The 288,358-nt window shown below is 41.6% G+C and overlaps 2 protein-coding genes, 1 non-coding gene and 1 pseudogene across 10 annotated transcripts; 2 read left to right on the top strand and 2 right to left on the bottom strand.

The window, feature by feature from the left end:
* Nucleotides 1-13,887: 13,887 nt before the first annotated feature.
* Nucleotides 13,888-14,121, top strand: LOC101608363 (heat shock factor-binding protein 1-like). Its single transcript, XM_045159496.1, has one exon. The coding sequence runs from the start codon at nt 13,888-13,890 to the stop codon at nt 14,119-14,121; it is 234 nt and encodes a 77-aa protein (XP_045015431.1).
* Nucleotides 14,122-22,930: 8,809 nt separating this feature from the next.
* Nucleotides 22,931-24,297, top strand: LOC101608648 (annotated as a pseudogene).
* Nucleotides 24,298-93,396: 69,099 nt separating this feature from the next.
* On the bottom strand, nt 93,397-234,557 carry Akap7 (A-kinase anchoring protein 7). Of its 8 annotated transcripts, none has more exons than XM_045159662.1 (9): nt 234,508-234,557; nt 221,434-221,565; nt 211,860-211,996; nt 198,499-198,635; nt 193,823-193,983; nt 171,715-171,827; nt 148,506-148,653; nt 120,472-120,546; nt 93,397-94,527 (listed from the first exon to the last, which is right to left on the bottom strand). In XM_045159662.1, the coding sequence occupies exons 1-9, from the start codon at nt 234,524-234,526 to the stop codon at nt 94,322-94,324; spliced, it is 1,128 nt and encodes a 375-aa protein (XP_045015597.1). In that variant the 5' UTR covers nt 234,527-234,557; the 3' UTR covers nt 93,397-94,321. The 8 variants fall into 8 exon arrangements, with proteins under 8 accessions (XP_045015597.1, XP_045015599.1, XP_045015602.1 ...); XM_045159664.1 differs by lacking the exon at nt 234,508-234,557 and adding an exon at nt 234,134-234,349; XM_045159663.1 differs by having other exon boundaries at nt 94,385-95,363.
* LOC123463899 lies at nt 124,419-124,552 on the bottom strand. The gene has a single exon (XR_006639267.1). It is a non-coding gene; the product is annotated as a small nucleolar RNA U109 (small nucleolar RNA).
* Nucleotides 234,558-288,358: the final 53,801 nt, after the last annotated feature.

The raw sequence follows: 288,358 nt of genomic DNA on the forward strand, positions 1-288,358 counted from the left end.
TGTTTTCCCATTGGGAAAAGCCTTTATTTGATGGGGGGAAAATCTTACTCTAATAGAAAAGAAAATCTAATTGTATGATCTTTAATCCTTTGAACAGTGGGAAAATAAACAATTGACACAGATAAATTGTTAGACTAACCAAAACTTTTAGCTATTTCAGCCTTAAACACTTTCACTAATTCTCTTCAATCTAAAACCTCTTGTGATCTCTTTTTTTGTACCAAGTAAGTAAAAATTAATGAGCCATCTACATTAGACTATTACAAAGAACCTTTAAACCTGATAACTAAAAACTTAAAAAATTGTTAATTTCTTAAATTCATGTTTAAGTCATTATAAATTGTCCACAATATTTCATATTTTCTTAATATATAAATTGGGACAATGACTGGAAAGATTTCTCAGTAGATAAGGTGCTTGCCTGCAAAGCCTAATGACCCCAGTTTGATTCCCTAGTACCCACATAAAGCCAGATGTGAGTGTACCTGGAGTTCCTTTGCAGTGACTGGAGACTCTGGGATGCCCATTCTCTCTCTGTACTGGGCTTGTTCATGCATGCCTTTTAATCAGACCTCTCAAGAGACAGAGGTAGGAGGATCACTGCGAGTTCAAGGCCCGTCTGAGACTACATAGTGAATTCCAAGACAGGTTGGACTATAATATGGCTCTACCTCAAAAAAAAAGAAAGAAATAAAGAATGAGGTTAATCTCAAGTTTTATTAAGCTGCCAATAAAAATAAGCTTCTTAAACTTTCTACCTTCCCCAAGCCAAGTCTTCGTATTTACAAGAAGTTTCAATGAATGCTTCTTGCCAGGTTAAGATTGCCCTCTTCCCTGTTACAGACAATTATTTTTTCCTCACATACAGCCTGTGTTGGTTACTGTTTTCTAAATATAAAATATTTTCTAAATATTTCTAACTATTTTCTAAGTAATATCTAAATATTAAATCTCCTATGATGGTCACCTGTAGATGTCATGTAAAACATGTATATAGCCGGGTGTGGTGGCACACGCCTTTAATCCCAGCACTTGGGAGGCAGAAGTAGGAGGATGGCCGTGAGTTTGAGGCCATCCCTGAGACTACATAGTGAATTCTGGGTCAGCATGGGTTAGAGCAAAATCCTACCTTGAAAAATCAAGAAAGAAGAAAAACATGTATGTATACACATAATTTCTCCAGGTTGTAATTCCTAGTAGATTAATGTAGTTCAGGCATTGTTCTCTTGACTATCTGCCTTTTTATCTATCCATCCCTGTGGTGGTTTGAATAGATGGTCTCCAATATATTCAGTTTTTTTTTTTTGTTTGTAGTTTGCATCTGCAGCCACCTGGCTGGAGACAGTGTCACTGGGTGGATCTTAAGGTGTGGTGTCAGGTTTCAGATTTCAATCTAAAGTGTGCCTAGCTGGAGTTCCTAAAGTATGCTGTGCTATGTGGCTTTTTGGCTTGTGTTTCTCTCTCTCTGCTTGGTCCTGTGAAGGCAGGCCAGTTTCTTCTGCCATTATGGCACTTCCCCTGGATCTGTAAACTAATCCAATAAATTCCCTTTTTAAAATAATTCATTCTAGCAGCTCTGTTCCTCTAGAGAACCCTGACTAATATAGATTTTGGTACCAAGGAGTGAGCTGAGATGATCCTGACCATGTGGATATTGATCTTTTGGAACCTTTGTTTTGGAGGAATAAGCATGGACTTGGTGCTTGCAACCGAAGATGACTTGTGGAGTGGTAAGCCAAGTTTTATGGACTATTCTGATGAGAGTTTGAGAATGCTAAGTGCAGACAGTATTGAACTTCAAGGCTTGGCTTATGAACTTTCTAAGGGGAAGGAAAGACTGCAGAGGACTTTGTTGGAACTAGGATACTGGCATAAGGGCTGGCTGTGTCCTGCTGCCCAGACCCAGAGAGTTTGATCAAGGTTAAATAAGTAAATGACTAATGTGCTTGGCTAAAGCTATTGGACTAAGAGATTTAAGATTTTAAATTGGAAAACCTCAAGCAAGTTAAAATTACAGGCACTCAGACTGGCTTAAGGTTACTGAACCTGCTATTGTCAAACATATTAGCAATCTTAAGGGAGATGATTCAAGTGTTTACCCTCAAACAATGGAAAGGATGCCTGAGGAGGGACTCTCATAGAAATGCAAACTTTATTTTGGAAAGAATTTACTGGAGAAGGAACCTCCTTTTCAAGGTTATGATTTATTTTATCTGAGAATTCAGAATATGGCTGTGTCCTGCACACCTGGCATTAGTTTCATAAAAATGCATGGAGTGGTCGTGAATTGCACATGGTTCCAAAGCTGCTGCTGAGATGTGGCATGAGGCAGGGCATGATGCCCTGATAGGCTAAAAGAGCCTTTGGAAGATGGACCATGGTTTACATGAAGACCTGAAGATGTTTTGGATATACCAGGACTATGCAAGGGCTACCAGAGAGTGCTCTGTTGGCCTAGAATGGAAATGTTCCCTGGCTACTCTGCCCAGGTAGAGGGGTAGAATTGGAAAATCTGGAGACTGGCAGTCTCTGGTTACATTGAACTTGAACTGGAGAAGTTTGATGTTTGATGGTGGTTGAGTTTGCATTATTTTAGTCTCTCCTTACTATGCCTTATACCAGTTGAAAATGTTTACTCTATGCCTTTATATGTTAGAAATGTTTAACTTGTGTGATTTTACAGGTCTTAATATCTTAAATTGGTCAAGACTGTGGGGACCTTTGAAATTGAACTGAGTACAATTTACAATGTTGTAATGGTTATAAGGCTATTGGGGGGCAGGGGTGGAATGTGGTGGTTTGAATAGATGGCCCCCAATATATTCTGTTTTTTATTTGTTTGTAGTTTGCATCTGCAGCCACCTGGCTGGAGACAGTATCACTGGGTGGATCTTAAGGTGTGATGTTGGGTTTCAGATTTCAATCTAAAGATATGAAAAGTGTGCTAGATGGAGTTCCTGAAGTGTGCTGTGCTGTGTAGCTTTTTGGCTTGTGCTTCTCTCTCTCTGCTTGGTCCTGTGAAGGCAGGCCAGTTTCTTTTGCCATTATGGAACTACCCCTGGGATCTGTAAGCTTCAATAAATATCCTTCCTCCATAACTGTGTCTGGTCTGGAAGTTCATCTCAGTGAACCTGAAGCTGCCTGCTGCAATCCCCATGGCAGACACTCGGGGTAAGCCTCCTTGCTGCATGCACAACACCAGTTGTATGTGCACAGTGTGATGTGATACTTGATCAAAAGGGAACCAAAAGCTGAGGTTCTCCGAAGCCAAACCTGTGTTACTAGAACTTAAACAAATGTTACAAAATTATTTTGAGTTATATGATCATTTTAAAAAATAGCTCTATTGGGCTGGAGAGATTTCTCAGTGGTTAAGGGCACTTGCTTACAAAACCTTATGGTCCAGGTTCAATTATCTAGTACCCACATAAAGCCAGATGCACAGAGTGGTGCGTGCATGTGGAGTTTGTTTGCAAAGGCAAGTGGCCTTGGTGCACCCATTCTCTCTCTCCTCTATTTGAAAATAAATTTTAAAAATAGCCATTTTATTTGGAAGTCTTGAAACTTACCAAAATGCTGATAAGAAGTGACAGTTGAGTATTCAGCACGAAATGCAACATATCTCACACCTTCCCAGGTTCAGGGACCATTGTGGAAGAGGTGGAGGAAAGAAGATAGAAGAAAAAGGATGGAAAGGAGTACTTCGGAATTCTGTCTTCCTGACACAAAATGTATTCTTCAATGTATTCTTGACCTCACAGCAGCAGTTGTTACCTGCATAATATTGGGCCAATCAGCATGTTGTCATGGATGGCATGACAGAGGAAGGCAAAAGAAATGACATCAGAAGAGAAGTGGGACTAGGGCTGGGGAGATGGCTTAGCAATTAAAGTGCTTGCCTGCAAAGCCTAAGGACCCAAGTTTGATTCCCCAGTACCCAAGTTAGCCAGATGCATATAGTGGCACATATGTCTGGAGTTCATTTGCAGTGGCTAGAAGTCCTGGTCCAACCACTATCTCTTTATCCTCACCCTTTCTTATTCTATCTAACTAATTAACTAATTAATTGAAGTGGGAATAGTTGGAATGAAGAGGGATTTCAGTGGAGAGAGCATTTGGGAGGGGCACAAAAGAGAGTGGAGGGAGGGGATTGTAATCAGTGTACATTCTGTATATGTGTGGACATTCTCAACAAAAACGTTTTCAAAAGAGCCTATTACCTTTGTCTGTGTATAACTTGACATTTCTTTTTTTCCAATTTTTATTTATTTGTAAATAGAGAGAGAGAGAGAAAGAAAGAGAGACTAGGCACACCAGGGCATCTTGCCACTGCAAACCAACACCTGATGCATTTGGCTTTATGTAGGTACTGGCCAGTGAGCTCCAGGGATTTTCCTCTTTCTACCCAGAACTAGGTCACAAGTGCACACCAGCTTGTTCAGCTTTTTACATAGGTTATGGCGACTGAGCTCAGATGTTCATGCTTGTGAGGCCCTCAGTTTTGCTGACTGAGCTGTCACCTCGTCGCCCATTCATGCTATCTTTCGGTTGCTTCATGGAAGCATTCTCTGTAGGGTCGCCTCTCTGAGGACATGCACAAGCAGAGTGGTATGTGGATGCCCACTGGTCTGGGAAAGCAGCAGGCTGCCAGCACTGCCAGCGCTGGGCCGTTCAGGCAGCGTGCTGTTCCCCTAAGGAACTGTGGAGCTTGCCTCGGCTGCTTGGAATCAGTGCTCTCTGCTCACAGAGAATTGCCGTCTTCTTTTCTTGCCCCTGGCTACGGCCCGCCTGGTTTCTTTCTTCCTTTTTATTCTCTCTTTCTTTCTTTTTTTTTTGAGGTGGGGTCTTACTCTAGCTCAGGCTGACCTGGAACTCACTATATAGTCTCAGGGTGGCCTCGAACTCTCAGCGATCCTCCTTCCTCTGCCTCCCGTGCTGGGATTAAAGGCATGTGCCACCATGCCTAGCTCCCACCACATTTCTTAAAGAGAGCTAAGTTAAATCCCCAGAAGAGAAGGAATGAGAATAGCTCTTAGCAAGTGACAGCAAGGGAAAATTCTTTCCTAAGTGTGGTTTGATACAGGTGTCCCCCATAAACTTAGGTGTTCTGAACACTAACTAGGTCCCCAGCTGATGGGAATTAACACCTCCTGGAGGCAGTGTATTGTTGGGAGCAGGCTTAAGGGTATTATAACCAACTTCCCCTTGCCAGTGTTTGGCACACTCTCCTGTTCCTGTTGTCTACCTGATGTTGGCCAGGGGGTGATGTCCACCCTCCTCTCATGCCATCGTTTTCCCCTGCCGTCATGGAGATTCCCCTCGAGTCTGTAAGCCAAAATAAACCCTTTTTTCCACAAGCTGCTCTTGGTCAGTTGTTTTCTGGCAGCAATGCAAACTTGATTGCAACAATAAGGAATTTAACTTAGCAAATATAGTGACTTTATAAAGAATTTGGTCCCCTTTTGGAAACTTAGTGAAATGCCTTTAAATATTTTCAATTCACTTGGAAATCATGTATATACATATATATTTTTTAAATTTATAACCTTTATTTAACTAAGTAAACCCAGTACTTTGAAAATATAGAAACTTATACTTAAGATATTGGGGAAACTCTTTTAAATGTCCTCAAACTATAAACTTAGCAAGGTTTGATTTTGAAATCACAAGTCTAAATTACTCAATTATACATTTTAAAAATATATTTATTTATTTGAGAGAGAAGAGGGAAGGAGAGGGAGAGAGAGAATGGGCACTCCAGGGCCTCCAGTCACTGCAAACAAATTCCAGACACATGTGCCACCCTGTACATCTGGCTTATATGGGTCCTGGGAATTGAACCTGAGTCCTTTGACTTTGCAGGCAAACGTCTTAACTGCTAAGCCATTTCTCTAGCACTCAATTATTCAGTTTTTAAATTAGAATTAAAAGGCTTTTCCAGTCCAGCTAAAATACTTAGAAATTTAATGTGTAGATACATTTTACAATTCACAATAATAACAAATATTAATGCTAAGATTAATATTTTGATTTATATGTATATTTAACTCTTCAGAGTTGAAAGATGCTTAAGCATCAAGGAAACAACAATAATGACTCCATCAAATGGTCATTAAGCAAACCAAATCTGAAGACTGAGGCGATGGCTCAGTTGATGAGGAGCTTGCTACACAAGTGTGACACCCTGGGTTCAGTCCCCAGCACGCAGGTGATAGAACAACGCCTATCTCCGGGCCTTGCTGGCTGGCTAGCCTAGCTGAGGGGTGAACTCTGGGTTCAGGGAGAGAACCTGTCTCAAAATCTAAAGCGGAGGGGCTGGAGAGACCCTTGGTGAGTGGTTAAGGCACTTGCCTGCAAAGCTAATGACCCCAGCATCAATTCCCCAGGACCCACACATAGCTATATGTACAAAGTGGCTCATGTACCTGGAGATTTTTTACAGTGGCTGGAGGTCCTGGTGGGCCCATTCTCTCTGTCGACCTCTCTTCTCTTTATCTCTCACACCTTGCAAATAAATAAATAAATATTTTTTTAAAAGTGGAGAGCAGTAGATGAAGATATCTAATATTGAGCTCTGACCTTCACATGCATCTACACACATATGAACATGCATAATCACATGCATGCACTCCACACATACATACAAATGCAAAGAAAAAACACTGGTAATGGTAAATGCTGGTGGGATGTAGGCAAAAGAAAGTTGCTTGTAAGAATGTAAAATAGTCTGACTGCTATAGAAATTAGTATGGAGGTTCTCCAGAAAACTACAAACAGGCCTACGACATGACCTACTTATACCAACCCTGGGTATCCACTTGAAGGGCTCCAAGTTAACATATCACAGAAACACTTGCACCTTCATGATTGTTACATGTATTCACAATGACTAAATTATGGAACTAACCTGTTGTCCAACAGATAGATGGATAAGGAAAATGTGGTTTACTCACAGTGGATTTTAGCCATAAAAAGAAGAAAACCGTGTCATTTCCAGGAAGATAGTTTCAGCCAGAGATAATTAAATGAATTGAACCAGTCTCAGAAAGACAAAAGAATGTTTTCTCGAATTTGTGGTTCCTAGATTTTGCAGACACATGCAATCATGCATGTCCGTGTGGTGTGAAAGTAGGAGTGAAACTGCCTGAGGAGCAAGGGGACTCGTCCGACTTGGGCAGGGGGGGAGGGTGGCGATTATGCTCAAGATGCATTACAGACTTGTCGAGGGAAACTTTTCCCCTGGGGAGATGCAAACACATGTCTTCACCCCAAATAGGGCTCAGATGGCAGACCAACGCACAACTGCACCAGTGCCGCTGCGGTAAGCGAATGAGTTTACTAGGATTACGTACAGAGCATGGAGAGGGATTTTTTACAGGAATGGAACATGGAACCCCCAAGACAGCTGGTTTAATGGGGGACTCTGTGTCGAGACTACTCCTCAGATACTCCTTCCCCAGCCACAGGATGAAGGCTTACTTACAGAGCATCAGCGATCCCCGGTGCAGCCTCAACATGGAGAAGTGTCATTCCACCCTGAATGATAACTTCCCCCTGACCGCTTCCAGAAGCTCCTTGTTCCTGTCCAGGAGTATGGGACCCAAAGCCACAGTTCAGTGGAGCTCACCCTGTGAGGATCACCCCTGCAAGTGTTCCCTGCTCAGTCTCGGGATGAGGGTTACAGAGCATGGAGACCACAGAGATACCACCTCGATGGAGATCAGTGTTCCTTGGTCTTTTACTCCCTATATACTCTATCTCCCACTGAGGTCACAAGACCTACTGTGACATTTCACACAGCTGGCACAGAGGGTTGCTTTGGATCTCAGGTGGGGTCTGATGACCTCCCCACACATGCGCTAGTGAGTTGTCCCCGCTGAATTTGATAAAACTGGAAAAGATGTTCACTGCTGTCAATGTGGAGCAATTATGCCATACAATAATACTTGTATGGAAATGTCCTTATGTTCCAAAGCACCATAAACAATGCATACACACGATGAATATACACAAGGAAAACTAAACAGTTAAAAATATCATCACAGTTGATTTTCAAGGCTATGATCCCAACCAACAGAAATTCCATAACAACTGGGGATTTCAGTTGGGACAGATTGGGTTTTAACTGATGGCTCAGTGTAACATGTTTTGTCCTATATTTTTGTCTTTCAAAATAGGGCTCTATGATTGTCTTTGTGGTCTAGATTCTTGTGTTCCTGTTACGTATTACCTCATCTCTTATCTACTCGAGGCACAGGACTCAACTCCCCAACCACACAATTGGTACCACCATCAGTTAGTCTGTGTTCTTACTGCTCTTTCAAGAGGCACTGGCAGAGGGAGCTTAATTCAGCGAGGTAACAACCTGTTCCACTAGTGACCTAAGAAAATCCTTTGATTGTATCTTATAATTCTGTGGGTCAGAACTCATCCGGTTCATTGTTTTGTTCCTCCAATGATGCCAACACCATAGGAAATAGGCAGATGAGCCCTTGGTGTTCCTAACCCAAATTGCTAGAAATATGACTGAAAGGATGGAAGGGCCCAAGGCATGTTTCTGCTAAGACTTGTGCTTTTGGAGCCTAGCTGGAAGGCTGAGAAAGACTAGGAATGTCATATGGAGTGACCACATGTGTCCTCTCTGCCAACCTCATGGTCATCATACGTCTTACCTGGCTGCTCAGGACACAGAGGAAATTCTTCTGTAAACACACTTACTGAGGGGTCTTTTATGATCTAACCTCACCATCCCCCAGAAATGTGATTGGTCAAAGAGTGACGAGTGCCATCCGAATTCAAGCGAGAAGATGCAGAGCACTCTTTTCCATGGCAGAAGGGCCGATGACTGTGTGATCATGCTTTAAGCCTACAGTGTAACTCTTCAGATATGAAAAAAACTTCTCCATTTAATGTGTTTGGTTGATATACATTCTTTTCAAATGCTTCCTATATTTCAGAAACACCTAACTTTCACAGATATGAAAACAGTGTCTTATTACATTCTAGGTATATTACATGGCATATTATGATGATCTTACTATGGCTTTTAAAAGGTATTCTAGGGCTGGAGGGATTGCTTAGCAGTTAAGGCGCTTGCCTATGAAGACTAAGGACCCAGGTTTGACTCCCTAGTACCAAAGTAAGGCAGATGCACAAGGTGGTGCATGTGTCTGGAGTTCATTTGCAATGGCTGAAGGCCCTGACATGCCCATCCTGTCTCTCTATTTACCTCTTCCTCTCTCTCAGATAAATAAAATATATTTTTAAATTTAAAAAAAAGAAAAGTCATTCTACTTGACAAAATGACCTTGAAAAGTCATTGAGGAACTCATTTGTAAGAAACTCTGTCCCACCGGTTTGGTGGCGCACACCTTTAATCCCAGCACTCAGGAGGCAGAGGTGGGAGGATTGCCGTGAGTTTGAGGCCATCCTGAGACTCCATAGTGAATTCCAGGTCATCCTGGGCTACAGTGAGACCCTACTTAGAAAAACCAAAAATAAAAAAGAAATAAAAAAGAAACTCTGTCCCACTGACCCTATCACTTTAAATAGAATGTGGGAAGTACTAGTCTTGCATTAATGATTTCTTGGATTTTCTGGGTTGATAATCTATGGCAAGCATGTTGCCTTACACATGCGCTTTGACATGTGTACAGCAAGTATCCTCTGTGAGTGAAGGGAACATCAAAGGATGGCCTGGATGCTATCTGGTGTTGGTGGCTAGGATGTCACTCAAGATAGAAGGAGCAATCAAAGACAGACCCTTCCTCAGCATGTGAATGACCACAGAGAAGAGCAGATCTGCTCCCTGCTTCAGCCCAGGCCAGGGTCTGGGTTCCTCTCTTGCCTGGTTAGCTCCTACAGGATTCTTAATCTTGTTTCTACATTCTGGGTAGTTTTGCCTAACCCTACCTCCATTGGAGCAAGCATTGGTAAAATATTTGAATAAACTTTCCTTTTTTTTTTTGAGGTAGGATCTCACTCTAGCCCAGACTGACCTGGAATTCTCTATGTAGTATCAGACTGGCCTCGAACTCACAGTGATTCTCCTACCTCTGCCACCACACCAGCTTTAATCAACCTTTTTTGGTTGACTAAGTGAATGACCCATTTTCAAAGATTTTGAATCTAATCAGGTATCTATTAACATTAAAGTTACACTTCAAGCTGGGCTTGGTGCCTCATGTCTGTACTCAGGAGGCTGATGTTGGAGAGTCACCATATGTTTTAGGGTAGCCTGTGCTACAAAATGAGATCCAGGTCAACCTTGGATAAAGTGAGACCTTGCCTCAAAGAGAGAGAGAGAGAGAGAGAGGGAGGGAGGGAGAGAGAGAGAAATACCACTGCTTGTAATTTCTTCAGGAATCAGAGGACATTTCAAGTCCTGAAGAAATGCCTCATTAGAGTAACTAGTAATTACTTTCACACCATCTCATTTTGTCCCTAGTAATATTTGGATTCCAGATAAAGACACACACACTACTGAGTTTTCTGCACGAAGAAGGTGGACAAGCAGGGCCATACAAACAGAGCTCGCTCACTGATGCTGGCTACTGGAGTGAAATGAGACCACGTGTCCTGGAGGATGGCGGTGTTGGTCTCGGTGAACTGCGCTGAGGCGAGCGCAGGTAATAACACAAACGTGCAGCCTGCGGGGTTCGCTGCTTCCAGGCTTGCTGGGCTCTGTCCTGTGGTATGTCTCCAGAAAGATCTGTGAGATTGGCCACCAGCGCCTATAAAGTTCAAGAGTGCCTTGCCTTTACACTTCATTGGTGGGCTCCTTCTCCCCATGACTTCCTGTCTTCTTCGATACTGTGTTCTCTTTGCTTTGCCTTAAAGGCCTCAGCAGCTCTCAAAAATAGCCTACTGGAGTTAAGGGGACCCCAGAGGAGCTGCTATACACCTGACTTAGAGATGATGTCTATTCTCAAATGCCCTCTAAATATAGCACCGGCTTGCCTGCAAGGAAAACTGGCATCTTTCTAGCTTTCCAGGACCTGAAGGGAGTGCTGAACAGAGGAGAGGAATGAAACATGAGGCCAAACGAGCTGTGTCTCATGGGGAAAATTCAGAGGCACTGCGGTGGGTCAGCGTCACCTTTCACTGCTACAGCTGAGAGACTGGATTGCCCTGCCACTAATGTTGCTGTGGGAGAGTGTCCAGTTATGGTCGCTTGATTCTCTAATTTTCAGACACTAGAAACTAGCAACGGGAAGAAATGAGAAGGGGCAAAGAATAGCAAAGTCGCTACTATGATGATCCATTCAAATGACTAACTAACATCATTGTCAGCACAAAGGCAATCTAAGTGTGGCTAGTTAAGAAACATGGAGGTCTTTGTAGTTCTCCATTTCCTGCGATTTCATTCTTGTTCTTTTCAAATACCTAGACCTGATCATTAGCTGCAAAAGATAGCTAGATTTGCTATAATGTAATTTTACTTAAAAAAAAAAGAAACCCTCTTGTGATGAACACACACACACACACACACACACACACACACACACACACACACAGGCTGTTCTTCCTCCCTGACATTTTATATGCCTAACCTTGATTCTGCATGGGGCTCTCTCCAGGAGCGAGGAGTAGACAGGAAGTTGTTGCCTTGGAATTTGCATGAGTGACAGCTGCTCAGGGGCTTTGGAATCCAAAAGGATGCTTTTCTTCTCACCGCTTTACAAACCACTCCATGGGAATTTAGTAAGTACTCTTTAAGAGAACAACCCTAATTGAGAAGCTGCATTCGGAAATGGAGGTTCACTGATAACTGAAATTGTTTAAAATATAATAAAACTTTGGGTTCCAATATTATAATGTTGGCTTGGCCTCCTTTCCCACTAAATATGACTGATTCAGCTAGTTTTGCCACCTGGTTTTTCTCAGTAGTATGGAAATTGAGTTTAATATGCAGCACTTGCTAATAGTGATAGCATATTTTTCTGCATTATCTCTTGTTGCTGACAGAAGGTATGTTTGGCTTCACTTCTAATTTTGTTAGAAATAGGGTTAGCATCTTTTAATTTGGATCATTTCAGGGAGCTGGGGTGATGGCTCAGTGGCCAAAGGTACTTGCTTGAAAAGCCTGCTGGCTTGGGGTTCAATTCCCAGTACCCACATAAAGCCAGTTGCACAAAGTGACACATACATCGGAAGTTTGTTTGTAGTGTGGCAAGGGACCCGAGTGTGCCAGTTCTCTCTCTTCTTGAAAATATTTAAAGAATAACTTGAATTATTTTCTTTGTTTTTGGAGAGTGGATTAGAAAATTATTCCCTTCTTCCTTCCTTCACCTCCCATCGCTGTTATGAAATTATACCTGCCTATGTTGTCATGGTGGGTGGAGTGTACTTTCCTAGCTTGTTGACATTGGGATTGGTTATGAAATGTTATTTGATCACATGACTATCAATACATATGAATCAAAGAATTTTGCTACCCTTTGAAAAATAATTTATTTGCAAGGAGAGAGAGAAAAAGAGAGAGGGATAGAGAGTGGAGTCTGGTCACTGCAAACCAATGTCAGATGCATGCACTATTTTGTGCATCTAGCTTTATGTGGATCCTGGGAAATCAAACCCAGGCCATTAGGCTTTATAAGAAAGTGCCTTTAACCACTGAGCCATCTCTCTGGCTCTTTCAGTACATTTTAACTGCTATGTTAGTTGTTTTCTCACTGCATTACTGTGAACAAATACCTGACCAGAAACAACTTAAGGAAGGAAAGGATTTATTCTGGCTTACAGTTTCAAAAGGAAGTTTCATAGTGGGAAAGGCATGGTGGCAGGAACATGATCACAGCTTGTCACATCAAAGTCAGGCAGCAGGGCTGAAACAGGACATAGGGTCAGGCTATAAAACCTCAAAGCCCGCCTTCAGTGACCCACTTCCTCCAGCAAGGCTCTACCTCCTAAAGGCTCCACATTCTTACTCAACAGTGCCACCAAGTTTAAATACATGAGTCTATATGGAACATTTCACATTCAAACCACAACTACCACAAAAAGAGCCCATCACAGGTAGCTGGTCCACAAAAGGACTGAGAAAGACAGCATGTATAACAGAAATGGATTTCAGGGGCTGGAGGGATAGCTTAGTGGTTAGGGTACTTGCCTACAAGGCCAAAGGACCCAGGTTCAATTCCCCAGTACCCATGTAAGCCAGATGCACAAGGTGGTACATACATCTGGAGTTCATTTGCAACAGCTGGAGGCCCTGGTATACCCATTCTTTCTCTCTCTCTCTCTCTCCCTATTTCTCTCTGTCCAATGAAAGAAAGGAAGGAAGAAAGAGAGTGAAGGAGGGAAGGAGGGAGGGAGGGAGAGAGGGCAGGGGATTTCAGCTTGGCATAGTAATGCCCAAATAGATAACCCAAATCTCCATTACAACCAGACCTGTGAAGATAAGGACAAATGTGAATTGCAAGCCACTGACATCTGAAATGGACCAATTCAGACACTTGAGCTAGATATTGGATATTGCCAGCATGAAACCCTAAACAATGCAGAGAAAGGTGGCGTGAAGCCCAGAACAAGAAGTGAGAAAACATATCATCTCTGTGTTGAAGGTTGATTATCATGTGCTGTATCCTGGAAGACAGAAAATGCAACAATGAAGTTGTGGGATCAGGAGGATATCAAGATAGTTCCTTCTGGTGGCAGCAGTGAGTGTGAAATTGCAAGAAATTGGTGAGCTCAGCAAAGGACAGGACAACTGACCACCAAAGTTGAAAAGAAATAAAGAGTACCCTGGCCCAGATGCAGGATGGGATAGTGAAACTGCGTCTCACTGAATCACAGATGTGACCAACCAGATAGCTATCCTATAGACACCCTACAGGGTAATGCCCAAATCAAAGGTTAGAACTATGGAAGCTAGGAACCAGGGAGATGGTCAAGATGGGTCCCAAGACTATGCTAGACATTACCTTGGTGGAGATGCTCTCGCAGCTGATGCAAGACAAATTCCAGTCCATGTCTGACCAGATCATTGGGAGAATTGATGATCTGAGCAGTCACATTGATGATCTGGAGCAAAACACTGCTGATCTCATGACACAGGCAGGAGTGGAAGAGCTGGAAGGTGAAAACAAAATGCCTGCCACACAGAGAGTTGACAGTTGAACATGATTTACACTGAAATCTGAAGCACCTTTTTTTTTTTTCAAGCTTGGAGAAAACCTAGTGGCTTCTGCAGTTAACATCTCTGTGTAGACAGGCTTTATAGCGTGTGTGTTCTTGCCACATGCTGGGCAGCTAGTTTAGACTCTGACCTCCTCCCCTCCCCAGCTTCTCAGACACAGTGTCTTCACATCTTAGAACCTGGTCAGCTATTTCTTAATTATTAAACACTAAAACTTTGGTGATTCCTTAAAAAAAAAGACAAATAAGTGTAGGGGCAGAAAAAATGGCTTAGTGGTTAAGCACTTGCCTGTAAAGCCTAAGGACCCCAGTTTGAGGCTCAATTCCCCAGGACCCATGTAAGCCAGATGCACAAGGTGGCACATGCATCTGGAGTTCGTTTGCAGTGGCTGGAGGCCCTGGCACGCCCATTCTCTCTGTCTGTCTCTCTCACTTCCTCTTTCTCTCTCTGTCTATCACTCTCAAATAAATAAATAAAAATAAACCAAAAATTTTTAAGTGTAGAACTATGGCACAGTTTTTAAAATGTGAAAAGTAGTGTTAGGAGATCACCACAAAATGGTAAATCTTGGGCTGAAGAGACGGCTTATAGTTTAAGGTGCTTGCCTGCAAAGCCAAAGGACCCAGGATAAATTTCTCAGTGCCCATGTAAAGCCAGATGCATATATAGGTGGTGCCTATATATGGAGTTCATTTGCAATGACCCTGCTGTGCCCAGTCTCTCTCTCTCTCTCTCTTTCTTTCTCTGTCTCTCTTGCTTGCTCTTGCTCTTACTCTTTCCCTCTCTCTCAGATAAATAAATTCAAAATATTTTTTAAATATTTGGCTGGGGAGATTGCTCAGTGGTTAGAGATGCTTGCTTGTAAACCCCGAAGATCTGGGTTCTGTTGCCCAGTAACCACATAAAGCCAGATGCATAGTGGTACATGTATCTGGACTTTATGTACATTGGCAAAACTCCCTGGAACACCCACCCTCTTACTGCATGATACATGTATTGGGAGGAATCATTGCTGAGATAAGTTCTGCACACAACACACTGACAACAAGTGCACACACTCTCACACACAGCTGTTGCTGGAGTTTGCAGGGGTTTCTTTGTGTTCAGAAATTATGCTTCCCAATTCAAATTTCCATTGACTATGTATTATTAGTATCTAGTCATTATCTAAAGATGTGCCACTGTTTGCAACTTTCTCTTGTAGACCTCACTCTAACTGTTGGTTCAAAAAGGACTACATTTCATTCCTAATAACTGCAAGTTGGACTGGTCTAATCACTGCAATTACCACTAAAAGCAAATGCCATTAATAATAGTATCTGTCAATAGTGGATGCATTTTCTTAAAAGATTTACTTTATAATTAGGCTGTATTTAGTCTATTATCAGAGCTTCATATTAGCCGCATGTGCGCCATCACCCTGCTTCTCGGGAAAGTTGTGATGGTCATTCCAATATTATGCCTTTGTCTCCTGTTTTTATGATCCCTATTGCATGGTTACTACTTAGCTCATTGTCACTATTTCCCACAGGAGACACTAGCTAAGGCCCCTTTCTCTTCCTCAGCTCTTCATCTGTTCATAGGGCATCCCTTTAAGAAGAAGAGCCTGAGCTAGAGAGATGGCTTAGCGGTTGAGGCACTTGCCTACAAAGCCAAGGGACTCAGGTTCAATTTCCCAGTACCCATGTAAACCGGGTCACCAGGTGACACATGTGTCTGGAGTTCCTTTTGCAGTGGCTAGAGGCTCTAGTGTGCCCATTCTCTCTCTCTCTACCTGCCTCTTTCTCTCGCTTTCTCAAATAAATAAGCAAAAAATAAGCGAAAAGAAGAACCCTTTCTGGGGATTGTCAGGATTCAAGTGAGTTGGCTTGTTCAAGGACAGATTTGTGACTCACCTAAACCAGAGTGTCCCTCATAACTTTTCTGCTGGAGCTTTCCAGGGAAACATCTGCTAGGTCCTTTAGCAGAAGATGGCCTCTGATGTCTGCAGCCACGTTGCCAAGCACTGGGAATGCTTGCATAACAATGAAACTACAGAGACAAGCTGAGACAGGGAAACAGAGCTGGAGTTCTCAGGCCAGCATCCCAGCTCCTCATACCTACCATTCTTAAAACTAGCTGGGGCTGGAGAGACGGCCTGCAAAGCCAAAGGACCCAGGTTCGATTCCCCAGTATCCACATAAGCCAGATACATGAAGTGGCGCATGCATCTGGAGTTCATTTGTAGTGGCTCCTGGCACACCCATCCTCTCTCTCTGTCAAATAAATAAATAAATAAAGCATTTTTAAAAACTAGCTGGCCTATGCTTCCCCAGTTGTGAATCCATACATTCCTCCCATGCCTTTTATTTACTTTGATGTGGTTTGAGCTGAGTTTCTGGCAGTAATTTATAGCCTGATTGAAACTATGAAGTTTGGCTCTGTAATAAGTGGGATGTGAAAGTCTTACCCCTGTTGCCTTTTACAGTCAGCCTGGGCTAGAGTGAGACCCTACCTCTATAACTAATAAAAAATAAAGTAAAAACACAAAAATCTTGTTTAATAATTTTATACAGAAATATTCAACTAGCAATTTTGTCTATCCTTTACAGAATGGAATTGCTAGTTTTTGGCCTCCAGTTTGGGAGCAAATGGTATTCCTCCACAATTTTTTATAATTTTTATTTGTCAGCAGAATTGTTTGATAGTTTTTATTTATGTTTGTGTGTTCATGCATGTGTGCATGTGTCTGTGCGTGAATGCAGGTGTGCATGGCCACGGCACGTGGGGAGGACAGAGGACAGCTTTCAGTTTGCTCCTTGCCTGTCTGTGTCATTTCAGGTAGGGTTTCTCACTCTTGAGCTTCCGGGAAATTCTCCTGTCTCTGCCTCTCATCCTCTATCCGCGTCAGATGGTAAGACTACAGAAACCTGCTCAGGCTTTTGGCTTTTTTACGAGGGACCTGGAGATTGAACTCAGTTACTCCAACTTGAACAGCCAGCACTTTTTCCACTGAGCCACTTCTCCAGCCTCCAGAAATCATAATTACTATCAGCTACAATTTTTTATACAGACACATAAAATTTACTCAATAAAACTACCATTGAGAGGCACTTAGGTCATGTTTGATTTATCATACCTATACCTATAACATTACAGTGAATATACTGGTGCGTGAACCTCGGTGTCCTTTCCTCTGTTGGCATTAATTGTAAGGGGAAGATTGGAACACTGGGCAAGATCTCAAAAAGTGGCTCATAGTGAATGCAAATGTTATTTCAGTGTAGTTTCTTGTGAGGAGCTTAATCGAAAGTAATGTGTAGAACACTAATGTACCACTCAGCATCAATGATGCATTCTGTGACATGTTCCTAGGAAATCTGGTAGGAATAACTCCAGGATTAAATCTCCAACTGCTATAGATGTGCAGAAGTATGCTGTCTGCCCAGTATTCATGCTCACAAAAGCCTTTCCATCTGACTTTATGTCAAGCAACATTAGTAAATATTTTACATCTTGCTATTTAATTTATGGGGCATTTCCTGCTGCAAATGTCATAGCAAACTCATCTCATTCTGTCCTCAGTGAAATGAGCGAGGGTCGGCTTGAGCTTTTAGAAGCTAAATCCATCTGATCTGTTCTTTTCAAAATGTTCTGTGATGAAACATTGTATTATACTTACTTTCACCTTGATGGTAAAAATCCTCCAAGAGGAATGCATTTTTTAGCATATCGACTAAGACCTTCCCAAGCCAGCCCCAAGTTCCATATTCAAATCTTTTCTCACTCACTGACTTCCCCTGTCCTCTGACCCCCAAATTCTACATCCATATTTTTTCTCACTCACTTCCTCTGTCTCCTGATCCCACCGTGCTCTGATCACTGCCTCTTGTTCCGAGTATTGAGCGATGAGACCTTGAAGATATGATGAGATCCTGAGGTCTCTGCACTCATAAATGGAGTTAAAAAGGTGTCCCAGGAGTGGGTTAGTCACCATGGGAGCAGACCCCAAATACAAGGATGAGTTTGGTTCTTCTCCAGTCTTGTATGTGAACACACTCACCATGTGATGTCTCCTGCCATGTGATGGCACTCAAATGAGGCAGCACCTTGCTATTGACGTTTCCAGAGCTATAAGGCAAATTTCTTTTTTTAAACCATCTTATTGACAACTTCCATAAAGACAGAAAATATACCATGATCATAATACACTCCCCCACCTTCCCTCTTACCCCACTCCAAAATTCTCCTTCCACTGAATCTATTCTTTCCAACTAGTTTCTCTTCTGGTTTGATGTCATCATTTTTTTCTACCTGTTATACAAGTCTTATGCAGGTAACAACCACTGTGAGGTCATGAATACCAAGGCCACTTTGTGTCTGGAAAACAAAATTATAAGCATTCCTGTCCTTCCCTTGGCTTTTAATTCATTCTGCAACCTCTTCCACAATGGTTCCTGAGCCTTGGAGGCTGTGGTAGGAATGCTTCATTTAATGTTGGAAAGATTGCTCAGCACTTAAGGTGCTTGTCTGTAAAGCCTACATATTCTCAATTATCTGTGGTTCCTAACCTTGAACTGCTTGAGTAGCTGGTATACCTGACAGGAAACTCCGGGGGGGGGGGGGACAATAGGGATTGAAGGGTCGGGGGAGAGCGGTAGAGGGGAAATAAACACAAAACTAAACCCAAAGTGAACTGGTACAATGGAAACCTTTTTCCTTGATAGAAGACTAATAGATACAGAGTCCTCAACAGGAAGAAGGGCCCTGGAGAGGGTGGGATGAAGTCTAACCTTAAAATATTTGGCTCTGGCCTGTAACCCTCAGTACCAGAAATCAGTTGCTACCCACACTGAGCTGTTAATCAGAGAGATTTACAAGGTCCCCAAAACAAAACAGGCTTCTGTAAAAGGTAAAAGGTGAGATCCTGTTGCTGAAGACAACACATGCCCACTCAGAACCTCAGAGCACGAGTGCCCTGCCTGGCACCCGTAAGGGAGTCAGTCTTCAGATGGTTAACCCATTTAGTGCTAGAAAGCACTACATGAGCTACTGGGGAAAACAGTGTTCTGAGAAAGTGTGGGTCACAGCTACTCAAAAGTAATCAGCCTGACAAGATGTACACACCTCTGCAATGGTGGCACACAGCCTTGGTGGGTAGCCAGTGGCTTTCTGATTGGCTAAGAAATGAGCTCTGTGGAAAGGAACCCATGGCTGGAAGTGGGAACCAGGTCAGAATCCCATGGAGACAAAGATTATGGTCTCCAACAACAATCTCCCACTAGTCTTTGGCCAAAGGAGGGGCTGTGTCCATCAAAACCTTTCTAAATTAACAATGCTCATTCCATTTAACTATGCTGGCTTCATTTTCCATTTTTCTTTTTCCAAGGTAGTGAGACCCGAGGAGATAAGCCACCCCTCTCATTTCAGCCAAGGCCCAGGTGAAACCACAGAGGATTTGGTGAGATGAACAAGGGCTGCTTCCATGGTGAGCCTGACAATCTGTACCAGCATGAAGGAAACAGATGTTGAAGAGACTCAACACCTCCTAAAGCAGAAACCCAGAGGCTCCTGAGAGCTTCACACTGAAGTAAATTTAAAGCACACCCACCACCACTCAGGGAATTTTGCAGAAGAGGGCATGGAAAGATTCTTAGAGCCGCAGGTGGGGAGGGCACACCCAGAGGCATTCCCTTCCCACAATGACTGACTTCTGCTCTCACAACACATGACCCACAATCCCATGGGAAATACCAGCAACCCCACTGGGGTGGGCCTCGGCAGATTAGAGGCAGAGACTAGGGAAATGATGGCACTGACACATGATGTATCCATACAACTAAAAAAAAAGAAAGAGAAAAAATGCTTCCTTTAGTACTGAACACTCATTGGCACTTCTCAACACTGAGTTTTGAGTCTCCCAAGGGGTCACCTCCATCCAAAAGGAGAAATTTCTCTAACCAAAAGTGATAGTAACAATACTATATGGGCATAAACATAAGTATTTAGAGGGCAGCTTGGTTGAGTTGAGTGGGGTTTTGATTTTATTTTTCTGCAGGGAGCTTGGTTTGGTTCTGAGCCAAGGTCTCACTGTGTAGCCCAGGCTGGCCTGGAACCTGCAATCTTTTTGCTTCAACCTCCTGAGTTCTGTGATAACAGGCATGGAACACCACATGTGACTTATACATAGCTTTGCTTGTTTGTTTTTGAGGTAGGGTCTCACTCTAGCCCAGGCTGACCTGGAAATCACTATGTAGTCTCAAGGTGGCCTTGAACTCATGGCGATCCTCCTATCTCTGCTTCCTGAGTGCTGAGATTAAAGGTGTGCCACCATGCCTGGCTACAAATAGCTTTTTATGCAGATGAGTAATTACCATAAGTTCCTTTTATCTTTTGGTGGTTTTGGGGATTGAATCCAGAACCTTACACATGCTAGGTAAGCACTACCACTGAGCTGTATCCCCAACCCCAACACAAACCTTAATTTTTTACCATCATATTGTTGAGTATTGTCACAGGATCTATTCCTAACCTACCACAATCTTTGGGTATCTCTTTCCATTTCTCTTTTCTTTTTCTTGGTCTTTCTCCTCGCTGATAAGAAAAAATTACTCCCCTCACATGTTTTTTAGTGAAGTTTATGAGCTATCATCCTGTGTCTATCTCCATAGCATGCATCCACCTTGAACTTTCCTCCCCCATGTGCACAGAGACAGTTGAGGAAACAATTCTGTCCTGTTTGCTTAAGTGCCCTTACTCATTTCTAATTTGTGATTTACAAACAGATAATGGCCACTTCAGATTAATTTTACATTATTTTCTAAAACATTTCAGTTTAGAACAAGCTACTGTGTGCTCTGACATTCTCCATTCCAAGCCTGCTTTAGAAAAGAAGCACCTAAAAGAGGTGACTAGCTTCAGATATGTTCTCAGCACTTCTCCTAAGTGATGTGATTAACTAATGGATAGAGCTTGAGAGCTCCAACAGTGCATCTTGCTACTGAAAATAATCACCATTAGTACTTCTAAATTCCTTTGAAATACATAGCAGTACTCTTTCTTTGAAATAAATAGAGAATTTACTCATCAAGATGGAGGAACAAGAAATCTTAGTTCTCATTTCTATACAAGAACACCAAGTTAACAAAGGTGTAGACAAAAATACTGTTGTGAGAACTGCAGAGTCTGTTTGAGAAGTTATAGTATCCCAGACAAGCACAAAGCTGAGAAAGCTACTAAAATTAGATGTAGGAAAAAACTTCACGTTATTTATGTTAGCCCTTTCAAATAGCCAAATCAAGCTTGAAAAGGAAGAGCAAATCTAAGGCTGGAGAGATGGTTCAGTGGTTGAGGTACTTGCCTGCAAAGCCTAACTACCAGGTTCAGTTCCCCAGTACCAATATAAAGGCAGATGCACAAAGTGGAGGATGTATCTGGAGTTCTTTTGCAGGGGCAAGAGTCCCTGGTATGCCCATTCTCATTCTCTCTCTCTCTCTCTCTCTCTCTCTCTCTCTCTCTCTCTCTGTGTGTGTGTGTGTGTGTGTGTGTGTGGTGAAACAAATAATTAAAATATTTTTAAAAATAAAAAAGAAGAGCAAAGATGAAAGTATTATAGTTCTTTTTTTTTTTTAGGGAGAGAGAGAGACAGAGGATAGAGAAGGCCTGAGCCACTGAACTTGAATTCCAGACACTTGCGCCACCTTGTGGGCATGTGCACCTTGCACTCGCCTCATCTTTGTGCCTCTGGCTAATGTGAGATCTGGAGAGTAGAACCTGGGTCCTTAGGCTTTGCAGGCAAGTGCCTTAAACACTAAGTAATCTCTCCAGATCTATACTTCTTATTTGGAAATATATTACAAAGTGACAGCAAACAAACTGAATAGGACCAGCATAAAACAAGCATTTATACCGGAAAGAAGTATCCTGGAAGTGAACTCATGCAGACAGGATCCATTGGTCTTCACCTAGGAGGGGAATAAAGTCTTCAAAAACCATGCAGAAAAAAAAAAAAACTAGATAAACACACAAGTGTTGTCAAGGATGTGGAAAAATTACAACCTTTGTACCCTGTTGGTAGTCACTATAGAAAACAGTGTAGAGATTCCTCAAAAAAGGACAAACAGAACTAACATAATCCAGCAATTCCACTACCAGCAAAAAAAGCCAAAAGAATTGAAATAAAAGTGGTCAATGTTCTTGTTCATTGCAGCATTGTTCACAATAACCATAACCGGAACATCCATCAATCAATAGGTGAATAGATAAAGAAAATGTGAACAATGATTGATGATCGGTAGGTGGATGATAAATAGATAGATAGATAGATAGATAGATAGATAGATAGATAGATAGATAGATAATAGATAAATGGATGATAGATAGATACATAGATGGTGATGGTAGATGATAGATAGACAGATAGATAGATAGATAGATAGATAGATAGATAGATAGATAGATGATAGATTAGATAGGCAGATGGATGGATGAAATCTTTCAAAACGAAGGACAGCATAAGGGCCAGTGTGTCCATCCTGATGGCTGGAGGCATCTGACGGGTGAACAAAGATGGAGATGGTTGGCATGGGCAATGAGAGCAGCTGGGCCAGAAGAGTAGCCACCTTGGGACCCAACCAACCCCCTCCTGCTGCCCCCAGGCTATGAGCCTGCTGACCATCAGATCAGACAGCAGCATGGGCACATCAGGCTGGGAAAGAACGAGATAAACTTACACGTGTAAGACCAGACCAGTAACACTCCTGAGTTAAGATCGTGGGTTCTGAGGGGTGTTGAGAGCACAGAGATCTGAAGATGAGTGAGTTTGACCACCTGCAGCAGGAGGCAGAGCAACTGAAGACCCAAATAAGAGATGCTGGCAAAGCGAGTGCAGACGCAGCTCTCTCAGATCACAAACAACATCTGCCCAGTGCAAAGAATCCAGATGAATACCTGGAAGACTCTGGGGGACACCTGACACAATCTATGCGCGCACTGGGTACAGACTCCAGGATCCTTGTCAGTGCTTCTCAGGATGGAAAACTCATCACCTAGGACAGCTGTACCTCAAATGAGGTCCATGCCATTCCTCTGTGCTCATCCTGGGTCATGACTTGGCATATGCTCCTCCTCAGAATGATGTGGCCTGCGGTAGCCTGGATCACATTTGCCCCATGTACAATCTGAAAACTCATGAAAGGAATGTATGTGTGAATCATGAGCTGGAGGGACTTACAGGTTACTTGTCCTGCTGCAGGTTGCTGGATGACAATCAGATTGTGACCAGCCCTGGAGATACCACATATGCCTGCGGGACATAGAGACTAGCTAACCATATTTACTAGACACAATGGAAATGTCATGGACCTTCCTCTTGCTCCTGATACCATACTGTTAGTCTCTGGTTTTGATGCTTTAGCCAAGCTCTAGGACATCCAAGAAGGCATGTGCCAGCAGACTTTCATCAATCTTCACCAATGCCATCTGCATCTTTCCCAAAGGCAATGCCTTTGCCACTAGTTCAGATGATGCTACATGCAGTCTGTTCATTGTAGCATTGTTCACAATAACCATAACCGGAATGTCCACCAATCAATAGGTGAATAGATAATGTGACTAATGGTCGATGATGGGTAGGTGGATGATAAATAGTTAGTCAGATAGATAGATAGAGAGGTAGGTAGATAGATAGATAGATAGATAGATAGATAGATAGATAGATAGATAGATAGATAGATAGATCGATCGATCGATCGATCCATCCATCCATCCATCCATCCATCCATACATACATAGATACATAGATGATAGATAGATAAATGGATGATAGATACATAGATGGTGATGATATATGATAGATAGATAGATAGATAGATAGATAGATAGATAGATAGATAGATTATATAGACAGATGGATGGATGAAATCTTTCAAAAAGAAGGACAGCCCATGACCTGCTCCCATGACATCATCTGTGGGATCACCTCTGTCTCCTCTAAGAGCAGGCATCTCCTCCTTGTTGGATGTGACGACTTCAACTGCAGTGTCTGGGAGGCACTCAAAGCTGACAGGGTAGGTGTCTTGGCTGGACAAAACAACCACATCAGCTGCTTGGGGTTGACTGATGATGACATGGCAGTGGCAACAGAGTCCTGGAACAGCGTCCTCAAGATCTGGAACTAAGGCCAGTAGCAAGTGGATGCCACTTTGACTAGAAGACCACTCCAACCTTGAGGAGGTACAGTGGTAGCATGTACCATCCAACCATTCTAATGTGGACACCCACAGCACCCCTCAGAACTTCAAAAGGGCAAGATATTTTTTCCTTCACTTATTGCTGAAACCAAGAGCATAATTCCCATTAAGAGAAGGATCTGGGTGCTGTAACTAAAACAAATAGTGCATTCCTTCCGAGGCCATTGACTTTGTTTCCTCTTTTGTCTTGAATAAATTTTAAAACAAAATACCACAAGAAAAATGTTAACCAGAAGGTTAAAAGAATTAAAAGGAAGGACATTCCATTATGTGTGACTACACAGAGGAACCTGAAAGACATTACATGGTGAAACCAGGCTGCCACAGGACAAATATTGCCTGATTCTGCTTTAGATCAGGAATCTAAAACTTCAAGTTCATTGTCGCTTAGAGTAAAATGGGGGAGAGAAATGGTGAAAAGTTTTGGCTCGATGGGATGAAAAAGCTCTGGAAATGTGCTGCACAGCACTGTGCCCACAGTCAACAATACTGCATTATCTGCTTAAAGTGTGTGAAAAAAGCAGATCTCTGGCCTAGGCAGAGCCAAGCTGGGTGTGGCCACATGTTACCAAAAAGAAGGTATATTTAGGCTGGAGGGGTGGCTTAGTAGTTAAGGTGCTAGCCTGCACAGCTAAAGCACCCAGATTCAATTGCCCAGGGCCAACGTAAGCCAGATGCACAATGTGGCGCATGCTCCTGCAGTTTGTTTGTAATGGCTGAAGGCCCTGGTATGCCCATTCTCTCTCTCTCTCTCCTTCTCTTCTTCCCTCCCTCTTTTTCTCTCAAATATAAATAATAAAATAAGAAGGTATATCTCATGCTGTTTCTTGCCACAAAAGTAGTAAATGTATCATAGTAAAAATTAAATCTACAATTCTCCAAATGTTATGTTTCAGTCACATAATAATGTCATAATACTTAGTCATTTTCTATGTATCATAAAAGTGACCTAATATTGAGAGTAACAAATTTAGAAACATATGTTTGGTGAAGTTTTTTTTTTTAAAGTCTGTACTCAAGTCCTCACATTTGGGCATTTAAATAGCAAAACCACTTCAGAATTAGTATACCAAAGAAACAAAAGGCAGATGATGAAATGCACTTAAGATTAGTAACAAAATAAAAATATAAAGCACTCCATAAAGCTAGGTCAAATTTTAACTTTTTTTTTTTTAAATTTTTATTTATTTGAGAGTGACAGACACAGAGAGAAAGACAGATAGAGGGAGAGAGAGAATGGGCGCGCCAGGGCTTCCAGCCTCTGCAAATGAACTCCAGACGCGTGCGCCCCCTTGTGCATCTGGCTAACGTGGGATCTGGGGAACCGAGCCTCGAACCGGGGTCCTTAGGCTTCACAGGCAAGCGCTTAATCGCTAAGCCATCTCTCCAGCCCTAGGTCAAATTTTAAAGTGAAGGAAAAGGAGGGATGGAAAAACAAAAATACTGGATATTAAATTATATGCTTAAAATTTTCCTTCCAGCAAATGCAAACAAATATCCATGAGACACCCACTCAATACCAGAGTAGTGTCACATGCCAGGAAATTGCTGATGACAAGGAATGCTTTGAATTGTAGGGGAAAAACAGAAGACATGTATGTATACAAAATGACAATTTTATAGGGTGCTAAATGCCACAGAAATGAATAAAATGAATAATGTAAGAATTAGAACAGAGGAAAAGCTCCTTGAGAGAAGGTTCCAAGGAAGGCCTCTCTAAGGAGGTGGCTTCAGAGCTGAGACCTGGAGCCTACGACAACCGTCCCAGGCAGTGGGAGGAGCAAGTCTGATGCCACCGAGAGATGCCAATGTACCTAGAGTCCACGGAGAGGGTGGGAGTGGCAAGAGAAGGTTTTAAAGAGGAGAGGAAGTGAAGAGACCACTGTGACTTGTCTCCAGTGAGGTCTTTGGACAGGGTACAGCAGGAATCTACTGAAAGAGCATTGAGAGAGTCAGGCTGAACCAACGTCAGTGGCTGCAGGGCTCCCATGACATCGGAACTGTTTGTAAGCATCTTGGTGCAGAGTCCATCAGCAAGCTGGCTGCGTGAATCTGGGTGAGGATAGGATAGGAACATCCATGTAGAGCTCTTATTCATCTTCATTTGTGCCCACTCAGAAGCAGATCCCAAGACAAGGATTTGGATGAAATAGGTTATTTGGGAAGCACGGGAACATTAGTATGTTCAAAAAAGCCATTGACTTAAAGGAATGCGATGATGCCACTAATCCAAGTTGGTGATAACCATGAATCTTAAAAAAAGGTACAAAATGCAAGGCCCAGAATGATTCCACCTGAAGGACATCCAATGCTGACTTTGTCCAGTTATTAGTCAAGGAGATCTTGCTGGTCCACTGCATATCCAAGCAGAGGTGGTGTGACTGGTCTGAGGCTCAGAATTGCAGGTACAGGTACATGGAGTCAGCCAAAGTTCACTGAAAGGTGAAAGGACCAATGGAGGATCACTGGTGATGCCTGCAGCATTTTTAGGACCATGAACACTGGGCCATCTGATCTTGAATACAGCTTGACCACTTACTGTGTGACGGAGACAAGGAGCTGAACCTCTCTGAGCTATTGAGTCAAGGAAGCAATAAAGATGATACTAACCTACTTTATTAAGCTGTGGCAGATTAAATCATTTCATATTTATAGAGCACTTAAAACAGAATCCTGAACATAATGCTAGGAAAGTATTTGCTGACAGTATTGCTATTATCATTGTATTAGTTCTTTATTTGATCTTTGGTGATTAAGATTGTCTTGATCACTCCTTTCAGAATGTTGTTATAAAAAGAAGATGAGAGCTCAGGGCAGAGAGCACATCACATTTAGAGGACTCTGGACAAGGACAATGAGAAGGAGGCAGAGAAGTTAGGGAAGACCTGAAGAACATGAGGCACCGCCATGGGGGAAAGTATTTCGAGAAGAGAGAAGTCCCCAGTGTGGAAAGACAGAGCCAGGTGAGGATGAAGACTTTAACACGCGTGCACACACACACACACACACACTTGAAGAAGGAAGGTTTCACCCTTTACAGCTGTTAGTAATCAAGGGCTCTGGGTACACCCCCTGGTTTTGAACAACTGGTGACCCTTGTTTCTTTCAGTAATGGCATCCTGCTCTTCTCTTAAAATTCACAGGTGAAATAATATCTGAATCTTGTAAATATGGCCATTACAGCATCCTCCCTGGACTGGTAAGAGTCTGCAGGAATACTGTCTCTTTTCCCTTCATTGTAAAATGATCAGGTATTAATCTAGAGGTATAGTCAGACAACCATTTTCCTGGCCAATGGAGAGACTCAAGAAGGGAGGTCACTACACAGTTCTCTCTCTTGCCTCATTATCTTTTTCCTGTCATCATAAAGCTTACTGTTGAGACTGTAAGCAAAAATAAACATTTTCCTCCCATCAGCTGCTTTGGATTGGGTGTTTGGCTCCAGCAATGAGGAGGCATCGATAGCGCAAGCTGGACAAATTGGATGACCACATGCAGAAAAATGAAACTCGACCCACTCATTTAACCATACAAAAAAGTCATCTCCAAATGGATTAAAGACCTCATTATAAGTTCCGAATCTCTTAAACTACTAGAAGAAAAGATAGAAGGAACTCTCCATGGTATAGGAGTGAAGAAATACTTCCTTAACTACATCCCAGGAAATTAAACAATCTCTCAAGCAATGGGATCTACAAAGCTTTTACACAGATAAACATACCATAAGCAGAGCCAATAGTTTACCCACAGAATAGTAGAAAAATTTTGCCAGCAATACCATTGACAAAAGCCTAATATCTAGAATCTACAAAGAACTCAAAAAACTAAACAATAACAAGATCAAACAACCTATTTAAAAAAATGGCATAGAGAACTGAATAGGGAGTTCTCAGAGGAAGAAATACAAATGGCTAACATACATCTAGAAAAAGTCCAACATCCCTAACTATCAGGAAAATGCAAATTAAGACAACTGAGATTCCACTTTACTCCAGTAAAGATGGCAGTCATTAAAAAATCAAATGACAACAAATGGCAAGGATGTGGGGAAAGAGCAGCCCTCACCACTGCTGGGGGAATGCAAACTTGTACAACCCCTCTGGAAGTCAATATGGAGATTCATGAAAAAGATGAATATAGAACTACCAAGTGACCCAGTTATTCCCTTACTGGCCATTTACCCTGAATGCTCCACACTTCACTACAGAGATATTTGGCTACCGTGTTTATGGTTCATGCTCACTTCATAATAGTGAAGAACTAGAATCAACCCAGGTGCCCATTGTTCGATGAATGGCTAACAAAGTTGTAGCACAGTTACATCATGGAATTCTACTCAGCAGTAAGAAAAAAAAAGATGTAATATAATTTGTAGGAAAATGGATGGACTTAGAACAGATCTTACTCAGCAAACACACACAATCACAGAAAGACAAATGCTGCATGTTCTTACTCATCTGTGGTTCCTAACCTGGATCAGCCTGAGTTGCTGGCACACTGAATAGCAACTTTTGGCCCAGACAATAGGGATGGAAGGTTTGGGGGAGAGGGGAAAAGGAAGGTAAGGGAAAATAAACACAAAACTAACCCATACTATAGAAACCCTTCTCCTTGAAGGTGTACTAAAGAATATATAACCTTCAGCAGGGGAATAGGGAAGGCACCTGAAAAGAAGGGCCTTGGTGAGGGTGGGTTGAAGCCTAACCTTAAAAAACTTTAGCTCTGACCTGTAGCTCACAGTACCAGAAATGAGTACTGGGAGCCAGTGTTTGTTTTGATTTGTTTTGTTTGAGGTAGAGTTTCATTCTAGCTCAAGCTGACCTGGAATTCACCATGTAGTCTCAGGGTGGCCTTGAACTCATGGCAATCTTCCTACCTCTGCCTCCAAGTGATGGGATTAAAGGTGTGTGCCGCCACACCTGGTCAGGAGCTAGTTTTGATTGAGACTCCCCCTCTCTCTACAATGTTCTATGAAGAGGTTAAGTGGTACCCTGAGAGTGTCCAGTCATCCCCTCTCCCCAAATGCTAAAGAAGAATCTTGTGTGAGTTCCTGATTTGAGTTTGTGCTCTTGTCCTCCGATGAAGGCTCTGCTGTTGTCAGAGCTATGCCCAGGGCTCAGGAGATCTGGTGAGTCCTAACTGTGTCTGGCCTTTGAATGTCTGAGGTAGAGTACAGGCACTCAGGAATCTTGAAGCCTTAGTTATCCACATTGTACCTACCAGTCTAGGAACTAATCTTAGAAACTGTTTGTGGAAGAAATGAATTTGGCAATGCTCCTGCACTGATCATCACAATCACCACATGGTAGTATGGATTATTAAGAAAAAATCAACAGTAACAATACTTTACATACCAGATACCTCCTTAACTATATTAACTCATTTAATGTATTCAACAGCCCTCCCAACATTAAATATTCATTGCTAATGTAAATAAGATTAGCATTTTATTTATATGCTTACATCAACTTCTTGCAAGGATGAATATAACGGGGTGTACTGTGTGTTTTGCAAGGTCACATAGAAATAATGGTGTCAGAGTTAAGCCTGAAAACTGAGTCCAGCTCTTGCCTCAAAGCTATGCCCATTACTCAAACTAGTTACTACAAAAAAAAAAAAAGAAAGAAAGAAAATAACACTTCCAACATATGAAAAAATGGAGGCCAGCGATGTAGTGATACAGGAATTTCAGAGTTCCTCTGTCAGTGTACCAACATACACCAGTGCACCTTGAATTTACAGGTGTTACCAGATCCATGTCTTATAAATGCAAAGAATTAAATTAACAGAGCAGATGATAAGGTTCTGAAAGATTTTTATTATAGCTTAGAGCCATAAGAGGAGAGAGCCTGAAGAGAAGAGAAGAGAAGAGAAGAGAAGAGAAGAGAAGAGAAGAGAAGTAAGGAAGACGTAGATCTTATCCAAGGAGGCAAGATGGGAAGTGAGAAGTCCACCTTGAGACTCCAGTTGGGGATTGTTTACGGGCTTCCTGGATGGGCTGGGGGTAGCCAGTCTAGTCCTGCAGTCAGGTGTCTTCAGACATGATCTCTGAAAAATGGCAACCTCCCAGGAATCTCAGTTCTCTAGGCAGTGGAAGGCCTCCTAAGGGAAGAGATAAGGAGAGGAGTTACCTTGTCTCAAAGAAATAAAATGAAGAGAGATTGAGGAAGATACCCCACATTGATCTCTGCCATTCAGATGCATGTGCACACATGGGCATGCACACCAGCACATAGGAACATGCACATCACACATACACAGCATGCGAAAATAACCAATATGCAAACATGGTCTGCTATTAGGAAATCATTCCTTCCTGAGTTTCAATGGCCCTGTAATATGTGCCTTTGTCACCCTCTCCTCATAAATCATTACCAAGTGGGTATGATGGCCATTCTAATTATGAACTCACACAAAGATCCTGCTTTCAGTTCTTCTCCCATTCACAGTTTTCAGCGTTTGTCGCTGGGGTCAGCTGAGCCTGGCTCCCCACTGTTTTTATTTACAGCCTCATCAGTTCCCACATGGCTGCAGATGGGTCCTCAGGCCTTAGTCTATCACAATTTCCTTTCTGGAATGTGCAAGGAGTGACCTAGATTTTCTAAATGCCTACAGTCTCCTTTGAAATAGCAGTGACTTCAAAGGAAAATCTATCCTGGAGAATACAAACACAGTATTTCAGCTGGGAACTGATTTTCTAACTTGCCATTTAATAGGATTTTTTTTTTTCCTGTTTGCATCAGCAAAGAGAAGGCATTCTGCCACAATGAACCATGTCATTGGATCAGAGACCAGTACCACATGGTTAAGAAGGCAAAAATAATCTTACCATCCATCTCGCTGAGTAGAGGAGCCGTGAGGCTTTATAAATATAGTTCTCGAGAGCCAAGCAGCCTATGATTGAAGATAAGACTTCCACAACTGACTGCAAATGCTGCTGATTTTTTTTGAGCCCTTGTTCAAATCCTCTCCCCCCACCCCCAGGTACTGACCTTATAGCAAATGTCCTATTTCTAAATTTTTCTACAAGTGTGACACAAGATAAAATAGCCATCACACTGGAAATTTGCTGTCATTGCCAGGCTATTTCCAGAACAACACTTTCTGATGTGTGTGTGTGTGTGTGTGTGTGTGTGTGTGTGTAAGTAATGGGAAGAAAGAGAGAGAGAGAGAATAGGTGTACCAGGGCCTCCAGCCATAGCAAATGATATCCAGACGCATGTGTCACCTTGTGCATCTGGCTTACGTGGGTCCTGGGGCATCCAGCCTGAGTACTTAAGCTTCACAGGCAAGTGCTTTAACCACTAAGCCATTACTCCAGCCTACTTTCTGTTTTCTTATAGCATTTTATACCTTTTAAGGCAAATAAGATTTATAGACTATGACTTTTTAATCTTTATCTACTCAACTGTGCTGGAAATAGAACCTAGAATTCATTATGTTTTTCAAATTAAATTTAAGTCAATGACTTTCTCATGCATGCTATACAAAACAATCAGCTCCATAATAGTTGGTTATTAAGAAGTCACACAGCTTGCTGGAAATCATACCAGCAAAGTTGTCTATAACTATTCTTTTTTTAAGACAAGATCTCCAGCTGTCCTCAAGGACGACCTTGAACTTCTGGTGCTCTTTTCTCCACCACCCCAGTACTGAGATTACAAACATGTGCCACTACAGACAGTTGTTTGTTGACAATTTCAAATATGTATACAATGCATTTGATCCCACTCTCCCCATTCCCCTCTGTCTTCCCACTAAAACCTTTCTTCTTTAAAAAATTTTTTAATTTTATTTTATTTATTTGAGAGAGAGAGAGAGGGATCAAGTGTTTGGATATGTCAGGGCCTCCTGCCACTGTAAATAGACTTCAGATGAATGTACCATTTTGCAGCCTGGCTTTACATGTGTACTGGGGAACTGAACCTGAGCCATCAGGCTTTGCAAACAAGTGCCTTAATTGTTGAGCCATCCCTTTAGCTCTAAAACATTTCTTTGTTCCAATAAGTGTCCATCCTATTTTATGTCTTGATTTTTTTATCAGCAGATTTATATTAAGGTGGCTTGCAGGATCATGGGCACCACACACAGTTTTACGTAGTGCTGGGGTTTGAACCAGGGCTTAATGCACACCACCAAATGTGCTACATCTACCCAGTCTCACAACTTAACATTTGCCAAATGGATAAAAGACTATTCCCCATTTGGGATTCAAGCCCATTGTTTGTATCCAAGCTACCTTCAAATAAAAATTGAGCCATCTTCCGTATAGTCATTTTCAGGCTGTATCTGGTACTTTGCCTGAATTTTTATACTCCTAACAATTTCATTACAGGACAAAACATTCTGTATTACACCTGATGACTGGGGCTGCTGCAAGCTGGTCCTCCTATCAAGCTCCCTCTTTCCCTTGGCATCTCCCCTCCACTGTCCTGGTGGAGTTGGGGCCCAGTCTGGTGAGCACTCTAGTCCTCTCCAGGTGGGTATATGTAGGCCTCCATGACACCCCAACTTAATGCCCATCCCTCTCTTAAGACCCTGACTTCCAGTCCCTTCTCTTTGTGACCTCCAGCCTCACACAGTGGACCCATCACTGAGAAGGAGATAAACTAATAAACAAAGAGCAAACAATTTCTATCAGTCAAAACAGAGAACCAGAAATGGCTAATGTACTGTTTTCTCTTTGATGTCAGGTGTGGATTGTCGAATGAGTCACACTCCTCAGTTCATGTCACAGTATTTTTATTGGTGATCTATACAAGCTTCCTCATTTATGTTGTTAAAAATGAAAATGTTCATTTATTTATTATCTCCTTATTCCCACTGCCAATTCCTTTTCCTGCATCTTCTACATAAATGATTATGTTGTTAAATGTCTTATTACAAAATATTCCTTTGGTATGTATGTGTGCACATGGGAGTGTGCATGTGCTGGTGTGTGTGTGTTAATAGGTCTTACTAGTCTCATCATATTTCTTTTTCATTCAGGATAATTTTTAAGATTCATGATATAGCTACAAATAACATAATTTGATGCTTTCTGTTTATTTTCAAGGTAGGATCTCACTGTATCCCAGGCTGACCTGGCACTCACTCTGTAGTCCCAGTCTGGCCTTGAATTTACAGTGATCCTCCTACCTCTGCCTCCAAAGTGCTAGGATTAAAGGCATGTGCCACCATGCCCAGCTAAATTGATATTTGTGTGTGTGTGTGTGTGTGTGTGTGTGTGTGTGTATACAGTATGTGTGGTATGCTGTGTGATGTGTATGCACTTGCGTATGTAGACACATGCTGCCTGCGAACACACACACACAGAGAAGTCAGAGGAGACCCTTGGGTGTTGTCTTTTCACTCAACTGCTGTTTCTCTGATACAGTCTCTCAATCCAGATCTGCTGTTTTTGCCAATAATTCATACCTTTAACTATGCACAATACTCTCTGCACATATTCCCCAGAGTCTCTTCACCCTCAGCCTGCCATTAAAATGATGCAGCAGAGAACATCACCCACATGTCCCATGTGGAGCTCTGTGGCCATTTCCTTATGTTTGTACCAAAAAGTGGGATTCCTGGAACATTGTGGCAGCTCCATCTTGCCAGAGATCACGGCCAAGCCTCCTCACAGGCAGTCTCCAGCATCTGCATGTCTTTGCCTGCTAGGTGCTTGGTTGCTTCAATGAACAAACATATTGGGCATCGTATATAGATACCCAGTACTTTCTCCACGTGAGTGAGAAAACTGTGAGGCTCTGCTTTGCTCCGGCTCCTGGAAGTCCTCATTAAGCGTATAATTTAGACTGGACGCTTGCTTGAAAACACACCTGTGATCTTCTTACCAGTGACTTCCAGCACCATGTCCCAAACAAACCACTTCCACTCCCCTCCATCTCCAGGTCTGTTTCCAGGAGATCACACACTAAGACATGGGCAGTGTGTTCATTTGCCTCTACTGAATAATACTGGACTGCCAGGTCAGTGGGTGTCTATGTAAATCACATAGCAGTGGTGAGACTGGGACTTAAAACTTCATCCTCTGCCACACTCACATTACTATCCAGATTTCTATATGTGCCTGTGAAATTGGTTTAAAGTGATGTTTCACTATGACTTCAATTTCCACTTCCCTGGTGACAATCCTTTAGCACTTTTATTTGATGTTCTGTCTTCACCTCTCAGGGAAGCCCTTCTGCAACAGAGACCTATCACAGTGGCTAACACTTAAATCAGCCTATAGTGCTCAGGCCATGGTCCAGGAGCTCTCCACATACTGAATCATGACTGTGATCCTGGGCACTGTTCTCATCACCAACCATATTTCGAAGATAACAAAGCACAGAGATGTCACATATGTCACACAAAGCCATGTAGTCAATCATTCATAGGGTCCAGCTGTCAGCCCTGACTCAGAAGTCTGGGCTTCTAGCCTCCGCAGCTGCCTTTTTCAGCCAACATTTCAAGAGTCTGTTCCTCTTCCCCTCTCTAGTTGCCCCCACACCCTGCTCCCCTCCCAGATAAGTCAATTCTGCAGGGACTGGATCTCAGAGTTAAGCAGGGTTCAATATTTGGGAACATCAGCAACAGTATGGTACAAGGCACATTTATCCACACAACCACCATGGAAATATCCTGCTTAACTAAGGATTGTGTGACTACCATGTTGAAAGGGAAAATGATATAATCCAGTTTCATATTGATACTGTCAAAATCACTACAAATGTAGCAGCTCAAAGCAATATAAAGCATTGGCTTACCATTCCTTAGGCCAAAATTCCACATGATCTTAGCCCTTGCTTACTCTAGATCTTCAAAGGTCAGGTGGAGGTGCCAGCTGGCCAGGCATGGAGGAAATAACTGCCTCCATCTGACTAGAATGTTGGCAGTTTCGTGGGCTGCATTCCCATCTCCTCCCTGGCTGCCAGCCCAGAGCTCTCAGCAACGTAAGGACACCTGTACAACCCTGTGATGCACCTGTGTCCTCAAACCAATGACACCACATTGAGTGCCCTGATACCTCCCTCCTGGACTTCCCCTCTTCCTGCTTCTTTTCTGCTCCAGACAAAAAGTCTCAAGGCTGATAAGTAAGAGTGGACCACTTCCAACAGAACCATCTCCATATCTTAATGTTCTGTATGCTTAGTTTCATTTACAAAGTCCATTTTCTCTGCACTATAACATAGCCATAGATTCAAAGATAAATAAAGTCATGAACATCTCTGGAGGACCGTGTGGCCACAACAAGGTTCTAGTGGAATCATAGTATCACCATTCCAAATTTCTATGAGGGTAATAGTAATGCCTATCTTTTAACAGTGATTTGAGGATTTAATTAGTATTTGTTAGGTGCTAAGAATAATGTCTGTAAAGGGCAATGTAGGTGCTTGTTAATGGATGAATGAAGGACTAATAAATGAATGACAGTCTGATTGCACTTGAAGTAGGACCTGTGGCAAATCTCTGATAATACTTCCGTTTAGTTGTCGTTTGTAATAAACAATGTACCCATTACTTAGCATACCAAGTTCTTTGAAATATTACTGAGAAGGTATGTATGCTTACTTTAAGACCATTAATGCCCCCTCTAGTCAATTAATTCAGTCTCCCCTCTAGCTGCCATACAGTCCCAATTGCCCTTGCCCTGGGAACTCTAAAAACAGAATTTGAGGAATCTATTTCCTGCAGGAAAGTGAGCATGGGCTGTTTTCCACTCGGTGTGAATTCTGCATCTCCATATGTCCATCACAGTCCCTTTGCAGTACTCAGGAGAGAGGTAGTGAATGGAGGAGCAGAAGCACTTGGGAACTGTTCAGGTTCAAAATGCTTTTCTGTCCTGAAGGGGCAGCATGAAATAGTGGATTCGAGTCTCAGAAAACCTCTACCTCCTAGTTGTAAAATGAGTGTAGTAATACATGTCTGTAGCTGCTGTTAGCATTATGACCAAAGTAACTGAAGGACCTGGTAGTGCCCAGTACTGAAAACAAACACACTGAGAAAAAAAGGCTGCTGTTATTACACATTATTTCTAGGCATGCCAAATAAAATACAGGCCATCAGTTACATTTTAATTTCAGATAAATAACAGACGTTTAGTATTACTGTCTCCCCAATACTACATGAAGCATAACCTATGTTGTAGCAAACTGCAAGTATTTCACTTAAACCTTATGAAATCATCAAAGTAGATATTGTTCCCATTTTACAGGTGAAAACACTAAGGCTCAGAAAAAGTGATATGAACAGTTCTCAAGTATATTGTTATAGAACCTGTTTTGTTTTGTTTGCTCTGTTTTGCTTTTAAATGGAGTCTTCAAAGTACCTGAAGAGACTGTTCTATAGTCTCTGTTACTTTCCTGCCTTGATCCTCATTCATTCCTGCCTCTAAGTGTTTACCACAGACCTCCAGACATGGGTTCTTCACAGAGAGATTGTTGGCATGAAGAGGAAGGGCTGGCAAGGATTTACTGAGGCTACAACAGACCCTCCTCACATCAAATGGGACATGCGGATGGAGTCATCAATTCCAGACAAGATGGATAGTCACTCTATTACTACATGATGTATTGCATCTGCTAATGGAGTGTGGATTATCTTTTAGGCAATATTTATGAAATATTGGCTGTGTACAGCTGCAATAAGCTTGTCCCATGTCAGTGTGAAGGAGGAGAGGAAGACCTTAGGCAAAGCATGGAAATCCTCAAGGTCAGGAACTAGAGCTCTCTGAACTCTCTTGTGTTTCCTATCATGTCTCCCCCTCCCCCCCCACCCCTGCCTCCTGCTCCCACCTGTGCTAGCTCTATTGATCCTCAGGGATTACTAGCACCTTCGTCAAAGAGAGAGGAGATAGGTGAACCTGAGCTTGCTTGATAACAGGTCACTACAGGTGATGGTAAGTGGGCTGAGAGATTCCCCTAAGCCAGGCCAGAGTTACCATAACTATCAAAACTGTGGCCTTCTCAGTCACGATATTAAGAAAGTGGTGAGAGATGATCTTTAGAATCAACTTCAAGTTACCATCTTGCAGCAACAAGCCATAAGAAAGAACCAGCCACACACTGGGAATTCAAGGAGGGTAAACCCCTGGCACTCCCATGGTGGGCAAACCCCAGCCAAACTGCAGTTTGACAAGGACTCCCGTCTTTTATGGTCTCTTCTGAAGAAATGGAATTTCATAATTTTGTGTCAACACTGAAGCCTGCTTCTCTCTATTGCAAGTATATACTCAGGTTAAAGGAAAACAGACACAATAGTGCTTAGGGTCCCATGAATGGCTAACACAGGATCCCTGCCCTAGAGAGATAGGTGCCTGAGGGCTTGCCTATTCCCACCGCCCCTTCTTTCTCTGCAGTGCATTTTGCTGACTTTCCCACGGCCATTTCTATAACTTTTTTTTGAAGCAAGACCAACAAACTAACATTTTTAATGAGAAAGAGTAAGAGCGACTGAGCGAGAGAGAGACAGAGAGAGAGAGAGAGAGAGAGAGAGAGAGAGAGAGAGAGAGAGAGAGAGAGAGAATTGGCATGTCAGGGCCTCTAGTCACTGTAATTGAACTCCAGACATGTACCCTATCTTGTGCATGTGTGACATTGCACACTTGCATCACCTTGTGCATCTGGCTTATGGGGGATCTGGAGTCCAACATGAGTCTTAGGCTTTGCAGGCGAGGGGCTTAACCACTAAACCATCTCTCCAGCCCAATTCCTATAACTTCTTATTCCCCCAGCAGAACTGTGTGCCCTTCTTTCTGATTTAGCTTTTCTTCTTATTGATTTACTTGGTTTGTTGGAGAAGAAATAATGCTATTGTTTTCAATCCTCATGAAAAAACATTCACAGTTCCCCCTTTCTATTTATTACAATATGATGTGGCATCTCTCGCATTTACTTTGAAGACAAAGCATCTGACCCGAAGCAGCTGATGAGAGGAAAGTGTCCATTTAGGCTTCCAGTCTCAAGAGAAAGTTTCACCATGGCCCAGAAAGCAAGGCTGAGCAGGGGCTCTACATATTAGCTGGAAGGCAGCAGCAGGAGTGACTTAGCTAGTAGTGGCAAGGGGCAGCTGGGCTATAACATCCCAAAGCTCACCCTCAGCAACACACCTTCTCCAACAAGGCTCCACCATCTAGGAATTGAGTACAAGGCTTGATCAAATACATACGAGGCCATGAGGAACATTTGCCCTTCAAACCACCACAACATCTCTGTAAGAGAAAACCTGCACAGGGCAGAGTGCTCACAGAGTGCTTAGGGGGCCAGGCCAGCTAGGCCACACACCTGCTGCTTATGCACAAGACCAGCATTGGCACACATGTGGACTAGAAAGATCCTGCATGGAATTTCCAATTTTGACTCAAAAAAGTATGTTAAACTAGGAACCATGCTTTTCTTAAAGCAAAACTTCTCTAAGTATGGACAGTGAACCACCTGTACCATATTCACCTGGGTTCCACCTACAGCCAGTCAGAACTTTTAATGGAAAACAATGAGTTTTTAGGGGCTGGCTCAGTCAGTAAAGTGCTGGCCTTGCAATCATGAGGATTTGAGTTTGATCCCTAGTACCTACATATAAATACCAGGTATGGCGAGCAAGCACTGGAACCCCAGTTCTAGGCAGGTGAAGACAGAAGGGGCTTGCTGACCAGCCAGGTTAGACTAACTTGGGAGCTCCAGGCCTATCAGAAATCCTTTCTCAAAGGGGCTGGATGGTATTTTGGAGGATGACAACCAAGGTTGTCCTCTGGCCTCCACACATCCAAGCATACACACATATGCCTAAACAGTGAGGATCGTAGAGCCTTGCCTTGAAGAATGTTCATGTAATATAAAGAAATTCCATGGGCCCATAAGCACCTTCCCCGCATAGTAACATCTTGCAAGCCTATGGAATACTGTCACAACCTGAATATTCACACTGGCTCCACCACGACATAGCACTGTTCCATCCCTGCAGGATCTTCCATGGTGATCTCTTTTAGCTCCAGCCCCTCCTCCCCTGCCTGCTCCTTCTCTAAACCCTAATAACTGCCTTGCAATGTGCTCCAGATCTCTGTTATTATTTTGTTATTTCAACAGTGTCATATAATAGAATCTTATTCTAGTCACATTTTGGAATTGGCCATTTTACTCAGTAAAATTCTCTGAAGGGTCACCCAGGTTGTAGGTATAGTTCCATCCCTTCTCATTTTAGCTGTGTTGGAACAATGCGTTTTAAGTGGAATTCTGATTGAACTTGTTGACCTACTTCTTTAACAGATGAGCTAGCATAGTAACCACCTCTTGGCACTACTTTCTCACATAAACACCAACGTGGAGACTGGGCTAGGGAACCACATCATCACCAGTTCCCAAAGGAGCACTGGGGATGCTGAGGAAAAGGATTGAACGAGGGAGTAGCTTATTGTAGCACCAAGATGCAAGCCTCGGTGATTGGTTTATGGTAGGTTCAGCACCCATGGGCATTGAAGACTGAGACAGTGTATGTATGAGCTACGCCTGACTGTGACAAGAATGTGTAATCCCCACACAAAGAGTGCAGAGTAGTATAAGGCCATTGTTGCAGTCAGGTTCACATTGCTGGTAGAAATCACCCAACCAAGAGCAGCTTCTGGGAAAAAGAGGTTTATTTTGGCTTACAGGCTCGAGGGGAAGCTCCACAATGGCAGGGGAAAACGATGGCATGTGCAGAGGGTGAACATCATCCCCCGGCCAACATAAGGTGGACAGCAGGAACAGGAGAGTGTGCCAAACACTGGCAAGGGGAAACTGGCTATAACACCCATAAGCCCGCCCCCAACAATACACTCCCTCCAGTAGGCGTTAATTCCCAAATCTCCATCAGCTGGGAACCTAGCATTCAGAACAGCTAAGTTTATGGAGGACACCTAAATCAAACCACCACAGCCATTTAAATCATTTAAGCATGAATATGTTTACAAAGTAAGTTAACTATGAAATGCATACATATACATGGAAATATCCTGTGGGGTTTTCCTATTACCTTTCAATGCCTCCTCGTGGGGAATTAGTAAAATCATTACGGATGTGGAGACATGGTTAGAGGAATGCTGTTTCCAGGCCTGGTTCTGATTTTCCTTCTTCTTCCAGGATCTGCACTGTGCCCTGCTCCTGGGTTTCAGAATGGTCTCCGTAGGAACCATCATGTCCTCGCTCAATGAAAATAGCAGCGCGCCACGTTTCCAGGCTCCTTGAATGGCTCCCAGTCGAGTGGCGATCTTACGCGCTGAGATGGCACCACTTGAGCTTCTGTGCTCCATCTCACTTTCTAATTACGCGCAATTAGCACAGCGCCCACGGAGTCCCAGCCTCTCTGAAAAATGTCTGTCCCCAGAGAGAAACATGCAGGTCTTGTATTCCCTTGGCTCCCAGCCTCCGACAGATTGCCTGCCCCTGTCACAGGAGGCTGTGTGCTCATTTTAGTAGGTGAGAAGAGCTAGATTGAGCCCCTCCTATCAAAAAGTCCCTTGCTTATTCCAAAGCCCTTGCATTTTATCATATTTTCTGTTCTCAAACATTTTCCAAGCCACCCTAGGTTTTCCTGACTCTGCCATGTAGGCTCTCTGACCTGCATTACCGTCCCCACCGGCTTCAGGCAAGAGAGAACAATCCTGAAAGAGTGGCTTTCTTCAGGACACCCATGTGATGACCCTTGCAAAGGAACGGGGGTGGGGTGGGGGGCGACACAGAGGCCCTGGGAAGCAGCTCAGTTCAGCAGATGCTCCACCTCCACAGAGCAGCCCAGGAAGCAAGGCCGGGGCCCAGACAGATACATGTCGTGTTCTCTGCAGAGATGCTGCGGCTCCTTTTTGCTGCTGGAGGGAGAATGAATTCACATCTGTTTGGGGATACGCGTGATAGCAGCCTTGGCAACATGAGGAAGAGACAGAGATTCAAGCATCCCCTTCTGTCCTCCGCCCCTGGGAATGAGTTTACCTAGTGCCCACCCAGGTTCAAATAGAGATAATGATGCAGGTGGGAAGAGGTAAAATTTTAATAAAAAAATTAAACCATTGTTAGAATCACATAATGAAAATAACATAATGAGTTGAAATACTGAATCATACTTTGTGTTTTGTAAGTATTGATGGATTTATAATGAAGTTCTCTAAACTAGAACTAGACATTTAAACTGTTCTTGGATTTTGTTCAAATTCAATTTTCGAAAGAATGAACTGCAACAATTTTTTAAATCATCCTAGAAAATTACTTTTTCCTGAAAAAAAATATGTTCCTTAAGGAAAACTTTCTATAATGAAGGTCAATAAAGATCTATAATTGCATAAAATGAGAATTTTCACATCAATTTAGGCAAGGAACTGAATCAAGTCTGAAAACCTGTGCCACGATTCTTTGCTCTTCCAGTTTATTAAAACAGCCAGTAGAGCTGTTTCTACTGGTTTTTAACCAGATCATTTTTACAGTAGATGCCACATAAGGTTGATTTATCAGAATAGAAACATGACTTACTAAAATCTTCCTCAAATGTATCCCTTTGATCTTTGTATTTGTTTTTTTGAGACAGAGCATCACTATATATGTAGACAAAGTATTACTATGTATGCAGACAGAGCATTGTGATGTACATGGACAGAGTATCATGGTATGTAGACAAAGCATCATTGTTCATGTAGACAGACTATCACACTGTAGGTAGCCCAGGCTGGCCTCCAACTTATCATCCTGTCTCTGCTGTTTGGTGATGGGATCATAGGAGTGCACCTCCACAATTATACTTGAGATTTGCTTTTTTGTTGTTGTTGTTTTATGTTTTTTTTTGTCCTGAGGTAGAGTTTCACTGTAGCCCAGGCTGACCTGGAATTCACTATGTAGTCTCAGGGTGGCATTGAACTTATGGTGATCCTCCTACCTCTACCTCCCAAGTTCTAGGATCAAAGTCATGCACCACCATGCCCAGCATACCAGTGCTTTTTAAAGAGCTTTTCTGGGCTGGAGGAATGGCTTAGTGATTAAGGCATTTGCCTGTGGAGCCAAAGGACCCAGGTTCAATACCTCAGGATGCACATAAACCAGATGCACAGGGTGGCACATATATTTGGAGTTCATTTGCAGTGGCTGAAGGCCCTAGCATGCCCATTCTCTCTGTCTGCCTCTCCCTTTTTCTCTCTCTCTGTCTCTCTACCTCTCACATAAATAAAATAAAAGTTAAAAAAAAATTAAGTTTTTCTGTAGCAATTTCAGGAATCTCTATACAAGGACATAAGTATGACAGTAAAGCCAAGAAGCTCATTTATTCATTTAACAGACATTTATTTATACACAAAATTGGGCAAGCCAACCACATGTAATGGCTTTAACTTTTCTTTAGCATTTTAGATAAAATATTGATAATACATACTGCAAAAACATTTCCAGTGATAAAACATTTGTAAAGTAAGTTTCTCTTCCAATCCCACAGTGGAATGTGAGCACTGTGGTAGTTTGACTCGATGGCCCCCAATGTATTCAGTGTTCTATTAGTTTGTAGTTTGGATCTTTGGTCACCTGACTGGTAGGACAAGGTGTCACTGGGTAATTCTTTTTTTTTTTTTTAATTTTTTATTTATTTATTTGAGAGCGACAGACACAGAGAGAAAGACAGATAGAGGGAGAGAGAGAGAATGGGCGCGCCAGGGCTTCCAGCCTCTGCAAACGAACTCCAGACTCGTGCGCCCCCTTGTGCATCTGGCTAACGTGGGACCTGGGGAACCGAGCCTCGAACTGGGGTCCGTAGGCTTCACAGGCAAGCGCTTAACCGCTAAGCCATCTCTCCAGCCCTCACTGGGTAATTCTTAAGGTGTGATGGTGAGTTTGAAATTCCAATCTAAAGATATACAAAGTGTGCCTAGCTTGAGTTTCTGAAGTGTGCTGTGTGGTTGTGGTTGTGGCTTGTGGCTTTTGTTTTTTGGGGGGTCTGTGGCTTCTCTCGCCCTGCTTGGACCTGTGAAAGCAGGCCAGCTTCTTCTGCCATTATGAAACTAGCCCTGGATCTATAAGCTTCACTTTATTATACGTCCATATAATGTTTGGCAACATATGAGATCTATCTAAGCTTCATTATTAAAAGAATCAGGGACTGGGGAGATGGTTCAGTGCCTAAAGTGCTTGCTGCATAAGCAGAAGGACCTGAGTAGGAGTCTCAGAAACCATGTAACAACTGGACATAGGGGCTGGAGAGATGGCTTAGCAGTTAAGGCATATGAGGCATATGCCTGTGGAGCCTAAAGACCCAGGGTCTATTTGCCAGGTCCCATGTAAGCCAGATGCACATGGTGGCTCATGCATCTGAAGTTTGTTTGCAGTGGCTAGAGACCTGGCATACCCATTCTCTCCCTCCCTCTCTCTCTCTCCCTGCCATCTCTAATAAATAAATAAAAATGAAAATAAAATCTTAAAAAAAACTGGATGTCGAGGCACATGCCTATAATTCCAGTGCTGGGGATGCAGAAGTAGAAGGATCCCTAAAGCTTGCTGACTAGCTAGACTAGCCAAATTGGTGAGCTCTAGATTCAGTTAGAGACCCTGTCTCAAAAGTAAGGTAGAGGGCAACTGAGAAAGACAGCCAATGACCACCTCTGGTTTCCACACACACTTGCACATACATAAACATGCACAAGCATATGTACACAATACACACACAGAATAAATCATTGGTTTATTGAGGAAACTTCCTTTTTTCTAGTTTATTTAAATAAGAAAATGTCACAATGAACATTCTTCAGTATATATACTTATATGCAAATATTTTGTTGGATATATGCTTAAAATTATAATTGCTTTGTTAAAATATATCTATTTTTAATTTCAATAAAAATGATTGATATAGTAATTTTTAAACTTTATTTATTTGAGAGAAGAGGCAGAGAAAGAGAGGGGGAAGGGGCATGCTAGGGCCTCTAGCCACTGCAAACAAACTCCAGATGCATGCACCCCCTTGTGCATCTGGCTTGCGTGGGTTCTGGAGAGCTGAACATTGATCAAATGCTGTAACTGCTAAGCCATCTCTCTAGCCCTTGATATAGTAATTATTAAATGCCTGCAGTGCATATGAGCTCCTCACATCCACACCAATATTTGAAATTGTAAGGAAGAAATATCTCAGGTTGTCCAGCTAAGGCTGTGAAACTTCACTAGGAAGAGACGGACTACTAAGTGTAAGGCATGGTGCATTGGCACATACACACAGGAATAATCAGCCAGGGGTAACTCAGAGGGTGGTGTGGTAGTTTGAATCTATGTCCCCCATAGACTCAGGTGTTTTATTAAAGCTTGCAACTTGGGTCTCCAGACACCGGACTGGAAGAGTTGTCACTAGGGGCAGACCCTGGAGTCCAGCCCTAAGGTTTAACAAGGGACAAACCTGAATTCCAGCCCAAAAGTATGCAGAACAATCAATGTTAGCCCTGGGATCCTACTTTCTGTATTTTGGTATGTGTGCCAGAGCTGGTGTTTTGCTTGCTGCAGTTTTTCTCTCTGCTTGGATCTGTGAAATGGAACCAACTTTTCCCACCAGCTATGGAACTTCCTCTGCATCTCTAAGCTTTAAATAAATCCATTCTTCCTCTAAACTGTGGCTGGCTTGGTTGTTCATCCAAGCAATATGGATTGATCTATAACAGGTGGTGAGAATTCAGGACAGTAGAGCATTGCAGCAAAATACAATTTTTGAGGCAAGCAAGCTAACGGCAGATGAAGGCTGTCTAGTAAATTTCATGGCATAGATTCCTCTGGTAGCCTAAAAAGGGTCAAGAGCTGTCTTTTGCAATTAGCGTCTGTTCTTCATGGTAGAAGCTGAGAGGGGGATCACTTTCACAAGTTTATGCCTACCTTTTAGGCAAATAAAGAGAAAACAGATGGTTTTCCTTGTAATTGCTTTCGCTCAACATCCTTCAGATCAAAATAATCCCTATGCCAAAGTGGCATATTTGAGGCCACTAAATTTTTTTTTTAAGTGGCATAGTTTGCCACTTTTTGGTATTATTAGTTTAGTTTTTGAATCTAGTAATGTATGCTGGTTTGTATCTGCCTTCCATAGATTCATGTTTTAGGAAATTTAACATCTAGTTGGTGGTGCTATTTGGGAAGGTCATGGAACCTTCAGGAGGCAGAGCCTTTCTCAAGGTATGACAGCCCGGCTATCCTTGCTGTTCTCTCTCATGTTCTACTTCCTCCCTGTTCATGAGAAAATGTGAGGCTGATTTCTGCTCCTGCCATGCTTTCTCTACCATGAAGGGCTCTACTCTCTAAATTAAACTGTTTTACTCCCATAAGTTGATTCTGGTTAGGTATTTTGTCCCAGCAATGAGAAAGTAACTTACACATAATACCTGAAAATGGTAAAGTATTTTCATTTTAATTTGCATTTTCCAAATGACTACTAAAGATCAAACATTTATTGGCCCTCTTGGGGCTCAGAACATGCAACCTCTAAGTTTGATGCCTGTTTGACTATTCTGAGCTGAAGGAGACCGAGAAGGTCTCTCTGACCTCCCTTTCCTTTCTGCGCCACCCTTGTGTACTCACCTGAAGTGGATCCTAGAAATTAGGATTCCCCGACCTCAAAGCAGGTCATAGAAACCACAAGTTCCCTGCCTTGAATGAAGTCATACTAACTAAGACTTACTCCTTTCTAACCTGAAGAACCTCATGTGACAGTGTCCTGCCCCACACCTGTAAGGTCAAGGGATGTGCTATAGAGACTCAGGAAAGAACTTGAGCCAACATGCCTGCTGCACACCCTTGTTAATTACCACTCAGTTGCATCCTTTTTTTTTTTTTTTTTTTTACCATGATGCTTTCAACAACTCCCCACTTCTTTCATCAGGCTTCAAAGAGGACTACATTTTCCCCCAGGTCTTTGGGTTTTCTATCTTTACTTAGATAAATTTGCTATACTTGTCTACTTAATGTTTAATCCCTCTGATGTTATAGAGAGCTATGAAAACCTGTGTTGAATGAGGAAGACTTTACCTTTTCTCCCCTACAGACATTTTCACTTTTATGCTTATTAATGTCCTCAGCTCATTTTCTATATTATAATTTGCTTGCATATTAGCCAGAAGCTCTTTGAAATATAATCCTTTGTTATGTTTATTATAGACATTTTCTCGCTACCTATTCACAATTTGTTTTGTAAGTTACTGAAGCTTTTAATTTCTGGGTAGAAAATTCTGCCAAGTATTATACTTGACATTATTAATTTTGTCATATTAATAAATTTACCTCCCTATAATCTCCATCCAGAGATACCTGTATCTTGTAGCCTTTGAAAGTGTAGATCACAATGATCTTTTAGGACCAGTCTCCACCTGTTTTTTTCCAGAATCTTTTCCTGTGCACTTCTAGATATTCTTTTTCTATGTTCCATCCCTTAAACCACCCTGGATTATTTGGGAGGGTGAGAGTGTTTGGCATTGTTGGTGGTTTGTGTTGAGTAAAATGCCCCCCTCATAGACTTAAATGTTTTGAATGCTTGGTCCCTAGCTGGTAGCAAACTGGGAAAGTCGTGGGACTTTGGGAGGTGGAGCCTTTCTGGAGGAGGTGTGTCTCTGGAGGAAGGCTTTGGGACAATATATCTCAGCCCCAAGCCCAGTACTCAAGACTACTTCCTCCCTGCTGCTGTGGAGATGTGGTGCCCACCAGGCTGTCTGCTCATTCCATGCTTTCCCAGACATGATGCAGCTTCCCTGCAAGACTATAAGCAGAAATAAACCCTCCCTCCTCCAATAAACCAAAACAGGTGCTTTGTCCCAGAAAGTAGACAGTAACTACTGCAGTTTGAGCTTTGAATTTGTTTTGTTTTTGTAGACTTTACATGTTCTGTCATTGGCGAAACTACTGGGAATTATTAGCATGGCCATCTTCACTTCTCAAAAGGTCTAGACAGAAGAAAGTTCAGAAATCAGAGTCAAGAGACAAAAGATATAAGAGCCACTCATTAAAACCTTACAACACTCCCACACATCATTCCCATTGCCTTTAAAAACTCAATGAAGCACCTGCCATACATTGTATTCCTCTGAATCTCCCTTAGCATGTGTTTTATAGAACTTTGTTGCTCCCTCACCATAGAGTGGAGTCTAATTATTTTCCTCTTGAGTCTGGACACATCTGTGGCTGATACATAGACAGCTGGATGCAGCAGCAATTACAGTGGCCTCTAAACCACAGACTTTAAAAGATCATGCAGCTTTTGCCTCATTAGCTGAAATGCTGCAGTACATTGTTGCCAGTCCAGCAATTCAATTATCCTAAGACCATTAAACTGTAAGGAAGGCTAAGGCAACCTTGGAAATACACACACATACTTATATACAATATGCATACACATATATGTACATATGTATGCACATATCCATGTATGTATAATTTTTTGTATGCTACATACGTATGTGTGTGGAGAGAGACAGAGAAGGCACTTAATCCCCAACTGCCCCAGACTCTACTTCCCCAAACCACTCTCTGATGATGAAAATCCTGAGATAGAACTCTTCCTGAAGTCCTCACCTATAGAAGCAAAGAGTGACAATAAAATGCATCCTGTTGTATTGAGTCACTGAATTTGTGGATAGGTTGTTAGACAGCAATAACTAACTAACTAGGCTGGTGTATTAGTAACAATCAATGGGACAATGTTGCCCCTGGCTATATATGGCATCATCAAGCCTTGCTTAGGAAGTTTATCCCCCACTTGCCCTTGCCCCCACACAGCCATGACCAATTACAGGTGAAATTGTAATATTCTATAAGAATTCATGGGATGGAAAAATTGCTTAGCAGTTAAGGCACTTGCCTATGAAGCCTAAGGACCCAGGTTTGATTCCCCAGGACCCACATAAGACAGATTCACAAGGTGGTGCATGCAACTGGAGTTAATTTGCAGAGGCTAGATGCCCTGGAACACATATTCTCTCTATCTTCATCTGTTTTTCTCTCTCTCTCTTAAATACATAAATTAATTTTTAAATCTCTCTTTAAAATTATTTTTAAAAATTCTCATTCAACCAGAGAATTTTTCTTCAATCACTCACTGATCTTTTCCCCTTGGGTATTACACTACGTTTTCTGCCTTTCCAGGAAAAATCATTTTTTGCATCACCACCATTTGTATGTCCATGGCCTTCTCCCCTAGAAAAGCATGAGAACACTTAGAGAAAAGATCTAGAACGGGTTGCTGTCAAAACAAGTCTCTCAGAGAGGGACAGAGCCTTGTCTCAGCTCTTAGGTGGAAACTTGGGCACTGCTCAAATTGTTTGTCCTGGTGACTAGGCCAAGAGACTCATGTATAATAAAGACAAAAACTCGATCCTCTTAAATTAAACATGCAGGCTGTGTTAACTGCACATGACTAACAGCAAGCCCCACCCCAGTGCACAATCATCTTCCTCACCATTTGTTTTTTATGCAGTTCTCATCTTACCTTCCTTCTCACAGTGGTTACATCAATCAGATCATTTGAAACCCTAACATCGTTAATTATCTTTTTTAATATATATATTTTATTGAAAACTTCTATACTTATAGACAACAAATCATAGTATTTCCCTGCCCTCCATTACTTTCCCCATCACAACTCTGCTCTCCTTCATATCCCGTCCCTCTCTCCATTAGTCTCTCTGTTAGTTTCATGCCATCATCTATTTCTCCTGTTATGAGGGTCTTGTGAAGGTATTGTGAGATATTGCAAGGTCTTGGATATCGAGGCCAATTTCTGTCCAGGCAGTTGTATGTAAGGAGTGGTACCCTTCCTTTGGCTTTGACATTCTTTCTGCCACCTCTTCCACAATGGACCCAGAGCCTCAGAAGGTGTGAGATGTTTCAGTGCTGGACACTCCTCTGTCCCTTCTCAGCACTATGTTGTCTTTTGGGTTATCTTAGTGGTCATCGCCATCTGAAAAGAGAAGATTCTCTAGCCAGAAGTGAGATTTGCATTAATATATGAATATGAACATTAAGTGTAGTGCTTTCAGGGCAATTTAGTGACAGTAATATATGCATTTATTCAGACAAGAGCAGGCTTTATACCCCTAAGGTTCATGAACTCCTCTACTATAGGCTTTTTTTTAGGCTTTCAGTACTAGGCATGTATTTCCTCCCATAGAGTGATGCTTCAGTCCAATTAAAGAGCAGTTGATTCCCCCAGAGCAGACATGCTACTCTGACATCCATTCAGTCATTTGGCCTGTCTTCCAGTGTCCACTTTTTTCACCACTGATGACTTCTGTCTCTCATAAGGCTGCATACAGTGCAGCTTTTACCAGCTTTCAGTTGGCTGGTCTACAGGGAGGAGATTTTCTCCTCAGCACCAGCTTGATTTCTCAGAGACTTTGCCAATCAGGCATGTGAAGTCTTCAGCAATAGGGTCTTACCATCTGTTCCTCAAGGGAAACTGAGGGCCTTAGCAATAGCCTGTGATGTTTTGGAGGCAACAGGAACCTCCCTGGCCAACAACTCAATGGAAGGTATCCCATCCCTGAAACTTAAAATTTTCTAGTAACCATCTATGGCTTCTGGATGTGCCATTATTCACGAAAGTAGATTTTTATATGTCTTATTCAGAATATCTTGAATTTTGATTAGCCCTCCCCCCTTTCTTTGACTCTACATCTTTCTTGCCTTCCTTCCTTCAGGCTCTTCCCAGCAATGTTTATTATCATTCTTTCCACTCCTCAGGGAGTTGAGGCATGACACCAATCTAAGACAATTGGACAATTGGGTGTTGCTCCAAAGAAAGCTGGCTTGCAAAGACCCTTGTCTTCTCTCCTTTGGGGGGTAGATAACACCTCCCCAGGTGGATTCACTGACCTCTCTCTCTCTACTCATCCCTCTGCCATGCCGGCCTCACATTACAGAAGACAGGTCAGAACAGGCACGATGGCCTTTTCAGCTACTATTGTCCCACTGTGACCAGAGCGACAGATGGTACAGGACAACAGCTGCTTCATTGTGAAAGAAGTGTGGGCTGAAAACTGCCCTTAAGGAAACTGCAAAGATCATAAGCCTCAATTCTTACAGACTCCCCTGGGGGTTCTATTTTCTGTACTAGCTTTTTTCTTTCCAATATACTTTATTTCAAGGCAGCAATTTGAGATAAAATAAAAAGCCAAAGAATCATCTTTTGGATGTGTTCAGCAGTTACTTGACCCAGTCATAGAGAAAAGGTCTTGGTGGGAGAATTGTAAACAAAATCATCCCAAATTCACAGAGCATCAAAGTAGTGAGATAAACTATAGAGTGGTAGTTTGGATGTAAAGCATATCCCATAGCCTCATGTGTTTGTGGTTAAGCCCTGTACTAAATGCCTACCTGGTAGAACCTTTAGGAGATAGAGCCTTGCTGGAGGAGGTGTGTCACTGGGATCAAACCTTGGGATTTGTTAGTGCAGCCCTACTGGGCATTAGCCAGCTTGCTCAAAAGAATGCAGAATGCAGCTGGGATTCTACTTCCTTTCCATTGATGTGGAGATGTGACCCAGGCACCCTGCTCAGACCCATGGTGCTTTCCCCAGCCATGATGAAACTTTCCCTACACACATAAACTGAAATAAATCCGCCCCTCCCATAAGCTGCTTTTGGCCAGGTGTTTTGCCCCAACAAGAAGACATAACTGCTACATCTGAACATAATATTAACTTATGATTCTGGACCAAAATTTGGAACAAAAACTGCACATCTAGAATCTGATCCCTTCTCATTAACTAGAGTCTTGAGTCATTGTAAATGAAATCATTCACAATCCAATGGCTGCTGATAAATCCAATTGAGTAACAGCACAGCTACTTTTTTACTGCTCAAAACGATGTGTACATATTGGGAAGCAGTGAGATGGTGAGGTGGAGGAGTTGAGAATCCATGTTATCACCTCCAGTTTCTGCTGACAGTGAAGGCAGAGACATGTGACCAGAGTGCATGTTTCTGCACATGGTTTGGGAACACTGGCCCATGAATAAGCTTCCAACACCACAGAGCTTTGAGCTAGATTTGATTTCAAAGACATAAAAAATTACCTCAGGAAACACCAAGTGCAAGGCAAACTAGTATCCTACTAAGATACAACAAGCAGATGTTGTAGAGACAAGACAATTATCTCTTCATAAATACTAATTGGAATTTAGATATAGTACAAAGATAAGGTTAGAAACTTCTGTAGAAAGTTGTGGGCTTGGATATCTGTCAGGTATGGGAGTACATGCCTGTAATCTCAGCACTAGGGAGGTGGTGACAGAAAGATAGGGAGTTCAAGGCTGGCCTCAGCAACTTAGTGAGTTAAAGGTCTTTCTGGGCTACATGAGAGTGTGCCTTAAAAAAAAAGCTACAATATAATGTGGGGATTCATGTAAATAGATTTTGAATTAGGAAACCACAATATTGAAGACAAACTACTGAGATTTAATATATCTCAAGAGAAGGTATATCTATAGTTATGTTTATAATCATAGATCTAGCTAAGGGATTTTCCAGGATCATAAAGCATTGATATCAGAAACCTAGTTCATGGGATAGAGAGATTGCTTAGTGGTTAAGGCATTTGCCTGCAAAGCCTAAGAACCCAGGTTCAGGACCCAAGTAAGTCAGATGAACAAATGGTACATGTATCTGGAGTTTGTTTGCAGCAGCTGGAGGCCCTAGTGTGCCCATTCTCTCTCTCTCTCTCTCTCTCTCTCTCTCTCTCTCTCTCTCTCTCTCTCTCTCAAATAGTTTTAAAAAAACCTAGTTCAAGCCAGACATGATGGTGTCTGCTTTAATTTGAGCACTCAGGAGACAGAGGAAAGAGGATTGCTTTATGTTTTAGGCTAGCTTTGTGTACACAGTGAATTCCAGCCAGCCAGGGATACACAAAAAGTCACTTGCTCAAAATAACCCAAACAAGCTGGGCATGGTGGCACACGCCTTTAATCTAAGCACTCAGGAGGCAGAGGTAGGAGGATTGCCCTGAGTTGAAGACCACCCTGAGGCTACATAATAAATTCCAGGTCAGCCTGGACTAGAGTAAAATTCTACCTCAAGAAACAACAATAGCAACAACAACAAAACTAGCTTCAAACCAAACGAAATGATTTAGATAATTTATTTAGATATATTTTCAACCTGTAAACCTCAGTTTCCTTTTCTATAACATCTACCTTACAATAGGCTGGATCTGGTGAGAGAACATGCCTACTTGTTTCAACCCAAGATTTAGAACTATTATTATTGTTATTCTTATTTATCCATGCAATCTACAAAACAATTTTAATATCTACTTTCATGCCTTAGAAAGTGTAAGGTGATAATATACACTTTAAAAGTTAACTTTATTACTGCATTATTGAACCAATATTAAATATGCACACATATGTTAATTGGTTTTCACATTCACATTCATGCCAAACAAGATCTGAAGTCTGTATTTTTTACCATCTGATAAATCTGAATAGGATTAGAAATGATCATAAAAAAATACTTAAATTTGCAGTTTCCCTAGAAACTGCACTAACCGGAGAGCTGTAAGGATAAAATAGCTGAAACAGTAATGAGAAGAACTGAAATTGGAAATCAGCCTATGTGCTTCTATGTGCTTAAAATACTTATTCCCTTGATAGGTATTTGCCTTATACTCGCAGTATCACATGAAATAATTACAATATCAATCTATTTGGGATCCGAGTCGCCTAGGATTTAGATCAACAAATTAATGCCATGAGTAAAAATGCTCCCTCAGCAACATGAACAGAAGCAGAAGAGTCATCAAGAATTCCAGAATATTGTGCAATTAGATTTCATTGACTACATCTAGTGGATTTGACAGATAACTGTTAACCTCTGAAATTGGTTTCTGAGAAATGAAAAGAACACAGGCAACTTGTAGAAAAATCAAATCAGGTTTCTTAAGGAGCTTTTCAAAAGGCAATGAACTCCTATTCAGGAAGCCATGCCTGGCCGGTGCCTTGTTATTTCAGAAACACAACTTGAGATAGCTGACTGAAGTAACATGGAAACAGTGGGGTTCACACCCAAGGTATAGTTTTCTAAATGGATCCCACATATCTTCTGGTTCAAATCCTCCACCGAGGAACCCAGCCCTGACATTTCCTCCTGGTTGTTTCCTAAGATCTTAAAGGGGAAGAGAGGAGTCATTAAGGGAAGGGCCTGGAGATGATGGCTTGTTTCCTGTTCATGGTACCCAGGATCGTTGCTGCCTCCACAGGACATTGTCCAGGGCTTTTCAGTAAATCCCAGGGACCCTTTCAGCTAGTGCTCAGATCCACCACTGTAACTGGAGAGGCAGCCTTCGTTCCCACATTGCATACTCCACGCTTGTTCCCTATTTAGTCAGAAAGGCCAATCATGAGGTCAAACAATTGTCCAGCTATCTAGAACCAAAGTTAATCTGATGTCTGACATAGAAGAAAACATGATTAGAGAAACATGGGAGACATCATCTCAACTTTTAAAAATGTTGATTTAATTTTTATTTATTTATTAGAGCGAGAGAGAATGAATGAATGAATGAATGAGTGCACCATGGCCTCTAGCCACTGCAAACAAACACCAGATGCATTTACCACTATATGCATCTGTCTTGCTTGGCTAGTGGGGAATCTAATCTGGGTCCTGAGGTTTCACAGGCAAGTGCCTTAACCCCTAAGCCATCTCTTCAGCCCAATTGCAACTTTTTAAAATAAATGTGTGAGTGTGTGTGTGTGACACACACATGGTACAGCAGACATGTGGTGGTCAGAGAACAATATCAGTGTGTCTCTCCTCCACCTTCTTTGTGACAGGGTCTCTTCCTGTTGCAAGTGAACTGCCCAACTGCGAAGGAAAGTTCAGCTAGCTGCCCAGGAGCTTAGTATTCTCCTGGCCCACCTGCCCTTGTCCAAGCTCCTTAGAATCACAGATCCATGTGCCACTTTGTATCCAGTTTTATGTAGTTGTAGGAAAATTGAACCAGGTGATAGGCTTTGCCAACAAACACATTTAACCACTGAACTATCTCTTCAGCCTCATCTCAACATGTAAAGCCTCTCTCAGAGGCAAATCCCATACAGACCTTATTCCTGGACTACTGACCCTTGTATTTCAAACTCTCCAATGAACCAGCTCAGCCACCAGTTCCACTCTGAGAAAGGCTTCAGGAATCTGGGTTGGCTCATTCTCCTTCTGTCTCTTTCCCTTGCTTCAGGCTGGTGCTCCAATTGCAATGTCCACTGAAATAATATGAAGACACCCACTGTCACTTCCAGAATGTTTCTGGGTTCAGAGGGACTGTCTTACTCAAGACTGTCCTCAGGTGCTGGGCTGGACTACTCCTGACCCTTAGAATGGATAAGTAAAGCACATGGGGCAGACACCTGTGAATACTGAACTTCATGGAAGAGAGGTTTCCTGGAAAAATCAGATGGAGAAACCTGGAGAAGTCATGGTTTTCATTGGAATTTAGATAGCAGAGGAGTTACTAGAGTTGTTGGGCAAAGTATGAATGTAAGGCTAAGAGACGTTTGTTCAGTGACCTTACCCTCATCACACTAAGCTACAGGGGTATGTTCCTAACTCTTTCTCCCATTCTCTTTGCTATTTAGACCTTGCTCTGGATTCAATGTCTAATTTCTGACATGTCTTATCATTATGCTTTAGTATATTTCAATTAAAAAGAAATTTTAGTGTCTTACTTTTTTGAAATATTTTATCAGGTATTTATTTATGTACTTAATTATTGGAGAGAAAGAGGCAGATATATATATGTATATGTATGTGTATGTGTGTGTATGTGTATATATATATATATAAATTTCGTTTATATATAGATAGATAGAGAGAGAGAGAGAGACTAGGGTGTGCCAGGGCCTCAAGCCACTGCAAACAAACTCCAGATGCATGCATCACCTTGTGCATCTGGCTTACCTGGGTCCTAGGGAATTGAACCTGTGTCTTTTGGCTTTGCAGACAAGTACCTTAATTGCTAAGACATCTCTCTAGCCCAATGTCTCACTTTGGCTTAGAGTCTCATCACTTTTGCCAAAGAGGATATTCTTGAAGTGATTTCCAAGAAGATTTTTCCAAGGACACGCATGTCCTGTGTCCAAATAATCTGACTCATTAGGATACATTTCTGGTAAACATCCCCAGCATATGGATGTTTGAGCACAGGAGTTAATGACTTTGTCAATGAATTTGTTATTGTTCACATTCATGGTTATGAAAGCCTGGGGCATGTTTTAGGACTGGAAAGTACTCAGGGCCTTTAGCAGAAATTATATAAGTACACAAAGAAAAATAGCATGTGGCATTTGGGTGAGCATTCCAAAGATGTTTGTGGGCAAACCCAGGTCTGATGTGAGCTTACAGGTAGGGAGATGAGGCTGTGCTCCCTGGACCTTTCGGAGCCTGGCCGCTCGCTTCTCCTTTGCTTGTTGCCTGCTGGCTCCCCACTTCCCTCAGGCATCCTGGGCATGGGCCGATGCTATAATCCACACATCTCTGAAAGGATTTATTTATACTCAAGTGCATGGATGCTCATGAGTTTCTATGAGCTAATACATATATTCCCTCCTAATTAGAGGTCACTCAGGAGCTAAATGGGAAGCTGTGAAGAGCTAAAGACACTTTGGAGGCTTTCAGTGAGTTAGAAATTCTTCCATTGTTTCTGGAGAAAGCAGGTCCTGCTTCCTGTACCTGTCCCTTCCTTTCCCTGACCCTGACCACCCATTTCTTTCTTTCAGATCTAAATAGATTTCTAGCTACCCACCCTTTGGATTTGCTAACATCTCTCACTAACTATTGAAATGAGTATTCGTAAAGTACCAAATATTTCTAAAACAAATTGAAGGAGTAGTAACAGGACTGTTATAGGTACATTTTCAAAATCACAAGTTGAAAATTTTATTTTTGATGCTTTAAGTAAGTCTAAAGATAAAGATATGATAAAGGAAACTGACATGTTACATTTTTTTCAAACATGTTTACTTACTAAAAATCTTTCAAAACTCTCTTTTTCACCTTTTCATTTAGTATCAGGAAATGTTAGTTTGTTATTAAAATAAAATATGATCATATAAAGAAAATAGTATTGTTAAAAAATTGTATGTTTTCTGATTATTCAAGCTCAACATTAGGTATTCATTATAAATATTAGGAATATTTTCCACCCTCAAATCAGTGTTGTCATACTTCAGGACATAAAAATTTGTGGTTTTACCTACCCATTTATGTTTTTGGAAACCTTCAGTTTTGCTTTCAAGGGTGGGGGATGAAAAGGAATGAGAAAATAAGACCAAGAATTCTGTTTTGTCTGCAAATGACCTTGACCTATCTCGCAGGAAGCAGAGGGTAGCAGCCTCGAAGTTCTCTGGTTAGATTTCCTAACTGTTCAGCATTACTGCCAACCTTCTTGAGTTAATTCTCTAACCATTCAATCAACTCTTAAACCTCCGTGCAGAAAATTGTCTCTTGTGTGAGCTCTCATTACTTGAAACTTTGGGTGTGAGGCTTGAAAGATGGCTTACTAGTTAAGGCAGTAGCTTGCAAAGCCAAAGGATCCAGGTTCAGTTCCCCAGAACCCATGTAATTGTAATCCAGATACACAAGGTGGCACGTGCATCTGGAGTTTGTTTGCAGTGACTAGAGGCTCTAGTGCACCCATTCTCTCTCTTTCTCATAATAAAAATAAAATATTTTTAAAAAACAGGGTGTGCCTTTACCAAGCACAAATCAATTTTAATAGGAATAATCAGGAGGAAAAGAAAAAGAAAAGTGGGTTTTCCGTATTCTGTTGAAATATAAACTGGCCCAACTTTCTGGAGCAATGTTCACATAAAGTTTCTACAATACAGTTATAACTACGAAATTCCATTGCTGCTGTTATAGTTAAACACATTGTGGTGGTTTAAATATAAGATGTTCCCCAGAGCCTCAAGTGCTTGTGAGTAAGCCTCCTACTCAGTGCCCAGTCAGTGGAGTCTTTTGGGAAGAAGAGCATCCTGGAGGAGGTATGTCACTTGGAACAGACCTTGAGGTCTATTAGTCCAGCTTGTTGGGTATGCAGACATCTGGCTCACTCTTTCTGCTTCCAGCCAGCTGCTGATGTAGGAAGACTGAGCCAGTTTCTTGTTTTATCATGTCCTGTCAACCATGACAAAATTTCCCCTCAGAACTATAACCCTGAAATAAAACTTGTGTTCCCATGAGCTGTTCTGGTTGGGTGTTTGTTCCAGCAATGAGAAGGTAACTGCTACAAATAATACATTTAACATATCACCTTTTTTATAAAAGGAAAAATATTGAAAACAACTCCAACATTCTACCATGTGAGACTGAATTGAGTAAATTCTTTCTTGATCTTAAGAGAGAAATAAACAATCATTCAAAAAGTTCTATGTAATTTATCTAGTGCTAGATTTGATTTCCAAAAGGTTAAAAAATGAACAGTATGAAAATGTAATGAACCCTATTATTTTATACAATAACTAGAAATTAATTTTATAAAGGTAAAAAAAGAATGGACATGTGTCAAATATTTTATTTAGCTTTCTAATTAATGAAACAATAATAAGATGGTTAAATTTGTCCAAAGAGCATTTGAGAAGCCAGGCATTTATAGGCAATTTAATAAATGAATCTTAGGGGCTGGAGAGATGGCTTAATGGTTAAGGTACTTGCCTGCAAAGCCTCAAGACCCAAGTTTAATTCCCTAGGACCCACTTGAGCCAGACGCACAGGTGGCATCTGTATCTGGAGTTTGTTTGGAGTGGTTAGAGACCCTGGCACACCTATTCTCTCTGTCTCTCCCACTCTCCCTATGTGCTTCACTCTCCCCCAAATAAATAATTTTTTAAAAAATAAAAAGAGGGTTGGAGAGATGGCTTAGCGGTTAAGCGCTTGCCTGTGAAGCCTAAGGACCCCGGTTCGAGGCTTGATTCTCCAGGACCCACGTTAGCCAGATGCACAAGGGGGCACACATGTCTGGAGTTCATTTGCAATGGCTGGAGGCCCTGGCTTGCCCATTCTCTCTCTCTCTCTCTCTGTCTGTCACTGTCAAATAAATAAATAAAAATAAACAAAAAATTTAAAAAAATAAAAAGAAATTAATATTAGGATAGGGGTGCTGGGTTGGAAATAAAATTGGCTAACGTTCACAAAAGCAATGAACCACAAGTTTGGGCATTATCAACACACACACACACACACACACACACACACACACACCCATCTAGACTTTTGCCTAATAGATACTATCAGCTTCTTTACCCAAATCTTTCAGTTATCTTCTGCATCAATATTGTGATTCAATTGTTCAGGCAATAGAAAAAACTAATGTTGCAGCCCCAGCAATACCTTGGAAAGTCATGTATATGTCTCTTTTACCCATTTCCAAGTTTCAGGTAATTTTTGTGAGTGGTATATGAATCACATGAGTTAATATGGGCAGAGCACATGGAGAAGTGCTTACAGCAGAACATACCTGTACTTGTAGATGCTGTTAAATTATTTTTTTTTAATTTTTCATTTATTTATTTGAGAGCGACAGACACAGAGAGAAAGACATAGAGGGAGAGAGAGAGAATGGGTGCGCCAGGGCCTCCAGCCTCTGCAAACGAACTCCAGATGCGTGCGCCCCCTTGTGCATCTGGCTAATGTGGGACCTGGGGAACTGAGCCTCGAACAAGGGTCCTTAGGCTTCCCAGGCAAGCGCTTAACCGCTAAGCCATCTCTCTAGCCCAAGATGCTGTTAAATTATTTTAAAGCCATTTGCTTATTGAAGGAAGACAAACAAATGTCAGAGGAGAAGCTATAGTTTTCTAACATAGCCATATGTAGCATTATCAGAAGTTGAGATAAAAAATTAGACCTGAGTCTTTTCTAGCAGAGGTTATTGAAACATTCTAAAGAAGGGCTTTTTATTCTATTTGCCTCCAGATTCTAGAGTCTAGAACACTTTGGGCCAGAGAAGTGGGAATCATCAACCTCTGATGTCAAAATGTAAAAGGTCTTGAACAGTTGAGCCAAGACTGAGACAAACTAGTCAGCAGGCGGCAGAGAGGTGGAGAGCTTTCTCCATTACTCATTGCCAGCAGCAAAGCAAAATGATTTTGAAAGGAGCTCAATGGGGGATGACGAATAATTTTTTTCAGAGGAGCAATGGTAACTAGAAATTAGTTGTATAAAGCTCATAATTACTCTTTTAAAATGTCATTTTCACTTGCTTTATTTAATGTTTTGTCCTGATACTATCTTAGTGAATATACAGCATTTGTAACAGCTCTCTCAGACTTGGATTTCAACCTCAATCCACTCAATTCTGTTTTCTCAACTGGTCTTAGATTCTCTGTCTCTAGTCCTTTTGCTGCAGGGATTTCGAGAACCCTCTGGGTTGGTTAGCCTTTTTGGTACTTCAGGGTCTTTGCAAGGGATTATAGACTTACAAATCTCTATTTTCCAATTGCCATTATAAATACCAGTTGCAAGAAATAATCCTGAAAGAAGGCTGGCTAAAGGGTAAGCAGATTATTTGCCCCAGTTTTTCTTAACATTTCAGCAAATATACTGCTAGGAATCAAAAAGTTTTGGGTCTCCTCCCTAGGACAAAATGCACATTTGGTCATACACACAACATTTTGTGAACCAGGAGGGTTACTGGGCCACTAAAATCCATCTATAGGTTGGTGAAACCTATGTTAACAACTGATTGAGTTTTTCTAAATTAATTAATTTATTTACTTGAGAGAGAGGGAGAAAGAAAGAATGGGCACACCAATGCCTCCAGCAACTGCAAACAAATTCCAGACGCATGTGCCATCTTGTGCATCTGGCTTTATATGAGTACTAGGGAATCAAACTCAGGACCTTAGGCTTTTCAGGCAAGTGCCTTAAGTGCTGAGCCATCTCTCTAGACCACAATTGCTATGTTTATCTTGCCTTTTTATCCTTTTATTATAGAGAATTGCAAATAATAAAAGAAGAAACAAAATAGTATAAAGAACCTCCTGAACATAGAGTCCAAGTTCAGGCTTGAGACTAGAGATCATAAGGACAAACTATATATTTTTATTTATTTATTTTTATCATTAGATATGGACATATTCTGTATGTAAACATCACATGTTGGTACCCTCCTTTCTCTTCTCCCTGAACCTTTTCTGAAGAGGCCTTCTTCCTTGGGGAAGCAGGTTAACCCCATGGGGATTGTGGGTCATACACTATGGGGGCAGCAGTCAGTTATGGGGGAGAGGCAATGTCTCAGCAAAATGTCCCAACTTGTGGCTCTAACAATCTTTCCACACCCTATTCCACAAAATTCCCTGAGCTATGCTGGGAATTTTTTAAGTCTACTTCAGTGATGGGCACTTAGAAGCTTCTGGATCTCTGGTTTGGTAGGTGTTGAGTGTCCTCAGTATCTTTCTCCATCATCCTTGTGCTGATATCAGCTTAACTAAGAAAGCAGCACTCTTGCTATTTCCCCAATTCCTTTGTGATTGCATCTGGGGCTCAAGTGGAGTATGCTGGGTTATTTATCTCCTCAGGTCCACTTCTCATCTGAAAAAGAGAAGCATATTCTCCAGTGGAGAGTGAAGTTAGCACCAGTTCAATGGGATAACCATTCTTAAGTTGGAGAAAATTAAAAGGGTTTAGATACTCTTACAGTCTAAGGTTAGTGGGAGCTTGACAATAGAAAGCAGAATCATTATCTGGATATGATTCTGACTTGTTTCCCAGTTCCAGATATGGTTTCCTTTCCACTGAGTGGATCTGTTAGCAAATCCAAGAGCAGCTGGTTACCCACCGTGGCTGTGTGCCACTATTGCACTTGTGTGAGCATCACATTAGGTTGTTTGCTTCTGAGTTGCTTAGACTTTGAGTTGCTTGGACAAATGTTGGCCACTTTCCCCTGGTTGCTCATATAGCAACTTACAACATTAGATGGGCTAATTGTCTGGGTACTGGCTCTCCTCTACATTCCAACCAGGTATCTCTATGGTCCCTGACAAGAGTGTTTGGTGTCTTCAGGAGTAAGTTCTTACCATTAACCTCTGGTGGGTAATCAAGTGCTCTGATAAAAGTCTGTCTTGTTTGTTTTTGGAGATCTACTAGGTCTCTCTGATCAACAACTCATTGTGGATATAAACCACATCCTGGTACAGGGTATTACAGGCCAGCTCCAAGGGAAAAGAAAAAAGAAAACCCCTAAGAAGAAAGAGAAACAGAAGAAATTTGAGGTTAGGTTTTGTCTCACTCTCTCCAGGACCCTTCGATTCAGGTGCTCCCTCAAAGGTCCTCTTGAGGGTTCCACCTTTTAGTCTGACTTCCAGGATATAGAATTCCATGGTACCAGTTCAATCTGGGTTCAGTTTTGTGTTCCCCCCTACCCTTCCTGTTTCCCCAAGCCCTACCCTCCCTATTATCCAAGCCTCAAGATGCTATTCAGTTATGTCAGCAACTTGGGCTGATCCAGGTTAGGATTTGCAGATGAGTGAGATCATGCAATGGTTATCTTTCTGTGATAGTGTGAGTTCACTTAGAATGATCTGTTCCAAGTTTGATTATTTTTCTACAAATTTCAATGTGTCATCTTTTCTTACTGCTGAGTAGAATTCTATTGTGTAGATATTCTCCATCTTGGTTATCCATTCATCCAATGATGGGCACTTGGCTTGATTCCAATTTCTAGCTATTATGAATTGAGCAACTATAAACATGGTTGAGCAAATATTCCTGGACTGAGACATGGAGCTTTTAAGGTAAATGCCCAGTAAGGGAATAACAGGGTCTGTTGGTAACTCTATATTCGTCTTTTTCAGGAGTCTCCAAATTGATTTCCACACTGGTTGTACCAGCTTACATTCCCATCAACAGTGAATGTGTGTTCCTGTTTCTCCACAGCCTCGCCAACATTTTTTTTTCATTTGATTTTTTTTAATGTTTGCTATACTTACTGGGGTAAGGTGATATCTTATAGTTGTTTTAATTTACACTTACCTAATGGTTAGGGATGCTGAATATTTTCTAAAGTGTGTGTTTGCCATTTGTCATTCTTCCTCTGAGAACTCCCTGTTTAAATCTCTGCCCCACTTTTGGAGTGGTTTTTTTTTTATTATTATTGTTTAGGTTTCTTTTTAGTTCTTTGTAGATTCTAGATATTAGATTCCTGTCAGTGGTATAGCTGGCAAAGATTTTTTCCCATTCATTGGGTAATCTATTGGCTCTGTTTATGGTATGTTTGTCTGTACAAAAGCTTTTTAACTTCATGAGATCCCATTGGTTGAGTGCTTATTTAATTTTCTTGACTACTGGGGTTTTGTTCAGAAAGTCTTTTCCCAGTCCTATATCATGAAGAGTGCTTCCTATTTTTTTATTCCAACAGTTGAAAAGTTTCAGGTCTTAAATTGAGGTCTTTAATCCATTTGGACTTGATTTTTGTGTACGGTGAAATGAGTGGGTCTAATTTCATTTTTCTACATATGGTCATCCAATTTGTCCAACACTATTTGTTGAAGATGCTGTCCTTTCTCCAGTCTACATTATTGGCACCTTTGTCAAAGATTAAGCAGCTGTAGTTGCTTGCCCTAAGGTGTGGGTCTTTATTCCTGTTCCATTGATCTATGTTTCTGTTTTCATTCCAATACTATCCTGTTTTTGTCACTATGGCTTTGTAATATACCTTTAGATCAGGAATGGTGATACCACCAGAGGTGGTTTTTTTTTTTTTTTTTTTTTTTTTGCTGAGGATATATGTGGATATATGTGCTTTCTGCCATTCCATATGAATTTTGAGATCTTTTTATCATTCTCTGTGAAGAATGATGCTGGTATTTTTATTGGTATTGTGTTAAATCTGTAAATTGCTTTTGGTAGAATTGTCATTTCCATCTTCTCGGGTCCTACTCAATTTCTTTCTTGAGTGTTTCTATGTTTTCATTATATAGTTCTTTCACCTTCTTTGTTAATGTTATTGAGACAAACTATATTTTGAGGACCCAAACCACCCAATCCCCACAGCCACTCATTTTGTACCAATTTTGTTTGTCTTTCTACCCTGTTGAATCTATCTTTAAACCAAGCTCAACAAATAAGTCTACATCTGATATATATTATTAGATATATAGATAGTTTTTATCAAGTTATATTTAAATATGAATATGTTTGAAAGGCCTTTATAAATGTTCAGAATGACCTGCAGAAAAAGTAATTGCCTCTGTACCTCTTAACCAAGCATGCTAGAGACATTGCACACTTTCAGCTATCCCATCCACGGTTTATGACTGGGACCACCTATACTTCTAATAACCTTGTTGGAGAAGCTCTGAATCTTCTATTTGATCATTTTTCATGAAGCTTTGTTAAAAATATTTTTATTTATTATTTATTTGGAAGTAGAAAGAGAGAGGGGAGGGACTGGGCATCCTAGGGTCTCATGCCACTGCAAATGAACTCCATATACATACACCACTTTGTGCATCTGGCTTTAAGTGGGTACTAGGGAGTTGAACCTGGGTATTCATGCTTTGTAAGCAAGTACCCTTAACCACCTTTAAGCCATTTCTTTAGCCCTCATGAAGCTTTTTATAGGAAGTCTAAACAAGTGTTGCAATTTTACCATCTCTTTGTCATTGTATTTAAATTCGATTCTGGCACATAAGTTGATTTTTTGGTGTGACTATCATATATCCCTTCATTTCATTGAACTATGAATTTAATTCCAATATCTTTTCTGTTGAGTCTTTTGCATTGTCTACATAAAATAATGTATATAAGTGTTATGATGAGGTCATCCAAGCATAATTTCTCACATCTTTTTGTTAACTCAACTTTATATCTTATAAAGTTGACCAGAAAGTTGAGAGTCCCATTAAATGATAATACTGATGAAGGATCACCTACTATTTTTCAGGATTTTAAGAGAAGGTTTTCTAATTTCATCACTGAATAGATCCTATTTCATTGATTTCAAATGGATGCATTTCTTTCATATGAAGGGATGTTTCTTCTATTTTCACATGACAAAATATTGTTTTATTTAAGATTAAAAAAATACCCTCCAATGACTCGTGAACTATTTTGAAATGATCATATTCCATTATTAATTTATTCACTAATGTTATATGTGAACATGTTCTCTAATATACACTACCATTTCAATGCTAGAATAAATCCCAATTCAGTTACTAAGTTGTTATTTTTACATATCACTAAATTCTACTTGATCCTTCAGTTATAATTTGTAACATATACAAATAGGTGAGGTTGGTCTATAGCATCTTGGCTATATTCATTTGATATGTGGGTAACATTTATTTTAGAAAATGAAGTGAGAAATTCATAATATTTTCTCTGTTTCAGAGTCCTTCTGCAGCATGGAATTAACTGATCCTTGGCCACAGAAAGTGATGCAACTATAAATTGACGTGAATTTAGAGTTTAGCATCTTCTAAGAAATATTAACAGTTTTCTCAGTTTCTTTCATATTCATGTTTGCACAGTCTTTTAAAACTCCCTACGTGTTTTTACTTTCAAATATCTTCAATTCAACTATAATGATTTTTTTTATTTTTAAAATTTTTTATTATTTGAGAGTGAAAAAGGCAGATAGAGAGAAAGAGATTGGATGCACCAGGGCCTTAAGCTGCTACAAATAAACTCTATGTATGCACCACCCTGTGCATCTGGCTCACATGGGTCCTGGGGAATCAAACCTATGTCCTTTGTCTTTGCAGGCAAGCACCTTAACCACTAAGCCATCTCTCCAGCCCTACTGTAATTTTTTTGGTTTGTTTTGTTTTTCAAGGTAGGGTCTCACTTGAGCTCAGGATGACCTGGGATTCACTATGTAGTCCCAGGGTAGCCTCGAACTCATGGTAATCCTCTTAACTCTGCCTCTTGAATGCCTTCTGTAATGTTTTAAAGGGAAGACAAGGTACTGGGTGAATCTGATAGCATACACATTTTACTTTCATATGAGAAGTGAATCTGGGAAGGAAAGGGAGAAAGATAAATCAGAATTCTTTATGGAGTTTTTTATATTTGAAAATTCTATCGGCCTCTTCATTGGAAGTAGTATGTTGGAATTTATAGATGTTCATTTTCATCTATGGTTATAAAAAAACTGGGAAGATGCTTGTTCAAATTAACTATAATAATTTTTTTTTCTGGAAAAAGCCAGGCAAGGAGGGAGGTTTCCGTAACCCCAGCACTTAGGAGGTGGAGGCAGGAAGATCCGGCGTTCAAGGTCAGCCTCAGCTACAAAGCAAGAACTCTGTCAAAAATAAAGGAGTGCCGAGACAATGCTTAGTGGATAAACATTTGCTCCAGCAGGTGTGAGAAGAAGAGTTCAGATCCCTAACACCCATATAATGCCAGTCAGGTGTGGTGACACACCTGGAATCTCAGCACTCAGGAGGCAGAGACAGAGGACACCCTGGGCAAGCTAGCTAGCTAGACTTCCTACATTAGGGTGCAGACCCTGCTTCAGAAAATGAAAAGGAGAATGATGCAGGAAGACACCCAGCACCAACCACTGGCCTCTGAATGCACACATATGTACAAATACACACACACACCATATACACTAAATAAATTTTAAAAATTAAAAAAAAAAACAATGTAGTCTTACACTGGGATAATAAAACCATTATGGTAATTGGGGTGGAGAGGGCCTACACTCTCTCTGTTACTTGTTAACTACTGTAGCATGGAAGAAATTCAAAATTTGGAGTCAGGTCTTAATGCTATTCCTTTTGAGTTGTTCTAAGATGTGTTAAAATATATGTTTCATGGCATTTGTTTAGCGATTATTAACCCTCTCAATCTATTCAGATAATTTGGTTACCCATGATTATTCTATTGTCAAAATATTCAGCAGATTGTCAAAGGATAAGCCACAAATTAGATGTTTTCATTGGTGCAGATGCTGTGACTCAGTCAAAGAGAAGGACATCTGAACTTGTTCATTCCATTGTCAATCCAAATTGATAACCAGATTGGACAGAGAACAGAATTCTAAGCAAAAGAAATTATATAATTTGTGTGCCTGGTAGAGGATTCTTATTTCTATTCAATCTAATAGCCTCTAGGCCCCAGCCATGATTTAAGAAGCCAGAAAGGAGTATTAAGATAACCTTCAATTGACCTCTGAGGACTGGCCAGAGACAGTCTCCAGCTGATTCAGTCTTGGTAACTAATCATAGAAAGCATGCAGCCCCTCACAGACGTGGGTACCTCCAGAGCTATAGGACATCTTTTAGAAGGTTTTCTGTTCACTGAAAACAAATGCACAGTATGTGGGGAGGTGATCAGTAAAAAGTTAATAACTAATAAAAGAATACCTCCTTCACACTTCATCACCAATGCTAATAGCAAACTAATTCACTGAAGGGCCTTTTATACATTAGTACAAGATTTGCTGGACGCAAGAATAAGATAAACAAACTAAGCCGGGCGTGGTGGCGCATGCCTTTAATCCCAGCACTCAGGAGGCAGAGGTAGGAGGATCGCTGAGAGTTCGAGGCCACCCTGAGACTACATAGTGAATTCCAGGTCAGCCTGAGCCAGAGTGAGACCCTAACTCGAAAAACCAAAAAAAAAAAAAAAGAATAAGATAAACTGAGATCAAATTTAGTGGCCCACATAGGTGAGCATTCCCACCCACCTACATTGCAATGAGGCAAGAAAGAGCATCTTTGAAAAGGAAAATCAGGAGGTTGGTTAAAAAGAAAAAAAAAAAAATAGAAGTAGGGGCTGAAAGAGATGGCTTAGTGGCTAAGGTATTTGCCTGTGAAGCTTAAGGACCCAGGTTTAATTCCTCAGTGTCCATGTAAGTCAGGTGCACAAGAGGGGGCACATGCATCTGTAGTTCATTCATAGTCACTATAGGCTCTGGCACACCTATTTTTTTTCTCTCTCTCAAAAATAATTAATTAATTAATTAATTTTTTTTCAGCAGAAAGTGGATTTATTCACTGTGGCCACATTATGAAGAGGAACAAGTAAAGAGGTCTGGTGACCTACAAGATCATCTTTGGGGCATATTTTCAAGCCCCAAGGTTCCCACTCTATATTCCCAGTCCCCCACCCCTGCTACCCTCTCATGATCTGATCTTAGCTCACAGCCCTGCCTTGGTGAAGTACTAGGCTGTACTGAGGTTTTGTCACTCTTGAGTTTGCTGGCTCCTTCACATTCATCCTAGCTGCTTATCCACTGAAGGCTTAAAAGCCTTCCCTGAAAACTAAAGGGAACTAAAGAGTTAATAACTATCCCTAAAGCTAGCAGGCAATAAAGAAGCAACACAAGTATTCAGCCTCATTAAGTTTGACATCTCCCCCTTAGCCTAGATGGCCTTGAAAGACCAGGGACCATCTGGGTATCCTCCCTTAGACATTCCTAGCTGAAGAAGCCTATTCTGAACAAGGACACAACAGCTACAAATTCCTTATCAATTGCACCTGGTCCAGTCTGTTTCTTAGGATCCTCTGTATGAGTTTGAACCCCAGCCTGGCCCAGTGCTTCAGCCTTCATACCATGGGAAGGCTGCTGCCCCTCACTGTTTCTCCCAATGAATGTTGTGTCTGTAGAGATCAAGTCTGGTGTTTGCTTTTTTAAAAAAGAAAATAAAAATAGAGAAGGTTACAGAGGGCTGACCTTGTAAGCTCTGAATATCTTCAACTCACTGCAAGATGGAGACCTGTAATCTCTCACTTGGATTTTTTTGTTTGTTTGTTTTTTGAGGTAGCACCACTCTAGCTCAGACTGACCTGGAATTCACTATGTAGTCCCAGGGTGGCCTCGAATTCACGGTGATCCTCCTACCTCTGCCTCCCGAGTGCTGGGATTAAAGGCGTGCACCACCACCACACCCAGCTTAGACTGGCCTTTTTTTTTTTTTTTTATGAGAGAGAGAGAGGACTGGTGGCTAGGGCCTCCAGCTGCTACAATCGAACTCCAGATACACGCTCCACCTTCTGTATACATGTGATATTGTATGTTTGCGTCATTTTGTGCATCTGGCTTACATGAGAACTGGAGAGCCAAACATGAGTCCTTAGGCTTCGCAGGCAAGCCCCTTAACCACTAAGCCATCTCTCCAGTCTTTCACTTGGATTCTGTCAACCCTATTGGTTTAAATCTAGATAATCAGTCATTGCATCATAATATAGAGTCAACTGCAATCTCACTGTCCACAGTGTATAATTCTCAAAACTAACAGAGACTAATTAGCAACAAAACAAAATTGATATATTCTGCAGAAGATAAACTGTAGTCACAAACTTTCCAGCTTCGCCTCACACACAATATATGGGTATTTCCTAATAGTCCTTGAAGTGCCATAGATTCAAAGGCCCTCTGGTATCTCCTCAAAGTTCTAGGCTACTTTGTGGGTCATGAAAATCATTCATATTTGTTCAGGAATACACCAGGAAAACCTATTACCTATAATCTCTTCCAGGTTTATGAAAGAAGAGTCCCATCCTTCACCTAAGGCTAATTTTCTGACTGTGCTCATATCCCATAACTCGACTATTAAGAATTCCTTCCTGGGCTGGCGAGATGACTTAGCATTGAGGTGCTTGCCTGAGAGGCCTAAGGACCCAGGTTCAATTCCCCAATACGCATATAAGCCATATGCACAAGGTGGCACATGTGTCTGGAATTTGTTTGCAATGGCTAGAGGCCTTGGTGTGCCCATTCTCTCTCTCTATCTGCCTCTCTATCTATCTTATTCAAATAAATAGATAGTGTGTGTGTGTGTGTATTTTTTATTTATTTTATTTTTATTTTTTGGTTTTTCAAGGTAGGGTCTCACTGTAGCCCAGGCTGACCTGGAATTCACTATGTAGTCTCACAGTGATCCTCCTGCCTCTACCTCCCCAGTGCTGAGATTAAAGGTGTGTGCCACCACACCTGGCTAAGTAAAATATTTTTTAAAAGAATCCCTTCCTTTCTCTCCTACCTATGTCTTTAACTTTGCTATATTGCCTTTTCCTATTTGAGAGAGAGAGAGAAAGAGAGAGGAGAGAGAAAACCAACCGGTTTCCTTTCTGTCTTAGCTTTGGCCATATACCAAATACCATAAACTAGGAGGCGCAAATAAGAAACAATTATTTCTCACATCTGGAAATCAAAATTTCAAGGTCAAGTTTCCAATGAGTGTGAGGCCTTGGTGAGGACGCTTATTATTCTGATTTACAGACAATGTCCACTTATGGTGTCCTCCCATGTTTACAAGAGAATGAGAGAGGCTGAGTCTGATGGCACATGTCTGTAATCCTGGCACTCAGGGGGGTGAGGCACAAGGATTGCTATGAGTTCAAGGCCAGCCTAGCTCTGTAATGGGTTCCAAGGTAGATTGGGGTACAATGTGAGACCTCGAAAGAGAGAGAAGGAGGTAACTAAAGAAGGAGGGAGGGAGGGCAAGAGAAAGACAGAGAGAGAGAGAGAGAGAGAGAGAGAGAGAGAGAGAGAGAGGGAAAATAAGCACAAATGAAAATGATAATGAGAGTGTATTCTGGGATCCCTAACATGAAGGCTCATCCTATCCGATTCTTGTGACTTAATTACCCCCTCAAATATGCCATCTCCCCCTGCCATCACATTGGGCATTAGGATTTCAGCATATGAATTTTGGAGGGATCCAAACATTCAGTCCACAATACTTCCCACCTATCCCCTGCTGTCTTTTCTTCTTCTTATAACCTAATCCCTAGAGATGATGACTGTCCTCACAATATCTAGTGCCTCATCTCATAGGTGGTCCTCCATCCACTCCTCCAAAGGGACCTCAACAATGCTACGAAACCCTGACAGTGTTTACACTGCACCTTAGTTATTCTTTTGGCTGTCACATTCTACATGACTGGCTCTGTCCCCCTCTGCCCTATAATCACACTAGCTTTTTTTAGCTACCCCAGCTCTAAATCTGAAACTTACTATTATTCTCTGACCTACATCCCCTGTGAAGAAGTGCTTATCACTGGTTATGATAACTTTGATGCACCACTATTTTGTTCACCTCTTCCCTGGCGTTTAGCCCACTCGGGGTATTCATCATTTATTTGTTGAATGAGTAGTTTATGTTATAGCACTTGAAGTAGCAGTTACTCTACTGCAGTCATAGCTTTCACTATCCTCATTTGCAGCTCTTCTGTGTGTGCAAACCCACTAAAATTGCACACGAACTCTAAAAAAAAAAAGTGGTCTTTGAGCAACATAAAAGTGGTAAGCATAGTAGAATAAACCCCAAGGTTTTTTTGTTGTTGTTGTTTGGTTTTGGTTTTTCAAGATAAGGTCTCACTCTAGCTCAGGCTGACCTGAAATTCACTATGTAGTCTCAGGGTGGCCTGGAACTCATGGTGAGTGATCCTCCTATCTCTGCCTTCAGAATGCTGGAAGTAAAGGTAGGTACCACCACACCTGACTCCCAAAATATTTTTTAATATTTTATTTATTTTAGATAGACAGACAGAGAGAAAGAGGTAGATAGAGAGAAAGAGTATGGGTGTGTCCAAACCTCTGTAAATGAACTCTAGATGTGTGCACCACTTTGTGCATATGGCTTTATGTGGGTACTAAGGAATCAAGCCCAGGCTATCAGGCTTTGCAACCAAGCACCACTGAGCAATTTTCCAGCCCCTCCCCAAATTTTAAGAAATCGCTACATGTCATCTACTGCAACTCACATTCATTTTTGGTCAGCTGTGGAGAATGCTGGCTGAAAGTGTTGGCTGGATTATGCCTAGAATTGCATCTGGAACTCAGTTCCCCAGAAGGGTTGACTCCTATATGAACTGATCTAATGATTTGTCAAAGGGCAACTGGGTCTGGATATTGGTAAACATAACATTTTTAGTCACTGTCTGTTCTCCCCTGGCTGCTTTAATAATTTCAATTTGGTATGGAAATGGCACTCCAAATATGGAATCATCCAGGTGTCACCTAAAAGCAAGAGCCAGACAAGAGGTCTAAATTTGGTTCATGAATACCATTTGCTGAAAATTTTTATCCCAAGATTTTTCTCCTAAGATGAACAGCACTGTTTGGCCACCAGGTCTGCAGGAGGTATAATTCTGTTTTTACTTCTCTCTGGTCTCTCTGCATGATGTTAGGCACATCACCACATTTTTCATTCACCAGTTTAAGCTTTTGCTCATTATCTCACTTAACATCCCTCTTTTGAGCAGACACTTCTTGCAGGATATTGTTCTGAGTACTATGGGGGATGCAATGAAATATGGGTTGTTGTCTAGTCCTCCACAAACTTATTACAGGAATAAAAGCCATTTGAATACATTAGGATACTAATCAGTTTGCATCCCAAAGATCTGCAGAAGAATAAGATGCAAAAGAGAGGAAACCCTGGGGGGTAGGGGAGGGAGGAAAACTATTTATTGAATTGATAGATACTGGGCAAGTGGCTGTTCATGGGGATTGGACCATGTTGGTAATGTGTCCTGAGATTAATGATGTAGCAGTGGGTTAACAGCATGAGAATACTAATGCTGAGCCTCGGGATACTTGCACACTAAGTCTGCATCCTTCATGCCAGCCACTTAACCTCACATCCCCAGTTTATTCTGTAAAATGTAACTGGCACTAAACTGCTATATTTTACAAGATCATTGTAATGTATACAGCACATGCTTTATATTCTAACAAGAACATAGATGTATTATTTCAGATCATACTCTGATTTCCCAAAAGATATCATTAGGGTCAGCTTCCAAAGAGTCTATGTAGTGGTTTGAATTTTTGGCCTCATAGACTCAGGGTTATTTTTTTATGAAGATTGAGTCTCCAGTGGGCAGAACCCTGATTGGGAAGAGCTACGTCACTGGGGCAGACCTTAAGTCCTACGGATAGCAGTTTGAGCTCTGGCTATTCCTGTTTTCTAGAGTTAGTTTCTCTTTCTCTCTCTTTGGATCCATGGAAGTGAGCCAGCTTCTTCTGCCACTGGTGGTATTTTCCCTGGATTTCTGTAAGCCTGAAATAAACCCATTCCTCTCATAAGCAGCTTCTAGTCAGATGTTCGTCCTAAAGCTGTGTGTGGTAGTGCATGCCAGGATGATCACCCCGTGAGTTCAAGTCCACCCTGAGACTACATAGTGAATTCCAGGTCAGCCTGAGCTAGAGTGAGACCCTACCTTGAAAAAAAATGTTCAACCCAGCAATGAGGAGCTGACTGCAGAAGAACTGGTCCCAAGAAATGGCTGTGTTAAGTCATTTGCCTGCAAAGCCTAAGGTCCACAGTTCAATTCCCCAGGACCCACATAAGCCACAAGGGGCTGCATGCATCTGGAGTTTGTTTGCAGTGGCTAGAGGCCCTGGCATACCCATTGTCTCTTCCTCTCTATCTGCCACTTCCCCCTCTCAAATAAATAACAAAATATTTTTAAAAAGAACTGGCTGTGATAAATCTGACCATGTGGATTTTGGTCTTCAGGAAATGATATGCTGGAGGAAAGGACTTGGTACTTTGGATTGGAGAAGACTGACAATGGTGCAGTATGCAGGGCTTGATGGGTTATTCTGGTGTTTGAAAATGCTACATGTAGACAGAATTTTAAAGGGGAAATCTAGAAACTTTTTGGAACTGGGATATTGGCATAAAGACTTTTGTTTTTCCACCCATACCCAAGGAGTTTGATCAAGATTGACTTTAAAAGTAATGGAGTGCCTGTAAGTCTGGTAGCCCACTTCTCAGCAGTTTGGACTGTTGTCTTGGCTTCGGCCCTGATGCTCCAAACATGACCCTGTTACTCCTACGCTAGAGCCTAAGGTTCCTTACTGTGCATTCAGCCATACTCTTCCCCCAGAGAACACCTCTTCCACATCCTTTCAGCAACACCTAACGTAGAGACTTGAAGAACTCTGTTCTGATGAAATTACAAAAGAATAAATGCACTTATCTACTTACAAAAAAAAAAAAAAAAGGAATGGAGTGCTATGCTTGTCAGAAGATATAGAGCAGATACAAAAAATGTATAGTTTATCACAGGAAAAGTTAAAGCAAGTTTGAGGTTTAAAGTTCCAGGCCCTAACACTGGTTTTAGGTTACTGAAGTTGCACTTGTTAAACAGATTCCCACCAAGGGTGGGCGAACTGCCTTGCATTGAAGCAAAGGAAATGAGGCACGGAGGGTAAGCCTTTGAAAGGAGATTTCATAAAGGAAGAATTCTAGGGCTGGAAGGATTGCTTAGCAGTTAAGGCTTTTGCCTGCAATGCAAAAGGTTCCAGGTTCGATTCACCGGGACCCACATTAGCCAGATGCACAAGGGGTCGCACATGTCTGTATTTTGTTTGCAGTGGCTGAAGGCCCTGGCATGCCCATTCCCTCTCTCTCTCTCTCTCTCTCTCTCTCTCTCTCTCTCTCTCTGTCTCTCTTCCTCCCCCTCCCTCTTTCTCTGTCAAATAAATAAATAAAAATATTTTAGCCGGGCGTGGTGGCGCACGCCTTTAATCCCAGCACTCGGGAGGCAGAGGTAGGAGGATCGCTGTGAGTTCAAGGCTACCCTGAGACTACATAGTGGATTCCAGGTCAGTCTGGGCCAGAGTGAGACCCTACCTTGAAAAAAAAAAATATTTTAAAGGAATAATTCTGAAGTAGTAACCTGTTCTTCAAGGTCAAGGCTATTCTGCACATCTGGTTTATTGGCTTTGGAAGCATGAATAATGCAGGGAAGTGGGCCATAATGTACACATGGTTCCAGGAATATGAAACAGGTATAGGCCCCTCTAAGGAGGCCCAACAAGGCCACTGTATAATGATCAACCACTTCTAGATGTGACAATGGGAAACAGGGTTGAAATCCCTGTATGGGAGACCAAATACGGCCAACATATGGAGCTGTAAACATGGATCATGGTTTGCAGTATGGACCTGAAGATGTTTTGGATATACCAGGGCTATGGAATGGCTGACAGCCGGAGGGACAGAATTGGAATCCAAAGACTTTTATCACTGGCCATAAATGTACTTGAACTGCAGATGTTTGCCTGATGTTTATTAATTTGGTATTGGTCCATTCTCTCCTTGTTATGCCTTCTTTGCAGTGGAAATGTTTACTCTGTGTCATTATGTTGTCATTATATTGGAAGTAATGTAACTTGTTTTGATACTACAGGTCTCCCAGTTAAGAGACTTTTGAATGATGCTAAATTGGTAAAAATTATAGGGACCCTTAAAGTAGGTGTGAATGCAGTGTGCATTGTTAGATAATCATAAGTCTATGGAGGCCAAAGGAAAAATGTGATGATTTGAATGTGTGGCCCCATAGACTCAGGATTTTTTTAAAATTAAGGTTGAGCTTGCAACTTGTGTCTCCAGTGGGCAGATCCCTTATTGGGAAGAGTTTTGTCACTGGAGTGAATTTTAAGTCCAGTCCTAAGATGTGTGCAGAGCAGTTTGAGCTCTGGCTCTTCATGCTTGCTGGTATTGGCTCCCCTCCTTCCCTCCCTCCCCCTCCCTCCTTCTCTATCTCTGCCTCTCCTTGGATCAATGGAAGTGAGCCAGATTCTTCTGCCATTGATGGTAACTCTGCTGGATTTCTGTAAACCTGAAATAATCCCATATGCTCCTTCTTGTTGGATGTTTGTCCCAGCTACAAGGAGCTGACTGCAAGAGACTGTTAACTGCAATCAGTGGCTACTTTTACAATATTCTACAAACCGTATTTCAGAAAGAGAATGCCTTAATTTTTCTGTACTATTCAAGAGACCTTGTACAAAGCAATAGTTTATGATCCCTCATCTGTAAAATAAAAAATAGCTAATAATACTTACACTTCCAGCATCATAGGATTAACATGAGAAATAGAAAAAAGCCATGGGTTTGGGATGCTTTATTTTCAAGGTTTACAAGTGTAGCTTATTAAGGAATGAGAAGAGATTTGTAGGTTTGTTGGCTCTAATTTTATTTTCCTTCCAGATCTTCTTGAAATCCCAACCACCATCAACATTTAATGGCCATTCTATCATGAATCTTTTCATGTCTATAAAGTCCCCATTGTGTGACTTTTCCTGGGGAGACATGAGCAATTGTCTATTCAGCCCCAACAGAGCACCAAGGACAAACCAAATAAACAACCCAACCAAGTCTTGCCTCATATTCAGTGACTCTACTGAGGTGACTTAGAGGTAGGATGCAGGAGCAGGATGAATCAAAGGCAGAGTTACACCTCTGAGTTGACTGCACGCCTTGCTAGCACCTCAGCTGGCTGGAGTCACTTCTCCCAATCAGTTCTGACTTTGGATATAACCTTGGGGAAGGGCCTTGTGATTCTTCCTGAGATTGGTGAGTTGTTTGCTTCCTGAGCCATATCTACTCTCTCAATACTTAGAATTCCTTGAGTCTTAAGGGAGTGTTTCACTTTGTAACTTCCTAATGAGTGTCCTTCTAGGATGGGATGTTTAAGTACAGAAGAAATCGCTACATAAGACTCTCACACCCTCCACATACACATACTATTTCACATCTATGAGTTGTAGCAATATATGCTTTTTTTTTTTAAGAAAACTTGTTTGCCAATTCTTCATCCTTTACCTCTCTCCAGTGAATCTTTCAATTTTTGTTTTGTTTTGTCATGTTTGGTTTGGTTTGTTTTCAAAGTAGGGTCTCACTCTAACCCAGACTGGCCTGGAACTAACTCTGTAGTCCCAGGTTGTCCTTGAATTCACAGTGGTCCTCCTACCTCTGCCTCCCAAGGGCTGCTATTAAAGGTGTGCATCACCATTTCCAGCTTCTCCAGTGCATCTTTCTTTTAACCTGCATCTCCTTTTTTGAGCCCCTGACGAATGTGACCTCAACAGGGTAAGACTTCTCAACTCTGGGCCATGAAGCTGCCTGTATCAGGCACCCATGGTTTCAGGGCATTTCTTCCTTCCAGATTGTGACCTTTCCAAAAGCAAAGATCGCCAGTGTGGTAGTGAATATCTTTAACCCCAGCACTAGTTTAAGCTGAGGAAGGAAGATAGCCATGACTTCAAGGCCAGCCTGCCCTTCAGAGTGAGTTCCAGGCTAGGCTGGGCTAGAGTGGGACCCTGTCTCAAGGGGAAAAAAAAAAAAAAGAAGAAAAGACCATGTTTATCTCACCACATGTTTCTGACATTTGATATAGTAACTGGTAGATTGTAAGTATTTAATAAAATAATATAAAATAATGCATAAGGAAAAAGATGAATGAATGAGGTAGGAGAATGACTGAATCTAAGGTGCAAACAAAAATATTTTAGGTGGGCTGGAGAGATGACTTAGCAGTTAAGGCAACTGCCTGCGAAACCAAAGGATCCCAGTTCAATTCTCCAGGACCCACGTGAGCCAGATGCACAAGAGGACACATGCATCTGGGGTTCGTTTGCAGTGGCTGGAGGGCCTGTCGTGGTGATATGACTTATACTTCAAATCATCAAATCTGTATTTTTTATTTATTTATCACTTATTTGCAATGAGAGAGAGAGAGAATGAGAATAGGTGTGCCAGGGCCTCTTGCTCTTGCAAATGAACTCCACATATATGCACTAATTTGTGCATCTGGCTTTCCTTGGGTACTGGGGAACTGAACCCAAGCCACCAGGCTTTCAAGCAAGTGCCTTTAACACCTGAGCCATCTCTCCAGCCCAAACATATACAATTTAAATGGATCATTTATTGTATTATTTCCAATTTCAAAGTAGGGTTAACTAGCCAGCCAAGGACAATTAATTTTATTTGCTTTCTGAGACTCAGACCATACTAGTCTTTAGCCCAGTACTTCACTGTTCTTCTGCATGAAAGCCCAGGCAGCAAGGGGTTTCCCACTATGTTCAGCACAGCAGTGGTGACCTATCCATACATCCCCATGTTCTATTTGCTTAATGCACCCCTCTGTTTCCTGAGTAAGGATTTTTCATGCTTTGAGTCATGACAGTTTCATGAGAACAGAGAACATGGTCAACCTCAAAGGAAATGCAACAGGAAACTAAAGTTGACAGCAAATCCATTTTTAATCCTAGCACATCCTACAGAAAACCCCAGCAGGTCAGAATTGAGTCCACTGGAAAATCTGGTCATTTCAAATAGCCATATAAGCCAAGCAAGTTCTCACATGGCCATTATCAAAGTGGAGCGGCCCGTCTTCTGCATATAGCACACCCGCTTCTTCATGGAAACCTGCCATTAAAACACAGCAGTGAACCAATATAGGGCCTATTCCCTGACCATCCCATCCAAATTTCAAATCATCTCTCCCTAGTTCCTATACAACCTCCCCCCCCCCCGCCCTCTGTGTGTGTGTGTGTGTGTGTGTGTGTGTGTGTGTGTGTGTGTGTGGAGAGAAGCTGGAAATGGAGAGTGCTGTTTCTATTTATTCAGCAGGTGTTCATTGAGTTGCTCAATATACTTACCTCTGTACGCATTCCAAGTCACAATATTAATTCCCTCCCTAAATAACGGTTTGTAGCATATGAAAGAGCTGGACTCAGCAGTCAGGCAAATGGATTACCTATAATGGAAGCTAGCAATTTCCCTGGAGCGGGAAGTTGCAGTCATGCTTCTCGCTTCATATAGATTTCCAGCTTGATTTTGTGGCGTGCATGACTGTGCCATGCTGCCCAGTCAGTGCTGGATCAACCCGTGACAGCCCGGAAGGTCAGCGGTTTTCCAGGGAACACACGAAGGTGCTGCTGGGGATGAGCTGACTAGTGTGGAGTCAGCTCGGTGCCCAGCCAACAACCAGATTTAATTATAAACCAAAGAATTATGTCTCCATGTGCACCAACTAAGGAAAGCCTATGGGGAAAGGAGTTTCCTTCTATCAAGCCTCTGGAGGACATATATTCAAGCATACTCAAAATAGAAAAAGCAACTTGGAATGCATATGCCTTAAACAGACAAACCTCTTGCCACAGATGAGGGGAAACACAGCATTTCAGCATGACTTCTTTCTTTTCCATTTCTTGGGGGACATCAAGATGCTCTCTGTGGAAGGTCTGTGGTCTCTTCTGAGTCTTTCCTACCCACTTTCTGTAATCTCATATTCAGCAGAGTAAGAATATCACTTATGTGACAGAACCCAGCTTCAAATAATTACAAACTATTTCTATTTATATGATATTTTTGGAAGAGGCAAAAAAAAAAAAAAAGGAAAAATAGAAACAGGGGATACTTGAGTGGTTGCCTAGCATATGGGCTGGGAAAATGGCTCAGTGCTAAGAGCGCTTGCTGTGCAAGCATGAAGACCTGAGAGGGCCCGACTCGCCTTAGGTGAATCCCAGTGCTGGGGACACAGGAGGATCCTAGGAGATTGCTGGCCAAATAGTCTCCCTGTTTGGTGAGCTCCATGCTAATGAAAGCCCCTGCCTCCAAAATAAAGGTCTGTGACATTCCTGAGTATGACATCTAAGGATATCCTCTGGCCTACACATAAATGTGCACACACATAACACAAACATGCATGCATATTCACATGCATTAAAGAAAAAAAAAAGAAGAGTGCTTACCTAGCATGCACAAGGCCCTGGGTTCAATCCTCAGAAACATGCTAATGAAACACACATGCTAATGAAAACCAGACGCTTTAAGAACATTTCATTCTTTCCTCTCCCCCCGCCACTCTCTGTTTTTTGTCTTTTATTTTTTGAGGTAGGGTCTCACTGTAGCTGGAATTCACTATGTAGTCTCAGGCTGGCCACGAACTCATGGCGATCCTCCCACTTCTGCCTCCCAAGTGCTGAGGGTAAAGGCATGCACCACCATGCCCGGTCTTTTCTTGTTTTTGAGGAGGGGCTTGTCTCTTAAGCTGACATCAATGATGCCATGCTGTGATGCTGTGGTGTGAGTGTCCCCGGCTCCTGCAGAGTCCTCCTTCCCTTTCTCTCTTTGGCTTCTTTTCCTGATTGCATTGCGACATTGTTCATGGAACCTCAGGTGGTATTCTAGTTCGGATCATGTGCAAGCACCACATATGTTGTCACTGAATTCAGAGTCAGCCTCAGAGAGGACAGACAGCCCACATTATTTACTACTGTAGGTCAAACCACTTGCTCTTCCCAAGGCTTCTACTCAAACCCTTCCCAGAACAAGCATTTCTATTTTTCAGTGTTTCTGGGAACAGTGATGTCCATACTATTTATTTCTTCCTTAAATCCTGTGCTAATTAGCAAATCCCTTGGTAAACTGTAGGCAGAGAAACTGACCTCTCATAGTTTCTTCATTAAGCATCTCTAGACATTTATATCCCTGGCTCTTGGTGCTGAGTTCTCCGTGTCTCCTCTTGGGAACAGTTCATTGCTGCTGCTTCTTGCCCTCTAGCACGCTGACTCAGCCCCTGGATCAAACACTGAACTTCTCCTGAAGGCTGTGACCTCCATTTTCCACTTTCTGAATAACCCCGACTTTGACTGAGACCCTGCATTCTGAGCCTCCCTCGCTGGTGATTTGGCTTAATTCTCAGCATGCAGTGCTGCAAAGTGAACTGAATTTATCTTGCAGACCTCCAGCCAGACTTGTCAAAGGAAGAATTTCCAATTTGAGGGGTATCTGTCCAGAGTTTTCTCTGAATATGAATGCACTAAACACAAAAATCCTCACTTATGAATAGAATCATAGTCACATTATCCATACCTTGCATCTTGCTTAAAAAACTTACTGATGTTTATAATTAAAAATGATTTGCCTTATTCTTTTTGTTTTGGGGTGTGTGTGTGTGTGTGTGTGGAGGCCAGTGGAAAATCTTCTATAGCATGCTAAGATATTCTGTCCTCTGCCTCCTTTGAAACTGAGTCTCTGATTGGCTTGAAGCTCACCAATTAGACTAAACTGGGTGGCCACTGAGCCCCAGAGATCCTCTGCCTTCCCATACTAGAGTTACTAGCACATAGCCTCAAGCCCAGCATTTTCATATGGATTCTTAGGGCTGAACTCAGATCCTCATGCTTGTGAGGTCAATGCTGTACCAACCGAGCTATCAGGCTCTCATGTAACTCAGGCTGGCCTCCCACTCACACTGTAGTTAAGTATGACCATGAATTTGTAATCCTCCTGCCTCCACTTGCTGAGTAATCAGATTCTAGGAATGATCCACCCTGTATGACCACCGTATTCTTTTGAAACATAGTATACTTGATATGTAACAACTAGCCAAGCATTCATTACTTGCAATTTTGTAAACTCATAAAAATGTAACTGAAGAAAAATCTGAAATGGAATTGCTAGGTTAATATTTTCCATTTATTCTTCATCATAGATGTCACCAAATTGTGCTCCCAAAATGTGACGTCAATTTGTCTTCCTGCTAAGAGGGTGTGAGATTTCCTGATTCACATACTTGCATCAAGTTCCCGTCTTATCAAACTCTCAGACCTTTACTTCTCTGATGAGATTTTGTTATCATTATTTTTTCATTTATAAAGGTGACTGTGATAGTTAATCGCCAGTTGCCAACTTGACAGGATTTAGAATCCCTATGAGGGTGCTGGCGAGATTGCTCAGTGGTTGTGGGCTCTTGTTTGTGGAACCTGGTGGCCCAGATTCCATCCCCCATGCCAGTGTGAAGCCAGATGCACAGGGTGGGGTGTGTGTCTGGAGTTCCTTTGCAGAGGCAGGAAGTTCAGGCCATATTCTATCTCTCTCATAAGTAAATAGATGAATAAAATATTAGAAGCATCGTGGCATCACGGAAACAAATATCTGATCATATTTGTAAGGGATTTTCTAGATTAAATTAGTTGAGGTGGGAAAATCCACCCTGACTAGGGGCAGCACCATCCCACACATTGGGTACCTGAACTGTCCAAAAACGGGAAGGCTAGCTGAGCATCTGTCCGTCGTCACTCTGTGTTCTTTCTGATGATACCACAAGGTGAGCCAGCTTCCTGCCCCTGCCATGCCTTCACTACCATGATGGGCTCTTCCCTCTGGAACTGGTCCTGATTGGACCTGAGACTCCCCATCAGGTGATTGTCTACAGAAGAGGAGCTTGTTTCCTGGTCAACCCTGGCTTCATTTACTCATGGTGAACCTACTTTCAAGGCTCATTACTCACAGAAAACCACCAATTTGAGAATATTAAGTGGAAAATAATGGAAATGAACCATTCATAAATGTTAAGTAGCTTATTACAGCATGATATAATAGTTCTGTTTTATTAGTTACTGTTGCTAGTCTTCTGCTGTGCCTAATTTAAAAAGCAAACTTTATCTATATATGAAAAAAAAAAAAACAGGGCACATACAGATTTCTAGATTTAGACTTGCCAGGGGGGTCTTAGGAACATATGCCCCTAGATAAAGGTGGGGCAAATATATTAGTGATGTCCATATCTTTATGAATAATTATGGCCAATTTATATCTGTTTTTTTTCTGGAAACCATTCTCCTATTCATGAGACTGGATTGAGATCTTGGCACTTGCTCCTCAGAAAATACATCAAGTGGTGGGAGCATGAGCTTTCCCCTGGCTCTTCACGTCCCACCAGGTCCCCACCCCTTCTACCGTCACAGCTAACCTGCACCTTAGCAGCACAGGTCCCTCTGTCCTATGCTGGCCACCTCTGGCACTTCTTCTGGAATTAGAGCAAAGAGCTTTCCACTATCAGTTTCCCTAAACTTTAAGAAGGGGAGGGTCCCAGCATCACCCTCAAACAACTGCCCAGGGCAAGCGTGCAGAGGCCTGGGGAACACAGTTCCGCCCCTGCTGTCTCCCCGGTCTTCAACGTCCTGCTCTTCTCCATATTCCTCTCCCCACCCTCTGTCTGTAGAGGATTTTCTCTGGCCTGGAAAGAGACAATGAGAGTCATGTTTAGCCATGCCATCTTGCTTTGACCAGTTTGTTGAACAAACAGGTCCTCTGCTATTACCCAAATACAGCTTTGTTTTACTTCTCAGTCCCTTTAAATTTTATTCTGTTTTGGAAATCTGGACCGGGATTAAAAGTTCTTGCAGTCTCTTGGATTTAGGGTTTCTCTTTTGAATGATCCATATTCCTACAATCACCTTCTTTTTTTCCTTCCTTCCTTCCCTCCTCCTCCCTCCCTCCTTCCTTCCTCTCCCCTTCCTTTCCCTTCTATTTCTCTTGGATTTAAAAAAAATATTTTATTTATTAGTTATTTATTTGAGAGAAAAAGAGAAATATGGGTGTGCTAGGGCCTCTAGCCACTGCAAACAAACTGCAGACGCATGCACCACCTTGTGCATTTGGCTTTATGTGGGTACTGGTGAACTGAACCTGGGTCTTTAGGCTTTGCAGGCAAGCACCTTAACCACTGAGCAATCTCTCCAGTCTTCTCTTGGATTTATGAAGCAAGGTCTCACTCTGTAGCCCAAGCTGGCCTCAAACTCAGAGTGATCAATCTACCTGTGCCTCCTTGAGTACTGAGATTAGAGGTGCATGCCAGACTGAGCTCCCTATAGTCACTTTCTGTCATATATAAATACCCTCATATTTTGAGTCTCAAGATGCCACATGTTGTGTTGTGCTAGTTAAAACCCACCCCATTCTGTCTGCAGAGCCTGAGGGGTACAGTCGAGGGAGGAGGTCTAGTTCCTCAGTGCTTCTCTTCTCACTTCCTCCACTCCTTAACCCGCCTCCGCCACCCCCAAGTATATGCTCAGGCAGAAGAGACACAAGAGAGACATCAGGTGGGTAGCTTCCTGCTCTTAGGTGCTGTTCCTCTTAGGTATTCCACAATGAGAAAACAGGTGGTTGAAAGGACCCTTCTTCTAGGTTTAGATCCTCTGCAGTTGCCTTTACTCTGGGGGATGCAGACCTGCTCCAAATGTGATCTTGTCACTGTGACCAAATAGCTGACAAAAAGCAATTTAGGAAAGATGTGTTTATTTTGGCTTAACGTTTGTGGGGTATGCGGCTTTCCAGCTGGCCAAGAATGGTAGTATAGGTGGGTCATCCCAGCTACTAGAGATGGTGAAGTAAGAAGATCACATCTTTAAGGACTTCCTGAGCTACTGAGTGAGTTCAAGGCTGGCCTGGGCAACTTAGTGAGGGACACGATCTCAAAATTAAAAATAAGAGAGCTGTGGATATAACTATGTATAGAGCAATCACCTAGAATGTTCAGCCCGTAGTACCACACGCAACAGGGAGGATTTTCTAAGAGAAACAGGGGCTAGGCTATCTTTGTCCCACTAACTAGTCTATGGAAATCATCATAGCTACTCTTCCAAAGGGAATGGGAGACAAGCGCCTTTTGACAATCATATTTCAAGGAATGCCTTGAGAAAGACACCCCTGAGTTGTAAGGGTGCACACAATTCTTCAAGAAGCAATTGTAGGCTTTTGTCAGTGGATACTCCGAGGAGATTGGCTGCCCATGGTTGGAGCAAATGGAAATTCTTTTCTTTTTAAATTTAATAGCTTTATTTATTTAAGAAGGGGAGGCAGATAGAAAGAATGGGCGTACCAGGACCTCAAGCCAGTGCAAATGATCTCCAGATGCATGCACCATCTTGTGCATCTGACTTACGTGGATCCTGAGGAACTGAACCTGTGTCCTTAGGTTTCACAGAAAAGCACCTTAATCACAAAGCCATCTCTCCAGCCCAAGCAAATGGAAATTCTTTTGGCAAGAAAGGAAACAAAGAGGGGCTGAGTAATCAGAGATGTAACTGTAGGCTTCTAGAAGCCAGGTAGAGTTTGGTCAAGTCTCATGATGTAAAGTTTCAATGGATTCCTCCCAGAGTTTGTACAGTCTGACCTCCTCACAATGGACAAGGTAAGGTATAAAATACAGCCTGCAGCAAATTCTTTCTTTTCACCAAGAACTCTGCTGTCCTCCTTGTGTTCTTGGGGGTCACTCCCTTTGTTCATGCAACTCTGGGGAAGGGTCTGTCTCACACACACAGTTCTGTACCTACTCGCTGTCAAGATGTCTGTGGACCTAACAGCAGACACAACATAATCTATCCTAACTTACTATTATTGCATTGCCAGTGGGTGGCTGAGACCAATAACTGGGCCACGAAGAACTCCAACACCAGAGATGTGAAAATCAGCTCTTTCATTTCAATTTTCATTTTGGTGGTGCCCTGCCACTGAAGAGAAGATCTTATTTGTTTAATTAATTGTTTTGGTTAGGTGTGTGTTCACGTTTGTGTGTGTGAGTGAAGTGGGTCAAAGCACACATGCAGAGGTCAGAGGATAACTATCAGGTTGGTCCTTACCTGCTACTGTGTTTGAGACAGGATCTCTTGTTCACTGCTCCATTCCTAAGATCGCAGGATAGTCTCCCATCTCTGCCTTCCTTCTTGAGATAGGCACGCTGGCACTACAAAAACCCTCCACAGCTTCTGGCTTTTTTACATGGTGTCTGCGAATCTGAAGTAAGGTACTCAGAGTTGCACAGTAAGTGCTTTACCTATTGAGCCACTTTCCCAACCCAATGTTTTATCTAAAATGAGTGAGGGCTAAGGATATGGCTTAGCAATTAAGGTGCTTGTCTGCAAAGCCAAAGGACCCAGGTCCAATTCCCCAGAATCCACATAAGCCAGATGCACAAGGGGACACATGCATCTGGAGTTCACTTGCAGGGGCTGGAGGACCTGGCACACCCATTCTCTCTCTCCCTCCCTGTTTCAAATAACTAAATTAAAAAAATAAAACATTTTTTAAAATGGCATGTTCATTCATAATTTTTTAATGTGTGTGCAGGCATGTGCATACGCCTGGGAACACTTGCCACTGTGCATATGCAGAGGTCAAAGGGTGTTTGTCCTTTCCTTCCACCTTCTTTTTTGTTTTTAACTCCAAAATCAATTTGGTAAGCCAGTGAGCTTATTGGGATTACTTACAGAGCAGGGTGAGGGGTTGCTTATATCAACAGATGCCTAAAACGCAGATGTACCATGAGAAATCTCATCCCATCCTACATGGTAACTTCCCCATAGCTTCTTTAACTCACAGGCGGCTGCATCATCGGCACAGGTCATGACTCATGGAAGCGGATCTCTGGAGCCAACTGCATCTCTCACTTGCAGGCAGTTCCCCCACACAGTCTCTCCCCACCTTCTTTTTTGAGACAGTTTGTTTGCTGTATGTATGCCAACCTGGCTGGCCTGCAAGCTTCCAGGTTCTCCTGACTTCACCTCCCATTGCATGGGCATGTGAGGATCACAGATGCTTGTGCCACATTGCATCCAACTTTACATGGGTGCTGGGGAATCCAACTCGGGCTGGCAGGCAAGCAACTTCAGCCACTGAGCCATCTCCCCACCCCTATGGGCTTTTTTTAACACATAAAATTGCTGTTGTGCTTTAGTTTGGCTGACAGGTCCAGCACTAGCTAGTTAGTACCAGAATAATGCCGTCTAACAGCCCAAGCCACTTGTTTGTTTCTCACTCCTGTCTCCATCCCAGGTCTGCAACCAGCACCTCACATGACAAGGCTGGGCCCCAGGCTGCAGGTCTGGTTCAGTCTGCTCCATGTGTCTCCATGTTTTTAGCATTGGCTTCACATTTACTGATATCCCACTGGGCAAAACAAGTCATGTGGTCAACCTCAACATCAGTAAGGCAGGAAGATATTCTGCCTTTGAGGGGATTACCTATAAAGTCACATAGAAAAGACAGGGATATGGAAATCATGTTGATTTACACATATAGATAAATCAAATATGCATATGGTAATATATTCATTTTCTCTTACCTATCCCAGTCATGCGATGTGAACACTCCACTGAACTGTTCTCTGCATTGCTAAGCATGTCACTTTAATTCAGGAGCCACTTTCCTTTAAGCTTTCTTCTTTCTTTTCTCTCTAACGTATTTCTTTAAGTTTTAATAAAACAAACATGAAAAGTTCTTTGTAATTTCTTTATCTAAAATCTTTCCACTCTGCCTCTCAAGGAAAATTAATATTTTTTTCTTATATTAAAATACTTTGATATTTCTAACATCACTCCAACATTCCTTCTATTAAAAGATTCTATCTACTTATTAGACTTTTGTCTTAAGCATATAGTGTAAAATATTCTGATTTTATGAAATCAAACAGGAAACAGACTTGTTATTATATTACCTAAAAATAATAATATATTAGACATGTCATACTGTTTGATAATTAGAATGCTGTCTTCTTGTTTCAGTCTCTAAGTACGTCCCCCAATCATGTAAACCAAGAAAATCTATGGAACAATAACTCCATAGCAGCCATCGCAATTAATCCTTTCACCCTTCTTCAGAGTTTAGTAACTGTGTTTTGATCCTTATCACCTATAATATGCAAGTGGTTTCACTCTCCTGCTACAATCAGGCTTCCTGACAGCCTGTGTATTGCACCCAGTAAGCAGAGTCTTTGAGACTAAATTACTTTTTGATAACATAGGGATGAAAAGGAGAATTAACTCTTGGGCTGCCCAGAGAACAATAGAAAACAGTGTGTCCTCAGCTGGGACTTGGGTGACCTTCAATTAGAAGGGATTGGAGAAATATGTGGAGCATATTTAGTTGGCCCGATACCTGGAGTCCATTGCTGGCATGTAGTGGGCATAAGTTGGGAATGGGGAATATACACACATGGAAGCTCCAGAAGCACACAGCACCGTTCTTCTGTGCAGCTCCCATAGCACACACTGGCTCTCCTGGCTACTCACTTCCATGTGGGTCTTCCGTGGACATTGGAACCCAGTCTGCACTCAGCCTTGTGGACTGGTCAGCAATGGGGTTCTATCATTTGTAAACAATTTTTGTCCAACTGCCCAGCCCATATCTTGTAGCTAACCCACTCAATCCCCTTTGTAATACGTATTTGCTCTCAGTTCTGTTCCTCTAGAGAACCCTGATATACCTCCACAGCACGAACCTGGAAAAAACAGCTTCTATACTTACCTTCAAAAGTGTCTGGAGAGATGACTTAGTGGTTAAAGGCTTGCCTGTGAAGCCTAAGGACCCTGGTTCAAGGCTCGATTCCCCAGGTCCCACGTTAGCCAGATGCACAAGGCGGGGGGTAGAGGAGACGCATGCATCTAGAGCTCCTTTGCAGTGGCTGGAGGCCCTGGCGTGCCCATTCTCTCTGTCTCTTTGCCTCTTTTTTTCTCTGTCTGTTGCTCTCAAATAAATAAAGTAACCAAAAAAAACACTTTTTTAAATTTAAAAGCTTAACAAGGATTCTTAGTCTCTCCCCACTGTTGCAATATTCACGCTGTTTTTCCTACTTCAATTACCATATCAGAAATTCTTTGGATTGGTACATAGGTATCATTCTTGTCTTTTTCCTTAGCACTTATAATTTATGTCCAGCTATAAAGACCATTATTTCTCTGACCCCTGACTTCCTACAACTTTACATAATCTTACATAAGTGACATAAAGACCGGAGTTTCTGAAGTTGTGGGTAAAATAAAATAGAAGTGGTTGGGAAAACATCAGTGAAGAAATTACAGCATCCTTTAGTGCAAAGGAATCATGGAGACACTGTGCCCAGTTTCTGACAGGGACTATGGCAAGCACTTGGGAGTGCTGTACCAATCTGTAATGCACTCACTAAAGAACAAGTGCTCCAGAAACCACCAACTACTTAAGTTGGCAGAAATGCAAACAGGACTGCGTCATATGATAGTAAACTTTCAGAAATAATTTGAATCATTGGAGAGAAAGAAATATAGTTTACCTGAAATAACAAATACTGCCTCAGTTCTATTGATGTCTCTCAGTTTATTTGTTCCTTTTTTTTTTTTTTTTTTGAGGAAGATGTCTCGCTCTAGCCTAGGCTGACCTGGAATTCACTATGAAGTCTCAGGCTGGCCTCAAACTCACGGCAATCCTCCTACCTCTGCCTCCAGTGTGCTGGGATTAAAGACGTGTGCCACCACGCCCGGCTTATTTGCTCCTATCTTTGATGACATAAGAGAATTTCATGATCTTACTACCAATAATGAGATTCATAGAGGAATAAATACTGCAATTTTCATTTTAAAATCATCACCTGAGTTGATCATTACATTTAAATGGATACAAACAAGTGGCTCTAAGCATATTATACTATAGATGGTAATAGTGCCTGCCTTCAGAAAATCTCCAATTAGCTTAGAAATGAGCCTTATTATCCCCAATACTGTGATCCAGGAAAGAAGGGCTGTAGCTTGTTTCGTAATTTTAAATTCACTGACTGAATAAATTGCTGTAATATTCATTTTAGCTATGAATGAAATGATTTAAGGGTTTATATTGTTAGCATGCTGCTGCTATGAGATGCATGTAGGGACATGGAAACCATTGTTTAACATACACTGGACTCATTTTGTTAGATGAATTCTGCCTGGGAAAGTTGAAATTCAAGAATTCATCTACAAATTGTTTAAAGATAAAATTGTTATAGATGATGTTTGAAAATTGTTGAAAAACAGATGGTGATAGGTTATCTACACATCAGTTCACACTTGGAGATATTCTAATGACATGATGCCATTCATATTTTGTCACCTGATATAGCAGCTGGTGTCTGCATCTGTGTTATCTGTGAATGAGTCTACAAAGGACCAAGTGCATCTTACTGGCTGTGTGCCTGAAATGACATAGAGAACATAGAGTCAACATTTTCCTTACCTCCTGTGGGAACACAGGATGACTGAGAAGTGACACATTTGGGGCTCTGAGGTGAACAATTTGCATATTACAGCTACTAAATATACGGGGAGGGGAGATGGCTCAGCCTGGAAGAGCTCTTGCCACTTAAGCACGAGGGCCTGAAAGCACCCAAATTAGATTCCCTAGCACCCATGTAAAAAGCTGGGTGTGACCACACACATCTGTAACTCCAGTCCATGCAGGGCAGAGACTGGAGAATCTCCGGGGCTTGCAGAGCATAAACACCAGCTCCAGGTAGAGTGAGGAATTCCATCTCAAGGAATACATGGATGAACAATAAACGAAGGCACCTGAAGCTCTCCTCTGGCCTCTGCTTGTGACACACTTACCACATGTATTCTGCATGCACGCACACACACACACACACACAAATCTATTAGATATAAATTTAGTGCAGGTTGAGCATTTATAATCCAAAAATATGAAATATGAAATACTTCAAAGTCCACACTTGTTTTTGTATGTGTGTGGTGTGTATATGTATATGTATGGTTTATACACATGTGTGTGCAGATGCCACAGATATGTCCAGTATCTTCCTCTATCATTCTTCAGTATTGTTTCCTTGAGATAGGTTTTCTCACTGAACCTGAAGCTGCCATATTTCCAGTCAGACTGGCTGACTAGAGAGTTCTAGCAATACTTCAGGGTTGGCTCCCCACCCCACCCCCAATAGGGCTGGAGTTACTGTACTATGAGGCCACACCTAGCTTGTTAGGTGGGTGTTGGGGATCAAACTCAGGCCCTCTTGGGCGCTGTTTACAGGAAAAGTGCTCTTACTACCCATCTCCCTAACCTCTCAAAATCCTAACTCTGAAGGATATTTTATTTATTTGCATGTGCCCGCATGCCACAGCACACATGTGGGAATCACAGAACAACAGAACAACTGCAGTGTGTCTGGGCTCTACCTTCTTTAGACAGCGTCTCTTGCTGCTATAAATGCAACATCACACTGCAAAGAAAAGTCAGACTAGCTGGCCCCCCGAGTTGAGGATCCTCTTCATTCCACTTCTCATTGCTGTAGGTGTTGGGATCACATATGCATATTCTACCCTGCGTCTGGCTTTACATGGGTGCTGGGAAATGGAACCTTGGCTGACAGACTTTGCATAAAGGTAACTTTAACTATTGAATCATCTTCTCAGTCCCCTAAACCCAAACTTTTCAATGGTGATGTGACATCACACGTGAAAAATGCTAAACCTTACCTCATGGGATGAATTGCAGTAAAAATGCAGGCACACTGAAAATTACATAAAATTATCTTTACTCTCTGTTGTAATATGTATACAATAGATAAATTTAATGAGACTTATACCTCAGATATATAAGATACTCCAAAATCTGGAAAAAAAAAAAAGTCCAAAATTGGAAATACTTCTAATGCCAATCATGTCAGCTAATGGACACCATATCGAGAGGGCCTGTGGTTAGTGTATACTGACAGGAGGATTAGGATGATTTGAGATTTTGAGAATGGGGCCAAATTAAAAGCTGACAGAAGTTGGTCCTCTGCTGAATATATTACTTTTTAACTTTGTATTGACAACGTCCATAAATATAAACAATATACAATATGATCATGACCCCATCCCATCACCTAAACATTACTGCTTTTTGATATCCCTTATTCTCACTGAATCTCTTTTCTGGTGATTGCTCTTCAGTGGTGGAAATATGAATGTACATGTGCCAGCACCATAGAAATGCCTATATGAGGCTGATAGGCAACATAAGGGGAATAGAAGTCTCCCAGAAGCCCGTCCATTGCCCACAGGCGGGATGGTGTGGCCCAAACAAGGAGACTTCACACTGTGGGCAGCCATGGTGGCAGCAGCGTGGGTAATGTCACAGCTAAGTTACAAGGAATACTGTTCTAGTGTAAGGTGAACAATATGTTGTATTTCTCTACATTTCTTTATAACTTAGAGAAAAATAAGTCACTTCCTTGTAGGAGCTCATAAAAGAATGGAATGAAACACTTGTTTAAGCAGATGGAGATGGCAGCTAAACAGGAGGCTCTGCTGGTCTGAAGGGCATTACCTGGGGCCTGCACTGTTGAGCAATCTCCTTAAGATAAGCAGGACTCCTGGTCACAGGGTACCTCACACCCCCCAGGCACTTCCTATAACTAACCAACAGATCTGCTCACAAGTTCCTTTTTGTACTTTTATGCCTGTAACTGATACATGTGAATTGTGATGAATGGCTTAACTCCCACCCTGTTTTGTGGGTTTTTTTTTCATATAAAAGCTGACATTCTGAACAGTTCAGGCCTACACTCTGAGATTCTGGGGTGCAGACCTCACATACAAGACTTCCTTTATTTTTCTTTTTTTCTTTCAACCCAGTAAAACTTTGCCTCATATTCTGTGAGTCAATGGTCTTGCTTGTGCAACACCGGACCCTATAACACTAGGAACAGTGAAATCACGAGGCCCAGCTCATCCACAATACAGATGAGGAAGTGAGGCTCAGAAAGTGGAATGGTTTAATCAAACTCACATGTCAGGGGTTGAACCAAATCTAGAAGTGACAGCTGCCTCCTGACCCAAGTTAATGCACTATCACCACCCAGGAAAACGCCATCAGAATTCAAGGTTACGGGCTGGAGAGATGACTTAGCAGTTAAGCACTTGCCTGTGAAGCCTAAGGACCCCGGTTTGAGGCTTAATTCCCCAGGACCCAGATGCACAAGGGGGCACATGCATCTGGAGTTCGTTTGTAGTGGCTCGAAGCCCTAGCATGCCCATTCTCTCTCTCTCTCTCTCTGCCTCTTTCTCTTTCTGTCTGTTGCTTTCAAATAAATAAATAAAATAAACAAAAAAAATTTTAAAAAAGAATTCAAGGTTACTTCACATCCAGTACCAATGAAGGACGACACACTGGCTATGAGGGCCAATCAGGTTATTATTCTATAATGCTGAATAATGGAAATAAAGTCATTTTGAACATCTCAGCTCTAAAGTTTTGAGTTTTATAGTTAGTTTTATACATGCCATTGTTGTTGTAAACCTGTGTACATGAAGATTTAATTAGTAGGGATTAGAATCCTTAATCTTTAACTATCTGGACTTTATTTTCAGGTTCTATAATGTCAGTTGATGGTTCTCATAAAGGTTCATAGATATCCAGATCTTCAAGGGAGCTGGTTTCACACATTCTTTTCCTGTGGCATCCTCTTTGTCACACATCCTGAGTCTGTGAAGTGTATTTGGTGGGATGTCAGCTTTGAAGTAGGCCAGGTTGGAATTTAAACACAGCCCTACCATTTGTGAGCTTTATGGCTGTGGGCCATTCACCATTTGGTACCCCAGTTTGTAATCTAGAAAAGTGCTAATTATGTCCTATCAGGGTCACTTAAGGGAAGAAATCTAAACCATGTGTCTAATTACTTGGTCGACAGCCTGGGCCTTTGTAGCTAGTTAACAAGTAGAAACTATGATTTTTTTTTTAACTAAAGAAACAGAAAGATGTGTGGGGTGGTTTGATTCAAGTGTCCCCCATAAACTTAGGTGTTCTGAATGCTAGATTCCCAGCTGACAGACATTTGGGAATTAATGCTTCCTGGAGAGAGTGTATTGTTGGGAGCAGGCTTATGGGTGTTATAACCAGTTTCCCTTTGCCAGTGTTTGGCACATTCTCCTATTGCTATGCTCCACCTGATGTTGGTCGGGGGTGATGTCCATCCTCTGCTCATGCCATCATTTTCCCCTGCCGTTGTGGAGTTTCCCCTCGAGCTTGTAAGCCAAAATAAACATCTTTTTCCCATAAGCTGCTCTTGGTCAGGTCATTTCTATCAGCAATGCGAACCTGACTGCAACAATGTGCAATCCCAGCTGAATAAAGAATTCTAGTGTTTCAAGGGCTTCCGGTGGATTTGGGAAGATGAGGACTGGTGCTAAGAAGCACTCGTGTGAACGTGTTCATGCACACTGTAGGATGGGGAAAACAGCACTGGAACACTGTGAGCACGTGCCTGGAGCTTGTGTACATATCCCAGTACCAGTATGACCCTGGTTAAGGAACCCAACCTCCGGAGTCTGTTTCCCCACAACAAGAACAAGGAAAGGCCTGAACTGGCATCTCTGCTTCCTACCACTGGAGTTACTCAAGGCATCCTGCAATGTGCTCTACCTCGGGCTTCATGGCGGGCTGCTCAGAGGACATTCACCACCAGCCAGTAACAGGTCTCTGTCCCTGGATCTCCTTTCTTTTTGGCTACTGATGTCACTTTGGGGACCTGTCACTAGCTGTTATGAGACACCACCTGGACTTTCTTGGAATCTGATGTTCTGTTGCTCTGCAGATGACTGACTGAAAGTGACTGATAAGTCAACAGTCGGCAGAGTTTACACAGCTGTGCTCTCCTGCATGATGACAAGGAACAAAGAGCTGAAGAAACACTGAAACCACCCAAGAGCTTGTTCATGACTCACAATACCAGCATGGGTCCAACAACTTCTAAGAGGAAAACAGCACAGGAGAAACAACAGGGAAAACAAGATGTTTATTAAGAGACATGAAAATGCATAAACTCATTTATAAATTAATGTAATATAATTTATCCAGTGAAAAAATAGCCAAAAATCCATGATTAAACTGGATTTCATATTTGAAATGATTACATATTTGATCTCTAGTCATTTCCTTCTCCATGATCTATTCATAGCAGCTGTTTTATAACAATTCTAGAAAAGGCTATTACAAATAAACATCATATGGCAAGAAACTTCTTTAAGAATGTTCTTTAAAAAACTAATTCAGTGCAAACAAGTTCAGATGACAAGAGATATGGTAAGACCTGGGACTTTACTTCAAAGAATTAGAAAACAAAAATCTTGAACATTTATTCAGTAAGAAATGAAAGGCCAACTATAATTTGATCAGTGAAAAATAATACATGAAACATTCTTAACCAGTGATTGCAATTATTACATTTATAAATGTTCACTCAAGTACTAAGCTCAATAAACATTTGAATTCTCATCAAAAGTAACACCACACTGGCCACATATGGACGATGCTTCTCTTGATATAATAGCAATCATGTCAACAGGAGGCAGGAGACTCCTAAAATACTGCTCTTGAGTTTGTTTGATTTTTTTCAGTCTGTCTTTTTTAATCTGTAAGGACCCAAGGTCCATCTCACAACAGCTAACTAAAAAGTTATTTCTATAAAATGACTCAGTATTACTAAAACAAACATTCTAAAGCACAAGATTACTAAAAGAAAATAATAATAGTAGGGCAAAAATCTGTTGCCTTTGGCAAGAAATCATTAGTTCCTTGCCAAACGTTGGTGTGCTACTTTGTAGAAACTTAGACCACTTTGGTGTTTACCAAAGAGCTTACTTAATAAGAGGAAAAGACTTCACAGTCTATGTGACCATACCTAATAGCGATGTAGAGCTCATGTCAAAGTTGTATCGAAACCACCATCATTTGCTTGGTTACCGTTTTTAACAAGTCTTCCTTCAAAAAGCTCCCTCCTAATTTTGGCCTGAATCTCAGGCTGTAATAAAAGTGCCCTTATCTGTTTAACTTTGGACTTCAGCTCCATCCTTTCTCGATGTAAAGCTTCATGAATTAAGTCTTGGTTTCCAATTGGTTTCTTGCCTAAGGAAAAAAAATTAAATAATTCGTTTACAATACAAATGTCAATGAACAACATTAACTATGGCACACTGACTTATCAAAATAAGGCATGAAAAAAACCTTTAAAATGTCGTCCACATTGTATAGAAAAGGTTGCATTTTGCCAAAAATATACCATTTACATGAAATCTAATTTACTGTAAATAAAAACCACTGTATGGGGACAGCACAGTGGGGACAAACATGAAACGTTATGGACTGACTGCACAGATGCTCGTGGACAGTGATGAACTGAAACTTGGCACGTGATAGCTGTGTGCAAGTTCTGGCCTCAGATACACAGCCACATGCCGAGGCAATGCAAATGGCAGTATTCCATTGGTGGCAAGGAACATCCTACAGCCTGAGTCAAGGAGGACCAACCCTTGCGCATGGCCAAGGGCAAGTGGAACTTTTGTCTTCATTCATACATTACTTTCCTCTGCTAGTCCCAGCACCACTCTCTCCTGGTGTGTTGCAGCAGTGCAAACACATTGATCACGAACGCGTTAGGCCGTCTCCACTGGTGGACAACAGTCACTTGAATAGCACACTCCAGTCAGTCCCAAGGCTCAGCAGAGGGGCAGGGGTGCTTCCCGCCGCAGCAGCAGGGACTGGGCTCTGGTATCACTTCCTGTTGTTATCGCTGCCATTGCCATCAGCCTCTTCGGTTTTCACCGCATTCCCCTCCCCTGGCTGCTTTTTGTTCTGTGTTTCTTCCAGATACTGCTGAACAGCCTTGAGCACTGCGTTCTCCACCAGCCTCTTGCTGAGCCTTACCAGTTCAGCGTCCTCAGGCTCCCCTCCATCCTTCTCACCTACATTCCACAACAGAGAAGAGAAGTCACTGAGCTCATATCACCATAGCAACCTGGCCAGGCAGGGCCCAGCTAGATCAGCTAGTTAAAAGAGCAAGTGTCCTTCAATATGGTGAGTGAGATTTATAAATCCAGGAATAGAGGGTTGACTTTTCTATGGTATTTGCGAAGCAGGAGCCTGCCTGTTCCTGAACACTTCAAGTTGGAGAGCAGTCTGTGAGTCCCACCCCACAAATGTTCTTGCTAGCAATGCCGGGGGTTCCCATTTCCACCTGGCACTTCTGACCTGTCTCACCCATGGCTAATTACTCCTAGTGAGGTGCATGTGCCCATCCCCCAGGGCCTCAGTATGTGGATACAACAGACAGATGGCTCCCGCTCCAATGCCAACGATCAGAGAGTCAAGATCACCCCTTCAGCTGGTGATTTAGGGTCATTCACTTCAGAATGCTTGGTTACAGCACTCCCGCCAAGACAAACACTTACTGTGTTTAAGCCAGAAACTAGCTTAAAGTAAGATAGCAAGGCCAATATTCTTGTTTTAACATCACTGCTATTTAAGAAACAAGAAATTTTTCAAAGAAGCATTAGGATTGTGATGGTGATTCCCTACAGGTTACTATCTTATGGCCATTTTGTTTCCTTGCCAGGGACGATCAAGGTTTCAGCATTCCATCTTTCACTTTGCTGTCAAAAGCTTGTTTCCATTTATTTTCATGCTGTACATTGTTCTGTTATCTCCTATCTCCCTTTGCTGGGGCAAGGCGTCATGGGGCTCTTCCCCCTGTCCTCTGCACCTTGTCTTCTGCCTTCCATGGAGCCTGTGGGCCTGGAAGGCAGATGGGTGGAGGGAAGAAGTGGTCAGAACGCCCACATTAAGATGAACACCCTTGGGCTCTAAAAGACAAACTGGGTTTCACTTGCATGGTCAGGTTGAAAAAAAGAAAAAAACTGTGTGAGCTGAAGACATAATTTGTATCCTCACATGTTAACAGAGGTTGAAGAACAAAGAAAATTCTGCTAATGGCAAGACCTGCCCCAACCTTCTTTGAAACTCCCCCCCATATGTCTGTAGCATACATTCAGGACCAATTCTGCTGAAAATTATCCCAGCCTGCCTAGAGACAGATATCACATGTGAAAGAGGATGGGTTAAGACCAATCTAGAGAGCTGCTACCTGTGGGAAGCCCTAGTAACTCTTCCCCCTCAAGTGTGGCAATATGGCACCAGACCACAATCAAAATCCAAGCATATCTGTGGTGTAAACATTCAGAATTGAGTAAGTTTCAATTCAGTGATAAATACAAAGAACCTTTAAACATAACTTATGTCTGGGTGTTATGAGAAGAAATAAAATTCATTATCAATATTTTAGAGGTCACATTCAGATTCTTACTAGTAAGAATTGCTTAATAATTAAGAGATCTTTATCTCAATCTTACAACAGTGTTTATACCACCTAGAAAGTATCTCCACATGCATTTCATGCAACTATGCATACTGGCTCTTGAAATTTAAGACAAAATCAGATGCAAATGAAGGAACACTCCTTATGTACTCTTGTATTACCTGTAAATTATATCTGCTACCCTACCCTGGCTCTATACCAAAGCCAGAGATTATTGTTTTGGGGGATATTCTAGGACCCTAGGCAGTTTTCTCACTTATATGTAAGTATTTGTTAAAGGCACATTGAAAGATAGGAACTCTATGCTTGGCTTCTGTTATCTTTCCTCTGCCTAACATATGGCACAGCTATTCTTGACAATAAGAGCTTGATAAATATTTCTTAGTCAAGTGTATTGTTGATTGAAACCCTTGAAAGCAGTAGCAATGTTTTTGAATGTTACTGCTTTCCTATGAAAATACTACATCATAACCAGAAACTTACAGTTAATATATGTTTTCTTTTTTTTGAGGGAGGGTCTGTCTCACTGACTAAAGCTGACCTAGAACTCAATTCCATTGAGAAAGTATCTGTGTCTCTGCTCTTTAATAAGAGGCATTTTCACAGTATAGTTATGCTGCATTTTTCCTCTGTCTACTGCTTGAATACAGGCACCTGTATGGGTCTCTCACAGTGACCTCTGAGATGAATAGCATTCCCTGAAGTCTGTTAATAAAGGCAGCTCAACATGCTGCTGCAATATAACACAGCTACCTTCTGGTTCCAACAAGATGCATGCAAACGATATTTACAACAAAAGCAACAAACTTCTCATTGACTCCTGGTCTACCAGGTTTACTCTTCTACCCACTGAAAATAATAAATGAATGTTTGCCCTGGCATGGCAATTTTAGAAAGTGCCCCCTCTTTATGGTGTGGTGGTGGAGGAACATGGTCTTACTCTATAGATCAGATTAGCCTGGAACTTACTATATATCCCAGCCTGGCAATCCTCCTGCCTCAGCCTCCTGAGTGCTAGAAATGTAAGCTTGAACCTCCTCCATACCTAGCTCCCCAGAATATCTTTGTTCTATTTCTAATGCTAAAATATAAAAGTAATGAAAACACATTTTAGTGTGTAAGTGTGAGGAATACATGTGTATGTGAAGGTACGTGTGCACATGAGCATGCATGTGTGTGCATGAGGAGGTCAGAGGACAGCCTCAGGTGTCACTCCTCTTCTTCTTATTTGTTGAGCCAGGCTTTCTCATTGGCCAGGAGCTCACCAGCTAGACTAGATTAGCTGGCCAGAGATCCTCCTGTGTCCAGCTCCTCAGAACTTGGGCTACAAGCATGTGCTTCCATAGCTGGCATGCATGCATGAGTACTGGGAACTGAACTCATGGACATAAATCTCTCCCCTCTCCAAGCACAGAATTCAAAGACTGTAAAAGGTATACAAGTCCAGCACAATCTGAGTTCAGGGCCTCAGTCTTTCTCTGCTGTGAGCTAGCTGAGGTCCACTCGTGAATAAAGGCTCTCTCCCACTCTCTGAAGTGAATCTTTGCCTGATTTTGCTCACTGATTCAATTATTTCCTATAACAAGAAAACGCCACATCAAAATGAGAACATTCAAACCTGAAGACATTCAAGCTGTCACCTGCACACATCCCCACAATTGGAAACTTCACATGGGAAAACTGAGAACTTCTTTGTACCCTGAAGACTGCATTCCATGGCTTCTTGTGGCTGTCACTATGCCACAAAATGAGTATACTGAATTCTACCATAACCACTGCGGATAGATACTATTTGGATTATCAAGAGACAATGCAAAAGGAAAGTGAGGGGCTTACAGGCATAAACAAAACAGACTGGTAAGAAACCTAAACACAAACACAGTGTCATGGGGAGAAACACAAAAGAAAAAGATGATCAAGGCCGGAAAGAGAGAAAAAAAGAGAAGATGACAAGACAATCCAGGTGGAAGCACCCACCTCTCTGCAGGATGGAGAAAGGGGTCCTGACCTAAAGCGCTCTTCAGCAAGATTAAACAAAACAAACAGAAAAGATGAAAAATGGGGAGTTCTTCTGCCCAAAGGTCATCATGCCCAGAGAGAAACAAAAGTATTATGTTACTGGAAAAGCCCAGGGTGGTTGAGGTAGCAGATTGCAGATCTGTAATCCCTGGCCCTGAGGTGGGAGGGAGGGAAGCAGAAAGGTTAGGAGTTCAAGGTCATTCTTAGCCACTTGAGGTGCTGTTTCAACACACACACACACACACACACACACACACACACACACACACACACACACACACCATTACACAAGTCACTGGAACAGCAAAGATAAAAAGGAGGGCTTGGAAGAAGCTGTTACTGACGCAGGCTGTGTTGGGTGGAGAGGTCTGGGGAGAACCTACACATGAAAAGCTCAACAAACCATCTCACACTTCTGCTGAAGAACAGGGGCAAGATAGCTTTTCATAGGCAGTCAGCCAGAAAGAGAGGCCCAGGGAGATGCCACCTTGCCTGTCCCAGCTAGACTAGGACCCACTTCTGACCCAGCCTCATTCATGATGGCTGCAAGCCATGCTCCCCAGTAGCAGTAGCAGCTTCCTGCTTCTTCAAGCTTCCCAGGCTTAGCACACCTGTGGGCAGATCCCTCTTGAGTCACCTCTTGAGTCCACTAACCAATCAGGTCTTTCCCTTACACACCGGAGTCTGAGGAAGAGGCTCATCCTAATCAGATGTCTGACCATATAAAGGAGTCTAACCAAGTGTGTAACTCTCTATCCTGCAGGCCTCTGACTATCCTGGTCCTTGCTTTGGTTAGATCTCCCATTCCAAGCCTGGCTGTGAAGGCAGGGGGCAGGGACATTTCCTTCACCCTGGGTGCTTTCCTGCTTGCTTTCACCGTGTGCTTCCATGTTTGCTACATGTGTGATCTCTCTAAGCTGAGTCATGAGGCCTGTGTAGTCTTCTCAGGCTGGGCATGGGGAGAATTTTCTTTGGCTTGGGCATCCCTGCTAGCCTTCCATCTGGATCCTAATAAAATAGACCTAATAATTCATTAATTTGCCCCTCTCTGAATCCACGTTTTCAATTCTTTGCTAACTTGGACAAAGGACCCAAAAGTTGGAGCCCATGGGCCTTGAGATTTCCTGTATCTTTATGGAATTTAATCCCTTCTTGGACCCCAAAATCCAGTATCACTTCTATAAGCCCAGGTAACATGTCTTGCACTGCAACCACCCTTGATGAGCCTCTTGTATGCTTTTACCGAAGGTGGAACCATTGAGGTGAACATGAGCAAGTTGGGTCTTGTAACACAAGGGGACAAGGTCACTTGGGGGAATAACCCTGAAAGTGATAGGCATCTAAGTGCAGTCTGGTGGGACTGACAGCAATTTCACATAATAACTCCTCACAATCTTTGAGGACTATAAACCAATCAGAAAAAGGCACCATTATAGGGATACTCCTGGGTATGAATCAACAGTCTTACAAATCCGTAACCAGGTGTACAGTGTGACATGCCTGTAATCCAAGCAGTAAGGAGACTGAGGCAGGAGGATTTCAAGTTAGGGGACAGCATGAGCTACACAGTAAGGGTAAAAGAACAAGGGAGGGAGGGAGGTGGAGAAAAGGTAAAAATGGAGGGAGAGAAGTAAGAACAAACAATCTCATTTGTTGTCTGAATAGAGGCTCCCTAGAATCCTCCTACTTGCTGTTCTAGAAATGCCATGTCCTCCTCAGAAGAGGGCTTTCTGAAAAACCTGATGTCACCTTCTTTTCATCTACCTAGTTTAAAAAGTACTATATATAGGGGTGGAGAGATGGCTTAGTGGTTAAGGTGCATGCCTGAGAAGCCTAAGGACCCACGTTCGATTCTCCAGGTCCCATGTAAGCCAGATGCACATAGTGGTGCATGCATCTGGAGTTCATTTGCAGTGGCTAGAGGCCTGGTGTGCCCATTCTCTGTGTGTGTGTCATAAATAAATAAATAAATAACATGAATCTTTTTAAAAAAGTACAAAATACAGACCTGTAGGTTATTCACAAAGTTAGGGTGGCATACATAGCCCCCTTGCACTCTTCCACTGATGAGGAACTGCCTGCAAATGTAAAATAATCTGATATTGTCTCTGGACCCTGCCTGCTGAAAGAATTATACAGCCCAGGAAGCAGTTCTTGTAAATAAGCTCCCCTTACTAAATACCAAAACTCTCCCCAGCACACCAGAAATTTTTAGAATGAAAGCACTTCAAAAGGAAAAAACTATGCCTTTGCAAGTTTCATTCTGGGTTTGGTGGGCAAGAGTAAGGAGAAAGAGAAGGACCCTGGAGGTCCAGGAGAACCACCCCAAGGGTGGGGGCTGCCTCCAGGGAAGCCAAGAGAAGATAGAGCCCTGACAAGCAGGTGACCTGCACTCTGGATGGGCTATGATCATCCAGGAAGCCTCAGTCAAAGCTGCCATAATGACAAGTCCTAAGCCCACTGGGCCACTTACTAGCAACTGGTGCTGGCTCATCCAAGAGCTTCACTCCCACCTGCTGCTCCCAATCAGCTGCACAGAGCCAGCCCCCTACATTATCATAGGAACTCCCAAACCATATGACTCAGGATGATTCCCAGGACTTCAGGTCTTCTATCAAAGGGGGAGATGACACAGTGTAAGCCATGGACTCTGGCTTCTACTTCCCTGTTACCATGTAATGGGAGAAAGATGTTTCTTTTTCAGCTTAACATCAATTCCAAGTCCATGTTGCTTTCCTTTCTATATTCTTTCTACCATAATGCTACTGTTTCTAACTGGGAAGCTGGACAGTATTAATAGTGATTTAAGAATATTTATTTATTTGAGAAAGCAAGAGGGAAGGAGGGAGGGGAGAGAGAATATTCTTTCTACTATACTGCTGCTGTTTCTAACTGGGAAGCTGGACAATATTAATAGTGATTTAAGAATATTTATTTATTTAAGAAAGCAAGAGGGAGGGAGGGGGAGAGAGAGAGAGAGGGAAAGAAAGAGAATGGGTGTACCAGAGCCTTTAGTCACTGCAGACTTGCAGATTAACTCTAGGTGCATGCACCACCTTGTATATCTGGCTTACATGGGTACTGGGGAATCGACCTTAGGCTTTGTAGGCAAGCGCCTTAACTGTTAAGCCATATCTCCAGCCCCTAATGGTGATTTATCAAATTTACAAATATGCGGGCTATGAGAAAAAAGCATGAGCTGAGTTTGAAGTCCAAGTCTGGCACTGCATAGCAGAGCTGTGCACAGCCTTGTCAACGACCTTTCCACGGATACAGTGCCCTGTTGTGGGGTGTCATGATGGCTAAAGATAATGCACAAAAGTGCCCCTAAATCACCCTTGGAACATACACAGCATGCTCTCACAATGTGCTAGCACATTTACAAGCGAGATATAATTGAATCTGACTTAATTAAAAATAATGCACCAATCATTCATTTACCCAGTAAGTACTTTCTTAAATACCTCCTATGTGCCACTATTATTTTCAAATGAATTGAACATATTCTCAGGCTGTTTAAAAGTCAGTGTAGCAGATAACCAAAATGAGAGTAATGATTGCACAATGACAGATTAAGTACTATAATATGTTCAAGGTCCAATGGAGTTGGGAAGGATGGCCAGGTGAGTTTTATAGAGGAGATATGTCAGCTCAGTGAACAGGAGTTTCCAGGACTGTGGGCAGGAGGGGAAGTGGGGAGATTTTCCAGATATCAGAAAGGCAAGAACATGTGCACAGACCATGAAAAAGCATGAGGCATTTGGGGAACTGAAAGGACTTCCTTAATGTTGGTATAAAAGGTACAGAGGGCCATGGGTGGGTGAGGGTGGCATAGAGGAAAGAAGGCTAGAAGTCAGGCAGTATTATGGCTCACATATTTAATGCCTGCTCCCCAAAAGCCACATGCTCAAGGCTTGGCCTCCACTCAAGAGGTACATAACAATGTGAAGAAAACCACACCAAGGAACAGCCAAAGAAAATAGATGCATGGGCTGGAGAGATGGCTTAGTGGTGAAGGCATTTGTCTGCAAAGCCAAAGGACCTTGGTTCAATTCCCCAGGACCCATGTAAGCCAGACACACAAGGGGGCACATGTGTCTGGAGTTCACTTGCAGTGGCTAGAGGCTCTGGCATGCCCATTCTCTCTCTCCCTCTATCTCTCTCTGCCTATCTCTCTCTCTCTCTCATCAATAAATAAAAGGAAAATAGATGCATCCTACACAGAGGAGCAGAGATAAGAGTGTCTACAAAACGTCTGCCAGGAACAAGGCCAAGCCAAGGCAAGGATACGTACCTCCTGAGAAGCCCACATCTATGTCTTGGGTGAGTATTATCTTTGTCCTAAACATCTGCCCATGCTGAAATTTCCATTAGACCTTTGTCTTCATAGACTTCAATTCAGCTTCCTACTTCCTCATCCTGAAGTTCCTTTCTGTACCAAAAAATCCCAGCTGGGCCTGACTAGAAGTCTCTGCAAAGCACTCTTCAGGCTGCTATGGGTAGCAGTGTAGGGATGCAACTCCTCCTGCTGCTGACATCTTTGGAGGTCCTTCCAGGGGGGGACATCTCTGAGAATTGTGGGAGAGTGACCCTTCTCCTAGGAGGTCAGTTATTCACAAAGGCAAGGCTACATCATGGAGCAGAAGCAGTCATCTCCAGAGAGCCTCCCTGTCCCCCAAAAGTGATTTGGACCACTCTGCAGGACTAAAGCTGAGGCAGGGACCAACATGACTATGCCTAGCCCAGGGCTGCTTGGTTATGCAGACCTGCCCCGTCCCCCCCCCCCCCCCCCGCTGCAGTGCTTCCACTAGTAAGCCAAAAGCTCCTGTCACTTTCTTAGAGTCATGGACCCTTCTCTCTAGTCCTCTTCCGAATTCAGCCACATTCAATAAATTTCCTCTCTGCTTTACACACACACACACACAGAGAGAGAGAGAGAGAATTTTACACTCTAATGTGCTAAACAAAAACAGAATTCTTGATCCACAAAAGATGTTTCTGTGTGACACATAAAGGCTAAGTTAGCTCACTGGCAGCAGGAACTCCAGACAGAAAAACACACGCACACACACATATCAAATGAAAATTAGATGTACTCAAAGACTGAATGATTACTAAGAACTGTACATTCAGAGGTGAGAATAACAGCTTTTCTTTAAAAGGGAAGTAACTTTTAAGTAAGGATCATAAAATATGTAGAAATAGGGCTGGAGAGATGACTCAATGGCTAAGGTGGTTGCCTGCAAACCCTAAGGACCCAGGTTCAACTTCCCAGTACCCACATAAACCAGACACACAAGGTGGCTCATACATCTGGAGTTCATTTTCAGTGACTAGAGGCCCTGGTGGCCCCATTCTCTTCTCCTCACTCTCCCTCTTTCTGTCAAATAAATAAATAATATATTAAAAATATGTAGAAATAGCCGGGCATGGTGGCACATGCCTTTAATCCCAGCACTTGGGAGGTAGAGACAGGAGGATCGCCATGAGTTCAAGTCCACCCTGAGACTATGTAGTGAATTCCAGACTCTATCTCAAAAAAAGAAAAAAATATATATGTAGAAATAACACAAGGACTGGGAAGGGGAAATAGAAACAACTGTAAAATTCTTACATTAAGATGAATTAGTATAATATTTATTGAAGGCAAGATTTTTTTTAATTATATAGCAAACTAAAGTAAAATTAAAAAACATTTTTTAAAAAGTTAAAAGGTACCAAAAGAAGCCAACAATGATAACAAAATTGGATTATAAAACTTCATAATACAAAATAAAGCAGCAAGGCTGGGGTACAACTTGTGCAGTGAAAAAGGCTATGGTAGACCTGTGCAATGTAAAAACAGCACAAAGGAATGAAGTTATGACACGCAACAGCACAGATGAATCTAGAGCATGTTATGTTGTGTGAAGGAAGCCATATTCAAAAGGCTGTATATTGTGTGAGTTCATGTGTAATGTCCCAGAAAAGGAAACACCAGACTGTGAATAGACCCGTGACTCCAGGCACTAATGAGTTAATAAGGAACATGGAAGAAGTTGGGGGAGTGACATTTGTTCAAAGTCTTGGTAGTGGCTATTGTGACCCAAGGTACTGATTAAAACTCAAAAGTTTTGGGCTGGAGGGATGGCTTAGTGGTTGAAGTGTTTGCCCGTGAAGCTTAAAGAACCCAGGGTCGATTCTCCAGTACCTAAATAAGACAGATACGCATGGTGGCACATGTGTCTTGAGTTTGTTTGCAGTGGCTAGAGGCCTTGCTGAGCTCATTCTCACTATCTCTCAAATAAAGAAAGAAAATATTTAAAATTTGAAAAAAAAACTCAAGAATTAAACAGAAGAAAGTGAATTCACTCTATATAAAATGCACCTCAAGTTTAAAAATACCAAGGAGAATAACTTTGTCCCCATTTCACCTCTACTGGGGTCACTTAGGAATTCACCGAAGGGACTCATGCCTTGTCACACTCGCAATCAGCGCGTGGCTGCCGTAGGATGACTGCTCAGCTCCTCTATTTTAAGACTTGTTTCAACGGCAACATGTGTAATCTCTCACAGCTGCCTGCCTGCTTCTCTGCTGCTTTCCCTCTCCATCATGTTGTTTTGTTAATTGTTGTGCTCAGTCTCCAAATATTTCCCACAAAATTGACTAGGGTGGCTTTTGAGCCTGAATGAGAGCCAAAAAAAATCACTTTACTTCTCCTTCCAGCATATCAGGCCCATCGTGTACTCCCTGCTGGAAGAGTGCAGACTAACTAGTACCCAGCGCTGTGAGTGGTCACTGTCGCTGGTGCTGACTGCTCACTGGGGCTGGGCCAGTGGAGGCCTGTCTCTCTCGAGGCTGGCTGTGGTGTCTGAAGGGTCCTGCCTGCTCTTCCATATGATAAATTGTTTTCTACTATACAGAAACCACAGTGGGTTCCTCCCTGAATTTTAGTTCGTATATTTGTTCAAGTTGGAATGTAGGAACGTTTTTAAGGTCTCCGATTGGTGGCTAATGGCCACTCCATGTCATTTGTATGAAACTGACGGAGATACACAATTCTAAACATGACTACAAGAAGCAACTATGACTAGTAAAATCCTAGTCCAGAGTACCAAGAGAAGTACAATTACCACTGAAAAATTACTTTTAGACAGAGAAGATACACTTTCAGACATGTCCAAGCATACATGTTGCAGAACCATCTCCTAACTAGCAGAAAATGAGGCTGAGGATGAAGCTATGTTCAGAATCTGAAGATGACTGAGTGCATGCCATCAGCCATCCACATTAAGAGAGCCCAGCATAAAATATGAAACAAACTCAATTGTTCACTGATTTGGCTGACATACCTGCTCATGATAATATACACTTTTCTGTCTGAATTAACACTCTAAACTCAGGGTTGGTTCAAAAAGAAATGAAGAATCCTTTCTGTTCTGAAAGCAATGTCCCCCAAGTCAGGCCAGCAAGTAAAGGTTGCCACCAATCTAATCAAGTGAAATAAGTCATCAATTGTGGAGTCACCTTACCTCTGTAAGAAATAAGGACGCGCTACTGTCAGGAGGGAGCACAGGCTGAGAACCCCCACACCAGGCCCCTCATGCATTAGTAGGAACCACGTCTCCCACCCGCTTAGATCCACACTTCCAAAGCATGGTCAGCAACATCATCTAGCTTGGTTTTTCATAGAGAGCTCATAATGGAAAGAGTTATTCTTCCCTGGTTACAAGACAAAACAAGGAGACTCCAGAGGTCACATAAATTACCAAGGATCACATAGCTACAGCAATGGGAACCAGTCTCTGACTAGAAAACAGGAAGCTCATTTCTTCCAGAAAACCCACTCCAGGCAGACACTCCTGTACTCTCACCCTGGGACAAAGCAGGTTTTAAGTCACGCCCGTAATTGAATGACTGACTGGAAAACAGAAAAATTCAAATTTCACATTCAAATTAAAGTTCTCAATAGAAAATAAGTGAGATTGATCAGTACAATACAATTCTTTCCCCTCTCCTCTCTTCCCCTTTTTCCTTCCTTCCTCCTTTCATTCTTTCTTTTCTTCCTTCCATTCCCTTCTTACATCCTTCTCTCCATTCCTTCTATACTTCAATATTTCCTTGCACAAACCTCTACTGGGTACCCTCTATTCATGGTAAGCATCTGTGTTATGAACAGCAATGAACCCAACATAGTCTGCCTTCAGAAACCTGCAATTCAAGAGAAATAGTTGGTAACAAGTTAAGGGTCATGAATGCTCTGAGGGAAAGATGTATGACATAGAGTGGACACATAAATAACACTTGTCAAGTCTGTCTAGGATGAAATATCCAAGACTGCACCATGTAAGAGGTGACTCTGGGGCCAGAGCTTGTGAAATGAGTCAGGGTTTCTTAGGTGAAGCAGGTAGAAAAGGCATGGCCATGAATGCTAGCTCAGGCCATGTGGGGAATGCAGACCTTGCTTCCTATAAAGTGACTGATGAGGTGGGAGGGAGAAGGATGATGCTGGACACATGCACTCTCCAGAGACTGGGGAGGCAGCTGAGGACATGCAGGGAGGGTATGCATCACATATCTTCTTGTGTGAACAAAGGGCGCTTCTGTATTGTGAGATATGCACCATTGTTTAAGGCTATCTTCAAGGAAGAGCTTGTTCTGGCTCATAAAGTACATATAATGTCAGAGAAAATTCAATTTCAGTGTGAGTCACACATATACCTATTATTTAGTAAGAAAACTGCATCTGTCCGGGACCATGAGTACTCTTCACTTTGTTTTAAGGTTGATGCAAATAAGGAGTCACCTGGCTCAGGGAAAGGGATGAGACATAGGCATAACTACAAGGTGGCTGCTGCAGTAAGTCCCTTATTGCCGAGACAAACATCCAATCAGTCACAGCTTACGGCTCACAGAGTCCAGGGGAATAGCATCAGTGGTGGCAGAAGCTGATTCCCTTTCATAGATCCACGCAGAGAAATAAATGCCTCCAACAAGCACAAACCGCCAGAGCACCAACTGCTTTAAACACACCTAGTAAGGCTGGAAAACAGGTCTGCTCCCAGACACACCTTCGGGCTGGACTCCAGGATCTTCCCCCACTGGCACACGCCCTATAGCAGGGGCTATCTATCATCTGTCTATCTCTCTATGTATATATAAATCATATCATATATATATATATAAATCACAAGACAAAAACATATATTGAGGCCCAATTAGCTTTCCATAACTCAGCCAACAAGTCCTAAGCAAGAATTTGTTTTACAGTGCAAAATTTCTACCTAGTTATTCAGGAAGAAACAAATAAAAGAGGTGGGTTGGCTTTTTTGTTGTTTGTTTGTTTGTTTTTTGTTCATATTTATTTATTTATTTATTTGAGAGTGACAGAGAGAGAAAGAGGCAGATAGAGAGAGAGAGAATGAGCGCGCCAGGGCCTCCAGCCACTGCAAACGAACTCCAGACGCATGAGCCCCCTTGTGCATTTGGCTAACGTGGGTCCTGGAGAATCGAGCCTCGAACCGGGGTCCTCAGGCTTCATAGGCAAGCGTTTAACCGCTAAGCCATCTCTCCAGCCCTTGTTTGTTTTTTTATAACTAGTAAAACCCATTTAAAGTCTGAACATAAATATCAAGGTAAACAAAAATATTTGGTCAGTACACTTGCTTTTGAACACTGATTAGCTGTGGTCAAAGTCAAACAGGCATTTAAAAAGCAATACTTGGGCTGGAGAGATGGCTTAACGGTTAAGATGCTTGCCTGTGATGCCTAAGGACTCCTGTTCGAATCTTCCAGATCCCATGTAGCCAGACACACCAGTGACACAAGCACGTGATGTTGTACACGCCCACAGGGGGCGGATGCATCTGGAGTTCATTCAAAGCAGCTAAAAGGTCCGGGTGTGCGCTCTCTCTCATTCTCTTTCCCTCTCTCTCTCTCTTCCCTCCTCTCTCCCTTTCTGCCTCTTTCACTCTTTCAAAAAAATAAAAATAATAAAATATTTTTTTAAAAAGCAAAGAGGAGTAAAACAGAAGTGTGACAATAATGAGAACTGAGGAAAAGATTGATGGACAAAGAAAAATCAAGACAAAATATCACCCATGGCAAACCTTTTCTGGGCATGTATAATAAGAGCAATAAAGAAAGAGTACACCTTTAAATAGCTAAAGCCTGGTGACCTCTTACATTTATTTGTTTTGCTTATTCTGTAATTTAGGATATATTTTTCTTTACTCAGTGAGCTCTTGACTACCAATTTACTAGACTTCCAAAAAGCATTCAGTTTTAAAATTCTTTTTGGTGCTGTCTATAGTTCATTAGGAATCTCAGAATAAATGAATAATTCCTGCAGAAAAATTAAGCTTGCCTTCATGGTTGCTGTGGTACATCAGTTGGCATTTGCTTCTGGAACTCTTAGTCCCAAACTGGAAGAACTGTTCCCTGTCTAAAGAATTTAAGTGTCATTAAGAAACATATGATATGGGGTAGACAAAGGCCAGTCACTACCACACTTGGCTTCTACCACATGCCACCTCCAAAGCCAGGCCTGACTCCTATGGAGAAAGCATATGTTGGAATGACAGACGTTAGACGAGAGAAACCAGGCATGGCCCTGGGCAGTCATTGCTTCTCCCTGCGAGATAACCAGAGGGCTGCCCACAGCAGACTCTCCCAGGGTCTTTGAGGGCTGAGGAACAGGCTCCTTCATCAGCAGCTGTTCTGAAACCTGTTTTCCTGCTGGCTAAGCCCCCAGCTCTGCAGGTTCAGGCTTCCTAACACACAACATTGTTCTACTCACTCGGGGTAACTACATGTATGAACCCCGTTAGCAACAATAATCCCACCCCATAGTAAGTACTTGCTTTGTGCTTGCCTTTTGCTCCCACACATTTCAGTGAAAGCTCATTGTCACCTACACACAATGAATCAAGGATTAGGAAAGCTAGACTTGCTCAACTTCTTTACAACTAAATCCTACCAAAGTTGTGACTCAAATGTAGACCGATAACCTTATTTACTGAGGGAAAAGGTGGAAGATAGGAAGAGAAGTGATTGGGCCTGGATGTGGCCGGGAGCTCTGTGCAGGAATGGAGCCATCCTAACCTGGAAGGATCCAGGATGTGCTCTGTGGACTCTCCATGGGAACACCACCATGCTTCCTCTTTCACTGGGTATTGGGAGGTGTGGAACCTGGTGCCTGGCTTGGCTCTGCCCCCGTAACCTGTACTTCCTCTGTCATTTACTTGCTGTTGTAATTTTGTTATAGGTCCTCCTATGCTGTACTTTTATACTATTAACTATATCATATCTTTGGACAAAAATACATGAGTGGTGGAAAGAAGCCCAGCTATTGAAGGTATGTAATGACAACCAGGAAGGTGACAGCAAAGTGACCCCAAAACATCACATGCTTGATATCACACCACTATGTTGCTATCTACCACTTTATATAACTTATGCCTTCTGTGGTAGTTTGAATAGATGACCTCCAATATAGTCAATGTTTTATTAGTTTATAGTTTGGATCCTGGCTGGAGGAAGTGTCCCTGGGCAGATCTTAGGGTCCAGCCCTAAGGTATGATGGTGGGTTTACAAGTCCAAACTAAAGATATGCAAAGTGCCTCGTTCCACCTGGAGTTCCTGAAGTGTGCTGTGTGGCTTTTGGCTTGTGGTTTCTCTCTCTCTAGTTGGACCTGTGAAAGCAGGTCAGCTTCTTCTGCCATTATGGAACTTCCCCTGGATCTGTAAGCTTCAGTAAATCCCTTCTTCCATGACTGTGCCTGGTCTTCAGTGACCTGAAGCTGTCCGCTACACCTTCCAAATAGTTTTCATACTAAAAGGAGACCAACAACTAGAAATCCTTTTAATGCTTCCTCTTGAGTTATAGGGTCAGAATGTACAGATTAGAATCCCTCCTCCCCCATTCACTGCCTCTGTGTCCGTGTGGCCGTGTCTTCTTTTGTGAAGCAGGGTTAACAGCAGTCTTATAGTGCCAGGCTGCTGTGAAATTAACAAAGGTATGCAAAGCACCTAGCCCACTGCTTGCCTTAACAGTAAGCACTGTCTCCTGAAACAATGTTGGTTATACATTGTTCTAAATGCCTTATGTTATATTCTTTTGCAATCCAATGGTATTCTTTCACTAGCTTAAAGAAGAGTCACTGCTAATTAATCTTGCAAAAGGCTTCCAGCAGACATAGGAACAGACTGTACCTGAAATAGTCAGATACAGATGGTTTGGGGTTTCTCAATGCACCAAACTAAAATGTTCAGCATCAAAAAATAATTACAATGAGTACAGTCTGTATGCAACTTTCCAAGAACACACCTACTAGAGAGCTTGTGTTATACACTTGAGGCAAATGTCACAGTCACACAGGTGATTGCTACTCACTTTTGATCTGGGAGTCAGACACTAGGTTTCAATCCTCCCAATGCTCAGTGAAAGGAAAGCACAATGGTTGCACTAGTTTGAATACATGGCCCCAAAGACATGTGTTTTATTAAAATCACATGAGCCCCTAGCAGACAGATCCCTGCTACAGGAGGCATGTTCCTGGGGGCAGATCTTAGAACCCAGCCATAAGGTGTGTTGGGGGGGGGGCAGATCTGGAGTATAGCCCTAAGGTGTGTGGAGAGCTGTTTGAGCTCTGGTGGGTTTGTGTTCCTGGCTATTGGTGGTCTCTCTCTTCTTGGATCTGTGAAAGGGAGCCAGCTTCTCCCACCATTCATGATGTTCCCCTGGATTTATAAGCCTGAAATGATCCCCTTTCCTCCCATAAGTTGCTTCTGGCTGGATGTTTGCCTCAGCAATGAGTAGCTGACTGCAACAATGGTGCTCTTATGCCCAGTCAAGGAGCACATCTTGGATGTCCCAGGTTCCATTCCTGCACTGGGACCTGGCCCCTATCCATGCCAGATCACTTCTCTGCCTTTTTTCCTCAGTAGGTAAGGTCATCAGAGCATCCATTGTACTTCTCCCCTTTAGGTCACTGCCCTGGGTGAGTTTTCAAAAATTCACTTTCTTAGGATACTTCATTTCCATCTTTCAGAAATTTTTCAGATCACTTCTTTTGTTAGTTCACGGTTTTGAAGACTGTTGTAATCATGTTTGCATTGCTTTCAGAAATCACGCAATCAAGAGCAGCTTTTCGGAAAGGGGGGCTTACTTTGGCTTACAGACTCAAGGAGAAGCTCCATGATGGCAGGGGAAAATGAAGGCATGAGCAGAGGGTTACCCCCAGCCAATATAAGGTGGACAACAGCAACAGGAGAGTGTGCCAAACACTGGCAAGGGGACACTGGTACAATACCCATATGCCCACCCCTAACAATGCAGTGCCTCCAGGAGGCATTAGTTCCCAAATCTCCATCAGCTGGGAACCTAGCATTCAGGACACCTAACTTTATGGGAGACACCTGAATCAAACCACCACAAATGCCTTCCATATAGATGATATGGAGCCCTCACCAGTTGTATAATCTATACCCTTTGCCTTTCCTGATTTTACAGGTGAGAAGTGGAAGATAGATGCTCTCCTATTGGTTTGGGGAATAGTAAGAATGTCCTCAGAGCTGTGGGAAAGCCTACCCCTCTAATGAATGAGGTGTGAGGGTGAGAACACAGAAGCTGTTTAAGTCACTGGTCATCACCACCAAGTAAAGACTGGGAAAGGGAGAATATAAAGACTGAGAGAAGGACTAGAGAGATAGAGGTCTAATGTCCAAGTTAGGGTCAAAGTCAATGCCTAGCCTGTCTCATGGTTTGCTCTCATGGTTTGCATACATGAGCCAGTACATTGTCCTTTTTGATTACAAAATAAACGACTTTCTGTCCTGTTACTGCCTTAGCTCCAAGACACTTCTAAGAATTCCTCAGACTTCTCAGAGTACCCCAGGCCCCTCTCTGAGCCTTCAGTTTTTAACTCTGAGAACCTGAGAGAACAGTTCTGCATTCTCATACTAATACACACTGGCCACAGATTCAACTTCCCATCAACCCACTAACCTACCCCTGTATCAGGAACTGACACTGAAGAAAGATGACCAGAGAGGGGAAGAGTGGGCACAAGAGAGAGTAACAGGGGATGAATATAACCAATGTACAAAGATATACATGTATGTAGACATAACTAAGCCTGTTATCTTATATGCTAACTAAAATAATTAATTTTTTTCAGTTTGTTTGTTAAATTTATCTGAATGAGAGTTTTCCTTGGAGATATTGACTAATTTGAAATACCAAAACATGCCATTTTAAAAGCTACATTCCTTTTGTAATCATCACATTTTATATACTTATTTAAAGATTTGCAGGACTTTATAGTTTCTTAAAAGACAACATTATTTAATATGGTTGTTATTTTGTCTTCAGAGAAATGAGAACCTCAAATTGGCATACACTAAATGCTTATCTTGGAACAATGGAAAAACACAGATCTTAAAAAACAGTCAATAATTATGGGCCTGTAACTCAGCCATTGTCTCTCAGCCCCAACCACACCCTTGCTTACTAAGATTTCTGATACTGGGGAACTAAGGAGCTTCCTTACCCTCTGGATGTGTCAGGTTCCGCCAAGAGGGGGTGCTATGGGGAAAGTGGACTGCTGCCCTCTGCCATTTGCTCACTGTTCTCCTCTGGCAGTAGCAACTGGTTCTAACAGCAGTTGATTCCAGCTTTTCCCTCTCACTGCTGGAATCAGCTTCATTACTTTCTCCTGGTAACAGTAAAGATGGCCAGTGCTCCACCCTCAGTGGCCAGAACATCAGCTTCAAGGGTCCTTTGGTCACCGCCTTGGAGACAGCAACCACTCTGCCAAGACCTGAGTCTATTACATAGGACCGTCCTTCCGGAAGTTGCCCCACATGAGTTACTGTCTCTGCTGCCCTTTATTTCCTCCAAAATCTAATTCCCTGAATTAATTTCTCTCTGTGGACTGGTATGGTTCTTGTTTTCTTGGCTGCACTCTCACTGACATAAACTATTTCTGTATTTCTCTCCCACAGTTGTATAGTTACAGAGGTTTCAGACGTAAACAGAAACAAAGCAGCTGAGGGGACTTTTTTTTTAAAAGAAAAATTGCAAATTTCATGAACTGACTTCACCAAATAATTTGTTTATTATGCCTTTTAATCTAATCTTCAAATTGTATATAGTTTTACATATATAACTTTAGGTTCTATAAAAATAAACATTTATAAGTTTAAATTTACAATAATTTAGAATAAATGTAAATTTAGTCAAGATGAACTCATAAAAATTTTTCTCAGCAACCTTTAATGCCAGCACTTAGGAGGCAGAGGTAGAAGGATTGCTTTGAGTTAGTTCAAGGCCAACCTGGAACTATAGTGTGAGTTTCAGGTCAGTCTGGGCTAGGGTGAGACCCTACTTCAAACATACAAAAAAAAAAAATCATAAATATACTTACACATTGTTATCTCTAGGACTTAGTGATAATGAGTTCAATAATCTATATGTTATGAAGTATATACATTATATACAACAATGTACCTAGACAATGGCCCTAACTTATACATTATGTTTTATCTTTAAGCAAGTATGCTGCTCCTAAAGGCACTAATTTAAAAGTCAATTAAGAACTAATTGAAAACCATGCTTTGCCATAAAAATTTTGGTCTTCTACTTAAAGTTTTGTAGCTTAGAATAGCTTGGAAATCCTGTCCTTAAAATCCTCTATCACGGAGCATGCTATGAACTGTTACTGTACAATTTCATTGGATAACTTCTGTTTTAAGATTCCAGTTCAGGGATGGAGAGGTTGCCCAGTGGTTAAAGTGTTTGCCTTCAAAGCCAACAACCTGGGTTCAATTCCTCAGTACTCTCATAAGTCAGATGCATGAAGTGGTACATACATTTGGAGCTTGTTTGCAATGGCTAGAGGCCCTGGAACATCATACTTTCCATTCTCTCTCCCTCTCTCTCTGTCCCTGTCTCTAAGTATCTCTCTGTTTGGAAATGGAGTATTTAATTAAAAAAAAAAAAAAAAGATTCCAGTTCAATATTTTCATGGTTTAACCTAAAACTTACTGCAAACATAATTGGAATATTACTGGACTTAAAGACCCTCAAAAGAAAATTACTAAAATATCACCCAAGAAACCATTAAGAGCAACTCTTTCCCTTTCCATAGCTTAAGACAACTGGTCTACCTTATCTCAAGCAGCCCAGAGTCTGGATGTGGGAAACCATCACCCTTCCTCCTGTCACAAGGTTTTCAGCCTCTTCACCATCCAGGCCTCCCTTAGGACACATTCTAGCTTATCAGAACTCTGAGGAAGGTTTGACTACAGTAAAGCTAGACACTCTTAGATTAGAAAATCATCTACATATCAGTTTACAGCTATCATAAACATCATTCAAAACCCTGAAAAGGCTGACTTTACGGCTAACTTTAGCTGTACATTTAAAATACTTGGAAAGTGTGAATGTTATTTTTGCTCTGTCTTATGTGAGAGATCCAATTGAAACTTGATGTAATTCATGTGGCAAATGCCAACAACTTCCTAACCACAAAGTCCCATGGGCATGAAGGCTATGAGACAGGTAATTAAATGCAAGTCACTCTTGGGCACTGGGGTCATTCCCTCCCCCATCAGCTTTACCAGTGAGCATATGTCTCAGGGATGTGGAATGAAATATTAGTTTAACATGAAGCTTCCTTCCCTTCTATTCAAAGCATCTTGTATATTATTTTTTCCTCTGTACTATGCATGTATCTTATGCACTTAACTAAATAAATTGGGGGTGGTTATAGAAACAAGAAATTATTACCCTCAACTATCTTTAATTTGGCTTTTAATGGAATTAACAGTTACATCCCAGTTACCACAGCAGTTTAGTTCAAGCTGCTCTTCTATTTCATGTTCTGTCTATTAATGTTTGCTAAGGGCAAAGAAATTTGCTATTCAACTAAAAGATTTGTGTTAATAGCTCCAAAGTCAAGTTTTAACCTTGACATTATGAATGTCATAGGACACTTAATTTTCTAAAATGTGTATCGTAGAAATTGTGTTTGCTCATGTCAAGTTGTAAATGCCACCTGTGAGAGCAGCTTAAGGTAGCTTCCAATCTTGGTGGCAACTGACTTGTTCTCACTGGACTTGACTGCCTGAGTTCTGTGACCTCCCATGCATGGAGAGGGCATGGTAGCACCCATCAAACAGAAAGCAACAAGATCCTTTGTCTTGGCTCTTTCTGTTGGGCACAGTAAATCTTGGAATCCAACTACTTTTTTAAGTATGTAAATTAACAATAAAAAACATTCAACAATAGGGACCATGTGTTACTTATCAGTGCATCTTCCAGAACACCTGGCTCAGAGCTTTCCAAATGTGATGAGCTCAACAATATTAATTGAAGTAAACTGAAATGTTCATCGGAGCTGTTCTCATAAAATTTCACAACAACATGCAATGTGAAGGCTTATAAGGAATATAGGGGGAGTTTTCACTTGGTATACAATAAGCTCAGGAAGTAGAATTTCTCTATAACACTTAAGATTGTATTAATTTTTTCATCTCAAAAGTCAGCTTCTCTAAGTAGTACTTCATTTCTACTTATGTACACAGTGTGGTGCTTTGAGTGCCAAATGTCCCCCATAGCCTCAAGTGTTTGTGACTAAGCTTCCTAACAGTCCCTCACAATGGAGCCTGGCTGGAGGTGGTGTTGTCACTGTGGGGGCAGGACTTGGGATTCGATGGTCCAGCCCACTGGGTGTTCAGAGCTAGCTCATTCTGGTGCCTTGACAAGACATGATGCCCCATATCTACTCTGCCATACTTTTCCCACCATGATGAAACTTACTCTCAACCTTGTAAGCTAAAAATCAATCCTTTCCTCCCGCCAGCCGCTTCTAGTTGGCTGTTCTGTCCTAGCAATGATAAGGTAACTGCTATACATGGGAAGTCCCCTAGACAAATGTCCAAAGCCTATGGTTATAGGTAACAAAGGTTTAGCCCAACAAAGTGTGAGTAGAGAAAATGGGGATATGTATTGCTTTATGTTGTGGGGAAGGTCTTGGGCATAGCCAATCTCAAAAGGTCAAAAACACCAGAGTAGTTTCTTACTTTTTTTCTTCTGTGCTAATTTCATTCTTAGAATGACCATTTATGACATTCTAAGGAGACTATGGTTAACTATGTGTGGGCCCCACATTTCTCCCAGGGCAGAAAGCAAGATATTAGGATAGATGAACTCCTAGAAGACAGAGAGGGAGCCCCCAAATAAATGATACTGTGTTGGTAGATGCCATAAGTCTACTCAACAATTCAAGGTCTGACCTTCTAAGTCCCCAATTTTCCACCAGGGTAAGGAGGAAATGTTTTCTACCACATGGCAAGAGGAGCAGTTTTGAGGCACTTTTGAGTCTTTCCACTGCGGGCAAAGCATAGTCCTAATCAAACTGACTTAGGGAGAGTGATTTATCATATGTCCTTAAAGAGTTTGTTGTTGTTTTGGTTTTTTGAGGTAGGACCTTGCTCTAGCCCAGGCTAACCTGGAATTCAGTATATAGTCTAAAGCTGGCCTTGAACTCATGGCCATCCTCCTACCTCCACCTCCTGAGTGCTAGGATCAAAGTTGTGTGCCACCACGCCTGGCCTCTTAAAGAGTTTTACTAGACTTAAACTAATGCATGAAATTCCCCCATGAGACACTGTTTTGGGCTGTTATTACCACTGTTTAATTTATGGTACTATTTTGCTCTAAATTCTTCCCAAGAGCACTTACGATAACTTAATCTTGTCCAAAAAGCAGAACAGATACAAAGTTTTCTTTGACAGCTAAAATCATCATGTGCCCCTCCCCCTCCTACTCCTTTCTGACATGGCCCTGGGAATGAAGACACAGGGATAGGTCATAGCAGCTAATGGTTGTGCCAGGGACTGGGTACAATCCTATAATCTAGGGAATCCCAAGGAAAATTGCTCAGCATCTGCTTGAAGAATGTAGACAAATGCTCAAAAAGTCTAATAACAACAAGAGGAAATATGGTTCCCTCATTGCCTCTGAGTCAATAGACAGAACCAAGGAGGTGAAAGTTAAAAGTAACTGCAAGATTTACTCTAATATTCTAACCTTAATCTTAGAAATAAACCTGCTGGGTATACCTTATTTAATAATGGGAAAATTGAATCATTATTGACTATGGCTAGATGTTTCACATTGTACATTACTGCTGCCACCACAATATTACCCACAGAGAACTGATGCAAAATGTCGTTTTGGGTTACACAGCACTGCTGGCCTCTCTGCCTAAGAAAGGGGTAGCCTGGGATCTGGGCCTCCTGCCAGCTCTTGTCCCCATAACACCCCAGAGGACTATAACTGAGAAATTTCCTGCCAGCAACTTCCTCTCTGAAATGGGATAGTTGGGAAGCATATATTTTGAATAACTGCATTTAATAAACAGTTTTGAAAAATAAAACTGATCCATGGTAAGCATTTGTAAGTTAAGCAGAAGAGGAAATGGAAGAAAGGGAGATAAGGGGAAAGATGAGGAAATGAGAGGAAGAAAAAGAAAAAGAATCATGCCTACATACTCATTTTTGTAATCCCTAGACTTTTAGCTCTAAGGGATAAATGGAGGAAAATGAATAAGCTTTCAAAATCAAAGTAGTCAGAGTCATTTCAGACTGTAACATTTCTCACAGTCTAGCTGAACAAGAAGTGTGTGCTATCCTCCAGTGACAGACATCAGAGCATACCTCCTTTGGGTCAGACCCTGCATCAGGGTGTGGTGCATCTACACAATATACAAACCCATGTCCTGAGTGTGGGTGCCAGAAGCCAGTGTGATCAACAGAGTAGACAATGAGCACTAACCATGAAATCAGTATATTGTGAGTAGAAATGAGAAGAACAAGATATATGGTTGTAAGATTTCCAGGAGGCCTCCTAGAGTACTGGAACATTTAAATAGACTTCCCCAAGTGTACATGAGTAATCACCATTGTGATAATTACTTTTCAATGACATGGATATTCAGAACAGATGAAATCCACACTGTATACCTCAATTAATGTGCTAATGTAACACCACCAATACAAAACCATTAAAAATGATCTTGAAATCTGATTCATATTTATGAACTGAATACTACATGGGCCTGGTAAGAAACCTGACACAAAAAAGATGGCATGGAAACATTTCATGGGCAAACTTAAAATGTGTGTCTTATTAAAGTACACACATTAACATTTGTTTTCAGCCTCAGAGAGTACTGAAACTAGGAAGCAGCGGAGTTGTCAGCGTGGCCTGTACTCGACTGGCCCATGCTCCCTTGCTGCATCCCGTCGTATGCTTGAACCCTTCCAGTCACAGGAGACTACCCAATGTAGCAGATAAGTTTACCTTTGGACATTCACTTAGTTCCTTCCTTCTACATAAAAGCAAAATATGGGCTGGAGAGATGCCTTAGCAGTTAAGTGCTTGCCCGTGAAGCCTAAGGATCCCGGTTCGAGGCTCGATTCCCCAGGACACACATTAGCCAGATGCACAAGGGGGCACATGGGTCTGGAGCTTGTTTGCAGTGGCTAGAGGCCCTGGTGCACCCACTCTCTCTCTCTCTGTGTGTCTCTATCTGCCTCTTTCTTTCTCTGTCTGTTGCTTTCAAATAAATAAATAAAAATAAACCAAAAAAAAATTTTTAAAGCAAAATACTCCAAAATGGGAGAATGTGAAAGAGGAAAAGAGCAGTGAAGGTGTTCTGTAGTTAGTTACAGAGACATCTCATTGCCAAGTTTCCTGTGAGGTTGCTGGAAGAGGTGGCAAATGGCAGCCAGCATACCTGGGCCATGGCATGCCTTTCAGGCTGCTCACTATTAGAAACAAGGGAATTCAAAGAAAACAGTTCTAGAAAAAAAAATCAGAAAAAATATGACATTGGAAAACACAATATCATTCATCCTACAATATCTGAAGTAATTTTTAATGTCAAGAATATTTGGGGCTGGAAGAGTTGTTCAGTGGTTAAGGTGCTTGCCTGCAAAGCCTAAGGACCTGGATTCGATTTCCCAGTACCCAGGTAAAGCCAGATGCACAAAGTAGCACATGTATCTGGAGTTAAGTTTGCAGTGGCTAGAGGTCCTGGTATGCCCATTCTCTCTCTCTCACTCTCAAGTAAAAAAAAAAAAGAATATATATATATATATATATATATATATATATATATATATATATATACATTCTTTTTTATATATGTATATATATGTGTGTATATACATACATATATATATATATATATATATAAATTGAAAAAAATATTTTCATATAGAGACACAAGAGTCCATTTTTCTAAGAAACATACATTATTTTACAATAGACTCTATTTACTATGGTCCCTAAAAAGTATAAAACTTAGAAAAAGGTTCAACTTCTGGGATTTAAACCAAAAGTTCTGCTTTGTGCCTTGTTAACTGATACATCTGCCATGACAAGCTCTGCTGTATTTTATTTTTACCCTATTATCAAGATCCCAGGTAAGTAGAGTTAACGTTCAACATGAACTTAGGCCCTGGCACAGCTAGTTGATTAGAGAATCATTTCAGTTGCTATTAACTGGTAATAGTCATAGCACTAATAAATCAATTAAATCAGAGTTCTGACTATTCCCTAGCACCACCACCAAAGGGCCAATGCAGGACAACACAGCAGGAGAAGGAGGGGTCACTGGACGCTTACCGCTTGGCCCACTGCGTCTATCCTTGCTGTATCTCTGTAGAACTGCAGAGGATGAGGAAGGGCTTTCCAACTCACCTGTGGTTTGAGAATTTAAGTTTAACCTTTCACCAAACATACTGAGTTCTCTGTCATTTGAGCTGCCCTCCAGAGGAACATTCCCAGCCCCTTACCCCTTACAACACTACTGGAAGCGCAGCTATGGGATTTTGCTTGCGCAAAGCACTTAGAGAAGGCTAACAAAGCTACTATGTAGTTGAGAACCTAAAGATAAATATGACACAGGTCACTGCACAATCCAGTGACAAGATGGACATGGCATCAGGCCCTCCCAGTTATCTTTGGCGGATTCTTTCACACATTACCAATACAACTTGTACACTTGATAGAGCAAATTTATGCTTTCCTTGGGATATGCTAGGCAGTGAAATCTCTGCCACTTTTTAACTTCCCCTATCAGGTGTGCATGATAAGCATATGGCCTTGGAACCTAGACCACCCTGTAGTAGAGAAACTGAACTCATGGAGGGATGGTCCTAAGGCATGTGTGTGGTGTGTGCAAAGGGAGCATGGGAAGAACAGTGAAGCAAGAACAAAATCAAAACCAGGAGAAAGAATGATGGGGAAAGTGGGGCTATGGGAGACCAGGCAAGAAGCATTTGTGCTTCTGGACTGCTTCTCTTTAGAAAGAGCACTCCGCCCTCATTTCCTTCTGCAAATTGGGAATTTGACAGACATCCCAAAAAGCACTGTACAAAATTCTGTCAACTAATGTTGGGAAGGAGTGGTCGAAAACACAAGATTTTGCAACCATCTCAGATAATAAAGACAGAAAGGAACACATGCCTGATTGCACTGAGACCTGACTTCAGCCTGTAGCAAGAAGCTTGCTTTCAGAGATGCCGAGCACTGTAAAGACCCAAGGAAGGACAGAGGGCCCATGCCAAGGATGGGCAGATAGGGATGCCCTTCACAGTGAGACCACCCAGGTCTCCTGGAACTACACATAAATCGTTCTGGCACACAGCTGAGAAGTTTCAAGCTGCAAATGAATGCCCTTGCTCACTCCCAGGAAGTGAATGAGGTTCTTGGGGACTGTCACTCTGCACAGTATCATTTCACAAGTCAAATTCACAGCAGTTTACTGCCTCTTGTTAACAACCAAGCATGCCAAAGTCTCCCAAGATTTATTCCAGGGCATTTCCAAAAGATTTCTTATAAAAACTGCCTCATTTCTCAAGCGAAAAGGCATAGAATATATATTAAGTTTTTTAAACGGGTCTCTGCCCAGTTTCCTGAAGCACAAGCAGCAGGAAATATGAACTAGACGTGGCTCTTGGAGTATCTGAACTAGATATAAAATTCTGAGGACCTAGTTAGACAGGAATGGCACACCAATGTGACAGCTACATGGCTGTGAATTTAGCAGTGACTGGAGACATTTTATTGAAGATGAAGCAGATATTCTGTGTTTCAAGACAAGTATCATGAGGCAAACTCTGTTCCCGTCATTCAAATGCATAGTCATACAACAGAGCTAAAACCCAAGTGAACACCCAGAAACCAAAGAGGAAATCTTCTCAATGTAAATATCGCCACTGTCCGTGAGTTCTAGCCCAGAAGCAGGTGTGGGATCTGCCTGACATTTGGATTTTGCTAGGCAAGCAGCATGTATAGTCAGTGGTGGTTTTATAGTTATACCTGATCCCTCTCCTGAAGAACAAAGCACAGGACCCGTGAAAGTGTCTGCAAATGTCCAAGAAACGTCATTTTGGAATCAGCTTCACCTTCTACCCCTTCCCACAGAGCAGTGCTCTGCAAACGCGCCCCTTGCACACGGGAGAGGTCTGCCTTGTGCAATGCATCGGATGCAATGCAGGGATTTAAAGAAACTCACAACTAAACTCTGGCTCCATAGCGAGATGGAGAAGGGCTGACAGTACCAGCAAAGGAAAACGAGAAAGGAGTTTCCAGTGGTATGGAGCCCATCAGTGCACTTAATGTACTTTCACACCTGCCCTTAGAAATGCATCTGAAAAGCACATGCTGTTAGGTTTCACCTGAGAAACCCCAAACTCACCCTAAGACACCCCACAGCCAGCACCAGGGACCCTGGCCGTACTCACAGATCTTCCCGTCGTCGCGGGAGAAGGGGAAGCAGCAGAGCTGGCCCATGGCCCTGGCGTGCCTGGCCCGTTCCTGTGGCCGGGAACCTCACGGGAGACTGCGGCCACCGCGGGCGACTGCGAGCTGGGAGCGGAGGAGCCGCCCACCCCGCCCGCACGCCCGCACGCCAGGAAGAGGGAACCGCAGCTGCCTGCCGAGCGAGCGCAGGCTCCTCCTCCCGCTCCAGCCCAGCCGCAGCTCTGGGACCCGCCAGGCCCGGGGAAGGGGCCTTCTGCTCACCTAAATCTCCCCAGCAGGTACCCCGGCCTTAGAATAGTGTCTCGCGTGGAAGCTGTGCGGCTTTAAGAAGGTAACAGAAAAGGGTGGGGGGAAGCACGACTCCTTTGTCCTACACACAAACGCACAGTTGCACACGTAAATTCAAACCGGGAAAGCCATTACTTTCTGTCTGCTGTTTAAAGAGGAAGAGATTTCTTTTCTGCCCAGGAGACTTTGGTTTGTTTGCTTTATCAGGAAACGCAAGGAGCAGGATACTGGGAATGCTACCCGGCTGGAGTGCCTTTAACTACCCTGCAAACTGCTGGAACAATGGAGGTGGTGCAGGGGAGGGCAGCCCACCTTTCTGTACACTTTGCAGCACGTCTTTTAAAGTTCGCTGCCTACTCCTGAGACCCTGCCTTTTCTCCTGGCTAAAGCATCGACCAATATTGTGAATTTTGAAATGGCAGCATCAAATACCTCAGTAGCCTACAAAATACCCCAACTCTAGATGTGGCATGGAGAAACAGATGAGGTGGGTAAGGGCATCACTCTGCAAGAAACCACAAGGTGACAGGGCAAATTCAAGGGCAGCAAAACTATTAATTTCCAAAGTCATGACATCCACATGATATGCGATGGTTTAAAATCGGTTATCTCATGTGGATAGTGCCCTCAGTTATGACACTTGGAATGAAGGGCTGCTCGGTACCAGCATCTCACTCTGTTTCCTAGCCTGGCACACACGTCCATCTGCCAGGAGTGGGGGAGAGGGAAACCTCAAGGGGTTCTGGCCACTGCACACCTATCTCCCCAGCCATCCAAAGAAGTATAAACTAACCAACCTTACCAATTCTACATGTGGCATTTTTAAAATCATTTTTTTTATTTATATATTAGATACAGAGGTACAGAGTGGGGGGGGGAGAATAAGCACACTAGGGTCTCTAGCCAATGCAAACAAACTCCATATGTGTGTGCCACGATGTGCATCTAGCTAACATGGGACCTAGAGAACTGAACCTGAGTCCTTAGGCTTCATAGGCAAGTGCCTTAACCGCTAAGCCATCTCTCCAGCCCCAATTTTTTTTTTTTTTTTTTTTTGAGGTAGGGTCTCACTCTAGCCCAGGCTGACCTGGAATTCACTATGCAATCTCAGGTTGGCCTCGAACTCATAGGAATCCTCCTACCTCTGCCTGCCGAGTGCTGGTATTAAAGGCGTGTGCCACCATGCCCAGCTCATGTTGCATTTTTTAACCCAATTAAGTTGACAAGCACTAGGATACATTTTCAGTGACATTTTTTTTTTCAGAAAAATAGAATTTGGGTGGTAAAGGGAATTGAACCCTGGACCTTACCATACTAGGCAAGCATTCTACCTCTGAGCTCTATTCCTGGCCTTTGCCTGTTGTGCTTAGAGGGAAGAAATAGTGTCTCCTTAAAGTTAGCCAGTCTGTGAACTCACTCTATATCCAGGCAATCCTCGAAGTTGTGATTCTCCTGCCTCAGCCCCCAAATAGGTGGAACACCATGTATGAACTACTATTCCAGGTTAGAAGTCTTGTTTATGTAGGAGAAATATACTACTACTAAACCTCTACCGTAAAGTTGGCAACCCAGAGAACTCCTTTTAATATAGCATGCTATGGATGTATTCCTTCTTCCAAAAGGAATGAGGAGAAAGCATTTCCACATGCAATAGGCTAGACTTTTGATATTTAAGTTTATAAGCATGTTAAGGGTGCTTTTTAGACTATATCAAGTGATATGAGCTATTTGTTTCTGTGGCTCACAGAAAGATTAATATACACGTTTATTTCTCAAGATTAGTACTATTGTGAGGATCTATGTAATAGAAGCAAATACTTGGAGATGGGAAGATGGCTCAATGGGTAGGAGTGCTTGGTGTGCAGGATTAAGACCTGAGCTCAATCCCTGGCAGCAGCCTAAGAAGCTGGGCGTGGCTGCGTACTCCTGAAACCCCAGCTCTGAGTAGGTTTGCTGGTGCTCCCTGGTCTAATCAAACAACAGTAAGCAGGCTGGAGAGATTGCCTAACAGTTAAGGCGCTTGCCTGCAAAGCCTAAGGACCCATGTTAGACTCTCCAGATCTCACGTAATCCAGACGCACAAGGTGATGCAAGCGCACAAGGTCGCACATGCCCACAAGATGGCGCAAGCGTCTGCGGTTCAACTGCAGTGGCTGGAGGCTCTAGTACACCTATTCTGTCTCTCCTTCATAAAAAAGAAAATGCAGAAAAAAAAAAAAGAACAGCTCATTTGGCTTCTCTACGACTCCTAATTCCCATCTACGGGGTTCAAGACACTGTGTAACATTAGTAGTAGTATAGTCGTGAGGCAGCCCCTGCTTTGAGGAGCCTTCCTTTGGTTAGATAAAATGATGAGGGTGGCTAAGCAGTGCACCAAGTGAAGGTGGAGAGGAGTAACAAAGATTCAGGGACAAGAATGGGGGTTCCTAACACAGGCTGGTAGAAGATGCAGAAGGTTCCAGAAGTAGTGGCCATCCCTCAAGGTTTAGATCAGAATTATCCAGGAGAGTCTGCGGCAGGAGAGGAAATACCCACATAGCCACCCAGCAGCTGAGAGGCAAGTTCCCCCCTTTTGTCTTTGTGACCCCCCCCCCCTCCGCTGAGGACAGAAGCACTCATTATCTGCTGAGCTAAATCCCCACACCCAACTAAGAGGCAAAAGAGAAGGAAATACTCTGGAACCCAAAGTGGCTCAGTCTGGCTGAAGCTCATGGAAGACAGAAGAAAAAGGAAGACTCCAGTCCTTCTCAGCCATGTAAAGAGAACTACAGCTATACAGACCAGCAAGAATCTCCGCCCCTCAATGGAGGACAGCTATCCAGAAGCCACGGGGAGATTTTGAACTAATTCTTAATGTGGAAAACAGGTCAGATTTCTGAAGCTTGATCTGGTTGTTGGGTGAAGACCCGTGGGCCAGCTGAGGGTTGGAGAAGAGATCATTTAGAAAATTATGTTCTGGGTGCTGAGTCTGAACCCTGGGGAGTGATAATGAGGGGAAAGTGCATGGGTTCAGATGACCTCATGATGTAAAAAGTCATAGAATTTTATGTCTGGATGTGGGGGCGAGGGGCAAAGTAAGGCAAATGAGTGGACTGATAGTCTCATTACTCACTCTCAGGGTTTATGTAAAGCCTGAGCTACTCTCTTAGAACTAAAGAGAGTTGCTCTGTACTCTCTCTTCCCCTCTTTCTCCATAGACTGACTGACCCACCCTGTTCTTATTCTCACAGACTCTTCCAATCCTCTTTACATTGCTGTTCTAAATATCCTATTGGGGAAGTCTAAGGCCATTGGTTCGGTAGTTCCATGTGGGTTGGAGAGATGGCTTATCAGTTAATGCATTTGCCTGCAAAGCCAAAGGACCCAGATTTGATTCCCCAGGACCCACGTAAGCCAGAGGCACAAGGGGTGCATGCGTGGAATATGTTGGCAGTGGCTGGAGGCCCTGATGCGCCCATTCTCTTTCTCTCTCTCTCTCTCAAATAAATGAATAATTAAATAAAAAATTCAAAATTATATAAAAACAAAACAGAAAGTTCCAGATTCAGTGAAAAATTCTATTTCAAAGAAATAAGGTAGGAGAGCAATAGAGGGAGACATACATCCTCCTTTGGCCTCCTCATATGTGTGTGTCTGCACACACATATCTCTGTCTTTCTCTCTCTCTCTCTCTCAGACACACACACACACACACACACACACACACACACACACTAGTCACATACTATACCAAATACACCAAAAAACAAAAAGCAAATAAAATATTTAACTAAAGTGAAACTAGCAGGTCTCTGCACATAATTAAAACTAATATTTGAAGTAGTATGTATCCTTAAATGGATTTTACTTTTATAGGTTATTTAAAATGTAAACATAATGCTTATTTTGCCTTGACTTAAAGGGGCATGCCATTCATTAAATAATGAACCTGAAATTTTTAAGTCAAATTACATTGTCACAACCAGCTTTGTTTCTTCACAGCTTATTGGCCTGTGAATTAATAGCAAATTTAAACTATCCTGATAGTCCCTCTCAAATTCACCAATACATGTAACAAACATCCTAAAGTATAAAATAAGAATTGGGGCTGGAGTAATGGCTTAGCAGTTAAGGTACTTGCCTGAGAAGCATAATGACCCAGGTTCAATTCCCCAGCTAGATGGTGCTAGATGCACAAGATGGTACATGTATCCAGAGTTCATTTCCAGTGGCTAAGGGCCCTGACACACTCATTCGTGCGCTCGCTCTCTCTCTCTCTCTCTCTCTCTCTCTCTCTCTCTCTCTCAAATAAGCAGGATATTTAAAAATAAAGTAAGAATTGTAGGGCTGGAAAGATAACTTAGCGGTTAAGGCACTTGCCTACAAAGCCTAAGGACCCATATTCGACTCCCGAGACCCCACATGTCAGACACACAAGGTGACACGTGCACACGGTTGCGTATGTGCACAAGGTGATGCACGCATCTGGAGTTTGATTGCAGTGGCTGGAGGCCCCGGTGCACCAATTCTCTCTCATATAAAAGAGAATTGTATATAAATGTAAAAAGTAGTAATATGAAGCTTCTTAAGGCTAGAAAGCAAATAAATGGCCTACATCCCTTAGGAAGATAAAATCGGAACCTAGAGTATGCTTTGAATCTGGGAGAAGTGATAAAAAGATGTAGATCCTTCCTGGTTGTGACCCTGCCACTCCCCAGCTGGGAAAACACTGGACGAGCCTTGGGTCTCCCTACGCTTCAGTGTCTGCATCCAGGCATCCAGAATGCTAAGATCCTCTTCAGTGCTAGCATTAGATGATTTGTGACTAAAACAGCAAAGGAAGCGCAGTGGCAGTGCAACTACCTACCACCATTGCTTTTAGCGTTGAATGGAGTAGTACTTGCAGACAGCATTCTTTACTGAGGAAAACGAGTTACTCCCAGCATTCTCTAATCATGAATACTGGTATAGTGGCAAGACCTTTAGAATCCTAGCTCTGTCTGCTATTGACAGCTATGAATGTGTGACCAGTCAGAATTTTACCAAGTAAATTCATTCTCAGATTCTAAACTGTTGTTACAAAGCAAGCAGTATTTAGGAAAGGGGAAGAAGAGAATTAAATGTCTGAATAAAATAGCACCTGCACTGGTTTTGCACCAGCTAGCTCTCCGGCTTCTTCCTCTACCCATTCTCTGCCCTGCTTGGGCATCAGCTTAAGTTACTACTTCTACCTCTGGCCTTCAAACAAACAGCCCCTGGCTGAAATGCGGTGCCAGGGAGACCACCCTGATGTTGAACACTGCCAAATGCAGCGTCAGAGAGACCACCCTGCTGTTGAACACTGCTGAATGCAGCGCCAGAGAGACCACCCTGCTGTTGAACTCTGCTGAATGCAGCGCCAGAGAGACCACCCTGCTGTTGAATACTGCTGAATGCAGCGCCAGAGAGACCACCCTGCTGTTGAACTCTGCTGAATGCAGCGCCAGAGAGACCACCCTGCTGTTGAACTCTGCTGAATGCAGCGCCAGAGAGACCACCCTGCTGTTGAACTCTGCTGAATGCAGCGCCAGAGAGACCACCCTGCTGTTGAACTCTGCTGAATGCAGCGCCAGAGAGACCACCCTGCTGTTGAATACTGCTGAATGCAGCGCCAGAGAGACCACCCTGCTGTTGAACTCTGCTGAATGCAGCGCCAGAGAGACCACCCTGCTGTTGAACTCTGCTGAATGCAGCGCCAGAGAGACCACCCTGCTGTTGAATACTGCTGAATGCAGCGCCAGAGAGACCACCCTGCTGTTGAACTCTGCTGAATGCAGCGCCAGAGAGACCACCCTGCTGTTGAATACTGCTGAATGCAGCGCCAGAGAGACCACCCTGCTGTTGAACTCTGCTGAATGCAGCGCCAGAGAGACCACCCTGCTGTTGAACACTGCTGAATGCAGCGCCAGAGAGACCACCCTGCTGTTGAACTCTGCTGAATGCAGCGCCAGAGAGACCACCCTGCTGTTGAATACTGCTGAATGCAGTTCCAGGGATAATACCCTTGTAATTTGGGCAAAATCTTGGAGAGTAAGTGGCAATTTTTAAATCAAATTGCACTGTCACAGTGAGTTTTGTTTCTTCATAGTTTATCAGTCTGTGTATTAATAGTAACTGTTTCATTTGTACTATTGTCTGCATATGCAGATGCTCACATCTGATCCAGAGTTCTGCATGACTAGGTTAAATGTTATTAGTGTCAAACATATACCTAATGAAACAGATCATCATAATTTCAAAATAATATGCAGAAAACAATATTTAACCAAGCTCTATGGCCGTATGTTTAAAATTTAACCAACATCTGATAGTGTGTTTAAATTTTAACTGAGCTCTATGGTAGTATGGTAGTATATTTAAAATGGTCTGTCACCACATTCCTTTATTGGTGCTGTTGGAGTAATATAACCCTATTTTAAGATAAAAGTCCAAGAGACAGCTTCCTTTGGAGATGGAGCCCAGCACTGCTGCCTGCCACCCATGAAAAGCTGACTTAGTAGGGAGTATGGAGATATCCAAGGTTCCTGAAAGCATCCAACTTCCAGAAAAGCAGCAACCTGTGACCCCCAAGAACACTCATGGAGTTTTATGAGATTAATATTACTCTTTTCTTTGTAATATATGAATTACCATGTAACTAAAATATTTTTAAAAAGATTAACCTTGCACTGTGGAGGTTGAGGCAGATGGATCATGAATTTAAACCAGCCTGTTCTATGAAACAAGACCATGTCTTTAAAATGTAGAAAATACGGGCTGGGGAGATGACTCTACCTGAGCTTAGTCTCCAGTAAAATCCCCAAATGGCCCCTGTTAGCTGGCCCTGGGGATTCTTTGCAAGTAGTCCTCCATGATCACTTGGCATTTACATAGCTTCTGGGGATCCAAATCCAGTGCTCACACTTGCATGGTAAGTGCTTTACCATGTGAGCTGTAAACCATAAGGAAAAGGAGTGTCAAGAGGCATCTCTTGCTAAAATCCCAATTTAAGTACCTGAGAAAAGAATCTCAGGCTGACTGTGAGATTTAGGAGTATATATATATATCCATTACACTCTTACTCTGGTCATATTTCTAACAGACGTTTTACTTCCCTTTGCAGTGCTTGTGTTCTCCTCTGAAATTGAAAGTCACAGACATTTGTAGTTGGAATTGCCACTCAGTATATAATTTTAGCAAGTAATTGGAAAGAGAATATGCTTTTCTCTTTAAAGCACAAGGAAGAAAAAATAAAACATACCATATTCAGCATATGTGCATTACAGAAAAGGGAAGAATTATAAGCAGATAACTAGATCTACAAAATTAAACTTAATTCCTTTTTGAAACAATCTCACATTGTAATTCAGACTGGCCTCAAACTCAAAACAATCCTCTTGCCTCTGCCTCCCAAGTGCTTGAATTATAGTTGTTAGCCACCACACCCAGTTTATTTATTTATATTTTTACCAATCAGTTCATAGTAGTCATTCTGAAATCTCCACAGATACACTTCTGCTTGTGCCGATTTCAAACACCTCTGCGGTTACTATCCAGTCAGTTCTTTTCTGCAAGTATGGCCCAACTTAAAACAACATTTGCAACCAGAATCATTTCTTTTTTTTTTCAGTCAGAAAAAAAGTTAGGCAGGATAATTTACTTCCCTTGCTCAGAGTGCCAGGGTAAGGAAGCTGCAAGGCTGACACATTCCACTGTGCACTGGGACACCCTGCATTTTGAATGCCCTTTTACCAGTTCAAGGCAGCCAGTATCACTGAGCACACACTGTGCACTAATATGATAAGCATGTAAGCTCTTGAGGTGAAGTTCATCCTGAATTGAGAAGCACAGCCAGAGCTGGTAAGAGAGCCCTAGCCAAAAGAGGCCCAGCCCCACACGTGCAGCCCTGACCTGAGGGATCAAGGGCAGACGGTGCTCCCAAAGGGTGAACAAAACCAGGAATATTCACTTATTCTAAATACTGTTCAGCCATGTTTTCTATCATCTGTCCTTTGTAAGCATTAACAATGGAATTACAAAAATGAACATGAATTACGTGAGGATATACTAAATGTTTAGATATTAAAGCCTTATTCAAAAATGGAAAAGCATAAAGTATACTTAATCCATAGGCTAGTATTTACATTCTCAGACTGGCTCCTTTCTTCTTCAAGTGACTGTAATCCCTTAATGCCCCCAAACTTTATGAGGAGAAAGCAACATCCTTTGTAGCAAGAGAGGAATGCATTTCAGAAATTCAGATAGCACCAAATGAGCAGACTTTCTTTGCAATTCAACAATACAAATAATACAAAACCTCACTGTACAATTTCTAACTTGTGAGGAGAGGGACACAGGCCCTAATCATTTTTCATGAGCAGTACTCTCAATCTATATTTAGCTCTGGAAGCAGTCTGCTGTTTGACCTTGGGCAAAGACAACTGTCAGTCACATACATATGTCAAGTTTCAAATAAAAGGTACTTTAATAACTCAGCATATTATTAATAGTTATTTTTATTCCAACAATGCAGAGTATCGTAAGTATTCATAGTAGCTGAAATGCTATGAAGTAAGGCCTGTCTGAGGCAGGCCTCAGCATGTTCCATGGTCACCACTGCCCACTACAGCCCAAGCTCCCCTTCTTTTGACCTGAATGGCTGCTTGCATGCCCCCAAACAAAATTGCTTCTTTTTTCTGCTTAACAAATCATTTCTTAATTCATATCTGAAATGTGTATCTGGGAAGATGCATTTAGCTGCACATAAACAGAAAGTTGATTTCCAAAGGAACATGAAATTCTCCTACGACCTGAGGGAGTGCAACTCTAGGGTTGCTTAGTTGAGTGGCTCAGTAAGATCAAGACTAACCTTTGAATAAAAGAATTTAGGGCTGAATAGATGGCTTAGCAGTTCAAGTGCTTGCCTGTATAGTCTAAGGACTCATGTTCAACTCTCGAGATCTCCCGTAAGCCAGACACACCAGGTCTCACATGTGCACAGGTGGTGGTAAGTGTCTGGTGGTCAATTGCAGTGGCTGGAGGCCCTGGCATGCCAATTCTCTCCCATTCCCCCCCATAAAAAAGTTACAAAAGAAAGAAGAAAATAATTAAAATGTCATAAAAGGAAATAAATAATGAATAAATAAATGATGTAATAAATAAATAACGTAAAAATAAATAAATATTTTTTTCAGTTCTGGGGACAAAATCCAGAGCCTTGCACCTGATGCTGTACTGCTGAGCTAAATCTTCAAGCATAAAGTCTGTTTTTCTTAATACACATAGTTTTACTGGAACACAGACCTCCTCATTTGTTTACTTAATATCCAAGGCTGCTTCCTCAGTACAAAGACTCAGAGCCTAAAACATTTACTATCTAGCTCTTGATAGATAAAGCTTAGATATATCAAAATATGTACAAGATCTATATGTAAGGAAAACTATAAAACTCTAATGACAGAAATTAAAGAAGAACTAGAGATACACCATGTTCATAAAAAAAGCAAAGAAAAAGTTTATGGATTCCTTTCCAGCATGATAAATGCTACATACATTGACCTGATAAATGTCTGTTTCTAATTGTTCAATTGCAGTTTTTGTAAACTTAAAAAAATTATTTATTTGCAAGGAGAGAAAGAGAGAGAGAAAATGACAATGGGCGCACCAGGGCCTGTAGCCACTGCAAACCAACTCCAGATGCATGCACCACGTTGTGCATCAGGCTTTACGTGGGTACTAGGGAAATGAACCCGGGTTGTTAGGTATCGCAGGCCAGTACCATAAGCACTGATCATCTCTCCAGCCCCAAATTATACCTTTTAATCATTAGAAAAAGTACTTTGTGACATGCCCTAGTAATAAATTTCTAGAAATTGACCCTGTAGCCAGTTACTCATTCTCATATGTTGTACTGTTGTATTTCTTTAACCTCATTATCCCCCAGCACAAGTCTCTATATTTTTGTTTTATTTTTTAAGTTTTTATTAACAACTTCCATAATTACAGACAATAGACCATGGTATTTCCCTGCTCCCCATAAGTCTCCTTGTAAAAGATACACACTTGAATAACAGAGAAACTTTTTTATTATTATTTCTATCCCACAGACAAAACAGTAGACACATCTGTCATATTTGCTTTAAAAATCTTCATAGCTTTTATCTCTGTTCAGACTTCTACAATTTTTTTTTTCCTCAGGTAAACATCTGCTTAAGCAAGTTTGAGATCCTACAGTTCCTCTCAGGTATTCACCCATACCCAACTTGAAATACTAGTTCACTACCATTGAATCCCACATCTGTCTCTCAGAGATGCCATACATGTCCCAGACCTCTCTCAACATGCCACTTGAATGGGCCTGGGTAATTTTGTATGCCCCAAACCAAACTCATTATCTTCCACAAAGCTAAGCCTGTTTTCTCTGTTGCCCCTACACTGGTACAGGCACTACTGGCTACCTAAACTCCAAATCTGGGGACAGCACTGAGCATCACCTCTGCCTTTCACAGCTCACCTCAAACCTGAAATACCAACTCTCCTGCCTCTAACCTAGGTGCACCCTGTTTTCTCCTCCCGGCTGAACATGCAAGGGTGGCAACTGTAATGGGCCAAACAGAACAACGTCATAGCCACCTTCCTGTTCCCCTCAATCACTGGGTTTTGCACAACTTTATAAAATTGTGGTTTTCTAGAACACAAACCTGATCATGTCATTTCATGCTGCAAAAACTTTGACAGTGTCCATTCTCCACAAAATAGGACGTGAACACCTTAGAGGTCACATGCAGTGATTCTCTTAATGCCAAGCAGAAAGAATTACTTGCATAGTCTCCCGGGCAGGCTTCTGCTGCTGCTTCCTGAGCCTGGAACCCCCTCACCCTGGCTTCCTTCCCAACATTCGCATGTTCAACCCAAACCTTTCCTGTCTGGGCAACCTTCCCAGCCATCCTTGCCCAATGATAAGTAACCTCCCTTGTGCCCCATTAACTGCATTACAGTCATTATCACTTAAATTGTAATTGTCTGTTTGCACCACTCTTCACTAGAAAGGCATTGTGAGGGTGTAAGATTTGCATTGACCCATCTTTGGTCTTTAATGCACAGCTTAATGCTTGGTATTTGATAATATTCATCCAGCATCTGTTTAATAGAGAGCATGGATAAATTCTAACAACCAACACAGACTGAAGGCGTTTAAAGTGAAAGAGTCTCTTGGTTCACAATAGTTAGTATCACTTCGGTGGCCTGGAGGGCACTATGGACTGGCAAGGCAGGCAGGATTGTGGATTCTAGATGCTTCTGCCAGTGTGACAACCAGAAGCCATTTGCTATCTGCCAGCATGCATCATCCCCATTCCTGTTTTAAGGATAAAGATACAGAAAAACTCCACAGAAACTGGATTTTCATACTGAGCTGGAAAATGAGAATTGTATTACCTCCCTAACACTTAATCAGAGATGCAGTAATGATCCAAGTCTTCCTTTGTCAAAAACTACAACAACCTAACACTAATTGGAAAAATATATGGATTCCAATCTTTGAAGACGCCTCAGATCAGACACCTTATAAACAGTCCTCTCTCCCATCTGAAAAGTGGTTGGTAAAGACCCTCAGAAGGCTGTTCCAGTGCCCCAACCTTGCTTAGAATCCAGTCTTTCCTACTACCTATTTTGAGCAAAGATTAAGAAAAAACCAACAGTTTCTTTTCCATATCCTAACTCTTTCTTGTGTCCTCTTCAGCCTCCTCTACCTCAGGTTGAAGAAATGCACATGTGCTTGTAGTGAAAATAGCAACTTATGAGCACCAGCTAGTGAGCACTGGCTGAGTCAGGCCTGCTTCTTTTGCATGACCTCATTAAGTCCCCACAGCACCCTCATGAGGTGGCAACTATTGTTGTCCCCATATTAGCGATGGGGTTGGAGTCATCACGTGCTGTGCACAAAGCTGCACCGCTAGGATATGGCAATGACAGAACAAGGTCTGTCTAATTCTAGGAACCCAGGCCACTGCTTCTTTCTCTGTACTTTGCCAGCTTACTCACTCACTCACTCTTGACTGGTCTGCACTCTCTCCATTGCCACCAACTCCACTGAAATGGAGAAGAGGAATGAGCTTATTTTCCAACTTTTTCTCATAGCCAAAACTATCAAAGTTTGTTTTTTCATCATCATCTCATCTCTTTCCATACATACACACACACAAATATTTTATATATTTTTTCACTTATATCACTATGGTTAATCTTCATCATCAACTTGAGTGGATACAGAATGAGCGAGACCTCTAGCAATAACTAAGGAAGGAAGATCGACCCAGAATGAGCATAGCACCAGCCCATAGGCTGGGAGACCAGATAAAATGAAAGGCAGGAAGGAGAAAGGCAGCCAGACTGCTTCCTGTTTGCCAAGATGTAAGCAAGCAACCTCATAATCCGCTGCTGCAGCTGTGAGCCAATCCTGCTGCCATGCCTTCCTATCATGATGAGCCACACCCTCAAACCACAAACCTAAATAAACCCTCTGTTCCCTAAGTAGCTTCATGTCAGGTATTTGATCACAATAGGAAAAGTAACTCATACATATGTGCAATGTAAAATATAACACAAACCAGATGAGGTGGTGCATACTTTTAATCCCAGCACTTCGGAGGCAGAGGTAGGAGGATCACTGTGAGTTCAAGGCCACCTTGAGACTATTCCAGGTCAGCCTGGGTAGAAGGAAACCCTACTTCAAAAAGCCAAAAAAAAAAAAAGAGAGAGAGAGAGAGAGAGAGAGAGAGAGAGAGAGAAAGAAGGAAGGAAGAAAGGAAGGAAAGAAAGAAAGAGAGAGAGAGAGAGAGAGAAAGAAATCAGTTGCTTTCATTTCTATTAGGGGCATATAATAATGAAATTTCAAATGCTTTCTTTTTAGAAGACTATTTATTTATTTGAAAGAGAGAAAGCGACAGAGAGGGAGGGAGGGAAAGAGTTGTCATATCAGGGTTTCTAACCACTGCAAATGAATTCCAGATGCATGTGCCACCTCATGCATCTGGCTTACATGGGTTCTGGGGAATCAAACCTGGGCCCTTTGGCTTTGCAAGCAAGCACCTTAACTGCTAAGCCATCTCTCCAGCCCATAAGACATGTCTTATCAAAAAACATATGAGGAAAGTAGATTACAAAGAGGAATAAGACTAGCATTAAAATATAATCAGAGGTGTATTATGTCACAGGCACTGTTTTGTCAAGGCCAGCATTCTTGCTAAGTAAGGTGACGGAAGGTCCAGTTAAGCCAGACTGGCCTTGGCTTCTTCTTTCATCACAGCACAGTCATGAATAGATCCCCTTTCACACTCACATATACGTGATGCAGATGATAACTATGTGGCTAACCACTTTCTATGCCATGAAGGAAATCAATACTTTTGACTTCACGCTTATTAAACTACTTGATAAGTATCCAACTGTTAAGGTTGTCAAACCAAAAAGAAAGGGCATGTAGTTTCCTCAGATGATAAACTGTTCTTTTTTTAAAAAATTCTCCTCCTTCGAACATGCCTAAAATAAAGTCATCTTAATCAATCTAAGTGGTGATGAAATTTTCATCTCCCTGTTGTCCTGCACAAAAGAAAATGAAACAAAATTTTTGTTCTCACCTATCGTAAGAGACATTCTTACACTGCAGTTGTTACATTTTTATAATGGAATTTTCAAATAGAAATTAAGTGGAAAGGTGAAAAAAATTATGACAGAACTCAAACCAAATTATATTTTGATGTAGATATAGCTAAGGACCCATTAAAATTAGTTTATTGGAATCATTTGGAAATATTGATTAAAATTAAGAGAGCTGTCTGAAGATTACATTTTTCCTGGTTCTCTTAGACACATGAATTAATGCGGAAGTTGTAAATGGTTTGCCCTGAGGACTTCTTTATCTTCTTTAAAATGATTGGTAGTTCCATCCCCCCCCCCAGCACAAGAACATTTTTGTAGTTACTGAATTTAGACAATTGTGAAGATTCTCAAATAAAAGTTGTAGTTTCTTCAAATTGTATTGAAATGAATGCTCAATGTTTCTGACATCCAGAAATTCTTTCTGCCTTGATCTCCTCATTTCCTGTGTGAACTTGTAACATGTACAGGCCATTTCATAACAACATGGGTCCACTGAGTTATGAGTGCCTTCAAATTCTGACCCAATTTCATTATACAACATCAAATTATTGTTCCCCCTACCTCACTGGAAAAGTCTTTAGATGTGGATTGGAAAGTGATAGTGCAAACTGTGAGGTGATGAAAATGTTCTGTAGATTGATGGTTGAGTGTGTACGAAAGCGGAAACTCTTCAGGTTATACTTGTGGACGTGTGAGGGTTTTGTATTTGAGGTCTATATCACTGAAAAAGATTTTACTTTTTATTATTCTTTTCTTCTTTGCTCTTTTATTTTTTAATTAGAAATTTAGTTTGGCAGCTGGAGAGGTAGCATAGTGGTTAAGGGACTTGTCTACAAAGCCTAAGGATCCAGGGTCAATTCCCCAATACCCACATACGCCAGATGCACAAGGTGACACATATGTCTGGAGTTCGTTTTCAGTGACTAAAGTCCTGGTGTGCCCATTTTTTCTCTCTCTCTCTCCCTATTTCTCTTAAATGAATAAATAAATAAACTATACAAAAAAGTTTTTTAAAAAAGAATATACTTTAGGGCTGGAGAGATTGCTTAGTGGTTAAGACACTTACCTACAAAGCCTAAAGACCCACGTTGACTCTCCAGATCCCACATGAGACAGACACACAAGGCAAAGCAAGTGCAAGGTTGCACTAGATGGCACAAATGTCTGGAGTTTGCTTGCAGTGGCTGGAGGGCCTGGCGTGCCAATTCTCTCTCTCTCTCTCTTGCTCACTCACTCACAAAAAATAAAAAGAATATGCTTTGTATGGGCACATCATGTGTTGGTATCATCACTTCCCTCCTCCCTGCGCCCACTCTGCTGTGGGCCCATCTCAGTGAGGTTGTGGGTATTCCCCATGGCCTGCACCAGGGTGGTGGAGACAGGTGCTAAGGATACTCAACACATACCAAAGCAGAAAACCAGAAGCTCCTGATAGCTTAACACAGACAAAGATTTTCTAAATTTTAGCACAAGTGTGACAAAAACCAGCTGGGAAAATGGAGTTCATTAATATGCTCTACTCTTTGAGTTTTAGGATGCTGTCAACATCATGGTAACAGATTTGAGATTTCCAATATTTCTGCTTGAAAGCCTGAGTTTTATCATCAGCAGTAAATAATGTCAGCTGTTTTACATGATCATGACAAGTCCACTTGTTCATTTTCAAGAAAATATCTGTCATTATGAATGCTGAAAACTATAGTTTGCCAATTGTTTTTCAAGAAAAAGTGATACTGCAAAAAGGAAAATGATGACTTCAGGTTGCCTCTTAAGGTCACTTGAGTCTCTCCTGAAGCTTTGATCCAGAAATACTTTACACCTATTTCCCATTTATGTTACACAAAATATTAAAAAGGCATGCTCACAGGCTGAAATGAAATGTAATTAGTAGATTTTATTAGTCAGCAAGAACTTACTTAAAATATTTAAAAAATTGAAAATTGGTTTTTGGGGTTGGGAGATAGCTTCACAGTTAAAAGCACTGGCCTTTACCTTGTCAGCCCAAGTTCAATTCCCCAGTACCCAGATAAAGCCAGATGGGCAAAGTGGCACATGCACCTGGAGTTTGTATGCAGTGGTAAGAGGCCCTGGAGCACCCATACTCCCTCTGTTTCTGTTCCTCTCTCACATACAAATAAATAAATAAAATATTTTAATGGGTTTTTCATTGCACCTGCCTTGACTCATACTGGCCACTGCATTCATACCCACCTGCACTAGTGTCATTGTTGAATCAGGAGAAAGAACACAATGCCAGATATTATTATAAAAATAATTTTGTCTTCACAGACCCCAAAAAGTATCTAAGCAATTAGCCTTTAAGAAGTAGTGCACCAACTGAGAAATTAAGTTGGAGCAGAGCTGAAAACCTCCTCCCTGTAGACCAGCTGACAGAAAGCTGGAGAAAACTGCACTGCATGAAGCCCTATGGGAATCAGAAGTCATCCGTGGTGAAAGCAGTGGACACTGGAAGCCTTAAGTTTGGCCAGCTAGGCCAAATGATGGAAAGGGTACAATAGTGGCATATCTCTCTAATTGGACTGGAGGCTCACTCCATGGGAGGGAATACATGTCTGGTACTAAAAACCTAATCAAAATCCTATGGCAGGAGAAGTCATGAGCGCTAGGAGTATAATCCCTGCTCCTGTTTGGCTAAATGTATATATTATGCTCACCAAACTGCTTGTGAGCACTTTATTTAATGTTCTTACCCATATATTAATGCTATTCTCACTTTTTGTTAAGAGAAGCTTCTCTTTTCAGATGGCAGTGACCACTGGGATGACCCAAAAGGCAACACAGTTCTGAGAAGAAGTGACAGAAGAGTGTTAAGCACTGAAACATCTCTATCATATCTTCCAAGGCTCAGGGTCCATTGCAGAAGAGGTGGTGAAAGAATGTATGAGCCCAAGGAAGGGCGGGACTGCCTACAATACAATTGTACAGACCGAGGACATCAAAATACAAGAGACTAATGAAGAGAGGGAGGGAGTATGACGGCAGGTGATTTGTGAAGATGAAGGTGGGGGAGGGGAGGGAATTATCATGGTTTATTGTCTGTAATTATGGAAATTGTCAATAAAAAATTAAAACAAAAACAGAAGTAGTGAACCTAACATATATTTTAAAAGAATTTAAAATCTCACAAAAGTGTACCTGATCAATTATTCCAATAGTAAGTTATCTATAAAGTAAATAAAAGGAGGCTCACTTTCTACTGCAAAAAGTAAACACAAAAAGCAAGGAGGCACATATCTGTGACTGTACCTTTCTTCACTAAGTGCCCTTCAAGTGGGCACATGGCATTTAATCAACACAAATATTATGAAGCTAAGCATCTTAAATGTATTATTTATCATTTCTCAAGCAAAGGTTCGGGCTCAAAAATTCTCAAAAGCTCTAAGATTGCTGTCCTACTGGTGCCCTTCTCCAGATGAAGCACATGCTGACTTCCTTCCCTGCAGCCCTTGCAGCACACGGAAGGTGGACTCCACTGTCAGCATTCGGAAAGACACCCAGGCCCGTGTGCTGAAACTGGGCAAGAGCCAGAAGTGGACACCTGAGCGCCTTCCCAAGGACCCTATCGTGTCCCCTAAAGCAAATACTGAAGAAGAAAGATCAAGACAGTCGTCCCAAGAGGGACCTAGGCAGAAAGAATGCCAACCTGGGACATAAAACAAAAAGTCCTTTCCTACAGCCATCCCCAGGTACAAGTACTAGAAATTCCCAGACGAGCACAACAAGCCTTTTAAGACTAACAAGACTGGTCAAACCATCCCGGTCTCTTACAGACCCCTTCAACAGGCAGGGATATATGGATGGAACTGATTCATTGACTTTGTTCACTCAGAACTCTCCTTAGGGTTTCAACCCATACAATCGAGTCCTGGTCTAACAACACAAAATACAGACTACATAAGCTACGTACAATGATTCAACTTCCAGTTTTTCAGTTTAGCAATCAAGCAAAAGCAATAACATTCAATAGAAACTGTACTTTAATTCTGAATTTTGCTTTTGTCCTGGGCTAGCACTATACAGCATGCACTGTCTCAGGAGTCTGGGCCGAGCTGCAGCTCTCAGAAAGCCACATGACTACAGGGGAAACCAATGACACTTGACAGAATGCCACAAAAACAGTGCCGTTTGGATACATGCATTTAATATGCCACATGAAATAGTCAAAATCTTACAAACAGACTTGTGGTAGATGATTTTGCCTAGGTGTAGGCTAATCTGAATGCTAAAGTAATCCAAATTAAACTATGATGTCCAGTAGGTTAGGTATATAAATGCATTTTCTATTTAAGACATTTTCAACTTTCAGTGGGCTTATCAATTACGACATAATCCTGTCACAAGACTAGCATTAATGTTGCTAGCAATGTTGACTCTGTTGAACTCATTTTATACCACATCTACTCAGTTCTCCTTTTCCTGCCTCAGCACGTGTATCCCCATCTATCCACTCACCAACTAGCTCATGCATGCAGTCCAGCAACCTCCCACCCTGCAGATTCATCAGTTGCCAACCCTGTGGGTTTAACTGAGGTGGCTCCTGCCATCATCACTGCCTCCCAATCCATTGTTACCCTCTCTTGTAGACTGTAAGTATTACTCTAAATCCTATCCCTTCCTCCACTAGCCATTTCTCTGCTATAGATCCCACTCCATTCAGCTAAATGCTCCACACATTTGCAGAAGGTAAGATGATAAACTTCTTCCACTGTGTTCCACCAATGCCCATATCACAGTGAACATGTTTGATCCCTCTATTTTCTCAGATCCCTGTCTGTTTCTTGGATTTAGTCTTAGCTGTTCAATGACTTCATTAAGGACTGTCTTATACTTCACCATATGCCCAAGAGAGGAGTGAAAGATAATAGCATTTGTTAATTATTTTGATTAATTATTATTCATTCAAAAATAGGTGAAGTCCCTCAAAATTATTCTGTCTGTATTTCTGCTTATAGAAGTTATAAATAAATACAGTGACCTGGAAAAAATACTACCTAGTCCTTTCCAAATTCATCACTGCCTCCAAAAAGGTATGTCCAAGAGCTGGCAGTAATCTCTGAAAGCACTAAGTTGTTCATTAGTTCAGGCAAACATAGATGCCTGAGAAAAACTACTATGCCTGACTCCAAGAAATAGCTCACAGAACCTGGAGATTTAGGGAAATATCTCATGCCAGTTTCACCAGGAAGAACTAGGTCTGACTTCTACATCTCAAACACAGCTGATTAGTGTAGGATGAGTGAGTTTGCAAGGAGCTGAAGCTCAATGACAAGCAGACGTAATATTACCCAAAGCTTTCATTATAAGACAACAAAATGCTGCTTCATTTCTTATATTTGAAAAAATAAGTGTTGCCTCCACACCTTACCAAATTCCACTAATACACAAGTGAAGATTCCCAATGGCACAAGATGAAGATGCAAAGTTCGTGACAAGTATGTGAGGCAGGCAGAGAGAACAGGACAGCTGGCAGGATGGACACTCAATACCCTTGAGATCCAAGCAAAGAAAGCGCATGAGTTAAGTAAAAAGCAGAGAAAACAAGCAGAGACGTCCAATGTCAGTGTAGCACCACGCAAGAATGCTAGAATAGCACTGCCACGTTTTATGATAGTTCAAAAGAAGGCAGAGGTCAACATTTCTAATGGAAATTACCCGGGAACTGTCAAGTATATTGGTGAGTTTTCCTGTTGCTCTCATTTTAAAAAGGAACTTAAGGAAGAAGAGTTAACTTAGTTCTTAGTTCTGGGATATAACCAATCAAAGAAGAGAAGTGTTTCATGGCTAAGGCAGAGGGAGTTGCACACATTGGTGCAGATCAGGAAACAGACATACTCACCTTCCTTAAGATCCCACTTCTTCCTCCTGGCCCCACCTAACAACTCTAACATCCCACCCTAACAACCCACTTCCTCCAGCTACACCACTTAATAACCCTCACATCCCGCACTAATGCCCACTTCCTCCAGCTAGCTCCACCTAACAACCCTCACATCCATTCCTAACAACCCACTTTCTCCAGCAAGGCCCACCAAACAACCCTGACATCCCACCCTACCAACCACATCCTCCATCTAGCCCCACCTAACGATCCTCACACCCCATCCTAACAACCCACTTCCTCCAGCTACCCTCACATAATAACCCTCCCATCCGACCCTAACACCCCACTTCCTCCAGCTACCCTCACATAATAACCCTCCCATCCGACCCTAACAACCCACTTCCTCCAGCTACCCTCACATAATAACCCTCCCATCCGACCCTAACACCCCACTTCCTCCAGCTACCCTCACATAATAACCCTCCCATCCGACCCTAACACCCCACTTCCTCCAGCTACCCTCACATAATAACCCTCCCATCCGACCCTAACACCCCACTTCCTCCAGCTACCCTCACATAATAACCCTCCCATCCGACCCTAACACCCCACTTCCTCCAGCTACCCTCACATAATAACCCTCCCATCCGACCCTAACACCCCACTTCCTCCAGCTACCCTCACATAATAACCCTCCCATCTGACCCTAACAACCCACTTCCTCCAGCTACCCTCACATAATAACCCTCCCATCCGACCCTAACAACCCACTTCCTCCAGCTACCCTCACATAATAACCCTCCCATCCGACCCTAACACCCCACTTCCTCCAGCTACCCTCACATAATAACCCTCCCATCCGACCCTAACACCCCACTTCCTCCAGCTACCCTCACATAATAACCCTCCCATCCGACCCTAACACCCCACTTCCTCCAGCTACCCTCACATAATAACCCTCCCATCAGACCCTAACACCCCACTTCCTCCAGCTACCCACCTAACTACCCTCACAGCCCACTGTAACACCCCACTTCCTCCAGCAAGCTCCACCTTGCGTCCTAAAGGTCCACTGTATAACCCCAAGCAACTGGAACCAAATGTTCAGTCAGCTTACGAATAACATTTCACATTCAAACCATAAGAGGGAGCAATTCAAATTATGAATAATACGATATGTAGCATGGCTATTGTGTGATTTCTACTATACACAGTAAGGTTAGTGGGCTATTAAATATATCCAAAAGATGCTAAACGAAACAATGTACTTTCTCCAGTTAGCCCTAAAACTACAACCCTATTTCACACCAATTTTAACTAAGTTTCTGTGTTAATACACTTTGTTTGAATACCTATATTAGTGATCATGTCATATAAATTAAAAGCTCAAATGCAAAAGCAACAATAAAACTAGAAGGAAATATAAGTAAACATCTTTGATAAGAGATGACTCTAATCATAATGGCAATTTTAAACAAATCACAGAAATTTAATCTATAACAATAAAACTTCAATTCTTCAATATGAAATTTTTACCTAAAATTGAATGAAAATCTGGAAAACATCTGAAGTCAATGTGGCAAACAAAGGCTAACAGCTTTGCTCTAAATCCACAATGAATCAAGGAATACTTCCACTTCCTATGGATGAGGTCAAGTGCATTGCCTGTTCTTATCCAGTCCAAAGACACACACTAAGACAATGGCCAAGCCACTTGAGGTTCTAAGGGAGAAGCATTCATGGTAATATGAGCTCTAAAAGAAAGTTAATAAACACATGAGGAAATTGATTGCCATAAGCAACCAAGAAAAGTCAGTATTCATACACAAGGAAAAAGTTTGGATTTTTTTAAAATATGAAAAAAATTTAATTGACAATATTTTAATACTCAAACACAAAATAAAGAAGTAATGCTTATGAAATAAAGAACAGAAAAGGGCCGGGCATGGTGGCACATGCCCTTAATCCCAGCACTCGGGAGGCAGAGGTAGGAAGATCACCATGAGTTCGAGGCCACCCTGAGACTACAGAATGAATTCCAGGTCAGCCTGAACCAGAGTGAGACCCTACCTTGAAAAACAAACAAACAAAAAGAACAGAAAAGGAAAACATTAAAATGAACCAATTGGAAATCTTAAAAAGGAAACACAGAGTCATTGATTTTAAAAAGAGAGAACCAAAATGGTATAATAAAGATGGCTGAGAGCTGCAGAGATGGCTTAGCAATTAAGACACTTACCTGGGAAGCCTGACGACCCAGGTTCAAGTCCCCAGGACCCATATAAACCAGATGCACAAGGTGGTGCGTGCGTCTGAGGTTCATTTGCAGTGGCTAGAGCCCTGTTGCACCCATTCTCTCTCTCTCTCTCTCTCTCTCTCTCTCTCTCTCTCCTTCCCTCCCTCTCTCTTTTTATCTCAAACAAATAAATATTTTTAAAATATGGCTGAGAAAACCAGTAACTTAGAATCCAAGCTCTCCAGGAACGCACAGTTAACAAGTTAAGAGACTGAAATTTGGTGAATCTGATGGAAGCTAAACCCATTTCTCCCAGAAGTTCACTTAAGTGCATATAATGTTTTATAAACAATTTTAGGAAATTCCCAGAATCTCTGAAGTCCTTTGTACCACATGATTCAGGTGTTTTGTTTTGGTTTTTAGTTTTTTGAGGTAGGGTCTCACTCTAGGCTGACCTGGAATTCACCATGTAGTCTCAGAGTGGCCTCAAACACATGGTGATCCTCCTACCTCTGCCTCCTGAGTGCTGGGATTAAAGGCATGCACCACCATAGCTGGCTCATAATTCGGAATGATACGTAATGTCGTAAGATCTGAAATCTGTTCTACTCTATAATGCATACAATAAAATGCTAGTGGAAACTCCTTGTGTTTTGTAACAAAGTGAGGAGACTATGATTAACATAATTCATTGTAGATTTCAAAATGATTCGAAAAAACAATTTTGAATTTTGCCAATATGAGATGATAGATGCTAATTACCCTGATTTGATCACTGTTCATTGTATACCTTTATTGAAATTATACACAGTATTCTATAGAAACATTTTTAATTTTTTTAAAAACTACTGGTTGTGGCTGGAGAGATTGCTCAGTAGTTAAGGTGCTTGCTTGAAAAGCCTGATGGCCTGGGTTCTATTCCCTAGTACCTATGTAAAGCCAGATGCACAAAGTGGCACATGCATCTGGAGTCAGTTTGCAATGGCCACAGGCTCTGGCATGCCCATTCTCTCTCTCTCTCTCCTTGCAAATAAATAAAATAAATAAAAAATATTTTAAAAACCCTAGTGGTTCATGACTCCAAAAACAGATAGTAAATTTGAGCTAGGATTAAATCAAAGAAAAGCCGAACCAGAATAAGCAATCTAACCCTGTCTGGTGGTGCTCCCCTTTAATCCCAGCACTCAGGAAGCAGAGGTAAGAAGATCACTGTGAGCTTAAGGCCAGCCTGGGCTAGAATGAGACCCTACCTCAAAAATAAAAAGAAAAAGATCTGTCTCATAAATAACCAATCTAATCTGATCAAGAAATGAAACTGACGGCTGGAGAGGTGGCTTAGCAGTTAAGCGCTTGCCTGTGAAGCCTAAGGACCCCAGTTTGAGGCTTGATTCCCCAGGACCCACGTTAGCCAGATGCACAAGGGGACGCACGCATCTGGAGTTCATTTGCAGTGGCTGGTGGCCCTGGTGCGCCCATTCTCTCTCTCTCTCCCTTTCTCTCTCTCTCTCTGCCTGTCACTCTCAAATAAATAAATAAAAATAATTAAAAAAAAAAAAGAAATGAAACTGACAAAGAGGGTCCTGCACCCTGCTGAATATTCCACTATAAAACTGAGGTAAAGTGCTGGAGAGATGGCTCAGCAGCTAAGGTGCTTGCCTGCAAACCCCACAATGTGAGTTCAATTCCCCAGTACCCACATGCAGAGGTAGAGTTGCACATGAATCTTGAGTCCATTTGCAGTGGCTGGAGGCTCTGAAGTGTCCATTCTATCTGTCTCTCTTCTATCTCTCTGCTTGCAAATAAGTAAATAAATATCTTTAAAAAGAAAGAAAAAACTGAGGTAAGGGACTGGGAAGATGGCTAAGTGAGTTACACATTTGGCACTGCCAATCCCCAGCACCTGTGTAAGGAATCTGGGTGTAGCCATGCATGTCTGTAGCCCCAGTTTACAAGGGAATAGGGGAGACCAGAGAATCACTAGAGGACTTGTTGACCCAAAAACTGGCAGGTGTGAGTTGAGTGAGACTCTTTCTCAAGCAAACACGAGGAAGAGCTCAAGTGGACGCCCAGCTTTCTCCTCAGGCCCCTGCAGGCTCCCACATGTGGCATGTGCATATTCACCTACTTCACACAGCTCCCACCTCTCCCTCTCTCATATACACACACACGAAAAAGTGAGGTCATCATCCATGAGCAAGAAAAGGTATGGTCTATATTAAACTTGTTTAATTATAATAAATTACATTATATGAAAGTATAATTTTAAAACTCATGTTGGCTTCACTTGTGCTAGACAAAGTATTTATAATAATACACATCTAACATAAAGTTAAATGGTATACGAATAGTTGAGTAGAGGAGTTTGAGTGAACAAAATTACTCTGAATTAGAAAAAGGTGAAAGAGATGAAGAAGATTGTAGGAAAGATCTAGTAAGATTCCCTACAACTGGGGAAATTTAGAAACAGCTCCAAGCAGAGCAATGAAGGTGGAAACAGCATGTGGATGGGGGTTAGTGAAGCAGCGCCCCCTGCTGGTCAATGATGCAAGATGTGCGAATCCTGCGCTGCCATTCCTCCAATATCTTCCCTAAAATCCGCATACTCATATTTGCCTTAATGGGAGTGAGGAAAGCAATGAAGTGCTGCATCCCCTTTCAAGCCTGGCCTAAAGTACAAGAAGTACAGGGAAAGCTCGCCAAAATCTACACTACACAGAACTCTTAAAGTCTCCCCTTCACAACGAGTGGTCCTCATCAAACCTTGGATGGAAGATAACTCTTGCACTGATTCTGAAAACACGAAAATCCTCCTGACAACATATCTGAAATGGTTCAGGATATAAAACTCAAATGACAGTCTGCACATTTTCTATTTAAAACAGGTAAGCTCTTTGTAAGGTAAAAATGAATATCTGAATATCTGCAGTGAGGATTTGGAAATAAAATGGTGACCCTTGAATATGTTTAAATGCTTTAATAAACTTCAGTGTCATAATTCTTTTAGGAGGTATGCATAGATCTCCCAAACAGTTTTCTTCAGGCTGACATGGAGAGACATTGTCTTGGCTGAAGACCTTTCAGATATTTACTCTTGTTTTCCTTGAGTACTTTCAAGCACATAAATCAAGGTTGTCTTGAAGTTCACAGTTTTATAAGAATACAGTCTGGTTGGAAACAGTGCATCTGATGCCCAACAGGCTCCAATGGAACACATTCACCTTCCAAAGGTGGGCTTTGCCTGTTCTGGTTGTACGATTCTCCTTCAGTGTACACACTTTCCACCTGGCAATGTAGCTGGAACCAGTTCAGTCCCAAACCACTGACAAGCATTTACACGTGTGCACACAACTATTTAAGGATGAATATGTGCCCTTTTTCCCAAGTTATTTATAGAAGAAAGTGAAGTCTCAAAGTGTACAGGTATCCTATGGTTTTTCTTCTTAGAGTAAAACTTTCAGAGGTAGGTCATCCTATTCCTAGTGAAAAGCAGCAAACAAACAGAACAGCTCCTGGGGCATGGTGTGGTCAAGGAGGCCTTCACTGAAGAAATGCTTTATGATCCTGATATAAAGTTAAACTGAAATGAAATGTCAATCAACACTTCGAGACCTCACAATGTATAAAGCATAGAATTATGGAAAACATAGTATTGAAATCTTGAAAAATAAAATCCTGATTAACAAATATATGTGAACATACAGTAAAGTTCATAATTTAATAAAAATAAATATGGGCGAAGATGCTCTATAAGTCATTTGCTTTGTTGCCAAAACATAATATTCAGAAAATGCTACCTCAAAATGTGTGTTTAAAAAGGATGCTAAAGAAACCAAAACTAAAGTGCCTGAGTGAATTTAAAATGGTGCTCACCAATCACGACTGAAGACTCACAGTGGTAGTAGCCATCACTTCGCTTCTCCTTCAACATGGAGCACAGGTCTATGCGGTAGAACATTTCTTCTCCAAATCTGTGGTTGATAAATTTTTCATACAATCCAGGCTCTATTTTTTTCACTCCCTTGAAATGACAAAATAAAATCACATCAATCAATCACTTCACACAGGCAGCCAGTTCATATTTATTCTACTTTCTTAGAACCTTATATTACATTTTGGGATTCAGTACTGGTTCCTGGCACTTGAAAACAGATGTTACATAATTACAAAGAAGTTGTCTTTAAAGTCTGCCTTCCTGGAATTCGCTGTGGTTTAAAGACTATCAATTAAATACTATCATTTACATGTGGCAGCACTTGAAACTTCATATACTGTAAGCTTCAGAACTAATAAAGCCTGTGGTGCTGAAGTTCAAAGGCCCAAGGGAAGAGTAATCACTTACTACTACAACAGAAAATGGGTAAATTCTTCTGAAGTAGTGTGGATCTTAACACTGTATAGTAGGGGGAAAGTTCTAATAAGATGGATGCATTTTAAACTGCTAAGATAAAAATCACCTGAGTCAGATGCATGAAGTGGCACATGCCTCTGGAGCTCGTTTGCAGTGGATAGAGGCCCTGATGTGCCTATTCTCTCTCCCTCTCTCTCCCTCTCTCTCTCTCTCTCTCTCTCTCTCTCTCTCTCTCTCTCTCTCTCTCCCTCCTTGTAAATAAAGAAAGAAAAAAATCAATTGAAAGACAGTTTATTTGAATTGGAACAGGGGGATCAGTGCCTTTCCAAGTCCTTCTCCACCTGTCTCTCCTTATCCCCAATGCCCATTTCTAGCACGAGCAGCTGGCTGGGGGAGACTGAAGAAAAAGGCTCTTGGTACTTCTGTGGTTTCCTAAACCATGGGAAATAACATCTCATTCTCCCCTCCACTACATAGTGGTGCTCCAACTCAGTGCAGGAGTGCCAATATGTCATAAATATAATTAGAATACATACTACTTTCCCTTTTTACTAACTAAAAACAGAAAAGTTTTAAGTAGAATTACAAAGATATGATTTTGTTCTGTATTTCACTGCTCCTTGAAAATAAAAATACCTTTTCTCCTTTTTATAGGAATATGGTTTTGTCTTCAGTACTGTGTGACAGCCAGCTTTATTCTATAAGTAACTATGTCATATTAATAAATAATGTACGAATGTTTCTATCTCTATGGTCTCTATTGTATGCAAGCATCATGAGTTATTCATCCAACTGTAGACTGCCGGATGCTTAGGCTGCCCTTAATATTTTTTGGTATGTGTGGTGTATTGTGTGTGTGTGTGTGTGTGTGTGTGTGTGTGTGTGTTATATGCTTGCTTACAGATGCATACATCTCTGGGGGCCATAGGAGGATGTTAGGTGTCCTCCATTATCATCACTCTTCCATCTTATTTCCTTGAGACAGAGTCTCGTACTGAACCTGGATCAGAAAGTCCCTAGGGCTCCTTCCATCCTGCATACCTCAGTCCTGGAGTTACAGGTGTGTGTCACCACACCTGCCCCCTAAAATGGGTGCTGGGGATTGAGCTCAGGTCCTCATGGTTACACAATTGCTTTTACCCAGTGAGCCATCTCACTGACCCTGTATAATTTTTTTAATATATTAAGACAAGTTTTTGTTCTATGTTCTCAACTGGACCCCAGATATTAACTTCTCCACTCACAGCCTCTTCCACCATAGTTAACAGAAACTATTCTACTTGCACAGGTTAAAAGCCTTGGAGTCATCTTTTACTCAGCTTTTTTTCTCAACATCACATCCATGTTGGGCCTACCTTCAAAATGTATCCAGTTCTCCCCACTCCATTGCCACTTTGTCTAAGCCATGCCCATTCCTGTCTTTAATCTGGATTATCACAATGACCGCCTGACTGTCTCCTACCACTAGCTAACAGCAGAGCAGTCCTATGACAATGGGAGTCAGTTGGTAGAGCACTTTACTAGAATGCACATAGGGTTTCATTCCCAGCAAAATGGAAAGCAGACGCGGTGGTACACACCTGTAATCCCAGCACACAGGAAACTAAGGAGAAAAGATCAAAACTTCAAGGTTATCCTCAGCTACAGAGCAAATTTGAGGTCAGCCTAGGATATGCGAGACTGTCTTTATATGAAGAAAAATTAGGGCAATTCACTCCTCTGCTACAAACCTCACAAAGGGTCCCCATGTTACTCCAAGAAAGAGCCCAAGTCCCCATAACACCCTGCAAGGTGCTAGCGTGTGCATTCCTGCACTTCCTGGACCAGATCTCACCACCTTCTCCCCCTCTGCCCTCCTGGCTACTCCTTGACCACACCAGGCACGAGCTCACCCAGGAGTCTCCATGCTGCCCGCAGCCTGCTCCCTCGAGCCCGCAGGATGCTTCTTGCCTCCATGCTGCTACAGGTCAGATGCAGATCCTTTAATTTCTCTCTTAACAGACCCCTGCTCCAGCTACTCCATATCACATTCTAGCTCCAAGAGGTACTCCTGAATCATCTACTCCTCTATGTTTACCATATTATAACATACATGCAATCAAATTTTACTAAATTTACTTTTCATTAGAGTAATGGAATATATGCAACTTGAAATAGAAGGAAGGGAACTAGCAAGAGGGCTCAAGGGGGATGGTGGAGAGAGGGGAACAGGGAAAAGTAGAATGACATTTTATGAAAATGGCATAATGAAACCCATTACACTGTTTCCTCACTTAAAACATATATTTGAATAAATATTCATTGTTATGTGTCATTGTACCTGCCTGTTAGAGTGCAAACTCCCAAAGGGCAGGACTTTTGTCTGAGTTTTAGTCCCCAGGATACTCCCAGTACCTAGAATGGTGCTGGGCATGGTATGGTGCTCAATACATGACTGTCACAAATGCAAAGGAAAGAACAGCTGATCAGACAGAATGCTGCTTAGCCAGAGTTCTGGAAGAATGAAACCTGCCTCCACCCAGATGTCTTAACTTTGCATCCCTGGGACAATGTATTTGAGATAAATCAATGGATAAGTTGGAAAGGCTCCAAGTTTCAGAGGTTTCCATCACTGACCAGTTGGCCCTGTTGCTTGGGGCCTATGGCATCCAGCAGAAGGACCTGTGGAGGAGATCTACCCTCTTCACAGATGCTTGGAAGTGAAGACAGAGGAAGAAGCCAGGGTCCCAATATTCCTTCAAAGGTCATTCTTTCCACTTCCCTTCACTTGGCCCCATGTCTAAAGATTCCACCATCTTAACCTAGCACCACAGTCTGATGATGAAACCTTTAGGACATGGCTTTTGATGTCAGCTCTACTGCTTTGCTTCTGTTTCCTCATTGCAAAGTGAGGCCAGCAACAGTTACCAACCTCAAAATGTTATGTGAACGAAACCAACTAATTTATAAAAGTATTTATGATAAGCTGGATATGATGGCTCAGACTTGCAATACTTGGGAGGTTAAGGCTCGAGGACTGCCACAAGTTCAAGCCCAGCCTGGACTATATAGTGAGCTTGAGTCAGGCTGGAGTACAGAATGAGGCAATGTTGCAAAGAGACAGAGAGAGAAAGAGCAACCCAAACATGGTGTTGCATGCCTTTAATCCCAGCACCCCGGAGGCAAAGGTGGGAGGATCGCTGTGAATTCAAGGCCAGCATGATACTACATGGTGAATTCCAAGTCAGCCTGGGCTGGAGCCAGAACCTACCTCAAAACACCAAAAAAAAAAAAAAAAAAGGAAAAAAAAAGAGTGATTTAAGGAGTATATACACAGCCATTATCATTAGTGATTTGTGAGAAATAATTCCAGTCAAGGTAAGAGTGCAAGAATAAAACCTGTTCTGAAAGAATGGAAAGTGACCACTTTTACTTCTCTTGTAAATGTTTATCTGGGCTGGGGAGATGGCTCAGTGGTCAAAAGTGCTTGCTTCCAAAGCCTGCCTGCCTACCTGGGGCTCAGTTCCCCAGGATCCACTTAAAGCCAGATACACAAAATGGCACATGTGTCTGGAATTCATTTGCAATGGCAAGAGACAAGAGGTGGCAAGAGGAAGAAAGATGTGTCATTATTTTCCCTTTTCTCTCTCATAAATAAATAAATACTTTTTAATAAACGCTTTCTGTGTGTGTGTGTTTAGGGCAACGGAAGAAGGGAAGAGGCAATAAAATGCTTTCATGGCAGACATAAGACTGGTGGCCACTTAGCAGACTTCAGTTTTCAAGATGCTAATTCCAGACTTGACTAACCTCTATGTTATGGTCTCCATTTCAGTTTCATAAAATATCACTGTTAAAGGAAAAATATGGGTAATAAAAATAACCTCTGATCTCCTATTTAACAAATAATAGTAAAAGGTGAACACCAGGTAGTTTATAAAAATTCTCCATAGATAACTCCCAATTAAACCTTAAGGTATGGGCTTTTATTAGTAAGGAAAATAGAATTAATCCCATGCCTCTTAATTTGTAGAGAAAACAGTGGTTCAAAAAGGCATGAGGCTTTAGGAGGCACTGAAGTTACATCCCCTGATTAAAAAAAAAAAATCCCTTTAATAATAAAAATTCTATAAACAGACAAGAATCTGCTTAATCTGATATATATTACAGCATTAGCATAATCTTTGTTCTCTGGAGAATTTACTAGGCAACCTGCTTCTCTTCTAATAAACTCTCTGAACCCACCTCTCCATTCAGCTCTAGTAAGTGATGTTTTTTCTCTTATACTAAAAGAAGAAAAGGGCTATTCTGGGCTACAGAGCAAGATGCTGTCTCAAAAAAAAGAAAGGAAGAAAGGAAGAAAGGAAGGAAGGAAGGAAAGAAGGAAGGAAGGAAGGAAGGAAGGAAGGAAGGAAGGAAGGAAGGAAGATAGAAAGGAAGGAGGAAAGGAAGGAAAAGAAAACCTAAACAAAGATATCATTCTGAGGAAGTAAGTGAGCATATTACAATCAGATATCATGCAGAGTAAGGATCTCCTTGTCTTAGGGAATCTGTAGGATTGCCAGAGTCACCTCAGAGGTATCACCCTTCAAGGCTATGTTTTGAAGTTAAAATGACTGCGTGATATCATTCTATTTGGGTTCAGAACCTTTAAATTACTCTTCCCTTACTTACAGGTCAGCTAGATCCTTTACCAAGGTGGCCTACTGTCTGAAGGAGAGGGTACGAATATGTCAGGAGAGCTCAAAGAAAACACGACAATTGTTAAGGGCTGTGGCAGCTAGGAGACCATTTCAGACGTGGGGAAGCTCAGGAAGGAGGGTCTGCAGCCACTCTGCTCTCAGTGCGCCGCAGGCCTGCCTGCTACTCTGAGTATGCTGGGTGATCGGCGAATCCTCCGTTTGAATGCTATTTTTGCCTAGAATTTAATGGGGACCGTGTATATTTTAAGGGATTCAGATAAATCATTGTACTTCAGTACATTGGTTATGTATTATAACACTGAAAGAAAAAATTGAAAATTAAATACAAACATCAGACTTTGAGAAGTAACTAATGGAAAGAAACATCCAAGTTTTCAAGACTGACAATTATTATAAATGCCTCAGGTTTTACTTCCCTTTGCCCTACTTTCAGACATGGTATAGGGAGAATTATCAGTGATATCCAAAGCCATTTGATAAACTCTGATACACACTAGGAAATTATGAGAAATTTCATTCTTGATTATAACTTGGCACCCAAACAGCCAACTCTTAAAAAAAAAGATGCTGACAACATTAGTATCAGATGGCTGAATGTGATGAATAATGGAAGTTATTTACTCAGAAAGCACTCACAACATCGTTTACATTTAGCTAAATGGCATACATAATTTAATATGTGCTGAAGGGTGTGCATCCAGCTCTATTTTTAATGCAGACAGAACCATGAAATATGAACATTCAAATTAGCTTACAATTTGTGACAAAGTTATAGTGGTCAGAGCAACTAAACTCTAATAATCACAGCTTATATAAACATTCTGCATCTCAGACAAAAATTTATTTTTTTCTGCCAACAATAAGCTTAATCTTCTTGGAACTGTACTCTTTTCTAATAATTGATTCCTGTTGGGTAAATACCTATTAAAGAAATGCATGTTTCCTGAGATAATCACTTAAGATAAAAATTAAGAATATAAATTAAGAGCCAAACCAAACTGGCTTGACTTTTTTGGCATCAGCTATTTAAAAAGCAATCATGGGCTGAAGGAGATGGCTTAGAGGTTAACGCACCTGCCTGTGAAGCCTAAGGACCTAGACTCGATTCCCCAGTAGCCACATAAACCAGATTCACAGGGTGGCGCATGTGTCTGGAGTTCATTTACAGTGGCTGGAGGCCCTGGTGTGCCCATTCTCTCTCTCCCCTGCGTATGTCTGCCTCTGTCTGTCTGTCTGTCTCTCTCTCTTTCTCAAATAAATAAATATATAACTTTTAAAAAATCAAAAGCAATCATAACCTTTTACACTTACTTTCATAAGTGCAAACTTGTTTTCTTTAGGGTATATTAGCTAAAGATGAAAATTATTTTAATGATCACTGTTGCTATTAAATTTTTATATATTGGTACTCAGAGACATAAAAACATGACACTTACATGGGGTAAATGTCTGCTTAAGATTCCCACTGCATCTTCACCTGTGTGTGTGACATTTGCTGCTATTCCTTGTGCCATTTCATTGCATCTTCTCCTGATAGGGAATGCTTGCTTACCCCTTGTGAGCTACAGCCTTCCTTCCCTCAGCTCATCTCTGTGGAGATCTGAGCCCCTTCTCTCATGAGCAGGCTCAGGTCACCCAGTTGCTTCTGATTGACATGGGAAAACATGATCCTTCCCGGAACCAGCCATTGGGCTCAAGGACAGAGAGGGGATTGTGGATCCAGGGGGCAGCACTGTGGGTGAGAAGACCTTGCAACCTTCCCTTCCTGCCCTTCTAGGACAGGAGACACGGCTGGTCTACCATTGAGCCTACTCATCTCCTGTCTGGCTAAGGCCCAGACATCCTGTCTAGCACCTGTCAGTAAGTTTACAGATGGAAAGTAAAGAATGATGAAAAATTATGACAACGATGCCCTCTGTCATAACAATTATAGAAAGCAAGCAATTCCTTTGTACAGGTACTGCTCTGAGCACTAACCTGTAAGATGGGCACCATTATTATTCCCAGATAAGGAGGCTGGATCACAAGAGAATTAGGTCACTTATGTAGGGACAGAGAGAGTAAGAAGTGGAATCTAGACTCAGCGTCACAAGAAGTGAAGGATACAGATAAATGGAAAAGAACAGAATGATATATTTAAGCTTTCTGTTTATTTAAAATACTAAAATTCTAAAGAGATGGCTAACCAGTTAAGGTACTTGCCTGCAAAGCCTAAGAACCCAGGTTCAATTCCCCAATATTCATGTAAGCCAGATGAACAAGGTAGCCCCATGCATCTGGAGTTTGTTTGAAGGGACAGGCAGCCCTGGTGTACCCATTCATGTTCTCTCCCCCACCCCCATTATCTCTCTTTCTCAAATAAATGAATAAATAAAATTCTAAGGAAGTTAATCATTGTTGAAAAACAGTTACATGCACTATCATGTTTTCTCAAACCAGTGTGCCTGTGATGCCTAAGGATCCCAGTTCGAGGCTTGATTCCCCAGGACCCATGTAAGCCAGATGAACAAGATGGCATATGCATCTGGAATTCGTTTGCACTGGCTGGACGCCCTGGAGCACCCATTCTCTCTCTCCATCCCTCCCTCCCTCCCTCCCCCCCCCCCCGTGTGTGTGCCTCTTTCCCTCTATCGCTCTTTCAAATAAACAAATAAATAAAATTGTCCAGCCTATAAAAATAACTCCCTTTAGCTGGGGATAGTGGTGCATACCCTTAATCCCAGCACTCAGGAGGATCACTGAGTTCGAGGCCACTCTGAGAATACATAGTGAATTCCAGGTCCGTCTGAGCTAGAGTGAGACCCTACCTCAGAAAAAAAATAAAAAGAAAAATAACTCCCTCTGCTGTGTGAGGTGGCACACACCTTGAATCCCAGCACTTGGGAGGCAGATGTAGGAGAATTGCCATGAGTTTGAGGCCACCCTGAGACTACATAGTTAATTCCAGGTCAGCCTGGACCAGAGTGAGACCCTATCTCGAAAAACCAAAAAATAAAAAATAACAAAATAACTCCCTTTTTACTGTAAATATTCCAACAATCAAATAAAATAATGGCAGAGATTGTCTGAGTTGTAGACTAGCTGTTTCTGAGTATATAATGCTGGGAGTGGTATGCATGTCTGTGATCTCAGCACTGGAGATGGCAGAGGAGGATCCCAAAACTTGCTGGCTGGCAGCCAGCTCTGGGTTCAGTGATAGAGCTGCCTCAAAAAATAATAAGGTGGAAGATGATTGCAGAAGACACCAGACAACCACCTCTGGGCCTACACATACACTCAAACACACTCACACAAACATACATGTACACATGCAAACTCATCACACACAAATACACACATAAAAAATTAGTTACACTGGACTGCAGAGATGGCTCAGCAATTAAAGGTGCTTGTTTACAAAGCCTGCTGATCAGGGGTTGATTACCCAGTACTCACGAAGAACCAGATGCACAAAGTGATGCATATATCTGGAGTTCATTGGAAGCAGCAAGCGACCCTGGGGAGTCCATGCATTATCTACCTATCCATCCATCCATCCATCCATCCATCCATCCATCCATCCATCCATCCATCCATCTACCTACCTACCTACCTACCTACCTACCTACCTACCTACCTACCTATCTCCCCTCACAAATAAATGACTAAAATTTTAATTAGTTAGATTATATAAACAGAGCTTCAGCCCTAACTATAGACTCAGCCACAATTCAGACAAGAGTTAAACACTACACAGAACAGAAGGGATATACAGTGGCAAAACAGCTTAAACGCACCCATACACATCACTGATCCCAATCTTAACATTAAAGCACCTGAGTCCCAAAACAGGAGCTGTCTGCAGCCCGCCTGTTCCTATCCACCTTGTGCCTCCTCCCCTTCCCGCTTTCTTATGCACTGGGCAGCTTCCTGGACTCGGACCTTCACTGTTCTTCCTTCTTCACCAGCCTTCACTCCCTTCAACACCACACTCAGCAGAGCACCTCACCTCACCTACCTCATACTCCCCAACAGCCCAGGAGGATTCCCTGCATGCTGTTAGCCAGAAGTTCATAGGAACAGAGGAAGTGTTCCAAGGACTGGGTGACAGAATTGATGGCCCTGAGACTTCCACTCACTGCCTGAAGTTTAGGAAATAAAACAAGAGCAAAGGTGCCCAATGGCATTCAGCCTTTTCATCTCATGTGGCTGGGACCTTCTCCTGAATATCATATAGACAAAAAGGAGTTTGGTAGGAAAGGCGGAAAAAAACAGCAGCTGGATATGAATAGTTACTAAACATGACTCAGGAATCATGGGAAGCCCTTAAACCAATTTAAAAGTGAATGTTTCCAGGTCAGTCTAGGCTACAGTAAGACCTTACCTCAAAAACATAAATAAATTCATAAATAAATTAAGTTTTTTCTGGGTTGGACAAGATTTGTATTAATATAACATTTAGTGCGAGGTAAAATAATGTAATTTATAAAATATATTTGTAGCCTACCTTTTATCCACATTCCAAACTTAATCACTTAGTTGTTAATTCCCCTTTGCCTATTCTGGAGATATATAATTATAGGGATTATATAACTTTTTCTATTTCACTCAAGCTCAGCAAGTATCAATGAAAATTTGATTATGTATTGCTTCCAGAAATAGTACAGTACAAAAACAAAACAAAACAAAAAAATGAAACCTGTCAGTAATTCAACACTGGCTCTTTTTAGAGCTTTTAAAAATTAAGGGTCTTCTCAAAAATTTTTAAAAATACCTCTAGGCTAGGGATGCAGCTCAGCTGGTAGAGTGTTTACCTAGCATGCATGAGGCCCTCAGTCCATCCCCCAGCACCTCATAAAACTGGGCATGGTGGTGCATGCCTATAATCCCAGTATGCAATGCAGGCTACTCAAAAATAAATAAAATAGGGCTGGAGAGATGGCTTAGCAGTTAAGGTGCTTGTCTGCAAAGCCTAAGAACTTATGTTCAAATCTCTAGGTCCCACATAAGCCAGACGCACAGTGACACAAGCACACAGTGTCACTCATGTGTACAAGGAGATCATGCATCTGGAGTTCGTTCACAGTAGCTGAAAGGCCCTGGTGCACCCATTTTCTATGGCTCTCTTTTTCTCTATCTATTTCTCTCTCACTCTCTTACTCTCTCTGCCTCTTTCTCTGTCTTTCTCAAAATAAGTAGATAAGTAAAATAAACAAAAATAAACAGCACCTCTAGAGTAATTCGTAGGGTGGAAAACTTAACAAGTGGAAGGAATTAGCACTACGGGATGACAGTGTACTGTTAATATGCAGTATGTGCCATCATGTGAGCATGGCCCTAGAGACACCAGACCAGCCAACCTTCTCACAACCCTGCCAATGCCTGCTTCATCTCCATTTTGTACATTTGATGTGTGTAGTGACATATGATCACCTGTTGAGAAGTAGGTTTGGTTTCTCCATCCATTCAGCTTATTTCCGATAACCATTCCCATTCCCAACTTTGGGCTGGGAGTCCAAGAGCACAAAGTACCCTGTTTACAACTTCCTGACTGTTGCATCTGGTCATGGAGGTGAGGTGCAAGGTGGAACCCAAGAGGACCAAGTTGTGAAAATGGAAGGGTGAGAACAGGGAGGGACACTTACTAAGAGTACAGGGCCACTAGGGAAAGCCACATAGAACATTCTCGTGGACAGTGGCTAAGAAGATCCCACCCCAGTGCTGCAGACCAAAGCCTGATAATGCTGTGAGAGAAGGACTCTGCTCTAAATGAAGTTATGTGTCAAATATTTAGGTGCAAAGAAGGAGGATGAGTAACTCATACTCTGGCCATCAGCTTGAGGATGGCACAAAGATTACAGGTTACACAGACCTTCGAGATAGTGTCACAAACCAACATTAAAAGAAGTACTACCATCAAGTTGGTTTTAAGAAGAAAGTATAAAAGAACAAAACCAGAATTCATATAGCTATGGGTGGGTAGCCCCTAGCATGATATGAGCAAGGCTTTTATGTTGTGGTGGTTGTTTTTGTTTTTTAATCTTTAACTAAAGGTAATATAGTTTGGCCACTCAGGTGGTTGCTATTTCTGCTTTGTTTTTCCTTTAACTTAGTAACCACCAGAAAAGGAACTGAACAACTTAGTCATTCAAAGAATTCATATTATTCTATTTTAAGGTATCTTTCCCAGTAAGAATAAGATTTTACTGAATAGTCAAAATAAAGGAGCTCATATTTAAGAATGGAAGTATGATTCCAACATGAAGAACTATAATTTTGTATTTCAGCTTAGTTTCTGCTCATAGCTAAGTAAAGGCTCTCCAAAACACTGCTGCCATGTGTGTGTAACCATAACAACAGTGAACTTGGCCAGTCATTCCAGTGATGAAAGTCACTGCCATCCCACAGTTCAGCTGGTTTGCCTTCATGGGAGTATTCCACTTTTCTGCCCACATATTCTCTTTTATTTTGACCCATCATCAGTTCACTGTTGGGGACATGCCCATTTCCTAAAAGATCATATTTCATTTCATCTTCTATGATTAATTAGGAAAATAAAATTAGTTATCAGTTGACACTGGCTCCAAAATTTCTGAAAATGGCTTGATGTGAGAATCACCCAGAAGGTCATGGGCCAGCTAGCCTGGTGAATCAATAGTGAGGGATGAGAGATCCTGCCTTAAAATAAGATAAACCCCCTGACCTCTACACACATGCAGCTCTCACACACATGAACAGACATAGACACATGCATACATATATATCATAACAAACAAAGTAAATATAGATAGATATAGTGATTAAGCAAGATACCTAATGTCAACCTTGCCTCCACATGCACACAGAGAAACTTACACATCACACACACAAAATCAGAATTCCCTAAACCATATCCTACCAAACACTAGTGTGTATGATGGTTGGCAAACACAGGACTTTCTGATCACACACATTTTGGGAAGTGATGTTGAGGAAGAGTGTAAAGCTGCTCAAATATTACCTGCCTCTCCTGAGGAATCCTTCCCTACAAGCAGATTGTACGCCCTGCTCTGAACTCCCAAAGCACAGGAGCTTCACTTTGACCAACAAAATGTAATCAGAAATAATGTCTGCCTCCTAGCAGTTCTAACAAGAGCATGTGGCTCACCAACTCTTCCTTCTGTAGAAACAAACAAAACACAGCAATATTCCAGGTGCAGGCTGCCAAGGTGCTGAGTAAAGACAATGTGGAACTTAGCCATAGTGACCCATGAATATAGCAAATGAAACTGTTGTAAGCATTTCACATTCACAACACAAAGCTGAATCCCAGAGATCTTAAAAATCAAGAACGAGGCATGGTGCCACACATCTTTAATCCCAGCACTTGGGAGGCAGAGGTAGAATGATCAGAGTTTGAGGCCACCCTGAGACGACATAGTGAATTTGAATTCCAGGTCACCCTGGGCTAGAGTAAGACCTCAAAAAAAAAAGAAGGAAAGAAAAAAAAAGTATCAGATTAGGGCTTTAACTCACCAATGCGAGCATCCAGTCATCACAAAATCCTTGAAGCCCTGAAGACATTCTCACAAAGCACTAGTGAAGGCACCCAATTCAAATCTCCACTCTACTCTGAGCAGGTAGCGTTATCGGGTTGACTACGTTACTTCTAAGAGAACCCAGTCCCACAAGAAGTCATGGGTAATCCTGATACTAATCCGTTAATTTCTAGAATCTTTTCTATAATTTAGCTTGCTATTGACTAGTTCCTTACGTTTCTATGGAAATCAAGCTGTGCCCTACTCTAAGTGATCCTATAATGTGTAAAACAGTGGCTTCAGGCTGGTCTTGACCAGGGTGACTCCACTTCTAAGAAGTGTTTACTCCAGTTTGAGTTCAAACGCAGAGACAGAATGACTGCGCTGTGCACCTCGTGCATGGAGCCACCACCACCTGTCCAGCACCACCTGTGAGGCGCACACTGAGCAGTAGTAACGTACTCCTAAACGAAGACAGGCACCACCCTATAAAGTTACCAAAGTAGACTGGGCATGTGAGCGCATTAGTGGATTACATCCATATCAGAAAAACCAGGCCCAAGAATTCCTCAAACACAACAGACTGGGAAAGAGTATCGGAAGACACCCAACGCAACAGCAAGGGACCAACAGACAGATCAATACCAACTGTCCCCACTGTTGACATGGCTCACTCAAATTACCATTTGTCCATGTTATCAGTTCACTCATTCCGACCCAGAACCACACTACATTGTGCCTCCAGTCCTCTACCTCGCCTCTATCATCTCTACGGCCTCCATGGTCCTGCACATGCCTCTTGCATCTCAACACAACCCTGATATCTGGTTCAACCCTGAGCCCCTGCAGGTCAGCTCTGTGTCTCTCCATCTGGATTCATTAGCACTGCATTTATCATCCCTCTGCCTTTCCCGCCAGTGAGGCCTCTTCAGACTCCTTCAACTCGCCTTTGGCCTCTTTAACCACATGCACCCATTTTGTAGCCAACATGTATACATATAAAGAGACATAGCTGCTGGGTGATGTGGAATTTGTGATCTGAGAGTTAGAATAAAAGAACCTGTAATTTCCAATAGCCAGCAATCAAGGAAAATTGTGAGTACCTGACAAACTGTAACCAATGAACCCAGTGCAGTTCCAGTCCCCAGGACCCGTGTAAGGCAGATGCACAAAGCAGCACATGTGTCTGGATTCATTTACAGTGGCTGGAGGCCCTGGTTTGCCCATTCTCTCTCTCTCTCCCTCCCCCCTCAAAGAAATAAATAAAAATAAAATAAAATATTTTTAAAAACAAATTCTGACATTGTAAAAACACATAGTAAGCATTTGTAAATGTTAGTTTTGTTTCTTTTCTCAATATGTGAAAGTAGACAGCACAACAGCTGGATGTGTAGAGTGCATTCAACATGAAAGTGACGTCACTTATCAAACAGTGCACTTTGGCCCAGAATAGAGGACATAGCTAACTAATGGCATAGAGAGCATTTCAGAAGAAATTATAATTCCATCTAACATTAGAGTTCGCTGAATTTTTAGCATTGAAAGGCCATTAAGACAAAAAGATTTAGTTTTGTAATGTACTATAAATAAATATATGGAAACGACTCAAAAAAAAACTAAAAAATATGACTGATTAAGCCATATGGCATTGGTTTGAAGGATCCTGTAATAGAATGAATGTTATCAATGATGCATTCAGGAAAACCCAATTCTTTGGACCTCAAGGACAGGTAACTGAAGCAATGTGCTACATTTTCTAACAAGAAAGGAAAGGAAAGGGAAGAAAGAGGGAGGGAGGAAGGGAAGAAATAAAGAATTAAGGAAAGAAAGAAGGAAGGAAGAAAAAGAGCCGGGTGTGGTGGTGCATGCTTTTAATCCCAGCACCTGGGAGGCAGAGGTAGGAGGATTGCCGTGAGTTTGAGGCCACCCTGAGACTCCATAGTGAATTCCAGGTCAGCCTGGGCTACAGTGAGACCCTACCTCAAAAAACCAAAACAAAGAAAGAAGGAAGGAATTAAGGTAGAAAAGGAAGAAGGAGGAAAGATGGAAGTAAGGACAGATGGAAGGAAGGAAGGAAGGAAGGAAGGGAGAGAGGGAGGGAGGGAGGGAGGGAGGTCTACATAGGCATAAATAGCGGGAGTAGGTGAGGAGAGCTGACATGGTGCATGAGGGGCAGTACAGTGAGGAAAGGACACAGAGAAAGTCTTGGATTTGACCAACCTAGGGTGAAGTTTTTCAATTATAACTTTGGTATCTTCATCACCAACCACTCTAGGGACACACACTTTCCCTTCCTGGCAGGATCAGAGGAGTACTTTCATCCAGGTGTTCTCCTCGTCGGTGTCTCACCACCACTCCTATTGCCCTCTGTCCTCTTCCCCACATCCCCTCACCATCATCATCACATGGTCTCAGCCTAGTACACATATCAACTTCTACATTCCAGAAAAAAAGGGGAGGGGCTGAAGAGATGGCTTAGCGGTTAAGGCACTTGCCTGCAAAGCCAAAGGACCTAGGTTCAACTCGCCAGGACCCATGTAAGCCAGATGCACAAGGTGGCGCATACATCTGGAGTTTGTTTGCAGTGGCTGGAGGCCCTGGCACGCCCATTCTCTCTCTCTCCCTGCCTATTTCTGTATCTCTCTGTCTCTAAAATAAATGAATAAAATAGTTAATTAAAAAAAAACAGGCTAGGTGAAAAGAGTAGCTAAGAGTTTTCAAGCAAGGTGCTTTCTTTTCCATTCTGAAGTCCGACACTATCTGACTCTGAAAAGCTGTTGCAAGAAAATGTTGCAACCACTGCTTTCTGGACAAATGTACCCATGGCCACAGCAGCCGCAACAGGCCAGGCTCAGCCACAGGTCCCCATGTGCCAATTAGAGAGACGGTCCTGCTGAAAAGCAGAGGGTGGAGATTTACTCATTGTGGCAACACTGGGAAGAACAGATGTGGGCAACCCCAAGTCTGTCTTGCAGGATGGACCTGCGCTTTGGGCTTGAATACAGGAAGAAATGGGGCAGTGGATAATTGCCCTTATTTTGAGAGGGAAAAGATTCAGCTGTTTCTGGAATCCAAGATGACTCAACAGAAAATGTTAAGGACAATACCTTATCTCTGTGTCTTCAGCCAAAATAAAGGAGACAAACAGAATGAAGACAGAGACAGCAGACTTTATGTTTTTATACCCCTCATGGGCCTAAGAGAAGAATCAAGGCTTTTTAGCCAAAGCAGCTTCCAAGTGCCTGTCTCAGTTAACTAAGCCAATCTTTGTTAGCGTATATGCTATATTAGTAAATCAGCAACATCATGAATCAAAGGATACATCTAAGAAGCCCTGAACTTACATAAAAACAACTGCTCCATGCAGTAGGTCACACATATTTCCCACGGAATCAGACACATGCTGAGATGACTGTGATCTGAAACTTGTCGCCTTCTGCCACCAAGTGTCAGCTCACACGGCTAACCCAGCAGCAGCCTTTGCAGTTTAGATTGCAGAACACATGGTCATTCATTGAGAAAAATTAAGCCAAAAGGATTCACTATAATTAAAAACAGCACAGAGGTAAACATGTTCTAGACTAATTATACCAAAAAGTACAAGGGAACTAAAAATAATTTGAATTTTAGTTACCATTCCAGAGACACAGTAATTTAGTAAGGTTTTCTGGAGCTATACTCCTTGTTTTATATATATTACAAAGAACAGTGATCACTAGAATAGCTCTAAAATTGGCCATACTCCTTTGGGTCTTATCTAATGCAAGGTACCCACTAGACTGTCATGTGACTAAGAATATGCAAAGCTCACACTCCTAGTGTTAGAAAAGCTTGTTATCAAGTAAAGCTCATACTTCCCAGACTCTGTCCTCAGCCTCTCAGCTCAGTTTTCATAATTGGGACAGGATTCCAGGCTTTTAATGGTTAAGCCATCTCTCCAGCCCCTAATCTATCTTTCTTTCTCCCTCCCCCTCTCTCCCTCTCTCTCTCTCTCTCTCTCTCTCTCTCTCTCTCTCTCTCTCTCTCTTATTTTTGATGCAAGCCCAGCAGACTGGCCTTTTCTAATAAGAAAGAGAGAAATGACCAAGGCCTCCAGCCACTGTAATCAAACTCCAGACAGATGTGCCACCTTGTGCACATGTGTGAAGTTGCACTTGTGTCTCCTTGTGCATCTGGCTTATGTGGGACTGGAGAGTTGAACCTGGGTCCTTAGGCTTCACAGGCAAGCACCTTAACCACTAAATCTTCTCTCTAGACCTGATCTTTCTCTTTTAAGTCAGCATGGATTATAGCTTTTCATATAATTAAATGACAATGGAGCCAGGCATGGTGGCACACGCCTTTAATCCCAGCACTCAGGAGGCAGAAGTAGGAGGACTGCCATGAGTTCAAGGCAACCCTGAGACTCCATAGTGAATTCCAGGTCATCCTGGGCTAGAATGAGACCATACCTCAAAAAAGCAAAACAAAACAAAACAGATGCCAATGACTAAATGATAGAAACAAAACTTCTGCTACAATAATACCAGCAAGCATGTGATCACATCACCTATTATGGGTGGGCTCTCTATCTACTGTCTCAGAATTGTCCTCTGTTATCTATAGCACTTATATGCCTAGCATACCAGTTAAAAGTTTTTTTTAAGTGTGTGTGTGTGTGTGTGTGTGTATTCAGGAACATGCAAGCATGTGGAGGTCAGAGGACACAAGTAGTCACTTGTCCACCTCGTGTGATGCCGGACTTCTTGCTCTGGATTCTCAGGTTGCTGATCTTTCCACAAGCTTCTGACCTGCCTAGAAATCCTCCTTCTTTGCCCCCATCTTGCCATCGCCATCAGCATGCTGGGACTGCAGAAGCCTACTACAGTGTCCAGCTTGTTACAAAGGGTTTAAGGAATCAAACTCAGGTGCTCTAGCGTGAGTAGCAAGCCCTGTATCTAGTGAGCCATCTTCCCAGTCTTCTAGCATACCACTTTTTAACCAATAACTATCACATCTATCCCAACAATACTACTACTAATACCTGGGGAGCCCTTCTAGCAGATCAAGTCAAAACATAAAAGATACTTTTATTATGATTATCATTATTATTATTATTTCAGAGAGAGAGTGAGGGACTGAGAGAAACAGAGAGAACCGACACACCAGAGCCTCAGCCACTGAAATCAAACTACAGCCACTTGTACCAACTAGTGGGCCTGTCCAACCTTGTGTTTGCCTCACCTTTGTGGATCTGGCTTATGTGGGATCTGGAGAGTTGAACATGGGTCCTTAGGCTTTGCAGGCAAGCACTTTAACCACTAAGCCATCTCTCTAGCCTGACACTTCTTTTCTTAAATATTTTTATTTATTTATTTGCAAGAGAGAGACTGAGAAAAAGGACAGAGAGAATGGGTATGCCAGGGCCTCCAGCCACTACAAATGAACTCCCAATGCACACACCACTTTGAGCATCTGGCTTTACATGGGTACTGGGGAACTGTACTCAGGTCATTAGCCTTTGTTGGCAAGAACTTTAAACACTAAGCCATCTTTCCAGCTCAGTGTAAAGGACACTTCTTCCTCTCTCATCTCTCCTCCTTTACACTTTCATGCTTCCGTGTTCATTGTGCCTACCCTCTCCCATACTCATCACTCCTTGTTCCCCTCTTGACCCTATCAAATCCTGTACCTGCTCTTGAGTATGGAACCTTGGTTTGCTAATGAACTTTCATACTAGTCATAATTATTTGCATTCACAACTACTCAGGTGCATTGGAATTATTCAGTTGTCATCTAGTTCTATAAGATCAGTTTAAATCTCCAAAATTCTGTCATAGTCTCTATTCTAAATTTTACATTGATTGTAATAAATTTTTAAACATTTGTATTATAAAACATATAGATGGAAGGTAAGTAAAGAATAAAAAAAAACATATAGATGAGAGCCAGGCATGGTGGCACATGCCTTTAATCCTAGCACTAGGGAGGCAGAGGTAGGAGGATTGCCATGAGTTAGAGGCCACCCTGAGACTACATAGTTAATTCCAGGTCAGCGTGGGCTAGAGTGAGACTACCTCAAAAAAAATTATAGATAGATAGATAGATAGATAGATAGATAGATAGATAGATAGATGATATAGTAATTGACACTCACCTTCAAAACCAAACATCTCAAAGGGAGATGTCACATATCTTCTTATCAAACAGTTTCACTGTGCACCAGCCCTCTGGAAGCACCCTCACAGACACATCCAAAAACAATGCTTCACGAGGTTTCTCCCAGAAACTAAAACACACTATCCAAAACTATAGACAGCTTCAGATTCTCTAAGCTGGGTGTCCTCCCCTCACTTCTGAATTCCATAGGCATCTAATTTGCCCATCACTTCTTACTAAACTCAGCTCACCAAAGACCGTCCTTCCTCAGAAACCAACAAAACCCAACCAAGTGAGATGGCAATTCCTATTTTCAAGAATATTTTTATTTATTTATTTACAAGCAGTGAGAGAGAAAAAATGGGTGCCCCAAGGCCTCTAGCTGCTGCAAATAAAATCCAGATGCATGTGCTACATGCCACTTTGCACATCTAGCTTTGCAGGCAAATGCCTTAAGTACTGAGCTGTCTCTACAACCTGTGGGAGCAATTCTTGATATATCAAAGAGGGCTCACTATATTATGGTGTTAAGGTCAGCTCTATCCACTAGTCTATGAGAAAAAAAATCAGGAGCTAAAAGAACAATCTGGGAAACCCACCTTTCTGAAATACAAGGCAACACAACTTGAGGTATTATTCCAACAACCTCCCAACATTATTTGTATGCAACTTTATAGTATACATTGTACATTTTATTTATCGCTGTGTGCTCTTATACAGTCCCAACTATTGACTTAGTAGATGCTAAAATCATTGATATGCTTTCCTACAAATGACTCAGACATGCCTCTATTGTAGATGTTACTCTCATTTTTTCCCATTATTGCTAATGCACTAGTGAACATCTTCATGTTTAAAAATTTTCTCTGCTATAAGTTATTTCTAATTATCTCAGTTATTAATAATGCTTCAGTGAGTACATTCATGCATAAAGAATGTCCTCTTTTAAATTGTCTCTCTAGGATAAATGTCAACAGCAAGGGCATTTTAGATAGAGAATACAAATTTTTAATATTTTGCAATGTGAGCTATTTGGATGAGAGCTCACAGGGCCATTCCAATTTGAAAAGCCATCCCCATAATCACTTTATTTGGGAGACAAAGAATTGGTGCACCAGGACCTCTAGTCACTGCAATTGAATTCCAGATGCATGTGCCACCGTGTGTGCATGCATCACTTTGTGCACATATGTCACCTTGTGTGTCTGACTTACACAGGTTCTGGAGCAAGCTTACCCAGCAGGCATTACTCTTAAACTCTGTGGTTGGTAGTAGAGATTGACATAAGTTGTTTTTTGTTTTTTGTTTATTTTCAGGTAGGGTCTCACTGTAGCCCAGGCTGACCTGGAATTCACTATGAAGTCTCAGGATAGCCTCAAACACACAGCGATCCTCCTACCTCTGCCTCCCGAGTGCTGGGATTAAAAGCGTGTGCCACCATGCCCAGCTGAGATTGACATAATTTTTATAAAAGACAATTTTGAGAAATTTTGGGGAAACTAGATCTCATAATCTACTTCAAGGAATCAGAAATTTGAAATGATGACCTATCCACCCAAGGAGAAAAGACCAAAAATGCTCACTGAGTGCTGTTGTCACACAGAAACAGAAGTCAACTTACTCATTCACTAAGCGAGAAATGTTAAATGACGTTAAGTGTATTTAGGACATAAAGCTTTACTTCTGGTCAGGTGGGATGGTATATGCCTGTAATTCAAGCAATTCAAAGGAAATCTCCAGTTTGAGGCATTCTGGGCTTCACAGTGAAACCTTCCCTCAAAAAATGGAACAAAAATTGCCAGGTGTGGTAGCCCACACCTTTAATCCCAGAACACATGAGGCAAAGAAAGGAGGATAGCTGTGAGTTTGAGGCCAGCCTGAGACGACAGTGAATTCCAGGCCAGCCTGGGCTAGAGCAAGACCCTAACTGAAAAACCAAAAAAAAAAAAAAAAAAAATTAAAAAGTCTTATTAATTTACCCTGTGGAATTATATATTCTTTGAGTCATCTACAGTGAGCCTCCCAAATGCTGAGATTAAAGGAGTGCACCACTATGCCCAGCTTAGATGGTCTTTTAAGCCCTCACAAACACATGAACCAATTCTCCCAATTCTGGCTCCCACTCCTTCTTTCCAGACCTCCCTCTCTACCTGCCTCTTCCACTGGTTCTGCTTCTCTGGAAAACCTTAAATAACAGATGATATACCTGGGTCTCCTCAACCACCCCCCAAGGTCATAAACCCTGCACTCAGGAGGCAGAGGTAGGAGGATTGCTGTGAGTTCAAGGCCACCCTGAGACTACAGAGTGAGTGCCAGGTCAATCTGGGCTAAAGTGAGACCGTACCATAAAAATAAATAAATAAAAAGAATGGAGGTTGGGACTATGGCTCAGTAGCTGAAGGTGTTTGCTTGCAAAAATCTGCCGGTCCAGATTCAATTGCCCACTATCTACATAAAGCCAGATGCAAAAATGTGACAGAGCATCTAGCATTCATTTCCAGTGCATGATATTCCAGCACGTAAGTAAATAAATACAGAATTTTTTTTAAAAATGTAAATGTAATTTGATTAAGTTTTGAATATCACTCAAATAACCCCCTTTGACTACCACTTTATTCTAGCAACGAGTACTAGGTATGCAATAGATAGAAAAATAAACCTTTATTGAATTATTAGGATTTGTAGCAACATACTCCTCATATACAGAAATGAGTTTGGGTTACCTGATGGGGGCTTATCTGAGAAGAACATGAGAATGACCTAGATGGTTTCTGAGATGCAGAGACACTACTCTGTAACTAACAAGACTGTGATCTTTAAAGCATTACACTTCCAAAATCTCCTATCCATTTCCTATACAAAGTCAATTCTGTGAAACTCATTGCCAAGAAATCAATATAAGCACAGTCTGAAATGTTGACGTGTAACTTCTAAAGCAGTTTTAAGTATTCTGTTGGTGTTAAGTGTCACTGGTTGCTCGCATTTCAAAGTTAATATTGTGAAGACAGTGCAGCACTGTGCAGGGAGGAGAGCATTACCTTCACCACCGATTTGTTATTCTGTGCTTACATGTGAAACCACTGGGAAGAGGCGCTCCATTTGAAAGCAAGACAAGAGAGAGAACAAGTAAAGAAGTGAACTGTCATTATTATACTTCAAATCAAATCAAAACCACACAAACCATTTTTTTGTGGCTCATACCTGATACGGATATTGCTGAACTTGTGACAGTTACTTAAAAAAAAAAAGAACATGCAATGCCAGGCGTACTGGCGCACACCTTTAATCCCAGCACTCAAGAGGCAGAGATAGGAGGATTGCCATGAGCTCGAGGCCCCCTGAGACTCCATAGCAAATTCCAGGTCAGCCTAGGCTAGAGTGAGACCCTATCTCAGAAAAAAACAACAAAAAAAAATGCAAATGCCTTCAAAGTACATCTTCAACTATAGTTTGAAAAAGCTCATGACCATGTGATAGTGAACTACCCAAATCCTTGTTTCCAAGAACAACAAAAAAAGACTTGCTAAGAACAGCTATTAGATACAGAGCATGCTAAATTTAGTGGGGGGGGGGGGTTCTACAGTACGTAATAAACATTCATAGAGCTGCAAAGGAGCCTGAAGTGCAGCAGTGGGTCACTGAGGGCAGCAAGTGGCCATTAATCGGCATGGCCATCTTGGAAGCGGCTATAACAGAGGCCAGAAAATGCTTAATGTACATGAGGACTCCCTAAGTTGAAATGAGGAAACAAGGAAGGGTGCCCTTAGGCTTCGAGGAGAAATGCTCATCAATCCAGAAGACAAACACTGCTCCCAACTTGAAGGAGAAAAGAGAGGCAGGGACTTAAGGCAGAAAATTGCAGAGATAGAGGAAGTCAAAAGATATGTGCCTTAACTTGCTACTAGTGACCGTGTTAGCGAACAGGACTTCGAAGTCCCTGCAGGCATGTTCTTGCCCAACCCTTGGAACACTTGTTCCAGGCTCTCCGTGGAGACACCTGTGGAAGAGCAAAGTGGTCTTTTGGAATCCCTGAAAGAACTACGTGAGGCGCCGCACAAAAGCTCGAGATGGCCGGATGGCCTAACCGCAGTAAGCAGCGCTGTGGGCGCAGGCCAGCACAGGAAGGCCCGAGGGAGCAAGCCCCCGGAGCAAGAGCAAGAGGGCAGTGCAAGCGAGCTCGGCGCCGCCCAGAGGCTCATCTGTGATGAGGCGCAGGTGGTTCCAGCGAGCACCTTTCAGGCACCGAGGCACTAACCAAAACCGCAGCCCCAGCCACCTCCACGGAGCAGCTTGAGATCTTCAGCATCTTGGGAACCAGAGCAGAATGACCTGTAATCCCAGGAACAGTGCTGACGGAGGGTGATCAAGGCTTGGCCTCTGGTGACAGAAGACCAACAACACCAATGTGCACTCACTTTCTTCCGGAGCACTGGTGCTTTTGACAGTTTCATGAAGGTCAAGTGAGGCTTGAAACTTCTGTTTTCTCCTGCCAGGATGCCTTTTTCTTGAAAAGTTCTTTTTGCAGCCTCTGAAGGGGGAAAAAAACATGAAAAACTGCTACTGTAAAATTAATTATACAAATATCAATTCAAAAGGTAACATTGTGATGAAGGTTATATCTATTTGATTTTTTCTTTTTCTTTTCTTTTCTTTTCTTTTTTTTTTTAACGTAGGGTCTCAAATCTAGGCCAGGCTGACCTGGAATTCACTATGTAGTCTCAGACTGTCCTCAAACTCATATGGATCCTCCTACCTCTGCATCCCAAGTGCTGGGATTAAAGGTTTGCGCCACCACACAGGAGGCCCCACAATCCCCAGCCCCTCAAGAGGTGATCTGAATGTAAAATGTCTCCCACGCCTCACAGGTTTTGAATACTTAGTCCCTAGCTGGTGGCAATTTGGAACAGCTACAGAATCTTTTCAAAGTGGAGCCTTGCTGGAGAAGGTATGTCACTGGAGGCGGGCCTTGAGGGTTATTACCCCAGCTAGTCGGAGCTAGCTCATTCAGGCGACTTATGCCCCGATTATATGACAAGATGTAATGCTCTGCTCTTGCTCATGCCATGCTTTCCTTGATAAAGCTTCCCTCAAAACTTTAAGTTAAAATAAATCCTTTCTTTCCCAGCTGGAGAGACGGCTTAGCAGTTAAAGGCACTTGCTTGCAAAGCCTGAAGGCCTAGGTTCAATTTCCCAGTACCCAAGTAAAGGCAGATGCACAAAGTGGCCCATGCATGTGGAGTTCATTTGCAGTGACAGGAGGTCCTGGTGCACCCATACTCACTGTCTGTATGTCTGCCTCTCTCTAGCTCTGTATCTCTCTGAAATCAATTAATTAAAATCAAAACCATTCCTTTCAGAAGCTGCTTTTGTTCGGGTGTTTTGTCCCAGCAAGGAGAAAGTAACTCTTTCACCAGGGTTGATCAGTACATTTGTTGAAGAAAAACATCTTAGGCTGAGAAAAAACACATTCAAAAGAATAGAAGGAATAGTATCCAGGGTTTACAAAAGTCAAAAAAACTGTGTGTTCAAAGTGTCATGCCTTAGTCATGGGAAACTAGTGTGCACTACTCCAGTGCTACCGAACAAATATTTGAAGCTAGGCTCAACAGAAAATAAAATAAAACAATTCCCAAATATCTTAGTTGTGTCCTAGAGCAAAACTGAAGGTTTAAGGAATAGAAAACTATATAGTATCCCACAAGGTAAAGGCCGCAATACCAAGCATCAAATGAAAATTACCAGGTGTGCAAACAAAAAGGGTAGGAGGACCAATGAGGAGATAAATTGATCAGAAATAATCTGGGATATGGGTGTGATGGCTCATGCAAGTAGTCCCAACACTTGGGAGGCTAAAGCAGGAGCATTTTTAGGAGTTCAAAGTCAGCCTGGGCAACATCAGGAGACCCTATGTAAAAAATAAAGATAAGCTGACCCAAGGTTGACAGCAATGTTAGAATTAGTGGAAAGGAGGCTGAAGAAATGGCTCAGCAGTTAAGGCACTTGCCTGCAGAGCTTAAGACCCAGGTGGGATTTCCCTGTACTCTCATAAAAGCTAGATGCACAAGGTGGCTCATATTTCTGGAGCTAGTTTTCTGCAGTGGCTAGTAACTCTATCTGCCTCTTTTTCTCTCACTCTCAAATAAATAAGTAAAATATTTTAAAAAGGGATTAGCAGGAAGGTCATCAAAATCATTATTATAACTGTGTTCTAACATTGCAGACATCAAGTGGAGACATGTACACTATAAAAGCATACTGGAAACAGCTGAGCCAAAAATTATTAAGCATGAAGACACAGCAATTAGGAGCCTCCCAAAATAAAACAGAAAGGGAAAAGGAAGTAGACAGAAAAAAAGAGGTTTCTCAAAATAGTAAAAATAGAACCACCATGTGACGTAGCTACATCACTTCTGGGCACATATATGAAGGCTATGTGTCCGCACACCACAAAGATGCTTGCCCACCCTTATTTACTGCCGCACCATTCACACACTGGAGAGAGAACTAGCCTGGAAACATGACCAAAGTCCATCAACAGTAGATGAGTGGATAAAGTTTATTCATATACACAAGGGAATGTGCAGCTGTAAAGAATGAAATTATGACATTTTCAAGAAAATAAACAGAACTGGACATTATTATACTAAGTAAAATCATACAGACTCAGAAAGACTACAATACCATGTTTCCTCTCACATATAGAATGTGGGTTTAAGTTCAACTTATATGTGATATGAAAGTAAAAATAAACAATGAGAAGGGAGGAAGAACAAGAGAGAGTAATGGAATGTATATGCATGAAAGAAGGATGTTTGAGGGAACGGAGGGTTCCCTCAAGGGAAGAACAGAGGGGATAGGAGAGGCAGTGGGGGCTACAAAGAATAAAGTATAATGATACATATGTTTGAAAATGTCACAATAAAACTCATGTCTGTTTGCAAAGTAAAAGAATGGTTTTAAAAGAAAAAGACCAGAACATCAGTGAGCAATGATGCAACCTCACGTTGCCTAATATTTAACTGGACCCCGAAAAAGAGGTTAAGAGAGTGTGAGAAAATATGCAAAAGATGGTGGCTGTTGCAATAAGAAAAAGTAATCTGGGCAATCACTCTGAAAAGTCAAATTACACAGATCCTTGAACTAGCAGCTATGATTGAAGAAAAAAGTACTAAGAACAGTATGAGAACATAAAGTTCTACATAGAAAATATCTGTTATAGCATTATCCCAAATTAGCACAAACCAGAAATAACCTTCATCACTAAAGAAATGGTTCAGAGATGCAGAGATGGCTTTCTGGTTAAGGCACGTGCCTACAAAGCCAAAGGACACAGGTTCAACTCCCCGGGATCCATGGAAGCTAGATGCACAAGGTGTTGCATGCATCTGGAGTTTGTTTGCAGTGGCTGGAAGCCCTGGCATGCTCATTCTCTATCTGCCTCTTTCTCTCTGTCACTCATAATTGGAATGAATGAGACAGCTGATAAATGACCACATAGTCATACTATGGACTATCATGCAGCTAGCAAAAGAAATGAATTAAAGCTCCACACACCAACCTGGAAACTGACTCAACATTAGGAACTTGATGTAACTACAAGTACACAAGCATACTAATCCACAAATACACATGAAAAACTCATACTTTTCAAGGACTGCTAGGAAACCTTTACATGTTGTCTTTATCCAAAAGGATATGACACTTTGAAAGATTTAACTGAAACATGAAAAGGCAATGCTCCAAGTCTCCCTCATTAGTGTGGAGAAGGGACTGGAGTTGAATTGACCTAACTTCTACTCTGGTCATGTTTCACTTAACAATTCTGAAACTAAAGCCCTTAAAAATGAAAGATGCTTCCAGTATATACTACTGGAACCAAAAGTGTGCTTTAGTTTCAGCCATGAGTCTTGTTGGAGTCTGAAGACTACTAATGATGTACATAATTGTAACCAGAAATACTTGGCTGCAAACAAAAGCCAGAACATCGCCATCCTGCCTCACTATTTTTTACCTGGTGTACGATTTCAGTTTGTCTGCCAAGACACTTAGAGTGAAACAGATGTATGAGGGAACGAAACCAAAACACCATATTATCCTTCCTAAGAAATAAAGGATTTCACGATGACTGGTCCATGGGCAAATACTACAACAGAGTGAGTATAATTCAGAGAACTGCAGTTTCAAAATGGAAGTGCCTACATAAGAAAAGAACACATGAATTTACTAAAGACATAATTCTACGTGCTAGATTTTATTAGAAGTATGATGGGGACATTGAGGTTGGGGGCTAGCAAGGGAAATTTATACAGGAGAATTACTTTGTTTACTTACATATATCTTAACATTTTGAAGTCTCAGGTAATTTTGGAAACCCCTTCCCTGCAACTTACCGTATTTTGGTTGAAGAAGGTAGCTCACAGGTGGCCACAGTATTTGCATGGGAACTGGGAAGACAAAGTGTGTGGGTGTTGAGGCACCCTGTAGCATTTCCGAAGACATACACCTTGCTTGATTTTGGAAGCTGGGTCCTCCCTTGTTCCCATACACAAACAACTTCTGTCCCTCTTGGCACATGAGGTTTCAGGTGCCCACCACACCCCACCAAGGCAAGCAGCAACGGGGCTGGATGAGGTCATTCACTGCCTTCTTGCTGCTCTTGGGCACAAGGAAGTAGCAAAGTGTCGTGCACCAAGGTGAACAGAGCAAAAAACCATGGGGGTACCAGGCACAGGGAATGGCATCATTCTCTCTCCTTCCTCACCATGGGCATGCAGATACACAGGGAGAACAAGCAGTGGGTTTTCCTGTGTCTGTGGGCACTTCTTAATGGAGCACGGGTCACTATCGGGCTTGTCTGTGTGCAGTTTTCTGCTGTTTCATTCAGTGGACAATGGAGAGGAAGAATTCACTTTGTTTGGCCTCTAGCCTTCACCAACCTAAACTTTCTTCTCTACCATCAGGGGCAGAAAACGAGGGAGGGAAGGAAGGAAAGAAGCCGTGCCTGACACTTGTATTCTATCCCTGGCTCTGCTTTTACTTCTACACTTCAGATAGCCCATGATGGAACTGAAGAATGGGAGCTAGACACTGGCTAAGCACTTTGTTTTTATTTGAATAATGAGAGAGAGGGAGAGAGAATGGGTGCACCAGAGCCTCCAGCCATGGCAAATGAACTCCAGATGAATGCACCCCCTTGTGCATCTGGCTAACGTGAGCCCTAGGGAATCAAACCTAGGTTCTCTGGCTTTGCAGGCAAATGCCTTAACCGCTTAGCAATCCCTCTAGCCTTGGCTAAGCCGTTTAGGATAATAGGACTCCAAAGTGAATAGCTTTCTCCTTAACTAAATGCAGGAAGTATCATTGGACCTGCAAAAAAAGAACCTCCACCTCCTCCTCCTCCGCACCCCCCCTCATTCTCTCTCTCTCTTCCTTCTTTCCTGGAAAGTAACACCAAGGAGATTTCTAGATGATGAGCGCTGTACACTTCCTGGAGATCTGAGATTACTGGGAAAATTATGCTGTCCCAGAAAACCTGATAAAACCAGATAACTGACACTGGGATGGGACTGACTAGGGGAGCCCCCACAGTGCTCTCAAAGTCTAGGGGTGGGCTTTCCCAATTTTTGAAACCCCTCTTGCTTCCTTGAGCAAGAGCTATGCTTTCCTTGCGTCCACCTTCTCTTACATTTTATCTATAACCTAAGAAAATCTTTCTGAACTTTAGCCTCTGGTCTGTGGACTTCAGGGTTTTGAATTGCTAAGACAAGAATCTGGAGGCCAGTGACTAGGAGAGTTTTTCACGACTGTGGAGTTTCCCAGGCTTTAAGCTCCTGCAGCACCTTCTACCCGAGAGCTAAGATAAGCCTGACACTCTCAAGCCACCCAGAAACTCTGTCTCATATATTAGCTCCCAAAAGCAGCATAACAAATTTAAAGAGAGCAGGCACAGGTCCAGTACAGTCATGCAGATCACGGGCAGTATGGAGTCACATGGTTAGGGTGCACTAAATCCACAAACTCTTCTCCCTCACATGGTCTCTAGTGAGGGGGCTCAAGATGCAATTTTATGCCAGACTCCATTGGCATGTAGCAACTAACCCAAACAAGTCTCAATCTCTCTCTTTTTAGCTGTTCACATAGAGAGAACATTTCTGCAGGGGTGCTCATGAGAGAGAAGAGGTTTGTGAGAAAATACAGCATACTGTCTTTGGTTTTATAGATGGGGAGTCCTACATCTTCAGCATAAACCCTAGACTACATCTAAGTACGATCTAGAAAGTGCCTTATGGGCAGGTCTTTTTGCTCCAAGACACAAAAACTGCTATGCCACCTCAGCAGTCTTGGCTGCCATGGCAACACATTGACCTCTGGCTGGGGGAGACTCCTGAGGCCCACAAGGACTTGCTTTTCTAATGAGATTAATGTATTGCACAAGGCTATTGAGACTTTAAGTCATAGTCAACATATTGAGATTCTGACTCTTTCTTCTTCACTATACCATAAATGACACTCATCATCATATACTATGTAAAATGATAATAAGGGGCTGGAGAGATGGTGTCATGGTTAAGGTGCTTGCCTGAAAAGCCGAAGGACTCATGTTAACTCTCCAAGCCCCACATAAGCCACACGCACAAGGTGAAGCAAGCACACGAGGTAGTGCTCGAGTCTGGAGCCCGACTGCAGTGGCTGGAGGCCCTGGCATGCCACTCCCCCCCCCCCAGCATAAAAAAAAGGCAGCCTGTTGGGCTTGCCTCAAATAAACAAATAAATAAATAAATAAAATGATGTAAGCTATATTCTGAGAAGGGTTGGCTCCCCACTGATCTCAGACCTCAAACAGGTTTAAGCCATTTGTCCTGCAGACCTTTTGAGGTAGGGGTGGCCACCTGGCTCAGTGACAAAGGAAAGGAGAACAAATATCATACGAAGAGTTCTGGCTTTGGTGCTTGGTAGATGACTCAGTAGGTAAAGGTTGCTTGCAGATCCTGACATGCTGGGTTCAACTCCTCAGCCTTCCATGTAAGGCCAGAAGCATAAAGTGATATGTGCATTTGGAGTTCATTTGCAGTGATAAGAAACCCTGGTGTATTTCTTTCTCTCTCTATTAAATAAATAAATAAAATAGTTGTTAAAAAAGAATTTTGACTCTATGTATTTTCTTTCTTGCCTTTGGTTACTTAAAAGGCAGTTTTCGGTCAGGTCAGTGGAGCTCCAGTATGTCTTGCTAGAATACCTTTGTTATAGAATGAGTTCAAGCCTCTTAAAATGATACACGGATATGCTCAAGACTTAGAGCAAGCCAGAAGTTCACAAATTAACATCATGTGAACAGATAATATTTTTTAATATTTTATTTATTTGCAAGGAGAGAGAGAAAAAAAAGAGAGAATGAGTACACCAGGGCCTCTAGCCACTGCAAATAAACTCCAGATGCATGCACCACTTTGTGCATCTGGCTTTATATGGGTACTAGGGAGTCAACCCCAGGTTGTTAGGGCTTTTGCAAGCAAGCACCTTAACCAGTGAGCAATCTCTCCAGCCCTGAACAGGTAATCTTAATTTATTACATAATGACATGAATGTAACTTGGATTCAATTACTTTCGACAGGCTGACAGATGTGTTTGTGCTACTCCCCCTCATTCTGCTCAGGTTGACATCAATTAACCGATGGTGATGCACTCGTGACGGCAGTCAGAAAAACCAGTCCTCCGTGCTTCGAAAGAGAGGACAGTGGACCTCTTCACAGAAACCTGCACACGAACCCCGAGGTGGCTCCAGACAAGAGGAAAAGAAGCTGCCCTTGCCTGGGACTGAGCAGCAAGCAGCCCGACAGCAGAGACGCCAGGGCTTTATTCTGCTTTAATTGTTTTCTTAACAAAAACCACTTCTAGGTGTTTTAAATTTGTTGGGAAAAATTGCCTACAGGTCTGTTAACATGTTTGATTATACTTCCAATTGTTAAATATATATTTTCTATTTTTTAGAGATGGCTTATCACATAACCAGACAACATAAAGATGTTCCAAAATAATGTTAAGGTTTTATTTTTTAATATCTTTTTTATTTTTTTTATTTAACAGAGAGAAAGAAACAGGCAGATAGAGAAAATGGGCACATCAAGGCCTCTAGCTGCTGCAAACAAATTCTAGATGCATGTGCCGCCTTGTGCATCTGGCTTACATGGGTCCTGGGGAATGGAGCCTGGGTCCTTGAGCTTCACAGGTGAGCACCTTAACTGCTAAGCCATCTATCCAGCCCTAATGTTAAGGTTTTACATCATCTTTAACTTGATCTATTTTATTAAAGGCAGAAGGTACAGACATCCTCTCTATTCACATTTTTCATCAGGGTGTTCAACATACTAGATGTAGCAGACAAAGCTAATGAAGACATTGGGCTAAAAGGACATCCAATATTTTGGTCCTGCTCTCCCCCCCCCCCCAGACACACTAGATCAAGAGGCTCAAGAGTCTTCTAGAGGCTCCTCCAGCTCTTATAAGCCATTGATCAGAATTATTATGGATGCCCAGGGGTGGCAGAAGGAGAGTTAGAATAGAGGAAGATCCTTGATGCTTCCAAGGGAAGCCACATGGTCAGCATGACTCTGACTTATCCCAGCAGATGGCACAGCTGATGAGAGAGTCACAGAGCTCCTCCTAGGTCCCTAAAAGTCTCCTTTAAAGCGTTACAACTGACTTTAAATATATATTTAAATTTTGCCTGCATACTTATTCTTAAGCATTCAGTAGAAAAATATAGTAAAAATAAAAAATGTGCCTTAAAATCTTTCAGCAACATAGCCCAGATAATTCCCCTTCTTAATTACAAAAGTCAGATGATGATATATGAATTCTGCTAATGGCTTTCCTGCTTTACAAGATTTATAAAAACAGGTTTATCCCATGACAGACACCACTGTGCCATTTGATAAATAGCTTCAAAAATGGATTTCTGGATCTTCCTGGAGAGAGAACTATGCCTCTCACTTTGGAAATATAATCTGTGTTAGACCACGTGTGCTCAACTGCTGTGTTAACCTTCCCCTCTTCATGGGCAGCCCATACTTGGATGGCCCTGTGACAACCTAACTCCATCTACCCGGATTCTCTCATCCCCATCCATATGACATGAGATTTTTGAAGTCCAGGGAAAGATTAGACATCCATGAAGATACAGGAGACCCCAGGCCCATGGATGCCAACTTTTGGGTCCTTGCCCAAGTTATCAAAGCATTGAAAATGCAGACTCAGAAAAAGATTCAATATGAATTAAGAGGTTTATTTTAGGGAGAGTTAGGATCCAGTGGGAAGGCTAGCAGGGAAACCAGAGCTGAAAGAAGTTCTCTCCCTTCCTAGCCAGTGAGGGGAGGAGAGACAGGGAAAATCCCCTCACTTCTCCAGGAAGAAGCTCACACATGCATGGAGAGCCCAAGCCAAAAAAAATCCTCCTTCTACAGTGGGACAGAGCCAAAGGGAAGGACTAAGAGAGCAAGTGAGGGGCTCAGAGGTTAAAGAGAGGCCATCCATGTAGCAAGGGAAGAAAGCACCCAAAACGAGGCACATGTGGAGAGTAGACAGGAAAACACCAAGGCGGAAAGAAATTCTCCCCTTCCCAATGGGGAGACTGAGGAGATCTTCCCCATAGAGGGAAAGAGGTAAGAGCTTACCCAAAGGGCCAGAGATGGTCTCACATGCATTAGGCTCATTTATATGGGTCAAATGTCCAATTAGGATGAGCCTGTCATCAGAATCAGGTGAGTAAGGGACAGACTTGATTGGATGGTGAACTCATGAGGCTGGCTCAGGAAGGGCCAGCCCACAAGTGGACTAAACTGAGAAAGTGGCGGGCAGCTCTGCTAATGAGTGGTATTCAAAGACATCATGGATGAGACTGGATCAGAAATAGGTTCTAGTCCTGCCGAGGCAGGTAAGGTGACATCAATGTTTCTGTGGACCAGTCCTTAACTACCTATTATTAAAAAAGGCTTCCTCGCTCCAGTCCATACCATGGCAAGTCCTGAAAGTCTACAAGAATGAGAACTCCAGAGAGACCCAGTTTACTTAGTGTCAACTTCCTCTTTACTCTTATTTCACTCTTTCTTCCAACCTTCTTATCCAGCACTGTCTTCCTGCACTGCGCCAATGTACACTGGGGCTCCCTTAGATAGACTCACTGGAGAAGTTGCCTACTTCCTACACACAAAGAACCCACTCAACTCAAAGAAGCCAGATCTGCTATTGCTCTCTAATACCCTAATGGCAGTTAGGGTTACTTCTTCAGAGGGGGAAGTGGAGAAGAAGAGATAGAAATTGATGAGGCACTTTAAGGTAACAGGACCCCAAAGTAAGTAGCTTTCTCCTTGAATAAATACAGAAAGTACCATTTAGCCTGCAAAGAAGACCTTCCTCTCCCTTTCTCTTCTTTCGTTGCTGAAAAGTTATGCCATCTGGGAAAGATTCCTAGAGGATTAAGCTTGTACCCTCCCTGGGGAATTAAGATTTCTGGGAAGACTACCCTTTTCCTAAAAGCTTGACCCCAAACACATGATTTCAGGACAGGACTAACGAGACCCACCACCCATTCAGAGAACTGACATAAAAGACACTGTCAGGCTGGCCATGTTGGTGCACATCTTTAATCCCAGAACTCAGGAGGCAGAGGTAGGAGGATTGCTGTGAGTTCGAGACCAGGCTGGCACTACAAGTGAATTCCCGGTCAGCCTTGGTTAGAGTGAGTCCCTACCTCGAGGAAAAAAAAAAAAAAAAAAGACACTTTCAAAGGTTTCAGGATGGGCTTCCCTATTTTCTGGAACTTCCATCTGGTATCCTTTCCTTCCTTCCTTCCTTCTCTTAAATTCTATCTATAATCTAATCAAATCTTTCTGAACTTTACCAACTGGTCTGCAGTTAAATTTTTAAATTCATAAGACAAGAATCCAGAGGACACTGACTCAGTGAGAGCTGTGTGCATCCATTAAGTTTTCTGGTGGCTTTAGGTCCTGAGTTATTCCCCATACAAAAGCGAAGATAAGGCTCCACATGCTCTCAAGGCACCCCAAAATTCCCATATCAGAATCCTGAAATCAAGCCAATAATAGACAGATAACCAGATGACACAGTTTTCCAATTCCCTCAAGGCTATGAAGAGGCCAAAAGAAAGAGGAGGAGTTATAGAGGGGGTCTACGTATTCCCCTCCACGCAGAAAGTGAAAATGCCTATGCCAAGATCTCTGGCTTTTCTCTCAGAACACTTTCCTCCCAGTTCTGGGGAGTAACCAGGGAAAACAGCAAATCTACATATGCATGTTTCCTGCTTTGTTTCATCTTTTTACTAAGCTGTCGATAACTGCCTGAATCCCCAAGTCATCCCTCTATTCCCTTTAGGTAAGTTGTAACTGCTGTGGGCAAGGTAGAGACAAGTTAAGACTTTCTTTCCCCAATTTTGGCAGGACTTAAAATAAATGTATTTATCCATTTTTATAAATAGGTTATCTTCTTCGGTCAATGCTGTTGAATATTCAGACCCAGAACCAATAATTATAAATATTATATAAACTAAAAGTCATGTGTGGTAGTTTGAATGTATGTCCTCCATAGACTCCAGTGTTTTATTACAGCTTGTAACTTGGTCTCTAGCTGCTGGGCTGGAGGAGGTATCATTGGGGGCAGATCCTTGGGTCCAGCCTTAAGGTGGTTTGGAAGTAGATCCTGATCCCTAGCCCAAAGGTATGCACAGCCAGCTGAGCTCCTGCTGCTGGGTTTGTACTTGTGGCTTTGGGTTCTTATGGGCTATTTTGGTTGTTTCTCTCTGCTGGGTGTATGGAAGCAGCTTCTTCCACCACGGCCGGGACTTCCCCTGGATCGGTAAGCTTGACATAAACCCCTTACTCCCATACACTGTGCCTGCTCTGATGTTCACCCCAGCAATGCAGAGTTGACTACAACAATATGTTTTAAGGTGAATTAAGTGGTACTATTAGGTTTTTAAGATTATATAGAGTATTTCCTATTTTACTACGTGGATATAAGAAAATAGCATGTTAGAATTTAGTTTTAAAAGAATTGATTTGTGCTTTTAAAAGATACTAAACAGAGTCGGGCATGGTGGTGCATGCCTTTAATCCCAGCACTTGGGAGGCAGAGGTAGGAGGATCGCTGAGAGTTCGAGGCCACCCTGAGACTACATAGTGAATTCCAGGTCAGCCTGAGCCAGAGTGAGACCCTACCTCGAAAAAAAAAAAAAAAAAAAAATACTAAACAGAAGCAAGCAATTTCCTTCCGGGGTTTTCAACTAGAATATACTTTCTAGTATAGTTGTATATTACAGTAAAATTATGTGACTAATAGTATAAAAATTCTTACTGAAATTTTAAAATCACTTTTTTGGGGGGGGTTCTTTCTAGGTAGGGTTTCACTCTAGCTCAGGCTGACCTGGTTTTCACTAAGTGGCCTCCAACTCACAGTGATCCTCCTACCTCTGTCTCCTGATGAGATTAAAGGCATGCACCATCATGCTGGGCTCTAAAATCACTTTTGCATCATCTAAAATTTCAAAGAAATTCAATCGAAACCCTTTTCATTATTCCTACTGTAAGGATACCTGTTTCTACATATTGTTTCAACTTGTATCCACTTAGATAATCTTAACAAAAAATTTGAACTACATGTTTCAAAATAAAGGCTGACACAAGTTGTGACCAACTTCAATTTAAAATCTTTATACTCTTCATTCATAATAGATATTTCTAATTGATTACTGTGAAAAACTGTCAAACAGAATTTTAACAGTTCGTTCTTAAAAGGAAGTCTTTAAAATTGTACCTTCAAGTAAGAAATGATTCATTCCCCTACAGGCAAGCAGAAAGGGCACCCAATTATACATTCGAACACGGGCCCAATTCTCCTATTATTCAACTTCTGTGTTCTCAGATATATCCAACCCTGACAGTAAAAACTACAGTAAATTATCTCAGTCTTCCTCTTATACTAGGAGACAGCAAATGCCAAAGAAAAGTCTGGTCTGACATCCTGACAGGATTCTAGAACACCTTGACTGAATTTATTTCACATGCAGAATTAGGCACAAATGTAAATGAAAGGAAAAAAAAAAAGCATATCTAAGGTTAAAAGTTCTTTCAAAAAAATAAATAAAATTTTTAAAAAGTTCTTTCAATTAGACTTTTACATTTACATCACATATTCTTACATTGATGTACCTCCTGCAATGTACTTATTGATTCTTTTTTAAAAAATTTTGTTTATTTATTTATTTGAGAGCAACAGACAGAGAAAGAGGCAGAGAGAGAGAGAGAGACAGAATGGGCACACCAGGGCTTCCAGCCACTGCAAATAAACTCCAGACACATGTCCCCCCTTGTGCATCTGGCTAAAGTGGGTCCTGGGGATTCGAGCCTCGAACCGGGTTCTTATGCTTCACAGGCAAGCATTTAACTGCTAAGCCATCTCTCCAGCCCTGTATTGATTCTTTTAAGTAGTAGGCTCTGTGGACACAAAGATGAAAGATTCCCTCAAATACTATCACCTGAGCTGAAAAAGATTTTTAGTAAGAAGTGCAATAAAACATAACAATCTTCTTGAATAGTTCTCTACCTAGGGTCCAGGGAAATTAGAGGAGGAATGGTCATGTATGCTTTGACAAAAAGCCAGTGTTGTATCACTTAAAATGACTCCTGATAAAAGATTTATGGGGCTGGAGAGATGGTGTAGCGGTTAAGCGCTTGCCTGTGAAGCCTAAGGATCCTGGTTCGAGGCTGGATTCCCCAGGACCCACATTAGCCAGATGCACAAGTGGGCGCATGTGTCTGGAGTTCGTTGGCCGTGGCTGGGTACCCTGGTGCACCCATTCTCTCTCTCACTCTCTATCTGCCTCTTTCTCTTTCTGTCACTCTCAAATAAATAAATAAATAGAAATCTTAAAAAAAAAGATTTATGATGCAATTTGAGACGGCTATTAAGAAAGCAATCACACTCTAGTATAAGAACTAAAATACTATTGAATAAATAAAGGAGATGAAAAATTTACAAACTGAAAACCATAACTGTATCTAAGTGAAACTAAAGATGACACAAATACAAATAAATGTTCCTCTATTTGCAATTGAGTAGCTTACCAATAAAATCACTGTGATTTGAAAATGCATTAAATCATGTTAAGTTCCAAACATCATGGCTTAGCAACACAGAACACTCAGAGCTTAGTTGTTTATTCTTGTAATCACATGGTTGATCTGCAGCACTGACCAGTGCACAGCATACACAATACATCGCTAGCATAGGGAAACAGCAAAACTGAACATACAATGTCCTCCTCCTACTGGATATATACCACTTCTGTGATAGTGGGAAAACATAAAATAAGTCAGGGACCAACTCTAAATGGAATACTGTTAAAATTTCCATATTATTTAAATCAATCTACAATGCCATTTTTTGTAGAGATTAAAAAAAAATCCATCATAAAATTTGAAACTAAAAGGACCCCAAAAGGCCAAATTAACATCTCTACAAGTAAGAAGAAGAGAGGGTACAGTTCAGAGGTAAACTGCCTGTCAGATTTGTAGGAGGCCCTGGGTTTAAATTCCCAACCCCCACCACCTCCAAAAAGCACTCTGATATGAGGGATTTGGTCACATGCACTGCCTCTCCCCACCACCTCAATGAAAGCTATCATCTCAGATAAAAGATAGCTTTCACTGAAGGCAAGAAAGTAAAAAGGAGTATTTTTAACTGTATTGGAGTCCAGTTGTTCTGACATTTCTGAAGATAGCCTAACTTAGGCCATGGGGTGAAGGGTGGGCAGGCCTGGACACCAGCAGCCTATGATGATCAGAAGTCCAAACCTTTACACAGTAATACAGCAGCCTCAACAAGCCCAGAAATGCCAGACACTGAACAGATTCCTCACAAGGAGCAAAACACAGGGGTTGATTCTCTGCATCTCTGCAGAAAAATAATAGGCAAGATAAGGGAAAGCATTATGCTCAAATGAACATCCTAAGAACCTTTCATTTTTCCTTTTATGGCACAAATATACTTGGAATCTTTTATCATGCTAACCAAGGGTACTTTTCTCATTTCACAAGTACTGTTATAATTCCAGCAGGCTAAAATTTTTTAGCAATCTATCTAATAACCATCTTAACAAAACTGCATTAGCTAAAAAAAATGAATAAAAAAATTACATATCCATTTCTATGCAGAAAGCCTTCAGAGCAATTTCATCATTGTGAAATGTGAACAAGTGCCATATGAGCATGTAATCCTGTTGTCTGTCCTTGCAACCCTGAGTGCTGTAGGCAGCGCTTGGCAAGGAGAAGGCTCTGCTTTATTCTGGAAAACAAGACCACAGCAGGAAGAAGAGACACAGAGGGTCCTGTGCCATGTAGCTTACCTGTTCCCTCAAGGGGCTACCCCCACAAATGCACAGGTATGCAGGATGAAGAGATGAGCTGGGTCTCTTCAGCCCACCAGCAAGAAATAACCATTCCTGGTGGTAGTAACTTTTAGTAACATATAAATATGATTCAAGTATTGGTAGTGTGGGGAAAGGGATAGGAAAAGAGAAATATCCTTCGTATGCTTGATGTGCACTCATGTGTACATGTGCAAACATGTGTGTACACATGGGTATATACAGGGAGCATGTAGAGGCCAGAGATCTATGTCAGGTGTTCTCAGTGACTCTCTACCTTATTTTTTAAAATACTATTCCTCTGGTAGTTGCTGATAATTTTAATTTTATTTATTTATTTATTTGAGAGAGGATAGGCATGCTAGGGGCATCAGCTGCTGCAAAATCCACAGGCATGTGCCACTTTGTGCGTCTGGCTTTACATTGGTATTAAGGAATCAAGCCTGGGTTCTGAGGCTTCACAGATACACACCTTAACCGCTAAGCCTTCTCTCCAGTCCCACTTTATTTATTTTTTTTAAATACAGAACACTTTAGTTTTTTGAGACATGTTCTCACACTGAACCTACAGCTTTCAGAGTCCGCTAGATTAGACAGCCAGCAATCCCTAGGGATCAGCCTATCTCTCCCCATTACAAAGATTATATGCACACCACCACACCCAGCATTCTCATGTGAGTCCTGGTGGTCTTAATTGGTGATCTCTAGGTTCAGTTTAAGACACTGTCTCAAAAAATAGGGTGGAGGGCTGGAGAGATGGCTTAGCGGTTAAGCGCTTGCCTGTGAAGCCTAAGGACCCCGGTTAGAGGCTCGGTTCCCCAGGTCCCACGTTAGCCAGATGCACAAGGGGGCGCACGCGTCTGGAGTTCGTTTGCAGAGGCTGGAAGCCTTGGCGTGCCCATTCTCTCTCTCTCCCTCTATCTGTCTTTCTCTGTGTGTCTGTCGCTCTCAAATAAATAAATAAATAATGAACAAAAAATATTAAAAAAAAAAAGAAATGTCATAGAACATTGAACACATCCCCACATATTTAAAAAAAAAAAAAATAGGGTGGAGAGCAATTGACCAGGCATCAACTTCGGACTTTCCCAATGCATGCCCACACATGGGCATATGCACTTGCAAGCACTTGCACCCACACATATATACTTATAAACTTGCAAGCACACAAGCTTGCCACACTCACAAACACAAACAAAAAAAAAAAATGTTCTTCAATACCTTTTCTTTTTCTTTTGGAAACAGAGTCTCACTATGCTGTCCAGGGTCGATCAAACTCATGATGCTCCTGCCTCAATTTCCCAAGTGTTAGAACCAGAAGCCTGCCCCATTACATCTAGCTTCTTTATTTTGCATATGTATATGTGTACGGTGAGCATATATAGATGGATGCATGTTAATGCGCATGCTAATGTGCATACACATGTGTGCACATGCATATGGAGACCACCGGTCTGCCATTAGTGTCTTTCTCAACTGGTTTGTAGCTTATTTTTTGAGCCAGAATCTCTCACTGAACTAAGAACTCAAAAATCCACCTAGACTACCTAGGCAGAAAGTCCTAGAATCTTCCTTTCTCCCCCTCCCCAGTGCTAGGATTACAGACACATGCTGCCACCCCCAGCTTTTACATAGGTGCTGGCAAGCACTTTACCAAATGAGCCATCTGAAACTAAAAACTCATTAAAACTAACATAAATCAAACTATTTACTTCCTTTACAAATTCTCCTGCTTTCAATTAAGTAGGATCTATATACTGAATAATCCTCTATAGGCATATGTATATACATATATAGTTTATAACAAAGCTCTTAGACATGTAATGACCTAATCAATTAAGCATGTTCTTCTGAAAATAGACTGTGCCATCTGAACAAATAATCTCTAAATTGCAACAGAAAATTAAAATATTCAATTATTGTATTGATACTGTAAGCAACATCAGAGGACCTTAGGGCTAGACCCTTCCCTTACAATCAACCAGTAATCTTATAAATCCTAAAACTGGAACTGTAAGACTATAATTACTAGTCAAAGGAATAGGACTTGAGTATTATTTATGGCCTAGAAGGTCTTTTGATAACTATCTAAACCTGGTACCAGGAGCTCTAAATCTGATAGGATTACTATCTAGAAGGAGGATTTCTGATTAAAAATAAAATAAAATAAAGACATGTTAACTGTCCCCTCCTGTAAGAGTCAATCAATATAAAACTGCCAATCACCATACAGGAAAATGTTCCTCTTCTAGAAAACATGAAACTCACCCAACATCTAGACATGTAGATGGCCAAGATTCTCTTTGGCCATTGTGGTGGTTTGAATCAGGTGTCCCCCATAAACTTAGGTGTTCTGAATGCTAGGTTCCCAGCTGATGGATATTTGGGAATTAATGCCTCCTGGAGGGAGTGTATTGTTGGGGGCGGGCTTATGGGTATTAAAGCCAGTTTTCCCTTGCCAGTGTTTGGCACACCCTCCTGTTGCTGTAGTCCACCTTATGTTGGCCAGGGGGTGATGTCCACCCTCTGCTCATGCCATCGTTTTTCCCTGCCGTCGTGGAGCTTCCCCTCGAGCCTATAAGCCAAAATAAATCTTTTTTTTCCCAGAAGCTGCTCTTGGTTGGGTGATTTCTACCAGCAATGCAAACCGGACTGCAACAGTAAAGTGGTACCAGTAGTGGGGTTGCTGCTAGACACCTGACTGTGTGGCTTTGGCCTTTTGGAGCTGATTTTCAAGAGGAATGTGGAAGGAGTTGAAACCTTGGCCTAAGCGATGCCTTGCAGTGCTGTAAGTACAGCGTGATGGACTATTATGGTCAGAGCTACAAGAGCTGAATGCAGTAAGAACGATGGACTGTGAGGTTTGGCTTATGAGGGTGAAAAAGAGCTTTGCCTGGACTGGGTTAGCAGTTTGTGTGAGAAGCTTGCTCTTATGCCCATGTCCTGAGAAGTTGTGCAGGGTTGCTTTGCGTAGAAATGAACTGGTGTGAGCAGATGGATATGGCACAGAAAGAAAAATCTTTGGGTGGACTGTTGCCCATTCAGCTGCAACTGAGAGATTACAACCTTTGAGACTGAGCTAGCTGACCTGCTCTGGGGCAACAAGAAGAATGTAGACTCTTTTGAACGGGCCTGAGTGCTCCAAGAGTGTCCTGTTCTTCAAAGTCTGCTTTATTCCCCCCTGGATTAACAAATTGGCACCCTACCTGGTATTGTGGAGTATAAGAAATACTGGAAAGAGGGTCATTGAGTTTGCAACACGGTCTTGTGTTTGGGAAATGGCCATGGGCAGTGTGAAGTGGGTTTGCTGGTTGCCTGCATAGAGACCCCATGGGGCCATGAGGATGAACCGTGGCTTGCAGTGGAGACCCAGTGGAGATGCCGGGACCATGAGATGGCTGCCGAGGAGCTGCCGGCCCCAATGAAGTTTTCCAGGACTATGAGTAGCCTAGCTGGAGGGGCGGAATTGAAATGCCAAAGACTTGTTGCTGGTTAGAATTATCAGACTTGAAGATTTGTCACTGGTTTGAGTTGCTGGACTTGAAGCTACAGAGTTTGATGTTTGCCCTGGTTGTTTAAAATCTTGTATTGGTTAAATGTTTCTTTGCTATGCCCAATGCCATCTATTGCAGTATGAATATTTATTCTGTGCCATTATGGGTTTTTTGAGGTTATTTTTTGGTATTATGGCTCAGTTAAAAGATCTTGAACTATGGGGATGTATGAACATCATTGGAATTGATGAAAACTATGGGGATTTTTAAAGTCAGACTGAAAGCATTGTATTTTACATCATGAATGGATATCAGTTTATGGGGGCCAGGGGCGGAATGTGGTGGTTTGAATCAGGTGTCCCCCATAAACTTAGGTGTTCTGAATGCTAGGTTCCCAGCTGATGGATATTTGGGAATTAATGCCTCCTGGAGGGAGTGTATTGTTGGGGGCGGGCTTATGGGTATTAAAGCCAGTTTTCCCATGCCAGTGTTTGGCACACCCTCCTGTTGCTGTAGTCCACCTTATGTTGGCCAGGGGGTGATGTCCACCCTCTGCTCATGCCATCGTTTTTCCCTGCCGTCGTGGAGCTTCCCCTCGAGCCTATAAGCCAAAATAAATCTTTTTTTCCCAGAAGCTGCTCTTGGTTGGGTGATTTCTACCAGCAATGCGAACCGGACTGCAACAGCCATCTAATAAGCCTTGCTTGTCTTCTACACTATACTTACCAGTGCTTTTGACAGAGATCACAAGAATTAGGGTGTTGAGGGAAGGCCAGAGAGAGAATGTGATAACATGACTGTTGGACTTAAGTAATCTATTGCTGAGAACTTCTTTTAAAAACAAAGCTAGGCCTGGAGAGATGGCTTAGCGGCTAAGTGCTTGCCTGTAAAGCCTATGGACCCTGGTTCAAGGCTCAATTCCCCAGGACCCACATTAGCCAGATGCATTAGGGGGTACATACATCTGGAGTTCGTTTCCTATGGATGAAGGTCCTGGAGCACCCATTCTCTCTCTGTCTTTCTCTGTCTCTCTCTCTCTGCCTCTTTTTCTCTCTGACTGTGGCTCTCAAATAAATTAATAAAAATGAACAAAAAAAAATTAAAAAAAAAGCTAGGGACTGAGAATGGAACTCTGTGATAGAACACAGGCTTATCATTGACAATGCCCCAGGCTCAATCCCTAGTACCAAAATAAAAATAAAGTAATAATAAGATAAATCTAATGAAAATATTGGAAAATACTCCATGCATTGAACATGAACACTACGTGAATGGAGATTCCAACTACACTTCAATGCCTGGCATAGTCAATGCTTAAGAATTAACAGCCAAACAGGGTGGCAAAGACCTGTAATGCCAATACCTGGGATGCTAACTAAGATAGGATTGCCTGGAATTCAAGGCCAGTCTGGGCTTCATAATGAGTACCAAGGCAGCCAGGGCAGAACAAGATCCCTGTCTCAAAACAACAACAAAGTTACTTCAGGAAGTGGATAAGTAAGTGAAAATCTTTCCTATTTCTTATTAAAATATTTTGATTTCTTAAACATACACATAAAAACTATAAGCAAAGCAACTATACAACATACACATAAAAATTAAAAGCAAGCATAACAAACAACAATGTGGTCACTCTGTTTTCCACTTCTTGTACTCTTTTGCTGAAACTTTTAGAACACAAATGTTTTTACGCAAGAGCCCCTAATGCCTCCGGAATCAAGAAAGGAATTACAGGGGCAGTGGCCTTTGTTAAAATGACAACCAATATCTTTGGGCTCATATTCATTTCAAGCTGGTGAGATTTCACATTCCTCAGCACACAATGGGTCTTTCATCAATACTGGAAAATGTCTTTGTAAGGATACTTGCAAAGAATGGATGGAATTCTTAATGCTGCAAACACCCATTGAATTACTTAAAAGAACAATGAATGAATGACTAATTAGAAATGTTTCAGTGATATTTATATTACAAAAGAAAAGACTTAACTCTAACATTTTCTCCAGAATAGTCAGAAAAAAAAATTGATTAAGTTTGCTGTGAGCATTAGTTTCCAAATGATTTACCATCAAAATTTAGAGCTGCCTTCTCTTTGTCCAACTAATGATTTTTAAGTCCTACTTATCTTTGAAAGATTGTTTATTTGCTTGCAGGTTTGCCTACACATATTTTGCTCTGCCCTATCCTGAAAATAAAATTTAAGATGACTGCAAAAAACTGTACATTGTAACAAGAGAACATATTCACCATAAGAAAATGAAACTAGAAAGACAGATGAAGTGCTTTATGTCTAAATTGAAATAAGGTAGGTCTTCATTCTAAGTTTTTAGACAACCAATTCTACCTAAAAACACAAGTTAAACTGGGCATGGTGGCGCACGCCTTTAATCCCAGCACTCAGGAGGCAGAGGTAAGGGGATCACCATGAGTTCAAGGCCACCCTGAGACTACATAGTGAATTCCAGGTCAGCTTGGGCTAGAGTGAGACCCTACCTCAGGAAAAGAAATAAAGAAGAAAGGAAGGAAGGAAGGAAAAGAAAGAAAACAAACAACACTATTTGTTCAAAGGAAATAATGCTGATCTGAATACTGAATACTAAGATTAACAAATAAATTTTAGCTGGTTGTGGTGGTACACACCTTTAATCCCAGGATTTGGGAGGCAAAGGTAGGAGGACTGCTGTGAGTTCGAGGCCACCCTGAGACTACATAATGAATACCACGTCAGTCTGGGCTAGAGTAGGACCCCACCTCAAAAAACAAATATAAATAAACAAATAAATCTTGGGAGCTGCAGAGATGGCTCAGCAGTTAAAGGCTACAGCTTGCAAAACCTAATGATCTGGGTTCAGTTTCCCAGCATCCACATAAAGCCAGATCGACAAAGTGATGCATGTGTCTGGAGTTCATTTGCAGTGCCAAGAGGCCCATTCTTTGTCTTTCTCTTCCTCTCTCTCTCTCATATAATTATATCTATATATATATCTATCTACATACCCAACCACCAGATGACATCATGATACGGCATAAAATTATAATAAAAACTGTTCATAACTTGTAAGCTAATACCCAGTGTTTTATTCATGTCAAACTCAAATTCAGCTCCCCAGTTCCAGGTGAATTATAATTGAATGTGTCTTCCCTAAGTGTGACTCCTCTGACCCCCACCAATGGGTCTTCTGCTCAGCACGTAAGAGCTAAAAGGGGAGAAGCAAGCCACACCAAAAAAAAAAAGGAAGCGTTGCTGACTTAGCCACTGGCTGTCTAGAACAGAGATGACAATTGTCACAGCCTCTGAATAGGCAAGTACTGATGGTCATTCATACTTATGAAGTACCTGCTATATATAAAATGTCATGATGAGCTTAAGGATTCTTCAGACTTGCAATGGATACTTTAGGCTATGACCTTTGTTGTAAAACCCCAGAGTCAACATTTTCCCCACAGTAAGTATCAACTTTTTAGGCCCTTTAACCATTTACTTACACACCCCCCCAAAAAACAAAAATACTAGCTCCCCAAATCACATGGCAAACATCTACGCCTGGGAAAAGCATCCGTGAGACTTAATGAGCGCGTGCTGTCAGTCCTACCTGCTATCTCCAGGAGCGGCTTGATGTGCTCTCCTTCTGCCAGCTTCACAAAGCCAACCTGACTTCCGAAGGTGTCAATCCCCTGGAAGGGCAAGACCAAGTGTTTCCCTTTGAGGATTTCCTCGATGGATGGCTTTAATTCCAAGAGTGCATCAATACCACTGGTAAGAGAACAGAGTTTTCAGCAGCATACTCAGTATCAAAATCTACAAAATTAAGTAAGCAATAAAGAAAACATTTTTATGGAAGACAACGACAGTGACAGTGAGAGAGAAGATCGGTGCCAGGGCCTCAGCCACTGCAACATAACTGCAGACACACGTGCCCCCTGTGCAACCTTGCGTGTTTGCATCACTGTGCGTCTGGCTTATGTGGGACCTGGAGAGTCAAACATGAGTCCTTCGGCTTCACAGGCAAGTGCTTTAACTGCTAAGCCATCTCTCCAGGCCAAGAAAACCATTTTGAAAAGACAAATTTTACTTATGTACTAATTTTTAAGTTCAGAATATCTTCTATATCTAACCTATGATTCAAATGAATATCAATTTTTAAATAGTAACTATAGAAGTAAATTAAATCTTTGCCTAATTATAATTGCCATTAAATATGTGAAAGTGATACTATCTTAAAGTTCCTCAAGCAATGTCTATGTCAGGCACAGTGGCACAGGCTTATAATAGCACTCAGGAGGACTGTCTCAATTTAAATGCCCACCTGGGCTACATGGTGAGTTTTAGGCCACCCTGGGGCTATTGAGAGACTGTCTCAACAAAACAACAAAATGAAAAAAATTCTAACTAAGAAAATATTGCATAGATACCTCAAAGGGCTGGAGAGTTAGCTCAGTGGTACAATGTTTACCTAATATGCATGAGGTTTTTGAGATTCAATCTCTGTTTAGTATGAATTACACAGAAGACACACTCAAAAAAATGACCAATAATATGCTCCCCTTAAAAAACATCATGTATCAGAGCTTATATTAGATTTCTGAGAATGTTCTAGATTTTTGTTGTTTCTTTAAAAATATTTTTATTACATTTATTTGAGAGAGAGTATGGGTCTGGCTTCTTGCTGTGACAAAAGAACTCCAGATGCATGCTCTACTTTGTGCATCTGACTTTATGTGGGCACTAGGAATTGGACGCAGGCTAGCAGGCTTTGAAAGAAAGTGCCTTTAACTGTTGAACCATCTCCTTAACCTGATTTTTATTGTTTGAGACAAGGTTTCATAGAGTCTGAGCTGGCCTGGAACTCGCTACATAGCCCAGATGACCTTGAACTTCTCTGTCCCTTCTTCCTCCATCTCTTGAGTACTAAAATTACAGGCATGAACAGGTTTGATGGGTGCTGTGGACTGAACTGAGGGCTTCAAACAGGCTAAATTTGAAAGCTCTCTACCAACTACCCATGTTCTAAATTTTTCTTATTTATTTACTCTCTAGAAAGGGAGGAAGGGAGAGAGAGCAAGAGAATGGGTGTGCCAGGGCCTTCACCTGCTGCACACAAACTCCAGAAGCCTGCACTACCCTTGTGCATCTGGCTTACATGGGTCCTGGGGAACTGAACCTGGGTCCTTTGGCTTTGCAGGCAAGCAACTTAGCTGCTAAGCCATCTCTCCAGCCATGTTCTAATTTTTTTTTAAATAAAAGTACTAACCCTACAGACTGCTATGTTGTTGGACTGCTATAAACTAATTCAATAAAACCCCTTTTTATTTAAAAAAAAAGTACTAACATTTACCTTTAGAGGACTTAATGTTTACAATACATTGCACTAATGCTAATATTCATTATTTCCTTTTTTTGTTAGAGTCTCACTGCTGTGATTAAAGGTGTGTGCCACCATGCCCAGCTCCATTATTTCTTTTTTCAAACATGTTTTATAATTCCCTTACATGGACGTAATGTTTTTGATCATAATATCCTCCTATTACCTTCTGTTATACTCTTCTCTCATCCTCCCTTCCACTAAACCCTTTCATCTTTCCAACTAGTCCCTGTTCTACTTGGATGTCTTTTTGTCCCCTCTCAAGGAAGGGTAGAGCCATCCATGATGGATGTTGATGGATGGATCCAATATTGTCAGGCAGATAGTAAGTAACACTGGGGGTGAAGTGAATGCAATGGCCACTTCATGTCAGGAAGACAGCATTCCAAAGCACTCCATACCATTCTCCAGCTCTTCACACTCTCTCTGCCTCCTCTGTCACATGTTTCCTGAGCCTTGGAAGGGGATGATACTTAGCACTGAGGAGGAGAAGTCTCATTTAGCACAGGACACTCAACAGTCACTTATTGTCAGTACTTTGGCAAGCTTTGTATCTCTTAAAATATGCCTCTATAATAAGATACTTTGGAATTCAAATAAAATAGAGGTTTAATTCCATTTCCCAACAGCAGCTAAAATGCTAGTCACAGCTGTTTAGCCTCAACTTACTTAGGACTACTCTGTGTTCCGAACCTTTATTTTTCTCTAAAAATAAATGTTACTAAATTATTGAAGTAGACATTATCAGGTTTTGACTCTCTGAAAAACTATGCTCAATCATTTCCATCTTGAAGATAATTTTGGTATAGGTACCACATTATGAGGGGAAAAAATTATAATCTCACTAGAGGGCAGCAATTACCTAAAAACGAAATGTGCATACAGTATGGAGAGGATTCTGAAATTTCCTTCGAATTAAATCAGCATTAAATTAGCCTATCCACCAGTCAAATGTTTAAAAAAAAATTATTCTAAACCTTCATACATCTAAATTAATCTTTATGTAAAGTTCTGAACTGATTTTCAACCATGAATCTCATGCTCATTCTCTTTCCTATGTCATAACAGAATGGCAACAGACAATACAGTACTTGGATAAGCTGTGTAACCAGCACTCCTTGCTGGACCTTCAAAACTCTATCCTACATCCAATGCTACCCAATTGCAATTATAATCATTCAAAAGGACAGTGTCCATACTTCTAAGTCAACAATGTCCTTCACTGAGTACTGTCAGCTAAAGCATGAGCTAACAGAGCCTTCTGGCTCATCTGTCATAAACTGAGGGACAGGCTGGGGATTGGCTATGGGGTTAAAGGCCCCTGCTATTTAAACTGAGGGGAATCAATACTCATTGCACATGCATTTGCCAAAGCAAGCCATGCAGAAGGATAAGGCTTTTCAGAAACAATGAATTCTGTAGATTCTTAGACAGGAAATACAGGTGATCTAAATTCAGCCTAGCTTTTCAGATCTCTAGTTATATATTCAAGGTATTCATCCTAATGAGATGCCATTGAACCCAGAGCAGGAAGGAGCAGGATCTATTAGGGAACATCATAGTCAAATCCTTTTAAAATTGAATGACTTCCCAAGAGTCCTTTGTGAAGAGACTTCTTTATGATAAAGTAAGTGCTGGGTCTAGTGGTACACACTTATAATCTTAGTAATTGGTAAGTGAAGGCAAGAGGACTGGAGTTCAAGGCCATCCTCAGCTCCATGGCAAGTTTGTACTTGAAACTGAGATCGAATACTGTTATCAAATCAGCAGCTGATTTTAGTCTAATATTCCTACTTCTTTCTTCTACACTGTGAAGACCCAAAGACCTGATGTGATATCCACCCATATCAATTTATGATTTTAAAAAAATGTCTCTTCAAATTCAATGTCTAGACTTTGAAAAAAATAAATATGAACAGGCAACTGGTAATCTACATATTTAGCATATTTGCAGCATTGAATGAAAGAAAAAATGTCAGCATAGAAGGTTTTTAAAATCTTTCCATTAACACATCTCCCCAGAGAACATCAGTTTTGTTCTCACTATCTAGCTGTCCAAGCAAAGGCCACACCTTTCTAACAGCTCTGTTCATACAGAATGTGGGTGGGCCTCATCCAACCAGCAGAAGACCTTAACAAGAATGACTGAGGTCCAGAGAAGGATGGAAGGCTGTCTCCAGATGCCCCTGTCCTCGGCTGCACACAAACTCTCCCCTGAGCCTCCAGCCTTACCATCTGCCCTAAAGACTTCAAACTTGCCAACATTCACAACCATGTAAGACAATTCTTTAAATAAATCACACAACAGATATGAACAGATGGAGACAGATGTCCCATACAGACATAAATCCTACTGATTCTGTCCACAGGGAATACTGACTAAGCACCATCCTGACACACAGTGTGAGGCTCCTCTCAGCCCATCTCCCAGACGACATCTTTCAGACCATCAAAGCATTTATTTTTCCATCAGCTGAAGTGAGTCAAGTAAAAATCTCTGCTCCTGTGCCCTTGCGGCTTGTGATGGACTAGAAACCCAGTCTCTAGGAGGCAATCCTACTGTGTCAAGAACTTAACTACAGGGCTGGAGAGATGGCTTAGTGGTTAAGGCACTTGCCTGTAAAGTCAAAGGACCCAGGTTCGATTCCCCAGGACCCATGTAAGCCAGATGCACAAGGTGGCACACGCATCTGGAATTTGTCTGCAGTAGCTGGAGGCCTTGACATAAACACTCTCTCCCTCCCTCTCTCTCTCTCTCTCTCTCTCTGTCTCTGTCTCTTTCTCTCTCACTCTCTCAAATAAATAAATAAAATTTAAAATTTTGCTTTAGAATTTCAACACCTCTTGGGTTCCTCTTTGTTTATTCATTATAGTAATATTGGGGAATAATATCCAAAAGGACTCACATGTTGACTTCATCTTCATTTAGTAACTGCATCACCAGCAGGGTAATATGAAAGGAGCCGTCGCCAACCATTGCTTTGGCCAGTCGCTCATCCTGTTGTATTATTGCATTTTGCAGGATTTTAATTCCTCCGGTAATCTAATCGCATACATGCAAAAACAAAACAGACATAGATAAGAACAACTCTATATGGCAAATTTTAAATCAAGAAGAAAAATGAGCAACCAGCCACAATTTCAAGACTTGACAACCAAACAAACCTTTAGCTGTCTGTTGTTCTCACAACTGACTTGGATGGCTTAACAGAACATTTAAATTTAGGGGAAAAAAAAATCACAAAATTCTTGTCCATCTTACAAATATTGAGCCCAACACCCTTATTTTTTCAGACTAGATCACTGGCTAAGTATGTCCATGCCTCCTTTTAGAAATGTGGCCCTGTAATATGGGTATGACTCACTAACTAGGATAATTTCTAAGAGAAAAGCTTTATTCTTGCTACAGAAAGGTCAAATCAGCTCACAACATTCCATTTCTGTTAGAAGTAATATTTAGTTGTCCCCAAGTGAATGTAGCTAAGGAGCCATCCCTCACAGCCTTTAAGATTATCTAGCATAGCAGAAATTCCAACAAGAATGGATGTTGTCAATTTTTCAGACATGCAAGAAGGAGCAAAACCATGGAGGCAAAACTGATAACAGTTGCAATGCAAGTGTGAGGAAAGCTGCTGCAGTCTGCATGCAGGCGAACCCCCACAGGCTAGGCCACTCATCTGCCTTCCCCCTCGGGACCTGTCCCTCCCGAACAAGAACAAGAATGATGCATCTCAGTCCTCCACTTCCTGTGCGTGCTGGACAGTAGTTGAATATAAAACTCAGAGAGGGTCTGGAGAGATGGCTCAGCCATTAAAGACGCCTGTGTGTAAAGCCTGATGGCCTGTTTCAATTCCCCAGTCCCCATATAAAGCCAGATGCACAGAATGGTGCATGAGCCTGATGTTCATTTGCGGACACAGGAGGCTCTGGAACTCACTCACTCTCTTCTCTCTCTCTCTCTCTCTCTCTCTCTCTCTCTCTCTCTCTCTCTCTGTGTGTGTGTGTGTGTGTGTGTGTGTGTGTGTGTGTGTGTCTCTATCTGCTTGCAAGTAAATAAATATATTTTTAAGAAATCAGAGATATCCCTGAGAAATGAAAACACATGAAAGCCCTGGGACAGCAGAATGACAGAGAGAAAAAGGGAAAAGAGAAGCTGGTAATAGCAGCAGAATCTACGAAAAGTGAATAAATAAATAGTGTTGATAAGGGAAACACTGGATCATGAGCTGAGCGGGCTGTGCTGATAGGAGTGTAGCTAGCTGGTTTATCCTGAACAATGTTCCCATTATCTGTGGAATGTAGCTGTGAAAAACCATAAGACACTGTCCCAAGATCTGACACCCACACACAAAAAACTCCCTCCTTTAACCAAAACTTCAGCCAGGCTCCTCTGAGTCCACTGTGTGATCAGGCTCAAGCTTGATTCCATCTTTTTCCCAGCAAAGCCCATTATGAGTAAGAAGCTTTGGAGAAAACCTTTCATCTTTGGTGTCTTCCTCACCTTGCCCAAGGTCTGCCTTCAGCAGTAACTCTGTCAAGTCAGTTTAGCCACAAACCCTTTATTATGTATGTGTGTGTGCACGTGTGCGGTATGTATATTCTTTTTTTTTTAATTTATTTATTTATTTATTTGAGAGCGACAGACACAGAGAGAAAGACAGATAGAGGGAGAGAGAGAGAATGGGTGCGACAGGGCTTCCAGCCTCTGCAAACGAACTCCAGACGCCTGCGCCCCCTTGTGCATCTGGCTAACGTGGGACCTGGGGAACCGAGCCTTGAACCGGGGTCCTTAGGCTTCACAGGCAAGCACTTAACCGCTAAGCCATCTCTCCACCCTATGTATATTCTTGTACAGATAGGTGTGGGTGCATGTGCACTTGAAGGTTGACATCATCTTCCTCAATCTCTGTCTACTTTAATTTGCTGTGACAGGGTTTCTCACTTGAACCCAGAGTTCACCCATCCAGCTAGCCTAGCCAGCCATCTTGCTTGCTTGGAGGACCCCTGTCTCTGCCTCCCACCCAGAACTTACTTGAGTGCTGGGGATCTGAACTCCAGTCTTCACAACTGCATGGCAAGCTCCTTACCACAGAGCAATCTTTCCAGCCCTGACCCCCAACACTGGTCTTTGGTTATAAATCCTCTATCCGAAGTCAGAGCCAAGTTAAGTCACTACAAAACCCTGTTTCAATGGTCTCTGTCCCTATTTCTATGCCCCTGTGGAAACAGGCTCTTTACTATCTTTAGCAATTGTCCCAAATCATTTTAAAACCATGTATCTTCACAGTAAGTCCACACAACCTAAAATGACCTCAGTGTTCTCTATGCCTTGTTATCTGAAAGCAACTAACAGAGGAAATGGTGTTCTCCCAGCAGGGAGTGTTTAAGCAAAATAAAAATGGACACTAGACCTGAAAAATCCGTGAGCAAGCAAAACCAATCCAGCCTTAAAAGTTTTCAAGAAGGTTAAAAATAGCCTTCATTTTGCTCGTTGAAAAAATAAGCAAAACCCAACAAATCATTTCTAGTTATTTCTGCTTATGTTAGATAGAAATATAAATTTCTCTCAGCCAATCAAAAGCACCCAATTAATATGTGATTATTACTAGGGATAGCCCAACAAGGTAAACCATAAAAGAAAACTTTATAACTGTAATCAATCAAACACTTGCAATTTTGCTTCCACATTTTTCCTATAAATACTTGCCTTTGACACCATAAAATGAGAACACTAAACTTCTTGGACTTTGGTATCCCCACTTCATGAATTACTTCTTACTGAACTTAGTAAAATGTTATGGTGCCCAAGATCTACCTTTTACAGTTTGGTGGCAGAAGTGGAGGTGAAAGGGGACACCCAGTGATGTCCAGAAGGCTCACAAGGATCCAGGAGAAGAGAATGCACCAGGCCCATTGTGCTCACTGCCTAGGTTAGTTCCACTCCTATTCTGAGTTGTACATTTTGCATTCTGAACACTGTAAACTTATTTGTGTAATTATAACCCAGTTAGAGCCACACATCAAATTGGCTACTCACCAGAAACTAGACTGAATCCAGCGGGAGACCTGGGGCAAGTAAAATTTATAAAGACAAGCTATTATAGAGTTATCCATTTATCGGAAATTAGAAATCCTCATCTCAAAGTCCTGCTGATTTCATGTTCAGAAATCATGTGTCTAGAGAAGTGGGTACATCCTACAACAGATGACTTACTGGACACAGTGAAGAACTTTGGTCTAGATAAAATTGTCCATTTATGGAATACATTGGAAAAGAAAGAATGCCAAGAGGCTCAAAAACATTGAGACAGATTTGTTTTTATGCTGTCTGTTTGCTTTAGCAATTAAGCATGTGTTCTACCACTGAGCTATATCCCCAAACTGAGATTTCTGGTGGTGGCCGTCATACACAGAAACTGCTGAAAGACTGATAAGACTTTTTAACAACCTCTCAAAAAGACTCCACCCTAAGGACAAATAAAACAAGTAAAAAGCTTCAGTGACAAACAGGATGAAAATACAAAGAACTCTATGGTGACCGCCATAACTCCCTTTCCCTCTTCACCTATTATTCTGGCTCCACTGGCCCATGTTCAATTGTCTTCTGCTGGAATTGCCAATCCTTCACTCAGTTTATCTCTGTGTGCCAGGGATGATAAGAAAATGGAAACTAGGAGAATTCTCACAAATTCAATCCCTTGAAGACTAGAAGATGATGTATGCTTACAAAGCCTGCTGGTCTGCATTTAGTTCCAAAGTACACACTTAAAGCCATATGGACAAAGTGGTAATGTGTGTCTAGAGTTCCTTTACAGTGACAGGAGGCCCTGAAGCACCCATTCTCATTCTCTCTCTCTTTCTCTCCCTCTCTCAAATAAATAAATAAATTGTTTTATAAGATATAAACTTGGGCCTCAAAACAGCCAAATTTGGTCCCTAAGCTTCCTTCTGTCACTCCTTGATCACAACCTGAACTCAGGGTTGGGAAAATGGCTCAGTGGATAAAGTACTTGCTCTGAAAGCGTGAGGACCTGGGTTTGGATCCCCAAACCCACATAAAGCTAGATGTAGCAGCATGAGCATCTGTAATTCAAGCACTCTTACAGTGAGATGGGAGGCAGAAACAGGAGACTCCCCACAAGCTCATAGGCAAGCCAGCCTGGCAAATGCAGCACAGAACAAGATAACCTGCCTCAAACAAGATGGAAGGCAAGGAGCCGGGCGTGGTGGCGCATGCCTTTAGTTCCAGCACTCGGGAGGCAGAGGTAGAAGGATCACCATGAGTTTGAGGCCGCCCTGAGATTACCTAGTGAATTTCAGGTCAGCCTCGGCTAGAGTGAGACCCTACTTCAAAAATAAATAAAAATTTTAAAATTTTAAAAAAGATGGAAGGCAAGGATCAACGTTGTCCTCTGACTTCTACATACATACTGTGGCATGTGTACTCCCACACTCACACAAAAGAACATGTACACACACACACACACACACACACACACACACACACACACACAGGTTTAAAAAGAATGAACTCAGAATTTGATTAGCAAAATGTTTTCAAAATCCTAGAGAAAATTCATAAAAAAAATAGATTAGAGAATTTAGAACCTATGACCCTAGACTTCCTTATTTGTGTCAGCTTAGTCACTAGCTATTAGGCCAAGGGAAGCACATCATGGATTGCTTCAGCAAGGTGGGATACCCATGATGACATTTAAAAAAAAGCCGTTTCTAAGGTGTGCCCAAATATACCTAAGACACAGCTGAGAGCCTTTAGAAGCTAGCCTATTCTATTATTCAGCTATGCAAACACAAAAAGATGACTCAGCCTCCTGATTGCAGGGCTAGAGTAGACATCTCACTTGTTAAATGTTTTGGTTAAGACACAGCAGTGAGTATTTCTCATTGGAACTTAAATGGCTTTTGAGGCCATATTAATTAGTGATCTTGGAGACCTGTAAAGAAACAAGGTTGGACAAGAAGAAACTTATTTGGCCAAGTTGGTTACCACAGCTGAACAATTCAAAAGAACTTTAAAATAAGAAAAAGATGAAATACTGAAAGAAAAAGAATCTGAAGGCTTGAGTCTGTATGGATAAAACAGCTATCAGGACAAAGACCAAGATGTCCAGTTCACACATATTTGATCTCAAAAGCAAGAGGTCCTAAACAAAGAAACCTTGAGTTCTCAGTCACCAATGTAGCGTCATACCACAAAAAAAAAAAAAAAAGACTGTCTACTCTGCCTCAGTCTACAGTGAAACTACTCCTTCGGTGTAGACGGTTTTGATGAGAAGGCATTCCCAAATTCTTGACTATTGACATAAAAATCAACCATTGCTAGGCCTCTAAGCAATTCTCCACTAAGCTACTTCCAGTCATACACTTAAGCAAAAATGGGCAAACTTGGATCTCAATTGATGAGAAATCATTTAGTATTGGAAGATGAAACTACCACTTCCACTTTACATACTACCGTAACAATCAACAATTATCTGGCATAAAGAAAGTATTTCTGTGGAGGGCACTGCAAATCAAATTCAGATAATCCCCATGTCAGACCAGTCCAAATGACATGTGCCCCATTCAGAGACATGCACCCTTTTCTGTTAAGTGACAGTAGAATGTGCTTTCTAACTTGAGAGGACACAGAAAGTTCTCTTTGGAAGGAGAAACAATTCCAGAGTGTAGTGGTTTAAATAACATGTTCCCCATTGCCTTATGTGTTTTGAATACTTGGTCTTTAGCTGATGGCAATTCAGGAAAGTTTGGGGCCTTTGAGAAATACCTAGCTGGAGGAAACATATTGCTGGAGGCAGGCTTTGGGGTATTTTGGCCCAGCTCCCCCTGACCACAGATAGCTTACTCTTTCCCCCCCCCTCTCTCTCTCTCTCTCTCTCTCTTTCTGTTTCTCCTCCCTCCCAGCCACTGTGACAAAACATGAGACAGTTTCCTGCTCTGCCATGCTTTCCTGACTATGATAAAACTTTCCATTGAAACTGTAAGCTGAAATAAACCCTTACTTCCATGAGCTGCTTCTGGCTAGGTGTTTTGTCCCAGCAAAGAGAAGATAACTTCAACACAGTTTCCTGACCCTTCAGAACCTAAGTACTCTGATTCCGAATGACAAGAATCAGTAATACTGAAATTCAAACTTAGACCAGTCTGACCTCTCCACATAACAAGTGTGGACTTCTTCCTTAAGCAGCATGGGGAAATTAAAAGTCAGCACCTACCAAAATCCAAGCAGACTGGCTATTGCCCAAAGTGCTCCTATCTCCCTAACAGTATAACGACCAAGAACTTTTACCAACTGGGAACAGATTTAGCAAAACAAGGAGTTATAATTCCTCATACTAGACCCTGTAACACTAATTGCATCAGGTGAAAACCTAATGGACAAAGCAGGAAGTTTGTTCAAGCTTGTCTTCTATAAATAAAATGGTAATTTCAAGACTGTTTGTGGTTCCAGACCCTGAGACTTTGTTAGCTAATATGCCTGCCAATTCTACACTGTCCACAATGACACATCTTTCTTTCTGTCTTCCTCATCTCACTTGATTGGGAGAACAGGGTGCACTTACCTTTCCTAGACAGTCAACACGACATATGGACTGTATGCCACATGGGATCTCCGACATTACACAATTTCACTTACTCAGGATGTACTGTATCTGATAGTAAGTTCCCTGCCAATGTATACCATGACTGACTCGGTTCAGCTCTTACAGCACTTAGTTCACCAGAGACAAAAGGCCACCAAAGAAAAAGTTTAGTTTCATGGAGAAAAGGCTCATTCCTTAGCCATGATCTGACTGAAGGCCTTCCCCTTCTCACCTGAAGGAACAAAGACAATCCAAGGGTTTCCTTAGCACACAGCTAAGAAATCACTTATAACTTTCTATAGGCTTGGGAAATCCTATAGATCTTGGCCCAAATTTCTGTCTGATGGCATGCCCCTTATATGAACTTAGAAAAAAACTGGTCCCAAAGCCTTCATATGGGAAGACAGCCATGCACAGTCTTTTGGTTAAATAAAACTGGCCTGACCCCAACTTTCAACATTTTAGTGCAAGGTCTGACATGGTAAAAAACAGTTTAAGACCATCAGTAGCTGTGAGTTATCCACTAGTTGTAAAACTGAAAATTAAAAATTATAAAACACTTTGAAGACTATTATTTCTATGAAGTCACATAATACTTGTAATGTAGGATTAACTTCAAACCTATGAAAAATTTAAAGCTAATCTAATCAAACAATACATTTCTAGCTGTGCTTTGATGCTTCCAATGAATTTATAGAACCTTGATATCATCTTATGATGTTTTATAATGCTCTTTATTCCTAATTACATGCTCAAAAGTAAAAGAAAAGAAAAACACTTCAGCCTTAACTTCGTCTTTTTTAAAAGCATCAATGTTATCAAAGGCCAAGATCAACTAATTTTACCATCGCCGTTTAAAACCCTACAGAGGCTTTAAAGCTACTCTGTCACCATGACCCCAGCTGTTGCCAGAGCTGTGGAGTCTATTTCCAAACTTGATGCTCAGAAGTCAGATTTAAATATGACATTGAAAGAAACTTCTAAAACTAAAAACTATTTAAATCTTGAATATTTCACTCCAGCAGTTCTTCCAAGTTAAGAGAATAAAGGCAGATACTCATCTGCTAAGTATTACCATTAAGCCATATTGTATACACCTAAGATAATGAGATTAGAAAATTCATCTTGATATCTCTGAAACTTTCTAACTGACCCAAAGCATCATGAGTTCAAAGAAAGTACAATACTGTTAGCATCCTTCAGCATGAGAGATATCACATCAAGTCTGGTACATGGTAGAGGAATGTCTTTAACTACATCTTCCATCATTACTTATGGAAGTTTTCCAAGCTATTAACATTTGTTGGTTAATGTCATTAGAATCATTAAAATAATCATATCAGAACTTGAAAGATGGCTAAGTGGTTAAGGCATTTACTTTAAAAAGCTAACAACTCAAGTTTGATTCCCCAGTACCCATGCAAAGCCAGATGCACAAAGTGGCACAAGCATCTGGAGTTCATCTATAGCAGTTAGAGGGCTGGGTATGCCCACTCATATTCTCTTTCTCTCTCTCTGTCTCTCACTCTCTCCCTCCTCCCCTCCCTTCTTTCTTCTCTGCTTGCATATAAATAAATCAAAATATTTTCAAAAAAGAATTTTCATATCAGAAATGATATGATAGGGGTGAAGCTCAGTGGTACTATATTTACCTAATATACAAGAAGAGCTTCTAGGGGTGAGTTCCAAAACAGGGGAAAAATAGGTATGTAAAGACAGGCTTTCTTCAAAGCTAAATACTCTCATTTTTCTTGCCTGTTCACAACCATGAAAAGTACTTTAAAAAAAAAACCAACAATACTGCAATAGCTGGAATAAAAATACAAGTTGGCTTCAGATAGAAAATGTCCTTTATAGAGTGTTAACACAGTAAGATGCTATTAAATACTTCAACTGCTATTTTTCCCAGAAAGGAATTAAATGCACTAATTTTACATATTTTCATAAGATAAGCAACCTTCACAGAACAATGAAAAATAGAACTGAATGCTTGAAAAATCCCAAAGAAGTTTTCCATTAGCATATAAAAACTTATTAAAAATTAATATATTCCTGGGTTGGAGAAGATGACTTAGCAGTTAAGGCACTTGCCTGAAAAGCCAAAGGACCCCAGTTCAATCCCCCAGGACCCATGTAAGCCAGATGCACAAGGAGGCACATGTGTCTGGAGTTCATTTGCAATGCCTGGCATGCCCATTCTCTCTCTCCCTCTCTCTCTCTCTCAAATAAATAAATAAAATATATATTTAAAATATTCTTTAAAATTTAACATATTCCTAATTCTGATGATTCACTGAATTTCTTTTCAATGCCGATTCACTTCCATCATTTCTTACAATGGTCTACATTGTGAATGGTCCCAAAAGATCCATGTGTTGAAGGCTTGGTCCCCAGAGTGGTGCTATTGAGAACTAGTACGGGTGAGGCCTGGTGGGAGGTCTTTGGGTCATTATGTTGAGGTGCTCTTGAAGGGGATTAGGATCTTGGTTCATTTCTCTCCCTCTCTTTGACTTCCTGGCCATGAGGTAAGAAGTTTTGCTACACCATCTACTCCTACCATCTTAGTACAAGCTTATTACAGGCCCCAAAGCAACAGCCAGCCAATAAAGGACTAAAACATCTAAAACTGTGAGCCAAATAACTACTCATTATGAGTTAATCATTTCAGGCACTCTATTTCAGTGACTGAGCAACGTGCATCTCTCATAGGAAAGCATGTATGCCATTTGCTAGTAACAGCTGGACTTACAATTATATAATCTTAGGCAATTTATTTAAAAAAAAACAAAACAATTTTTTATTTGCATGGAGAGAGAAGTAAGGGTATGCCAGGACCTTTTGCCACTGTAAATGAGCTCCAGATGCATGGGCCATTTGTGCATCTGGCTTTACATGGTACTGGGGAATCAAACCCAGGCTGGGGGCTTTGCACATAAGTGCCTGCTACAGCTTAGCAATCTGCCCAGCCTGGTACTAGAATTTATTATAAGCCCATCTTCTTTTATCTTTAAACTAATATGTAATTACAGGCTAATAGAAAAATACAAACAGTCATATGCTTCCAATTAAGATATTATTATACTGCCGTTCTAATTAATTTTCTAATTCTGTTTCTTAGGTGAAATCAGGATTTTCTATTAATAAAGAATTCCAAAGCACTAAATGTGTACAAAATCACATAGCTGTGTAACTCAGAATGCTTTTTTCTTTAAAACTAGATGCCAACAAGCAGAGGCCAAAAGTAGAGCAACTCATTGTGAATGTGCTCGCTCCCAAAGGCTTGTTTGCAGGTCACTTCATTGGAACTTGGAATACAGTCTCCCATTGAGACAATGTCACAAACGGTGCTTCTTTTCCCAGGCCTTTGCACAAAGGCTCATAAGTAGTTTAAAAGGAAATTAAAACATTTGCTACTTTAAAACAAAAAGTGTTCATACAAAAGATCAAAAATATACCTTGCTTAATGCTTATGTCCCCTGCCCCTATTTTTATATAAGCTTTCTAAGCCCACTGTTACCTAAAAGCAGGTCTCCTAAGAATATTAAGTTATCCCATTTCCCACTATAATAAGCCACCCCACCTCCTCCAAAGCAAGAATTTGCTACTGAGTCTGTCATGAAAACAGCATTGGTGTTTATTATTTTCGAGAGTACTTCAGCAGGGTTCAAGTTCCTGCCTAGCATATACTGGGACCTGGATTCAAGCTCAGCACCACAAAAGACAAAAAGCGGGGAGATATCTGGTCGTAACTTAGTATAGCAGAAACACCCTTGTACCCTGAAGTCATAATAGTACATATGGGCATCTCTGCATGCGCATGCACACATACCTACTCTTAAACAAGCGCTGTCTAGGTGCTGAGAATGTACTTGACATTGTGTAAGGATGAGAGCATCAGAGTGCAAGTACGATGAATGACAACTGGAAGCCATTGAAAGCTCTAACTGAGGAATGGGGGAAGAGGAATTGAGGAGATAGCCTGGTCAGGAAGGTGAGAGGGGCTCAGAAAGAAAGAAAGGCTGAAGTGGAAAGGGCTAGAAGAGGCAAGACCTCAGAGAACACAGCTGGAAGCACGGCTTTATCCTGGTATGGATGGGGAAGACAGAGGCAGGCAGGTTGATGGAGTGTCCAGGCTGGGGTTAGAAGATAAGCCCTTCAGGGCTTACCTGAGCAACTTGAAACTCAAAGAATCTAGGTGACTGCAACTAAACTTTGTAGCTTGTGCAGCAGGTGGCAGATAATAAGATCTTCCACTCTGACTCCAGAGTCTGTACAGGACTTCCACATTCCTTCCTCCCATCACCCTAAGGAATAGGAAGAGTTTCCCTATCTTCGTTTGTTCCACTGGTCCCCTTCCCCACCTGATGGATTATATCACATCACCCCACCACCCCTCACTGGAAGAGGCGAGAAGCCAGACACGGCTTGCACAGGCATGGGAACAGGGTTGCCCCTCAGCCTAGGATGAGGGAAAACAAAAGTACGATGAGAGAACTATAAAATGAATGGCCTGCTGAGCACAGGATTATACTCTCAAGTGGATCACAGCTGAGCTATACAGTTGAGTTTAAGACCAGCCTGGACAACATAATAAGAACAATCTCAAAATAAAATATATATAATAAGCCAAGCGTGGTGATGCACTCAGGAGGCAGAGGTAGTAGGATCACCATGAGTTTGAGGCCATCCTAAAACTACCTAGCGAATTCCAGGTTAGCCTGGACTAGAGTGAGACCTTACCTCGAAAACAAAAAGTAATAAAAAAGGCTGGAGATGTAGCTCAGCAGTAGAGCTTTTGACTAGCATGTGTGAGGCCCTAGTATAAGGAAGGAAGCAAAGAAAGTAGGAAAGGAGGGAGGGAAAGAAGGGGTAAAAGGAAAGGGACTAAAATAAGTGATCTAATTAAAAAACTATACACAGCGGGGATCACTTCGCAATTAAAGTGCTTGCTTGCCTGATGTCCCGGGTATGATTCCCCAGTCCCCACATAAAACCAGATGCACAAAGTGGCACATACATCTAGGATTTGTTTGCAGTAGCAGGAGGTCCTGGCATGCCTATACTTTCTTTCTCTCTTGTCCCCCTTGCAAATAAATATTTAAAATACTTATATAGGAACTAGGAAAAAATTTCAGTTGGTAAAGTGCTTGCCTTGCAGGCATGAAAATCTGAGTTCCATCCCCAGTATACACATAAAATGCTAGGCTTGGTGGTATGTATGTGTGCCTATAGTCCCAGTTCTGTAAAGGCAGAGAGAGGTGGATCCCGGGTATTAACCAGCCCAGCCAGTGTAGCCTAATTGGTGACCTGCAGGCCAATGACAGATCCTGTCTCAATTTTAAAGGACAAGCTCCTGAAGATAGCACCTGACACTGGCCTCCACACATACTCAGACACAGACATACGGTGCAAATAATATATAGACAACTATTGCTGTTGTCTGGCTAAAGCATATATTATACCCACCAAACTGCCCTCTAAACATCTTTTTATGTTTATGCCCATATATTAATGCTATTCTCACTTTTGGTTAAAGAAGCTACCCTTGTCAGATGGCAGTGACCACTGAGGTGACATAATAGTCACCATAGACCTGAGAAGTGACAATCTAGTGTACAGCACTGAGACAGCTCTATCACACCCTCCAAGGCTGAAGGTTCACTGCAGAAGAGGTGGTGGGAAAACTATGAGCCAAAGGAAGGGAGGGACTGCTTACAATGCTGTCTTCTAGACAAAACAAGGCCTTGACATAATCTCACAGTGACTATCATTACCTACACAAGACCTTCATAACAGGAAGAAGAAAAAATTATGATATCAAAAAAGAAGAGAGACTAATTAGAAAGAAGGAATTCAATGGAAGGTGGATTTGAGAGGGTAAGACTAGATGGGGTGGTAATTATCATGGTTCATTGTTTATACTTAGGGAAGGTGTCATTAAAAAGTTTAAAAAAAAATAAAATAGGTGCTGGAGTGATGGCTCAGCAGTTAAAACACTTATCTGCAAAGCCTAAGGACTCAGGTTCAATGCCCCAGTATCCACATAAGCCAAATGCACAAGTTTGTTTTCAGTGACTAGAGGCCCTGGCACACCCATTCATTATCTCTCTCTTTCTCCCTCTCTCTCTCTCGCTCTCTCTCTCTCTCTCTCTCTCTTTCTGTCTCTCTGCCTCTTTCTCTTTCAAATAAATAAATAAAATTTTAAATCTTCCTCTTCCCTCAGAGACTGAAGAGTCTTAGCTCTTAGCTGTTGACTGCTCTCTGCTTCAGAAAGTCTTTTTCAAGGCAGTGAACAAACCTTTCGCAGGACCCTGACATGCCATCTTTTCTTTTTGAAGGATTATTTAAACAGGTTTGATTACTAACATAGGAATTTTATCTGCCTGATCCTACTAAAATGTCATGAAAGACTATTAAAAGTTGAAAGAAGAGCCAGGCATGGTGGCTGGCACATGCCTTTAATCCCAGCACTCAGGAGACACAGGTGTGAGTTTGAGGCCACCTCTACATATTGAATTACAGGTCAGTCTGAGCTATACCAAAAGACCCTACCTCAAAAAACAAAACAAAACAAAAAAAGTTAAGAGCAAGTGGGATGACAGACATTAAATATATTTTAAGTATAATTAAAGTATAACTTCATAGCAAAAAAAGTTAGTTACCTTTTTGTTGGTGATTGGAATGGATAGGAAATAGTTTGGTTGATAATCTTTCTTTTTTTTCCTCTTCTTTATTTGATCACTCTTGATCAATTCATTTTCTTTACTTCTCTTCGAATTTACTTGTGGTATATCAGTGACTACAAGGGAAATAAAAACAAGAATGTGTCTAATACATTTAAACAAAACTACAATTCAAAAAAAAAAAATCAGAGGATAGATAATGGACCAACAGTCAAAAACGTTTGCTTGCAAAACCTGCCAGCCCAGGTTTATTTCCCCAGTACCCATGTAAAGCCAAACGCATAGAGTGGAACATAGGTCTTAAATTCATTTACAGCAGTAAGAGGCTCTGTAATGCTCTTTATCTTTCTCATTAATAAATAAAAAAAAATATTTATTAAAAGACAGAAGAAAGTCAGTGTGGGGGCACATGCCTTTAATCCCAGCACTTGGAAGGCATAGGTGGGATTGCTGTGAGTTTGAAGCCAACCTGAGACTACACAGTTAATTCCAGGTCAGCCTGGGCCAGAGCAAAACCCTACCTAAAAAAAAAAAAAAAAAAAAAAAAAAGAGGGAGAAGAGGAGGAGATAAGGAAATATATAACTACCAATCATCTATAACTGTCATTTTCAAACCTAAAGCAAAACCCCATGAGCACTTCTATAAGGGCACAAGAGGAAATACTTTATGCTTGCATATCATATGATCGGTGTCACAGCTACCTTATTCTGATAGAAGAGGTATAGCTGTGTACCAATAAAGCTTTATTTTATTTTTATTTTTTTTATTTTCAAGGTAGGGTTTCACTCTAGTCTAGGCTGACCTGGAACTCACTACGTGGTTTCAGGGTGGCCTCAAACTCACAGCGATCCTCCTACCTCTGCCTCCTGAGTGCTGGGATTAAAGGCGTGTGCCACCATACCCAGCCAATAAAGCTTTATTTATAAAGTAGTGGTTAGCCAGATTTGTCCCTAGGGTAAGGGTTAAGAAACATTCTCTCCCTCACGCCAATTTTTCTTTTTCATTTTTTCATTGTTATTGTTTGTTTTGTTATTATTGTTTTGAGGTAGGAACAGCCTCATGCTATACCCCAAGCTTGCTTTGAACTACTTGTGGTGATCTGCCTGCCTTACCCCAAAGTGCTAGGATTACAGATGGGGAGCCACTATACTCAGGGCCATAGTCTTTCTAACTTCAGGAAATATATTGTTACCCATCCCCAATGGACTTAATGCCTTCCACTAGGCCCCAGCTCCTAAAGGTTCTACCAGCTCCCCGTAGCTCCATGGACTGAAACCATAGTCAGTTAAAAAATTCTTCCCACTGACTAAAGTTGTAACAATTTGACCATCAAATTATGTAACAAATTCAATGGTATGAATTATGTCAAATACGATCAAATCCATCACCCCATAATGGCTCTAAAAATATTAAATCCAAAACTCACAGGTCCCCTTTAGAGAAGTCAGAGAACCATGCTCTAAAACTCTGATAATGAAGGGGGAAAAGTCAAGTATTTGTCTCGTTTTTCCTTATAATCATAATACAGGAATTAAAAAAAAAAAAAAGGTAAAGTTCTTTAAGTTCTGGATGGTCATTTGTTTCTTTGTTTGGTTGGATTTTTAAAGGTAGGGTATCACTCAAATAAAAAAATAAGTTCATCCAATCTATGTTCTAAAGAATTTATTTGCTGTTATTTTTGTTTGTTTTTTCCAAGGTAAGGTTTCACTAGCTTAGACTGGCCTGAAACTCACAGCAATCCCGCCTATGCCTCCCAAATGCTGGGATTAAAGATGTGTCTTCTTTTTACTTACCTTCACAAGAAAATATACCAAAAAAAATTCATGCAACCATCTAGTTTACTGATAAAAATATTAAAAATGTGCAACTGCAGGCACACACTGTCAAACATGCTGGCCATGTGCCCTGGATCTCTCTCTGGATTATTTAAAGTGACTTTATTGATTATTGAAGCAATTGCCAATGGAAATATAGCTTGTAAACTCATAGACTTAATTTATTCCACTTGTTAATTTTCATAATGACTTCAGTAACTATGTTAATGTGCTCTGATGCATTTGGTCTTGTTGACAAAGGCTGTAACTCTCTGATGCATGCATTTGTTTTGTTTTATTTTTAACCAAAGCACCACATGCCATTTTGTGTAAATTATCTAATTTTTCCTCAAGTTCTATTTATCCATCCAGAAACTACAAAGGAGTGAGTTATAAGAGAAATTAATTTAATTAAGTGCTCCGTCTGTTACTGTGGCTTGATTGTTTTCACACTTGTGCTTAATTAAAAGGCTGAGAATGAATCAGATTTTATTTTGATATTTATTATTATTTAAGCAGTTAAATGCTTTCAAGTAAACTGGGCTTACTTGAGAGGCTAAGGTAGGAGGATCACTGTGGGTTCCAAGCCAGTTTAGGTTATTTAGTGAGACCCTGTTTCAAAATTTAAAAAAAAAAATAACCCCAGAGTAAAATGGAATTAAAATTTTATCTCACCTAATGATATTACAGGCATCTTAGTATGTATGTATACTATACAGCATCCACACAGAATAAACCCAAACTCTCCTGTCACAGCAATATTGAGAATTTATCTATGATGGTTAAATTCTATGGACAAATTAGGAATCAAGAAAGAAGCACAGTTGTGGGCAGGTCTGTGAGGGTGTTTCCAAGAAGGACTGGTGGAAGGAGGAAGACCCAGGACCCACATAAGCCAGATGCACAAGGCGCATGCATCTGGAGTTCGTTTGCAGTGGCTAAAGGCCCTGGCATGCCCATTCTCTCTCTATATATCTACCTCTTTCTCCCTTCCCCTCTCAAAAATAATAAAATAAAATATTTAAAAAAAAAAACTCCAGAACACATAGCCTTTTCCCTGGCTGCCCACACTACTTCGTAGTGAGAATACTCACCCCACTGCCACCCACGATGCTCACTGGCACGCATGTCCATCCCACTGCCACCCACAATGCTCACTGGCATGCATATCCATCCCACAGCTGCCCATGATGCTCATTAGTGCATGTGTCCATCCCACTGCTGCCCACAATGCTCACTGGTGCGTGTGTCCATCCCACTGCTGCCCACAATGCTCACTGGTGCTTGTGTCCATCCCACTGCCGCCCACGATGCTCACTGGTGCGTGTGTCCATCCCACTGCCGCCCACGATGCTCACTGGTGCGTGCATCCATCCCACTGCTGCCCACGATGCTCACTGGTGCGTGTGTCCACTCACTGCTGCCCACGATGCTCACTGGTACGTGTGTCCATCCCACTGCTGCCCACGATGCTCACTGGTGCGTGTGTCCATCCCACTGCTGCCCACGATGCTCACTGGTGCACGTGTCCACTCACTGCTGCCCACGATGCTCACTGGTGCGTGTGTCCACTCACTGCTGCCCACGATGCTCACTGGTGCGTGTGTCCATCCCACTGCCGCCCACGATGCTCACTGGTGCGTGTGTCCATCCCACTGCCGCCCACGATGCTCACTGGTGTGTGTGTCCATCCCACTGCCGCCCACGATGCTCACTGGTGCGTGTGTCCACTCACTGCCGCCCACGATGCTCACTGGTGTGTGTGTCCATCCCACTGCCGCCCACGATGCTCACTGGTGTGTGTGTCCATCCCACTGCCGCCCACGATGCTCACTGGTGCGTGTGTCCACTCACTGCCGCCCACGATGCTCACTGGTGTGTGTGTCCATCCCACTGCCGCCCACGATGCTCACTGGTGTGTGTGTCCATCCCACTGCTGCCCACGATGCTCACTGGTGCGTGTGTCCATCCCACTGCTGCCCACGATGCTCACTGGTGCGTGTGTCCATCCCACTGCTGCCCACGATGCTCACTGGTGCGTGTGTCTGCACTGTTGCTGCTACCCGCTCAGACTCTGGAGCCCATCTTCACCATGTACTGAAGAGAAACAGCTTGCAGGAATTCTCCAGGCCCTCAATGCCCATTGGAACTGCTGAGACATCCAACCTGTGGACTGAGAAGCTTCTGGGTTCTCCAACTCCCCAGCCTACAGACAACTACTGTTGTAGGGCCCAGCCTTTTTCCTACAAGCTAACCCAATACATCCTCTTTATAATATACATTCATTCTACTGGTTCTGTTCCTCTAACACGCCCTAACTAATCCTTGCTCTAATGCCTGACACATGACTATATGTGGTATATGCTTCTCCAGTTAATTATATAAAGGACACAGCCACATAATTTCTCTTTTAAACTTGACAGAAGATAATCACCATCAGGTATATATTTTGAGCTTCAATCTTTTCTATAAAAAATTTAGATGAAATGTGAACTTTGATATTTACAAAGTCTAAGACCAAATTATTTTTTAAGTACAACTTAACTGATTAGTAAGTAACAAAATGGGGACTTCCTATGCCTCAGAGATCTCCATGCTAGGACGTAGCTCAGCTGGATGAGTGCTTGTCTAACATGCATGAAGCCCACTGTGTGATTCCCCAGCACAACACAAATCAGGCATAGTGGCACATGGCTGTAATCCCAACACTGGGGAAGACGGAGGGAGAAGTAGCAAAATTCCAGGTCATCCTCACCTACCTCACCTACACAGCAAGTTTGGGCCAGCCTAGAACACATGAGATCCTGTCTCAAAAAAGAAAACAATCTCAATAATTGTAACACCAGAATTCTGGGTAAGTAAACTGGAGGTGGTGGTGCATGCCTGAAATCTCAGGACTTGGCAGGTGGAAAATGGAGGATCAGGAGTTACTAGCCTTGGCTAGTAATTTTGAGACCACTTTGAGCTCCATGAGACCCTATCTCAAAGCACACACACCAGCCAGACATAATGATGCACACCTTTACTCCCAGCACTCGATAGGCTAACATAGAAAGAGTTTGAGGCCAGCCTGGAGCTACACAGTGAGTTTCAGGTTAGCCTGGGCTAGAATGAGAACCTGCCTTAAAAACAACAACATGGGCTGCAGAGATGGCTTAGTGATTAAGGCACTTGCCTGTGAAGCTGAAGGACCCAGGTTCAATTCCCCAGCACACATGTAAGCCAGATGCATAAGGTGGCACATGTGTCTGGAGTTCATTTGCCATGGCTAGGGTCCCTGGAATACCCATTCTCTCTCTATCTTTATCTGACTCTTTCTCTGTCTCAAATAAATAACTAAAGTATTAAAAAGAAAACTGAATCAAAGTACATGCACATACACACAGAATTCTGGGTGATAGAATAAATTGGTAAAATAAGAATTAATCCTTTCTACAGCACTGAATTGCACATTTAGGAAAGTCATGTGACTAAAAAGAAACAATTCAAATATTTTCTTTTGAATCTTGATTTAAATCTGACTTGACATTTTCTAACTGTGACTCTCAAGAGATGAGTCAATGGAACTAAAGCTCTCCAGACTCCCACTGTGGGAAGCAAACGAAGCTATTCCCATCAGCGGGAGAATGGCTCTCCAGTGCGGACTCCCACTCCATAGTCAGAGGCAGAGCACAGCAACACCAGAGAATTTCCAGATGGATCCTGGGTTTCTAACGAATTGAGCCATAATGTACCTTTCTCAAAAGAAGAGACCATCATGTCCTTTTCCTCTCCTCATCAACACTGGCTCTTTCTCCTCAACTATGTCCAGCCAACAAACCAAATGTGCTACATAGGCTAGACTATTTCCTGGCCATTTCTCACAGATTTATATATATATATATAATATATATATAATAATATATATATACACATACATGCACTTGAACAGCTTCTCTTTCTTTTTTTGAGATGAGGTCTTATGTACTCCAGGTTATCCTGAAAAGTGTGTAGCTGAGGATGACCTTGAACTTCTAGTCCTCCTGTCTCTACCTCCCAATACCAAGATCACAGGTCTTCATGTCACCACATATTGTTTATGATCAAACCCAGGGTTTCATGGATGCTAGGCAAGCTCTCTGCCCACCGAGCCACATCCCCAGCTTCGGGCAGTTTATTTCTTATATGCCTCTATGTCCTCATGCATAGTTCCCTTGTAATTTATGTTCTTGTATTTGATTACAATAATCTAATACATTTAATATTCTTACATATTTCTGGTAAACAAGATATCTTTTAGATTAAAAAAATAAGAGAAAAATGTTAAGTTCCATTTCAGCAAATTAGACCATACTGAAGAGGACTCAGTGCACATCAAATTAAATCTTTCAGGCCTTTTTTCACTGGCAAGGATTTTCCTTCCCATGATGCTCTTGCTATCCCTGCTTTACTCATTGTTCTGCCAGAGTTTCTATCAGCTAGAATCTGTTGGCAGTTAACTCTCAATTCCCACATGCCCCCCAAAACGAAGGACCTACAGACAGAAAGCAGCCACCTGCAAATTTTAAGGCGGTTGTGTACAACAGAACCAGAAGCCTCATTAAATTTCCACAGCCCCAAGTACAGGAGGAAGCCAGATGAAACTCGCTTAAGCCACAAGCTGTAAGTGTTTGGGACACAAACACTATCACTATGCCTATTTCCAGGTCCTGAGGTTGATAACAAAACTCAAAAGCAACCCAGAGGGACTCCCAGCATCCTCCTCTGGCCTCCACATGTGTCATGCCTGTATGCATGCATCTGCACACACATACTGCAACACAGATGACTACAGACACCACACAGACCAAAGAAAAAGTGCAATTACAAAAATGTGAGGGGCTGGAGAGATAGCTTAGCAGTTAAGACACTTGCCTGTGAAGCCAAAGGTCCTGGGTTCAATTCCCCAGCATCCACATGAGCCTGGATGCACAGCTTAAGTGCCCAAATCACAGAAAAAGAAAATCAAATAATTAAAACTAAAACCAAAATTTTTTTTGTTTCTCCCATTATAATACAATACCCATATATACAATGGAGCTTGGAATATGAAATCTATCTTCCTACAAGGGAAATCTTAAACAAGGTGATTTCGAGTGTAGACTACCCCATCAAGAGTTTTAGCTAATAAGCATAGACTATCTTGAAATGGCAAAAAATTACAGTTAAAAAATGGATTTCAGAGCTGGAGAGATGGCTTAGCCATTAAGGGTTTGCCTGTGAAGCCTAAGGACCCCAGTTTGAGGCTTGATTATCCAGGACCAAAGTTATCCAGATGCACAAGGAGGCACAAGCATCTGGACTTCATTTGCAGTAGCTTGAGGTCCTGGCGCACCCATTCTCTTTCTCTCTCTGTTGCTCTCAAATAAATAAATAAAATTTTTAAATATTTTTATAATAAATGGACTTCAGAGCTGGAGAGATGGCTTAGCAGTTAAGTGCTTGCCATGCTTGCCTGTGAAGCCTAAGGACCTGCGTAAGCCAGATGCACAAGGTGGCGCATGCATCTGGAGTTTGTTTGCAGTGGCTGGAGGTCCTGGCACTCCCATTCATTCTGTCTCTCTCTCTCTCTCTCTCTCTCTCTATCTCCCTCTCAAATAAATAAATAAAATTTTTAAAAATGGACTTCAAATTGGGCATGCTGGTGCATGCCTTTAATCCCAGCACTTGGGAGGCAGAGGAAGGGAGATAGAGGCCACCCTGAGACACAGTAAATTCCAGGTTAGCCTGGGTTAGCATGAAACCCTACCTCAAAACAAGAAAAAAACAATAATAGATAAATGGACTTCAGTACACTGGCCTGAGCCCCATGACACATGGATAACACCATTTCCTTAGTGAGAAGTATACCAAATATTCTGTTCACATTAAGGACTGGCCATCCTCCCCAATGCCCATGCTACGCTGAAGCAACTTCCCTGTTCAAAGCAGGAACAGAATGCAGGCCACAACACACCTTTTCCTTCTGGTCCTAGTGGACTCTCTTTGCCAGAAGTTCTAAAGACACAATAGCTACAGAAAAGTGCTGGCTCTTGGATTCAAGATCTCACCCTCGCTCCCTGGTAGAAACTGTATGTTCAGCTATGTTGACTATGGGTAAGCATGCACCAGCCACAAGTGCCTGTAGCTGGAACTGTGGGCAGATGTCACTCCTTTCCCACATTAATGTAAGAGTGCTGCAAGTGGGGTAACAGAGAGCCAAGCAAGGGAGGGGAGTCCTGATTATGACTCATGAGGTTTCTTCTCTTTTGTGTTTATTGCCGATTGTTATTTGTTGGGTTGTTTGTTGTGTACATGTATAGTATGTGTGAAGGGTGTGTATGTGCTTGTGTGTGTGTGGTGTATGCATGGGTTTTTTTGAGACAAGATCTTGCTATATAGCTCTGAATGGCCTGGAACTTACTATACAGGCCAGCCTGGCCTCAAACTTGCAGCAATCCCCCCCCCTGCCTCTGCCTCCTAAGTGCCAGGATTGCATATGTGCTCCCCCATATCTAGTCAAGATTCTTGTTTATTTTATACCAATTAGATAGCAATGAATTTAGAAAGAAGTGATTAAGTTTTTGATTTTTTGAGGTAGGGTCTCCCTCTAGCTCAGGCTGACCTGGAATTCACTGTGTGGTCTCAGGGTGGCCTCAAACTCATGGCGACCCTCCTATCTCGGCCTCCCTAGTGCTGAGATTAAAGGCATGTGCCACCACGCCCTGCTTTAATTTTTAAAATATACTCATTTTATTTGCTCCAGAAGGAGATTAGCAAGGCATAGTGACACACATCTATAATCCCAGCATTTAGGAGGCTGAGAGGAGGACCACAAGTATGGGGCCAGCCTGGGATACACAATGAATCCTTGTATCAAAAAACAAATCACAACAGACAAAAAAAAAAAATTTTTTTTTAAAGGAGAATCCAGTCAGAGGCCCCTGGAAGCCAAAGACTATACCAAACTCTACACTCTGTGCATCTGCCTTTACATGGGCACTGGGGAATCAAACCTGGGCTATCAGGCTTTGTATGCAAGCACTTCTGGCCACTGAACCATCTCTCAAATCCTAAAAACTCTACACTCTATATTTCATGATAAACTTCCCTTTGTAAAGTAGGCACAGTAAGAAACTAAATAATAAGAATATTTCAGTCAACCATTGGTTCTATAAAGTTGGTAGATGAGGTTCTGAAAGATGGAGTTGATCCAATAGGAGCATATTTGATTAAAAGCTTAACTACTTTCAAGCTGGGTATGCTGGCTCTCATCTATAATCCCAATACATGGGGGGCTGAGGCAGGAGGATTAAGAGTTCCAGGTCATCTTGGGCTACAGAGTGAGACCTTGCTTCAAAAAACAAAAGCAAGAAAGCTTAGCTATGTTCAGCACTAGCTTATCCAGCTCCAGGAGGGCAGGGGCAATGCCTGCCTGGTTCTCAGACGACTCCTCCCGTGTCTAGCACAGCACCTGGCAGACACCAAAAGGCCAGTAACCATTTAGTAGACGAACAATAGGGCTGGAATTACAACAGCTCTAAAGAAACGAAGGAGGTAATAATATAATAAATATTAACTGGGCTAGTTTTGACAACGTGATACCAATAGGAACTGATACCTACTAATAACCAAAACACAAAAACATGACAAGGATTTAAAGTGAGCTAATTTAGGAATAAAATGTAGAACTGAATTTACTATCCACTGCTTCTAAATACACATTCATTTAAGTACTTACTTTCATAATCATCTTTAATATCTATCGTAGCAAATGGCATATTTATTAGAGAATCCATTACTTTGCCTTCAAGTTCTTCTGACATTTCACTTTTTCTTGACATATCTTCACACTCACTGGAATTTATTCCTCCTTTAACAAATCACAAAAAGAAAAAAAAAAAAGCATTATTTAGCTAGTTATTCTTTAAACTCATACCCTAAAACCAAAGCAACTCAGCTAGCTGAATCCAATGCATATCAATATCTATGAAGAGTTATTACATACTCGAATATACTATAAGGCTATTTCTATAAACATTTTAACATATTCCATATTTTCATAAGAGCATTTTTACATTATACAACCAGCTTTTAAAGCCATCATCATTTTCTAAACACAGAATTCAATTCAGGGTTAGATGATGACAGTCAGTCAATAATCTTCTATCATTTGGAGATATATTTTCTTAACTCTAAAACTACATTTTTCCCACATAGCTTCTGAAAACAATCCAGCAACTTTTAGTCAGTCTTTTCATGTTTATGTGCAATGTTATCAGTCACGTATTCAAATCTGTATAAATTTTGCCCTTCAATTTTTTTTCTTACATAAAGACTGTTAAATTGTTTCACTACCTCATTAAACTCAACTTTAGAAATTGAGTTAAAAATACATACCTCTACATGAATTTGCAAATTCAATTTTTTAGAAGCAAATAACCTTACAATTTTAGTAACAACTATCCCATGGTCATGTATTAATATTAAAGTTGCATTTGGTCTTTGTTGTCTTGTAAAGGGCAGAACAATTATATATCTTGGGCAGAGGGTCAAGGAAAGAGGACATAGGTTTAAAGTGATGACAGTAATTGTGAATAAATCTCTGGGCCTTACTGTCAGACATAAGTGATATTTAGACTAAGATTGAACCGAATACCAAAACACTTACATAATTTTTCACCATATATATATATATATATATATATATATATAAACATATGTACATATATATATACACATATATATATACGTAAACTAGCTTCCATATATATACATATATATATATAAGCTAGTTTACACTGGAAAGTATTAAAGAAAGTATTCAATTATCCACTTTAAGCCTTATAATAAAAGAGCACTAATAAGTCCAAGCACTCAAAAGGCTGATGCTGGGAACGTTGAGCTCAAGGCCAGCCTTAGCTACAGAGTGAGACTTTGTCTCAAAAAGTAAAAGAAGTAAGGCTGGGAAGATGGCTCAACTGTTAAAGGCACGTGCTTGCAAAGCCGGATGCTTCAGTTTACTTTCCCAGTATACAGATAAAGCCAGATGCACAAAGTGATGCTTGCATCTGGAGTTCATTTGCTGCAGCAGCTGATGCACTCATAGTCTTTCTGTCTCTGTCTCTCTCTCTCTCTCTCTCTCTCTCCTTGAAAATAAACATTTTTTAGAAAAAGAAATATGCCTTGCTGCTCACTGCCTTCCAGTGTGGAGTGAGACCAGCGCGGACTGAAGACCCATGTGGATTGAAGCCCAGGAAGCCTCCAGGCCTTCAGTGCTGGATGGGGACGGCTGAGGCATCTGACCAACTGAGCAGCTACCAGGTTCCTTGACTGTCTGGCCTGCAACTGCTACCAGACTCCCATAAGGTAATCCAACAAATTCCATTTTTAATATGAAAAAGGAAATACTTGGGCAATTAAACATTAAGCACAAAGAAGGCTGCATGAAAATACAAATTAATGGAGTAAACTGAGCTGTTTTGTTTTCCTAATTCTTCTCAATCCATGATGGCTCTAAATACAACTTTACAACTTTATACTGGGGCAGAAATTCACTACCATTTCTAGTTCTGTGGCTGCATGGATGGTCTCAGAGCTGAGGCCAGGAGCCCCTAGGAGCTCAGTCTCCACAGCCCAGAGGGATGGGTTCAGAATCTTTCCTCGCTTTCCTTGCCTGCCAGCTGCATAGGGAAGTATGAGCCTTCAGTAGCAGCCAAACTAACTTGTCATCATTCCCCAGGTTGGTGATAGGTCTGGCAGCTACAGCTTCCAGTGAACCCCAGGACCTTGAGATGAAGCAACCAATACAGCAGGCTGTTGGCAAACTAGGATGAGTTTGTTGAGAACATAGCCCTTTATAAGCTGAAAAAAGAAAAGAAAGGAAGAAAGAAAGAAAAGAAAAAAGAAACCACAGATCCTAGCAATATATGAAATAAAGACTGGAGAGATGGCTCACCAGTTAAAGGTGTTTGCTTGGTTGCAAAGCCTGACTGCTCTGGTTCGATTCCTCAGTGCCCACATAAGCTCTGATGCAAAAGTGACACCTGCATCTGGAGTTTGTTTGCAGTGGAATAAGGCCCTGGCATGCCCACTTTCTCTCTCTCTCTCTCTGTTTGCCTCTTTCTCTTAAATAGGTTTTAAATAACAGACTAAATTTAGGTTGATGATTTATTATCATTATTATTATTATTATTATTATTATTATTATTGTAACACTGACATGCCAGGCAAATACCCTGCTGCTGAGCTATGTCCCCAGATTCACTTAATTTTAATTTGAGATGATCTCCCAAGGTTGCCCAAGCTGGTCTTGAATTTACCCTGTAGCCCAGGTAGGCCTTGAACTTGCCTGCTTATTTAGGCAACTTTAAAACAGTCAAAACAATGAATTCACAGTTTCAATTAAAAAATTATTTATTTACTTGAGAAAAAGAGGAATATGAGAGAGAGATAAAGAATGGGCAACCCAGTGCCTTCAGCCACTACAAACTCCAGACAAATGTGGCGTTGTGCATCTGGCTTAAGTGGGTACAGGGGAATAAACTTGGGTCCATAGGTTTCACAGGCAAGTACTTTAACTGCTAAGCCGTCTCTCCAGCCCCAATTTCAATTTTTTGTTGTTGTTGTTTTTGGTTTTTTGAGGTAGGGTCTCACTTTGGTCCAGGTTAACCTGGAATTAACTCTGTAGTCTCAGGGTGGCCTTGAACTCACAGTGATCCTCCTACCTCTGCCTCCCAAGTGCTGGGATAAAAGGCATGCGTCACCACGCCCAGCTTAGTTTCAATTTTTTAAAAATCAGTTATATGGAGAACATAGTGTGTTGTTCATGTCTATATCCCCAGTACCCTGGAGACTGATGTAGGAGAACTGCCATGAGTTTGAAGTCAGCCTGGGCTGCAGAGTAAGTTCTAGGTCACCCTGGAGTAGAGAAACCTTCTCTCATAAACAATTATTGGGGGGGGGAGGGGCGCTGGAGAGATGGTTCAGTGGATAAAGTGTTTACTGCACAAGAATGAAGACTGGTGATTGTATTCCTAGCATCCACTTAAATGCTGGGTGGGCATAGTCACCCCAAGTGTGGTCTGTTACTGAAAACAAAATTTTACCTTTCGTACAAATCCAAACAAAAGGCTGACTGCATCAGAACATAATGAAGTGAGGCTGGTAAACCAACCCTATAACCAGCCTTCATTCAAAAGGGTGCCACATGCCAGGCTCACTCAGTTGGCAGCCCCTTAGTGAAAAGAACTCATCTATTTCAACCACTCTGCTAGCAGGGAAGACTCCCACCACAGAAACCCACTGACTTAGTAACTTGCCCAGAGGTGAAACTAGTAGATATGGGAGCTGTGGTATAGATCAAGTGTCTATGGCAGTCCCATCCTTTCCAGCACTAGCTAGCTCGGCACTTTTAACACACACTGATACCACTATGAACTGATGGTTCTTTCAGAAAAAAATGTGCCAACAGATTAGGAGCCATAAAAACCTGCTAAAGGTTGTCTTACTGAAACCTGAGTACCATATCCACTCAAAAAGACGTGCCACACCTTTACTTGAAAAAAAAGGTAGGGAAGATCAATTTAAAAACCTACTAATGGCTAAACACTGTATGTTCATGGCAGTGACAGCAATATGGTTATGAAGAACGCAGCAACAGAAAAACAGTTTACATTATGGAGTTTTAAAAAAGTAATGGGGACTGGGCATGGTAGTACACACCTTTAATCCCAGCACTCGGGAGGCAGAGGTAGGAGGATCACTGTGAGTTCAAGGCCACCCTGAGACTACATAGTGAATTCCAGGTCAGCCTGGGCTAGAGTGAGATCCAACCTTGAAAAACCAAAAAAAAAAAAAAAAAAAAGAAAGAAAAAAAGCAACGGGGGGTAGAGTGGTTAAGGCACTTGCCTTCAGAGCCTAAAGACCTGAGTTTGATTCCCTAGTGCCCATGTAAAGCCAGATGCACAAAGTGGTGCATGCATCTGGAGTCCTTTGCAGCAGCTAGGAACCCTGGCATGCCCATTCTCTCTATCTGTCTAGTTGTCTCTCTTTCTCTCTCTCTCTCTCTCTTTGCAAATAAATAAATAAAAAGGGTATTCCTTAAAAAGCAATGGGGGAGGGAGGAAAGCATACTTTCTGGGGGCAGATGGCAGAGAAAACAGAGGAGAACCGAGATCCATACGTAAGACGAGAAGATAATCAACTAGCCATCACCAGATGTGCCACTTCTACCACATCTTCCAAGGCCCAGGAGAAATCAGAGAGGAAGTGGTGACATGAATACTTACTGCTAGCCTGACAACCAGCTCTAGGGTGATGGTGATAGACACAGTGATCAATCAAAACCTATCAAAGGGGGTGGAGAGATGGCTTAGCTGTTAAGGCCTTTGTCTGTGAAGCCTAAGGACCTAGGTTTAGTTCCCCAGAATTCCATGTAAGCCAGATGCACATGATGGCACATGCATCTGGAGTTCATCTGCAGTGGCTAGATGCCCTGGTGTGCCCATTCTCTCTCTCCCCCTCCTCTTGTAAATAAAATATTTTTTAAAAAAACTATCAAGGATCTTCCGGTTAAGATGGCGGCGTAGGTACCACGCCAAAACAGCCTGGGGGGGGAAGACCAAAAAAAACTCAGCAAAATACACACTTTTACTAAAAAGTGAGGTGTATAGGAAGTTGAGGCGGCAGCGGAGAAGTAGAAGAGTTCCAGAGCATCCAGAGCCTGCACAGGCGGGAACAGCGGCTCCGGGCCACTCGGCTACCCGCCGCAACCGCGGAGCGGCAGAAAAACCGCCGGTCTCTCGGCTCGAGCCGCAGGACAAGCCAGGTGCGGGATTTTCCCCTCACACCGTGCTCTCCACAACTCGGGAAACGTGAGGGGAGAGCGGCAGCGAGCAACGGAGGGAGGAGCAGACCGCGAAGTAAAAGCACACGTGGAGAAACGATACAACCAGAACAGCGCGGCTCCCTCCCCTCCCCTGCCGCCTGAACCCAGCTCCAGCGAACACAGCAGCGGCCCGGGACCCGGCCACGCCAACTTGGGCTGACGGCGGGACCCAAGCAGGAGCAGAATTTGGCAGCAACTTCAGCGGCTCCAGCACCGGTACCAGTGGCCCCAGCAGCAGCGGACCCAGGAGCGGCAGCGGTGACATATCCCGCAGCAGCGGCTTCGGGGACACGGCAACGGCAGCTTCAGCAGCGGTGGGGGCTCCGGGGGTGGCGCATACAACAGCTGCAGAGGCGGCGGCAGCAGCTCAGTTTGCCCCGTAGGAAAAGCAAGTGCCCAGCTCCAGAAATCAGAACAGCAGCCCGACGACCCAGGCAGCAACTTGACTGAGACCACAATCACCCAAGGTAACTGGGATTGCACCAGGGAAGGGTCTCACTTGGTCACAAGCTGACTTGGATACCTCAACAGACCAGAAATCTAAACCTCTTTGTTGATAGAGGATCTGGTCATTATAATAACTACTCTTGCATACATACTCGGGGCTGTTTTTGATGGAATGGGTACAGTGTTTAGCTAAATTTTAGAATCTACCAGTATATTATTCCACTCAGCCTGCTTGAATACTCCTATAGCAGGGAAACTCAACCCCTAAGAACATCTTTGTAGATACTCTGAAAGTCTTAAGAGCCACACCTAATACCTTAAGGTCCTACCCTGAAAATATATTACACCAAATCAATTGATACAGCTAAGAATACACAGCTAGCTAGAAAATCCAAGCATTAACTTAATCCAAGATGCAAAAATATATACATTATAACACAAGAAACACTAAAAAGCAAGACAATATAAATCCACCTAAAAGTATTAATGCATCAGAAATGTCCTCCAGTGAGAAAGAGTTAGAGGAAATGCCTGAGAAAGAGTTCAAAAGAATAATTATAAATATGTTCAAAGAGGTCAAAGAACACATGAAAACAATCAAAGAAGAAATCAAAGAGGAAATCAAAGAGGAAATCAAAGGAATCAAAGAAGAGGCAGGACACCAATTTAATGAAATAAAGAAGGCAATACAAGACATAAATAGAGAAATAGAAATAATAAAGAAAAACCAGTCAGAATTACTAGCAATGAAGAACACAGTTAATGAAATAAAAAACTCTGTAGAAAATCTCACCAGTAGGATGGATGAGGGAGAAGACAGAATATCTAAGCTAGAAGATCAGGTGGCAGACCTAATGCAGTCCAACAAAGAGAAAGACAAACTTATAGAAAAGTATGAGTGGGAATTTCAAGATATTCGGGACACTATGAAAAGATCCAATATAAGAATTCAGGGCATAGTAGAAGGAGAAGAATTCCACTCCAGAGGCATAGTAGGCATCTTCAACAAAATCATAGAGGAAAATTTTCCCCAAATTGGGAAAGAGGTGCCAATACAGATACAGGAAGCCTTTAGAACCCCAGCCAGACAAAACCCAGAAAGAAACTCTCCTCGCCACATTATACTCAAACTTCCAAACACACAAACCAAAGAAAAAATATTGAAAGCAGTTAGAGAGAAAAATCAAGTTACCTACAAAAGCAAGCCCATCAGGATTACAGCAGATTATTCAACACAAACTTTTAAAGCCAGAAGGGCCTGGAGTGATATATTCCAAGTTCTGAAAGATAACAACTGTCAACCAAGGTTACTTTATCCTGCAAAGTTATCCATCCAAATAGATGGAGAAATAAAGACATTCCATGACAAAAGCAGGTTAAAGGAATATCTGAAGACAAAACCAGCTCTACAGAAAATACTTGATAGAATCCTCCATGCTGAACAAAAGGAAAAGCACACATATAAGGAACCTAGAAAAAACCAGCCATACTCAAATACCAGTTAACAGAAGAGAGCACAGGTAGAACAAGTAACACACACACACACACACAAATGGCAAACATAAATACACACCTTTCAATAATATCTCTTAATATCAACGGTCTCAATGCCCCAACGAAAAGACATAGATTTGCAGACTGGGTTAAAAAGCAGGATCCTACAATTTGTTGTCTTCAAGAAACTCACCTTTCTACAAAGGATAGACATTATCTTAGGGTGAAAGGTTGGAAGACGGTGTTTCAAGCAAATGGGCCTAGAAAACAAGCAGGGGTTGCTATCCTAATATCAGACAGGGTGGACTTTAGTCCGAAGTTAGTCAAAAAAGATAAGGAAGGTCACTTTATATTGATTAAGGGCACACTACAACAGGAGGACATTACAATCCTAAACATATATGCACCTAACATGGGGGCTCCCAAATTCGTCAAACAAACACTATTAGAACTAAGGTCACAGATAACACCAAACACGGTGGTGGTGGGTGACTTTAACACCCCACTCTCATCAATTGACAGGTCATCCAGGGAAAGAATAAACAGAGAGGCATCTGGACTAAATGAGGTCATAGAAGATATGGACCTAACAGATATATACAGGACATTTCATCCAAAGGCTGCAGAATATACATTCTTTTCAGCAGCACATGGAACATTCTCTAAAATAGACCATATATTAGGACACAAAGCAAATCTTAACAAATTCAGGAAAATTGAAATAATTCCTTGCATTCTATCTGACCACAATGGAATTAAACTACAAATCAGTAGCAAGAAAGGCTACAGAGCATACACAAAATCATGGAAGCTAAACAATACACTACTAAATGATGAGTGGGTCAATGAAGAAATCAAAAAGGAAATCAAAAAATTTATAGAGTCAAATGATAATGAGAACACAACATACCAAAATCTCTGGGACACAATGAAGGCAGTTCTAAGAGGTAAATTTATAGCCTTAAGTGCCTATATTAAGAAATTAGAAAGGTCGCAAGTAAACGACCTAATGCTTCGCCTTAAAGCCTTGGAAAAAGAAGAACAAGGCAAACCAAAAAGTAGTAGACGGGAAGAAATAATAAAGATTAGGGCAGAAATTAATGAAATAGAAACAAAAAGAACAATCCAAAGAATTAATGAAACAAAGAGTTGGTTCTTTGAAAGGATAAACAAGATTGATAAACCCTTAGCAAATCTGACCAAAAGAAAGAGAGAAGAGACACAAATTAATAAAATCAGAGATGAACAAGGTAACATCACAACAGATTCCAGAGAAATTCAAAAAATTATAGGGACATACTATAAAAGCATATACTCCACAAAGTATGAAAATCTGAAAGAAATGGATGATTTCCTTGATCTATATGACCTACCTAAATTAAATCAAAATGAGATTAATCACTTAAATAGACCTATAACAAACATGGAGATCCGAGCAGTTATCAATAATCTCCCAACTAAAAAAAGCCCAGGCCCGGATGGATTCACTGCTGAATTTTACCAGACTTTTAAGGAAGAGCTAACACCATTGCTTCTTAAGCTTTTCCAGGAAATAGAAAAAGAAGGAATCCTACCAAACTCCTTCTATGAGGCCAGCATCACCCTGATACCAAAACCAGGCAAAGATAGAACAAAAAAAGAAAATTACAGACCAATCTCCCTCATGAACATAGATGCAAAAATTCTCAACAAAATATTGGCAAACAGAATACAAGAGTATATCAAAAAGATCATTCACCCTGACCAAGTAGGCTTTATCCCAGAGATGCAGGGATGGTTCAACATACGCAAATCTATAAATGTAATACATTACATAAATGGGTTGAAGGACAAAAACCACATGATCATCTCATTAGATGCAGAGAAAGCATTTGACAAAATCCAACATCCCTTCATGATAAAAGTCCTACAGAGACTGGGAATAGAAGGAACATATCTCAATATAATAAAGGCTATTTATGACAAGCCTACAGCCAACATATTACTAAATGGGGAAAAACTGGAAGCTTTTCCACTAAAATCAGGAACAAGACAAGGGTGTCCACTGTCTCCACTTCTATTTAATATAGTTTTGGAAGTCTTAGCCATAGCAATAAGGCAAGAGACACACATAAAAGGGATACAAATTGGAAAGGAAGAAATCAAGTTATCACTATTTGCAGATGACATGATTCTATACATAAAGGACCCTAAAGACTCTACTAGCAAGCTGTTAGAGCTAATCAAAACCTACAGCAATGTAGCAGGATACAAAATAAATACACAGAAATCAGTAGCCTTCGTATATGCTAACAACAAACACACAGAAGATGAAATCAGAGAATCACTCCCATTCACAATTGCATCAAAAAAAATAAAATACCTTGGAATAAACCTAACTAAGGAAGTAAAGAATCTATACAATGAGAACTTTAAGACACTCAAGCGAGAAATTGCAGAAGACACTAGAAAGTGGAGAAACATCCCTTGTTCCTGGCTTGGAAGAATCAATATCGTGAAAATGGCAATCTTACCTAAAGCAATCTACACATTTAATGCAATCCCTATCAAAATTCCAAAGGCTTTCTTCATGGAAATAGAAAAAACAATCCAAAAATTCATTTGGAATCATAAAAAACCTCGAATATCTAAAATAATACTGAGCAACAAAAAAGAGGCTGGTGGTATCACCATACCTGATTTTAACCTATACTACAGAGCCATAGTAACAAAAACAGCATGGTACTGGCACAAAAACAGACATGTAGATCAGTGGAATAGAATAGAGGACCCAGATGTAAGCCCAAGTAGCTATAGCCACCTGATATTCGATAAAAATGCCAAAAATACTCAATGGAGAAGAGACAGCCTCTTCAGCAAATGGTGTTTTGAAAACTGGATAAATATCTGCAGAAGGATGAAAATAGATTCTTCTCTCTCGCCATGCACAAGAATTAAGTCCAAATGGATTAAAGACCTTAACATCAGACCGGAAACTTTGAAACTGCTAGAGGAAAAAGTAGGGGAAACCCTCCAACATATTGGTCTTGGCAAAGACTTTCTAAATACAACCCCAATTGCTCAGGCAATAAAACCACAGATTAACCACTGGGACCTAATGAAATTACAAAGATTTTGCACCGCAAAGAACACAGTGAAAAAAGCAAAGAGGCAACCTACAGAATGGGAAAAAATCTTCGCCAGCTATATATCTGATAAAGGATTAATATCTAGGATATACAAAGAACTCAAAAAGTTAACTAATAAGGAATCAAACAGGCCAATCAAAAAATGGGCTAAGGAGCTAAATAGAGAGTTCTCAAAGGAAGAAATACGAATGGCATATAAGCACCTAAAAAAATGTTCTACGTCACTAGTCATCAGGGAAATGCAGATTAAAACTACATTGAGATTCCATCTCACTCCTGTCAGATTGGCCACCATCATGAAAACAAATGATCATAAATGTTGGCGGGGATGTGGAAAAAAAGGAACCCTTCTGCACTGCTGGTGGGAATGCAATCTGGTCCAGCCATTGTGGAAAACAGTGTGGAGGTTCCTAAAGCAGCTAGAGATTGATCTACCATATGACCCAGCTATAGCACTCCTAGGCATATATCCAAAGGACTCATCTCATTTCCTTAGAAGTACATGCTCAACCATGTTTATTGCTGCTCAATTTATAATAGCTGGGAAATGGAACCAGCCTAGATGTCCCTCAACAGATGAGTGGATAATGAAGATGTGGTACATTTATACAATGGAGTTCTACTCAGCGATAAAGAAAAATGAAGTTATGAAATTTGCAGAAAAATGGATGGACCTGGAAAGTATTATACTAAGTCAGGTAACCCAGGCCCAGAAAGCCAAGCGCCACATGTTCTCCCTCATATGGGGATCCTAGCTACAGATGACTGGGCTTCTGTGTGAGAATGAAAATACTTAGTAGCAGAGGCCAGTAAGTTGAAAAGGAGACATAAAGGGTGGAGAAAGGAAGGGAAGAGGATACTTAATAGGTTGATATTGTATATATGTAATTACAATGATTGTAATGGGGAGGTAATATGATTGAGAATGGAATTTCAAACGGGAAAGTGTGGGGGTGGGGAGGGAGGGAATTACCATGGGATATATTTTATAATCATGGAAAATGTTAATAAAAATTAAAAAAAAAAAAAAAAAAAACTATCAAAGCAGAAATCTAGAGGCTACAAAGAACTCAACTCTAAATCTGATTGCCAACAGACCTACCATGGCTTAGGGAACATTGCAGAAGAGGGGGCAGAGAGATTATAAGAGCCACAGAGTTGGTAAGAATATCCTGAACACATACCCTGCTACCCGATACCCCACAGGGACTGAGGCCTTCATGTCCCACAGTGGACACCACATTACCACAGAGGACTGGGCAAGGAGATGGAAGAGTACAATCTGTTCTATATGACCATGAACTCCTGACCCCCTACCTCTCCCTCCCATGTCCTGAGACTCACCCCCCCCACACACACACCCTGTATTATGCAGTACTGGGGACTGAAGCCAGAGCCTTGTGCATGCTAGACAAGCACCCTACCGACTGAGCTACATCCATCCCCAAAATGCCATTACTTTTATAAGACAATGCATCATTTTAAATGTTATAAAACCATACATTTGAATATATGCTAATATTCAAATCTAGGTCCCCTTTATCAAGACAACAGAGATTAAAAGGAGAGTCAGTTTGCTGCTGTCATACAAAATAAGTCCCTGAATCGGAAAAAAAAAAAAAAAAAAAACCATCTCATTAAGCAAGACGGCCCATGTTATTTATTCTAGCCCTAGCTTAGCAACTAAAAGCAGTCTCACCGTAGATCTCCACAAATGTTTAGAGCTGCATGACAAAAAGTCACTTGACCTTCATGTTTCCCTTTCCTCATCATAAGAAGAGAAACAGAAGAAATTTGAAGTACTAGGGAAACATGGACAAAATAAGTTTTTGTTTTGTTTTCTGAGGCAGGGTCCAGGTTGACCTAGAACTCATTCTGTAGTACCAGACTGGTCTGGAACTGAGGGCGATCCTTCTACCTCGGCATCCCCAGTGCTGGGATTAAAGGCGTGCACCACCAAGCCCGGTTTACAAAATGAGTTTTTTTAATACTATCTAAAAAGGAACGAAAGGAAGCAGTAACCTAACTTCCACAAGCATGTTAAATTTTGTTAATATAAGGGTGCAAGATATGCCAAGAGCATGTTAAACTAAAAAGGCAAATGAGGTGTGCCGATTCTTTTCTCCTTCAGCGTTCTTCCCCACTCTCTTATTCATATCTAAGTACCTTGCTATAAATACATCTCAAAAAGGCACACCTTGAGCATCCACCCACCAGATCTGAATCACTCCATTTGCAAGGCACTTATATATTTACAGAAGTTAATGCCTACTTATATAATACATTTTAATGTTCTTATGCTTTTCATGCGTCTACAATAGAAAACTCTTGCAGAAGAGCACCCTTAATTAGGTTTTAGTTCCTTTCACTTTAAAGTCCAAAACCCCTCCCCCAATTCCTTTTATCCACCAAGTTCAGTCTTGAAGTTCACACTGGGCGCTAGTCTGGTCTTGGCGCCAGTTTTAAAGCGCTCATTGGCAAACCTGGAATAAACTCCTCCGAGAAGCAGGATGGTGTCCAGATGTTACGTATTTCACAGGGAAAATAAAGTCGAAGCTTTTCCTGGCTTTTGTCTCCTACTGCAAACACCCTAGGATGGGGTGTGTGTGGCAAGAACACTGAACCAAGGGTCACAAGATCAGAAAGGGCGGGGAGAGAAAGTGAAACCTAGTGGTGCTTCACACCCCTTTCCCCGGGGTACCAGCCCGGGGTGCACGGACGCCTCGCGGCCCTCTCCACCCGGGGAGCCCCGGCCGCCGCGCATCCCTCCTCGGCCGCGAAGGCGCGCGCGGGGCCGGGGCCGGGATCGGGGTCGGGGCCGGGGCCCGGGGCGGCGCGGACGGCGGCGCAGTCTCACCCGCTTCGGGGCGCTCCATGGAGGCGGCGGGGCGCGGGCAGCGCGGCCGGCGGGGGCCGAGGCCGGGGCCGGGGCGGGGCCGGGGGCGGGCGGCGGGGACGCGGGCGGCGGGCGGGCCTGCGGAGGCGCGGAGCCCCCCGAGCCGCAGCAGCCCCCGCAGCCGCTGCATGGCCCCGGCCGCGCCGAAGCTGCCGGAAAGGGCCGACCGGGCTCGCGGGCCGCAGGTACCCGGATTCGGGCCGAGCGGCTCGGGAGGCGGGGCTGGCCGTTCGGCGGCGATCCCGGCCCGCCCCGCCCCGCCCCGCCCCGCCCCGCGGCGCCGACCTCTGGCCGCCCCCGCGGCTTCCCGTCCCACGCCCGGAGGGCCGAGGTGGGGACCCGGGAAAGCGTTCCCGGCGCCCCAAGTGTGCGGTTCTGCACGGAGCCCCGAAGACAGCGCTGCGCGCCCCGAGCTGGGAAGGTTTTACGAGCTCTTGTGCTTCTGTATAAAGATGCTGCGCTTGCTTCGTGTACAAAAGCAAAGCCAATGTCCAATCCAAAACTTCCAACAACGGCCCTGTGTCTAGAACTTACATGAAAACCAGCTACTGATTTTTGCAGAATAACTGATGTGAGTAAAATAAGAGAAAGAGCTATTTACTTAGTAGTTTTTTAATCTAACAAAATATAAACCCTATTGACTTTACAATAGTATGCTACAAACCGGGCGTGGCTGCGCACGCCTTTAATCCCAGCACTCGGGAGGCAGAGGTAGGAGGATCGCCGTGAGTTCGAGGCCACCCTGAAACCACATAGTGAATTCCAGGTCAGTCTGGGCCAGAGTGAGACCCTATCTCGGAAAAAAAAAAACAAAACAGTAAATAAATAAATAAAATAAAATAAAAATGGAATGTTACTTGGAGTTCTCGGTTTTTGTTTTTAGCCCAAAGACAGGAGAACAAGAAAATGAGGTGTACCCTCAACAAAGTGATGGGGCGTCTCTAGGGGGACAAAAATTCACTTATCCTCAATGCATCCTACAATGGGCTTAAAAAAGCAAGAGCCCCACAGCAAGTCTTCTCCAGCAACACGGAGAGTGATTCTTTCCTGCAAAACAAACCTAACTAAACACCATTATTTACTGTACATGTGCTGATCACCATTTCACAATACACTTTCCTGCCGCAAACCCAAACACACTTTTCTTTTGCCTAGTCTCTCCAGCATCCTTTTTAGAAACGGTCTACCTCCCTCTTTTGGCTCATTTGCTTATTTAATGTGACTCTCCTGTGTCTACTCATAATCCCCTTTCTCCTGCTGATGTTTTAGGTCAACTTGATCCACATACCAAGTACTGAGCTAACAGAGTTCAAGTACAGGTATGTTGTTGCCTACCTATAATAGGATTCTCTAGAGGAGCAGAACGGATAGAATGAACACATTTTATAAAGGACACTTATTAGATAGGCGTACAGGATATGGGCTGGGCGGTCCAACAGTGGCTGCTGGAGGTTGGAGAGTCTGAGAAGCCTGCTGCTCAGTCCACAGTGCTAGATACCTCAGTAGTCCCAATCTGGAGCTGAAGGACTGGAAGATTCCTGGAGAGCAGCTGGTCTTCAGTCCTAGTTGGACAGCTAAAGAAGGTGGGTTCCGATGTCCATGAGGATGGCAGCAGCAGGGTAGATGGGCTCACCAGCAAGCAGCATGGTAGGCAAAAGGCCCTGCTTTTTCCTGAAGTCTTTTTTTTTTTAATTTTTTTTTATTTATTTATTTGAGAGCGACAGACACAGAGAGAAAGACAGATAGAGGGAGAGAGAGAGAATGGGCGCGCCAGGGCTTCCAGCCTCTGCAAACGAACTCCAGACGCGTGTGCCCCCTTGTGCATCTGGCTAACGTGGGACCTGGGGAACCGAGCCTCGAACCGGGGTCCTTAGGCTTCACAGGCAAGCACTTAACGGCTAAGCCATCTCTCCAGCCCACCTGAAGTCTTTTTATACATAGATTGCCACTAGAAGTTCTGTCCCCCTCAGCTAATCTCTCCTGGAAACGCCCTCACAGATCTGCTGGAGACACATGGCTCTTCTTTGATTCCTTATCCAATCAAGCTGACAAAAGAAACTTAACTGTCAACAAGCCCATCCCTTTTAACTTGACACCAAACCATATCTCCATATGTGCACCTTAATTTCTAAATGAAAACAGTAGCAAGGTGATAATCCTGTCTAACATGCAGTCCCTTGAGGATTCCTCTAGGATCCCATAATTTAAACAGGATAACATAGATTTTGTTTTGTTTTGTTTTGTTTTGTTTTGTTTTGTTTTGTTTTGTTTTTCAAGGTAGGGTCTAACTGTAGCCCAGGCTGACCTGGAATTCACTATGGAGTCTCAGGCTGGCCTTGAACTTGATGAGCCTCCTACCTCTGTCTCCTGAGTGCTGGGATTAAAGGGATTTTTTTTCAACTTTTCATAGGCTGATAATATAGATTTAACAACACTGATTTACCAGTATTATCTCAATAGATATATTACACGCTAAAGAAATAGAGGAAAAGCCGGGAGTGGTGGCGCACGCCTTTAATCCCAGCACTCAGGAAGCAGAGGTAGGAGGATCGCCTTGAGTTCGAGGACACCCTGAGACTCCATAGTGAATTCCAGGTCAGCCTGGGCTACAGTGAGACCCTACCTCGAAAAACCAAAACCAAAAAAAAAAATAGAGGAAAGAAAAACAGAAGTATCTTATTAATACATGTAAAAGTATGTGTAAGCAATCAACAAAATAGGGCAGAAATAATCATAGCAATCACAATCCTCATTTCTTTGCTTTCTTCCTCCTGAGTGCTGGGATTAAAGGTGTGCGCCACCACGCCCAGTTACAATCCTCTTTCTATGACTGGTCACATGTCACATGTCACATGGCTTTAGCTGGTATTGGTAACCTTATTCTGCTACCCATTCTATATTTCTTCCCCATTCAGCAAGCAATAGCTATCATATACAGGAACATTTGAATTATTCAAGCCCTAAAAACAAAGATTTTCAAGGATGTTTGGCAAAATGGGGGCAGGGAGAGTACAATACGAACACTGGACATTGTGTGTGTGTGTGTGTGTGCGTGTGTGTGTGTGTGTGTGTGCGCGCGCGCGCCAAAAAGCAGACAAGTGAGGACTATCAAAACACAAGGGGAGTCGGGTGTAGTGGCCACGCCTTTGGTCCCAGCACTGGAGAGGCAGGAGTAGAAGGATCATTATGAATTTGAGGCCAGCTGGGGCTACAGAATGAGTTCCAGGTCAGTCTGGGCTGCAGTGAGACCCTGCCTCAAAAAAAAAAAGTAGCTTCCAAGAACTTTTTGCGGGAAAATGGGAGACCATTCCATATGAAAAAAAAATAATGATTTTAACTATTATGACACATCAGATGTATAAGGTCTGTAAATTCATATGATACTCAAAAATTAAAGGAACAAATTGAACAACCATTGGAGGTAATTGTTATGCTAACTTCTTAGTCTCCTTCCTCATAGGACAGTAACTAAGAACGGAGCGTTTATCTTTTAGAAGGAGCGGTAGGTAGAGAAAGCTGGTCTTCACAGGATATTGTCCAATAATCAATATAGATGGCATGAAAGAATTGCAAAATTATCATTTGCCAATACAATTGATAACTGATTCATAAAAAGAGAGTTGAAGGCTGGGTGTGGTGGCACATGCCTTTAATCCCAGCACTTGGGAGGCAGAGGCAGAAGGATTGCAGCGAGTTTGAGGCCAGCCTAGAAGTAGAGAATGAGTTCCAGGGCAGTCTAAGCTAGAGTGAGACCTTACCTTGAAAAATGAAAAAAATAAATAAATTAAAAAAACCACAGAGAGAGAGAACACACGTTGACATGCTAAAAACATTATCTGAAAACTTAGCGGGAAGCAAGTTATTTGTTACCAAAGTTTTACGTCACAAAGTACTTGTTAGTCGCTGAGAACATCTTTCTTTTCTTTTCTTTTTGCTTTTTCCAGGTAGGGGCTCACTCTAGCCCAGACCTCCTGAGTGCTGGAATTAGATGTGAGCTACCACTCCCAACCTGAAAACACAATATAAATATGTTTGGTGGTGTAGTAGTCAGTCTCTGGTCACTGGGATGAACCTCCAAACCAGGCACAGTATATGGGAGAAATGGCATTTAAGTGAAGTTTACAGATCAAGAAGTTCCATAATGGCAGAAGAAGCTGGCCCCGTTTCACAGCCCAGGCAGACAGAGAAAAGCCCCCACGGACACCATAAGCAAGCACACTCCAGGAACTCCAGGCAGAGCTCAAGCACTTTGCCATATTTACACTGGAATACTGAATCCACCCCCACACCTTAGGGCTGGACTCTAGGATCCGCCCACAGTGACACCTCCTCCAGCCAGGTGGCGGCAGACCCAAAGGACAATCCTTAATAAATTCCTGAATGGCTTGGGGGACATCCATTCAAACCACCACAGGTGATCAGCACTTTCAACATGTAATTAAACATGTAAATAAAACAATGGGACAATGTTCACCTCTTCCTCTATTTCATCACCTACAAGTACTCTTGTCAAAACTTTCTCACCTTGGCTGGGGTAGCTCAGAAGTGGATCATGGTAATCAGCATGCACTTGACCCAAGGTTCTATCCAGTTGCATTAGCTTTTCCCAATGGGACAGGAACAAACATCTATTCACCCTAATGCTGCATCAATGACAAACCAAAATAAAGATCCCATGAACGTTTAACTTGACCAACCAATAGGGTCACTGGGGTTACTTCCAGAACATGACAGAGGGGCTACTTTCAGGAGCATGGATTACCTCAAAGCTTTTTTTTTTTTTCTTTCTTTCTGCAGGATGACATACACTGTCATGATGACGTGACTGGAAGGGTTCAGGTTCAAGCGCCCATGGGGATCCTGGATCATGACCTCCCTCTGACCTTCATGGCTCGTTACTGATTGGCCCATTCATCCTGCCAGATTCCTTTCCATCTGAACAGTTCTGATTCAAGCAGCTCACTTCCAGTTTGTTGATGTCACCGTCTCCATGAATTTCTACCAGGACAGTCGACCTATTCTAATTCCTGCTTCCCAGGGTTACTTGTCCCTCATCTAAACCTTAGCTGCAAGTAGGATGATGATGTTCAGCTTTACAAGATATGGCCAGATATCAACGAAGCTGGACCTTTGGTGACCCACAAGCTTCAAGACAGTATTTCAGGGCTGGAGAGATGGCTTAGCAGTTAAGGCACTTGCCTGCAAAGACAAAGGATCCTGGTTCGATTCCCCAGGACCTACATAAGCCAGATGCACAAGGGGGAACATGCGTCTGGAGTTTGTTTGCAGTGGCAGGAGGCCCTGGCATGCCCATTCTCCCTCTCTCTCTCTCTCTCTCTCTCTCTCTCTCTCTCTCTCTCTCTCTCATTCCCTGCTTATTTCTGTATATGTCTCTCTCTCAAATATATATATATATATATATATATATATATATATATATATATATATATATATATACATACATATATATTTAAAGGCAGTATTTTATTTTGTTGGAGGGACAATCATCTCTGCTCATTGAGTGTAATAATCATCTTTTTTTTTCCTTTTTGGTGCTGAGTATTAAATCGAGGGCCTAAACATCCAACAGCCTAAACTTCTGCTGTACCACTAATCTATAGCCAGCTTCTACAGCTAGTTCATAATGGATTTTTTGCACTATCCACATTCAGCTGAAGGGTCTGATAATATTTCAAAAATTTTAACAATCTTTAAGGTTCTTCTTTTCTTTCTTTTTCTTTTCTTTTTTGTTTTTTTGTTTGTTTGTTTGTTTGTCAAGGTAGGGTTTCACTCTAGTCCAGGCTGACCTGGAATGCACTATGGAGTCTCAGGGTGGCCTCGAACTCATAGCTATCTTCCTACCTCTGCCTCCTGAGTGCTGGGCTTAAAGGTGTGTGCCACCACCACACACCCAGCTCAATCTTTAAGTTTTGACTGCAGATCTAGAATGTCTGGCTTTATTAGTAAGTTGTATTACTTTATAAATTTTTTTAAATATTTTATTTATTTATTTGAGAGAGGGAAAGATATATGTAGAGAGAGGCAGAGGCATATAAAGAAAATGGGGGCACTAGGGCTTCCTAGCCACTGCAAATGAATGCCAGACTCAGTGTCCCCTTGTTCATACATCTGGGTTTACGTGGGTATGGGGAATCAAACTTGGGTCCTTTGCCTTGTGCCTTAACCACTAAGCCATCTCTCCAGCCCTATAAATTTTTTAAATTCAGAAACCTCATGGAATAAAATAGAAAAATAGGGGCTGGAGAGATGGCTTATCAGTTAAGGCACTTGCTTACAAAGCCTAATGATTCAGGTTCAACTCCCCAGTGCCCATGTAAAGCCAGATACACAAAGTGACACATGTATCTGGAGTTCTTTGCAATGACTAGAGACCCTGGAGCACACATTCTTTCTCTGTGTCTTCCCCCCCCCCCCCGCTTTCTCCTTGCAAATAAATAAAATTTTAAAATATGTGTAAAATTATCCAAAGGCTAAGGATTCAGCTCAGTGGTCCAGGGCTCACTTAGCATGGGCAAAGACCTACATCTGATCCCAAGCCTCTAGTAGCACTGTATACATTTATGAGTGATATACATTAATTATTATATATGTATGCATATATATGTAAATCAAAACAAATCTTTCTTCCTTTAACTTGATTTTCTCAGGTATTTTGTCACAGTGACAGGAAGCTGACTGATATACATGGCCACAGGTCCTCATAAGAAGTATTGACTTGTGATTATTAGATGTTACTTGATTCTTCCATCCCTTTTAACATGCATCTACTTTTAACATTTCCATGGTTTATTTATTGCTTATTTGTATGTTACATATCTTAGTTCATTCACCCCACCCTTTTTTCTTCAATAATTGATTTGAAGGTTATAAGAGAGCATTTAACAATATTTCGTATTTCTAACAATACTCCAACTGTTTAATCTAATTTTTAATATTGTATTTATTTATTTAAGAAAGAGAAAGAGAAAGAATGGGCACACCAGGGTCACTAGCCACTGCAAACCAACTCCAGATGCCTGTGCCACTTGTGTATCTGGCTTATGTAGGTACTGGAGAATCAAACCTGGGTCCTTAGGCTTTGCAGGCAAGTGTGTTAAATGCTAAGCCATATCACCAGCCCTTTTTTTATTTTTTTGAGGTAGGGTCTCACTCTATCCCAGGCTGACCTGGAATTCACTGTGTAGTCTCTCTCACTCAGGCTGGCCTTGAACTCACTGCAATCCTCCTACCACTGCCTCCCAATGTTAAAATTAAAGGTATTTGCCACCTTTTGAATTTCATGTGTATTTTATTTTTTAATATTTTAATTTATTTATTTGTGAGAAGAGAGGGATAGAATGGTCATACCAAGGCATCCTGTTACTGCAAATGAACTCCAGATGCATTGCCACATTGTGCTTCTGGCTTTATGTGAATACTGGGGAATTGAACCCAGGCCAGCAGGCTTTGCAAGCATGCATCTTTAACCATTGAGCCACCTTCCTACCCTCACCTAATTGTTTTACAAAAACTTAGCAACTCATTTTGAATTTTAACTTGAATCAGAAAAAAAATAGTCATAATTTATGAGCTTCATAATTTTTTCCTAGAAAGTGAATATGCCTGTTTCCAAGGTAACAATATAGGGAAAGGGTTATCCCTGTATAGATTTTCTTGTCATTCTTAATATCTGTACTTTTCCACCCCCTTAAATTCTTATTAAGGCTCCTTTGCTTGGAAGAGATCTTTTATTCTTCCTCACTCGTCTTAATTCCTTTTTAGAATGAAAAAAAGAAAAAGAATCTAATCTCAAGTGAAACCACCACAGTAGGCTTTGGGGTGGGAGATTGTGGGTTGTTTTCTGTTTGTTTGTTCTTTTGTGCTATGTGTATATTGGAAGACCTCAGCCCGGGTCTTATTGTTAGGTCCATTCCTCTTTTTCCCTTCCTTGGGTGTGTGGGGGGGGGTGGGTGTGTATGAATGTGTGTTCATGTATACAGGTGCATGTACACATATGTGCATTGGAGTTCAGAGGACAACCTCAGATGTCATGTATCATACCTCAGATGTTTGGTAGTGGCATACATACATAAATACATACACACACATATAGATAACTGCTATACTTACAGACAACAAACCATGGTATTTCCCTCCCCTACTTACCCTTTCATAACTCTGCTCACCATCATATCACCTCCCTCTCTCCATTAGTCTCTCTTTTAATTTGATGTCATCATCTTTTGCTCCTATTATGAGGGTCTTGTGTAGGTGCTGCTAGGCACTGTGAGATCTTGGATATTGAAGCCAAATTTTGTCTGGACAGTTGTATGTAAGGGGTGGTACCCTTCCTTTGGCTCTTACATTCTTTTTTGTTGTTGTTTTTTCAATGTAGGGACTCACTCTAGCTCAGGCTGACCTGGAATTCACTCTGTAGTCTCAGGGTGGCCTCAAACTCATGGCGATCCTCCTACCTCTCCCTCCTGAGTGCTGGGATTAAAGGCATGCACCACCACACCCGGTAATTTTTTTTTAATATTTAATTTCATTTTTTCATTAAAATTTTCATGATTATAAACAATATCCCATGGTAATGCCTTCCCTCCCCCCACTTTCTGCTTTGAAACTCCATTCTCCATCATATCCCCTCCACCTCTTAATCAGTCTCTCTTTTATTTTGATGTCATGTTCTTTTATCTTTTCCTCCTATTATGATGGTCTTGTGTAGGTAGTGTCAGGCACTGTGAGGTCATGTATATACAGGCCATTTTGTATCTGGAGAAGCACATTGTAAGGAGTCCTACCCTTCCTTTGGCTCTTACATTCTTTTTACCAGCTCTTCCACAATGGACCCTAAGCCTTGGAAGGTGTGATAGAGATATCACAGTGCTGAGCACTCCTGTCACTTCTTCACAGCACCATGATGCCTTCTGAGTCATCCAAAGGTCACTACCATATGAAAAGAGAAGGTTCTCTACCAAAAATGAGAGTAGCATTAATATATAAGTATGAACATTAAGAGAAGTGCTTACTGGGCAGTTTGATGAGCATAGTATATACATTTAGCCAGACAGCAGCAGACGTTACTCCCCTAGGACACATGACTACCCCTGTTTTAGGTATTCAGTATGAGGGATGTATTCCCTCCCATGGAGCAGGCCTCCAGTCCAATTAGAGGGCAGTTGGTTTCCCTCATAACAGATGTGCCGCTATTGTGCACTGTTAGCTCATTTGGCCAGCCCCTCTAGCCAACTACTCACTGGAAGGTATCCCATCCGTGGCACTGAAAATTTCCTAGTAACAATTTATGGCTCCTGGGTATTCTATTGTCCAAAAAAGTAGGTTTCCATATGATCTATTTATGTCCTCTTAGATTTTGATTAGCCATCCCTCTGCCATTCCTTTACTCAATCTCTTCCTCTGACCTCTCTTGGTCCTTTTCACCCCCATTAATCTGTTCTTCTACTTACATAAATATAATACCATCCTATTAAGTACTCCCTCCCTTCTTTGCTCTTCAATTTATACCTCTTTTCTAGCTTACTGCCCTTTGCTACTGAGTTTTCACCCTACTCACACAGAAGTCCAATCATCTGTAGCTAGGATCCACCTATGAGAGAGAACATGTGGCGCTTGGCTTTCTGGGCCTGGGTTACCTCACTTAGTATAATCCTTTCCAGATCCATCCATTTTCCTGCAAATTTCATAACTTCATTTTTCTTTAATGCTGAGTAGAACTCCATTGTATAAATGTGCCATATCTTCATTATCTACTCATCAGTTGAGGAACATCTAGGCTGGTTCCATTTCCCAGCTATTGTGAATTGAATGGCAATAAACATGGTTGAGCAAGTACCTCTAAGGTAATGAGATGAGTCCTTAGGATATATGCCTAGGAGTGCTATAGCTGGGTCATATGGTAGATCTATTTTTACCTGTCTTAGGAACCTCCACACTGATTTCCACAATGGCTGGACCAGATTGCATTCCCACCAATAGTGTAGAAGAGTTCTTCTTTTTCCACATCCTCGCCAGAATTTTTTTTTGGTCATTTGTTTTCATGATGGTAGCCAATCTGACAGAAGTAAGATGGAATCCAATGTAGTTTTAATCTGCATTTCCCTGATGAGTAGGGATGTAGAACATTTTTTTTTAGATGCTTATATGCCATCTGTATTTCTTCTTTTGCGAACTTTCTATTTAGTTCCATTTTTTAATTGGCTTATTTAATTTCTTATTACTTAAATTTTTGAGTTCTTTGTACATTGTAGATATTAATCCTCTATCAGATGTATAGCTGGCAAAGACTTTTTCCCATTCTGTAGGGTACCTCTTTGCTTTATTCACAATGTCCTTTGCACTGCAAAATCTTTGTAATTTCATGAGATCCCAGTGGTTAGTCTGTGGTTTTATTGCCTGAGCAATTGATGTTATATTCAGAAAGTCTTTGCCAAGACCAATATGTTGAAGGGTTTTCCCTACTATTTTCTCTAGCAGTTTCAGAGTTTCAGGTCTGATGTTAAGATCTTTAATCCATTTGGACTTAATTCTTGTGTATGGAAAGACAGAAGGATCTACTTTCATCCTTCTACAGATACATATCCAGTTTTCCCAGCACCATTTGCTAAAGAGGCTGTCTTTTCTCCAATGAGTATTTTTGGAATTTTTGTCATATATCAGGTGGCTATAGCTACTCAGACTTATATCTGTATCTTCTATTCTGTTCCATTGAACAACATTTTTTTCTCAATTTTTATTAACATCTTCCATGATTATAAAAAAATCCCATAGTAATACCCTCCCTTCCCCCACTTTCCCCTTTGAAATTCCATTCTTCATCATATCCCCTCCCCATCTCAATCAGTCTCTCTTTTATTTTGATGTCATGATCTTTTCCATCTCCTATGATGGTCTTGTGTAGGTAGTGTCAGACATTGTGAAGTCATAGATATCCAGGCCATTTTATGTCTGCAGGGAGCACGTTGTAAGGAGTCCTACCCTTCCTTTGGCTCTTACAGTCTTTCCACCACCTCTTCCACATTATACCCTGAGCCTTGGAAGGTGTGATCTAGATATTATTCAGTTCTCCAATCACTTCTTTCCAGCACCATGATACCTTCTGAGTCATCCCAAGGTCACTGCCATCGGAAAAGAGAACATTCTCTACCAAAAGTGAGAGTAGCATTAACATAAGGGTATGAATATTAAAAGAAGTGCTTACTGGGCAGTTTGATAAGCATAGTATCTAAATTTATCCAGACATCAGCACATGTTACACTCCTAGGGCTCATGACTACCCTGTTTTAAGTTTTCAGTATCAGGGTTGTATTCCCTCCCATGGAGCGGGCCTCCAGTCCAATTAGAGGGAAGTTGGTTTCCACCATGATAGACATGCCACTATTACAGCCATTGGCTCATTTGGCCTGGCTGACCAAATATAAGGCTTGCAGTGTCCACTGTTGAGTATCTTCACGGGTGATATCTCTTTCTCTGATTGAACCGCATGTAGAATGGCTTCTTCCAGCTTTCTGTCAGCTGGTCTACATGGAGGAGGTTATCAGTTCAGTTCCAGCAGGAATTCGTAGTGGTCTTGCAGCCCAAGTATGTGGAGTTTTCAACAATAGGGTCTTACCATCTATTCCTGGTGGAAAACGAAGGGCCTCATCAATGGCATATAAAGTGACCTTCCTCATCTTTCCTAACTAATGTTGGACTGAAGTCTACCTTGTCAGATTCTTGGATAGCAACCCCTGCTTGTTTTCTAGGCCCATTTGATTGAAACACTGTTTTCCAACCTTTCACCCTAAGATAGTGTATGTCTTTTGTGGAAAGGTGAGTTTCTTGGAGGCAAAAAATTGAAGCATCCTGCGATTCTCCCAGTCTGTAAACCTATGTCTTTTGGTTGGGGCATTGAAGCTGCTGATATTAAGAGATAATATTGAAAGGTGTGTAATTATTTTTGCCTTTTTTTTTTTTTTTTTTTTTTTTTTAGTTCTTCCAGTTTTACCTTTGCTGTCTTGTCTTACGTAGTATTTGAGCATGGTTTATTTTTTTTACAGGTTTCTTATATATGTGCTTTTCTTTCTCTTCAGCATGGAGGATTCTTTCAAGTATTTTCTGTAGAGCTGGTTTTGTTTTCAAATATTCCTTTAGCCTGCTTTTGTCATGGAATGTCCTTATTTCTCTGTCTATTTGAATGGATAGCTTTGCAGGATAAAGTAACCTTGGTTGACAGTTGTTATCTTTCAGAACTTGAAATACATCACTCCAAGCCCTTCTGGCTTTTAAAGTTTGTATTGAGTAATCTGCTGTCATCCTGATGGGCTTGCCTTTGTAGGCAACTTGATTTTTCTCTCTAACTGCTATTAATATATTTTCTCTGGTTTGTATGTTTGGTAGTTTAATTATAATATGGCGAGGAGAGGTTCTTTCCAGGTTTTGTCTGGTTGGTGTTCTAAAGGATTCATATATCTGTATTGGAACCTCTTTTCCAATTTGGGGGAAGTTTTATTCTATGATTTTGTTGAAAACACCTACTATGTCTTTGGAGCAAAGTTCTTCTCCTTCTACTATACCCTGAATTCTTATGTTTGATCTTTTTATAGTATCCTGAATATCTTGAAATTCTCATTCATTCTTCCCTATTAGTTTGTCTTTCTCTTTGTTGGACAGTATTAGATCTGCCACCTGGTCTTCTAGTTTAAATATTCTGTCCTCTCCTTCATCCATTCTACTGGAGAGATTTTCTACAGAGTTTTTTTTTTTTTTTTAATTCATTTCCTGTGTTCTTCATTGCTAGTAATTCTGACTGGTTTTTATTTATTATTTGTATTTCCTTATTTATGTCTTGTATTGACCTCTTTAGTTCATTAAATTGGTTTCCTGTGTCTTTCTTGATTCCTTAGATTTCCTCTTCCATTCTTTTTTTTTTATTTTTTTATTTTTTATTTGAGAGCGACAGACACAGAGAGAAAGACAGATAGAGGGAGAGAGAGAGAATGGGCGTGCCAGGGCTTCCAGCCTCTGCAAACGAACTCCAGACGCATGTGCCCCCTTGTGCATCTGGCTAACGTGGGACCTGGGGAACCAAGCCTCGAACCGGGGTCCTTAGGCTTCACAGGCAAGTGCTTAACCGCTAAGACATCTCTCCAGCCCTCTTCCATTTTGATTTCCTCTTTGACTTCTTTGAGCATATTTATAATCATTCTTTTGAAATATTTCTCAGACATTTTCCCTAACTCATTCTCACTGGAGGTCATTTCTGATGCATTAATACTTTTTGGTGGATTTATATAGTCTTGATTTTTTGGTGTTTCTTGTGTTATAATGAACATATTTTTGCATCTTGGATTAATTTAATGCTTGGATTTTTTTAGTTAGCTGCAGTATTATTAGATGCATCAATCAATCTGTTGTTATATATCTTAAGGGTAGGAGCTTAAGGTGCTAGGTGTGGCTCTTAAGACTCCCAGAGCATCTACAAAAGTGACCCTAGGTGTTGGGTTTGCCTGCTATGAGAGTATTCAAGTAGGTTGAGTGGAACAAACACAGGCATATTCTAAAATTTAACTAAACAATGTACACATTCAGTGAAAAACAGCACAGACTATTTATGCAAGAGTAGATATTATGACCACCAGATCCTCTAACAAAGTCTCAATCCCTTAGGGTATGGGTTGCCCCTTAATCCTGTTAGCTAGGAGGTTAAGATTTCTGGTCTGTTGAGGGTTCCAAGTCAACTTGTTACCAAGTGAGACCCTTCCCTAATGAACAACATAAGATGAAACAAAGCCACTAAAAATCATGAAGCAACAAGTAACAAGCCCAAAATATAGCTTATTTAAGAATGGCAAATTCGGGGCTGGAGGAATGGCTTAGCGGTTAAGCACTTGCCTATGAAGCCTAAGTACCTTGGTTCGAGGCTCGATTCCCCAGGACCCATGTTAGCCAGATGCACAAGGGGGCGCATGTGTCTGGAGTTTGTTTGCAGTGGCTGGAGGCCCTGGTGCACCCATTCTCTCTCTATCTGCCTCTTTCTCTCTCTGTCACTCTCAAATAAATTAATTAATTAACTTTTAAAAAATGGCAAATCCAACCATCCATCAGACTTAACATATAATTTATCCTGATATGGAAGGTGCAATTAGCACTTCTGGTTCAGGCCTATATACCAGGCTTATTTCAAGGGTACTGACCTGGTGTAATCCTAGTTATCTTTTGGGATGATTTTGGTCTCAGCTATGCTGTGCTCCTGCTTGGGTCCCTCTTTGGTGTGCTGTGGGTTCAGATAGGCTGGTTGGGTCACTGGATCACTGCTCTGGTCACTGGTTCTGGTTGCTGTGAGCTCCCTTCCCCAGATCTCTGGTGCTTGCTGGCGCTTGTGCTGGAGGTGGGGGAGGGGAGGCTGTGGATGGTGGCTTTAGTTCTCCCACTGGTCCACGCAACGTGATCTGCTCATCCATTGTTCGCTGAGTTCCTACCTTCACATTTCTTGAGTTTGTGAGGAGCTCCAGTGTGAGTGGAAAATCCCCTCACCTGGCTTTTCCTGCAGCTCAAGCCAAGCCGTGCAGCTGTGGCCCCACCAGCTCTTACTTTCTTTCTGCCACCTCTTCCGCCATGGACCCTGAGCCTTGAAGGGTATGAGATGTTTCATTACTGGACACTCCTCCGTCCCTTCTTCTCAGCACTATGTTGCCTTTTGGGTCATCCCAGTGGTCACTGCCATCTGACACGAAAAGCTTCTCTCTAACCAGAAGTGAGAGTAGCATTAATATATGAGTATGAACATGAAGTGTGGTGCTTTCAGGGCAACTTGGTGAGAGTAATATATGCTTTTATCCAGACAAGAGCAGGCTTTATACCCCTAAGGCTCATGACCTCCCCTGCCATAGGCTTTTGATTAGGTGTTCAGTACTAGGCATGTATTCCTTCCCATAGAGTGGGCCTTCAGTACAATTAGAGAGCAGTTAGTTTCCCCCACAGCAGACATGCCACTATTGTACTTGTTCAATCATTTGGCCTGTCTGGCCATTCTTGAGGTTTCAAGTGTCCACTGTTTTCACTGATGATGAATTCTGTTTTTCATAAGACTGCATACAGTGCAGCTTTTTCCAGCTTTCAGTTGGCTGAGCTACAGGGAGAAGGTTTTCTGCTCAGCACCAGCTGATTTCTCAGTGACTTTGCCACTTAGGCATGTGAAGTCTTCAGCAATAGGGTGTTACCATCTCTTTCTCACAGGATACCACAGGCCTTGGCAATAGCCTCTAATGTTTTGGAGGCAACAGGGACCTCCCTGGCCAACAACTCAATGGAATGTATCCCATCCCCGGCACTGAATATTTTCTAGTAACAACCTCTGGCTTCTGGATTTGCCATTTTTTGAGAGTGTAGGTTTTTGTATGTCTTATTCCAAATATCTTTAATTTTGATTGACCCTCCCCCGCCCCCACCTTTCTTATGTGTAGTGTTTTTGAAACATTACTGGCCAGAGAGTCCCCAGGGATCTGCCTGACTCCACTTCCCCAGCACAGGGATTACAAGAGTGTGCCTGGCTATTGTTTTTAATGTGGATTCTGGGGATCAAAGTCAGTTATTCATACTTTCAGGACAGTGGCTTTAACCATTGAGCTATATACCCAGTCCCTTTCCTGGAGTTGTTAATGGCCATTTTTGCTATGAAAATTTCCATAGTAGACATAACCAAGAAAGCACTGCTTTCCTTTCCTGCTCCTCAGATCCCAGCCACATACATTACAAGCAGAGTGTTGTAGTCAGGTTTGCATTGCTGGTAGAAATCATCCAACCGAAGCAGCTTGTGGGAAAAAAGAGTTTATTTTGGCTTATAGGCTCAAGGGGGAAGCTTCATGATGGCAGGGGGAAATGATGGCATGAGCAGAAGATGAACATCACTTCCTTGCCAACATCAGGTGGGCCAACAGGAACAGGAGAGTGTGCCAAACACTGGCAAGGGGACATTGGCTATAATACCCATAAGCCCATCCCAACAATACACTGCCTCCAGGAGGTATTAATTTCCAACTCTCCATCAGCTGGGAACCTAGCATTCAGAGCACCTAAACTTATGAGGGACACCTGAATTAAACCACCACACAGGGTGACCAACTGTCCTGCTTTGCTTTGGACCATTCCATTTTAGCACCGAACATCTTATGTCCCAAGGCACCCCTCAGTTCAAGGCAACCAGAAGAAAGTATTACTCTGTATGGAAATGAAATTCTGGGTACAAGGTGAAAGATTTCTATGAGCCAAGAGAGCCAAGAAAGGCTGGAAGAGGAATTAATCCTTGAAACTGGGCTTGACAATGAAGGGATTAGCTCAGCTCGAGTATCAGGTATAGCACATTCCAGGGTTGCAGAGGCAGGACTGTGCAAGTAGATGCAAAATAAGAGATGTGTCTACCCGTTTGACTGGTTCAAATGGCCGAAGACTGGGAGATAAACTTGGAAACTTGGGATGGGACCAGGTTATAGAATGTCTTCAACGCCAAGCTAAGCAATTGTGACTTGGTGTTAAGAAAAAAATGCTGAAGAACTCTGACCTTGGAACTGATTTGGAGACAGATGGCTCTGAAAGCAATACATCTTGCAGGTCCATGCAGGATTGATTAATGTGTAGCAAATTAAACTCCCAAGCCTAGGTCACAGGGATACTGTAATAATCCCAATGTGAGAGGCAAAAGCTTAAGAGTGTTGGCCTAGAAATAGATAGAAGTGATAGATTTAACTTTTGGTCAGAGAAGCTTCTTTTTATATTGGACACATCAACATGTCATCATGGATGACAGAGAAAGCCCCCCCCCCACCAACAAAAAGGACATCAAAATAGACGAGGGACTGGTTGGAAAGAAAAAAGGGTGCAATGGAAGGAGTGTGAGGGGAGAGCTAAGAGAAGGGAACAAGAGGGGATTTTGGTCATACATTATCTACATGTATGAAGATTGCCAAAAAAAGAAAAAAAAGGTTTTTGTGAGGGAGGCTGGAGAGATGGCTCAGCAGTTAAAAGACTTGCCTGCAAAGCCTAATGGCCCACGTTCAATTCCCCAGTACCCACATAAAGTGAGATGCACAAAATGGCACAAGCATCCGGAGTTCATTTGCAATAGCTAAAGGCCCTAGTACACCCATCCTCTCCTCTCTCTCGCTCCCCTTGCAAATATGGAAATAAATAATAATATTTTTTTTAATTTGTTTTAAACTGCTAGATTTAAATATTTACAAGAGCCAGGTGTGCTGGTGTGGCATTTACCTCAGCACTCAGGAGGCTAAGGCAGGAGGATTGTCACAAGCTCAAGGCCAGCATGGGTTTGAATGAGAGAGACCCTGCCCCACAAAAAAAGGAAAAATGTCTGCAAGACAATGGTTGCTGACCAACTCAGTAAAGAAGCAGAGAGATGGGAAAGAAGAGGCACTGATACAACTCGTGGGATATAGAGAGTAACTTAGGAAAGATGAATCTATTTTCTTTTTCTTTTTCCTTTTCTTTTTTGGAGGGTGGGGGAGAAAGCTATACTAAGGATTAAACCTAGAGCCTTGCACATTGGGGAAATTCTCTACTACTGAGTGTTATTCCCTAGGCCTCTTTTTACTTGTTTTATTGTAATTTTGAAACAAATTCTCACTAAATTGTCTAGGCTGGCTTTGAACTCACAGTGCAACCCCAGATAGGACTTAAATTTGTAATCCTCCCACGTTAGTCTCCTGAGTCACGGGGATTACATGCTGATGTCACCTGGTCTGTTTAAAAGTGCTGCTTTTTTTTTTTTCTTTCTCTCTTTCTTTCTTTCTTTCTTTGTTGATAAATTTACAGGTTTTAGCATAGCTTAGAGCTTTAGAAGGTAGTGCTTTAAGAGAAGAATGTAAGAGAAGGAAGAAATGCAGAGCTCTAGCCCAAGGAGGCAAGAGGAAGTTTGAGAAGTCCACTGAGAGAAGAGGAGAGGGTGCAGAAGCTCCTGCCCCTAAGAAGGAAGGAGGGGGACAAAGCCCCTACAAGAGACACTTTCTTTACTGTGATGGCATTTACCTATAAAGCCTAATGACCCAGGTTCAAATCTCTACTACCCATGTAAAGCCTGATGCACATGTGTCTGGAGTTCATGTGGCAAGAGACCCTGGCATGCCCATTCTCTCTCCCTACATCCCTCTCTCTCTCCGTGCAAACAAATTAAAAAAAATTAAATACCTCACAAGACTGGTATGGTGGCACATACCTTTAATCCCAGCAGTTGGGTGGCCAAGGTAAGAGGCTCACTGTGAGTTTGAGGCCAGACTGAGACTACATAGAGAATTCCAGGTCAGCCTGGGCTAGAGTGAGACCTTACTTCTCAAAAAAAGGTGGTGGTGGGGGGGGGGACTGGAGAGATGGTTTAGTGGTTAAGCATTTGCCTGTGAAGCCTAAGGACCCCAGTTCCAGACCCAATTCTCCAGGACCCACATAAGCCAGATGCACAAGGTGGCACATGCATCTGGAGTTCGTTAGCAGTGGCTGGAGGCCCTGGCACACCCATTCTCTATCTGCCTTTCTCTCTCTCTGCCACTCTCAAATAAATAAATAAAAATAAACTAAAATGTTAAAAAATCCCTTCACACTATGGAGGACATACATTCACATCCAAACTACTACAGTGGCCAAGGATGAGCTTGAACTTCAGCTACTCATGCATCTACCTCCTCAGAACTGGGATTTCAGGCTTATCCTAACACACCCAGTTAGTTCTATGTGGTCCTGAAGTTTAGGCAATGCTAGAAATTTAAGACTCTACCAACTGAGCTGTATCACACCAGCCCTTAGACTGCACATCGTGGTTTAAATGTAAAATGTTTGAACACTTGGTCCCCAGCTGTTTGGGAAAGTTGTGGAACCTTTAGGAGGTGGAACAGGAAGTACGTCAGTGGGGACAGGTCTTGAGGTGTCACAGCCAGGCCCTGCGTGCTGGTCCTTATTTCCTCCCTGCTGCTGTGGTAATGTGATTGCCAGCTTTCTGTTCTTGGCATGCTTTTACATCAATGATGGAATACACCTTCTGGAACTGTAATCCAAATTAACCTTTCTCTTTCCATAAATTGCTTCTAGTCAGGTATTTTGTCCCAGCAACCAGAAAGTAACTGACACACAGGGTTTTACTAAATTGCCTTGAACTCACTAAACTGGCCTTGAAATTTCAGCCCTCCTGCCTAGCCTTCCAAGTAGCTAGGATTATAGGCTTGCATCACCAGGCCTAGTTATCAATCTATTTTTACACACTGAAATTGTTAATACTCTTGACCACATTTTGAGCAAATGCCAGATTGGCAGATTAGGTTTAACAGCTCTAATTAGGTTTCTTGTATTTGATTAGTGCTGTGGATTAGTGTTTAATTTGATAGTTTTTCTTACAAGATTGCTTAGCTCAATATCACCCTCTGTTTTTGATATTATTTACATCATCATGTTACTTTTCAATAGGCCATTCTCCATTCATGATGTCCTGTTATTGTCTGGTCAGACTTTCTGAATATTCAGAGGGCAATGTTAGGAGCTATATCAACTTTCACCTCCTAGATGATGAGGGCTGTGTGTTGATTCTGAGACTGGACTTACTTTTGGGGGTTCAAATGCAAACCCCAAGCCCAAGCCCATACCTGCTTTTAAACAAGGAATTGGAATAAACCAGACTGAGAAGTATAATTATTAATTATATTTATTCAGAAGTCAGGAGAGAGTCTGAGGACCAAATGAGGGAGAATGGCAGGGGTGCTTAGTTTTAGAACCTGGTCAAAAAGCAGCTAAACTGCCAGGGTGGGAAGGCCAAAATCTTACCAGTAGTAAAAACCTCAGATGCTGAAAGATGAACAGCCCAGAAGGCAGAAAAGAGGAAAAAGCTCACCATGAGCCTTGTGAGCAGCCAGGCTTTTTATTTTGGGTATAGGACCATATCCGGAAGAAGTCAGCACCCCTGAGTGCAGGGTCCAGATGGGTCTGGGCTTGAATACATGCACCTGAGTAATTCTAGCTCTGAAGCAGCCACTATAGAAAGCAGGGCAAATATGTGAGCTAATTTCCTTCTCAATTTCATTGCCAAAGTGATGATGCTGTCATGTTTAAATTTGTCTCTGTCCTCTCTCAATGATTTCTGTTTTAGATACTTTATTTTTAAATATACCTGCCACTTACTACCATATTATTTTATTTTATTAATTAATTAATTTGTTTTCTGTTTTTTTCAAGGTAGGGTCTCATTCTAGCTCAGGCTGACCTGGAATTCACTATGTAGTCTCAGGGTGGTTTCGAACTCACGGTGATCCTCCTACCTCTGCCTCCTGAGTGCTGGGATTAAAGGCATGTGCCACCACACCTGGCTAGGTATTTCACTTTTATTTATTTCCTTGAGAGAGAAAGAGGGAGAGAGAGGGTCACATAGAGAGAGAAAGAATGGGCACGTTAGGGCCTTAAACCATTGCAAATGAACTCTAGACACATGCGCCATCTGACTTACATGGCTCCTGGGGAATCAAACCTGGGTCCTTTGGCTTTGCAGGCAAATGGCTTAACCACTAAACAATCTCTCTAGCCTTCCATGTTCAATGTGTCCTGGAACTCTTTGTTCTGAGGGATATTAACAGATTACATTAATAGGGTATTAATACCTGTGTTGGTAGATTTCATATCCTTTCAAATTTAGTGATCCCATTGTACATTTGGCATAAGCAAACTTTGTGTGGTATTTGTTGTGACTGATTAAAACAGACATCACACATGACTAATCTTATTTTCATTCCAATGAGAGTATAATTGAGAATTACAGTATGAGGTTTTCTTTGAATGTTTTTTTTAATTATTTATTTATTTATTTGAGAGCGACAGACACGGAGAGAAAGACAGAGAGAGGGAGAGAGAGAGAATGGGCGCGCCAGGGCTTCCAGCCTCTGCAAACGAACTCCAGACGCGTGCGCCCCCTTGTGCATCTGGCTAACATGGGACCTGGGGAACCGAGCCTCGAACCGGGTCTGTAGGCTTCACAGGCAAGTGCTTAACCACTAAGCCATCTCTCCAGCCCTTCTTTGAATGTTTTAAGAATCAGAAGATATAAGAAATGGGAAAATGTTTAAGAGTATAAGAGGCAGATAGAATCAAAGTAGGAAGAAATTTGAGTCTATTCTGTCTTAAACAGTTAAGGGTTTTCTTAGAGATCATCTGTTTATAGACATCAACTACCTTACAACTTTTTGTCTAGGAATGACAAGGTTCCAAATCAAAGAATATTTTTCACTGTCAGTTAATCTAGTTATATAATAAAAGTAAAAATATGGGGCTGGAGAGACGGCTTAGCAGTTAAGTGCTTGCCTGTGAAGCCTCAGGACCCCGGTTGGAGGCTCCATTCCCCAGGATCCACATTAGCCAGATGCACAAGAGGGCGCACGCACCTGAAGTTCGTTTGCAGTGGCTGGAGGCCCTGGTGCGCCCATTCTCTCTCTCTCTCTCTCTCTCCCTGCCTTTCTTGCTCTGTCTGTTGCTCTCAAATAAATTAAAAAATGAACCAAAAAAAAAAATCACTAAAATAGGAAAAACTGAAAAGGTCCCTTCAACTTAGGTATTTACTCAAGATCTACTGATCTCTCAATCTTTATCATTTTACAGTAAGAAATTTTGCAGAAATATTTATATATACAAATAATTTATAGTTTTCATATCACTTTGTTTAATAGTTTTCAATTATGTACTTCACATAGGTATTATATGCATATATACATTAGTATAAACCATTATATTTGTACTAAATTAGAATGGTTTTGTTTGGGGGTTTGTTTGTTTGCTAATATTATTGGCAGTGTTTCAAATAAAATTCAAGGCCTTGTATATGTCATATAAGCTTTGTGTCACTGAGTTACACATTCAATTCCCTAAATTATAATGTTCTGTATTTGAATTAATACACCAAAATTTGTTTAAACCAGTCCCCAAATCTTAATAATTTTGGTTATATTTGGCTTTCCAGTAGAATGTACTTACAAATACCCTTGTATATCCATCCTCCTTTCTCTGTATCACTTTCTTAAATCATGTATTAAAAGTAAATTTGGGGCTGGAGAGATGACTTAGCGGTTAAGGTGCTTGCCTGTAAAGCCAAAGGACCTTGGTTCGATTGCTCAGGACCCACATAAGCCAGATGCACAAGGTGGTATATGCATCCGGAGTTCGTTTGCAGTGGCTGGAAGCCCTAGAGCACCCATTCTGTCTTGCTCTCTCTCACTCACTCTGCCTCTTTCCCTCTCTCAAATAAATAAACAAAAATTTTTTAAAAAATGGACTGGAGATATGGCTCAGAGGCTAAGATGCTTGCCTAAAAAGCCTAATGACCCAGGTTTGATTTCCCAGTACCCATGTAAAGCCAGATGCACAAAGTGGCACATCCATCTGGAGTTCATTTGCAGCAGCTAGAGTTCTCTGGTGCACCCATATTCATATAGTCCCTCTCTCCTTGAAAATAAATAAAATAGTTTTTTTAAAAAGTAAATTTATAGGGCTGGAGATATTGCCTAGTGGTTAAGGTGCTTGCTTGCAAAGTGTGACTGCCCAGGTTTGAATCCCCACTCCCCAGGTAAAGGCAGATGCACAAGGTGGTGCATGCATCTGGAGTTAATCTGCAGTTGCAAGAGGCCCTGGCATGCCTCTTTCTCTCTCTGTCTCTTTCTTTCTCTCTCTCTGTTTCCCTTGAAATAAATAATAAATTTTTAAAAGTAAATTTGTGAATTTAATGATAAGACCTATTGTTGAGGACAGTACATGCTTGGGCTGCAGGATACTGAGAAATCAAGCTATAGCAGAGCTGGAAGCCTCCTCCATATTGATAGCTGTCACAGACCTGGAAAGACCTACACAACGTGATGGGGGAGTAAAGTCATCAGCAGTCTTAACCAACAGTGGACCCTGCACCCTGCAACCTTTACAGCTGGACAGCCAGGCCAAATGTGCCAACTGGTACAATGGTGGCATGTCTGTTATTGGGAAAACCAATAGCTTTCTGATTGGACTTGAGGCCTGCTGCACAGGAGAAAATCCCTGCTTGGTACTGAAAACCTGAGCAAAAGCCTATGGCTTGGAATGTCTTAAGCCCTAGGGGGATAGCTACTACTGTTGTCTGTCTAAATGGATATATTGTGCCCACCAAACTGCCCTCTAAATCTTTATGCTTGTGCCCATATATTAATGCTGTTCTCATTTGAGGTTAGAGAAGCTTCTCTTTTCAGATGGCAGTAACCACAGGGCTGACTCAAAATTCATGGAAGTACTGAGAAGAAGTGACAGTGGAGTGTTCAGCACTGAGACATCTTTATCACACCCCCTAAGGCTTGGGAGTCCTTGCAGAAGAGGAGGCAGAAAGAATATAAAAGCCAAAGGAAGGGGAGGAGTGTTTACAATGCTATCTTCCAGACACAAAGTAGATATGGCACTCATGATCTCATAGTGCCTGACAGTACCTGCATGAGATCTGCATAGCAAGAGGGGCAAGAATGATGACATTAAAGTAGATAGGAGACAAGCAGAAAAGAAGAAGGGATTCACTCAGTGTCAAGAGGAAGCAGGAAGAAGGACAAGGAATGGTGGTGAGAGGGTATCATGATCATGGTATATTGTATACATATATGGAGTTTGTAATAAAAAGTTTAAAATTTTTTAATATTTACATAAGAAATAATTTTAATCATTGATCACTGCTCATGCTACTTTATGCTACTTTCTATTGTGACCTTAATATTTTCCTTATATCCACAACATCTCTTATGTCCCTCTAGATTGAAAACACATTTCTTCTTTTTATTTTATTTTATTTTAATTTTTATTTTTTGGTTTTTCGAGGTAGGGCCTCACTGTAGCCCAGGCTGACCTGGAATTCACTATGGAGTCTCAGGGTGGCCTCGAACTCATGGTGATCCACCTACCTCTGCCTCCCAAGTGCTGGGATTAAAGGCGTGCGCCACCACGCCCGGCTACATTTCTTCTTTTTTAAAAAGTAAATTTATGAAGCTAAGAGAAATTTCCATTTTATGACTTCCATTTTTAGGAGAAATTGGTGGTTCATTCCTATGATCCTAGCATGAGGCAAAGGCAGGAGGATTGCTACAAGTTTGAGGTTAGCCTCAGCTATGAGTTCCAAGCTACTATGAGCTATAATATGAGACTCTATCCCACCCTGTCTTAAAGAAAGAGAGAAAACTATAAAACACACCCATTTCCCAAAAGCCCTTGCTACACTGGGTTTATTACACACTTGAACTTCCTAGTTGTTTGCAGTCACTTTCGTTGTTGTTGTTGAGGAAATCTATCCCAGGTTAGCTTTGAACTGGCTATGTAGCTGAGGATGACCTCAAACTCCTGATCCTCCTGCCTCTGTCTTCTAGGTGCTGGAATTATAGGTGTGTTCTACCACACCAGCTATAGTCAGACTTCTTAAATCATTAGCAATACTGAAATTTTTCTAGAAGTCAAATATTTGTCACATGTCTGATAAATTACCACAGATTTAGTGGCTCTGGCGAGTAGCTATTATGGTCAGTTGCAGCATGATCAAGAGCAGAGTTGAAGCCAGAGGCTTTCTGTGAGGTGCTCCCACAAAACTACCTTTCTATGAAATGAAAAATGAATTCTCAGGCTGGAGTTCAATTCCCCAGGACCCATATAAATACAATGTACAAGGTGGCTCATGCATCTGGAGTTCGTTTGTAGTGGCTAGAGGCCCTGGCACACCCATTCTCTCTCTATCTTTCTCTCTTTTTCTTTCTTCTCTCAAGTAAATAAATAAAATTTTTTTTAAAAAATAATGAATTCTCTAACAGCTATGCACATGAATCCCCACAATTTATCTCTACATGCTTTTGGTGTCTCACTGTCACTGTTGTTATTCACCATACAAACACTTCCACTGCTGAAGTGTCCTTGAAGATAGCCAACAACTGTTTTCTAGGGCGTGTTCATTGGCAGTGTAGTCATCACCTCCAAAACAAAGCCTTTCAGTTCTTCTTTTACATCCATTTCATATGTCCCTTCATCTGATCTTCCCCCCAAAAATCAGTGTTTCCTACCCTGAAATCCCCCTGAGCTTTATTTTCACCTCTTTTGGGGTAATTAAAATTATATACAAATGGGCTGGAGAGATGGCTTAGTGGTTAAAGTGTTTGCCTATGAAGCCTAAAGACCCAGGTTTGATTCTCCAGTATTCATGTAAAGTCAGAGGCACAGAATGACACATGTGGCTGGAGTTTGTTGGCAGTGACTAGAGGCACTGCTATGCACCTTCTTTCTCTCCCATTCTCAAACCAATAAATAAACAGAATATTTTCTTAAAAGTATAAAATTCGGGCTGGAGAGATGGCTTAGCGGTTAAGCGCTTGCCTGTGAAGCCTAAGGACTCCGGTTCGAGGCTCGGTTCCCCAGGTCCCACGTTTGCCAGATGCACAAGGGAGTGCACGCGTCGGGAGTTCATTTGCAGAGGCTGGAAGCCCTGGCGCGCCCATTCTCTCTCTCTCCCTCTATCTGTCTTTCTCTCTGTGTCTGTCGCTCTCAAATAAATAAATAAATAAATAAATAAAAAGTTTTTTAAAAAGTATAAAATTCCATATAAGTAATTCTTTTTTATTTATCTATTTCAGAGAGAGAAATAGAAAGAAGCAGAAAGAGAGAGAGAGAGAGAGAATATGGGCTCACCAGGGCCTCTAGCTGCTGCAAAGGAACCCTAGATGCATGTACCACCTTGTACATCTGGCCTACTTGGGTAATGGGGAATCAAACCTGGGTTCTTAGGCTTTGCAGGGAAACACCTTAACATCTAAGCCATCTATCCAGCCCACAAGTAATTCTTTTATTGCATATTTAGTACCATGAAGTACTATCTGCTCATCTCATAGGACAGATGGATTTCAAATTTTTAATATAAATAACACTGTGAACCAATTCTTAAATGCTAAGACTGCATCACTTTCATGGTAATACATTTTTAGAAAATAGAACTGACAGGGATGGAGAGATGGCTCAGCAGTTAAGGCACTTTCCTGCAAACCCTAAGGATCCTTTGATTCTCCAGTACCCACATAAAGCCAGATGCACACTGTGGCACATACATCAGGAGTTTGTTTTCAGTGACTATAGACCCTGGCAATCCACTCTATCTGTGTGTCCTTATCTCTTTCTCCCTATCTCTCTACCTGCAAATAAATAAAATAAAATGTTTTTAAAAAATTGAAGTGGGGGGCTGAGACATGGCTTTGTGGTTAAGCACTTGCCTGTGAAGCCTAAGGACCCTAGTTTGAGGCTCTATTCCCCAAGACCCACTTTAGTCAGATGCACAAGGGGGCACACACGTCTGGAGTTCGTTTGCAGTGGCTGGAAGTGCTGGCACGCTCTTTCTCCCCCCTCTGCCTCTTTCTCTGTCTGTTGCTCTCAAATAAATAAATAAAATAAACAAAAAAATTTTAAAAAATTGAGTGGGCAGAAGATCATTGTGAGTTTAAGGCCACCCTGAGAATATATAGTGAATTACAGGTCAGCCTGGGCTAGAGTGAAACCTTACCTCAAAAAAACAATAAAAACAGTCTTTGGGCTGGAGAAATGGTTTAGCAGTTAAGGCACTTGCCTGCACATATCCTAGAGCCTTGGTGATGAAATTGCTTAAAAATTTTCAAGTTGGAGAAATGGCTTAGCTGTCAAGGTGCATGCCTGCAAAGCCACAGAACCCAGGTTCTACTCTCCAAATCCCACGTTAAGCGGGAGGCACAAAGGTGAGGCAAGTGCAAGGTCACACATGCCCGCTAGGTGGTGCAAGCATCTGGAGTTCGATTGTAGTATCTAAGACCCTGGTGTGCCAATTCTCTCTCTTTCCAAAAGGAAAAAAAATGATACTCCAATTTAAAAAATTTATTTTTTATTTTTATTTGAGAGAAAGAGAGAATGGGAAGGGGCATGCCAGGACCTTCAGCCACTGCAAGAAAACTTGAGATGCATGCACCACTTTGTGCATCTGGCTTATGCTGATCCTGGGGAATTGAACCTGGGTTCTGTGGCTTTGCAGGCACGCACCTTAACAGCTAAGCCATTTCTCCAACTTGAAAATTTTTTAAGCTATTTCATCACCAAGGCTCTGGGATATGTATTTTAGCAACCTTGTTTTGGAGGGGGTTGTTTTGTTGGTTTGTTTTACCTTATTTATCTATTTATTTTTGAGACTGGGTCTTGCTTTGTACTTCAGGCTGGACTGGAACTTTCGATGTACACTAGGCCCATGATAATACTACCTCAGCTTCCCCACGTGCTAGCAATACAGGTGTACTCCACCATACCTTTCTTTTGCATGCTTTCTCTAGAGAAATTGACTCCCATTGTTCCCAAGGTTGAATATCAAAGTATTTGTCTTCCAGCCCTTAACTAATGCTGAAGGAAGATGTTGGTTGGCAGCTTGGGTCCACCAGTAGGAAAGATATCGAGTGTCACAGTCCTCAGTCCTGATCTTCATTGTATCCTCCACAAATTTGGGCCAGTTGCTTGTTAACTTCTGTCTTAGGGCTGGAGAGATGGCACAGCAGTTAAGGCACTTGCCTGCAAAGCCTAACAACCCAGATTCAATTCCCCAGCACCCACGTAGAACCAGATGCACAAGGTGGCACATGTGTCTGGAGTTTATTTGCAGTGGCTAGAGGCCTTGGCATGCCCATATTCTCTATTTGCTTATAAATGAATAAAAATATTTATAAAAAAAACTTCCACCTTTATTTTGGTTGAGTCCCTCCCCCCCAACACTTCCATTTCATTTTTTCCTCTCCACTAATATATGTCAGTTTCTAAAAGGGATTATCCCAAATAATTACAAGGTTAGTCAGAAAATCTCAATATCTTCTCCTGCTTCTCAACATAAGGACCTCAGAAAGTTTTAAATTTGATTACCAACTTATCCAATAAATGTGATTGTTGCCTAATAATCTGCTCTCCTATGACAATTGCAAATATTTCCTTGTCTTTTGAGCATTATAGCTTATGGGTCTATGAATGAAATTATTTTTACTTGCCTGGCTTGAAAACACTTCCTGAACCTAAAATCAGCATCTCTCAAGAATTCTGGGAAACATACAATCATTTCCTATTGTTATCTATTCCTCATAATTTATTAATTTTATTTATTTATTAGAGACAGAGAGAGAGAGAGAGAGAGAGTGAGTGAGAATGGGTGCACCAGGGCCTCTAGCCACTGCAAATGAACTCCAGATGCTTGTACCACTGTGTGCATCTGGCTTATGTGGGACCTGGAGAATTGAACCAGAGTCCTTAGGCTTTGTAGGCATAAGCCTTAACTGCTAAGCCATCTCTCCAGCCCCCATATTATTTTTTTTTATTTACTCCTTTAAAAACTCAAATTAAAATACATCAGAAATCCCGGCTATGTTCTCAAATCATTTTAAATTCTCTATATTTCTGAAGCAGGAGGGGAAGACCTTGAGATAATCCTCCACCTTAGCCTCCTTCCTATTGAGAATATAGGCATGCACCACCATGCCCAGCCAGGTTATACTGTTTTGTTTTGTTTTGAGGTAGGGTCTCACTCTAGCCTAGGTTGACCTGGAATTCACTATGTAGGCTCAGGGTGGCCTCGAACTCATGGAGATCCTCCTACCTCTGCCTCCTGAGTGCTGGGATTAAAGGCATGCACCACTACTCAGTTGTAAATGGACAAATAATCCAATTAAAACACAGATAGATGTTTCATGAACAAGATATATAAATGGCTACTAAGCATGTGAAAAGATAGTCAACATCTTTAATCTTTAGAGAAATGCATATCAAAACGACAAAGATGTCATCTCATCTGCACTAGAATGGCTATCATAACAAAAAGACAGGCAAGGGCTGAGGGCATAACTCATCTATCTCTCTCAAATAAATAAATATATATATTTTTTACAAAAAAACAACAATAAGACAGGTGTGGCAGCGCATGCCTTTAATCCCAGCACTTGGGAGGCAGAGGTAGAAGGATCACCATGAATTCGAGGCCACCCTGAGACTACATAGTGAATTCCAGGTCAGCCTGAGCTACAGTGAGATGCTACCTTGCAAAATCAATAAGTAAATAACCCAATAACAAATGATGATAGGTATGAGACAGTCTAGCCTTGGCAAAGCCAATCAAGCCAACAGTAAATATGCAGTTGCCTGGGGAAAGGTGTGACTGCTCATAGTTACAGATTTTTTTTAGAATGATGAAAATGTTTTAGGATTAATTTTTGCAATAGCCACATAGCTCTATAAATAAGAAAAATAAGCATAATTGAATTCCATATGAACTGCATGGGTGAATTGTATGGTATGTAAATTGATCTCAGTAAGATATCAATGAAACAGATAATGAATATTTATATATAAAACTCTGCTCTCTGTTTTATAATGTTTTTCTATTATTTGTGCTGTTGAGGTTACTTACTAAAAAATAACACCCAAACAGTCTCAGAACAAAGGATCAAATTGTGTGTAACATTAAAACCACAAGAGTTGTTTATCTCAACTAGTATCTTGTTTATATCTTTATCACAGACAGCCAGATGGCAGGGAGTGATTATGTGCCACCCTAATCCGTTAGGAAGACTTTTGCTTAGGTTCAGGCACACACATAATGATCTGTACTGCTACAAGGAATATGATAATGTGTCCAAATATCACATGGTACCCCATGTTGTTTTTAAGGTGTCAGTTTATAAAAGAAAAAAATAAAGAAAAAATCCCAGTATCAGGAAAAACTTCATGCCAAAGGGATCATAATATGGTATATAAGATATTTAGTTATTACTCCTACTGAGTTCCATCAACAAGTACTAGTTAGGTGCTACAGAAAACACAAGCATGAATTAGACTGTGTTCTTGCATGCAGTCAGGTCTTGGCTAAGAAAATGAAGATCAGGCTGGGCATGGTAGTGTATGCCTTTAATCCTAGCACTCAGGAGGCAGAGGTAGGAGGATTGATGTGAATTTGAGGCCAGCCTGAGACTACAGAGTGAATTCTAGGTCAGCCTGGGCTACAGCAAGACCCTACCTCAAAAAAAATAGAGATCAATTTAAACATTTAAAAATAACAGCTCTAACTTCTTGTGCTAATAAGGGGATGAGGTTAGGTCACCGCAACAATTTTTTTTCCACATTTTGAGACAGGGTCTCACACTATGTCACCCAACCTGATCTAAAACTCATTATGGACAGGCAGGCGTCCAACTAGATCTGTCTATCTCCACCTCCTGAGTGCTGGGATGGATGAGTGTGCCCCCATGCCCAACATAGCATTTAATTGACAGTGGTTAGGTGCTTATGAAAGGAGACTTGTAAAGCAGTATTCTACTCTCCAAGGTCAAGCTTTATTCTTCCCTGGATTTACAAAATTGGCTATGCCACCCACCTGGTACTGCTTTTGGCAGCATGAAAAGTGCAGGATTGTGTGCTATGAAGCACACATGGTTACAGGAACCGAGAAGTTGTGAAATCTCTGTATGGAGACCCAGTAAAGACATTGTATGGAGCTCTGAGGATGAACCATGGGTTGCAATGGACACCCAAGGAGTTAAGGGCTGCCAGACTGTGGGATGGATGTCAAAGAGAGCTTCTGGCTGAGGATGGAGTTGTTCCTGGGCTGTGAGCAGTCCCACTGGAGGGCCAGAATTGGAACCCAAGAGGTTTAGTCACTGGTTGCAGATGTTGGGCTTGGAACTGCAGATGTTTGCCTGCTGGTTGTTGATCTTTCATTGATTCAGGATCTTCTTGTTATGCCTTCTTTTTGTATTTGGAATGTTTACTCTGTGCCATTATGTGTTGGGAGAATGTAGCTTGTGTGTTGGAAGTATATAACTTGTACTTTGATTTTACAGAGCTCACAGTTAAGACACCATCTTGAATATCAGAGGCCCTGGCACACCCATTCTCTCTCTCAAATATATAAATAAAATATTTTTAAAAATTTACTTATGGGAGGGGAGAGAGAATGGGTGTTCCAGGAGCCTTTGGCTACTGCAAATGAACTCCAGATCTGTCATTTTGTGCATCTGTCTTTATGCGGGTACTGGGGAATAGAACCCAGGTCAGCAGCCTTTGCAAGCAAGCACCTTGAACTGCTAAGTCCTCTTTCCAGCTGTGAGACTTTAACCTTTTAAATAGTGTTAAAATTGGTAGAGACTTTTGAAGTTGGACTGAGTGCATTTTGCATTGTGGGATATAGTCATGAGTCTATGGGGCCAGAGGCAGAATGTAGTGATGTGAATGTAAAAAAATGTCCTCATGGGCTCAGGTGTTTGTGATTAAGTTTCCTACTTACTTCTCAGCTTGGTGCACTTGAGAGGTGGAGACTGGCTGGAGGAAGCATGTCACAAGGCACAGACCTTGAGGTAGAGTCCAGCCCTAGGTGTGTGTTCAGACTCAGCTTGTGCTTGCTGGTGTGGGCTGTTTTTCCTATATTATGGATGTATGATGAAGTGAGCCAGCTTACTCTGCCATGATGGAGTTTCCCCTGGAATTTTTAAGCCTGAAATAAACCCTTTCCTCCCATAAGCTGCTTCTGATCAGGTGTTTGTCCCAGCAATGAGAAGATGGCTACAACAATAGGTAAATTGGCAGGGAAATCTAGAATTTTTACTTGTTGTCCCTACATCTAAGGAAATCCTAGAGTATATTTTCCAATTTATCTTGTGGGAAGTCATGGCCAAAGGTTAGTTCCACAGAGCCATTGGGTGCCATTAGGGGCTGCCCAATGCATTTCGGGCCTCAGAACCCATTTAGCAACAAACCATTCTGATGGGTAGAGGAAAATAATGTTTTGTCATAAGTCAGGAGGGACCCATGCTAGATATTGAACATCACTGGGATATTTTGAGGGAGTATAATTTCATTGTTATAAGGGAGCTTTCTGATTTAAGTGACCTTTGGCTGAAGTCACCCACATATACATATCCCATATTTAGAAATTTCCATCTTGATATCTATGGTTCTGTTTCTGTGTGTGTGTGTGTGTGTGTTTTGAGGTAAGGTTCCAAGCTAGCTCAAGCTGACCTGAAATTCACTATGTAGTCTCAGGGTGGCCTCTTCAAACTCACAGTGATTCTCTTCCCTCTGTCTCCCAAGTGCTGGGATTAAAGGCATGCACCACCATCCCTGGTTTGGTTATTTTTCTTTTATCATGGGACCAGAGCTACTAGAAAGGGGGCCAACATACTCTTGTAGGGCTTTGTCAGATTTCACTTTTGAAACACTTCTTCTCTGTCCCTTTACATTCCTGGTGGAATTAATAGGCCATTGCAAAGCATTAAAGCTGGCTTGGTTGATATACTCTTGTAACTGATTCCAGTCATCTCCTCAAGGAGGAGCTACCTACCATAGGAGTGCAGGGGTACTGGAAGTAGGTAAGAGCCCACACACTGAGCAGTTTTAACTATCCTGTTCATATTCTTGGGCCCTTTCAAGGAATGATTATTTCTTATGATTACAGGCAGGTAGAAAGAAAAGACTGAACAGTAAGGACAGAAAACAAGGCATATTTTATGATAGAAGAGAAAGCAGGCTTAACGTTTTCTGTCTGTGTCTGGTTAATTGGGTCCACATTTCTATTCTTTTGGCTTCCAAGGCTTGACCCAAGAGTGATGAATCCAGAATTTTATTCTAGGCACATTGATGGCTGTTAGGATGACTAAATCACACTGTGGCATCCCTCCCAGCTAGGTTCTAGAGAGTGAGAAAAAGAAATGTGATTGACATCTCTTTTTAGGATGGAACAACCGAGAGAGCCAGCCTCCTAGTTGCAGGTCCCCCATAGTTGTTACAGTTTGCTGATTCATATCTCAGCAGAAGTTAGTTCCTTTATCAAGAAGAAAATTGGGAAGTGGGTGTCCATGTAACATTTAGGGTATACTCTACTTTATGGCTATACTTTTCTTTCTGAATGTTTAAGACCAAGAAGGGAGCCAAGATTTAACTCTCTTTCTCTCTCTCTCTCTGTATGTATGTGTGTATATATATATATAGCAGCTCTTTAGGAGAGGTTTTCAGAGAGGAGCTCTGTGGCTCAGCACTTGTGCTAGGATGAATCAAGGCAGTTTTGACAATGTGGCTTCCCTTGAAAGCATTAAGGATCCGCCCCTCTGTGCTGATTCTCTTTCTTCATACTGTACATTGTTTGCATTATTTGCAGTCCAAATTCTGAACTCTAAATCTCCAAAAGGCTTCATAATCTTTCTGATCAAGAGAGCAGGTGACTTACCAGACTTGTAGGACATGCTAGGAGAGTCCCATTATCTCCTGTGGCTTTTTTGACCTGGGAGTAGGAACCAAGATATTGGTTGCCCTTTTAGTCTCCAATTGGCTATGGCTGCTACATATTAAGCACTCCAAAGGGCAGTTATATCAGTCTTGAAGACACATGTGGATACGGAGTTCAAGGCCAGCCTGAGAATACATAGTGAATTTCAAGTCAGCCTAAAGTGAGACCCTACCTTGAAAAAACAAAACAAAAAAAGCAACTCAAATAGAATAGTCCTGACATCTCTAAAACATCATGAGAAGTATCCCCAGTGTTAATTTGGTTGTTTAGGAATTAAGAGGGCTTCTGTTGTCATTGCCTAGAGGCAGGCTGGCCTCAAACTCCTGATCTAGCTGCCCCCACCTCTTCAGTGTTGGAATTAAAGGTGTGAACCACCACATCTGGCAGACTACTGTCACTCCCAATAACCCTTAAGCTTCTTGAACATCTTGGGTAGGAGTCAAAAGAGTTAGACATGGGGAAACTGCAGCCAATTTAGAGTTTTCTTAGGGGGTCAGATTTATTTATGTCTATGGGAGTTAGAATATATGCCCCCAATAGACTCAGGAGTTTTTTTTAAAATATTTATTTATTTATTTATTTATTTATTTATTTATTTATTTGAGAGCGACAGACACAGAGAGAAAGATAGATAGAGGGAGAGAGAGAGAATGGGCGCTCCAGGGCTTCCAGCCTCTGAAAACGAACTCCAGACGCGTGCGCCCCGTTGTGCATCTGGCTAACGTGGGACCTGGGGAACCGAGCCTCGAACTGGGGTCCTTAGGCTTCACAGGCAAGCGCTTAACCGCTAAGCCATCTCTCCAGCCCATCAGGAGTTTTTTTAAGATTTATTTTATTTTATTTATTTGAGAGTGACAGACAGAGAAAGAGGCAGAGGACTGAAAATGAACTCCAGATGCATGCATCACCTTCTGCATCTGGCTTACATGGATACTGGGAATCGATCCTTGAACTGGGGTCCTTAGGCTTCACAGGCAAGCACTTAACCACTATCTTTCCAGCCCATCTCACGTGTTTTAATGAAGCTTATAATGTGACTCTCTAGCCACCTGGCTACAGGAGATGTTACTGGGGGCAGATCCTGGGGTCTAGTCCTAAGTCATGTTTGCAAGCAGATGAGATTTCCAGCACAAACTTATGCAAAGCAAGAGCTCTGGGCTCCTGCTGTTGCCAGTTTTGTACTTGTAGCTTTTGGTGCTTGCTGGCTAGTGATGGTTTCTCTCTGGTTGGATGGACATGGATTTAGACTCTAACTGATGGAACCCTAAATCTAGGGTTTATGGGTTTAAATCCTTACTTACTGGATCCTAAGGAGCCTACAGATTTAGATCCATACTAATGTGACTCTAAATGTCAGCTCATTGAGATTAGGCTGCCTGTGCAGGACTGATATCTGAGCTCCTTTGCAGTCATGCTTATTGAATATCTTTGCCACACATTCACACATTTAGCCTCTAAGCATGCTTCTGCCTGAAGAAGTACTAACAGACAAAAAAAAAAAAAAAATACTCTGGAGTACATAAAATCAAGCATTCCCCATTCAGATCTGTTGGGCTGCCCAGATTAAGAAAGTCATATTGGGGGCTGGAGAGATGGCCTAGCGGTTAAGCGCTTGCCTGTGAAGCCTAAGGACCCCGGTTCGAGGCTCGGTTCCCCAGGTCCCATGTTAGCCAGATGCACAAGGGGGCGCACGCGTCTGGAGTTCCTTTGCAGAGGCTGGAAGCCCTGGCGCGCCCATTCTCTCTCTCTCCCTCTATCTGTCTTTCTCTCTGTGTCTGTCGTTCTCAAATAAATAAATTTAAAAAAAAGAAAGTCATATTGGGCTGGAGAGACGGTTAAGTGGTTCAGGTGCTTGCCTTCCGTGGTGGTTTGAGTCAGGTGTCCCCCATAAACTTAAGTGTTCTGATTGCTAGGTTCCCAGCTGATGGAGATTTGGGAATTAATGCCTCCTGGAGGGAGTGTATTTTTGGGGGCGGGCTTATGGGTATTCTAGCCAGTTTCCCTGTGCCAGTGTTTGTCACACTCTCCTGTTGCTATTGTCCACTTTATGTTGGCCAGGGGGTGATGTCCACCCTCTGCTCATGCCATCATTTTCCCTGCCATCATGGAGCTTCCCCCTTGAGCCTATAAGCCAAAATAACCTTTTTTACCCCCCACAAACTGCTCTTGGTTGGGTGATTTCTACCAGCAATAGGAACATGACTGCAACACCTTCAAACCCAAAGGATCCAGGTTTGATTCCACAGGACCCACATAATCCAGATGTACAAGATGGCACATGTATCTGGAGTTCATTTTCAGTGGTTAGAGGCTCTGATGCACCTATTCTCTCTCTTCCTCCCTTCCTCTTTCTCTTACTATCAATTAAATAAATAAAAATAAAAAAGTCATATTGGGGGCCAGAGAGATGGCTCAGTGGTTAAAAGCACAAGGTGGTACATGTATCTGGAATTCATTTTCAATGGCAACAGGCCCTAATATGCCTATTGGCTTTCTTTCTTTCCTTCCAAAGATAATACCATATAGGGGTGGGTTGAGTTTGTTCTCTCTGCCAATTAAAGATTTAAATAGCAGGAAAGGGTATATTTCAAAGTAAAAGATAAAGAAAGCAGAGAGAATACAAACTCCTTGTAGAAGAAGAAACTCCAGAGCTGGAAAATTCATGAGTGTTGAACATAGGTCCTTATATATGCCACACAAGAATTCTACCACTAAGCTGCATTCCTAGCTCCCAAACCTTGAGTTTTTAATAATCTATCAACTATTGCCTGAATATTTGTGCTTCCCACCTCAAAATTCCTGTGTTGAGACTTGATTCCCATAAAGAGGTGAGGTGTTTGAGACTGATGATGTGTTGTGAGAAAGCCAGTCCCAGCAGACACAGCTGAATTCATGGGAACCTTGATCTTAGACTTCTTTGCCTTCAGAACTGTGAGAGGAAAAACAAATTGTGATGCTGACAAGGACCTTGTTACAAACTGACTCAGTTTGTGGTATTTCATAGAAACATCCAAATGGGCTAAAGCATAGCCTATATTGTTATCACCACAATCCATTAACTCCCAACATGTGAGCAAGCATAGGGAGGGTCGTGATGGCGGTAACTTTTAAACACCAACCACTGAGACTTGGGTGTATGAAGGAAAGGAGGCATAGTTATCAAGTTGAAGGCCAGTTTTCTTTAATTTTTGTTTTATAAACAGATTTAGAAAAATTTTTATTTATTTATTTGCATGTGTGGGCATGCATTTGTATGGGTGTGCCAGGATTACTTGCCACTACAATCAAACACCAGATGCATGTGCCACTATTTGCATCTGGCTTGACATGGGTCCTGAGGAATTGAGCAAAGGCCAGTACCTGTAACCACTGAATCATCTCTACAGCCCTATAAAAAGGTTAACTTTTTTATTTCTTTATTTGAGAGAGGAAAAGAGGGAATAAATATGAGAGTCTCTGGGTCTTTTCCTTGCCAATGAAATCCAGACATATGCACCACTTTCTGCACCTGGCTTTACATGGTTACTGGAGGATTGAACCTGTGCCATCAAGTCTTTCAAACAAGTGCCTTTATCCACTATGCTATCTTCCCAGTGCCCAGGTTTTTTTTTTTTTATTAACAACTTCCGTAATTGTAAACAATATCCCATGGTAATGCCCTCCTTCCCCCCACTTATCCCTTTGAAATTCCATTCTCCTTCATATCCCCTCCACCTCTGAATCAGTCTCTCTTTTAATTTGATATCATGATCATTTCCTCCTATTATGATGGTCTTTTGTAGGTAGTGTCAAGCATTGTGATGTCATGGATATCCAGGCCATTTTGTATCAGGAGGGAGCATGTTATGAGGAGTCCTACCCTTCCTTTGGCTCTTACATTCTTTCTGCCACCTCTTCCACAATAGACCCTGAGCCTTGGAAGTTGTGATAGAGATTGTAGTGCTGAGCACTCCTGTCACTTCTTTCTAACACCATGATGCCTTTTGAGTCATCCAAAGGTCAATACCTTCTGAAAAGAGAAGGTTCTCTACCAAAAGTGAGAGTAACATTTTCCTGAAATTTCATAACTTCATTTTTCTTTAATGCTGAGTAGAACTCCATTGTAAATATGCACCATATCTTCCTTATCCACTCATTAGTTAAGGGACATCTAGGCTGGTTCCATTTTCCAGCTATTGTGAATTGAGCAGCAATAAACATGCTTGAGCAAGAATCTCTCTCTCTCTCTTTTTTTTTTTTTTTCCCGAGGTAGGGTCTCACTCTGGCTCAGGCTGACCTGGAATTCACTATGTAGTCCCAGGGTGGTCTCGAACTCATGACGATCCTCCTACCTCTGCCTCCTGAGTGCTGGGATTAAAGGCGTGCGCCACCACACCCGGCTTGAGCAAGTATCTCTAAGGTAGTGAGATGAGCCCTTAGGATATATGCCTAGGAGTGCTATAGCTGGGTCACATGGTAGATCTATTTTTACCTGTCTTAGGAATCTCCACACTGTTTTCCACAATGTCTAGACCAGATTGCATTCCCACCAACAGTGTAGAAGTGTTCCTCTTTTTCCACATCCTTGCCAGCATTTATGATCATTTGTTTTCATGATGGTAGTCAATCTGACAAGAGTGAGATGGAATCTCAATGTAGTTTTAATCTGCATTTCTCTCATGACTAGGGATGTAGAACATTTTTTAGATGCTTATATACCATCCATATTTCTTCTTTTGAGAACTCTCTATTAAGTTCCATAGTCCATTTTTTTTTCTTTTCACAATTTTTATTAACATTTTCCATGATTATAAAAAATATCCATAGTCCATTTTTTAAAGATTTTTATTTATTTATTTGAGAGTGAGATAGAAAGAGGCAGATAGAGAGCGAGAGAGAGAATGGGCGCACCAGGGCTTCCAGCCACTGCAAACGAACTCCAGACACGTGCGCCCCCTTATGCATCTGGCTAACGTGGGTCCTGGGGAATTGAGCCTCGAACCGGGGTCCTTAGGCTTCACAGGCAAGCGATCAACTGCTATACCATCTCTCCAGCCCCCATAGTCCATTTTTAATTGGCTTGTTTGATTTCTTATTATTTAATTTTTTGAGTTCTTTGTATATCCTAGATATTAATCTTCTATCAGATATATAGCTGGAAAAGATTTTTTTCCCATTCTGTAGGTTGTCTCTTTGCTGTATACACAGTGTCCTTTGCCACACAAAACCTTTGTAATTTCATGAGGTCCCAGTGGTTATCTGTGGTTTTATTGCTTGAGCAATTGGGGTTATATTCAGAAAGTCTTTGCCAAGACCAATATGTTGAAGGGTTTCCCCTACTTTTTCCTCTAGCAATTTCAGAGTTTCAGGTCGGATGATAAGGTCTTTAATCCATTTGGAGTTAATTCTTGTGCATGGAGAGAAAGGAGAATCTATTTTCATCCTTTTACAGATACATATCCAGTTTTCCCAGCACCATTTGCTGAAGAGGCTGTCTTTTCTCCAATGAGTATTTTTGGCATTTTTGTCATATATCAGGTGGCTATAGCTACTCGGACTTACATCTGGATCCTCTATTCTGTTCCATTGATCTACATGTCTGCTTCTATGTCAATACCATGCTGTTTTTGTTACTATGGCTCTGTAGTATCGGTTTAAATCATGTATGGTGATACAACCTCCCTTATTTTTTTTTGCTCAGTATTGTTTTAGATATTCAAGTTTTTTTGTTATTTCAAATGAATTTTTGGAATTTTGTTTATTTTCATAAAGAATGCCATTGGAATTTTGATGGGGATTAAATTAAGTGTGTAAATTGCTTTTGGTAAGATTGCCATTTTCACAATGTTGATTCTTCTGATCCAGGAACAAAGGATGTTTTCGCATTTCCTATTGTCTTCTGCAATTTCTTGCTTGAGTGTTTTATAGTTTTCATTGTAGAGATCCTTCACTTCCTTGGTTAGGTTTATCCCAAGGTACTTTATTGTCTTTGATGCAATTGTGAATGGGAGCAATTCTCTGATTTCATCCTCTGTATGTTTGTTGTTAGCATATAGGAAGGCTACTGATTTCTGCAAATTTATTTTGTATCCTGCTACATGGCTATACATGTTTATCAGCTTTAACAGCTTGCTGGTAGAGTCTTTAGGGTCCTTTTTTTGTTATTTTTTTTTTGAAGTAGGGTCTCACTCTAGCCCAGGCTGACCTGGAATTGACTATGCAGTCTCAGGGTGGCCTCAAACTCATGGCTATCCTCCTACCTCTGCCTCCCAAGTGCTGGGCTTAAAGGCGTGTGCCACTACACCCATGTTTTAGGGCCCTTTATGTATATAACCATGCCATCTGCAAATAATGATAACTTGATCTCTTCCTTTCCAATTTGTATACCTTTTATCTGTGTTTCTTGCCTTATTGCTATGGCTAAGACTTCCAGTACTATATTAAATAAAAGTGGGGGCAGTGGACATCATTGCCTTGTTGCTGATTTTAGTGGAAAAGCTTCCAGTTTTTCCCCATTTAATAATAATAAAAAAATTTAATAATAATTTAGTAATATGTTAGCTGTAGGCTTGTCATAAATAGCCATTATTATTGAGATATGTTCTTTCTATTCCCAGTCTCTGTAGGACTTTTATCATGAAGGGATGTTGGATTTTGTCAAATTATTTTTCTGCATCTACTGAGATGATCATGGATTTTTATCCTTTAGTCCATTTGTATAATGTATTACATTTATCGAGTTGTGTATGTTGAAGCATCCCTGCATCTCTGGGATAAAGCCTACTTGGTTGGGGTGAATGATCTTTCTGATGTATTCTTGTATTCCATTTGCCAATATTTTGTTGAGAATTTTTCCATCTATGTTTATGAGAGAGATTGGTCTGTAATTTTATTTGTTCTATCTTTGCCTGGTTTGGGTATCAGGGTATTGCTGGCTTCATAGAAGGTGTTTGGTAGGAGTTCTTTTTCAATTTTATGTAAAAGCTCAAGAAGCAATGGTGTTAGTTCTGCCCTGAAGATCTGGTAAAATTCACAAGTAAATCTATCTGGGCATGGACATTTTTTAGTTGGGAGATTTTTGATAACTGCTTGGATCTCCATACTTGTTATAGGTCTATTTAAGTGATTAATCTCATCTTGATTTAATTTAGGTAGGTCATATAAGTCAAGGAAATCATCCATTTCTTTTAGATTTTCATACTTAGTAGAATATATGTTTTTATAGTATGTCCTATGATTTTTTTAGAATTTCTCTGGTATCTGTTGTGATGCTGTCTTTTTCATCTCTACTTTTATTAATTTGTGTCTCTTCTCTCTTTCTTTTGGTCTGATTTGCTAAGGGTTTATCAATCTTGTTTATCCTTTCAAAGAACCAACTCTATGTTTCATTGATTCTTTGAATTGTTTTTTTTGTTTCTATTTCATTGATTTCTTCCCTAATCTTCATTATTTCTTCCTGTCTACTGATTTTTAGTTTGCCTTATTATTCTTTTCCCAAGGCTTCAAAATGAAGTATTAGGTCAGTTACTTGAGGCCTTTCTAATTTCTTAATATATGCACATAAAGCTATAAATTTCCCTCTTAGGACTGCCTTCATTGTGTCCCAAAGATTTTGGTATGTTGTGTTCTCATTATGATTTTACTTTATGAATTTTTTTTATTTCCTTCTTCATTGACCCATTCATCATTTAGTAGTGTATTATTTAGTTTCCATGATTTTGTGTCTGCTCTATAGCTTTTCTTCCTACTGATTTGTAGTTTGATTCCATTGTGGTCAGTTAGACAGCAAGGAATTATTTCAATTTTCTTGTAGTTGTTAAGATTTTCTTTGTGTCCTAATATGTGCTCAATTTTAGAGAATGTTCCATATGCTGCTGAAAAGAATGTGTATTCTGCAGCATTGGATGAAATGTCCTGTATATATCTGTTAGGTCCATTTGTTGTATGACCTCATTGTATCCAGATGCCTCTCAAGTGACCTTCCTTATCTTTCCTAACTTATGTTGAACTGAAGTCTACCTTGTCAGATTCCTAGATAGCAACTCCTGCTTGTTTTCTAGGCCCATTTTCTTAAAACACTGTTTTCCAACCTTTCATCCTAAGATGATGTCCATCCTTTGTAGAAAGATGAGTTTCTTGGAGGCAACTAATTGAGGATCCAGCTATTTAACCCAGTCTTCAAATCTATGTCTTTTGGTTGAGGCATTGAGGCTGTTGATATTAAGAGATATTTTTGAAAGTTGTATATTTATTTTTGCCTTTTTTAAATTTTTTCTGGTTTTACCTTTGCTGTCCTATATTAACTAGTATATGAGCATGGTTTATTTTTCCCAGGTCCCTATATGTGTGCTTTTCTTTATCTTCAGCATGGAGGATTCTTTCAAGTATTTTCTGTAGAGCTGGTTTTGTCTTTAAGTATTCCTTTAGCCTGCTTTTGTTATAGAATGTCCTTATTTCTCTGTCTATTTGAATGGATAGCTTTGCAGGATAAAGTAACCTTGATTGACAGTTGTTCTCTTTCAGAACTTGGAATACATCACTCTAAGCCATTCTGGCTTTTAATGTTTGTGTTGAGTAATCTTCTGTGATCCTGATGGGCTTTCCTTAGTAGGTAACTTGATTTTTTTTTAAATTTAATTTATTAGTTTTCTTTTCAGCAAATACAGGCAGTTTGGTACCATTGTTTAGGCTCATCTATGATCTACCCCTTCCCATTGGACCCTCCTTGTTGATGTAAATGGGTCGTGCATTGTGGAGTTAGCCCACAGTTATTGGTATGATAAATGTCTCTGCAAATCATGACCCAACATGTGACTCTGACATTCTTTCCGCCCCCTCTTCCGCAAAATTTCCCTGAGCCATGTTGGGTTCATTTTTAGTCTGCTTCAGTGATGAGGTGTTAGGGGCCTCCTGGGTCTCTGGCTGTCTGATTTGGTAGGTGTTGATTTTTCTCTGTGTTGGTCTCCTTCCCCTTTGTGCTGGTATCCGGTTCACAGGAAAACATCACCCTTGCTTATTTTGCCAGTTGTCCTTAGTTTCAGTTGGGCCCCTTTTGAGGTATGTTGGGGCAGCTCTCTCCTTAGGATCTGCATCTATCTTTCTTTCCCCAGAATCTGGAGTGCAGCTAGGTGGTCGCCATCTTGGCCGGAAGATGGTAACTTGATTTTTATCTCTGACTGCTATTAATATATATTCTTTGGTTTGTATGTTTAGTAGTTTAATTGTAATATGGCAAGGAGAAGTTCTCTCCAGGTTTTGTCTGGTTGGTGTTCTAAGGGATTCCTGTATCTATTTTGGCACCTCTTTCCCAATTTGGGGAAATTTTCTTCTATGATTTTGTTGAAAACACCTACTATGTCTTTGGAGCAAAATTCTTCTCCTTCTACTATACTCTCAATTCTTATGTTTGATCTTTTTATAGTGTCCCAAATATCTTGAAATTCCCATTCATACTTTCCTATTAGTTTGTCTTTCTCTTCACTGGACTGTATTAGATCTGCCACCTGGTCTTCTAGTTTAGATATTCTGTCCTCTCCTTCATCCATTCTACTGGTGAGATTTTCTACAGAGTTCTTTTTTTTTTAAATTTCATTTCCTGTGTTCTTCATTGCTAGTAATTCTGACTGATTTTTCTTTATTATTTGTATTTCCTTATTTATGTCTTATATTGACCTCTTTATTTCACTAATTTGGTTTCCTATGTCTTCTTTGGTTCCTTTGATTTCCTCTTTCATTCCTTTGATTTCCTCTTTGACTTCTTTGAGCATATTTATAATCATTCTTTTGAAATATTTCTCAGACATTCCCTCTAACTCATTCTCACTGGAGGTCATTTCTGATGCATTAATACTTTTGGTGGATTTGAATTGTCTTGATTTTTGGTGTTTCTTGTATTATAATGTATATATTTTTGCATCTTGGATTAATTTAATGCTTGGATTTTCTAGTTAGCTACAGCATTATTAGATGTATCAATCAATCTGTTATTATATATCATTAGGGTAGGAGCTTAAGGTGATAGGTGTGGCTCTTAAGAATTTTGGAGTATTTACAAAAGTGATCCTAGGTGTTGGGTTTGCCTGAGATGAAAGTATTCAAGCAGGCTGAGTGGTACAAAATACAGGCATATTCTAAAATTTAATTAAACAATGTATACTTTCAGTGAAAAATAGCACAGAGTATTTATGCAAGAGCAGGTATTATAACAACCAGATCCTCTAACAAAGTCGCAGTCCCTTAGGGTATGTGCTGTCCCACACCTATAATCCTGTCAACTAGGAGGTTCATATTTCTGGTCTGTTGAGGATTCCAAGTCAGCTTGTGACTAAGTGAGATCTTCCCCTAATTAACAACAGAAGAGGAAGCAAAGCCAATATAAATAAAGAAGCATCAAATAACAAGCCCAAAATATAGCTTATTTAAGAATGGCAAATTCAGCCATCCATCAGATTTAACATATAATTTATCCTGATATGGAAGGTGCGATTAGCCTTCCAGTTCAGGCCTATATACCAGGCTTATTTAGAGAGTACTGACCTGGTGTAATCCCAGTTGCCTTTTGGGATGATTTTGGTCTCAGTTATGTTGCACTCCTGCTTGGGTTCCTCTTCGATGCACTGTGAGTTCAGGTAGGCTGACTGGTTTGCTGGATCATTGCTCTGGTCGCAGGCGCTGGGTGCTGTGAGCTCCCTTCCCCAGGTCTCTGGTGCTTGCGCTGGCAGTGGGGGAGGGGAGGCTGTGGATGGTGGGTTCTCCCGCTGGTCCACATGATGTTCTACCTTGTGATCTGCTCCTCTGTTTTTCGCTGCGGTCCTACCTTCAGGTTTCTTGAGTTTGTGAGGAGCTCCAGAGTGAGTGGAAAATCCCCTCGCCTGGCTTTTCCTGCAGCTTACGCTGAGCCTTGCAGCTGTGGCCCTGTGGACCTGCTGCCGCTGCTGCTGGAGCCACTTTCTGCCTGCCTATGTGGGCTCTGGATGCTCTGGATCTCTCCTACTTCTCTGTTGCCATTGGTAATTTCTTATACACCTCACTTTTTAGTAGAAGAGTGTATTTTGCTGTTTTTTTTTTTTGTTGTTGTTGTTTTTTAGGTAGGGTCTTACTCTAACCCAGGCTTGAAAAACAAACTAACAAGCAAACAAACAAACAATATATATATAAATATATATGTAATTTATTTGAGAGTGGAAAATAGAGAGTATGGGTATACCAGGGCCTTCTGTAGCACCACTTTTGTGCATCTGGAACTTTTCATAGGTATTGGGGAACCAAATTCTGTAGTCAGGTTTTGCAGGCTAACACCTTTAACCACTGAGCCATCTCTCTTATTGAATGAGTGGCTTGAAAAGTGTGCCTATATTGCTGCATGATGCTTACACTAAAGAGCAGGAAGAACCTCTGAAGAGTATCAGGGTGATATTGTAAGCTTTTATGTCTAGATCATTATTATTATTATTAAATAGTTAGCTTGTCTTTAGTTAGCCATTCAAGGATAGTATTGCTTAAATTCAAGAGTCCTGTGAGGTTTCACTTCCAGTTGTAATAGTCTGTTACCATGTGTCTCTGTAGGACAGTGCGCTCTTCCCTTTAACACCAGGCAAATTCATCCTCTCACATGCAGACATGCTTCTAGAATATGTCATCAATCTTTTGTAAAGCAAGAAGAACAGTACACTCTTCCTTGGCTTCTGTCTGAGGATGCATATTACTAGAATCACCAGTCATTCATTCCCTAATGAATCTGATAAACATTTATTATACACACATTACAATGCACTGGATTTGTGATGAAATAGAACAACTTAAAATCACTCCATATCACAGATTTTTTTAATTAATTTATTTTGTATTGACAACTTCCATGATTGTAAACAATATCCCATGGTAATTCCCTCCCTCTCCCCACTTTCCCCTTTGAAACTCCACTCTCCATCCTATCTCCTCCCCCTCTCAGTCAGTCTCTCTTTTATTTTGATGTCATCTTCTTTTCTTCCTATTATGATGGTCTTGTATAGGTAGTGTCAGGCACTGTGAGGTTATGGATATCCAGGCCATTTTGTGTCTGGAGGAGCACGTAATAAGGAATCCTACTCTTCCTTTACATTCTTTCTGCTACCTCTTCCTCAATGGACCCTGAGCCTTGGACGGTGTTATCACAGTTTTTTAAGTAGTTTGGCTAAAAGCCAATGCTAGTAGACTGTTGAAATGGTTCAGTGGCTAAGGGTGCTTGCTTACAAAGATTGCTAGCCTGGGCTGGAGAGATGGCTTAGCGGTTAAGCGCTTGCCTGTGAAGCATAAGGACCCCGGTTCGAGGCTTGGTTCCCCAGGTCCTATGTTGGCCAGATGCACAAGGGGGCACACACGTCTGGAGTTCGTTTGCAGAGGCTGGAAGCCCTGGCGCACCCATTCTCTCTCTCTCCCTCTATCTGTCTTTCTCTGTGTGTCTGTTTCTCTCAAATAAATAAAAAATTAAAAAAAAAACAAAGATTGCTAGCCTGGGTTAATTTTCCCAACATGCATGGAAAACAAAATGCAAAAAGTGACACAGTATCTGACATTTGCTTGCAGTAGGAAGAGATCCTGGCATGTTACACACACATGTAAAGAAATGAATAGAGCCGGGCATGGTGGCGCACGCCTTTAATCCCAGCACTCGGGAGGCAGAGGTAGGAGGATTGCTGTGAGTTCAAGGCCACCTTGAGAATACAGAGTGAATTCCAGGTCAGCCTGGGCTAGAGTGAGACCCTACCTCGAAAAACCAAAAAAAAAAAAAAAAAAAAAGGAAAGAAAGAAAGAGAAAGAAATAAATTAAAATATTTTTAAAAATTAATGCTAGTAATATGTATAAATTATAATTATTTTGAGACAAGGCCTCATGTAGCCCACAACCTGTCCTAGAACTCACTAGCTACCCGACCTTGAACTTCACATCCTTTGCCTCCATCTCTCCTGTTCTATGATTACAAGTGTGTTTGTGTGGTTCTGAGGCTCAAACCCAGGGTTTGTGTATCTTAGGCCAGTGTTCTACCAACTGAGCTCTGTCCCAGACTCACATGTATAAAGGATTATCTGCATTAGAAAGCAGCTGAAAATCCCTGGGTGCCTAAAGTTAGCTAATATACAATCATCCTGCTGTCATTTAGGTCAGGGATCGGGACAGCAAAAATTTTTCTGTAAAGGTCCAGATTGTGAAATTTCCTAGGGCTTCCAGGGCCATGTCATCTTTGTGGCAACTATTTCATATTTCAGTCTCTTGTCACTCAGAAGCAGTAAATGTTGTATGGCTATATTCTAACAAGACTTTGTGGACAAATTAAAATATTTTATACCATTTTCAGACAGCACAAAACATTCTTTTTATCTCATAGAAACCATTTAAAATGCAAAAACGTTCTTGTCTTGCAGGAAGGCAGTAGGGGCTGTGAGTATAACTCGCTGCTAGAGCGCTTGCCCAGCATGTAACGTACAAAGCTCTGGGTTCCCTCCAGTGAGCGGAAGGGAAGGGAGGCAGGTGGTAGACTATAATTTGCTAATTCCTGATCTAAGAGATTATTATCTATGAAAAACAAGTCTGAAGAATACGCAGGCAACATAATAAAATGATAATATAATAAAATGTCATAATAACATAATAAAATATCAAAATAAATGAAAGTAAGCATGTAAAATATTTCTGAAAGATGATAAAAATGTTCTCTGTGGTCCATTTCTGGGTGAAACAAACCCAACTTTTCTTAGACTGCCATCTAAAAGATGAAATAATAAATAAATACCATAAAATTAATACCAGCACACAGGAGAATCTGAAATTAATACATATAAGTAAGTAAATGAATTACAAGGCCAAAGGACCCAGGTTTAATTCCCCAGGACCCATGTTAGCAAGATGCACGTGATGGCACATGTATCTGGAGTTCATTTGTGCACCCATTCTTTCTGCCTCTCTCTGCCTCCTCCTCTCTCTCTCAGAAAAATAAAAATAAAATATCAAAAAGAAAAACAAAATGAAATATTAATTAAAATAAATACAAACTCATCTTCAAAATTGCCATGCTTTCTGGAAGTTAAATTGCTTTTCAGAAGCACCTCGGCCTCCATGTAGCTGAGGATGACCTTGTGCTGACCCTCCTGACCCCACCTCCTCAGTGCTGTGACCACAGACATGTGACAATACATGATACATCCCCAGTGACCCTTGACCTTGTTTTGATAAAACCATTGTATCCCTTGGGGACAGTGTGACAGACAAGAGGTGAACAGGTTAGTATGAAAAAACATATCAGCTATCTCAATAAAATCAAGCTAGAACTGGGTGTGGTGGTGCAAGCCTTTTAACCCAGCACTTGGTGGGCTGAAATAGGAGAATCGCCATGAGTTTGAGGCCACCCTGAGACTACATAGTGAATTCCAGGCCAGCCTAGGCTAGAGCGAGACCCTGCCTCAAAAAAAAAAAAAAAAAAAAATCAAATTTGAGCCATCAAAGGCTTGGAATGGAGAGATCGTGGAGTGGAGATTATGACTAACTCAGCAAAGTGGGGATCAGAATCCACAGGCCTGACTGTCTGCTGAGCTTTCCTGCCCTCCACGGCACTTGCATATTATCCTCTCAGCTTCTTTTCCACCAGTCACTAAGTTGCTAACAGCTTCAAGGAATTATCACCTCATGGCACCTTGCCTCAGTTGTACTGTTCTCTCCCACTCCCTTACTTTAATTCCGGAATCCCCTAATTTCACAGGAGGGGTGTCTTGGCGTTCAAGTAAGTACACAGTGGAAGTGTAAGGAATCCGCTGGGCATGAAGCAGCCTCTACTCCACGGGACAGGAGGGAGCCAGAGACCAAATGGGCCCCTCTGCTCTCCCCACCTTTTTGTTGTTTGTTTTGGATTTTTGAGATGGGATCTCATGTACTCTAGACTAGCCTCAAGAATGGTGTGTAGCTGAGGATGACCATGGACACTTGATCTTCCTGCCTTCACTTCCCATGTCCATTTCTTGCCCTTTCTTAGTGAACAATCAAAGGCTCCCCTCTCTTTTCTATTTTTCTTCAACTCTACTTTAAGTTTTAGTTATTTGTTTATTTATTTTGGTTTTTCAAGGTAGGGTCTCACTCTAGCCCAGGCTGACCTGGAATTCACTCTGTAGTCTTAGGGTGACCTCCATCTCCCAAGTGCTGGGATTAAAAATGACATCTACCATGCCCTGCCCTGCCTTAAGGTTTAATATGTGTTCTGTGAAGCAAGTGTGATTACCACTATACCACAGAAGTAAATGTGATATTCTGAAGTGCTTTTACTCAGATATTTTAAAAATATCATTTATTTATTTATTTATGAGAAAGAGAGAGAGGCAGACAGAGAGAGATGGGCATGCCAGGGCCTCCAGCCACTGCAAATGAACTCCAGACACGTGTGCCCCCTTGTGTATCTGGGTTATATGGGTACTGGGGAATCATACCTGGGTGCTTAGGCTTTGTAGGCAAGCACCTTAACAGCTAAGCCATCCCTCCAGCCCTCAGAATATTTTTAATACAAAATGTGCAGGGCCTTTACCTATACTAAGTTCTCCAACTCCCTAGACATAAACTGGCTGTCCCACAATTCAATTCAATTCCAACACTGATGACTTGGAGTTAGTGTCAGATTCTACAGATTAAAGGACTCCATACCAAGAGACCATCTTTATCCTCCTGCGCCCCATACCAGTTTTGTGTATTAGGCTCCCACAGGAACTTCTGACCGACTGGCTGTCAATCAAAGTTCCCATGATTCCATCCACAGGTTCAGTAACTTGCTAGGATCCCTTAGAATGAAGGAAGACATTTTACTTTACTGGTTTACTATAGAAATAGATACAAACAGGCATGTGAAACAATACATAGAGGGAGGTCTGTAAATATCCTAAGTACAGAAAATTCTATTCCTGTGGAGTTGGGGTGCACCACTCTTGAGGCACATAGATGGGTTTACCAACCTAGAAATTACTAGCTATTGTTATTACATAAGGGTTTGTATGTTTCATTATATGGGCATGGCTCTTGTTTGTTGGATACAGGGTCTCACTATGTAGCTTTAGCTGACCTGGAATGCACTATGTGGCTCCGGCTGACATTGAACTCATTGTAATCCTCCTACCTTAGCCTTTCTAGTGCTGGGATTTAGGTATGAGCCACCATACCTGGTCTACATGGGCAAGATTAATTAATTGGCCATTGATGATTAAAGTAGATTTCCAGATCCCTTCCTCTCACCAGAGAAACAGGGTAACTTAGTCTGCATAGGCTGCATGTTATGGGAAATTAAAAAAAAAATAAATTTACAGTTTTACTTATGGAGGCTGTAAGGTCTATACCAAGGTCTGGAAGAGTTGATTCCTGGTAAGAGATTTCTTCCTGGTTTGTCAGCTGTCTTCTCTCTGAGTGCTCATGTGCCCTTTATTTTCTTTCTTTTTATCAAAGTTATCCTTTTTAACTATAAGCATATATACATATATATATATACATATATATATACATATACATATATATACATACATATATACATATACATATACATATATACATATATATATATGTATATATATATATATATATATATATTGTTTTTTGAGGTAGGGTCTCACTTGAGCCCAAGCTGATCTGGAACTCATTCTGTAGTCCTAGGCTGACTTCGAACTCACAACAATCCTCCTAGCTCTGCTTCCCAAATGTTAAGATTAAATGCCTGTGCCCCCATGCCCAGCTTATTTTATTTTATTATTTATTTATTTATTATTTGATTTTTCAAGGTAGAGTCTTGCCCTAGCCCAGGCTGATCTGGAATTCACTATGTAGTCTCAGGGTGGCCTCAAACTCACAGCTCTCCTCCTACCTCAGCCTCCAGAGTGCTGGGATTAAAAGCATGAGCCACCACAACTGGCTACAGTTTATCTGAGAGAGAAAGACAGAAACAGACACAGAGGGAATGGCCATACCAGGGTCACTTGCCACTGCAGATAAACTACAGACTCATGTACTACTTGGTGTGTCTGGCTTTACATAGATACTGGGAAATCAAACCTAGGCTGGCAGGCTTTGCAAACAAGTGCCTTTAATTGCTGATCTGTCTCCCTAGCCCCTTTATTTTCATTATAAATAGATAGATAGATAGATAACAGAATGATCTTTTAAACTTTTTATTGATAATTTTCATACATGTATATAATTTATTTTGATCATAATCTCTTCCCATTACCTTCACTTGTCTCTCTCCCTATCCCCTTTCTACTGAACTCCTTTCCAACTAGCCTGTCTTATACTTTGAGGTCTTTTTATTTCTTTATCTTTTCCTTTCCTCCACCACTTATGACAGAATGTTGATAGGTCTTGGGCAGGTAATGACAGTCACTATGAAATCATGAATGTAACAATCGGTGTCATGTCTGGAAGAAAGTGTTCCAAAGCACTCTTCCCCATCCTCTGGCTCTTACGTTCTTTCTGCTCCCTGCTCTACAATATTTCCTGAGTCTTTGAGGGTGTGATATAGATGCTTCCTTGAGTGCTAAGTACTCAGTAGTCACTTTTCACTTGTTCTCAACATTTTGATGAATATTTTTATATTTTATTTTTTAATGTATTTATTTGAGAGAGAGACACACACACAGACAGAGAGAATGGATGCACCAGGGCCTCTAGCCACTGCAAATGAACTCCAGATGTGAACAACACCTTGTGCACCTAGATTTATGTGGGTATTCTGGAATTGAACCTAGATCCTTTGGCTTTGCCAGCAAGTGCCTTAACTACTAAGCCATTTCTCCAGTTCAACACTTTGATGAGTTTTGGGGATGCATTTTCTGAAAGCCAGACATGTTGGCACGTGCCTTTATTCCATGCACTCAGGAGGCTGACATTGGAGGATCAGCTTATTTATTTATTTGTAAGGAGACAGCGACAGAGAGAAAGTGAATGGGATACCAGGGTCTAATTCAGCCTCTGCAAATGAACTCCAGATCCATGTACGACTTTGTGTATCTGGCTTTATGTGGGTACTGGGGAATCAAACCCAGATCGTTAAGCTTTGCAAGCATGTGGCTTACACTCATGCATTCGCTTCTTTTCAATAAGAAAGTAAAAAAGAAAAAGGGACCAGGCATCCACAATCCTATTCAAGGAAATGGGTCCAATGACCCAGTATCTCCCATTAGGCCCCTTAGTCCTCTCTCCCCTGCTCTCTCCTTATGCCGGGTATCAAACCCAGGGCCTCATGCATGCAACACAAGTACTCTATCACTGAGACTGAGACACCCCAGCCACTACAGTCACCTTTAAAAGGTTTTATCGTGTCTTTTGACACATGGGTCTTCGGGAGAGGAGCAATCAAAAAATTAAATTATACCACTGGCCTAAGGCCCATCTCCAAATACCCACCTTGGTAGTGAGAGCTTCAGTATTTAGAGGATTCAAGCATTCAGTTCATAGGTTAGACATTCAACTTTGCCTTTAGAATAACTCTATTGTATTCTCATTCATTTTATTTTTGTTTCTGTTTTTCTTTTTGAGACAGGATTTCATGTTGTCCTGGCTGGCTTTAAACTCACTATGTAGCTAGGATGACCTCAAACTCCTGATCCTTCTGCCTCCACCTATGACATGCTGGGATTACAGATGTATGGCACCTTGCCTAGTTTACATGGCTTGGTTTTATTAACATAATTATCCTGACCTCAGGGAACCACTATGCATCTTTTAGTATTCTGACCCAAGTCTGGTGTTGATAGCCATAATAGGTGAAATTGATCCTTTCATGTCAACTTTAGAAGATCTGAGTAATATTACTGTGGCTAGTTGTAGATTAGCCACAATAAATCAATGTATAATATGAGCTTAAAAAGAGTATTTCATCTTGATTTTCTGAGGGCTCCAATAGGAACTAGTTTAAGTGGGACTTTCAGTTCTGAGGATTTATACCAGATGCTCTGGATCAGGGGTTCACAGCCCTGGCTACACAATGAAGTTAGCTGAGGAGGTTTTGAAAAACGCCCATGTCTGGGCCCACATCCAGATTCTGATTGAGTTGTTGTGCTGTTTTTTTCCCCATTGCCATTGTAGAACCCAGGGACTCATGCATGCTAAGCGAGTGCTGGGCAGCTGAGCTCCACCCCCAGCTGCCCGGGCAGTTGGTGTGCAGAGACTTTACGTTCTGATGGGGAACGTCTGCTCCATGCAGGCCTGTGCGTCACTGCTCGTTCTGAGTTTCCCATCCGATACACAGAGAACGACCTGCCGAATTCTCTTTTAAAAAATATTTAAAATTTTTTTTTGTTTATTTTTATAGAGAGTGACAGAGAGAGAGAGGCAGTTAGAGAGAGAGAATGGGCGTGCCAGGGCCTCCATCCACTGCGAACGAACTCCAGACGCATGTGCCCCTTTGTGCATCTGGCTAACGTGGGTCCTGGGGAATGGAGCCTCGAACCGGGTTCCTTAGGCTTCACAGGCAAGCGCTTAACTGCTAAGCCATCTCTCCAGCCCCCCAAAATATTTTTAATGTATTTATAGAGAGAGAGAGGCAGAGAATGGGTGTGCGACGCCTCTAGCCATTGCAAACAAACTCCATCTGCATGTGCCACTATGTGTATTTGGCTTATGTGGGTTCTGGGGAATTGAACCTAGGTTCTCAGGTTTTGCAGGCAAACGCTTTAACTTCTAAGCCCTCCCTCCAGTCTCTTGCCAAATACTCTTAATTAAAGGTTTGGTTTGAGGCTGAATTTACAAAGATGCCAGGCAACAGCTCAACTTAAAAGGTCTTTGTCTCAAAGCCTGGTGTGATGATACACACCTTTAAGGCCAGCACTTGGGAGGCAGAGGTAGGTGGATCCTCATGAGTTCGAGGCCACCCTGAGGCTACATAATTCCAGGTCAGCCTGGCCTAGAGTGAGACCCTACCTCAACAAACAAACAAAACAAAACAAAACACAAAAAAGTTCCTTGTCTCCACTCCTCTTCCTGATCCTCCTCCCTTCACCCTCCACCCCCGTAGCCCCTTCTTTCTTTAGTCTACTGTGATGGTTAATATTAATGTCCACTTGACAGGATCTAGAATCACCTAGAAGACAAACTCTGGGCATGTGTGAAGGAATTTATAGAATTAATTGAGATGGGAAGATGCATCCTATGTGTGGGCAGCACCACCCCAAGGGGTGGGCTCTGGACTCAATAAAGACAGCAAAGGGGACACTAGGATTCATAGCCCCCTGCTTCCTGACTGTGGACGCAATGTGAACGCCTGCTTCCCGTTCCTACCACCATGCCTTTCCCACTGTGATGCACCATACCCATAAGTGTGAGCCAACATAAAGCCTTCCTTCCTTAAGAAAAAACTTTAAGTTGCTCCACTCCAGAAAAAGTAAATATCATATTTTAAAATATTGTACACCAGGAAAATATTGCATGCCAGTGTTAATAGCAATATGTTGCACATACAAAAGGTAGACATAATTGAAAAAAAAAATTTTTTTTTTTTTGGTTTTTCAAGGTAG

The sequence above is a fragment of the Jaculus jaculus genome, chromosome 9 (genome assembly GCF_020740685.1).
Source record: "Jaculus jaculus isolate mJacJac1 chromosome 9, mJacJac1.mat.Y.cur, whole genome shotgun sequence".
NCBI lineage: Eukaryota > Metazoa > Chordata > Mammalia > Rodentia > Dipodidae > Jaculus > Jaculus jaculus.

What these genes read in the sequence shown, in the direction of transcription:
- LOC101608363 (XM_045159496.1), top strand. Translation starts at nt 13,888, where the DNA reads ATGGTCAAGATGGGTCCCAAGACTATGCTAGACATTACCTTGGTGGAG.
- Akap7 (XM_045159662.1), bottom strand. An exon ending in TATTAAAGATGATTATGAAA is followed by an intron (nt 211,997 to 221,433) that starts GTAAGTACTTAA and finishes TTTCCCTTGTAG; the next exon opens with TCACTGATATACCACAAGTA. An exon ending in TAGACGCAGTGGGCCAAGCG is followed by an intron (nt 94,528 to 120,471) that starts GTAAGCGTCCAG and finishes TTTTTTCCTTAG; the next exon opens with GCAAGAAACCAATTGGAAAC.